This window comes from Aedes albopictus, chromosome 3 (genome assembly GCF_035046485.1).
Source record: "Aedes albopictus strain Foshan chromosome 3, AalbF5, whole genome shotgun sequence".
Classification (NCBI taxonomy): domain Eukaryota; kingdom Metazoa; phylum Arthropoda; class Insecta; order Diptera; family Culicidae; genus Aedes; species Aedes albopictus.
The window spans coordinates 237275286-237563643 of record NC_085138.1 but is presented as its reverse complement, the minus strand read 5'-3'; the positions used below and the strand labels follow the sequence as shown (position 1 = coordinate 237563643).

At 41.7% G+C, this 288358-nt stretch overlaps 2 protein-coding genes across 6 annotated transcripts; one reads left to right on the top strand and one right to left on the bottom strand.

The window, feature by feature from the left end:
- Window positions 1–123275: 123275 nt before the first annotated feature.
- Window positions 123276–259095, top strand: LOC109432009 (zinc finger protein 135). 5 transcript variants are annotated; one of them, XM_062859660.1, is made up of 8 exons: window positions 123278–123713; window positions 124549–125105; window positions 180841–180870; window positions 230170–230760; window positions 243077–243905; window positions 244678–245225; window positions 250325–250429; window positions 258167–259091. In XM_062859660.1, exons 4-8 carry the CDS (start codon window positions 230323–230325, stop codon window positions 258707–258709), a joined length of 2463 nt encoding a protein of 820 aa, XP_062715644.1. In that variant the 5' UTR covers window positions 123278–123713; window positions 124549–125105; window positions 180841–180870; window positions 230170–230322; the 3' UTR covers window positions 258710–259091. The 5 variants fall into 5 exon arrangements, with proteins under 5 accessions (XP_029724275.1, XP_029724274.1, XP_029724273.1 ...); XM_029868415.2 differs by having other exon boundaries at window positions 123276–125105; window positions 243077–243815; window positions 250325–250426; window positions 258167–259095; XM_029868414.2 differs by having other exon boundaries at window positions 123277–125105; window positions 243077–243815; window positions 258167–259093.
- On the bottom strand, window positions 216048–217148 carry LOC109431305 (gametocyte-specific factor 1 homolog). Its single transcript, XM_019707520.3, has one exon. It carries the CDS (start codon window positions 216850–216852, stop codon window positions 216061–216063), a length of 792 nt encoding a protein of 263 aa, XP_019563065.2. The 5' UTR covers window positions 216853–217148; the 3' UTR covers window positions 216048–216060.
- Window positions 259096–288358: the final 29263 nt, after the last annotated feature.

Here is a 288358-nt window from a genome sequence, read left to right as displayed (position 1 = left end):
GCTTTCTAGTGGATGTTTGCTAGCTCAGTGCTGATGCGAAGATGCACTTTCTGCATATTGAGCCTTGATGCAACGCGTGACTAAAAATAACGTTTTGCGCCAAGATGCTCTGGCTGTCACTGGTTTACCAGTTCTAAATCTAATTTAACTGATTAACGCAATATAAAATTAAACTCGACAGTCGACTGGTGCTGCAAAACGGAACACAAAAAGTAGCTTAAGAAGAAGTGTGAGCAGCATGCAAATCGGAGCTGAGGAATAGCCATTGACAATGAGGTGCAATGAAAATGGTTACTTGGTAAGAGAACGCATGCTTCGTAAGATAGCATATTGAAATGTAATGCTTTTAAGTCTATGATTTTACCATGGATTTTTTTCGTTGATATTTATGTAATGGAAGTTTTCTTCTTTTTTCTGGCTTATCCTTTCTTCAAGTTTCGTAGAAATTAGAAGATCAACATTCTACCTTCCCGGTATTGCGCTGATGAGGCGCCACATTTCTTTCTGTCTTCTAATATATTTTATTTTCCCGTACTTGCAGAAATTTTTCCACGACACCTGAGAAGAAGCTCAAATAGTGGGAGACTGGGCTGGGACCACCTACAATGGCAACGAACGAGGAGGAACTCCTTGCAGACATAATTCTATACCGTACCTGTAGCCGCCAAGGCCCTATTCTCGTCGGGCCCTCATGAAGGTACTGCCTAGGAGAGGCACTAGAACAGTTTGCACCCTTGAGTTTAGCTACCTAACCTTGCCTTCGGAATTCCATCTGGATCTGGAATCTTACCTACGCTAAGAGACTTTGAGCCACGAAAGGAGGCCAAGGATTAGGATCATGACGCGGAAAGAGCCCCTTGATGATCCCCTCCAGCATCTATGGAGACTGCTTTGCAGGAGCCATTACTGTTGGATTAGGCACTCTTTGGGATACATCACACAGCTCAGTCGAGGTAGGTATCAACTGGTAGGTAAATACGCTGGAAATACATAATATTGCAAATAAGATTGTATCTAGATGAAATACAGCAGAGGCCGGACCTGGTGGCAATATCAATCAGTGCCTTGGATTGGACAACGAAGCCTCGCTTGTTTTCATTTCCAACATTATCTCCTTATCTCGTGCTTTAGTGCAACTTTGCCAGCGGTGAACACCACCCATCGTTCATTTAACAGGTGATCGCTGTAAGTGTAGCCATTGTCTACCCTCGATAATCGTCTCCGCTCCGTTCCGATTAGAGGTACAGCCAACACAACCCTTTGGGGTGATGCCTACAGAGTAGTCATGGCAAAAAGGAAGGGTGCGTCAGCCACCCCTGAACGCTCTCCTCCGGACGATATTCCGACAGTATTTAGCCATAAGACGGCCATCGAGGCTAGCCCTGACATGTTCAGAATGGCTATGCAGAGGTGCATAGACAAAGGCGAATTTCCGTAGAGGTGGGAAAGGTAAAGATTGGTTCTATTTTCAGAACCCGGGAAGCCACGAAGCGACCTGTCGACATACAGACCTATCTGCCTTCTGGATACCGCCGGAAAACTGTTGGAACGGATCATTCTGTCGAGGGTGATGATCTATACTGAGAAACCCGATGACTCTGGCCTCTTGGATAATCAATCCGGCTTCCGGAAGGGTCGATCGACGATGGACGCTATTAGGGCTGTAACTAAATCGGCCGAGATAGCGCTCCAAAAGAAGCGAACAGGAATCCACTATTGTGCGGTCGCCACGCTGGACTTAAAGAATGCGTTTAACAGCGTCAGCTGGGCCGCAATCGAGTGGGCCATACACCACCTAGGAGTCCCGGTTAGTGTATGCCTGGAGAGCTACTTCCAGAATAGGATGCTAATCTATGCCACCGAAACGAGAGGAGCCACAAGATCACCGCGGGGGTACCTCTGGGCTCCATCCTAGGCCCGGTACTATGGAACGCGGCGTATGATGGCGTATTGAGGCTCAAACATCCACTGGGCGTAAAGCTGGTCGGCTTTGCCGATGATATTTCCCTCGTGGTATACGGCGAGTCGATAGAAGAAGTGGAACTGACAGCAACGCACGCAATTGGCATTGTGGAGGACTGGATGAGGTCGAGACATTTGGCACTCGCACACCACAAAACGGAGGTGGTGGTAAACAACCGGAGGTCTGAACATCAGATAGTGGCCACCACAGGCGGATGCACGATGAACTCTAAGCGCTCACTGAAGCAATGATCGATGATAGACTGAAATTTGGAAGCCACGTAGAATATGCCTGCAAAAGGGCAAGCATGGCGATAATGGCATTGTCAAAGCTGATGCTGGGTCATTAGGCCGAATGGTCATTAGGCCGAATGGTCATTAGGCCGAATGCTCATCAGGACGAATTGAAAGTTAGCCGTTGTGTCTACCTTTTCCAACAATTTTTGCCAAAAACTAGTTTAATAATGAAACTAGGAAGAATAGCCTATGTTTTAAAGAAGAAAAAATTTATGAATTGAATATCAGCAGTTTCAGCGACAAAAACTATTTTAGCAATGATACTAGAAAGAACAGCCTATATTTAAAAGAAGGAAAAATTCATGGGTAAAATATCAGTAGATTCAGCATCAATAAAGTATCTTCGTGTCTGTCACACGATACACACATGCAAAATTGTCATTTGCAGAGGAAGCTCTCAATTAATAACTGTGGAAGTGTTCATAGAACACTAAGCTGAGAAGCAGGCTTTGTCGCAGTGAGGATGTAACGGCAACCCAATGACCATTCGGCCTAATGACCATTCGACCTAATGACCATTCGGCCTAATGACCATTCGGCCTAATGACCAGTCGGCCTAATGACCATTCGGCCTAATGACCTTCGGCCGAATGGCCTGACACCGTCAAAGCTAATGTCAAATAGCTAGACAATAGTCTCGAGTAAGCGTAAGCTGCTCGCGGCAGTAGCGGTCTCCATATTACGGTATGGCGCCGCTGCATGCTCGAAGGCGCTAGTGGTCAATCAAAACGTGAAGCGAATAGGGCAGTGCATGAAATTATCTCCTTCTCTTTCACTCTTACAGAAATTTTGTAAACAACAAGGCCACGAAACGTCAAAATCCCATACAAAATCAAAACAGTGCAGTGCCCTATTGAGAGTACCCACAGGCTGATGTGCCTTAGGGTGGTCAGCGCATACCGCACGATCTCAAAGGACGCGGGCGGGATGCGTGCAAGCTATCAGGATGCCCATAGCACTAGTGGTGGCAGAGGATGAAGAGTGCTTCGAGTGAAGTGGCATAAAAGGCCCGAGGCGGATCGGCAGAACATCGTCTATGCTAAAGCTAAGTTTCCTGTTGCCAAGTAGAGCGCTCAAGTAAAATTTCACCTTTTCCGTAAGTAATTTTGACATTTGTTTAACTGACAGCATTTTAACGAAACGATGCTGTAAGAAGGATGTTAAGAAAAGGGCACCAGGTTGTTTGCGTTACGTTTGGACACAGGAAATGATATTGAAATTGAAATGTACTTTTTCGCGCGCATGTGGGGAAAATGATTCCATTTATAACTTTTGGGTGGGCTTCTAGGAAATACCCAGATAGTGAGATTCCAACGGAGTTGTGAAGCTTTCCAAGGTAAATAATTATGAGAGACATTGCGCTGGATTTCTGGGGGAACTTTTAATGGTATTACCATGTATTACAGCGAGAACTATGGATAGAACTAATTATAAATTCTGCAATTTAGGGGTTCGGACTACGGTGGGAGAAATTCCGCTGGGACTCTGGCGGTTACTTCATGGAGTTCTTGAAGAAATACTGGGACAAAGCTTCAAGATCAACGAAGAAATCTTTGTGATGAATCTTCTGGCATTCCGTACGAAGATTTCTGAGATCTCTGAGATTTCGCAGAAAACCCTCTTGAAATTCTTCCAGGTGTTCCACCGGAACATCCACCAGGAGTTCGCCGGGGATTCTCATAACATATCTCGATATCTCTGAGATTTTCATTGGAATTTCTACAAAAAAAAACCTCCATGAAGGGTTTCAGGATTTAATAGCATGGGATCTCCTAGGAGTTCCTTCAGGGTTTTCTCCAGAGGTGTTTTATAAGATTCTACCAGGAGTTTTTTGAACCATCCTCCAATAATTTCAACCGGGATTTCTTTAGTATTTTTTCCGGGGTTCACTCAGATATTTATCCGGAGATTCCCGCAGGAATTCCTTCCGGGATCACTCCAAGAGTTCCTTCTAAGATTTCTACAGGAATGCATCTAAGATTTCTCCAGGAGTTTTTTTTTTTCTAAATAGAACTATTTGGGATCCCTCTAGGTTTTCTTTGGGCGTTTCTTATATAAATCCTCAAGGAATTCCTTTAAGGATTTCTCCAGGAATTGTTTATTACACAGAAAAAAATATTCATGTAAAATTCAGCGAAAAATCATGCACATAAAGGGAATGCTAGAGTTAGTGCATATTTACATGAGATATCATGTAAAATTACGTTACGTTCGTGTAAATTTCCGCTAATAGTCGCGTCACCGGTTAGGGTCCATGATGGTTTACGCGACGGTTGGCAGAAATTTACACGATGGTATTGTAATTATACATTATATCTCATGTAAATATGCACTAACTCTAGCATTCCCTTTATGTGCATGATTTCTCGCTGAATTTTAATTACATATTTTTTCCTGTGCAGATTTATCAGGGAAATCCTTCCTCCAGCAACTTCTTCCGGGATTCCTCCAGAAGCTCCTTCTAAGTCTCCTTTAGGAGTAACTTTCCTCTTATAGTTTTTCTGATTTTTCTCCAGGATTTTCTTTTAAGATTGCACCAGGAGTGGCATCAGGGAGATTTCTCCAATAACTCCTCCATAGATTCTTCCAGAAATTCCTCCGGAGATTCCTCCAGGTATTCACTAGGAATTTCTCCGGAGATTTCTCCAGAAATTCCTCCTGAGATTTATCCAATAATTCCTCCAGAAATTCCTGCAGTATTTTTCGGAAATTCCGCAGGGAAAACCTTCCGGAGATTCCTCCAGAAATTCTTTAAAAAATTCCTCCAGGAATTCAACCGGATATTCTTCCAAGAATTCCTCCCGAGGTTTCTTCGGAGATTCCTCCAGAAATTCCTCCCAAGGAATCTCCGAAGCAATTCCTGGATGAATCTCCAAATAAATTTCTGGAGGAACATCCAGAAGAATTTCTGGAGGAATCTCCGTAGGAATTCCTGAAATTACTGCAAGAATCTTTGAAGGAATTCTTGGAGGAATCTCCAAAGTAATTCTAGGAGAAATCTCCGGAAGAATTCGTGGAGGAATCTCCGGAGGAATTCTTAGAAGAATCTCCGGAGGAATCTCCGGAAGAATTCCCGGAGGAATCTCCGGAGGAATTCCCGGAGGAATCTCCGGAGGAATTCCCGGAGGAATCTCGGGAGAAATTATTGGAGAAATCTCAGAAGGAATTTCTGGAGTTTGCTCCAGAAGATCCTCTGGTGAGTGCTCCAGAAATTCCTTTGAGAATTCCTCCGGGAAATTCCTCCGGGAAATTCCTCCAGGAATTTCAGTGGTAATTTTAGATGAGTTCCTGGGAAACTCCTGGAGGAATTTCTTGGAAACTCAATGGGGAATTCAAAAAGATTTTCTGCAGGAATTGCCGGGGAACTCCTACAAGAACTCACGGGGAACTCCAGGGCATCCCTGGAGGAATTCCCGGGGAACTTGTTACCGTTTGTAACAGTAAGTCTGTGTATTTGTGTCAATTTGATTATTCTATTAAAAAAATATATGTTGCATGTCTCCGGATTATTTATTCAAAAATTTAAATTAGCCTAATGCCATAAAAATACCCCTACACGTATTCAAACATATTCACCACACTACAATAAAAGCACCAATAACTATAGTTCAGTGGAAAAGGAGAATTAAAAGGGAAAAGCGAAAAGGAGAAGATGGCTATTGAAAGATAGAGGGATGAGGCAGCGTTAAAGGAATGAGTCAGCCTATGTCTCGAAAGAACCTCATTCGAAAAAGACGTTGAAAAGTCGATGAAGATATAAAGTCCTAAAGTTTTTTTGAGTACTGAATTTAGTGAGAAGTTTGTAAACCCTTTTTGAACACGCTTTGTGAGAATCAGGACCCGTTGGTTTTAACCCTGAATCCGCTTTTGTCCGGTGTTGCGGATAGAGCCGGTGACCCGGAGTTCCCGGACGTGCTCAGGTGACCCGCAGAGCTCGGCCGACGCGACATACCGTCGGGCTCGCTGAGAGTTCCGCCACCGTAAGGCTCCACAACGAAGCTCCAGTGGACATAACCTCATTGTGTCCCCACGCCGAGCATTACTCCGAGTTTATTGCGAATTCGGACCTCACGGAATTCTGCCGAAACCCTTCTACGCCAGGCAACCGCCTTTGTCGCTGGTCCAACCCCCCCAGATCGAGACCAGTACCCACCAAGCGCTCCCGCCAATTCTCCAGCAGTTCCCGGCCGGCCCATAGGTATTTATTTAAGAAGTTCACAACCCACACACACACACAATCATCCACACAGCTCTGTAATTGCTAGGGTAATAAATCTTAAAATTGTAATTCACCAGCTTTTCCCTTACACTCACATATCCGAGGTCTGATTAGCCGACTAGATTCTACTCCAGCCGACCTTGAGACCAGAGAGGTGCTCCAGATCGCGCTAGCCAGGAAAAGAGGTTGTTGTAGAACCCGGCCTCACACGACGAGCCGTTGCTCTGCCAAGCTTGCCGAGGTCTTTTGTCCTGGTAGCACGTGTGCTACCCTACCTACCAGTAACAAATGGCGCCCAATTAAATCAATCGAAAAGCTAATCAGATCTCAAAAAAATAATTGGCATTATTTTTTCACACGGAGAGTAGGAGAGACAAATTTAACAAATTTACAGCAGTACACGGTAACTAATCCCATACTTCTGATATAACGGATCCTCTCAGAAGCGGCTTACTAGTGCGCGTACGTTTTCTGAAGAGAGCATTCGAGCAGTTTTTTAGTGAATGAACGAACGAGTGAACGAAGTTTGAACAAGTGCGGCGCGATTAGATCCATTATAAACGGGTCTTGATTCGATGAGTTACTAGGAACAAATTTTGCTTACTGATTGAACGCTACTCAGTATTAGTGATTGCGATATTATCCCGCTAGTGCGGTGGCATAGAATAACAAATTTTCATTTTCTTTATTGATCGGTTATGATAGCTCAAGATGGATCTCAGTACACAGTACCATAGAATGGACGTGTCCCATTTGAGCATAGATGAAGTAGAGTATGAGCTTTTCATTCGTAAAATTTCGTACAATTTGAATGAGCACGAGAGCATAAAGCGTCGTAAGTTGAAGGACCAGTTGAGGAAGGAGAGAGCGTCGAATAATCCAGTCTGGTTAGGCGGTGGTACGTCGTCGACCACACCCGATGAACTTCGAGTGATTTTCTCCAAGTTGATTACGATCGGTAGCCTGCTAGAAAGTCCCAAATTGGATGCTAGAAATAGGGAAAAATTGTACACGCGATTAGTGCATTACAGAGTGCGAATCTCACGATTACACTCAGCGTCGGACTGTCACAAGTTCGTAGCAGAGATAGCGAGACTAGAGAAAGAGGTAAATCACATTTGCAAGCAACATTTCGCGGATTTAGTACCGGTGAGCGAGGGAGAAGATGTCGAGGTGCAACTCACGAAGGCGTTAGAAGATGTTAGGACCGAGATCGAGGATCTGAATCAATCGATCGCTCCGGTTGAGCCCGACGAGGCTCAGAGTAACGAACGTAGGAATTTTTTAATTGCGGAGAAAGAGAAAGAGTTGCACTCGTCCGTCAGACGTACGGAAGAAATATTAGGACAATTAACAAATTATGAGAATGGACAGGTGGATGATCTGCCAAATCTGTTGAAAGCTTTCAAAGATTTTGTGGTGCAGTCTTCCGAAATGGATAAGAGACGTCGTCAGAAGGAAATAGAAAGGGAACAACAGAAAATGAAGGAAGCAGAACAGCACCTTCAGAATAAAGTGAGACTTGAGAAATTGTTAGCTAGCTTGAATGAAAACCTGAAGAGCGATGCAGTTGTGAAGAAATCTTCCGGTGATTCGTTGCCGTCTGCTTCTGTAGCTTCAGTGGAACCGCGAAATCCTGAAAAAGTAAGATTCGAGTCAGGTAGATCAAGTTCAGTTCGAAAGGAGTTAGTAAGCGAGAAGGTGAGCTCCTCTACGGAGAGCTCCGTCGTTAGCGTAGAACCCCCGCGTAGTAAAGCTAAGAAATCGCGATCACGATCATCTCATGCTCCAAGAACTAAGTCCAGCCACAAGCGTGCGTCAGAGAGGAAGGGTAGGAGGAAGTACGAAAGTACCGATTCAGTTTCCGAGAGTGAGAGTTCCAAATCCACGACGAGTAACAGTAGTAGTAGGTCATCGTCGAAGTCGAGCACCGAGAGCTCTTCTGATCACCGACGACACCGTAGAAGGAAGGCAAAGAGGGGAAGGTCAAGGTCGACGAGAAGAGTCCCAATCTCCGAATGGAGGTTGAAATACGATGGTAGAGATGAGGGTAGGAAGCTTTCCGAGTTTCTCAAGGAGATAAAAATGAGAGCTCGTGCCGAGGACGTGAGTGACAGAGAGCTCTTCCGATCGGCAATACACCTGTTTTCAGGTAGAGCTAGAGATTGGTTTCTCGACGGTTACGAGAACCGAGATTTTAGAAATTGGTCTCAGTTGAAACGAGAGCTAAAAAGAGAATTTTTGCCTCCAGACCTGGACTTCCAACTGGAAATCCAAGCGACAAACCGTCGCCAAGGTCGAGGTGAGAGATTTGTGGAATATTTTCATGAAATGCAGAAGCTTTTCCATTCCATGACAAAGCCCATTTCAGAACGTCGCAAATTCGACATTATTTGGCGAAATATGCGACATGAGTATAAAAATGCGATGACTGGTGCAAACATTCGTAGTTTGTCCAAGCTCAAACGTTTTGGTCGTACGGTAGACGAAAATAACTGGTATTTGTACCAGAAATCTTCTGACACCCACAAGTCACGAAACCCTCAGGTGAACGAAATTTCTGGATCCAAAGATCGTTCCAAAAAGGAGTCATCTTCAGGGCACACTTCCACTAGAGTATTTCAAAATTCCAAATTCACCACCAACAAACTAAACAAAAGTGAGTCTGAGAAGTCGCGTCAACCAGAACCTGCTAAGGAGGATCGGCAGAAGCAAAATCCTTCCGCGGTACAGGTCGAACCGACTAGAGAACCACTGAAAATTTCACCTGATCAGTACAAACGACCACCTATTGGCGTGTGCTACAATTGCCGTCAATCAGGGCACCACTACAGCGAATGCAAAGAGAGGCTACAAAAGTTCTGCCGAGTTTGTGGTTTCTGCAATGTGTTCACCAGTGCCTGCCCAGTCTGCTCAAAAAACGCGGAGAATTCAGCTTGAGAGGGCAAGCTGAATGTCTTCAGGAAAATCCCTCTGATGCAGATGTTTTGCTGAGCTTGCGAGAAAATGACTTAATTCCTTTCGCCGAAACCGATTCGTATGAATCACCAGAGTTAAACGAGCTCTTCATTTACAACGATGGAGATGCACGGCCTTTCGTAAAAATCCAAATACTGGGAAGGGAAATTATTGGCTTGCTCGATAGCGGCGCGGAACGTTCTGTGTTAGGCAGAGGAGCAGAAAAACTTTTACAGTCTCTCAGAATCACGATCAAACCCTCGACTACCACACTAGTAAATGCAGCAGGCAATAGCATCCCCGTTATTGGCTGTGTAGATTTACCTGTTTACTTTGACAACCAAGTCAAAATTATTCCCATGATCGTGGCACCAAAACTAAACCGACGATTGATTTTAGGAGCGGGAGATTTTTGGAGAGCTTTTAATATTCGTCCCACGGTCCAGACGACTGTGGAAGTAGACGAGATTGAGCAGCCCGAGACCGAACTCATTTTAACCGATCAGCAGATCAATGATCTCGAGAAGGTTAAGAAGATGTTCAAAGTTGCAGTAGATGGAGAGTATCTCGACACTACACCTTTAATCACTCACCAAATCGAGTTCAAAGATGAGTTTCAGAACTCACCACCCATACGCATAAACCCGTATCCCACGTCTCCCCAAATGCAATCAAAAATTAATACCGAACTGGACAAACTCATTTCTCAACAGGTAGTTGAACGAAGTCACAGCGATTGGTCACTTAGTACGGTACCAGTCGTGAAACCAAACGGTGAGGTAAGGCTATGTCTGGATGCTCGTCGTTTGAACGAGCGTACACTGCGCGATGCGTACCCACTACCCCACCAGGACCGTATATTGAGTCGTTTGGGAAAGTGTAGGTATTTGTCGACAATCGATCTCACGAAAGCTTTTCTGCAAATATCACTCGAACCCAAATCACGGAAATATACGGCTTTCTCGGTGCTGGGTAGGGGGCTGTATCAGTTTACCCGATTACCCTTCGGTCTCATCAATAGTCCTGCGACCCTCTCCAGGCTGATGGACGAAGTACTAGGGTACGGAGAACTTGAGCCGGAAGTATTCGTTTACTTGGATGACGTCGTTATCGTAAGCGAAACTTTCGAGGGTCATCTCAAAAGTTTACGAGAAGTGGCACGTCGTCTCAAGAACGCGAACTTGTCGGTTAACTTAGAAAAATCCAAGTTTTGCCTCAACGAACTCCCTTATCTTGGCTATTTACTTACCCCTGATGGCTTAAAACCCAATCCCGATCGCATAGAGGCGATCGTAAACTACGAGCGGCCCACCTCAATTCGCGCCCTTCGACGCTACTTGGGGATGGCGAATTATTACCGCCGTTTTATTAGCAATTTCAGTGAGATAACTGTGCCCCTCACCAATTTGCTTCGCAAAAAGCCAAAGACCATCGTATGGAACGAGCAAGCAGAAAAAGCATTCGTTTCTATTAAAGAATGTCTGATAGCTGCTCCAGTTCTATGCAACCCTGATTTCTCTCGACCATTTCAAATTCAGAGCGACGCGAGCGATACTGCGATAGCGGCAATACTGACGCAGCAGTATGCTGAAGGAGAGAAGATCGTCGCATACTTTTCACAGAAGCTCACGCCCGCGCAGCAGGCGTACGCAGCTTCGGAGAAAGAGGGACTAGCTGTTCTATTCGCTATCCAAAAATTTAGACCCTACATCGAAGGGACTCACTTCGTTGTGGTGACTGATGCATCAGCTCTCACCTACATCATGCGCGGAAAGTGGCGTACCTCATCGCGGTTGAGCCGATGGAGCATCGAGCTGCAAAGCTACGATCTCGAAATAAAGCATCGCCGAGGAAAAGATAACATCATTCCCGATGCGTTATCAAGAGCTGTCGAGAGCATCGAAGTCGAGGACTCAGGAGATCCCTGGTACGCGGATCTAGTGACCAAAGTAAGAGAGTCCCCTGAGGACAATCTCGATTACAAAATCGAAGACGGGAAGCTCTTTAAACTCGTGCCAACTAAAACCGATGTTTTAGACTACACACACCAATGGAAACTGTGTGTACCCCTAGATTTGCGTGGCCAAGTATTGAAGCAAGAGCACGACGATGCATTGCACGTCGGGTTCGAGAAAACTTTAGACCGGGTAAGAAAATTATATTTCTGGCCGAAAATGTCTGCGTCTGTCCAGAAACATGTCTAGCAATGTCGGCTATGCAAGGAAACGAAACCGGCCAATATTTCGCAGCACCCAGAAATGGGGAAACCTAGACTAGTCACCAAACCATTTCAGATTTTGTCCATTGATTTTATTCAATCATTGCCCAGAAGTCGATCTGGCAATGCACACCTCTTAGTTCTTCTCGATTTGTATTCGAAGTGGACTGTGTTAGTACCCGTTCGAAAAATTTCAACCAGTCTGACAATCAAAATTCTTGAGGAACAGTGGTTCCGACGGTTTTCGGTTCCCGAAATCCTTATTTCGGACAACGCCTCTAGCTTCGTCAGCCATGAATTCAAAGGTTTTCTTGAGCGGTACCAGGTGAAACACTGGACGAATGCTCGACACCACAGTCAAGCCAATCCTGTGGAAAGGCTTAACCGTAGTATCAATGCCTGTATCAGAACATACGTGAAAACGGACCAGAGGTTGTGGGACACGCGAATATCAGAGGTGGAGCATGTGATAAACAATACTCTACACTCATCAACCGGTTTCACACCATATAGAATTGTTTTTGGTCACGAAATAGTCTCTTCTGGTGACCAACACATCCGAGAAGTAGACGCGAGAGATTTATCACCCGAGGAACGAGTCGAACAGAAGCAAGCGGTCGATAGCAAGCTCGCGGATATCGTTCGTCGAAATTTAGAAAAGGCACATGAACACAGTCGTCGTAATTACAATCTTCGGTACAATAAACCATCGCCGGTGTACCAAGTCGGTCAGCAGGTCTATCGTCGCAATTTTACACAGTCATCCGCCGCGGATTCCTACAACGCTAAATTAGGACCCACTTACGTGCCTTGTACCGTAGTCTCGCGTAGAGGTACAAACTCCTACGAGTTGGCTGATGATCAGGGGAAGATCGTTGGTATCTTCTCCGCTGCAGATCTTAAGCCAGGAGTCGCAGATTCTGAATAGGTTGTCTAGTCCATGTCTAGGTCATAGGTGTAGTCGGGTCTGTTTTGTCAATATGTATCATAGATTATCACTCGTCATATTTCAGTTGTCCTCGATAAGCAGATGATTCGTTTCGGTACATTGTCTGTTCATTTTTGTAAATTGTCGATCGATCGCTAAAAGTAAACAAAGTGTAGAGAGAGAAATGTTAGGTAGAGTCTCAGGCTTGCGTGTTAGGTGTTTGTGTAGATGTTTTTTCCATAGCCCCCCCAATAATTCCCAACTACCGCCATTGCCATCTAAAAGAGTAGCGTGCTCATTGAAATTGTCGGAATGATAAAAGTGATTAAAACAGCTAAATGCAGACATATTCAATGTGCAAAGTAGCAATTTTAACCGGTTTAGCTCCGCACTCGATTAGGAAGCACATTTGGTAGATTTTCGTCCGCAATAGACCACTAAATTTCCAAATTTTTGCCCACAATTCCGCAACAACACTTAGCACTGCGATCCACACGAAGCTATTTGAGAAGCAAATGGCTATTGTGTAGCTTGAGAGATGCTCTATCAGTAAGCGAAACCGAGAAAGGTATAGGTTGAATTTCTTGCAGTTTAAGAACAATACACCCTCAAAAGCAGTAGGGTAGAAGCGCGTAAAATGGTACTTGTTCGAGTTTCAGGAACGAGTTCACTATTTTGTTGAATTTCGCGTTCAGAATGCTACTTTCAGAATAGTCGGTAAACATGAAAGGTGTTGACTCAAACCTGGGCCTAATTTGTAGGTAAAGTTTAAATGAAAATAAACTTTATCTTTGATAAAGTTTATTTTCTAGAGGGAGTATGTGGTAGTGTTACCGTTTGTAACAGTAAGTCTGTGTATTTGTGTCAATTTGTTTATTCTATTAAAAAAATATATGTTGCATGTCTCCGGATTATTTATTCAAAAATTTAAATTAGCCTAATGCCATAAAAATACCCCTACACGTATTCAAACATATTCACCACACTACAATAAAAGCACCAATAACTATAGTTCAGTGGAAAAGGAGAATTAAAAGGGAAAAGCGAAAAGGAGAAGATGGCTATTGAAAGATAGAGGGATGAGGCAGCGTTAAAGGAATGAGTCAGCCTATGTCTCGAAAGAACCTCATTCGAAAAAGACGTTGAAAAGTCGATGAAGATATAAAGTCCTAAAGTTTTTTTGAGTACTGAATTTAGTGAGAAGTTTGTAAACCCTTTTTGAACACGCTTTGTGAGAATCAGGACCCGTTGGTTTTAACCCTGAATCCGCTTTTGTCCGGTGTTGCGGATAGAGCCGGTGACCCGGAGTTCCCGGACGTGCTCAGGTGACCCGCAGAGCTCGGCCGACGCGACATACCGTCGGGCTCGCTGAGAGTTCCGCCACCGTAAGGCTCCACAACGAAGCTCCAGTGGACATAACCTCATTGTGTCCCCACGCCGAGCATTACTCCGAGTTTATTGCGAATTCGGACCTCACGGAATTCTGCCGAAACCCTTCTACGCCAGGCAACCGCCTTTGTCGCTGGTCCAACCCCCCCAGATCGAGACCAGTACCCACCAAGCGCTCCCGCCAATTCTCCAGCAGTTCCCGGCCGGCCCATAGGTATTTATTTAAGAAGTTCACAACCCACACACACACACAATCATCCACACAGCTCTGTAATTGCTAGGGTAATAAATCTTAAAATTGTAATTCACCAGCTTTTCCCTTACACTCACATATCCGAGGTCTGATTAGCCGACTAGATTCTACTCCAGCCGACCTTGAGACCAGAGAGGTGCTCCAGATCGCGCTAGCCAGGAAAAGAGGTTGTTGTAGAACCCGGCCTCACACGACGAGCCGTTGCTCTGCCAAGCTTGCCGAGGTCTTTTGTCCTGGTAGCACGTGTGCTACCCTACCTACCAGTAACAAACTCCTTGAGGAATTCCCGGGGAACTCCTTGAGGAATTCCCGGGGAACTCCTGGAGGAATTCCCGGAGAACTCCTAAGGGCATATCCGGGAAACTCTGGAGGAATTCCTGATAATCTCCTGAAGGAAGAACTTGAGGAGAACTTCTGGATGAATTCCCGTGAACTCCTGGTGGACAATCCAGAGGAATTATCAGGGAACTCCTGAAAGAACTCTTTGAGGAATTTTCGAGAACTAGGAAACCTCAAATTTCTTTCGATAAAACAAGACAAATCAAGAGCAATGCAGCAGATTCTCACATAATTCCCTTCTTCCAGGAAACAAACATATTCATCGTACTGAAGTTGTTTTAAAATTAACCGCATGAAATCCGCGCTCATAGTGTTTTGCCGCAGCGGTATGCTTGCGGATTTTTTTAAGTACATAACGCAGTGCTTCCGCATTCCGTTGCCGGCCCCATTGCGTTTTCCGCTTCAAACTGATGTTGTGAGTTCTTTCCTTGTCAAATTAATATTTGACCTTGTGTACTACATGCCTAAGGCCCCTGTGTACTTACAGCTTAATGCACACTGATGTCTTTGGTGCGAAAAAAGAAACAAAAAAGAAAAAGAAATGTCACTTTTACTCACGGAATAATACATCGACATATTATTCCGTACGGAAAATCAACAACATGACTGACAGCATCGCATGACAGTGCCATCTGTTGGTAAATCTTTCTGGCTGCGAATTACTTATCAACTGCGAACGCCTAAGTAATTTCGATTGCAAAAGTTTTACGTGACCATAACTTGTCCTATCTTTTTACACAGTACTTACCAGGTGGAAACTAGCCATAAAGTGACAAAGAGAATGAGATTCCTCCAGCAAGGGTAGATGGACAGACAGGCTCATACCGAGCGTGTCTAATGGACGAGCAGGCCCCATGGCGAGGTGAATTTTTACTTGACACAATTTCCGTCAGGGCATAGGTGCTTTAGGCGGTATCTGCACATATTCGGACATGCAGGCTCCCCCGCATGTCCAGAATGTGCAGACTGCGACAAGACCGCGGAGCATGTGCTCTTTGAATGCCCACGCTTCGTGAAGCAAGTTCGAGTATGCAGGAGATATGCGGTAGAGATATCACTCCGGACAACATTGTTGAAAAGATATATACGGAGGTGGACAAGTGGGATTTCGTTACTTCCACGGTTTCCCGAATAGTACTTGAACTACAGAGAAAATGGCGGGCCGACCATCAGCAAGTTGAGTAGGCCCCCCTTCCCAACAGGGAGCTTGAGTCCAACGGGTAGTCTAAGTACTAGCCTAGACCCAAGCAACCAGGGCAGAGAGGACAACTTAAGGCGGTAGCTGGGGGAACGTTTACCAATAGAGGGTACTCATGTACGGACCCCCTTTTCGAAGTCATCTCTAACGTACCGCGAAGGTAAGGAAGAGAGAGAATGAGTTTTTAGAGGGTCGCTCCTGAAGAACCACCTCTTGGGTATCTGATCAGCAGATTTTCTCATTCTATAAGCAAAAAAAAATCATAAGCTTGGCATCCCGGGTAGAGGCTAATGGCAAACAAAGGATAAAATAATAACTGGTTTTGCCATCATATCTCGTTTTGCCATTCTTCTGTTATTATGAAAATGGCAAATCAATAGCAAAATATACAATCATAGCAAATCTTGTCATTGATATGTTATTCATGAATAATGCTAAATAACACATCAATAACAAAAACTACTGTCATGGTAAAACTTGCAATCTGGCACCTTTTATAATGAATTGTATAAAATATCAAAACAATAACATAATTTACATTCCTTGCTAAATTTGCCATTATTTTGATATTGTGAGAAATTATTTATAAACATTAGGCACCATAACATATTTTACTCTTAATATACCATTAACTATTATATTGCATATTTCAAGCATAACTTTTCAATTCGACGTATCTCGCAGAAGTAAACAAATCCGGATTCTCAGCTGTGTGTTTGATTCGCAATGGATTCTATTTCCAGTATTCGGTGAAAGTTACCGTTCATGTAGATCCAAGAATCGTCATATTTATACGTCTGACATGTTCTTTGAGTACACAGATTTAAACCCTCAATATGTGTCTTACTATGAGCGCTGAAACATCGTGCAACTACATCTTCGTCGAACACCAGATTATCATTCAAAACGTATAACATCTTTGGATCGAATTGAGCTATAGCTTTTCAGCTACCAAAATTTTGTTATTATTTTTGTTATTTTAACTCTTATTTCAAACAAACAAATAACATATTTTGCCATTCAAACATTCTGTTTTAATGGTAAAATTTGCATTCTTTTGCCATTAACCCGGGATCGCTCCTCATCGCCTTCAAGACTTCCAAGTACTTAGACTTTTCAGTCTTGCTCATTATTTGCCACACGCGAAAAAATCCGTTCTGATAAACGTGAACAAACAGACGCAAATACGAGAACAAGCAAATATACACCGTAAATACGACTAAACTAGTTCCAGCTGTCAATATGGGCGTTCTAGAAACCGTGATATCTAGTTCACGGTGTACATTTCTTATAGTTGTTTTCGTTGCTATGCATAGTTCCCGTTTGTTCCCGTTGCCGTGACTGAGAGTTCACGTATATCGGAACGGATTTTTTGCGTTCACCTTTTCAGGCCCACTCTATCCAGCTTTCCAGATCGCCTGGCTTGGGTCCGACTTACCGGCATTACTGCCGACTGTCGGGGTTAACAGTCGCCTAGTCTTGCGGGTGCCGCCTGAAAGCTCCTCACTTGACAGCTGCCTCACACGCTACTGCGAGTGCTTGTTACCTCCGTCTGGGTAGATTTTCACGGGTTCTACTGCTGCCGCTGCCATCATTGACTTACGCAATCTATTAAGGGCCTGATTGGTGTCCTTGCCAATATTAGACTTCGAGGACGTAATGCCAATTATGGATTCAATCGCAGAGAACCCATTTCTGTTTTTGTTGATGGCCTCATCATCCACGCTTCTCACCCGACATACTAGACAGAGAGGAAATGGGGTTTCCTACGCTGGCACTACATGCAAGGCTGCCACCTACCGTCTCCGATTTCCTCAAAGGAGATCTCACTGACCATTCCTTCCGAAGGGGTTAACCTCGCCACCACTACTACCACTAGATTTCTTATTTCTATCAATCACGTCTGGCGTACCCTCCAGGCTACTTGCGAATGCGAAGGTCGTAGTCTGGGAATACTTCATCACCTTCAAGTTCACGGGCTCTGTTGTTGCTGCAATTGTCATGAGTTTGCCATAGTCGTGTTTGGCTGTCATCAAGCTGCTACGCAGTCACCTCCATGACAGAAAGTCATTCTGCCTGTTCTTTTTTATGGCCCTCATCTACCACGCTCCGTCCATAACTTTTCCTGGCGCGCTAGCCGGGAGGAAATGGAGTTCCCAACGCTGGCACTTTGCACACAGCTGCCTCCTTAGAGGAGACCTAGATGATAAGCTTCTCGCGAAAAGGATGATCTTACCACTATTGCTACTACCTGTATTAGATTTCAGTGTTGGTAAAAACTCAAATTCTCAAATCTCATGGTTGAGTTGTTTCACGCGCGATTCTTGACTCGCCAAACTCACCGCCGAAAAAATCATGCATGAGTTGACTCGCAATTTCACTCGTCGCTTTATTTCTTGGTGTTTTTATTATTTACATCAAAGTTTTTAGGATTATATAACAGGACAAAAGCAAATCTAGCGAACAAAACCATGGAATGCCGTTCAAATTGATTTGGATTCGTTTTACAAGCGAACGAGATTTCGGCGCTTGACTCGTGAGAGCGAGAATTTGCATGAAAATCTCGCGTGTGAGAAAATGATTCAGAATCGCACGCGAGTTTGCTCACGCAAGAGTGGTTCATGAGTCTGCTTTGAGTGTGATTTTACCAACAATGTTAGATTTAAGTATTAAAATCGAAAAAAATGGCTTGTAGCAATAAAACAACTGAAATCTGGGAACCATTATAAATGTTTTTTGGTTTAACTTACGTTTATTAACTAATCAGTAAATTCGAGAATATGGAACAAGCTCACCATATAATATCTATTTTTGTGTTTACCAGTGAACAAAATCGAAGGCAACTGTTGTCACGTGGCCTTTTGCATTTGTCTGCATTACATTTTGAAAAACGACAAAAAGTATTCGCCGCCGCAAGAAAAATCTTGCGTGTATTGTCATCTTCTTCTTCTTCTTCTTGGCGTAACGTCCTCACTGGGACAAAGCCTGCTTCTCAGCTTAGTGTTCTATGAGCACTTCCACAGTTATTAACTGAGAGCTTCCTCTGCCAATGACCATTTTGCATGTGTATATGCGTGTGGCAGGCACGAAGATACTCCATGCCCAAGGAAGTCAAGGAAATTTCCTTTACGAAAAGATCCTGGACCGACCGGGAATCGAACCCGTCACCCTCAGCATGGTCATGCCGAATACCCGTGCGTTTACCGCCTCGGATATATGGGCCCATGTATTGTCATATTTTAATTGAATTATGTTTTCCGATACTCAAGCTCAATATTATGTTTCCATTTTGTCACTCCCGTATCGTGAAAAACATCCACAGAGACGGACGAATCGAATGGAATTAAATCCCTGCAAACACGATTCAACCGTCTGGCTATAAAAACCTGATTCATCCGATATACCGTCAGTAATCCAAGAAGCAAAAACAAACCCCAAATAGGGTATTGGTTCCCTTATTAAGCATGTGGCTCCCATTTTCATCCTACGAAAAACAAAGGATTGAAGCGTTGTTTGTTTTGTTTCATATTTTTGTATTTTTTGTTAGAAGTGAGCACGCATGAAAACAAAAAGAACGGAATTAATCGGTGCCGTAATCGCTTGTTTTCGAATAGGATGAATTTGGGAGCGTGAGATTACTGATGGAACACATACCCTAATCACACCCAGTCAGTGCTGCACTCACAGCGAAATGATTTTTCTGTGCAACTGTTGCACCTAAACTAGGATGATGCAGCAGCGTGGTGTGGCATACATCCATCCAAGTGCGAGACAATACGGCTGACTGAGCACCCCATTCGCCTTGACGGAGGCTCTCTGAGAGAATTGCGCTGTGCGTGAAAACAAATTTTTTTAACATGGGAAAGGATAGGAGCTGCATTTTCAAATGCTTCTAATTCTTTATAGAATTTTTTTTAAGCAAAACGTTCTTAATGTTATCGAATGAGATTTTGATACGCTATATTATAGACATAACATTGTGATTTAAAAACTTTTTGTCTAAAACCAGTTATAGTGTAGTTAATTGAAAGTATATTGCAAAACATTAACTCTTTCTTCATTCTGAAGTCCCTAAAATATTTTAGAAGCATTTGAAAATGCAGCTCCTATCCTTTCCCATGTTAAAAAAAATTGTTTTCACGCACAGCGCAATTAGCACACGTGTTTCACTTTCACCCATTACAAACGGACGTGTAGTGTAACACTCGCTAACTGCACTTTTTCCGAGGCAGAAGTTCGCATTTCTTTCGTAGTTGAATCTAATTTTACCCTCATTAACATCCATTAGAATCAAAACGCTAGCACTGGCTGTGTCAGTTTGTCCTTCGAAGAAGATGCAGAATTTGCGTGCGTGCATGCTTTGGGCGTTGCATCATGGTCTCCACATAGGGGAAGGCTGCTGGGTGAGGAGAGAACGGATTCCTTGTAGCAATCGTATGCACCGCCTAACTGCATTTGAAGTTCATTGGCATAAAGCAAGCAAAAAACGTGCACTGCTATGGCCAGCCGAATGGGGAGAGTGGTGACAAACTTGAACATTAACATGATTTAGGAGTTTATTTATATATTGGCGTGGTGTTCCGATGCAGAGAAAGAATGATGTGAAATTGTATGAGGCAGATCGGATGGATGCCCATGATTTATTGGGAAGTTTCAACTGAATCAATCGGCATGCATATCAATTAAGTAATTATCAACGCAAGAATCTAGTATTTAGTACTTTTTTTAGATTTAGTAAAGAGATTAAAACAGGGATTTTGCATAAAATGTTTTTTTTTTTTCAAAGCCAATTAAGAGTCTTGTTCCATTTGGGCAAATGAACTGGATAGTTCACCCGAAATATTTTCGCTGTTTTGCTCACCGTCGATCGTTGCTTTTATCAGTCTGGCAAGCTTTCCAGGAAAGCTGTTCTCGTTCATGATTTTCCATAGCTTTGTGCATGACATTTCTGGAGGATTTGCCGTACGGTGAAGATCTGGTCCGTTGTGGACCGGCCGTCGATGAAACCGGCTTGATAACTGTCGGGGCCGTGCCAGGCTCCGGGGAACGATCGACGCGATGGGCTGTCACGCTCTCTTGCGACATGACGAAACACGTCCTGACACGTCAGGAAAGGGAAGGGTGTCGCTCAAGCGGAAGCCGGAGGAAGGGACGAGTGTTGTTCTCGGGAACTTGTGGCGGATCGTACAACTCTTCTTGCCCTGAAAAGGGCGGATTGGGTTCCACAAGTCTGTCGAAGCAACCAACTCGGTCTTTGGTGGACTGTAACACCGCTGCTGCAACTCTCATCGCCGGGTGGACCGCTGCTCTCGGAGGACGTCGAAAGAAAGCTACACTTCACTTTAACTGCACATAATGGTTTATTGCTCTCGATCTTTACATAACAAATTTCAAAAACAGACTGATCATGACACCGCAACATGTGTCAGTTTTATACTGTCAAAATCGTTCCTTCTTCGTCTTCTTCTTCCGTCGGTCGTCGGCTCGCTCGGTCGTCGCACGCCAGATGGGCGGGACCAACGGTGCGACATTGTGTGCTAATGTCGTCGCTCTCGCTGGCTTGCTGCTGTCAGTCGCCGTTCACGTTCGGGCGTGAACAATAACTTCCCATGAACTTATTTACTTACTTTAGGTGAAAGAGGGCGGAAGATGATCTGGGATAGCACATTGTAGGCGGCATCTAAAAAGATGATCGCTCGAAAGTTCTTATACATTAACTCGTCACCTTTTTTGTGGATGGGACAGATTATCCCTTCCTTCCACTCCTCTGGTAGCTGTTCGGTTTCGCAGATCTTGAATACTATCGTTGCTGACAGGTGGCTATTTTTTTTTCAGGCACACCCCGATGAGTTCTGTTACGATACCGTCCTTACCAGCAGCTTTGTTGGTTTTGAGCTGATGAATGGCATCCTTAACTTCCCTCAGCGTGGGAGTTGGTTCGTTCCTGTCCTCTGCTGCTCCAACATAGTCATTTCCTCCGCTGCCTTGATCCCTCGTGCCTACATTTTCTTCAGCATTCAGGTGCTCGACGAAGTGCTGCTACCACATTTCGATCGCATCACGTTTGCCCATTAGGATGCTCCCGTCCTTATATCTGCAGATTTCAGCACAGGTATAGCAGTTCAATTTCCTGCGACGCTTCTTCTCCCTGAAGGGACGGGTCTGTTGATTCTGCTTCTGTCTGTATCGATCCATATTCGGTCGGGTTCCATGCTGCAGCCTTACCGCCCGTACTGCGTTCTTCTCGAAAACCGCTCTGCACTCCTCGTCGAAACAATCGTTTGTGCTTTGGACTGCGTTGTTGATGGCTGCTTTGATTGTACTCCAGCAGTCCTTCAGGGGGGCCACATCGAGCACACCCTCGTCCGGCAACGTCGCTTCGAGATTGTTCACGTATGCAGTGGTGACACCCGGTTGCTTCAGTCGCTCTAGAGTCTAGATCGAGGACACAACTCCGGACAACTTGGTCCAGAGGATGTGTAGGGATGAGATTGGCTGGAACGCCGTTTCAACGGCTATTACCCACATCGTCTGGGAGCTACAGAGGAGGTGGCGCGTGGACTCGGAGAATGGCTAGTCCAGATGCAGTACAAGAGGTGGTCCAGGGGTTCGGAGTCGGCTTCGTAGGTCATACCGGTACCCTGCGGTCGAGATCGACCCTTACAACGATTAAGTGGCCGCGGAGAGGAAGTCCCGGTAGCGGTGCTGTCGTGGCGTCGGTCTACTGGGTTGGATCCGAGCCCGCGGTTGGAAAGGGGTCCCCGGCAAGGGTCGGGGTAGGTGAGATCCTGCTGTCTGCAACCTACGGGTGCATCTGATAGGGCCTGAAGGATAGTGATACCCTTGCCTTCAGCAGGTCAGATCGGGTTGCACGTGGGCATTAGTTCTTGATGTCCGCTCAGCAGTAGGGCGCGGGCGGGGTTGATCCTGCCCGCCTTCCGAGGACAAAGGGAGTGGCGAGGACCACTCGGGAAACTGGCTAAGCGCCAGCATGCTACCGTGATGGACTCTCCAAAGCGAGTCATCGATGTTCGTTGCTGCAGGCTACGCAGCTAACCTTGTGGGTGCGATGTGCACTAGCCCCTCTCTGAAGCAATACCTTCTTGGTGGTTCCGGAGAGACGTAGGGTTTGGCGACCATAGGAATGGTTTAGTGGGTACGAGGAGAGAGTAGTCCTGGATTTTACTTTTGTTGTAGAAGACGGCCTGTCAGACCTACACTACCCTAACCTTCTGTTAGGGTGTCTGTTGTGCAGATTATCCCCCTATAGGGCACTGCATTGTTTTGATATTATATGGGGATTTGACGTTTCTTGGCCTTGTTGTTTACAAAATTTCTGTAAGAGTGAAAGAGAAGGAGATAATTTCATGCACTGCCCTATGGTTTAGAAGGAAAAAAAAAGGTCTAGATCGTACCGGGGCGGCCGCCGGTACTGCACATTGTTAATAACGGAGAGTTGTGGGCGCTGTTTGACCATCACCAGGTAGTGATCAGAAACGATGTTAGCGCCACGATAGGTCCTAACGTCGATAATGTCGGAGAAGTGACGTCCATCAATCCGAACGTGGTCGATTTGCAATTCCGTTTGCTGTGGTGGTCTCCAGGTGTAACGATGAGAGAGGTTCTGCTGGAATAAGGTGCTACGAATGGCCATGTTCTTGGAATTTGTGGAGCGTAATGTGGCGGGCGATGAGTGTGACTTCAACGATAGTATAAACAAGATTTTCGATTCAATATTTTGCTTCAAGACAGAAAATTGTTTTTCCTCAACCTCATTTAGATAAGGGCTGCGTTGCAGTGAGAATTTTCTACGATTAAAAACTCAGTAATTACAATGATCGCCGAGTCTCGTTATAATGATACAATTTAAGTAAAACAAAAACAAAAGCGACCGCAGCCGCCTCGGGGTCCTTCCAAGGTTTCCAACACAAACTCGGTAAAGAGCTGTCCATTTAATGTAGATTTTGTGGCTCGAAACTTTCGACAAAATTATAATCATTATCTCCCGACTGCATAACCGTTGCGCCGCCGCCGTTCGTCGTCACAAGGCCGATCAATCGATCAATCGGGCCATGCGGAGGCAAAACTCGAGGATATCAAAAACCCATTATGGATGGCCCGATTTTGGGACAAAGTAGATATCCCGGGGTAAAAGTGCAACGCGCTTATATGATTTGTTTCACGGTCGGTAATGATCTCCCGACAGCAGCTCAGGGGCCAATGCTGGAGCTGGTGCTGAGAATATTGATAAAATTCAATAAAATTTAACGACTTTTGATGGGCCATTTTGCGTAAGTCGTTGGAAGATGTAATGCATACCTTGGTATAATTTCTCACTGGGATACGTGTACGTACACTGTGCAGGACGTTGATCGTAATGATTGTCGACGAAACTGTTCCATAAAACACACCTCGGGATGAATGGTATCGAAGGATACAAGACAGGAAAACATGTTATATCAGCGTTGTTTGGTGTGGAAAGCGCCCAGGTAATATTTATTTAATTATTTGAAGATAAACATTGGAATCATTATTATTATAGTAGAAACATATCACGTTGTTCAATCTTGGAAATAGTTGTTAAAAGGCTGCAAGGAAGAAGAATTGACAAAGAAACGCATACACATAAAAACATACATGGGATTTATTTGCACAACAACATGGTTATTCAGAGATGCATTTTGAACACTCATGATCTGTGAGCGTGCCATAATTGTTCCCTTGCCTTGAAGCTCTGGGCTGCAAAACGGTGAGTCGATAAGGAGAGCGTCCAATATAGCTCTGGTCCTCACAAGTTCCTACCTCATGCTTCCACGGGCTAAGCGATGACAAAGACCGCCAGCTAAGAGTTGTGTGCTTAGCTGGTAGTGCAGCCTGGGCACTGTTGTCCTTCTGACTTCAGCTAGATTGAGGAGGTACGATCCGAGCGTCTGTTCACCAAGGAGGTGCGGCTCAAACAGCGTCTGTTCTGGCATCCAGCGGCTGAGTAAGAAACGCTACACTACGCCCAGCTAGATCCAAGGTGATAGCCCCATCAGCGTGGTCGTCCCAGTGTTGGTTGCGACGTTAAACAGAACTGGCACGATGGCCCTCCGGCGAGACAGGAGTGTTGGCGTAGGCCCAATAAGCCACCCGTAAAAATCCCCATTGCGAATAACATAGGAGAAAATACGACTCGATACAATCTGCAAAGACCCACGCGACGAAATAAGGACTACGATTGGAAACTTGGAACATGGAATTGCAAGTCACTAGGTTTCGCAGGATGTGACAGGATAATCTACGACGAACTACATCCCCGCAACATCGTGGCGTTGCAGGAACTTTGTTTTACTGGACAGAAAGTGTGGAAAAGCGGGCATCGAGCGGCTACCTTCTACCAAAGCTGTGGCACCACCAATGAACTGGGAACAGGATTTATAGTGTTGAACAAGATGCGACAACGTGTGATCGGGTGGCAGCCGATCAACGCAAGGATGTGCATGTTGAGAGTTAAGGGCCGTTTCTTCAACTACAGCATCATCAACGTCCACTGCCCACACGAAGGGAGACCCGATGACGAGAAAGAAGTGTTCTACGCGCAATTAGAGCAAACATACGATGGTTGCTCGCCGCGTGACGTGAAAATCGTTGCCGGCGACATGAACGCGCTGGTAGGAAGGGACGAAATGTACAGACCGGTAATCGGGCGAAACAGCCTGCACGCCGTATCGAATGATAACGGCCAGCGATGCGTATACTTTGCAGCCTCCCGTGGTAGGGTAGTCCGAAGCACCTTCTTCCCCCGCAAAGATATCAACAAAGCCACCTGGAGATCACCCGACCATCAAACAGAAAACCAAATCGACCACGTTCTAATCGACGGTAAATTCTTCTCGGATATAACCAACGTCCGCACATACCGCAGTGCGAATATATACTAGGATCACTACTTAGTCGCTGTATGCATGCGCTCAAAACTTTCGACAGTTATCACCACGCGTCGAAGTCGAACGCCGCGGCTCAACATCGAGCAACTTCGTAACGTAGATGTGGCTCAAGACTACGCGCAGCAGTTATGATTAGACCGGTCGTCCTCTATGGGCACGAAAAATGGACCCTACGTACAGAAGACCATACGGCGGAGTGCAGATGGAAGACGGGACTTGGAGAAGGCGAATAAACCACGAGCTGCATCAGCTGCTAAGAGAACCAACCATCGTCCATACCGCGAAAATCGGGAGGCTACGGTGGGCGGGTCACGTCATCAGGATGTCGGATACATTGGCGGAGCCAGCATTTTCTTTTCTCTTACTCACTCTCCTAAACATGCACGAGAAAGAGAAAGATAGAAGAGGGGGCAGCTTGCCTCCTTTTTCATCCCACTCTTACTCGTATATGTTTAGGAGAGTGAGTAAGAGAAAAGAAAAGGCTGGCTCCGCCAATGGTCGGATAGCAACCCGACTAAAATGGTTCTCGAGAGTCATCCGACCGGTACAAGAAGACGTGGAGCGCAGCGAGCTAGGTGGGTCGACCAAGTGGAGGACGATCTGCGGACCCTACGCAGAGTGCGGAACTGGAGACAAATAGCCATGGACCGAGTGGAATGGAGGCGGCTACTATGTACAGCAGAGGCCACACCGGCCTTAGCCTGATCGGTAAATTATGTAAGCCTTGAAGCTCTAAAGATATCGTTCAAAATTTTGAACACAATCTAGATTACTAGATTGAACACGGAGCGGTGTTCAAAATTGACAGGTCACATCCCGAATAGGAACGAATAACTGACACATAACTCCAGCATGCCAAAGCCAGGTATCATACCAAGCCAAGGTATTGGTCGATTACCCAGGTATTGAAGATAACTTATTTTAGTATTCTGTAGTAATTAATTAAATACCTCAACGAGTTATTGGTTTGGTGTTGAGGACTGCTTGAGGTATTATTCAATTATGGAAAAATCACTATTTGTATGGAAAAATCACTGATTGTTATTTAGGTATTGTCATACCTAATGTCTTGGGACTAATGTCATTATTGACGTGTTATGCTCAGAACATACACCAGTTATTATTTTGGGTATTTTACCCCTTATGCAGGGCTTCTTAATACCTCATTCAGGTTATAGGTATTCGATTTTCCATACCTGAATTTGGTATTCTTCAGCTATTTTTTCCTGCTCGGGTTATGGCGTGGTTCTTACTGTACACAGCGTATCTGATGGTCCCAACCTGGCTGATGTAATGAGAACCCGAGCAGGAGAAATTAGCTGAAGCATAACTAATTCAGATATGGAAAACCGAATACTTACAACCCGAAGGAGGTATTAAGTAGCCCTGCATAAGAGGTAAAATACCTAAAATAATAACTAGTGTGCATTCTGTGCCTAACACCTGAATAATGACATGAGGTATGGCAATACCTAAATAATAATCGGTAGTTTTTCCAAACAAATAGCGATTTTTCCATAATTGAATAATGTCTCAAGCAGTTGTCAACACCAAACCAGTAACTCGTTGAGGTATTGTATCAATACCTACAAAATACCAAAATAAGTTTTTTTCAATACCTGAATAACCGATCAATACCTTGCCTTGGTATAATACCTGACTTTGGTATGCTCCAGTTATGTGGCAGTTATTCATTTTTGCTCGGGAATACCGTTGAACATAAATAAAAATCCGAGCTTGGCCGGGTTTTGTGGGAAGAACCCTTTCATTCGATACTTTTCGTGGAGCAGTCAAGTCTCCGTCGATTGTCCTCACATTGTGGGACCCATTCATTATGTCACAATTGCTCGAATGCCTTCCAAATAGAATACTAAGGCCGTTCGTAATGCTGTTTTATTTTGTATGGCGAGTTTTAAAAATTTTAAAACTCGCCATACAAAATAAAACAGCATTGCGAACGGTCTAAAGTAATAGATTCTCATATTCAATACCTTAAACTGCCCGTTTATTGACTAATCATTTTATTTTCACCTCGAACCTTGACCTAGACCATTTTGCAGATTGGCACTAGCTTTAAATAACATTTGCAGGAAGAATATCTGACACATACGGTAGCAATTTGTTGCTATCAGTGGCTACTAGCTACGAAGAGCACTGTGAACAAGCGCCTGAAATGTTTGAACATGAACACGGCTCACGTGAGCACAGCTTTTGAACAGAACATGAACAGAACACGTTCAAATGCATAATTCTTTTTTTTTTAAGGAGCTCCATAGTACACGAATTGAATGATCTAGGTCATCTAAACTCTTCTGGACTTTATATTTTAAAGATCTACAGGATCTACCATAATTTCTGTTCACACTGTCTAAGAAATTCATTCACGTTGATAGTCGCTAGGCCTTGCAATATTTCTAGCAACTCGATACTTACAACAGGGCATTCCTTTAAATACATATCGACACCAACATTTCAAAAGGGCGTAACTGCTTTTGGAATCATCACCTTCTTTTAAAGCTGTGGATCATGTGTTATGATTTCCATGTTTTTCACAACAAGTACCAGATGGGAAAAACTCTCCTCTTTCCGACAGCCACGGTGGTTTGAGTGTAAGGGAGGCAGTACGACCTACAGCTTTGAAAGAAGGTATTACTTCTAAATGCAGTTACGCCCTTTTGAAATGTTGGTGCCGATATGGCCACCAATAAACTTTGAAGTTTTGATTACAATATTTAGGTTATAATGCATAATTGATCGGACAAACGCCGATTTTCATACAAAGTGACGAACGAGAAATGATCATATTACTTTGATTTACACGTGTGCCACTGTCCGATCATTTTGCACATTCTGGTTGTCTTGACCTGTGAGCGGACACACACAGGTTTCCGCTCTTCGTATACGCTCGTATCAGCATATTTGAAATTTCAGGTCAAAATTTGAGCTCAATTCATCAAAGAAAACCATAGTTACAGTGAGTACAGCATCTCTCAAAGTTCATTATATTGTATGAAAATCAGTGTTTGTCCGATCAATGGAGATCCTCCGCGTAGTTTATGCTACTGATAGATCTTCAGGTAACAACTACAGGTCGGAATCGAATATCCGGAGTCGGGTTCTGGAGCTTCTCAAAATAATGTCTCGTAAACAGAATACCTACCAGCTTCCTAATTTTGACTGATGACAAATCCAATTTGGCTTTACAAAATGTCAAAATTTGAGATTCATTGAACATCCTGTTCCCCAGGTATATGTTTGAAAAGCATCAGAACCTGACTCCGAATAATCGAGTCCAACCTGTATAATGCTTTAAGAACTTTTGATACACTTAATGTGTAAGATTCTCTAGGAGAATTTGCAAAGAAAAATTTGTGATATTCACATGCTTACATAGAACAACACTTTTTTAAAGTGATATTTTCATTCAGTGTCTGCTAATATAATAATAATTTAATTTGTCTTATAATTTTCACCAGTAGTGTATTTATAATTTAAAATAAGACAGTTTACTCATCTCTTTATCAAAGTTTTTCACCTGTATTAACTAATTATCTGCAATGCATATGATTAGTGAAAAACTTGTTTCTCTTTGTCGTGCTCATCTACCTGTTTGCCTCTAATTTAATAATTTGCATTTGTCCGAAATTTATTGCTTTATTATGATTAATTGATGGATTATGTAAGGCAAGTGTAATTTTCCCTGCGCCACGCATCAATTTGCTGAAAACCTGAGACAATCAACGGCAAAAATCGAAAACATGCTATCCTTTGGTCCGTGCTTTCAGGTCAGTTAAAATTATGTTCGACATCAATAACCCGGCCAGCCGCCCCGTACAGTCAGCGTCGGTCGTCTTGTCCTGCTGTGGATCTGATCGCATTCAGCCAGTCAGCTTTTTCTTTTCTTATTATTTTCTGTTGTGGCTTCAAGCCCAAAGCAGCCAGGATCGAACGAATAAATTGTCTTCGAAAATCGCTTACGCTCGCTCGAGGAAAGCAGCCAAACAAAACCAAAAGTTGCTGCCCATAATTGTTGGGGAAAACAATCAAACACATCGTAAATGTCATAAATTGCCTAATTAAGGCCTTTGAGTGCATGTTTTATTACGGACCGTGTCTCGTCCACTCGACTCGGATATTGAGTGCTCTATATGCAACGGGGTACATTCGATTTAGCCATCCGTGGCATAATTTATGGAAACGAATTTGTCGTTGTCTACTGTTTGCTTACACCTTTATTAAGGAAAACGTTCTTCTCTCTTTTGGTGTTGATCAAAAAGTTTAGGATATTATGGCACTTCTTCCAACCTTTCAAACTACGTTAAGACTATAATATTTAGGGTCCATGCAGTCGAAGCACGGGAAACCTGTATGATACGCAGGGCCAAAACTGGAGAATGGGTATTACGAGCCGTGCATTCCATCGCTAACACTGCATTCAAGTATCATCTCTGCTACAGCGGCGGCGTTAAGGCAGAATGTGGTGCTAGTTTCATAGTGATCGAGAAGTAGAACAAGCAGGTTATTCGGCTGAAGCCGACAAGCGCCCGAATTTGAGAAAGAAGGGCGATTCTCCAGCTACAGTCGGCTTCCGGAAAGTTTGATCAACGATAGACGCACCATCCAAGAAGAAGTCCTATATGATGTAGAACAGGATGCTAAATTGGAGGCCACATGCGTATAAGCTACCATTTAACCACGTATAAATCGTCCGTATATCGCCTTCACTATAACATCTTATTCAACATTATATGTGATCGTATGTTGGCTGGGACTATTAGGGCTGTAACCAAAATGACCGAGATAGCGCTCCAAAGGAAGCACAGGGGACTCCTGTGTTATGCAGTTGTCGCGCTGGACGTGAATAATGTTAAGCGTTCAATAGCGTCAGTTGGGCCGCCGTCGAATGCGATATTCACCACTCACGAGCCCCAGATAGCCTATGTCGGATACTGGAGAGCTACTTCCAGAATAGGGTGCTAATCTTTGATAACAAGAAAGATGAGAGGAGCAACAACATCACCGCGGGGGTATCAAGGGTTCCATCCTGGGCCTATAGTAACGCGGCGTATGATGGCGTATGGAGGCTCACACTTTCACCGGGCGTAAAGCTGATCGGCTTTGCCAATGATATTGCCCTCGTGGTATACAGCGAATCGATAGAAGAAGTGGAACTGACAGTTGCGCGTACAGGACGGGATGAGGTCGAGACAGCTGGCACTCGTGCACCACGAAACGTAGGTAGTGGTGGTAAACAAGCGCAAGTGCTAGTCTTTACAGCAGACAATGTCACCACAGGCGGGTGTACGATCAACTACAAGCGCTCGCTAAAGTAATTGGGGGTCATGATTGACGACAAGCTGACCTTCAGTAGCCACGTAGAATTTGCCTACAAATGCGTGACGGTTACAGCATTGTCGAAGATAATGTCAAATAGCTCAACAATAGTCTCGAGCAAGCGTAATCTGCGTATCAGTAGCGGTCTCTATATAACGGCACGCCACCGCTGTGTAGTCAACCGAAACGTGGAACGACTCGAGAGGACGTGTACGGGGGTGGACAAGTTGGATTCCGTTACTTCCATGGTCTCCGGAATCGTACTTGAACCACGGAGAAAATGACGGGCTGGCCAACAGCAACTTGCAACAGCAACAGCAACTCCTCTTCCAGGAGCTTGAATCCACTTACCTTACCGGTCAGTCTAAGGCCTGAGTGACATCTGCTGTACATAGGAGTCGTCTCCTTTCTACTCGGATGATGACTCCGTGTCTCCAGTTCCGCACTCTGCGAATGATCCGCAGATCGTCCTCCACTTAATGGGCCCACCTATCTCGCTGCGCACCACGTCTACTTGTACCGGTCAAATGACTCGAACCATTTTAGTCGCTTTATTGCTATTCTACATCCTGATGACGTGACCCGTCCACCGTAGCCTCCCGATTTTCGCGGTTTGAACGAATGTTGGTTCTCTCAGCAGCTGATGCAGTTCGTGGTTCATTCGCCTTCTAAAATTCTTGTCTTTCATCTGCACTCCGCCGTAGATGGTACGCAGCACCTTCCGTTCGAAAACTCGAAGGGCGCGTTGGTCCTCTGCACGTAGGGTCCATGCTTCGGGCCCAAAGATGAATACTGGTCTAATCAGCGTTTTGTAGACAGTTAACTGCATCGGTCTCGTAGACTGGCCATGACCCTCATCGGCACAGCATATCAACCTTGGGTATCATCAACGGTCTGTGCTTGCGCTAGCCTTCACCGTCGGTTTCCATCTCGCATTGGAATCGCCCCGGAAGCATCTACGTCATTTTACATTTCATGATTAAATTAAAACTCTTGAACTAATCCCCACAATCAGTCAATTATATCGTCCGAAATTTTCTCCGTAAAGTCTCTAAAGGACCCCTGTGAGTCGAGGAACAAAAGGTGCCTTTTGAGCCCAGCCTACCGGATGCCGTTGGTCTCATCAGCAGCCTGGGGTTTTGATTGGTATCCTCTCTGGTTTCCGGTGTCCATCCTCGAGGGCTAAGAGAAGCAACAGAAACAAGTTAAATATGATGCTAATTTGTCCAGGCTAGAAGAAAAATACTTGTTTTAAAACTGAATAATTTAAATTGAATATGATAATGAATCTTTTTCCTGATCTATTTTCCGTTGACAAGAGAAAATTTTGTTTATCAATGGTTACTATGGATGAAATAAGTCGTTGCGTTAGCTGGGACACAGATGCTGTCAAATAGTTTTGTAGCAGCCGCCATTATGGCGAGCGTGAGAAGCTGGATATATCCCTATAGGGAGGCAAGAGCAGAAGCAAACCGAATCCCCCACAGCAAAAAGCACTAGCACAAAGAAATCGTGATTACTGAAGCGAATGAAAACATGGATAGGAGCGATATCGACAGGTCCGGTTGAGCGTATATGTTTGCCTGTATTTGTCGCCAAAAATATGATCGTGACGTCACGTTCGCCAGAAAATTTGTTCGCATCTTCTGGAACGTGACGTCACCTTCGGCAACTTCGTGCGATTTCGGTTTGCCGAAGTTGACATGACACGACTACTACTTCAAAATTATCATATCACAAATACCACTTTGTCCGATGGGTCTGACCTGTGAAATTTAGAACATTGAGATAGGAAGTCATATGCGACTGTCAATGGTGCGCGGCATAAGACTGCGCCAGTGCCCGCCATGTGCAATGATTGGGAAGGTACCTACCGATCCAACTTCTTCAGCACGGAAGTGAACAGCTACATCAATAAATCTACCACCCGAACAGAAAGGTCCGGGTAGTGTGGCGTTAATGCCGTCTTCTACAACAAAAGTAAAAGCCTGGGCTACTCTCTCCTCGACCCACTAAACACATTCCTATGGTCGCCAAACCCTTCGTCTCTCCAGATCCAGAACCATCAAGAAGGCTTTGTTTCAGAGAGGGGCTAGTGCACATCCCAAGCAACCAAAATTTCGGATAAAATATTATGTTTGGGCTTTATCAGCTATTCGAAGGAAGATGAATAGCATTCTATTCAGCTCACTTGTTAAGTAATTAACCGAACTTGAGATCACAAAAAGTACACTTGTGTTGCTGAAAGGAACGCTATTCAGTTAAAAAAAAGAATCAAAAAATAAAAAATAAAAAATGAGCCAGGTCCTCAAAAGTAATATATCATTAAGAGACATGTGGAATCTAAATTGACTAATATCTTGAAATATTTTTTGATGTTTTTTTTATTTACTGAGATTTGAACTCGGGTTCTCCTCGTTGAAAGCCGGCGCCTAACCACTTCTCCATGTATGTGTTTAGAGATTTTACTGTGGGATTTTACTCAATGTGCTGATATCATTTAGTAGAGCTCAATCAGGTTCGCGTGTGAACTTTTTCTGAACTTAAAATACGCTGCGAGACAAAACTTTTTGAAGCCGAAGGTTCGAAAGAAGTTTATGTGGAACTTCTTGTAAAGTTACAAAGTTTGACATTTTCAGTGTGTTTTGGTTCGTCTTAAATTATGAACAAGTGCAAAGCAATAAATTAAAGCCAGTGCCAATAATTCAGAAAAGTTTATAAGTTTTAAGTGGCTACGATCACGTCGATTACCGGTGCGCTGTTGCGACAAGTGAGAAGGGGATGAATATATCCAGCAAAGCTGGAAGACTTTCATCCGCAGCCGAATCCTGCGGAATCCTCTTCTACCAGTTGTCCGTTGCGGGGCAGCCTTTGCGCACACAATACGGGTGCTTTGCGTTGGTTACAAGTAGTGTAACAAAATGTACTTGTGAAATTAACACAAGCTGTGGCTGCTGCGCTCGATTTTCGGGTGATTCAATTGAATGAAAACTTTTCTCCAGCTCCGCTGTCGCCGAAGTTCAAGTGAAGTTCACTTTTGGTACGGTTAATATTTATCCAAACTTTGAGGAGTAAGTTCAAAACAAGTTCGAAACGGAACATTTCAATTTGTTGGAACATGTCCAAATGAACTATATTTGAGCTTTAGCGGCACGCAAAGGTTCAACATGAGTTCGGTTAATGTTTGATTGAACTCTGGAGTCAAGCCCACGCCCACGCCTAACTGTTTTGCAGACATCAAGAACTGATGCCTACGTGCAACCAGATCTGACCTGCTGAAGGCAAGGGTATCACCACCCTTCAGGCCCTATCAGCTACACCCGAAGGTTGTTGACAGTAGGAACTCCACTGTCCCGGCCCTTACTCTTCCATTCGCGGGTTCGGATCAACCCAGTAGACCGACGCCACGACAGCAACGCTACCAGCACTTCCTCTCCGCGGCCACTTAATTGCTGTAAGGGTCAATTTCGACCGCATGGCACCGGTATGACCTACGAAGCCGACTCCGAACCCCTGAACCATCTCTTGAATCGCATCCGAACTAGCCATTCTTCGAGTCCACGCGGCACCTCCTCTGTAGCTCCGAGACGATGTGGGTCCAGCCAAGCTCATCCCTCGTATGGACAAGAATTGTGTCTTCTCCACATGTGGCAAGCATGCGGTCAAGCATTGTGCGAAAACGCGGACACACGAACAAAACGTGTTCCGCCGTTTCCTTTAAACCAGCACAAACAGGGCATTCGGGAGAATCCACATGCCACATGCCCGAAACAGTATAGATACTGTCGGAAGCTACCATGGCCTGAAAGGAGCTGTGTCAGGTGGAATGTTACTTCCCCATGGCGCCTATTAATTTAACTATCCTCCCCCGGAATCAACCTGTGGGCACAGATAAACAGACATACTACTCAAATCGAAATCATCGCACGATTTACCGGTCATTTTGAAAATAAAGTGTGGTTCGGACTGTGCTCGCATGTGTCATGATGGCGCTGCTGTGCCTACGTCACCTATCAATTTCAGAAAGAAATGAACGCGACGCCGATCAATGTTTACATAAAGTGACTCAACCATGAACCTTCATTCATGTTTTAGGAATGGATGACGCCACGAGGGAGTCGTCACCTGCTAAATTGTTACATCGAGCCGAGGGAAACAACACCTGCTAATGAATGCTTCGGATTGAGCATAATAGAGGGTTCTAGTGAGATACCAAACGATATTTTTGAAGCAATTTTCTTCTAAGTAGTATGTCTGTTTGTCTGTGCTATGAGTCCACGTTCCTTTTCCCTAACCTTTTCAGTTAATATTTACTCCATAAGATATTTCCTCAATACAACTTGGATATCGTACCACAACGTTAAAGTACTTTAGTCATGCATAATAAATTATCCAAATTACTTAATTTCTTTATTGACTTTTCTCCTTTGAATCCGCACGATAAGGCATCCCTGAGCATTTTGAAACTTGTCATCAGATCGTTAGTTGCTTAAATGGCTTCGACAGAATCATCGATTAACGACACTAAGTTGGAAGACGACACGATGCTCAACAACGAAAAAAATGCCATTACTGTTAGCTTGTTTTACTGCTTTGTGAACCGTTGCCGTTTTATTTCTTTAAGAGTAAATTTCGGTAAACCACACTGGGTGCTGCTGAATCTGCAGGCATCTGCCCAACGATGCTGCCAAGCAACTCTGGCGACCAAGCTACCCAAAAAGGAGAAAAAACGCGAAGAAGTTCCATCGGATGCGTAATCAGATAAATCCTTCTTTCTGGAAATGTGTGCAATTGGCGCTACCTTGCCTTCGCTGGCTTTGCTTGCGCAGTAAACGACGACGCGGCGACACTCGTGGCGAAACCGGCAGAAGAAAGTGATCAAGTACCAGGCACCAACACAGAAGTTGAACATAATTTATGCTCGGTTTATGCTACCGAATCAATTTATTCAAATTAATTGCTCGTGTTGCCACTATACGGCCCAAATGATTTATTCGTACCGTCGGGAAGGAGGAGTTGGATTTTGGATAAATCAATGACGTGCGATTTTTGTGTGATGCACAAACAGTTCGTTCTCTCAGTTTATACTGCATCGAATTTATGACCAATTTAAGTTAAATAATGTCTTATCCTTCGGAAGATCCCTATAACCAAAGCGGTAAGCGCACGGGTATTCAACTAGATTATGCTGAGGGTGAGCCATCAGCAACGGTAGAGTGACTGGAAGGGAGAGTGGCGTCATGTTCCAATTTTGACAGGTCTCCTGCTCGTTTGGAACGAAAATTTTTATGGATCTGACAGATGATCGCTGTTCCAATTTTGACATTGACGCCACTCTTCCTTCCAGTCACTCTAAGCAAAGGCTAGCTATCGCGTAATGCACAGCCCAATGAGGTCATTAGCCTCTTCCTAGAAACTGCTATCGCTTACTCCCCGAGGTTGGGCTGCAAAAACGGTGAGTCAATAAGAAAAGCGTCCAACATAGCTCTGGTCCTCACAAGTTCCTACCTCATGCTTCCCCGGGTCAAGCGATGACAAAAACCGCCAGCTAAAAGTTGTGTGCTTAGCTGGTAAGTGGTAGTGCAGCTTGGACACTGTTGTCCTTCTGACTTTAACTAGATTGAGGAGGTACGTCCCGAGCGTCTATTCACCAAGGCTCAATCAGCATCTGTTCTGGCATCCAACGGCTGAACATGAAATAATCTTCCATCGGAAGCTATACCACGGTGGACAGGGATCCTAAGACCAAAAACCTTTTGTTCCCAAACCCAAAAACCGAAAATGAAATAATACGAACTGATTTAACGGCAACGACTTTTAATGTGAAACAACGGACAGAATTGGAACTTGGAACTACCCCGCTAGCCCAGCAGGCTAAACTGACACAACTAGCCTATAAGACATGCCGTATGAAGCTTGAGATCCTAGGACTGAGCGAGGTTCGTTGACCGAACTTTGGAGAAAACAGATTGACGTCGGGTCAAATTCTGCTGTACGAGGATTCCTGGACTACGAGGTGAACACGCTCCTCGCCACCGTTGAGTTGGTTTCCTGCTCAGCGCTCACGCCCACGATGCGCTCATGAAGTGGAAACCTATTGATGAGAGGATAATTGCAGCCAGATTGAGAACACGGATTCGAAACTATAGCGTGATCCAATGTGACGTGCCTACCGAAGTTGCCGAAATGCCAGATAAAGAGAACTTTTACAGCCAACTGAATGCTGTCGTGGACAAGATTCCGAAAGGTGATATCAAAATTCTCATGAGAGACTTCAACGCGAAGGTTGGTTCCGACAACTCGGACTATGAGCACGTCATGGGACGCCATGGTCTTGGAGAAATGAGCGAGAACGGAAAGCTGTTTGCAAGTTTTGTGGCAACAATGACATGGTGATTATGGGATCGCTATTTCCTCAGTGACCCGTTGCATAAAGTGACATGGGTTTTCCGCGATGGCGTCACGGGAAATCAAATTTACCACATCCGCATTAGCCCAAAATGGAGACGGAGCCTTCCTGATGTGCGGAACAATCGGCGAGATCCGTTTGCGCGTTTGGCTCTCGAGAAGGAAGTGAAACGCTCATGCAGACGGGACAAAAGAGCGTGGGTGGTCTCCCTAGCCGACGAAGACGAGAAAGCCGCAAACACAGTTACTGATCGTCCCAGTTGACCAGTTGAAACGCTGGTTCGAGCACTTGGGAAAGCTTTTTCAAGTGTCGGCCACGCCATCAACACGTCTGCATGATCGGCCAAGGGTTCAACTCATAACCCCTGTTAACACCGAAGCTCCATCAGAAGATAGAAACAGCCATCCGTAGCATGAAATAAATCGAACAGAGACCCGGGATGCACAACGTAGTATTTGCACAACTCCTACATCAATTATTCTACAACATATGGGAAACCGCGGCATTCCCGGCTGACTGGATGCATGGCGTCTTAGTAAAGGTATCCAAAAAGGGTAACCTGACTGTATGCGATAATTGGCGGGGCATCATGTTACTGTGTATCGTTCTCAAAGTCCTCTGCAAAGTGATCCTTAACCGGATACAGGAGAAGATTGACGCAACTCTCCGACGGCAGCAAGCTAGTGACGGACGATCCTGTGTAGACAATGCTCCGTATCATTCTGGAGCAAATCAATGAAACCTAAGAGTCTCTCTACCTGATTTCATTGATAACGAAGAAGCTTTCGACCATCTCAATCACAAAGACATGTGGAAAGCCCTCAGGCGCAAGAGTGTCCCTGAGAAAATCATCGGCCTCTTTGAAGCACAGTACAGGGCATTTTCGTGCAGATTACAACACAACGGTGTCTTGTCCGATTCCATCCGGGTTGCTGGAGTGAGGCAAGGATGTATACTATTCCTCGTCGTACTTGACGAGATCCTTACTTATCTTACCGATCAGGCTAAGGCCGGGGTGGCCTCTGCTGTACATAGTAGCCGTCTCCATTCCACTCGGTCCATGGCTGTTTGTCTCCAGTTCCGCATTCTGCGTAAGGTCCGCAGATCATCCTCCACTTGGACGACCCACCTAGCTCGCTGCGCACCACGTGTTGTTTAGACGGGTTGCTATCCGACATCCTGATGACGTGACCCGTCCACCGTAGCCTCTCGATTTTCACGGTGTGGACGATGGTTGGTTCTCTCAGCAGCTGATGCAGCTCGTGGTTCATTCGTCTTCTCCAAGCCCCGTCTTCCATCTGCACTCCACCGTAGATGGTACGCAACACCTTCCGTTCGAAAACTCCAAGGGCGCGTTGGTCCTCTGCACGTAGGGTCCATGTGTCGTGCCCATAGAGGACGACCGGTCTAATCAGCGTTTTGTAGATAGTTAAATTCGTGTTACGACGACCTTTATTCGATCGTAGAGATCTGCGGAGTCCAAAGTAAGCACGATTTCCTGATACAATGCGCCTCTGAATTCCTCTGCTAGTGTCGCTGTCGGCGGTCACCAGTGAGCCCACCCAGCCAACCACATATCGTAAATCTTTGTGTGGAAAAAATCGCATATTTTCATATATTGAATCAGAATTGTATAATAACATGTATATTTGTTGACAATGATGGCGTAAAATCGCATTTCATGCCAAATTAAATTTCAATTGCGATTTCATTTCATATAGTCGTCTCCGGTCATAAAAGGTGCTAGATACTATCGGTAGAATCGGATAGAATCGTGAAAAAACATACATTCTTAGTATCAAGCTGCAAGTTTGCTAGCATCGCATGTATGATTTTTCTTTGAATCGTGGAAATCGTCGCTTCACATTGTATATGAATCTGCTAAATCGAGCTGGCTACCTAAAGGTATGATGAAAATCGGTGAAATCGTATACAACTATAACAATGTTGTATATTGATCGTTTGCGTCACACTTGCGTCGTATACGAAGTGAATGCAATCGTAGAAATCGTATAATCATTTTTAGAGTCGCATATGATTGTTACTGCACATTTAATAGTCGAATCTTAATCTCAGAAATCGTAAATGGTTTTGTTTACATATTTGTATGAGGGAGAAAAAGAAAAAAAAGGCATTCATCACAAATTTGTATTTTTGTTGTTGTTGACACATTCCAACCATGGTAGCAATAATTTCAAACAAATATATAGGTTTTCATACTAGCAGATGACTTACAATAAGTGATGTATAGATTCCAACAACGATGTGAGTTCCGGGCCTCTTGCACGGCACCACTTTTGGTGCCACTCAATGCACAACAACAACGCTCCCACCACAAGTATCGCACCGTATCATGCTAATTTTTATTCGTTTCATGCCATTCACTTTGAACTATCTATTTTCAACTTGGCAATATAGCCAATACAGATAACGCGCAGTTCTCAATCAAAGGACCTAAGTTCGATTCCTACTGAACACCATTTGTTTTTTTTTATTTGAAAATTTTGAATCGTATATTGGTACTTTCAATCGTAATAAGATCATGCATAATCGTATATTTAGACGGATGAAATCGGCGAAATCGTAGAAATTTTACGAGAAATCGTAAATTATGTTGGATGGAATCGCAGTAATTGTATATATGTTTCGATATGGTCTCCACTTTAGTATGTATATGCCTGTTTCGTGCATTGAATGCGATTTCTTTGGTGCTATATATGTGGGACTATTTCAGTTGCAATTTCGATATAGCAATAAAATTGCTGGCTGGGCAAGTACACGAATTCTTCAACCGTCTCGATTTGATCACCGACGATAGAAATTCGGGGTGGCGGGCGCGGTGATTTCTTCCTGGATCCTTTTGCCATCATGTACTTTGTCTTCAACACATTAATGACTGATCCGATTCACCTGGCTTCACTCTTTAGTCGGATGTACGTTTCCGCCATCGTCTCAAGTTTACGAGCTATAATATCAATATCATCAGCGAAACCAAGCAGCTGAACGGACTTCGTGAAAATAGTCCCACTCGTGTTTATCCCCGCTCTCCTTATTACACCTTCTAGCGCAATGTGGAACAGCAAGCACGAAAGACCATCACCTTGCCGTAAACCTCTGCGAAATTCGATACTCGAACTACGCACATCACTCGTTCCATCGTCGCCTTGATTAATCATATCAGTTTATCCGGGAATCCGTATTCGGAGCACCTAAACGACTTTCAACGATGACGATGCTCTCATAGATCAACGGCGCACTGATATGCAGAGCAAGCTTGATGATCTTGCCAGTCTCTCCTCGACGGCAGATCTTACCATAGACGTCAACAAGACCAAATCGTTGGATGTAAACACGGTCAACCCTTCCTGCTTTACAATAATTGGGCAAGCAGTGGAGAATATTGAAAGCTTTCAATATCTTGGAAGCCAAATGACGGCCGATGGCGACACCAAGATCGACATAGGTGCACGGATCAAGAAGATGATGGCTGCTTTTGTGAATTTAAAAAATGAATGAAAAAACAATCAGATTAGTCTACGGCGCACCAAAATCAGAATTTTCAACTCAAACGTGAAATCTGTGCTGCTATACGCCAGTGAAACCTGGTGTGTATCAGTGGAGAACACTCGGCGGCTGTAGGTCTTCATCAATGCGATATAAAATTCGTACATGGTGGCCTCAAAATTGGATCTACAAAGTGGAGCTCCATCGTCGATGTCATCAAAATCCGATAGCGACAGAAATTCGAGAGCGAAAGTGGAGGTGAGTTGGCCACACGCTACGCAGGAGCGGAAACGAAATCTGCAAGCATGCGTTAAATTGGAACCCAGTAGGACATCTCAGCAGAGGCCGATCCAGTTGCTCATGACGGCGCAGCCTCAACAACGAAATCAAGCAAGTCGACAGAAATTTGACCTGGCAACAGGTCAAGGCGATGGCTGACAATCGCCTAGGATGGAGATCTTTCAATTCGGCCCTCTGCACCAACGTAATGTCGAATTCGTTTTTGATTCAGTTCCAACCTGGGTTGGAACTGGATGAGATCACAGTTTCAACCCCAACCCGACTTCGGTTTCGCTTGTACTAAAGTTTGTTTGAGTTTGTTTGACGTTTGTTTGTTTACACATTTTCCGCCAATCCAGTTCCAACCCAGGTTCAAAAACGAATTCGACATAAGTAAGTTCCGTAAACCGATGTCAAATTAATCAGCGAGGAGAAATTGATCTCTCGAGTACTAAATTTTAATTCCATACTGGGAACTTCTAAATGGGGATATGATTATACACTTTTACCTCATCTATTTGATACATATCTACACACTAAGATTTTTTCGCTGAATCTCGGCAAATTGATTGCCGAGATTGGCACCGCCGAGTGCTCGGCAACCAACTCAGCAAAAAATCACTTTACTGAGTTCTCGGCAATCACAAAAATTACAGCTGTCTATACTTTTACCGAGCATATCAGTAAATCAAATTGCTGAATGCTCAGTAAAACCACTCCCAGCACAAATGAGCTTGCCGAGTCTCGGCATTTTCTTTTGTTCACAGATGTCGCAAGAAAGAAAAAAGTAAAAAATATTTGCTGAATCATCGGACCCACATAAAACGCACTGTAATGATTTTCATGATTTATTAGCTTGAATATGTCAGAATAAGTACACGTAATGGAATATGATGCCAAATTTGACGCTGGTTAGATTGAATCTAGGTTTAAATCCTTTTTTTTTTTTCAAACATACTGGCAAGTGGACTCAGGCTCTGCCTTGGCTCTGGTGAAGGAATTTAGACGTACCGCTTTACACAAATCCCCACTGGATATCCTAAAATGAATGAAGAAATTTAGTAACACAGTTTACTTACAAAAATAGCCACAAAGTCTTACGCATTCACGTTATTTTGCAGTTAAAGTATAATTTTTACAACCAGGAGCACGCGAATGTACGAAGAACAGCGAAGAACTGTTTTTTCACTATCAAGAAAAAAATGGCGGATACTAAAGTGACTGCTGTATTGCCAAATTCACCTATAGGATGACCCCCAACTGTAGAGGCGCTAAGTGAGATAAGGTGAAAATCGTTTGTTTACATGAAAAAATCAATTTTTCGTTTTCAAAATTAACTCATATTTTGCCTTGGTGGTTGCTATTTTCCATTGGTTATGGCTTCTATTATCATCAATCTCGATGCCCACGGTGACAGACACCGGATTGGCCAGCTAACAAAAAATCCGGAAGATTGCCCGCCGGAGGCATAGCAAGAGCTCCTCAAATTAATCACATAAGTTGTTCGTAAGTATCTACCGGATCTAAGCGCATCTGAAAGAGTATTAGATTTTCTTTTCAGAAAGTGCACGTTTGTTTCTCTACGATGCGGAATTCGATAAGAAAAAGTGAAAAAAGTGCACTTTGCCTATGCTGCGCCATGGCAAATTTTGGATGAGACACGCTTTTCATAGGGTTCTCATTCCTGCCACCAGATGCGGAGGGATCGTTTGCTTCCGTAAGATTCGCCTATAGAAGAATTCGAATGACCCCCAATTGTAGAGGCGCTAGGTGAGATGAGGAGAAAATCGTATGTTTACATCAAAAATTCAATTTTTCGTCTTCAAAATTAACTAATATTTTGCCTTGGTAGTTGCTATTTTCCATTGGTAATGGAGCGGACCTGGTGTGATGGTTAGAACACTTGACTATCACGCCGAGGACCTGGGATCGAATCCCACTCCCGACAAACTCACAAAATGTGAGTTCTTCCTTCGGAAGGGAAGTAAAGCGTGGGTCCCGATATGAACTAGCCTAGGGCTAAAAATCTCGTTAATACAAATAAAAAAAATCCATTGTTAATGGCTTCCATTATCATTATTCTTGATGCCCGTGCCGACAGATACCGGATTGACCAGCTAACAAAAAATCCGGAAGATCGCCCTCCGGAGGCATAGCAAGAGTTCCTCAAATTAATCACATAATTTGTTCGTAAGTACCTACCGGATCTAAGCGCATCTGAAAGAGAATCAAATTTTCTTTCCAAAAAGTGCTCCTTTGTTTCTCTACGATGCGGAATACGATATGAAAAAGTGAAAAAAGTGCACTTTGCCTATGCTTCATTTTTCATAGGGTTCTCATTCCTGCCACCAGAGAAAAGAGTGATCGTTAGCTTCCGTCAAATTCACCTATAGGTAAATCTAATGGAAGCTAACGACCCCTCCGCATCTGGTGGCAGAAATTAAACCCTATGAAAAACGTGACTCCGCCAAAATTTCACATGGCGCAGCATAGGTAAAGTGCACTTTTTTCACTTTTTCATATCGAATTCCGCATCGTAGAGAAACAAACGAGCACTTTTTGGAAAGAAAATTTAATTCTCTTTCAGATGCGCTAAGATCCGGTAGGTACTTACGAACAGTTTATGTGATTAATTTGAGGAGCTCTTGCTATGCCTCTGGTGGGCAATCTTCCGGATTTTTTGTTAGCTGGCCAATCCGGTGTCTGTCGCCATGGGCATCGAGATTGATGATATTAGAAGCCTTTGTAAATGGATAATAGCAACTTCTAGAGCAAAAAATCAGCAAAATTTGACGACAAAAAAATGACTTTTTTATGTAAACAAACGATTTTCTCCTTATCTCACCAAGCGCCTCTACAATTGGGGGTAATCTGGATTAGCCTATAGTAGAGTGACTGGAAGGGAGAGTGGCGTCATGTTCCAATTTTGACAGGTCTCCTGCTCGTTTGGAACGAAAATTTGTATGGATCTGACAGATGATCGCTGTTCCAATTTTGACATTGACGCCACTCTTCCTTCCAGTCACTCTAGCCTATAGGTAAATCCAACGGAAGCTAACGATCCCTCCGCATCTGGTGGCAGGAATGAGAACGCTATGAAAAACGTGGCTCCACCAAAATTTCACATGGCGCAGCATAGGCAAAGTGCACTTTTTCACATTTTCTTATCGAATTCCGCATCGTAGAGAAACAAACGAGCACTTTTTGGAAAGAAAATTAAATTATCTTTCAGGTGCGCTTAGATCCGGTAGGTACTTACGAACAATTTGTGTGATTAATTTGAAGAGGCATGGCAAGCCTCCGGCGTGCGATCTTCCGGATTTTTTGTTAGCTGGCCAATCCGGTGTCTGTCGGCGTGGGCATCAAGAATGATGATAATGGAAGCCATTGCAAATGGAAAATAGCAACTTCTAGAGCAAAAAATGAGTAAAATTTGACGACAAAAAATTGACTTTTTTGTGTAAACAAACGATTTTCCTCTTATCTCACCAAGCCTATGACGACTAGCCTCATCAGTTCATACGGGAACTGAAATGTTGTTTTTCTCAAAAGTACAAAAGAAGACTATTGAAAAGAGGGCGTCGCGTGGGTCTAGCATGGTTGAGTCATCCGATGATCTAGCATTCTCAAATCGACCGGTGAGCCAGTTAGAGGTGACTAAGCAAATTAGAGAAAATCAAGTGTGATATAGCAGTAGTGATTGAAGGTCGATCGAAAAGTTTGTGTAAGCCCAGATTGTGACTATTAAGAGAAAATTCATTAAATCTAAATTGTAAATTCAGTTTGAGAAACGTATAGTGGAATTTAAAGAAGCAAAAGTTGGCCCAGTAGCGAAAAGTGTTAATCATTGTGAGTGACCTAGGACTGAAAAGTGTACAAATAGATAATTGTTCAATCTGTTTCCTATTTTTAACAATCCTCGCAGAAGAAACCTGGAATTAAATGGTCTGAACGAAAAAAAAAACTAAGAAAAGTGTAGTGCAGAATACTGCACGTGTAATACCTCCCTCGAGGCTCAGGTAATGAACCGTTATAATGTAACTGTGACCACATGTGAATCCTAGTAAGACAACCGTTGTCAATGCGAACGTTTATTATATCTTTTTCCTAGAAGGACACTACTATCCTTCAAGCGAAGGTGCTTGTGTAAGGTGTAGGGGATAGCGACCAGCCACGCTGTCTCTATTGGACGAGTCAGAAGCTCGGCGGCTTGTAGACTCGCCTCGTCGTCCGCGCCAGCATTCGACCCTCGCGCACCCTGGGCCGAAGGAATCCACGCCTTTCGGAGGAATTCGGACGCTACTAACCGAATCTCGCTCCATCGGCCTCGAAGGGAGATTCACACCACGTGAGCGCATTGGCACCGCCCAGCACCACCCCGCCTGTCGATCCTTATCGATCGGTGTTCGCAACCCGAGAACGGCGCGTTGCCACGAGTGATAAGCACGGATGGTGGTGTGATAGCCCGTCATCGTAGCTCGACTGACAGCATCCCCGGTCGAGCGATCGGACTGCTCGAATTACTTCGCGAGCCGAGAGCCGAACCCTCTCCGCCCCGGTATCACGAGTGAGAAGAGAGACGGTACCGCGCACGGGGTCACGTGTACCGACCAGTAGTCCACCGGAGTATCGGCGACATCGTACACTTAAATAAATTTTGTTGTTGTTTCCACCGAATCCATGGTAAAATTAAGAACTGTACCAACAATTTTCAACCAAATGCAAAATTCTGTTAATTGTACTGAAACATTGTCAATATTACCATGCGTGAAGTACCATTGACTATAAACATTCTTGATGTTACTATTTTGACATTGTATTTTTGGCCATGTTTATCTAAGACGCGCAACATTCAAGTCTACATGGTCGAAATTACAATGCCCAAATAGTAGAACCAAGAATGTTTTTAGTCAACAGTAATACACGCACGGTAATATTGACAATGTTTCAGTACAATTAACAGAATTTTGCATTCGGTTGAAAATTGTTGGTACAGTTCTTAATTCTACCATGGATTCGGTGGAAACGACAACAAAATTTATTTCAGTGTAAGGATACAGCCAGGACCCTCACGGCTGCAAGCAGGTCAGATCGTTTTGGAATTTTATATTTATGATATTCGTTCGCATTGAGCACCCATAGACCCGGTTGCTTGAATTTTCGAAAGCACAAATCTGAAGAACCAAACATCGCACCGAGCTAAAAAGTTGATCGATTGGTCAGCCGCTGGTGGTGACCAATCGAGCAACTTTTCAGCTCAATGCGTTACCTGGTTCTACAGATTTGTGCTTTCGAAAATTCAAGGTGTGGCTTTGTTAAACATTCACCTTAAGTGGATGCAGTTGATACCAATCTGACCTCGTAACACGAAACCGTTACATACTGATCGTTTTCGCCGCAAAGTGGCTTTTTATTTTTGGATTTATTTAACTTAGTGTTTGAATTTGTTAAACAAAATTTTGTCACGTAGTTTCATAAAGAACCACCCGGTACTGATTTTGCAGAAATTCTTTTGGTAATATTTGAATAGCTAAAGATGTTATCCGCAAAAGTTGTTTTAAAGTGCTCAATTTGACCCCGGAGTACGGTAGTAAGAACGTTGAGCGGTATGACAGATCAGCATCGAGATTTGATAGTTTAAATGTAATTAGAGTAAAGGATGTGTTTTCGCGTGCTATAGTCCGAGAAGATGGCTAATTGGGATGATTCACCTGGAATTTCAACATGTATTATCCAGCGTTATCAACGCAATGTCCAAGACAATCTTTTGATTACTTCATTCGCTCTTTCAAGAAACATTTCAATACGCCGCTAATCATGAATTGCACAGCAGTTTTCGCTGTTTAGTGAATTACCCTAGTATCTGAAACATATCCTGTTATACTAACAGAAAGCGGCATCGTATTCTCAAGATATGACGAGGGCTCTCGACAGCTCTGGGCCTCCAGCGTCGCTTCACTTATGATATCATACCATCTCCCATGAGGTGTCGTCGGTTGCTCCAGGTAAGTTACAACTTTCTAATGATAAACGCATACGCTTTAATCGATCTGAAATGCATTGAACTGCCATCAGCTCATTGGTCTGATAGTACCAGCTGGGTAGTGGCTTGGAATCTTAATGATTATCATTAGCATGCCAAAGCCAAGGAGCTACATCCATCGGGCTACCGCGAGACGGACGGCTTCTGGCAGTGTCCACCCTTTCGCATAGGTATCACACGTTTCATGAGCTCTCGATTGATAAGATTGCTGCCGGTGGCTTAGCACAGGTATATCCTCTAGATCAGTGGTGCGAAGTGTCAGTATCAACCGACATTTAAAGCCGAAATTGAGAATGGTAACCACTCATTTGTCCATTTACTATCGGAATATCAATTGAATAGCCTCTGATCATTCAATTGACATCAGCTCCAACCTCAGTCAAGGCACATATCATTCAATTGAGCCCCAGCTAGGAAGCATAAATGTGTGGTGTTGTAGGTTCAAAGCTTTTACCATCGTTGATGACGTCAAACCCGACATCAACCTATCATTCACCTATTTTTATTTTGGCCACCAAACCCAACTTAGACCCAATAGTTGATCAATGTTGGTCCAACAGTGGCCCAACATTCGATAAAAATTGACCCGACTTTGATCCGACATTCGAAATTTTTTCAGTCTGGCGGAATTTTGCGGGGTTTTTCGTGTTTCGAGTTAAGCTACTCATTCGAGTGACAATTTATTCAATTGACAAGGATTCGCTTCCCATTTGATAGGTGCTCTGATTGAATGAAATTGTTTTGAACATAACTAGAAGGAAATATGACTGAACAGATTGGTTGGTTAGTGTTCAAATGAATGAATTGAATTTTTGCAACACTGCTCTAGATTCAATATGCGTGCGTTGCAATATACTGCAAACTTGCTTAAGGAGCTTGATCGGTTGATGATAACCTGCAGTTTGGAAAAACGACTATGAAGAGCTTAGTTTTCCCACGTTATAATTAGTCATAAATGCAGCGCTCTGCAATCAATGTTCAGACCGAGACGATGAAAATTACTTGCTCAGTGGTATTACATTAGAGATGCTACCGCACACCAGAAGGCGGTTACATCTGGTTACATGCGTGGATAAGGAATTATCTGTTATACGAAATTGAAAAGCAGTCACTGGTTGTTTGTTAGGAGATAGCCGTGTCCAGGCACTGTTTAAAAAAAAAATGAAGAATATAGATGCAAAAAACACTAATAAAAGTAAATAAATTCATAAAGAAAACAATGCCAACGATGTATTATGTGATTATAGGAAAATTGTATTTTATTATATTATATATAGGAATTATAGGAAAACATGTTTCGAGAACCAAAAAATCTCCCCTAGGTTTTTACAACCATCCATTCGCTATGTCGTTTCGATAAAATCAATTTGTTGAAAGTGTAGATAAGTTAACATATTTACTACAAAAATCCCATTTCCCATGGAGGGTGGGTTCTTGATGATCTCAAGTCGAGTTTCTCATTAGGACAGGTTCCAGCGTAATCGTGTGATAAGTGCCACTAAATCACAAGCAGTGTCCACCGCTGTTATCGGCATTTATTACTGATCAACTCATTTTCACTTTTGTTTGCGGTAAAGTTACGTTAGTACCCCACCTATGTACAGATTCTGCATCTGGAGGCTGCCCAAAGCGCCATTCCCACGGAGGCTGGCTGCTTTTATCTAACACCGCGTGCGGTGCGCAGAAGACTATCTCGGTGCGAAACCTATCAACGCAGCAATGTAGCTCAGCTGGAGGCAACAAGGGCCAGTCATGCAAAATCTACACAGACAGAAAGGAAGTCGAACTGTTTCAGGAGATGACCGGTAATTAGTAGTTATTATCACTGCTGGATGCAGTTGCAAGTACGCTTCTCTGGGTGGTTCGTGAACGGGTAGAGCAGCGTCGGGAAAACTGTAGAGTAAAGTGGGGCAAAAGTTCGAGTGGGACAAGAGTTTCTTTTGAAGTTTTTGAGCTTAATTCAAATTATATTCGGGTGTCAAGGTTGTTCGAAGCCTTTTTGAAAAAGTATTTCACTCCAAAAATTATGAAAATTGATCAATATTTCAAAAAGTTACCGAAGTTGTTGAATAGAATTGTAATGAAATCGAACTCGATTTTTTATTTTGGGGCGTAACTAGGTATATTTTGAAGATGCTTTAGCATGTATAACTTTTTGCAAAAAAGATTTGGAAATTATATTTTACAGATCGAATTGTGGGGCAAGAGTTCAAGTCATGTGGCAACTTTTGGTAAAACCCTAAAATTCTGCAAAATGTACACATTATCTCTAAAAATGATGGAATTAGTGAGAAAATTCGATCTAAATTTGAAAAAAAGTTTTGATTTTGGCGGAAAACTACTAATTTTTGATGAAGTAAATTTAACCCTGATTTGAGTAAAATCCAGATTGAACTTTAAAGTGTATTCCAGTTCCAACATCAAATATTAATTGGATTTAAATATTCCTATTACCAAGGTGTCGAAATAGTGTGCTACGGTTAGCGAAATACCGCAAACACTTGATTCGAACTTTTGCCCCAGTGAGGCAAGAGATCGAATTAGACACACACATATAAAAAGTGTTGTAACTCAAAATTGAAAAGACATTTGGTGTAACTTTGTTCAGCAAAATTTTAGCTCATGGATGGTAGAATCACCATATTCATTTATTTTTATCTGCTTGGGTTTTTTGAAAAAAAAAAAAGAATTTTCAACTAGGGTTGAACTTTTGCCCACCTTACTCTACCAATAGAGCGTCGTTAACCCTGGTCGCTATCAGATCGATATGCTTTGAAAGAAAACGTGAGCTATGCACCTAACATGGGAGACAATTCAGTTGGTATTGTACTCGAGTTATGTAACAATTAGTGTTGTTAGTACTTCCGGAATTTAAGCGAACAATCTAATGGTGTATGGAAGATTGGCAATCATAATGCTCACAAACTATACCGTGCTGAGGAAATTCTGAAGCCTTCATTTATATGGCTGTGGTAGTTACTAAACCTATTACACAAGATTATAAATTAAAACGAAATTCGTAAACTTGTATCTACGATCAAAATTTTTGATGCGCTGATTTAGAGATTGTACCTCTTAAAAATGTGGTAGAGAAGATCATGTACCTACTTTTTAACATTCTATGTAGAGTGCCCTCTTCGAATGAGTGTAATAGGTTTTGTACTTTTGAATTCCGCCCTGTTTATGCTTATCCTTTGACAGATACGCGTATTTCTACCACCGACGAACCGACGTGACAGTGGTGATTCAAAACTGTCCGCCCCCCCCCCCCCCCCCACCAAATTTAACGGTCGACCAGCGAAGCGAGCGATCGCTTCTGTCAAATCAGCACAGTCACGAACCGTTTCCTATATGAACACACGGGGGTTTGGTGTCCTGCTAGCAAATCATAGCGAGCCGTTATAGAGGTGGCGATAGTGTTCGGCTATTTTTCATCATGGCGTCGCGGACAACAAATTTGAATTTATTTGTTCTAGCTGTTACGTCAGTTCGTTGGTGTTTCTACTGCCACTTGTAATAACTTGTGGATAACTGACACCGAGGAAGATTACAAGTGTTGGATTTGTTCCAACGGGTGAGGAAGAATTTCCAAAATTATAATTCTCTACCGGAGCCAGAATAAAACGAATGACCCGGTTGTTGTGTCAACAGCGTGAGAATATAATTTTCCTGTTAAAAACATTGAAATTTACTTAAAACTATTTGTCTAAAGACCTGGTTTCCCTCTCGGGAACATTCCTAAAAATTAAGTGACACCCGCGAAGTAACTTCCGCGAAGTGATAGTGTCAAGTGAGAAGTTCGGACCTGCCAAAATATAACTTCCGATGCTCAGTCCACCCACGACCAAACCGTCATGGATCTGACGGCAACTCAGTGTACAATTTGTGGAATGTCTACGAGCGACGAGGTGATGGTCGGCTGTGACGGATGTTCTATATGGTTACATACATGTTGCGTGGACATCGATGAGGACAATCTGCCGAAGAAGTGGTACTGTCAAAGCAAGGCCTGCCAAGGGAAGCACCAGGAGTACCGGCAAAAGCAGAAGGACACCAAGAACAGGCTCGGAAACACGGCAACGAGTCGGACAAATCCAGCGTCAACTCTTGTCTAGCTGCGTCTAGCTTGGAAGCAAAGAGCCGAGCGCTAGAAGAGAAGCAGAGGCAGTATGAAGAGCTGGAGGTGGAGATACAGCTGCGGAGGAAGGAAAAAGAAATGCAGCGTGCGTTCGAGCAGCGAAAGACGGAGTTGGAGTTGCAGATGCGCGCTGAAGAAGAAAAAGAACAGAGGGAATGGCAAGCGGAGATGCTCCAGAAGAAGAAGGAGCATATTCAGCAGCTGAAGGCGAACAGAGAACCGTTCTTCGAGATGCAAATGGCGGACATGAATGAGGAGCTAGCGAAACTTTCGAGTCAAAAGTCGAAGCCGGCACCGAAAGTAGTCAAGAACATTTCGCGAGCGGGTCCTTCCAGCAAAGTCAAACCAAACGTGTTGAAACTGAGAAAGGCGAACGTGAAGAAGCGCACACGAGACTATGAGAGCACCGACGAAGAAGACGAAGACGACGAAAACTGCGACGATTCCGATCTGGCAACCCAGAGTTCGGATTCTTCCATGGAAACCAGGGCGAGAAAAATCGCTCCGAGGAAGACGTGCAAGAAAGTGGAAAGTGTCAGCCAAACCCAACCGCAGCAGACTGGACCGACGAAGGCCCAGCTGGCCGCGAGGATGGGGTTAACTTACAAACTCCCAAAATTCTCCGGCAAACCAGCGCAGTGGCCATTGTTCTGCGCGGCCTACAAAGTATCCAACGATGTCTGCGGCTACATGAGCCACGAGAACTTGATGCGACTACAGGAAGCCCTGGAAGGCGACGCTCTTGAGCTGGTGTCCGGGCAGTTGCTACTTCTCGAAATCATTCCGCAGGTCATCGAAAAGCTGCGCCGGCACTTTGGCCGCCCAGAACAACTGCTTCAATGCCTGCTGGACAAGGTGAATCAGCTGGAACCCCCGAGGCTGGACAATCTGAAGAGTTTTGTTCCATTCGGAAACACGGTGGAGCAACTCTGCGGCCATCTGGAGGCAGCGGATCTACGGCAACACCTCGTCAACCCGCTATGTCACACCCCCCTCCCCCCTATGTCACACTTTTTGTATGGAACCTCAAAAATTTTATTAGGGTCGTCACGCTCTGCAAATCCCCCCCTCTCCCCTAAAGGCGTGACGTAACTTGTGTACGGCCCCTTTCGCGAACTCAGGAAAACATTTGAGCTGCCTTTTCACACTCCTGTTTATTACGGTTTAGTGCACTTTCTCTATTTTTCCCTAGCTATCTACATTCACTCTACCTCCACCCATATTCTTAATACTAATCTGACCTTCTTCTTCCTTCTTCGTGGCCCCTTTCTCCTCACACATTAGACACTATAAGTACAACGGACTTCACTAGTGTCGATCACTTGGCTAAATGGCCGTTTCTTAGGTCAATTGAGGATCTCCAAGATCCTAATGGCCTCCTTTCGCTACCAACATCTACGTCCATGATTCAGGCAAGGCAGAGTCATCTGGTGGCTAATGTTGAAGGATGATGGCATCTGCTATCTATGGGTGTGTTCTTTTCGGGTGACCAGCAAACACAAAGAGTCGAAATAAACAACACAAACACTTTCCTGAATTTTAAATAAACAAACAGACGAAACTACACTACACCGCGACAAATTCTCACCAACCTTCTGAGGGGGTACTACGAGCCGTTACAGTTGTATCGGGGAGAAGATACAATCCGAAATCTTAAGCCGGTTTGCATACGAAATCCTTTAGATCAGAATAAGACTGGGCCAACTAGCCACAACCTGGGTCATAAGAAATACATACATGAGCTCGAGAGAACTTTCGAGGTGGCTTCAATTGTTTTATTATTATGGGTATTGGATTGCTATTTCATTTATTTAGTTAACATCAAATTCATGATAATATTGCATTTTTTATTCGTTGATAGACTTTCGAGCAAATCTTCGAAGAGAAAAAATAAATACTCACACGTCAGTTTGCATGGCAGTTAGCAGCTGAACGAACCATGCATTCATTGCACCAACCGAGAGTGTGCGTTCAATGTTGTTATCGTTAGCGGAGGCAAAACCCAATCTATGGGAAAAGCGGTGGGAGAATATTTTGGTGGGACAAAATTTTCCGCGAGTGAGTCTATTACAGGGCAAAATCCGCAATACTGAATCAATAATTTGCCGCCATAATACTCGATTTGCAGCTGCAGCTCTCCAACGTCGGTCACGCCCAACACTCGCCAGATCACGCTCCACCTGGTCCGCCCATCGTGCACTCTGCGCTCCACGCCTTCTTGTACCAACCGGATGGTTAGCAAACACCAGCTTTGCAGGGTTGTTGTCCGGCATTCTTGCAACATGCCCTGCCCATCGTATCCTTCCGGCTTTTGCCACCTTCTGGATGCTGGGTTCGCCGTAAAGTGCAGCGAGCTCGTGGTTGATCCTTCTCTGCCACACACCATTCTCCTGTACGCCGCCGAAGATCGTCCTTAGCACCCGTCGCTCGAAAACTCCGAGTACTTGCAGGTCCTCATCGAGCATCGTGCATGTCTCGTGTCCGTAGAGAACCACCGGTCTTATTAACGTCTTGTACATGGTACATTTGGTGCGGGGGTGAATCTTTTTTGACCGCAGATTCTTCTGGAGCCCATAGTAGGCACGACTTCCACTGATGATGCGCCTTCGTTTTTCACGGCTCACGTTATTGTCAGTCGTTAGCAAGGAACCGAGGTAGACGAATTCTTCTACCACCTCGAAAGTATCCCCGTCTATCGTAACATTGCTGCCAAGGCTTGTCCTGTCTCGCTCAGTCCCACCTACCAACTTGTACTTTGTCTTAGCCGCATTCACTACCAGTCCGACCTTTGCTGCATCGCGTTTCAGGCGGGTGTACAGTTCTGCCACCGTTCCAAATGTTCTAGCAATAATATCCATGTCATTCGCAAAACAGACAAATTGGCCGGATTTCGTGAAGATCGTACCCCGGCTGTTGAGCCCGGCTCGTCGCATGACGCCTTCCATGGCAATGTTGAATAGTAGGCAGGAAAGTCCATCACCTTGTCGTAGTCCCCGTCGAGATTCGAATGAACTGGATAGTTCACCCGAAATTCTTACGCTGTTCTACACACCGTCCATCGTTGCTCTTATCAGTCTGGTAAGCTTCCCGGGAAAGCTGTTCTCGTCCATGATTTTCCATAGCTCTGTGCGATCGATACTGTCGTATACCGCTTTGAAGTCGATGAACAGGTGGGGCGTTGGGACCTGGTATTCACGGCATATCTGGAGGGTTTGCCGTACGGTGAAGATCTGGTCCGTTGTCGACCGGCCGTATATGAAACCGGCTTGGTAACTTCCCACGAACTCATTTACTTTAGGTGAAAGACGACGGAAGATGATCTGGGATAGCACTTTGTAGGCGGCATTCAAAATGGTGATCGCTCGAAAGTTCTCACACATTAACTTGTCGCCTTTCTTGTGGATGGGACAGATAATCCCTTCCTTCCACTCCTCCGGTAGCTGTTCGGTTTCCCAGATCTTGACTACTAACTGGTGCAGACAGGTGGCCAATTTTTCCGGGCCCATCTTGATGAGTTCTGCTGCGATACCGTCCTTATCAGCCGCTTTGTTATTTTTGAGCTGGTGGATGGCATCCTTAACTTCCCTCAGCGTGGGAGTTGGTTCGTTCCCGTCCTCTGCTGCATCAACATAGTTATTTCCTCCACTGCCTTGGTCCTCCGTGCCTACATTCTCTTCGCCATTCAGGTGCTCGTCGAAGTGCTGCTTCCACCTTTCGATCACCTCACGATTGTCCGTCAGAAGGCTCCCGTCCTTATCCCTGCAGATTTCGGCTTGCGGCACGTAGCCTTTGCGGGATGCGTTGAGCTTCTGGTAGAACTTGCGTGTTTCCTGTGAACGGCACAGCAGTTCCATTTCCTCGCACTCCGCTTCTTCCAGGCGGCGCTTTTTCTCCCGGAAGAGACGGGAACACTTCCGTATCGAAGTGTTGGGTAAAAATTCAGATTGGCATCTGGGCTGCCACGCAACACGAACAATGCTGGAATAGTATGGAGTCATGTCGTCAATCAAAATTGTATTGTACTGAGCCATCTACAAGGGTGACTAATTATCTTACAAATATGTAAAAGCAGAATTTCAGCATGCTGGTCAAAGCATTGACTGGTCACTGCCGACTCAGCTACAACATGGTGATTATTCAGCAAGCTGATTCATTTTCATGTGATAATTGTGAATCGGATTATGGAACTTCGAATTCTCACGTTTAGTATCATATAGGCGTATCTACAATGATCGATTTCTCGAGTATGGTATTGTTCTTTGCTGTGCATGCATCGCTCCTTTAACAGGTGTGTATGGCAGCATAATCGGTCGCGTTCGCTATTGTCTCGCGTGAAAATCAAAACAATAGATGCGCGGGTGTTTAGTGTTCAGTATTGTGTTGTTCTTTGCTGAGTATTGTGTTGTTCTTTGCTGAGTATTGTGTTGTTCTTTGTAGAGAAGAACATTAATCAAGACAATTAGATGATCGGCATTGAACCACCAAAACCACACAACAATTGGTGAGATCTTTTCAATATTATTTATTTATAAATAATTCTACTTCAGTATATATTTGCTATATAACTACATATAAGTTGAAAATTTACTATTTTCAATATCCTTTCATCTATTGGAAGCTGCTTCAGTTCTGGGCTCTTTCTAAGTTGATGAAGGGATTTATAAATGCTTGCAAGGACTTGGCCAGGTGTGTGGAGCTGAGTGAATCTATGACATTGTAGATAGTAGCGACATCAGCAATGTCAATGGATATATTCAACTTTGCAACTCCATCCAAGATTTGTGCAAGTATTCATGCTATGCTATGCTATTCTATGCTATCTACAATGATCGATTTCTCTTCGCCGATTTTCTCTTCGGATTATTCCGGAAAATACGACCAATATTTGGATGATCTCTCGGTGTATTTCGTGAAGGGCGACTAGGACTAGCATCTAAAACAAACAAAGCAATTAATAGAAATCGATCATTGTAGATACGCCCGTATGATACTGAGCGCGAGCCTTTTCTTATTTCCCTACTTGTCCATATCCCCATCTTATTCCTTATTTCTTCTTTATCCCTCAGATGGATAATGAAACAGAACTTTTTATGTCACAACTCGAGGATAACGTGCTTCTGGAGCCTCCCTTCTGATACCAAATACCTGATGCCAGCAAGGATGTGGGTGCTCCAGATGAAATTGAGAGATCTGCAATTCCACGTAACGAGATTCCAATCACAAATCCTTTATGTTCGCTGGGGTCGTTGCCGTTTGTTTCCGTATTCTCATCAATTTGTTTATCCGATCCTCCCTAAGGTTGCTCGTATGCCTTCAGGTACCATACGGAGGTAAAGATCGAAGTTACCTGGCAAGAGGCTGAAGGACCTTACCAGAGGTCTAAATGGCATTGCCAGCCTCTATCGTACCACAATGCCGAACTCGTGAGTCGCGATCCCTCAGTCAGTACGCGGGAGCTCTCGATGAAATTGATGCTAAATTGATTAATATAATTATCATACATTAAAGAAAGATTACTCTTGTTCATTTAGAAGTAATTATAATCTATTTTACAGCTGTCGCAATTTTCTGTGCCAATATTATTCTTGATCATTCCACAATCAGAGTTTCAATTGATACATGTTTGCTGGAGTCAATATAAACCATGCTAAATGAACCATCTGTATCAAGGATAATAAATTGTCTGCTAATGTTTCGGTTTCTCGTACTGAACAATCAGCGAATTATGTACTAAAAGGGTCTTAATAGTGCAGGCAATGCTCTTAAATCCTGGCCCAGGTCAAATCCGCTTTTCACTTCTCGTCGACGTCGACAAAACTCTGGGGGCCAATGGGTCCTGACAAAAGGCCAACTTCTCTGTCCACATTATTGGTCACATGGTGGTCACACTCTCGAAGCCCTTAGCAGAAAACGAGGCCAGAAGTGAAAGGAAGGTCTTTATGAAATTTCTGTTGTCTTCTCGCTGCGTGTGAATAAGTTCCTTTTGGGAATTAATGCAGGTATTCCGCGACTGCAGAGAGGCTGCCAAGAGGCAGGAAAAATAAAACAGATTAACAGCAACACGCCCTGACCGGGGCCCACAGTTTGAGGTTGGGGCATGGAAAATTTGTGGTCTCAATGGTCCACCCGAAGGTTGTGCAGCTTCCCAACCCAGGAAACTCGACCAGAATTAATTTCTCCTCTTCTTGTGCACCGAGCGGACGAAAAGAAGGCAGAAAAAACGACAGGCTTATCAAACAAATCGCTTAATTGATTGATACTCGATTGACCTTTTGCCGGGCAAGTTGTTAACTTAATTTACAACGTGCTTGACATGAAAGGTGCGACAACCGCGAGAGGTTGATCGCATAACCTGAACTGAACTGAAATGAACCGGAGAAAAAAGCGGGGAAAAGGGTCTCGCATCGGGCCGCGGTCAGAGAGCTTTCGGACTTACGCACCACACCGGTCTGGATCTTATGCTACAAAGCAGTGGATACCAACGTAAAAAGAGGAGTGGAGCTCAAGTATCCGATCAATTTCTAGCTTATGAATGAACAAAAAATACAAATCAGGACGTCATATATGAGTGTAAAGATGGTTCTCGGGTCACCATATTCTCCACTTCATAAATGTTCTAAGTCATAGAATTGAGAGACACTGCAGCGAGCTATGTACCCTGCCGAACACAATAAGCTGGAGTTCCTGCTATACGCTCTTCCATGGCATTCGTCTTTATCTCGATATACCTTGGTCGCCACCGAACTTCTGTCTGGACAAATTATTAAATCGAATCGAACCCCACCTCAATGTCTGCCTTAGCTTGCCCTCTGTTCCCGGCTGTGGTCATCATCATCTCTTTGCATCAGGTTGCACTGGTTGCGTGGTGCATATGAGAAATACAGAAGAACATCGGAAAGCGTAAACGCACGACAGCACCGAAACGAGAAAAAATAAAACGCATTAAGCCTCATAATTTAAATGCAATATTTACTCAGGCCTTATCATTATTTTGCCATTTTTATTGAATAAAAAGCGCTTACTTTTACATTAAAACCTAACAAAAGAGCATAAAATCGACGTAAAACGACGTGCATAAATTACCCCCGAAATCAATTCATGCAGGATCGCGCATGGTAATGCTGCCAGCATGCAGACAATGGTTGCGAAGGTGCTGTTCACAAATCATATGAAACATAAATGCATTGGAATAAATGCCCATAAGCATGCGATTCTTTTGGTCCTATCCAATTTCCAACTACAGATATCTATAAAGTGGTCCAAGTTCCTTGGGCATGCTCTTAAATAGATATCTAATCAGCATTTCCTTCTCATATCCACTAATCGTAAGGACATGGCCAGGTATTGTACAAAGAGATCAACAAAGGCGTCGAATGAAAAGTTTTTCAAGTGACGAATTTCGCGCCAACCCTTCTATGGGGCTGGCGGCACCCTCTCAGAATCGAACGAAACTTTGTGGGCATAAACAATAGGTCTTTCTAAGCAACTTTGCATATTTTGTTTTTCGAAATTTTTCAAGAGTAACATTTGAAGAGGGTCTAAAATGACAAGACCTACAAAAAAGTGTTGTATGGCGGACTATCGTGAAATTCCATGAAGTTTTTTTAGAAAAATATCTAAAAAATACAAAATTAATTCCTACACTGAAAAATAAAGGTTTTAAAAATTTAAATCGATATTACAAAAACCCTATGTTTTTAAATCGATGATTTTTTTTCTGGAGAAACGTATTTCAATTACAATGATGCATATTGCCCATTTTACTGGCATATTACCAGGTTTGCTGGTGTCTGAAACATACTGGAAAAACTTGTAATTAGAAGGCACGAAATATTGCCAATTGACAAATTGAGAGATGAAATTTGTGAAAAAATCGCATTCTGGTGGGATACGAACCCACGACTCCGCATTCGCTAGACCGGCGCTTTAACCAACTAAGCCCACCAGAACGCGATTTTTTTCACAAATTTCATCTCTCAATTTGTCAATTAGCAACATTTCGTGCCTTCTAATTACAAGTTTTCCCAGTAGGTATTTCAATCACCTACATTTTCTCCAAACAATGTTGCTGTGACATAATTAAGGGAAAAAAGTTTTTCTAACAAAAACTTTTTTCATGTCCACATTGAGTGAATATTTTTCATCGTGTTTCGTGCCAACATGGCCATATATAGGTTCAGTAGCCTCTCATCAACCAATGAAACTTTATGGATGTTTAAAAAATGGTTGAAGAAGCAATTTTGCATAATCTAACATTTATCTAGACTACCATTTGAAAAGGGTGTATTAGAGTGGCCCACACTTATATGAAAAACATAAAATTCGAAAAATGACAAGTCTTACCTCCTGTTTCGATTGTTTTGGACTCCCAGGAGCGTTCAGCATTTGAGCGAAAACGAGTTAGTCTAAGGGGTGATACACAAATTATGTCACGCTTTTTATATGGGACCTCACCACTGTTTGTATGGGTCGTCACGTTCTGCAAAACCTCGCCCCCTCCCCTTCTAAAGCGTGACGTAATTTGTGCATGGCCCCTAATGGGGCGCTCAACGAGTTTGAAGTTTGTATGTGAAAATTTGGCCAAATGTATGCAGAAATCTTAAGCTTTTGATTTTTGCCGCTAGATGGCGCTGTAAGCGTTCAATTAATAAACACATTGGTATCATTGTAGGTGACTATATGCCAAACAACTTTGTTGAAGACCCGTAAGTGATCCGTCAGTGAGGCGAAGCATTGGGATTTCATTATTGATATTCCTTTACATGTATTGGAAAAACGACAATAATGTTTCACCTCACTTTACCTAGAGTATACATTTTTAACAGGTTTCGGATCACTTTGCGGTCTTCGATAAAGTTGTTTGGCATATCACGGTTGTTTGGCATCTTCATGGAATTTCACGATAGTCCGCCATACAACACTTTTTTGTAGGTCTTGTCATTTTTGAGTTACATCGATTTGAAAAAAATCTATGAAAAAAATAGACCCTCTTCAAATGTTACTCTTGAAAAATTACGAAAAACAGAATATGCAAAGTTGCATAGAAAGGCTGATTGTTTATGCCCACAAAGTTTCGTTCGATTCTGAGAGGGTGCTGCCAACCGTTGCACAGTGGGAAAAAATAGGTATAAAACGCGAATAAATTCAATATCTCTGCTCGGAGTGGATGGATTTGAATGAATTTTTGACACAAACTACATAAATCTCTACAGATTCAGATTCAGATAACGAGAGTGTCATTCGCCGCACGATGCTAGAAATTAGTGTACTGAGCTCGTTTTACCCCGCTCTCTCTCTCTCACACTCCTTTCTGAGAAAATCCTCATCTATTCCCGACTGGCGTGCAAAATAAATGACTTATTTAACTCGTATTTGTGTAAAAACTTCCATAGTATCGGCAATTTGACATAAGGTTGGTCCTGTTCTTATCAATTGCGTTCCACTCTGGGCGGAGATGCACGTGCAATTTTAAAGAAATAGGGGACATCGGATTATTTGAAGATATTTCAATTTTTAAGGCCGTGCGGTGAGTCGAAACAGCTACATTCGATACTACGGAAATTTTTACACAAGCACGAATTAAATAAATCATTTACTTTACACAACAGGATTTTTCGAAAAAAGTTAAAAAGAGAGAGAGTGGGGTAAAATGGGCCCGATACACTGATTTCCAGCACCGTGCGGCGAATGACACCCTCCTTATCTGAAACTGTAGAGATTTTCGCAGTTTGTGTCAAAAATTCATTCAATTCCATCCACTCCGAGCAGAGATATTGAATTTATTCGCGTTTTATACCTATTTTTTCCCATTGTGCGTTGGTCGAGTTGGCGCGAAATTCGTCAAGTCCTAGACTGCTGTTCCGGCGCATTAAACGCCTTTATCGACAGCCACTCCAGGATGTGTTAGATCGACAGTGCTATGGGAACAGAATTCATTGTTGTGAACGAAATGAAGAGGCGCATGATCGATTGCTGGCCGATCGATGAAATCGTAATAATGAGGATGACCGATTGTTCAACTTTAGCATCACCAACGTGCACTGTCCTCACTTCGAATGGTAAGATGATAGCAAGGACGTATTCTACGCGTAGCTACGCACACCCGATTCACGAGGAAGGAAACTATTTTCAATGTGAGAACTAAAGAGTAATCACCTTTTTGATTGCCGCCTACAAAGTCCTATCCCAGATCATCGACTTCAAGGCGGCATACAACTGTATCGATAACACTGAGCTATGGAAAATCATGGACGAAAACGGCTTTCCTGGAAGCTGACCAGACTGATCAAAGCAACAACGATAGACGGTGTGCACAACTGCGCTAGGGTTTCGGGTGAATTATTCAGTTCATTCGGAACTCACCAGGGACTGCGACAAGGTGAAAGACTTTCATGTCTACCAAAGTAAGCACGCTATTGAAGCTGAAAGTATTGCATGTATAGCTTACATATATTGGCATGCATTACGTTGTATAAACCATTGAAGTTGGATTAAGAAGGGAAGTGGCACCGCTCTTGTTGAATTACGATTATACCAGCATAAGCAATAGTGGATCCACTTCCCGCTTCTATTAAACTTAAGTGGTTATAGTGGGTACTTGGGTAATCTTCAACATTGTTTTTCTAAACCATGGAGGGATAACACAGCGTAACAAAAATTAACTTTTTGTCTGTCTCAAGAGCAAACTTATGTGTCTCCGAAGGATTTTGGGCCGCTGAATCCGAATCCGGGTTCAGATTTGCTCTAACACGTCACAATTTTGAGCTATACCTCAATTTATAGGGCGAAATATGCGATTTTGGGCTTTTTTGACTGCAAGCCATTAAGCAAGGAAATATTTTTTCAATATTATATCAAAAGGTTAATTGGTCAATTAACATCTAAATTAACGACTTATGCAAAATATTTCGTTTTACCAAATCGAATTTGATAGCTTTAAACGATTTATGTTAGGTACGACATTTCCCATACAAGTCACCCTCCAAAAGTTGCATGCAAGTTTACATACTAACATAAAATGCTTAAATCTATCAAATTTGAGTAGGTAAAACGAAATATTTTGCATGAGTCGTTAATTTAGATAGTAATTGACCAATTAACCTTTTGATTGCTTAAAAAAAATATTTCCTTGCCTAATGGCTTGCAGTCAAAAAAGCCCAAAATCGCATATTTTGCCCTATAAATTGAGGTATAGCTCAAAATTGTGACGTGTTGGAGCAAATCTGAGCCCGGATTCGGATTCAGCGGCCCAAAATCCTTCGGAGACACATAAGTTTGCTCTTGAGACAAAAAAATGTTGCGCTGTGTAATCTGCTCAAAAGACATCTGGACAGGGAGGTCCAGGTAGTGTGGGATTAAGAACAGTCTTCTACAAAAAAAAAGTGAAAGTCTGGACAACTCTTTCCTCGACCTATACAACAACCCCATGGTTGTCAAACCCTTCGTCTCTCCGGAACCTCCAAGAAGGCATTGCTTCAGAGAAAGAGGCTAGTGCACATCTACCCTGTAACGAACATCGATGTCTAGCTTTGGGGAATCCACATGCTGGATAGCATGTCGGGCTGGCGCTTAGTCAGTTTCCCGAGTGGTTCTTACCATTTCCTTTATCCTCGGAAATCAGGTAGGGTCAAAACCATGCCTGCTTCCAACTGCACAGCATCAAGAACTAATATTGCTGATCATCATTAATCTTTTTTCCTTCTAAAATATTAGGAGGAAAGTTGCTCAACAAACATCTGAACAGAAGGTCCGGGTAGTGTGGGGTTAAGGCCGTCTTCTACAACAAAGGAAAACCCAGGATAACTCTCTCTTCGACCTACTAAACACATTCCCATGGTCGCCAAACGCTACGTCTCTCCGGAACCACCAAGAAGGCATTGCTTCAGAGAGGGGCTAGTGCACATCGCACCTTCAAGGCTGGCTGTGTAGCCTGCAGCAATGAGCCTCGCTTTGGAGAGTCCACCAAGAAAGCATGCTGGCGCATAGCCACTAGCCAGTTTCCTGAGTGGTCCTCACCACTCCCTTTGTCTTCGGAAGGCGGGCAGGGTCAACCACCATGCCCGCACCTAACTGTTTTGTGAGCATCAAGAATCGATCTGATCAGCTGAAGGCAAGGGTATCACTACCCTTCAGGCGCTATCAGCTGCACCATAAGGTTGCTGACAGTAGGGCCTCCACCTGTCCCAGCCTTTACCAGGGATCCCTTTCAACCGCGGGCTCCAATATTCTCTCCGTGGTCACTTAATCGCTGTATGTGTCGATTTCGACCGCAAGGCACCGCTCTCACCTACAAAATCAAATCTGTAACCCCTGGACCACCTCTTGTATCGCATCCCCGTGCAGGAATGAATAACTGGCACATAACTGCAGCATACCAAAGTCAGGTATCATACCATGACAAGGTATTGATCGGTTACCCAGGTATTGAAAGTAGCTTATTTTGGTACTTTGTAGGTATTGATAAAATACCTGAACGAGTTATTGATTTGGTGATGAGGACTGCTTGAGGTATTATTTAATTATGGGAAAATCGCAATTTGTATGGAAAAACCGCTTATTATTATTTAGGTATTGTCATACCTGATGTCATTATTCACGTGTTATGCGCAAAATATACACTAGTTATTATGTTAGGTATTTTACCTCTTATGCAGGACTCCTTAATATTTCATTCAGGTTGTAGGTATTCGGGGCCCATATAGCCGAGGCGGTAAACGCACGGGTATTCAGCATGACCATGCTGAGGGTGACGGGTTCGATTCCCGGTCGGTCCAGGATCTTTTCGTAAAGGAAATTTCCTTGACTTCCTTGGACATAGAGTATCATCGTGCCTGCCACACGATATACGCATGGAAAATGGTCATTGGCAGAGGAAGCTCTCAGTTAATAACTGTGGAAGTGCTCATAGAACACTAAGCTGAGAAGCAGGCTTTGTCCCAATGAGGACGTTACGCCAAGAAGAGAGAGAGAGAGTATTCGGGTTTCCATACCTGAGTTTGGAATTCTATAGCTATTTTCTCCTGCTCGGGTCTGAACTAGCAATTCTCCGAGTCCACGCGCTGCAGAACGGTGAGTCGATAAGGAGAGCATTTAACATAGCTCTGATCCTCACAAGTTCCTACCTCATGCTTCCACGGGTCAAACGATGACAAAGATCGCCAGCTAAGAGTTGTGTGCTTAGCTGGTAGTGCAGCCTGGGCACTGTTGTCCTTCTGACTTCAGCTAGATTGAGGAGGTACGATTCGAGCGTTTGTTCACCAAGGAGGTGCGGTTCAAACAGCGTCTGTTCTGGCATCCAGCGGCTGAATAAGAAACGCTGCACCACGCCCAGCTAGATCCAAGGTGGTAGGCCCATCAGCGTGGTCGTCCCAGTGTTGGTTGGGACGTTAAACAGAACTGGCGCGATGACCCTCCGGCGAGACAGGAGTGTTGGCGTAGGCCCAATAAGCCACCCGTAAAAATCCCCATTGCGAATAACATAGGAGAGAATACGACTCGATACAATCGGCAAAGACCCACGCGACGAAATAAGGACTACGATTGGAAACTTGGAACATGGAATTACTAGTCACCCTGTTTCGCAGGATGTGACTGGTGGATAATCTACGACGAATTACATCCCCGCAACTTCGACATCGTGGCGTTGCAGGAAATTTGTTAGACTGGACATAAAGTGTGGAAAAGCGGGCATCGAGCGGCTACCTTCTACCAAAGCTGTGGCACCACCAATGAACTGGGAACAGGATTTATAGTGTTGGGCAAGATGCGACAACGTGTGATCGGGTGGCAGCCGATCAACGCAAGGATGTGCATGTTGAGAGTTAAGGGTCGTTTCTTCAACTACAGCATCATCAACGTCCACTGCCCACACGAAGGGAGACCTGATGACGAGAAAGAAGCGTTTTACGCGCAGTTAGAGCAAACATACGATGGTTGCTCGCCGCGTGACGTGAAAATCGTTGTCGGCGACATGAACGCGCAGGTAGGAAGGGAGGAAATGTACAGACCGGTAATCGGGCGAAACAGCCTGCACGCCGTATCGAATGATAACGGCCAGCGATGCGTAAACTTTGCAGCCTCCCGTGGTATGGTAATCCGAAGCACCTTCTTCCCCCGCAAAGATATCCACAAAGCCACCTGGAGATCACCCGACCATCAAACAGAAAACCAAATCGACCACGTTCTAATCGACGGTAAATTCTTCTCGGATATAACCAATGTTCGCACATACCGCAGTGCGAATATAGATTCGGATCACTACTTAGTAGCTGTATGCATGCGCTCAAAACTTTCGACAGTTATCACCACGCGTCGAAGTCGAACGCCGCGACTCAACATCGAGCAGCTGCGTAACGTAGAAGTGGCTCAAGACTACGCGCAGCAGTTAGCAGTGGCCCTACCAACGGAAGAGCAGCTTGGCGCAGCTACACTTGAAGAAGGCTGGAGGGACATCCGATCCGCCATAGGTAGTACCTCGGCTACAGCACTAGGCTTCGCGACTCCGAATCACAGAAACGACTGGTACGACGGCGAATGTGAACAGTTGGAAAACGAGAAGAATGCAGCATGGGCGAGAATGCTGCAACACCGTATGAGAGCGAATGAGGCACGTTACAAACAGGCGCGGAACAGGCAGAGCTCAGTCTTCCGGATGAAGAAGCGCCAGCAGGAAGAACGAGATCGCGAAGCGATGGAAGAGCTGTACCGCGCTAAGGACACACGAAAGTTCTACGAGAAGCTGAACCGCTCGCGCAGAGGCTTCGTGCCACAAGCCGACATGTGCCGAGATAATTACGGGAATATTCTCACGAGCGAGCGTGAGGTGGTCGACAGGTGGCGGCAGCATTACGATGAGCACCTCAATGGCGACGTTGCAAGTATCGAAGGTGGCGTGGCAACAGATCTAGGAGTATGTGCACAGAACGAAACACTTCCGGCCCCTGACCTCCAAGAGATTGAGGAGGAGGTTGGCCGGTTGAAAAACAACAAAGCCGCTGGGGCAGATCAACTACCAAGCGAGCATCTAAAATACGGTGGAGAAGCACTGGTGAGAGCACTACACTGGGTCATTACCAAGATTTGAGAGGAGGTTGTATTACCGTAGGAATGGATGGAAGGTATCGTGTGTCCCATCTACAAAAAGGGCGACAAGTTGGATTGCGGGAACTATCGCGCGATCACACTACTGAGCGCTGCCTACAAGGTACTCTCCCAAATTTTATGCCGCCGTCTATCACCGATTGCAAGAGAGTTCGTGGGGCAATACCAGGCTGGATTCATGGGTGAACGCGCTACAACGGATCAGATGTTCGCCATCCGCCAGGTGTTGCAGAAATGCCGCGAATACAACGTGCCCACACATCACTTGTTCATCGATTTCAAATCGGCGTATGATACAATCGATCGAGAACAGCTATGGCAGATTATGCACGAATACGGAGTCCCGGATAAACTGATACGATTGATCAAGGCGACGATGGATCGAGTGATGTGCGTAGTTCGAGTATCAGGAACACTCTCGAGTCCCTTCGAATCTCGCAGAGGGTTACGGCAAGGTGATGGTCTTTCGTGCTTGCTGTTCAACATTGCGTTAGAAGGTGTAATAAGGAGAGCGGTGATTAACACGAGTGGTACGATTTTCACGAAGTCCGTTCAGCTGCTTGGTTTCGCCGATGATATTGATATTATTGCTCGTAAATTTGAAACGATGGCGGAAACGTACATCCGACTAAAGAGTGAAGCCAGGCGAATCGGATTAGTCATTAATGTGTCGAAGACAAAGTACATGATGGCAAAGGGCTCCAGGGAGGAATCACCGCGCCCGCCACCCCGAATTCATATCGATGGTGATGAAATCGAGGCGGTTGAAGAATTCGTGTACTTGGGCTCACTGGTGACCGCCGACAACGACACCAGCAGAGAAATTCAGAGGCGCATTGTGGCAGGAAATCGTGCCTACTTTGGACTCCGCAAAACTCTACGATCGAATAAAGTTCGCCGTAACACGAAGTTAACTATCTACAAAACGCTGATTAGACCGGTCGTCCTCTATGGGCACGAAACATGGACCCTACGTGCAGAGGACCAACGCGCCCTTGGAGTTTTCGAACGGAAGGTGTTGCGTACCATCTACGGCGGAGTGCAGATGGAAGACGGGACTTGGAGAAGGCGAATGAACCACGAGCTGCATCAGCTGCTGAGAGAACCAACCATCGTCCATACCGCGAAAATCGGGAGGTTACGGTGGGCGGGTCACGTCATCAGGATGTCGGATAGCAACCCGACTAAAATGGTTCTCGAGAGTCATCCGACCGGTACAAGAAGACGTGGAGCGCAGCGAGCTAGGTGGGTCGACCAAGTGAAGGACGATCTGCGGACCCTACGCAGAGTGCGGAACTGGAGACAAACTGCCATGGACCGAGTGGAATGGAGGAGGCTACTATGTACAGCAGAGGCCACCCCGGCCTTGGCCTGATTGGTAAGGTAAGTACGCGCTACCTCCTCAGTAGCTCCAAGACGATGTGGGCAATAGCCGTGGAAATGGCATTCCAGCCAAACTCATCCCTACACATCCTCTGGACAAGATTGTCCGGAGTTGTGTCCTCCCCGCATGTGGCAAGCATGCAGTCACGTATTGTGTGAAAACGCGGGCACACGAACAAAACGTGTTCCGCCGTTTTCCTAAACAAGCACAAACCGAACACACGGGAGAACCCACATGACCGAAACGATGTCGGTAGCAGCCATGGCCTGCAAGGTTCTGTGTCAGCTGGAATGTTACTTCCCCATGGGGCCTGTTAAACCAACTATATTCCCTCGAGTTCAACCTAAGGGTTCATCTTCCTTTGGTGGAACTGTCCCTCGCGCCCTGCCATTTGACCATTGACGCCATCCTGGCAGTCCCTCGTATGCCTCTAGTGCTGCGTGTTTTGAAGCACTCTATTTCCTCCCTGATAAGGATGCCAAAAGACACCAGTGATGACGCAGAGCGCGTCGTGTGACACGGTACGATATGCGCTCGCAATCCTCAGGTTCATCAACCTATAAGTACTTTCCAGCTTACCACGGTAGCTTTCGGTACTAAGCGCCGTGTCTCACGCCAAGCCGCCATATCTTAATATGGACGTAGCGACACTAGCCAAAAGCTTGCGCTTACTGGCGTACACCGCAGAGCTATGGAGGCTCTTTCACAGGCGTAATCAGCGTGGCTACCAAGGGAAGCTTATCGTCGATCATCACACCACAGAATCACAGCCAAGTTTTTAAAACTTCCATAATAGGTCAAAGCTTAAAAACATTCTAAATTTCCACTATGGCCAAATAGGGAACCACTATGGCGATAACTGGTACACTTATCCTAGTGCAATTGCCTACACTGATCGCCGCTTGCTTCTCCGACTTCGGATTGTTGACAACCATCACCTCAGTTTTGTGGTGGGCCAACTCCACCTCCACCTAAAACTCTAAGCTCAACAACTCGTTGTACAAGACATTCCCTAACACCGGACCCAGGATGGAACCTTGCAAAACTCCTGCGGTTATGTGATAGCACTGCCGACCCAACTTTGTGTCGTAAACTATTAATCGATTCTGGAAGAAACTTCAGAGAACCTTGTACAGGTACCCGGGTATCCCTAGACGCAAGAGCGCATCGATAATAGCCGGCCAACTGGCGCTATTGAACGCGTCCCTTACATCCAGAGTCACTACTGCACACTGCTATAGCGAATCCCCCTTCTCTTAATATGGAGCGCTATCTCGGTGGTTGTAACCGACAGGATAGCGTCTATGGTCGACCTTCCCTTCCGGAAGCCGTACTGGCTACTCGAGATACCATTTACGCACCCTCGGAATGCAACATTCAACATTCTACACGGTGTCAAAATGTTGATTATTATCGAACTTTCATGTACCTCGGATTTTTCTTCATAGAATATTAGAATTTCGGCTATAATTTATAAATGCAAAATTTGAAAATATTCTATCGGGGAAAATTTGACTTAGATGAGTTTTTAGCTATTTTCCATATTAAAAATCACTAATTACTATTTTAGCCCAAAAAACGTCCCATACAAAATGTATGAAAAAATTTTCGCCGATGAAATATTTTCTAGTTTTCAGATTATGAATAAATTGCCCAAATACTTTCGTTTTCGAAGAAAAATCCGACGTACATGAATGTTCGATAATAATCGAAATTTTGACACCGTGTTCTATTGATGATGATCTTTTCGAGCACATCCCCCGCCACACATTCCGGGTGGTTTCTAGGCTGCCCTTCTAGGAAAACTCCCTCGTCCAGGCATTTCTGCATAGCAAACCTGAACATCTCGGGCGCCTCTGCAATGGCTACTTTTAAGGCCAGGTTCGGAACTCCGTATATGGTGTAGGATACGATATTAAAGTGGAGGCCATATATACGTACACGCCTTCATTTAACCGCGTCTAAAGTGTATGCATATCGTCTCCACTTTAACATCCTATTCAACATCATATGCGATCGTGGGTTTGCTGGGATGTTTGATAAACAATTAATGCACATCGTTAATTGACTCTTGAAGAATATTACTCCCAGATCAATGCAAATCATAAGAAATGCTTGAATATCTTCGTTCCAAATAATGGTATTATCTTCAAGGATTGACGAGTGTGGGCCCGTGCACAAGGAAGGGGTTTTGGGGGGTTAAACCCTTCCCGTTGCCGATGTTCCATACACTAGGCGTTTCTTCACCCTCTACCAAAATTAGGGACCCAAACCCCCCCTGGCCTCTTCTGTGCACGGGCCACACTGGAGCAGAACTGAAAATACATGGAAAAAACCTCTAGCTCGTCTAGATGTCGAGATACTCATTTGGTGTCTTCAGAGAAAATATTTCTATGAACATGGTCGATATTCTGAGCGGCAGTAATTTTTTCTTACGTTATTCGCATAAAAGTCCTATAAGTCATTTTGGCCAAATTACATTTTAGCGATATGGTGTCTTCGGCAAAGATGTTCGGCTATTTATGCTGACAAAGTTAGCTGAAGACGTCAAATTTCCAAAGCCTACTATTCTTGAGATATTAACCGATTTATAAAACACCTACCTAAAATCGAAATTTTTCACTAAAATACGTTTTTAAACAAATTTAATGTCCGTTTTCGAGTTATAATAATAAAAAAATACTAAAATAAAACATATATCAAGGAAATTAGTTGGAAAAAATAAAATATGCATTGATTTGATATAGAAAGTTCCCCAAAATCACGCAAAATGTATATAGGACGTTCTTGCAGTCGGGCAAGTTCAGGCAAGTTTTTTCAGCGGCAATCACCTAAAAAATACATTAGCTTTCATGTAAAAAAAATTCACAGACATAATATTTAATGATTTTTTCTAAATTGAGTTCAAAGTTTACTGTTTTGGGTAAATTAGTACAAAATTTATGTTCATAAAATACTACGTTTTAAGATGTCAAGTGAACCATAAAAAGTATAGATACAATCTAGTCATAGATTTAGTTGTTTCTAATCTCCAAACAAATTGTAAAACACAAAAATGTCCTAAATGCCGCCAATAAAAGCATGCCTTGATTTTATCATTCGTTAATGATTATTTCACACGTAATGGTGTATATGCGTAATTTTTCAACGACTGTTTTACAACACTTCCAGATTTTGTAGAGATCTAGACATATGTTTGCTTCCTGTGATGGCCACTAATTTGAAAGACAGCTAAATAATAGAGGAATCAAATAACAAAGAATATTTTTTTACTGGTACATATATTTCTGATGAATTGTTATTAATTTTGCTAAGTACACAAAATATTAAAATATTTAGTACGTACGACTAGGTTAAAATAATTGAAAAGCTTTTCTACATTTTTTTACTCACATGCTTTTGAGTTTTTAGATCATTGAATACATTTATTTATGCTTATAACTCTCCACATTTTTTTAATCTCTCTGATAATAATCATACAATCAAAAAATATGCATGATGTGTGACTGTATAACGCATTGACGAATGATAAAACCAAAGCATGCTTTTATGCTTTCATTGGCGTTTGGGACATTTTTGTGTTTTACAATTTGTTTGGAGATTAGAAACAACTAAATCTGTGACTGAATTGCATCTTTACTTTTCATGGTTCACTTGGCATCTTAAAACGTAGTATTTTATGAGCATAATTTTTAATTTACCCAAAACAGTAAACTTTAAACTCAATTTAGAAAAACCCTAATTAATCCACCTAGCGGTCATGGTGCCTTTCCCGTGCTTTGAAATATCCTTTCAACAAAACTCAAGCGATATTTTGCTGACATTGACATAAATACAAAATGAAAACTGCTTGCCAAAACTACTCAATATGGATACATTTTGTATTGGCATAACATCCAATATTCAGAAAATATTAGACAACGATCTAAAATTCAAACCAAACAAGTGTCATAAGGCCGCAAAATTTTGAACCGTCATTTTAGATTTTCAGGTCATCATTTTTAAGCTCCGTATATATACCCCAACTAAACTAACCGCCATCTTGAGCATTGAAACACCATCTTGGATGTTCTGGTACTCATTTTTGGATTCTGCACCTGAAATTACATAAAATAGTCGCCGCCGTATTGAATTTTGACATGTCGTTTAGGATTTTCTGGTTACCAGTTTTGGATCTAAAATGGTACGATTTGATGAGATCGCTTTAGTTTTGTCTATATTTTGTTCTCTTTCATATACATATGAGAACTTATACCTATTCGTCACTGTTGTTCATACCTAACGTTTATCAGGCCATTAAACAAAGCCACGATTTGATTTTCACTTGAACGTTGGTTCTGCTACACAACAGCTAATCTTTAATGTGGTCTAAGACTATTTTCTTGCTAACCGTTCATTAGGTTACACAAGTTTACAAAATAAAACGAAAGTCGTGAACTTCTGTCAGCGACCAAAATTTTTGAAGCATAATTTAGCGCTGATTTCGAAACCGTGCTTCAAAAAATTTAAAGTAGAACAGTTTTTGAATTTTAGCTCAATATCGAGTTTTACAACTTTTTAAAATATGGAATTTAATAAAATTCAAATATCTTGCGTTTTGTTCAACCAATTTTAAATCTTTTTCCATAAATTAAAAGCTCAATACAATACCATTCGATCATCTGAATGCAGGTTTTTCGTCAGATTGATGAAATTCAAGATATTGGCGAGTTTTGGGGACGATCTCCTTAAATTTTAGCAAAATTTCCAAAAATATATGAAGAAATGTATTTTTTTCAATAAGAAAAAAATAATTTAAAAATTCTTTCTCAACGTTTATTTGACATATCATATGTAGGCGAGTTACAGTAAAAAATTCAGCTCAATCGGAGCATTGATTACGAAGAATGAGATGTGTGAAGTGAGCGACTTTGCTTAAAAATAGAACAAAAATCGATTTCAAATTATCAACCTTGTATGGAAAGTCGAAAAATTTTCCGCTCTACTGTAATTTTTTTTCCTTTCGCATTTTCGAACTCAGGGCATGATTCAACACCAAAAACAATCATCAGCTTACCGAGTTCAAAAATGCTGTAAACTAGTGTTATCAAAAAATCTGCGATCTGATGTGTTGTATATATGCACAGTAGACCTGTTCACTTTTTTTGACCTACCCGTGTCACATCAAATTATCAATCCACATGCAAAAACAAGTCTTCAGTCCAAAATTGAGCCAAATTGATAAAGGTTTAGAGGTGTATCAAATCGATTTTGTGTTTTTTCGAGCATTTTCACGAAAATGTACTCCAATATCCAGAAAAGTGCACCGAAAAGGTACAGAAAATACTGTTAAAATATAGTTGAAACAATACTCTACAACTTTGCCGAAGACACTACGGTGTTTAAATTGCTTATTTCAAAGTTATCCAACAATTTTCGTTGAAAAATCGCGAAAAAATACAATATTTTTACGGTTTTTCATGTAAAAGTCATGTAAATTTACATTGTTTTAAGTGACTAATTTAATTAGCTATTGCTCCTATGTGTTACGAACATTTCGTCCATACATCATTTCAGTGTAGGAATTCGTTTTCATTGACTAATTATCAAAAGTATGTCACGTTGATACTAAAAATCGCGTAGAGTTGCCAGCACAAAATTAAACAAAGTTACCCATGATTAAAACGTCATTACATTTCTTTGTCGCATCTGTATCAGATTCAATTTGGTGTAGATGGTTGAGCATGAGACTGCCGATTCGAAGATTCAAGGTTCGAGCCCTGGAATAGGATTTTTTGCGTCTCGATCCAGCTATAAGTTAATGAGATTACGCTCTGCATCTCATTGCAATTTGGCATCATAGCCTTGTTTCGAAACCGTAGAGTGCATAGTAAGAATAAAGTTTCTCTTTATCGTGTAGTTGTGTTGCTTGTGGCTAGATAGATGCAAGTAATCTCCACAGTTGTATGATCAATTTTGCATCCAGAAGCAGTTCCATCATCGTATTGAATTGTTTTAGCTAAATTAATAGGTATCAAACAGATGTCCAATATTTCGTCCAGCTGATCTCGTCGACACGATTTCTTGTCAACAAGTAAACTAAATATCTAGCTAGTCATGGAATGGGCTTAATTGGCAGGTCCCGATCATCATTATTTGGGAGATTGCGTGTAAGTCATGGGCCATGGCTCATGGCAGGTTCATCATCCTAACTGCTACAAAGAAAGAAAAAAAAGTTTATTATGAATTTGAGTTTGAACCTGAGACCTTCTGATCCGCAGGCTCGAGCCTTATCATCTGCGCCATTTCTGATACTTGAATCGTAAGACATTAGAATACGATGGCATGACGTCTTAATCATGGGTAACTTTGTTTTAATTCGAGCTGGCAACTCTACGCGATTTTTAGTATCAACGTGACATACTTTTGATAATTAGTCATTGAAAACGAATTCCAACACAAAAACGATGTATGGACGAAATAATCGTTACACAAAGGAGAAATAGCTAATTAATTTAGTCACGTAAAATAATGTAAAACTACATGACTTTTATATGTAAAATCGTAAAAATATCGTGTTTTTTCGTGATTTCTCAACTAAAATTATTGAATAGCTTCGAAATAAGCAATTTAAACACTGAAGTATCTTCGGCAAAGTTTGTAGAGTATTGTACTAACTATATCCTAACGGTATTTTCGGCACCCTTTTGGAGCAATTTTCTAGATTTATGAGTAAACTTCTGTGAAAACGGTTAAAAAAACACAAAATCGATTTGATACACCTTTAAATCTTTATCAATTTATCTCAATTTTGGACTGAAGACTTGTTTTTGCATGTGGGTTGATAATTTGATGTGTCACGGAGAATCAGAGAAAAAAAGTTTCAAAGTGAACAGGTCTAATGCACAGTTAAAAATGTTACATCATATCACCTGTAACAAAAGGACCCCGTCATATCTCACACATTTTTCCATCAGTTTTTAAATTTACAGCTTTGTGTATGAAGCTTGTTGCACTCTGCAATGTTGCACTCCATACAAGAAATTGTTTAATGTAAAATTCAGTGATATTGAATGGAGATTATTATTATTATTGGCTCTTTATTATGGGGATTTTCAGCCCGAGGCTGGTTCATCCCCGCGTGAATGGAGATTTATATGTTAAATTCGTTTACGGCGGGTATGGTTTTCAGAAATTTTTGCTGTGTGGGTTTGATTCATTTTTATATTTGGTAACTTCCGGTGGGATACCCGGAACTGATTCCATGACACTACCGGTTGTCCCAATTATGGTCTGAGATTATTTAATTGCTAATTCTTCACCTTTGCCTAATCACCGCGATTTGATATATCGCATGTATGGGTTTGATTCACTTTCAAAGCCACAGCCAACCCGCAACACTACCGGGAATCTAATATGGTCTGACCCTATTTTTCCATCAGGTTGTCGATAAGTCGTGATTTGATTTACCGCATCCATTGGTTTGGTTAAATTTTACATTTTACTACCCGGGTCTGATTCCGGGTAACTACCGGCTGAACCAAATATGGTCTGACAATATTTTCTTGTTAACTGTTCATCGGTTAACCAAATACGCTGTAAATTGGAGGTGTCACATGCAGGGTATGACAATTTGAACGGGACTCACGGAACCGATTCCGGAACACTACCAGTTGTCTCCAGTTTGATCTAAAGCTATTTTCTTGCTAACTGTTCATCAGGTTATCGCAAAAGCCACGATTTGATGTGTCACATTCCTGGATTAGGTTCACTTTACTTTTGGTCTCTTCCGGCCACTCGAAACCGATTCCGAAACACTTGATGGCCGTTCATTAGATAATCGAAAAAGCCGCTATTTGCCTGGTTTCTTTCTCTTTCAGATTTGACCACTGCGGTGGGATACCCGTAACCGGTTCAGATATGGTCTGAGACTATTTTCCTGCTCATTGCTCATTGGGTCTTCGAAAATGCCGTGGTTTGATGTGTCGCATGCATGGGTTTGATTTAATTGTATGTTTGGCCACTTCCTGCGGGATGCCAAGAACCAATTCCGGAGCGCTACCGGTTCAGACGTGGTCAGAGAGTATTTTCCTGCTCATTTTCCATCAGGTCATCGAAAATGCCGTGGTTTGTTGTGTCGCATGCATGGGGTTGGTTCAATTGTATATTTGACCACTTCCAGCGGGATGCCTAGAATCGGTTCCGGAGCACTACCGGTTCAAATATGGTCAGAGATTATCTTCCTGCTCATTGAACATTAGGTCATCGAAAATGCCGTGGTTTGCTGTGTTGCATGCATGGGATTGTTTCAATTGTATATTTGGCCACTTCCAGCGGGACGCCTAGAACCGGTTCCGGAACACTACCGATTCAGATATGGTCCGAGACTATTTTCTTGCTTACCGCTCATCAGGTTATCTAAAATGCCGTGGTTTGATGTGTCGCATGCATGGGTTTGGTTCACTTTGATATTTGGCCACTTCCGGCGGGACACCCGGAACCGGTTTCAGAACACTACCGGTTTAGATATGGTCTAAGACTATTTTGCTGCTTATTGCTCATCAGGTTATCGAAAATGCCGTGGTTTGATGTGTCGCATGCATAGGTTTGTTGCATTTTCATATCTGGCCCCTTCCTGGGGTACCGGCCCGGAACACCTAAATGGCCATATCTCCGGAACGGCTGGACCGATCCGAACCATTTGCAATAGGAAACAATGGGACCAGATTCCGCGTCGAATGAACCGTCGGTCATTGAAATCGGTTGAGGTTTACTGTCAAAAAGTGATGTGAGGTTTTTGTACACACTCACACATACGCACACACACGCACTCACATACACACACACACATACACACACACAGACATCACCTCAATTCGTCAAGCTGAGTTGATTGGTATATATGACTCGACCCTCCGGGGCTTCTATCAAAAAGTCATTTTTGGAGTGAACATATAGCCTTTCCAGTACACTTAGTGTATGAGAAAGGCAAAAATCATTAAATATCATGTCTGTGAAAATTTTTTTACATGAAACCTAAAGTATTTTTTAGGTGATTGCCGATGAAAAGCCCAAACTTGCCCGACTGCAAGAACGTCCTATATACATTTTGCGTGATTTTTGGGAACTTTGTATATAAAATCAATGCATATTTTATTTTTTCCAACTAATTTCCTCGGCATATGTTTTATTTTAGTATTTTTCATTATTATAACTCGAAAACGGACATTAAATTTGTTTAAAACGTATTTTAATGAAAAATTCGATTTTAGGTAGGTATTTTATAAATCGGTTAATATCTCAAGAATAGTAGGCTTTGGAAATTTGACGTCTTCAGCAAACTTTGTTAGCATAAATAGCCGAACAACTTTGCCGAAGACACCATTTCGCTAAAATGCAATTTGGCCAAAATGACTTATAGGACTTTTATGCGAATAATGTAAGAAAAATTGACTACCGCTCAGAATATCGACCATGTCCATAGAAATATTTTCTCAGAAGACACCAACTGAGGATCTCGACATCTCGACGAGCTAGAGGTTTTTTCCATGTATTTTCAATCCTGCCCCAGTGTGCAGGCCTGGACGTGTGAACCCAAAAATTTTACGATGTGGTGATGTCTTTAGTCAAAATCGGTGTGAATCTTGTTATGGTCCGTGCTCATCGTTAATCTTCGATTTCCAAATAGCAGCCGGCACACTTATAACTTATTGCACTCGTACTACTAAACTGTGAAGAGGGCAGATTTGTGCGTTCAATAAAGCCATCATGCAATAAACTGCATGGTTGACGACTTGCATTGCGGTTGGGACATAAGGTAAAAAGCAAGGCTCATAATTTATGCGTGAAATTATAAGCTTTCACGTGAGCTTGAGAGCAGAAGCCGGTGGATACAATTTATGAGCACGATCCGCATTCACGGCCGTTATACCTCGAACACTTTGGAGTAATAACGTCTCTATTTGAGTCTTGGATTCATGACTACTGTGGCCAAAGAGTTGTATAGAGCTGGTAGGTCACGATATAACTGATGCTTGTACTATTACTTTAGCATAAATTTACAACAACGTGTTTGTAATTACTCTATGTCAATATATATCATGTATGTAGTTGATTCTTGATACCACAGTAGTTTTTATTAAAGGCATTATTTTATTATAGCCATCAAATAAATAAAACAAAAATATATCCAGTATAAAAAGAGCGAATACGTAGTACTCAATAACCCAAAGAAAAAAACCATGCTTCCAACGAAGAACCATTAAAGCCACAAAAAAAAACACCGTCTACAAACTTTCCTTGCTCTCCAAAGACAACATTTTGCCGAAAGCCATAGGTCAGTGCTTCCGTCGTCTGTCAACGGTCGTGCACTATCTCAATCACCTTTCCTGGCGCGTGCTCAAGAGGTTATCGCCAAAATATTCAATCATCCACTTTCCAACCGTATTCATGTATGTGGGTACCTATGTACATTAGCTTTGCGTTAGGTCAAGAACGCATTCTCGGAGTAATGACACACGAAAGAATAACGTATTGTTTCCTTTTCCTTCGTTTTTATTTCGCACGATTGCTGTGCGAGCATCCTACATGTAAGCCAATTAGTAGGGGCATTCGTTATGCTGATTGAAAAGATCGCTATCATCTTGGAGCGAAACAAGCGTATCCCTTCCGTATACGTGTGTATCCCTTTTCACCTTTTTAATTATCATTCGATCTTGTTTTATTCCTCTACCAACCCCCGTCAAGTCGAGTTATTTTCAATTAATATTTGTTCGTTTTAAGTAGGGCTGCAGACGCCAGCAAAATGACTGTAGATGCTGAATTAACCCTTTCGGTTCCCAAAAGTAATAACATATCAGCAACAATAACAACTACCGTACAACGGGGTTACAGCAATATTTTTTTTTCACCAACAACGCAACATGGAATAGGAAGTCATACTATTTGGGCAGGGGATCCTATAGTAGGTACTTTCCGTTCTAGCTCAGTCAATTTCAAATCAATACCTAATTTTTAATATACTTACATGGCTAGATTCTGTACGACCTCACTGTGCGTATACAAAAAATATAATTCAATTCATATAACATTGACTAAAGCAATAGTATAAGGTGACCAAAGTAAGATTTCTGCCCATATGGTTCCAATAGGGCTTGGAATGAAGAGCACTTTTCCACTGAACCTTGTTCTGTGTCAATCGCATCAAGTTCCAAAAATTGTTGAATACCGTTTGTGTTCCTCAACTATGATCCTCGGCCAGTAGGATTCGGTTCGGCTACGGAAGGGCCCGGCAGGAACGCTGGCAAAGAAGCTGAAGCTGATCAGTAAGCCAACTGACCGTGCACAAGCTGGAAGCAGGACACAAGTCATGGGACTGCAATGGTCCTGACAGGAGCAAGCTATCTTGGTCACGTCGAAGGTAATAAGGCACAAGGCTGTACGAGTCCACCCACGTGTTTGATTTGTTCCGGGAAATCCGTGAACAACAGGCATCCAACAGGTGGTCCAAGGTGCCCGGCCTTCGAGAAAGCCGCAGTGTACAAATCACAGTGTAGGTAACATAGCTGAACCCGAACTTCTGTGACGCGGCTCAGCAACTGCTTTGTCAGGCCGTTTCTGTATGGGGGACGGATATCGCCATCACGGCGGACCCATACCGAGTACCCGCTAGCAACGGCAATTGGGTCGCGGATGGGTCCAGATAAATGGCGGCGATATAGACGATTGGTAAATACCCCGGACTGTATAACGACCGTGCTAACAGGGCGATGACCAGTGGTAATAGCGGGTGACTTAAATGCCTAGGCCGTGGAATGGGGAAGTCGTTTCACGAATCAGGGTTCAGATCTTGCTAGAGACACTGGCCATACTAGATATCGAGCTGGCTAATGTCGGTACAAAGAGTATCTTTAGTCGGAACGGTGCGGAGTCGGTTATTGACGTTACTTTTTGTAGTCGTGGCCTAACAAGTAGTTTAGAACTGGAGAGTAGTCGATGGCTACACTCACAGCGATCACCTCACGGTGTCTATGGTAGAAGAATATTATTAGAAAAAAATCAGCTAAGGGTCTATTCTTTCATTTGGTGCTAAGAGCGAAATGCTCTATTGGGGGTTATTTTCTCATACACATTTTGGGTAAAAAGTACCCAAAAATGGGTATTTTTCAGAAATTTGTTCTAGAAATGACAAAAAAAAATAAAAATTGTTCTAGACCCCCAGATAGAACATTTCACTCTTAGCCTTAAATAAAAGCTTCCATTTAGTAAGTGATTTAGTGATACTATTTTTTTTGATAATATATTTTGTCTCAGACACCGTGACCTGGTGGTTCGCTACAGTATCGACTACAACAACAGCAGGCAGCGGATAAAGAAAGAAGCGGCTAGGCCGTGGCCAAGTTATCGTAGATGGAAGACACTATACTTCGAAAAAGGGGTATTTAGTGGCCTTCGGGAGCGAAATCTTCTTGGTTTAAGCAGTGAAGAGCTGGTAATAGTGCTCTCACATGTGTGCAATGCGACCATGCTTAGGCAAGTCCACCCTAGAAATGGGAGACCACAACCGGCTTACTGATGGACTCAAGCGATTGTGGATCTGCGCCGCACTGCCTACAGGTTAGGCGGTGGATGCAGCGAGCATGAACTGAGGAAGAGCGAAATGAACGACGGGTGGTGTACGCCGCTGCTAAAGTCACGCTAAAGACCGAGCTAAGGGCTAGCAAAAAGGCCCGCTTTGAGGGTCGCTGTAAGAGTGTCAATGTGAATCCGTGGGGTGATGCCAACTGGATCGTGATGGCCAACACGAGTGGTGTAATGGTGTCTACAGAGCAACCTCCAGAGATTTTGGAGAAGATCATCGAGGGGCGGAAAACCGCGTCATGATCCTACCCAAGTAACCAATAAGCAATTAAAATAGCATTCCTTCAGCATTATAGTAGCCTTTACGACAAGGCGTTTAATGCTAATTAGCCGTATATGCGCCTATAGTGCTACCTCACAGCAGGCTTTGGCAAAATAACGGGCTGTCTTAGAGCTATCCCTTCAGGAACGTCGTGACGAAATGTCAAAGAAACGTAACGCCTCGTCTTGCAAAAAAAAAAAAAAAAACAAAAATAGATTGACGTCTGCTTCTCGTTCTCTCAAGCCTGCTTCCCCGCTTCATCGTCCTTCCATATTCCAGCCGGTGCTAGGTGGTACTTTTTTGCTGATTTTTGTAGTGATGTAGGTTTGAACTTACGATCCGGAGATTGATGAATCATATCTGCTTCTGATTCTGTTGCTCTTGATCCACGCTGCTCCGGTGGCGTGCGTTGAATTAATCGCCAATATAAAGAATGATTCGATAACAGCTTCAGATTCAACATCCAAAACTTGTTTTCATTGAGATATTTCATTGTGGTAGAGCATTATGATCCCTTCTTTTAAATATCTGTGGAGTATGATTCTTTCTTCCCTCTTTCAAACAATCCTATGATCCACCAAAGCATCCACCTATTCGGCATACATTTTCCGACGAAATGATAAATAATTGGTGATTTTTTTATGGACAAGTTCTCAATCCAATCCAGCTGCAGTAATGTCTTCTTTGGTGCTTTTGGATGAGTAAGGGAAAATGATGAAACAAATAAGATGCACAAAGCATTTTGATCAGGGGTGGAAGCTCAGGTAAAATATTATCTCCTGGGCGCCCATTAAAAACACCACCCCCGGCGAAGACTGGCGCTCGAGCCTAGCTATTTCGCACTGTAGTTGGAGGAAATGCCAATGCAGAACCCGTAGCTTCCGGGAAGGTAAGCTCAGCTCCCTGGGTTAGTGGGTTGGTGTCAGGCCCTGCGAGCCAGCCGTAAAAAAGACTAGCACCGGAAAATCAACAAGAGAAAAATGCGAACCGATACCAATGGCGACGACCACAGCGACGAAAAGGGACTTGCGATTGGAAGTTCGGTACGTGGAACTGCCGATCTCTCAACTTCATTGGGAGCACCCGCATACTCGCCGACATACTGAAGGACCGCGGGTTCGGAATCGTAGCGCTGCAGGAGGTGTGTTGGACAGGATCTATGGTGCGAACGTTTAGAGGTAATCATACCATCTACCAGAGTTGCGGCAACACACGTGAGCTAGGAACAGCTTTTATAGTGATGGGCGACATGCAGAGGCGCGTGATCGGTTGGTGGCCGATCGACGAAAGAATGTGCATGTTGAGGATCAAGGGCCGATTCTTCAACATTAGCATAATAAACGTGCACAGCCCTCACTCCGGAAGCACTGATGATGACAAAGACGCATTTTACGCGCAGCTCGAACGCGAGTACGACCGCTGCCCAAACCACGACGTCAAGATCATCATAGGGGATATAAACGCTCAGCTAGGCCAGGAGGAGGAATTCGGACCGACGATTGGAAAGTTCAGCGCCCACCAGCTGACAAACGAAAATGGCCTACGCCTCATCGATTTCGCCGCCTCCAAGAACATGGCCATTCGTAGCACCTTCTTCCAGCACAGCCTCCCGTATCGTTACACCTGGAGATCACCACAACAATCGGAATCGCAAATCGACCACGTTCTGATTGATGGACGGCACTTCTCCGACATTATCGACGTCAGGACCTATCGTGGCGCTAATATCGCCTCTGATCACTACCTGGTGATGGTTAAACTGCGCCCAAAACTCTCCGTTATTAACAACGTACATTACCGGCGGCCGCCCCGGTACGATCTAGAGCGACTGAAGCAACCGGATGTCGCCACCGCATACGCGCAGAATCTCGAGGCAGCGTTGCCGGACGAGGGTGTGCTCGATGTGGCCCCTCTAGAGGACTGCTGGAGTACAGTGAAAGCAGCCATCAACAACGCAGCCGAGAGCACTATCGGGTACGTAGAACGGAGTCGACGAAACGATTGGTTCGACGAGGAGTGCAGAGCGGTTCTGGAGGAGAAGGATGCAGCGCGGGCGGTAATGCTGCAGCATGGAACCCGACAGAATGTGGAGCGATACAGACAGAAGCGGAAGCAGCAGACCCGTCTCTTCCGGGAGAAAAAGCGCCGCCTGGAAGAAGCGGAGTGCGAGGAAATGGAACTGCTGTGCCGTTCACAGGAAACACGCAAGTTCTACCAGAAGCTCAACGCATCCCGCAAAGGCTACGTGCCGCAAGCCTAAATCTGCAGGGATAAGGACGAGAGCCTCCTGACGGACAAACGTGAGGTGATCGAAAAGTGGAAGCAGCACTTCGACGAGCACCTGAATGGCGAAGAGAATGTAGGCACGGAGGACCAAGGCAGCGGAGGAAATGACTATGTTGGTGCAGCAGAGGACGGGAACGAACCAACTCCCACGCTGAGGGAAGTTAAGGATGCCATCCACCAGCTCAAAAACAACAAAGAGGCTGGTAAGGACGGTATCGCAGCAGAACTCATCAAGATGGGCCCGGAAAAGTTGGCCACCTGTCTGCACCAGTTAGTAGTCAAGATCTGGGAAACCGAACAGCTACCGGAGGAGTGGAAGGAAAGGATAATCTGTCCCATCCACAAGAAAGGCGACAAGTTAATGTGTGAGAACTTTCGAGCGATCACCATTTTAAATGCCGCCTACAAAGTGCTATCCCAGATCATCTTCCGTCGTCTTTCACCTAAAGTAAATGAGTTCGTGGGAAGTTACCAAGCCGGTTACATCGATCTTCACCGTACGGCAAATCCTCCAGAAATGCCGTGAATACCAGGTCCCAACGCATCACCTGTTCATCGACTTCAAAGCGGCATACGACAGTATCGACCGCACAGAGCATTGGAAAATTATGGACGAGAACAGCTTTCCCGGGAAGCTGACTAGACTGATAAGAGCAACGATGGACGGGGTGCAGAACAGCGTAAGGATTTCGGGTGAACTATCCAGTTCATTTGAATCTCGACGGGGACTATGACAAGGTGATGGACTTTCCTGCCTACTATTCAACATCGCCCTGGAAGGTGTTATGCGACGAGCCGGGCTCAACAGCCGGGGTACGATCTTCACGAAATCAAGCCAATTTGTCTGTTTTGCGGATGACTTGGATATTATTGCTAGAACATTACGAACGGTGGTAGAACAGTACACCCGCCTGAAACGTGAAGCAGCAAAGGTCGGACTGGTGGTGAATGCGGCTAAGACAAAGTACATGCTGGTAGGTGGAACTGAGCGAGACAGGACAAGCCTTGGCAGCAATGTTACGATAGACGGGGATACTTTCGAGGTGGTAGAAGAATTCGTCTACCTCGGTTCCTTGCTAACGGCTGACAATAACGTGAGCCGTGAAATACGAAGGCGCATCATCAGTGGAAGTCGTGCCTACTATGGGCTCCAGATGAAACTGCGATCAAAAAAGATTCACCCCCGCACCAAATGTACCATGTACAAGACGTTAATAAGACCGGTGGTTCTCTACGGACACGAGACATGGACCATGCTCGAGAAGGACCTTCAAGCACTCGAAGTTTTCGAGCGACGCGTGCTAATAAAGATCTTCGGCGGTGTGCAGGAGAACGGTGTGTGGCGGAGAAGGATGAACCACGAGCTCGCTGCACTTTACGGCGAACCCAACATCCAGAAGGTGACCAGAGCCGGAAGGATACGGTGGGCAGGGCATGTTGCAAGAATGCCGGACAACAACCCTGCAAAGTTGGTGTTTGCTAACCATCCGGTTGGTACAAGAAGGCGTGAAGCGCAGCGAGCACGATGGGCGGACCAGGTGGAGCGTGATCTGGCGAGTGTTAGGCGTGACCGACGTTGGAGAGCTGCAGCTGCAAATCGAGTATTATGGCGGCAAATTGTTGATTCAGTATTATCATGAATTTGATGTTAACTAAATAAATGAAATGAATGATTTGCAGGTGCTACAACGGATCAGTAGAAATCACCAACTTTTCAGGGTTGTTGTCCGGCATAACCCTGAAAAGTTGGTGATTTCTACTGATCCGTTGAGCGCAGAGAGATAGGTGGGCAGACCAGCCGAAGCGTGATTTAGAGGACGTTGAACGTTACTGAAAACGGTATTAGCGCGTTAGGCCGCTAGTGATATGATGGCAAACTATTGATTCAGTTTTGTCGTGATATTACTTGTTACTGAATAAGTGGTATGAAAATAGGCAATTTACGTTTGTGTTTTCAAAATGTATTTTTGAACACATGTCATGTCTCTCAGAGGGTTAATATATTTAATGTATGCTCAAATCATTCATAAATGCTTATCCTTGGGAATTCAATCTTACGTTCCTGCCTTAGTGGCGACCAGCATCGACTGCACACCAACAAGTTTGTCGATTAACGAGCAACGATGACAGAAGGAGGCACCGCTTTAATCGGGATCAGGTTGGTGGTATCTCCTTTGCGTGAAGATGTCAGTTCAATTCGACTGCGGCGCATGAAAGAAACAAGGAAATCCCGTTTTTATTTTTCATTTCTTGCGTATCTTAATTAATACTGCTAAATTAACCGATAACAAACTGGCGCCAATGTAAAAAGATGTTCATGTACGATTAGTCATTTTGTATGTTACCGTGATTCAAATGAGTAGTACATAATATTCGACTGCGATCATTTTGAAAAGAAATAAAGCTTTATAGTCCCATCATTTCTGACTTAGTTTTCATAGGTTTAACGAAATTTTACTGATTGTAATGTAATGTATAGGGCCCATCTAGCCGAGGCGGTAAACGCACGGGTATTCAGCATGACCATGCTGAGGGTGACGGGTTCGATTCCCGGTCGATCCAGGATCTTTTCGTAAAGGAAATTTCCTTGACTTCCTTGGGTATAAAGTATCTTCGTGCCTGCCACACGATATACACATGCAAAATGGTCATTGGCAGAGGAAGCTCTCAGTTAATAACTGTGGAAGTGCTCATAGAACACTAATCTGAGATGCAGGCTTTGTCCCAAATGAGGACGTTACGCCAAGAAGAGAGAGAGAGAGAGAGGGAATGTAATGTATAGTTCAAGCAATTTAGTAATAATATACTATTAAATACATCTGCAAGTTGTACATTTACATACCACTCAATTGAGGATTTCATTCGACACATATATTCACTAAGAACGTACCAAAACCTTAGTTTTGATATCCTACTCTGAGCCAGCAGCAGCAAAAATACAACGTCGCACAATGAAAACAAGGATGAAAATACAAGAAAAATATACGACAGAAACCTGCACTCTCGTTCAAGCGAAGGGTGGTGGGAACACCCAGTAGGGAAAAAAGTGCGGTTGTTTTTCTTTCATTTTCAGTTTCGTTTTCATTTGCTGAATAGAAACAGCATTCTCGACGGCGAGGTTGGGACGACGCCGGATAGCAAATGTATGTGGTTATCCATGTTGATTGGGTATGATAGACTGTTTTCTGTTGTCTTGCTGGAGCTTTACATGAAATATTTTAAAATGTTGCAATGATTAAACAATTTCTACAATTATAAACAAGACTTGCACTATGTCATTTTTGACAACTTGAGATCAACAAGATGCTGTACAAACTATTGCGTTAACATTATATCTGAAATGGTCTGAATATTTCATTACACGTTATAATCTTCTATTAAGCCAGAGCTAAATATGATATATTTTGTTCCAATCTGCCTCCAATCAAATAAATGAACATATTTTAAATATAGGAACCCATATACCCGACGTGATAAACGCTATTCAGTAAGACCATGCTGGCACAAATTTCCTGAGATGCTGAAGGTATCTAAGTTTGATTCCCACGAGTTTTTCGTAAAGGGAACTTTCTTAAACAATATCATCGTGACTGCTACACGACAAAGCCTATGTATGAAGATGTTCCTTAAATCTTTCAATTTTGGTTGGTTCATCGAGTTTATACTGATATGTGCCAAGCCAGTTTTATCTTTGTTCATGAAATTAACTTGCAGTCCCGCAACCCGTTTGATCGGGTTATATTTTTCACTTTCATGACATGTACATAATTCGTCATTTTGCATTTTACACCTTACTGCACCATGATCGACGTCTTACACCCCTCTACAGAGAACGACGATAACGAAGAGTTCTCGGATTACAAATCAATGAACAGTAACATATCTTCACACCATCCAAGTCGATGTGTGATCTCGTTTGTGACACAGTAATGCTGTTTTATTCTTGTATAGATCAGTCAAGAAATTATTTACATGCACAACGATCAAAGCGGTATTCTTTTCTTATAACGGGACGACACGTTTAACAGGGGTTGTATTACTAAAAGTTTATTCACGAACGGGGGACAAAATTATGGCAAACAGGTCAAACGAAATCGGAATTCTTTGGTGATTTGTTTTATGAATGGGGGAGTGCATCTTATTTATCTATAAAACAATCTGAATTATTGAAGCATCGAACGATTTTTTCTATAACATTTATTTACTTCCACATCAAATTCATGATAATATTGAATCAACAATTTGTCGCAATAGTAAATCGATTTGCAGCTGCAGCTCTCCAACGTCGGTCACGCCCAACGCTCGCCAGATCACGCTCCACCTGGTCCGCCCATCGTGCTCTCTGCGCTCCACGCCTTCTTGTACCAACCGGATGGTTAGCAAACACCAACTTTGCAGGGTTGTTGTCTGGCATTCTTACAACATGCCCTGCCCACCGTATCCGTCCACCTTTAACCACTTTCAGGATGTTGGGTTTACCGTAGAGTGCTGCGAGCTCGTGGTTCATCCTTCGCGGCCATACACCGTTTTTCTGTACGCCACCGAAGATCGTCCTTAGCACGCGTCGCTCGAAAACTCCAAGTGCCTGCAGGTCCTCCTCATGCATGGTTCATGTCTCGTGTCCGTAGAGGACCACCAGTCTTACTAGCGTCTTGTACATAGTACATTTGGTGCGGGGTGATTCTTTTTTGTCCGCAGTTTCTTCTAAAGCCCATAGTAGGCACGGATACCACTGATGATGCGCCTTCGTATTTCACGGCTCACGTTATTGTTAGCCGTTAGTAAGGAACCGAGGTAGACGAATTCTTCTACCAACTCGAAAGTATCCCCGTCTATCGTGACATTGCTGAAAAGGCTTTTCCTGCTTCGCTCAGTGCCACCTATTAGCATGTACTTTGTTTTAGCCGCATTCACCACCAGTCCGACCTTTGCTGCTTCACGTTTCAGGCTCTGCCACCATTCCGAATGTTCCAGCAATAATATCCATGTCCTCCGCAAAACAGACAAATTGGCTGGATTTCGTAAAAATCGTACCCCGATTTTTGAGCCCGGCTCGTCGCATAACACCATCTAGGGCGATGTTGAAAAGTAGGCAGGAGTGGAGCGGACCTGGTGTAGTGGTTAGAACACAAGACTATCACGCCGAGGACCTGGGATCGAATTCCACTCCCGACATACTCACAAAATGTGTGTTCTTCCTTCGGAAGGGAAGTAAAGCGTGGGTCCCGAGATGAACTAGCCTAGGGTTAAAAATCTCGTTAATACAGACAAAAAAATGTAGGCACTTTGTAAGGGGCTTTCAAAATGGTGATCGCTCGGAAGTTCTCACACATTAACTTCTCTGCAGTTAGCTTAGTGGTTAAGGTTATGGATCGCCAATCCGGAGACGGCGGGTTCGATTCCCGTTCCGGTCGAGAATTTTTTCTCGACTCCCTGGGTATCATTGTCATTGCCTCACAATATAGGGGAGACTGGGGAGACTTGATCCCTTTTTCTTAATTTACCTGAAACTTAAAGAAAAAACACAAAACTAGATCCGATTTCCGTACAAAATGGCAGGTAAACATCTATTGCAAGTTAATACACAACAGAAGGCCTTTAAATTATTGTTGAAGTTTTAAAAACTGTGTTTTTATGGAGGCATATCTTATGATGTATTTTTCAAAAATGGGTGACACTTGATCCCCCTTTGAGCACATGGTTTATTTAAAGGGAAAATAATTCCAGAGTCTTCCTACTCATTTTCTTTTCGAGTTTTCTTGTATTTTCGATGAATATGGAGTGTTTGAAATTGTAAGATTTCCTTGAATTTTTAAGGATATGCCGTATTTTCAAAATGGGGAGACTTGATCCCCCTTTTCTTGGTTTGTACTAAAGTTATAATTATCTGACACATTTTATCGTTGAAAAGAATAGAATTCCAAGTAAATAGAGGCTTCCGAATAGAATTTTATTTTTCACATGTATAATGTGTGTGTAATCCTCGAGGGATCAAGTCTCCCCATGTCACTGTATTGAATACTAAGCTGAATTAATTAAAATATGTTAACAACAGCCTTATTTGGATAAATAAATTTGAAATTATTTTATATAAACTATGTGCTGTGAAATTTTGACACGATTTGGTTCAATTTTCACAAAGTTATTGAGATTTTTCGGAATCGCCTAAAAGATTTCTGAAGGACTGAAAACAAACCATCAGCCGTAAAAAAATAATGCAATGTACAATCGAAATCACTTGTAGCCAAAACATAGTCGTTTGTCCAGGAGTAGTTTTGGAAAAAATATGCTAGAAGAAAAATGTTTTTGATTCCGAGTAAATATGGGGGGAACAAGTCTCCCCAGGGATCAAGTCTCCTCAGTCTCCCCTACAAATTCATGCAATGGCAGACAAAGAAAGCCCTTCAATTAACCCTTCAGCACGCGCGCTGTTGTAAAAAGTACAACACTACCAAAAAACCTCGCTTTTCGTATACAGCCCTAGCGCGGTGCAGTTTCGGTTGCTTGATGGCGCGCGTCCTAGAAGGTTAATAACTGTGGAAGTGCTCAAAGAACACTAAGTTGAAGCGAGGCAGGCCAAGTCCCAGTGGAAACGTTAAACCATTAGGAAGAATAAGAACATTAACTTGTCGCCTTTCTTGTGAATGGGACAGATTATGCCTTCCTATCCGGTGCAAAAAGGTGGCCAACTTTTCCGGGCCCATCATGATGAATTCTTCTGCGATACCGTCCTTGCCAGCCGCTTTGTTGTTTTTGAGCTGGTGGATGGCATGCTCAACTTCCCTCAGCGTGGAAGTTGGTTTGTTCCCGTCCTCTGCTGCACCAACATAGTCATTTCCTCCGCTGCCTTGATTCCCCGTGCCTACATTCTCTTCACCATTCAAGTCCTTTTCGAAGTGCTGCTTCCACCTTCCGGTCACCTCACGTTTGTCCATCAGGAGGCTTCCATCCTTATCCCTATAGATTTTTTAGCTTGCGGCACGAAGTCTTTGCGGGATGCGTTGAGCTTCTTGTAAAACTTTCGTATCGTGTTTCTTGTGAATGGCAAATCAGTTCCATTTCCTCACACTCTCCTTCTTTCAGGCGGCCCTTTTTCTCCCGGAAGAGGCGGGTCTGCTGTTTCCGCTTCTAAATGTGTTGCTCCACATTCTGTCGGGTTCTATGCTGCAGCATTACTCGTCAGCGGTATTCGGCTCTAAAAAAGATGGTCAAACGCTATAGCAGACGGGACAAGCGGACAAGGATGGACTTCCTGGCTAACGAAGTGGAGAAAAGCCGCCACAACTGGCAATATCCGCCCTCTCTACGATATCTCACGATGCCTGAGTGGAGCAAGAATGAGTCTTCTGAGCGTATGCTCTAACGGACCCGGAAACTTGGATATCGGCTAACGGCAACTCATAATGGACCCCCAATCGGACTGGAAATGTAACAAAAGCCACACAGCAACATCGTGCTCATCATTCTACCATGAACAGGGTAGAAAAGTGACAGCAGCGCAAAGGCTAGAGTAGAAAACTGAAAGCAGCAGAAAGGCAACCAGTTCGATAAAGTATAATAGAATAACTCTAGGCTCTGTGCAATACTATAGGTACAGCTGTCAATTGAAATCGCTCACGTAGTGCCCTAGTGGACAATAGAGCTGTAAATTAGGTTAAGTGATTAAGAATAAAAAAAAGGAATGCACTAATATTTCACCTGTGACGTCGTAGTGGTACCTTTTCGTCCTTCAGAACGAATGTCTTTCGTCCAGGGAATATCGAGCGGGCCGGAATGCTTGCCGACAGCTATGGCGACGGCCGGGTTGGAGCTCTGGATAACGGCAGCTTCACCTGCGTTTTGACGGTGGCGGTTCGCTGTCCTTTGCTATCCGGGGGCTGGCGGGAAATTCGTCCGTTGCACCAGACTGCTGGATGTCGCAGCTTCTTGGTCACTCTCGGTAACAAAACGTTTCACCGAAAACACTGGTAGAAATTTGTACTCACTTTATAAATTTTGTTCCAGGGGGGAGTGGAATAAAACTTTTGAGATAACGGAACGTTATCTCAAAGCTTGCAAAGCTTGAGCTTGCTTAGGCTTATAAGGCATTCGCTGACTCCGCAAATTCCAAGCATAGGAGAACATTTCCCGGGAGGGTTTGTCTCCGGAAAGTTGGTACCGCGCGCCATGATGAATATTTACATAGGATAGGAAATGGTTTAGCGTTGAGATACCAGGGGGGTGATAGGGCACGGAAATTCATATTCAAATTTATTTTTTTTATTTCATTTTAGCAAATTCATATGGTTTTATTATTTACAGGAAGTTTTAAGTAACTGGTATCATAGGAAAGGAATATTGGAAATTATTTACATATTTACAGGTTTGGTTTATTTATTCTAGTACTTAAGCATAATTATTTACAAAGGAAAAGAAACAAGAAAACGAAGAAGAAAATAAAATAAAAATGCAAAATTGGGATTGGGACCTATCACAGAGGTAACATAGTGTACGCAGTCTCAAGTTATGAAACAAATTGTGTGACCAAATTTTGACCGTATCACCCTTTATCTGACCTGGGCCCACGTTAAGGACAGACTTGTTAGAATCCCAAAATGACCGCCACAATGGCCAACTTTGGCACCTACTCACGATTTTGAGGCTACAAATCTCTTCGTAAACAAAACCAGCGCACCTGATCTTCTTATTTTAAGCTTATTACGAGTGAGCAAGAAACAGAATAATGAAATGCACTGTTGTGAGATTTGTGCGTTTGAAGTTGTGATGCACTTTTGAAGCGGGATTTTAAGACGTTTGTCCTTAAGGCTAAAGCGAGCAGACACCCAGGATGTATATCTTTTACTTTGTCTTTATGTAGCCCCCGAAGTACACAGGATACATAATTGAGTGAGTGAAAGAACAACTTACAGGTATACCTCGATTTAGTGGACATTTCAATTTTTGAAATGTCTATAAAATCGAATTTTACATAAAATCGAAGCATTTTTTATTTTATTTTTATGTAAATTTTATACCAAAATGTACCAAAACATATAAAAACTGCATGAAAATTGAATTTTCGATAAAAGGCTCGGGGTTTTTGGCATATACATATTAGTAATTCTCGCTGAATAACGAATAAACCACTATCTCGCTTTTTTGTTACGATCGAAATTTTTGTCTACAAAACTATGTATGGTTGATTCAAAAGCCAATATTTTGAGCAATGGACATACACAATACAGGTCGGACACGATTATCCGGAGTAAGGTTCTGATGCTTCTCAGACATATATCTAGGGAACGGAATGGTTTATAAAGCTGAAATTTTGACAATTTGTCATGCCAGCTTTGATTAGTGATTAGTCGAATTTCCAGCTTCCTAAAGCATTCCGTTTCCGAGATATTATTTTGCGAAGCACCAGAACCTGACTCCGGATAATCGAGTCCGATTTGTAATGTTATTTGCATAAATGTCTCAAAAAATTGAAAAAGTTTCTAAATTCCTCCAGGGATCCCATCTGAACTTCCTCAAAGGGTTCCTTCGGAAATTTAGAGGTCACGACAAGCACCTGATGGTGCGTGATTACTGGTTTTTCTGTATTTGCTGAACGATCTTTCTGTACGAGTAGTGTAGGTTTGTCCCGCTATCTGCTCGGTAGCCTTTTGTTGCAACTCTGGGGTGTTAATTTAAATTAAGTGAACCTTGAATTTTCAACTTCATTACGATGGTCTCCGAATAAAACTTTCCACATCGAATTATCATGTTACAGAATATTTCAGAAAATCTTCCATGTGTTCCTCCAGAAGAGTCACAAAGAATTATTTACCGAAATTTGGTAAGATTTGCTTCACCAATTCCTCCATGATTTTTCACAAATCATTTCAGAGATTGTTCGAGAAATTCACACAGGGATTGTTTCAGAAACTCCTCTAGTTATTTATTCATTTATTGCTCTAGGCATTCGTACGAGAATCTTTAGGAGATTTTTTAGAAAATCTACCAAAAATTTCTTCAGAAATTTTTCTGTTTAATTTTTATTTGCGGAAACTTGTCCAAGTATTCGGCCAAAAAATCCTTCACGGATTCTTTCAAAAAATCTTCCATGAATACGTTCTTCATAGATTTGTTTAGAAATTCCCTCTATTCACAAATAATTTCACACAAAATTCTTTCAAAGCATCTTTCATGAATTACTTCTGAAATTCTTCTACTTTTTTTTCCAAAAAAAATATCCATGAATATGAGTAGTAATTCCTCTATAGAGGAATCTCTATAGAGATTCTTAAAAAATGCGTTCAGAGATTCCTTCATAAATGTCTTTAGTCATTTATTCAGAAATTTATCCACAGTTTCCTTTAATGAAATTTTCAGCGATGCCTTCAGAAGCTATTTTTCAGAAAATGTTTCAAGAGTCCCTTCAAAAATTTGAACTGGGGTACTTTGGATATTCTTCCAAGGATTTTACCAAATATTCCCACAGTAACTTCCAATTTCTGAGGATTTCTCCAGAAGTTTCAAAAAGAGATGTGTATGATTTTTTTGTAAAAATTAATTCTCAACCTTTTTTGAGACTTTTTCAGATTTTTTTTTTCGAAAAATCTTTCGGAAATTCCTTTAAGCATTCTCTCAAACGATACCCCAAGGATTTATTCCAAAATTTTCTCCGGGGTTTGCTTAAGAAATTGCTCCAAGGTTTTTTTAATCTAAATTTCTGTCGAAAAAACTTCCTGGGATTTCTCTAGGAATTTTTCCAGGGTTTCTTTAAAAAATGTGAGAATCATTCAAGAATTTTATCCAGGGATTCCTATAGAAACTACCCTGGAAGTTCCTTCACAATTTTTCGAGGGGTTCTTTCAGATAATCTCCCATGGTTTTTATTATAAATTTGACTAATAATTTATTCGAAAATATCTCCAGATTTTCACCATGGATTTCTTTACAAATTTCTCCAAGGATGACTTTGAACGAAGTTCTACAGATTTTTTCGATAATTCTTCAATGAACCCTTACTGAAATCAATCCTGGGGTTTGTTTAAGAAATCTTTCACGAGTTCCTGAAAAATGTTCCAGAGATTCTTAAAGAAATTCTGTCAGGGACTTCTTTGGGAACTGCTCGCAGATTTACTTCAAAAAATCATCCAGGGTATCCTAACGAAATTCAGTCAGATTTTTTTTTCACAGAATCTTCTAGAGATTCCTTTACACTTTAAAATGTCATTTATAAATTTCACCAAGAACACCTTAAGAAAGTCTTCCAAAAATGGGTTCAAAAAATTTTGCATAGATAGAAATTAATCTACGATTTTTTTTTAATTTCTTTAATAGAGATTTTTCCAGATTTTTTTTCAAAGCATTCATCTAGAAAACCTTTCATGAAGTTTCTTAAAAATATTCCATGAACTATTTTTTTCGAATATGATTCACGAATACATTGAGAATCAGGAGCTCAAAACTCTTTCAAAATTTTCTCAGAAACCTTCTAAAGAACTGTCTCCAAGGATTGCTTTAGGAATTCTACAATTAGGGAAATCCCAAAATATATTCACATTTCACAAACATTTCACTTCCAGAAATTGCTACAAGGATTTCTTAAAAAAAAAATCTATTGATTAACGGCTACGCAGTCTTAGGGTTCAAAAAAACGAGTTTTATTATTCACCCGACGTTTCGACACGGGGATTGTATCTTCCTCAGGGGAAAATAAATATTAACGTTTTTGGTCAAATGTTTTGTCTAACTTTAACTGTCTCGTTTTGTGTCGTTTTTGGTACATGCTTACACTTCGAAATCACTTAAACTGCGTAGCCGTTAATCTATAGAGTCAAGATTACAGTCGATTCCCAACAGCAATATTCTTAAGAAAATCTTTGGAAATCCCTAAAGATTGCTTCAGAAAATTTCTAACAGATTTTGCAGACTTCTACAGAGGATTGCTATGGAAAGGCTGAAAGACATTATTGCAGAGATTCCTGCAAAAATTGACACAGAGATTTTACCAGGAATTCCACCGGGTGTTCCTCTATGTATTTTCTCAGAAACTCTTCCAGGATTTCCTCCAAGCATACCTCTAAGAATTTCTCTATGAATTTATCAAGGAATTCATAAAAAAAATGTTTAGGATTTTTGTTTGGGGATTTCTCCAGGATTTTTTTTTTCAAAAATATCTCAAGAGGTTTTGTTAGGTATTCCACCGGGAGTTTCCAGTTATTCCTTCCGGAACTTCCTCAGAAAATCCATCTATGGATTCTAAAAATATTCCTTTTTTCAGAAATTTATTTAAAATTTTCTTCAGATGTTTTTTAAATTCCTTCTAAAATATCTTTAGCGATACTTTAGAGACTTCTTGAATATTACTAGAATTACTTCAGAAATTTCGGCAGGGATTTCTTCAAAAGTTGTTCCATGGATTTTTCAGAAGTTGTTCCAGCAGTTCCTTCAGGAATTGCTCAAGCGGTTCCTTCAGAGATTCGTGAAGGGATGCTGGAATCGGGGAATCACGACTAACTAGCTCTGATTCTACCATGACAGCTCTAGAAATAATTTATCACACATCTTGTTATATGGGTTAATATGGGTGTTGCACAAAATAATTTATTGATATAAAGTGCTCCGTGTGTCAAAAGAGCTGAAAACCCCTGCATTATTAGTAATCATGATACATACTGCAAGTATGAAACTGATTGAATATTACAAATTTTATCATTAAAAATGCATAAAATCGAGGTAAAATGTACATAAAATCGAAGTACACTGATAGGCAAAATAAAGTGCCCACCTTTTAGTTTTTTCAATTTCTCTCATTTACTTGGTTCAAATTAAAGTAATCACACTGTAGTTTTTTTATTATCTTATTTTTTATATTCTTTTTAAGTTTCACTTATGGAATACTGAAAAAAGGAGTTTTACTTAAAGAAAAAAAATCAATTTGTGTTGAAAAAAAAAACAGTGGCCCCTTGATTGTTTATGTTTTGATATTGTGGCATGTTTTGAAGCAAACGGCTTGACCTGGTGCATTTGTTTACGTGATCGCGTTTGATTAAGTTAAAAAAAAATGGAGAACGTAGTGGTTTCGACAGCAATTCCGTTGTGTATCCGAAAACTGGTAGTTCGTGATGTGCAAAACGGAGAATCGCACCGGGCTGTCGCTAGGAAGTACAGTATCAGTAAGGCAGCGGTTCGCAAAATTCTTCTGAAGCTTAAAACGTTTGGATCAGTGGTGGATCGCCCTGGCAGAGGCAGGAAGCGGAAAACGGATACGAGATCGGACACCAAGATCATGCGCGAAGTCAAGAAGAACCCGAAGGTAACTGTCCGCGAGATTCAGGAAACCCTTCAGTTATCAGTTTCCGGTCGAACTGTTCGTCGCCGTCTCTTAGCACAGGGGTTGAATAGCAAACTTGCCCGGAAGCGCCCATTTATCAGCAATGCAAACAAAGCCAAACGGCTTAAGTTTGCTAAGGAGCATGCTGATAAGCCCCTAGAGTTCTGGAAAACGGTTCTCTGGACGGACGAATCAAAATTCGAGCAGTTTAACCGAAAGCGCCGGGTTCGTGTTTGGTGCAGATCGGGAGAGGAGCTTCAGGAGCGCCACATCCAAGGCACGGTGAAGCATGGAGGAGGAAATGTAATGGTGTGGGGATGTTTTTCGTGGAGTTGAGTGGGTAGTCTCGTGAAAATCGACGGGATAATGACGGCGGATTCCTACATCAACATCCTGCGAGAAAATCTGGAGGTTTCGCTGCTCCAGACGGGCCTTGAAGAGAAGTTCGTATTCCAGCAGGACATCGACCCGAAGCATACTGCCAAGAAGACCAAGTCTTTCTTCCGGTCTTGTCGGATCAAACCGCTGGAATGGCCTCCACAAAGCCCGGACCTCAATCCCATCGAGAATTTGTGGGCGATTCTCGATGCCAGGGTTGACAAAACTGGTGTTACCAATAAAATAACTATTTTGAAGCCCTGGAGCGCGCCTGGGAAGAACTAGATCCACAGCACCTAAAAAACCTGGTCGAGAGCATGCCGAAGCGCCTGCAGGAGGTCCTGAAGGCCAAAGGAGGACACATCAATTATTGAAAAGCTTTTGTTTTACTTTAATTTATGTTTTCTGTAGCCTAAATGAAGTGGGAACTTTTTTGTTACTGATTTTTTTTTCAACACAAATTGATTTTTTTTTTCTTTAAGTAAAACTCCTTTTTTTCGGTATTCCATAAGTGAAACTTAAAAAAAAATATAAAAAAATAAATAGATAATAAAAAAAACTACAGTGTGTTTACTTTATTTTGAACCAAGTAAATGAGAGAAATTGAATAAACGATGAGGTGGGCACTTTATTTTGCCTATCAGTGTACATTAAATCGAGGATCTATATAATCGAGGGTCCACTAAATCGAGGAACACCTGTACTAACAAGTAATGAAATAATAGTTTACCCACTAATTTTAAAATAATTTTATACTTACAAACACTAACAAATTTATTCGTATGAACTTATAAATAAAGCTAGCGTTTCTCAATTGTAACAATACTCTTTTCCTAAGAAAGTCGTGAAATCCACAAAAAGTTCCTGGGTCGACTGGGAACCGAACACGTTACCCTTAGCATTAGGGTGGGGCTAATTTCAAAAAATCTCTCCGATATATGATTTCCCAAGTGGAAAGTGATCTACTAGTCGAAATAAGTCAGCTGTACAAAAATGAGCGATTTCGGTTGATATTTGGGGGTGGCGCAAAGGGTTCAAGTGAAATTTTTTGCTAGAACAAACTTTCAAAAATCATTTCAAATTTAATTTTCAAACTTATTTTTTCTAGACTAAATCGGTGATTCTGGAACCCAATTGGACCAAATTTGTGCTCAAAATTGCGATATCTCCACTGGTTTCCGAGATATTTAAAAAAAAATGTCATATTTTGGTACCCAACCCAAAAAATACTGAAAAACGACATTTTTTTTTTCAAATATGTATCTCAGAAACCAGTAGAGATATCGCAATTTTGAGCACAAATTTGGCCCAGTTGGGTTCTAGAATCACCGATTTAGTCTAGAAAAAATAAGTTTGAAAATAAAATTTGAAATTATTTTTGAAAGTTTGTTCTAGCAAAAATTTCACTTGAACCCTTTGCGCCACCCCCAAATATCAACCGAAATCATATATCGGAGAGATTTTTTGAAATTAGCCCCACCCTACCTTAGCATGGCCCTGCTGAAATGGACGCCAATCGTTGGCAATCCCGTTTATGCCAGCAGATTGTCCACGCCATCCCGCTAATAAAACACGGAAGACTGTGTTGGGCTAGTCACGCCACACGGGTGCCTGATAAACGACAGGTGAATATAATATTTAGTAGGAAATTATGGAGCAGCCAGCGGCTCCTCAACAGGCCTCGCAAACGATGGCTGTTTACAGTTAAGGAAGCCGCAAGAGAATTTTAACATTTAAAGGGTGACTGGAAGTGATTCTTTCAGAACCGAGTCCAGTGAACAAGCATTCTTCATTCGCAGCCAGATTTAACGAAATGAATTGAAGCCCAACAAGCAAGTAGTTTGAAATAACTGCTGAAACGCTTCTTTTAAGTTTATTTCATTTGTATTTTATTTATTAAACGAGGGCCTACATGACGCACACTGGGGCAGGATTGAAAATACATGGAAAAAACCTCTAGCTCGCCGAGATGTCGAGATACGCACTTGGTGTCCTCAGTGAAAATATTTCTATGAACAAGGTCGATATTCTGAACGGTAGCATATTTTTCTTACGTTATTCGCATAAAAGTCCTATAAGCCATTTTGGCCATCTTTCATTTTAGCGGTATGGTGTCTTCGGCAAAGTTGTTCGGCTATTTATGCTAAAAAAGTTTGCCGAAGACGTCAAATTTCCAAAGCCTACTGTTCTTGAGATATTAGTCGTTTTATAAAATACCTACCTAAAATCGAGTTTTTTCATTAAATTACGTTTGTAAACAAATTTAATGTCCGTTTTCGAGTTATAATAATAAAAAATACTAAAATAAAACATATGTAAAATAAATTAGTTGGAAAAACAAAATATGCATTGATTTTTCATAGAAAGTTCCTGAAAATCACGCAAAATTTATATAGGACGTTCTTGCAGTCGGGCAAGTTCGGGCAAGTTTTTTCATCGGCGATCACCTAAAAAATGCATAAGCTTTCAGGTAAATTTTTTTCACCGACATGATATTTGATGATTTTTTTTAAATAGCGTTCAAAGTTTACTGTTTTTTGTGAATTAGTACAACATTTTTGCACATATTTTACCATGTTGTATGTTGCCAAGTGAACCATGAGAAGTATAAATGCAATCTAGTTACAGGTTTAGTCATTTTTAAGCTCCAAACAAATTGTAAAACACAAAAATGACCGAAACGCCAATAAAAGTGAGTTTTTAGATCATTGAACACACAAAAAATAATTCTATTAAATAAAATTATATAAGATAATGATAAAACCAAGGCTAAATGGCGTGTTTAGGACATTTTTGTGTTTTACAATTTGTTTGGAGCTTAAAAATGACTAAACCTGTAACTAGATTGCATTTATACTTCTCATGGTTCACTTGGCAACATACAACATGGTAAAATATGTGCAAAAATGTTGTACTAATTCACACAAAACAGTAAACTTTGAACGCTATTTAAAAAAAATCATCCAATATCATGTCGGTGAAAAAAATTTACCTGAAAGCTTATGCATTTTTTAGGTGATCGCCGATGAAAAAACTTGCCCGAACTTGCCCGACTGCAAGAACGTCCTATATACATTTTGCGTGATTTTCAGGAACTTTCTATGAAAAATCACTGCATATTTTGTTTTTTCCAACTAATTTATTTTACATATGTTTTATTTTAGTATTTTTCATTATTATAACTCGAAAACGGACATTAAATTTGTTTACAAACGTAATTTAATGAAAAAACTCGATTTTAGGTAGGTATTTTATAAAACGACTAATATCTCAAGAACAGTAGGCTTTGGAAATTTGACGTCTTCGGCAAACTTTTTTAGCATAAATAGCCGAACAACTTTGCTGAAGACACCATACCGCTAAAATGAAAGATGGCCAAAATGGCTTATAGGACTTTTATGCGAATAACGTAAGAAAAATATGCTACCGTTCAGAATATCGACCTTGTTCATAGAAATATTTTCTCTGAAGACACCAAGTGCGTATCTCGACATCTCGACGAGCTAGAGGTTTTTTCCGTGTATTTTCAATCCTGCCCCAGTGTGTGACGGGTGAAGTTGCTGTACACAAAAACAAATCAACCGAATTTTCAATTGTTCTCTGTCTATATCACCCACCGACATATCAACAAAGACATCCTCTTGTAGTTAATCTGCACCTGACAGTGGCACCTTTCCTGTCCCAGCCACCCAGCCACGCTAGCCGCCCAAACCATGTGCGTTTCCCCCGCCGCATCTTGTGGAAGCCGAGATTGCAAGTCAAAAGAGAACGCTCAAATACGATCAGCAGAGGAAGATACATACAATGCAGCTCAGCTCCCTAACCGGTCGGTCGGCGAGAGAGCACGAGCGCGGGTGGCAAGGGATAGTCAGAAGCACCCGGCGGCGTGCGACACGCGGCGGGAAAGAATAAAATGTCTAAAATAACAAATCGAATGCGCATGGGCAGATCAAGCGCGTCCAAACGAGCAAAAAAGCAAACGGCTTCGATGGTGACGACGATGAGCTTGCAAAAAAAAAAGAATAAATTTGTTTCACACAAAAAATCGCTCACATCCACCAAACACATATTCGCAGAGTCTGCGGTCGAGGACGGACGACGACGACGGGCTGGCTGACTTCACTGAATGACTGATGCCTTGGCGTGTGCATACCGTCGCACATGCTGGCGAAGATGTGGTCGACGCGCCGCCGAGTCGAGATTGTTTGGCATTGATGGAGAAAGAGAGCACGCGACACCACACCGTGAAACCAACTGGCGGCCAAGAGCAAGGAACTAACTAACGAGTGCAAGTGCAAGTGCATGTGCCATTTGCTGCGAGAGTCGACGCACGGGCTTCAGAAACAGAGAATTTTACCAGCATGTGGCGACTGAGAGGATCCTTTTCGCGTAGAGGCACTCACTCAGCTCGATTCCCCATTGAGTTGGTTGAGAGTGGGATGCCGCGTTATCATTCCGTGGCTAGTTAGGGTGGTATTCAGTAGGGTAATTCATGTATTTTGGACAGGCTGAGGACAACGTTGGAAAAATCGTCCCCTAGCTTCCTTAGAAAGCAATTGATTATTTTGCAAAGTTACTAATACGCTTCTAATATGATTGTACTATGCCTTCCTGGTGACAAAAACCTTAACGAAAGCATTTTAAGTTGAGAAAATCATAATTTCCAATCGCTTGTTAGAATTGCATTTTGGACACCAAATATATGTTTTGGACACCCTCAGGTATATATAATTTGGACAGGGCAATTATCTCAATGTTTAGCCATGTGTACTGCTAAATCATGGAAGTAGCATAAATTAACAAATATTTTTTTGCAAACAATCAAATTTCTCCGCTTAACAGGCATTTATTTTGATAACTATTACAATTTTTGTTAAAATCGGGAAAATTTCGCCAGACCCACAGAATACGCCTCCATGTATGCAATCGCACAGCATCCTCATGTAGTTCGTCAGATGACCAAAATATATTTACAGTAGAAAACATGCAATGTATTTTGGACACCACCTATTTTGAGCGTTCTAGATGAATGTTAAGAGATTGGCTGCCTAATGCTTCTTTATTGAACGTTTTTCATTGCAATAGGGCATTTAAATTGCTTACAATTATTATTTCAACGATTTTGAGGTGAATATTGTATGTGACTGTAAAGTGTATGTCGTCTTGCATACCTGTGCATTTGAAGGGTTTTAGTGAAACAATTTACATTTTCGATAATTTTGAAGTTAATTCTTAATTGTTAAGCGTATTTTCAACGTAAGTCATCAGAATAGGGTCTGTTTGATTTAATAATCGATATTGAGAAGTAACTGCTTTAATTAGCTCTCCGGAACAAGACTATATTGCCGTGCATGTCCAAATTACATACATGTCCAAATTATATGTTTTACCCTAAGGTTTGAACAAATCTATGGTGAGCATTAGCTGAGATATTAATATAATTTACGGTTTGCTCAAGATTTTATAACCCCATGTTAGTTTTAAAATACACAAATGATCCAATTAATGATATTTGAACCATTTTGACATGGAATCTTGCTGATTAAAATTTAAACACTGAACGCTTTCAGCAAAGCAAAAATCAACAAACCGAATTGCTTAATTTTCAGCAATGTTCAGCAAGCATTACACACCAAAAAATCGATTCGAAGTTTCAGCAAAATTTTGCTGAATTTTGCCGAACTGAAGGTTTCAGCAAAAAAAGTACCTATCTGCCAAAAATATTTAGGGTGTAGACGAGATCCAGTTTATATTCTCGTTTTGATCCAATGGGACAAGAAGTCTTAACTCCGGATGAATCCGCGATTACTTCGGATTATCTTGAAGCAGGGAGAATCGGTAGCGCCACTGGGGTAAAACTACCCATCCCAACATCTCCCTGATAGAAAGAAGGTTGACGTAATATTTTAAACTAATCAATAGGCAAAACGGTGATTCGATAAGGAGAGCATCTAATATAGCTCTGGTCCTCATAAGTTTCAACCTCATGCTTCCACGGGTCAAGCGATGACAAAGTCAGCCAGTTAAGAATTGTGTGCTTAGCTGATAGTGCAGCCTAGGCTCTGTTGTCCTTCTGAGTTCAGCTAGATTGAGGAGCTATGACCCAGCCGTCTGTTCACCATGGAGGTGCGGCTCAAACAGCGTCTGAATCTGGCATCCAGTGGCTGACTAAGAAATGCTGCATCATGCCCAGCTAGATCCAAGCAAGGTGTTAGCCCCATCAGCGTGGTTGTCCCAGTGTTGGTAGGGACGGTAAACAGAACTGGCACGATGACCCTCCGGCGAGACAGGAGTGTTGATATAGGCCCAATAAGCCACCAGTAAAAATCCCCATTAGGTATGTCAAAGGAGGAAATACGACTCGATGCAATCGGCAAAAACCCACGCGACTAAATAAGGACTACGATTGGAAACTTGGAACATGGAATTGCAAGTCACCCTGTTTCGCAGAATGTGACTAGTGGATAATCTACGACGTTGCGTTGCAGGAACTTTGTTGGACTAGATAGAAAGTGTGGAAAAACGAGCATCGAGCGGCTACCTTCTACCAAAGCTGTGGCACCACCAATGAACTGGGAACAGGATTTATAGTGTTGGGTAAGATGCGATAACGTGTGATCGGGTGGCAGTCGACCACCGCAAGGATGTGCATGTTGAGAGTTAAGGGCCGATTCTCCAACTACAGCATCATCAACGTGCACGGCCCACACGATGGGAGACCTGATGACGAGAAGGAAGCGTTCTACGTGCAGTTAGAGCAAATATACGATGGTTGCTCGACGCGTGACGTGAAAATCTTTGTCGGCGACATGAACGTGCAGGTAGAAATGGAGGAAATGTACAAACCGAAAATCGGGCGAAACAGCCTGCACGCCGTATCGAATGATACCGGCCAGCGATGCATAAACTTTGCAGCCTCCCGAGGTATGGAAGTCCGAAGCACCTTCTTCCCCCGCAAAGATATCCACAAAGCCACCTGGAGATCACCCGACCATCAAACAGAAAACGAAGTCGAACTCGTAAATTCTAATCGACGGTAAATTCTTCTCGAATATAACCAATGTCCGCACATGCCGCAATGCGAATATAGGTTCGGATCACTACTTAGTCGCTGTATGCATGCGCTGAAAACTTTCGACAGTTATCGCCACGCGTCGAAGTCGAACGCCGCGGATCAACATCGAGCAGTTGCGTAACGTAGAAATGCCTCAAGACTACGCGCAGCAATTAACAGCGGCCCAACCAACGGAAGAGCAGCTCGGCGCAGCTACACTTGAAGATGGCTGGAGGGCCATCCGATCCGCCATAGGTAGTACCTCGGCTACAGCACTTCCCGAATAAAAACTAACCATAGGGTGTTTGGTGAAAACCATTCCTGCACCATACAGTGTACCAGCTACAATAATGTATATTGTAATGAAATGGTTCACTAAAAGCTTCACACATTGTAGCTACTATACATTTACATTCGATTTAATGTAACAATATATTATACTGTTTTTCTTACGTTTGAACCATTCACTTTTCCGAAACATTATTTTCCCGTGCATTTTAAATTATTTATTCAGTTTTAGATTTTTTCCGTGCTTTGTTTTGTTGATGTTTGTGACTTTTTTGATGCAAAGGAAAGGAAGGAAAAAAAAGTGAATAAGTTGAAACATTAATTTAAAGTCAATAAAATGTTTAAATAAGTAGTAAACCACATGTCTTAAGAACTGCAGATCCAAGAGATATGGCGGGCTAGGTATGTAGAGTGCGATGAGAGGGATACGATTGACGAACTTTATCTTTGACGTAGAGCCATCTTTACATATGGACTGGACTGAATACTGAAAGAAATTCTAATATAGGTTCGTCTGTGGGTTCGCTTTTTAACCTAAATTATACTTGAATCGAACTTGACAGTTTTCTCATGAGTTGTTATGTATTTCCCCGTGTATTTCAAACTTTTGTCAAACTGGAGCCTCAATATTGCAATAACGGTTAAGCACGCTGTAATGATACTTATGTACCTCGTCACCCACTTCATGCAACTACATTAGTGGTCTAATAACACTTAGCGCGCTCGGCATAGTTCCATTATGCCGCTCAAAGTGTTGCCACAAATAATGCTTAGTTTGCGAAACCCGGTTATCTGGCTGGTGGAGCATGGGAGCCTAAGCTTCAACTGTTAATGCAATCAGGGACTTCTCAGACCTCGACTCAGACTTAGACGTGGGCGATCCAATATATGAAGGGTTATCCAAAATGCTCTGGAGAATTCCCAAAGCGCATCCTCATAATGCTAGTAAGCCTAAGATGCCATTAACAGGAGGAAAATGACAAGATAATATAACATTATATGGTTTATGTAATGTCAAACAATACGACATAACAAAAGAGAACCATTCCAAAACCATTTAATTCAATGTATAACCAGTAGTGAAACTACAATTAGAAACAATATATTTACGGTACATTTTATTGTTTGAAACCATATGTGTACCATACAATGTACGGTTTATTAAAACCCACGTATCAGTATTTATTACACCCCGGGGGGGGGGGGGGTGGGGTGCCCGGGGAAACCCTATAAAGTGGGCCCCAAACAGCAAAATTTTGAAGATTTATATTTTTTCTTCAATGTTGTGTATTGTTCCTATTTTTTTTTAATTTTTACGAAAACGAATGTTGTTGTTTTTTTGATAATCAACCAAAATGGTATATTAGACGTCAGTCTTCCCACAAACTTGACACATGTTCAACTTCTGTACTTTTTCTCGCACTTGTGCTGAACATCAAACGCCAAACATCGGAGTTCCCGTGTTTGCTAGCGTACTCCGTACCGAAACGTACTCAAGTACAAAACTTGTGTACGTACAGAAGTACAAAACCAAAAACGAATCGAGCGAAAGCCGAGAATGAAACCCGAAGCGGCTTTCCGATTGGTAAACGAATGGTGCCGAACTGTCAATCGTTGTTCGAGAAAGTTATTTTTTGCACGACCGCTTCCCATTTCGTTTCGCTCGGTACACGTGTACTGTACATATGTTCGTACTTGTGTTCAAAACGAACTCTGAACATAAGTACACGTTTGGGTACAGATTTGTGTGTTGCGGTTTCAACACGAAGTCGGAGTACAGTTGAAGTTTAAATACAGCAGTACTTAGCGAGTTCGGTGTTTGTTTGGGAAGACTGTTAGACGTACGTCATTACTAAAGTTCATAGGCAGAATTTATGTTGAAAAATGGACAAATTGAGTGAAAAAATTGCGAAAAAATCCACGTAGTTCTGATTGAGCCAACGCGCTAGACAGGGCGCGTTAACCAACACCGCCACAGAAAAGGTAGCGGTTCTGTGAAGTAGAAAGCCAACCTGAATCCAACAATCACCACACCCCACGTTTTTCTTCGCAATTGGGTTGTTTAGTGAATAAAATATTGCTATTTTCTATAGCCTAATCGAAAGAGCTCATTTTTCTGAGTATAACGTGTTTTTATTGGATTCCAATACCTTTGTTTTGATGGTTAAATCAACAAAACAGTTCTAATTTTCGTGGAGAGAATGACAGTTCAATCGATAAAGTGACAGTTCGACCCGAACAAAAAAAAAATCCCCATACAAACTTTAAATGAATTTTAAAAATAGTTCCCGGACTCCAAAAATTATGAAATTATGGATTTCGACTAATTTTTGGGCGGAGAATCCGATTATGAAATAATCCTGATACCCCTAAAGAACCCAATTCACCAACTCCATCGGTCTTTAGATGTCCACTTCCAACATTCTCTGATAACCCGGGAGCGGTCGAGTTGTGTACTGAGTACACGCACCATGAAAAATGCAAGCTTGTGGTACACAGCGTGACCGTGGTGTCGTTGAGGGTGGTCGAAGACGCGACTGCTCGAGGGATAAGAATACCTAGGTATATTGTGAAATTTTATTTAGGATTGCAATATTCTATGAGTATTTCAAGTTTCAGATAGAATAAAGGTAGGACACCAGGGGAAACTTAAGCAATACATTCTCAAAAACATAACTGAAACTCAAAATATAGGGATGTCTAACCGCAGCTCCGACATGTTTTTGGAAATTAGACTGCCCCGAATTTTCGAAACATCTCCTGGAATCATCATCTCTTTCCCATGATAACATCTGAACTCAATGAACTGATACAGATAGGTACTAAGCAATTGTTTTTAGAATGTAATTGTACACACTTCGAAAAAATCTTGTAATTTTGTGTCACATAGGTCCGACATATAAAATCAACACATTTGACGCAAAATTGTGTGTGATCTTATTTTTACAGGAAACGGAAAACTGTTTGACTCATGTAATTTTACCGCAACAGTTCAGCACGTTGGCTGCTTGTATACATGATTGAGAACTGTGCTATTTATAGCACCGCATATTGAAACAAAAAAAAATACTTAAAGTCCCTTTCGGGAATCGAACTTCGATCCTCAGAGTGTCAGTTTTCGATCTTGCTCTCTCGGCTGACTCACCACGTTGAAGAGATGGCAGTCGAAGATAAACAACTTCTACCATAAACGAACTTGCCAGTTCGGCTGTCGCGTTGTCACTGCTGGCGTGTATATGTACTGAGACAGCCGTCATCGCAGCCACACGGTGTCAAAATTTCGATTATTATCGAACTTTTATGTACCTCGGATTTTTCTTCGAAAATTATTAGTATTTGGACTATATATTCATAATCTGAAAACTGGAAAATATTTCAACGGCGAAAATTTTTCCATACATTTTGTATGGGACGTTTTTAGGGTTAAAATAGTAATTATTGATTTTTAGTATGGAAAATAGCCAAAAACTCAGCTAACTCAAATTTTCCCCGATAGAATATTTTCAAATTTTGCATTTATACATTATAGCCGAAATTCTAACATTCTATGAAGAAAAATCCGAGGTACATGAAAGTTCGATATTAATCAAAGTTTTGACACCGTGAGCCATGCAGACAAAGCCACCTTCTGATTGACTGAGCGTGGCTGTTTTCGTTTACCACTGCATCGGCTGATGGCAACGGATTATCATTTCCAGGTTTGTGGCTCAACTCGGTGTTAAATTTATGAGCGGTTTTCATGCTGTTTCACCTTCGTAATAACATATATGTACAATTTAAATCAATTTGAATACTTTATATACACCCCATGTACCCCTTTTTTTTTCCTTCTAAACCATAGGGGGATAAATCTGCTCATCAGACACCCTAACAGGAAGGTTAGGGTAGTGTGGGGATGAGGCCGTCTTCTACAATGCCGGTAGAAGCCAGGACTACTCTCTCCTCGACCCACTAAAACACATTCCTATGGTCGCCAAACCCTACGTCTCTCCGGAACCACCAAGAAGGTATTGCTTCAGAGAGGGGCTAGTGCATATCGCACCCTCAAGGTTAGCTGCCGTAGCCTAGCAGCAACGAACATCGATGACTCGCTCTGGAGAGTCCATCACGATAGCATGCTGGCGCTTAGCCAGTTTCCCGAGTGGTCCTCGCCACTCCCTTTGTCCTCGGAAGGCGGGCAGGGTCAACCCCGCCCGCGCCCTACTGCTGAGCGGACATCAAGAACTGATGCCCACGTGCAACCCGATCTGACCTGCCCGCAAAGGAAGGGTATCACTACCCTTCAGGCCCTATCAGATGCACCCGTAGGTTGCAGACAGCAGGATCTCACCTACCCCGACCCTTGCCGGGGACCCCTTTCCAACCGCGGGCTCAGATCCAACCCAGTAGACCGACGCCACGACAGCACCGCTACCGGGACTTCCTCTCCGCGGCCACTTAATCGCTGTAAGGGTCGATCTCGACCGCAGGGCACCGGTATGACCTACGAAGCCGACTTCGAACCCCTGGACCACCTCTTGTACTGCATCTGGACTAGCCATTCTCCGAGTCCACGCGCCACCTCCTTTGTAGCTCCCAGACGATATGGGTGATAGCCGTTGAAACGGCATTCCAGCTAATCTCATCCCTACACATTCTCTGGACCAAGTTGTCCGGAGTTGTGTCCTCCCCGCATGTGGCAAGCATGCGGTCACGCATTGTGCGAAAACGCGGGCACACGAACAAAACGTGTTCCGCCGTTTCCTCTAAACCATTGCACACTGGGCATTCGGGAGAATCCGCATGCCCGAAACGGTGTAGATACTGTCGGAAGCAACCATGACCTGTAAGGACCTGTGTCAGGTGGAATGAAACTTCCCCATGGCGCCTATTAATCCAACTATCTACCCTCGGTATCAACCTATGGGTCCACCTTCCTTTGGTGGAACTGTCCCACGCGCGCTGCCATTTGACCATAGAGGCCATCCTGACAGTCTTGCGTATGCCTCTTGTGCCGCGCATTTCGAAGCACTCCATATCCTCACTGATAAGAATGCTGATGGGCACCATACCAGTAATGACACAGAGAGCGTCGTGTGACACGGTACGGTACGCGCTTGCAACCCTCAGACACATAAGCCTGTAAGTACTTTCCAGCTTCCGTCGGTAGCATTCAGTACTTAGCGCGGTACCCCACGCCGGGCCGCCATACCTAAGTATGGACGTAGCAACACTAGCCAGAAGCTTGCGCTTACTGGCGTACACCGCTGAGCTATTGGACATCATCCGGGACAGTGCCGCAATAGCTGTGGAGGCTCTTTTACAGGCATAATCGACGTGGCTACCGAAGGTAAGCTTATCGTCGATCATCACGCCCAAGTGCTTGACAGAGCGCTTCGACAGGATAGTGCATTCTCCTACACTGATCTCCGTCTGCTGCGCCGACTGCATGTTGTTAACAACCGTCACCTCTGTCTTGTGGTGAGCCAGCTCCAGTTTTCTGGACCGCATCGACGCCTCCACAACCTTGATCGAGTGGTCGGTAGTCAACTTCACCTCCTCGATCGTTTCACCGTAGACTTCGAGCGTAATATCGTCGGCAAATCCGACAATCACCACTCCCACTGGGTACTCTAACCTCAACACCTCGTCGTACATGACATTCCATAGCACCGGACCCAGGATAGAACCTTGCGGGACTCCTGAGGTTATGTGAAAGCACTTCCGACCCACCTCCGTGTCGTATACTAGTACGCGATTCTGGAAGTAGCTTCCGAGAATCTTGTACAAGTACTCCGGTATCCCCAGACGCAAGAGCGCATCGGCAATAGCAGCCCAACTGGCGCTATTAAATGCATTCCTTACATCCAGAGTCACTACCCCGCAGAAGCGAATTCCCCTCCTCTTAGGCTCGAGTGCTTTCTCGGCGGTTTTTGTAACCGACAAGATAGCGTCTACGGTGGACCTCCCCTTCCGGAAGCCATACTGGTTGCTCGAGAGACCATTTGCGCCCTCAGTGAACTTCAACATTCTATTGAGGATGATCTTTTCGAGCACCTTCCCCGCCGTGTCAATCAAGCATATTGGTCTATATGCCGACGGGTCTCCGGGTGGTTTCCCCGCCTTTGGCAATAGTACCAGGCTCTGCCTCTTCCAAGCTTCTGGGAAAACTCCCTCGTCCAGGCATTTCTGCATAGCAGACCTGAACATCTCGGGAGCTTCTGCAATAGCTACTTTTAAGGCCAGGTTCGGAACTCCGTCCGGACCTGGGGCCTTACCTACGCTAAGGGACTTAGCTATCCCCGCAAGTTCCACATCGGTGACCCTTTCCTCATCGCCAGCCCCAGTCCCCGGCTGTCCTACGAAAGGAGGCCAAGGACTAGGATCATGACGCGGAAAAAGTCCTCCAATGATCCCCTCCAACATCTCTGGAGATTGCTCTGTAGGAGCCATCACACCTCTCGTCTTGGCCATAACGATCCTGTAGGCATCACCCCACGGGTTCGTATTGGCACTCTGACAGAGACCCTCAAAGCAGGCCTTCTTGCTTGCTCTTATCTCGGTCTTGAGCGCGGCTTTTGCAGCGGCGAACACCACCCGCCGTTCGTTTCGCTCTTCCTCTGATCGTGCTCGCTGCATCCGCCGCCTAGCCCGTAGGCAGGCGCGGCGCAGGTCCGCAATCGCGTCGGTCCACCAGTAAGCCGGTGGCCTCCCATTTCTAGGGTGGACTCGCCTAGGCATGGTCGCATCACACGCACGTGAGAGCACCGCTACCAGCTCGTCGCCGTCTAAACCGAGTAAGTTTCGCTCACGGCGGAGCGCTTCCCTAAATACCTCTTCGTCGAAGTATGATGTCTTCCACCTACGAGGGCTTGGCCTTGGCCTAGCCGCCTCTTCTTCTACCCGCTGTCTGCTGTTGTTGTAGTCGATACTGTAGCGAACCGCCAGGTGGTCGCTGTGAGTGTAGCCATCATCTACTCTCCAGTTCGGACTACTTGTTAGGCCAGGACTACAAAAGGTCACGTCAATAATTGACTCCGCTCCATTTCGACTATAGGTACTCTTGGTACCGACGTTAGCCAAGTCGACATCTAAGATGGCCAGTGTTTCTAGCAGGATCTGACCCCGCTGGTTCGTGAAACGGCTTCCCCATTCCACAGCCCAGGCATTAAAGTCACCCGCTATTACCACCGGCCTTCGCCCTGTTAGCACGGTCGTTAAGCGGTCCAGCATTTGCGTGAACCGCTCGATCGGCCACCGCGGAGGCGCATAACAGCTACAGAAGAAGACCCCGTTTACTTTGGCGACCACGAAGCCCTCATAGGTAGTAGACACCAACTCCTGCACGGGGTATTTACCCGTCGTCCATATCGCCGCCATTTTCCTGGTCCCATCCGAGGCCCAGTTGCCGTTGCCGGCGGGTACTCGGTATGGGTCCGAAATGATGGCGATATCCGTCTCCCACTCAGAAACCGCCTGACAAAGCAGTTGCTGAGCCCATGTACCCCTTGTTAAACGCAAAGTGTTATACCAGTGGGATCAAAACCGGGATACAACAACACTAAATCCGGCTGTATGTATGGAGAGAAGGATAGGAGAGGAACTGTGGAATGAAGGAGGAGAATTGGTGAGGAGAGGGAAAGAGGGAATGAAAGTTGGAGATGAGTTGATCTTAAGTCCGGGTTTAGAAGCAGTATACACGTAATTTTTCAAAAGTGCCTCGTAAAAGAAAACGGTTGAAGTGTGAGAAAAATTTAGAAGTTTGTTGAGTGCGTGGATATATCTGGGTTTTCCTAGATCCCGAGCAAAGAAAAGGCTCGAAGTGCGAGGTCCAGATTACATCTCGCCATAAGTGTAAATCTGAACAATCCACGTGTGCCTCAACGGGACATTCCGGACACGCTCCGCCGCTTCCAGGCGTGCCCCCGGTTCACCTTAACCCGGCCACACAGATTCCCGAACCTACCATCAACGGTTCGCCAGAATCATTCAACCGGGCCACCAGTGCGTGGTGTATATCACCCTAATCACGGGACATTCCCCATCAGGCGGTCCCCTCGTCAGGTCATCCCAGTGCCACAGAACGGGCGGGAACTTGTTATCCCCGCCAGGAAAAGTCCAATTAGAACCTCATAGCCCCGACGATGGATCGTCGGCCCCCGCACCGAGCGGGATTCGACGCCGAAAAGTAGCGCCCCGACGGCGTTGATCCCAAAGCGCGGCGCACCCCTTCCAAGCACGTGCGCCAGCAAGGTATGTTGTTCTCCTTCCTTCTTCTCCTCCTCAACGTAGCAGCAGAGCAGTGACGCCATCGAATCAACATCCCGAGTACTAGAAAATACCCACACCCGAATAAAAATTGTTAAACTAAACTTTTGACTTTTACCGTCTGTAAAAGAAAGATAGCATTCCTTGATTAGTAGTGGCCTTCCATTGTCTACCTAGTCTTCCGAGGTAAGAAATAGGTTGTTCAGTCCCCCGAGAGGTCTAATGTCGACCCTGAGAGAACTCCATAGGTGAGCTAGCCTAGGCGTGTGGACGTCGACACCCCAGGACGAGTGGATGTCCATGGTGATTAAGGACTGTTCAATTTATAAAACGGACAACTTGCTTGTGCGATATCTTTTTTATTTTTCAATAAAATCATTATCAGTTTTTTGCATAACTTTCTATAGTTATTCTCAAATGTAGGAAAAATATAACATTAGACAAAATGTCCTTTTTTGTCTAACTGAAGCGGTTTTCGTAAAACATCAATAAAAATCCATTTCTCAAAATTCGACATAACTTTCCACATACTAAACATGCATATTTTCATGAAATTTTTAATGTATTGGAATCTTATACTATTCTACTAAAGGTAAAGCTCAATAGTTGGTAGGTAATAACGCACCAAGCAGCCTCCAGCTTGATACAGTAAGTTGCCTTGTTTACAAAGAAATTATTAAAAAATATTTATTTAAGTCCTGTGATGCAATAGCACAACGGATTCGGCTCAAAATTTGTCCAGAGCAGTAGAATACTGCTTTCTGGATGATACAGAAGAAAAATTTACTTTTAAGTGCATTCTTCATCAAAAATTTAATCCATAAAGATGGTCATAGTAAAAACTGCATACTTTTTGCTCCATTGATGGCGATTTTCGACTCTAGCGAATCTTGTTATTATTTATTTTCAACAAAGTTGATTCTATGTTATTGTATACCTTATTCAATAACAATCGGATGTAAAATTTTATTTTTTCAACATCATTGTAATGTAAAATTTGCATTAGGTTGCATTGTTATTTGGAAAAACCTTCAAAGAACAAAACTGATTCGATTACTGTGCCTGTAATGGCACACAGTAACCAAACCAGCAATGCTATTACGAAGCAGTTTTCTGCATTTGAAACCACATCATTCCTACTTTCGACTGGATGTATAAAAAAATTGTTTATCGAATATGTTCATGCCCTTTTTGCTTTACAATGTAATTTTAATCAAAAAATCGAATCTCACTTGAGACTTTAATATTTCAACAACTAATTTTCCAATTGAGTTTAAACTTCGCCAGAATGTTTATTACTCATGCTGCTGCAGCATGGCACATACTTTTCTGATAATCAAAACGATATACCATATGTCAACAATAATTTTGTGTATATTTTCAATTTTCAGCAATCGTAAAATTCACCTCATTTAACATCTGGCCAATTTTCTATGAAATAAAACTATTTTTATCCGATTCAAAAATCATTACTATAATGACAGATGATGTACTGAACAACGGAACAAGGGTGGTTAAATTTGAACTACGCGTCTTCTTTTTATAGCCTTGTAAAGTTGTCCGTTTTATAAATTGAACAGTCCTTACAGCGCTGGAGCAGATCAACTACCAAGCGAGTTACTAAAATACGGTGGAGAACAAGGTGGAGAAGCACTGGTGAGAGCACTACACTGTGTCATTGCCAAGATTTGGGAGGACTGATCATACTGTTGAGCGCTGCCTACAAGATACTCTCTCAAAAATTATGCCGCCGTCGGACCAGATATTCGCAATCCGTCTGATGTTGCAGAAATGCCACAAATACAACGTGCCCACACATCACTTGTTCATCGATATTAAATTGGCGTATGATACAATCGATCAAAAACAGCTATGGCAGATTATTCACGAATACGAATTCCCGTATAAACTGATAGGATTAATCAAGGCGACGATGGATCGGGTGATGTGCGTAGTTCGAGTACCAAGGACACTCTCGAGTCCTCTAGGATCCCGCACAAGGTGACGGCAAAGCGATGATCTTTCGTGCATGCTGCTCAACATGGTCTTAAAAGGTGTAATAAGGAGAGCTCGGATAAACATAAGTGGAACGATTCTCCCGAAGTCCGTTCAGCTGTTTGGTTTCGCTGATGATATTGATATTATAGCTCGCAAATTTGGGACGATGGCGGACACGTACATCCGACTAAAGAGTGAAGCCAGGCGTATCGGATTAGTCATTAATGTGTCGATGGCATAGTAATCACAAAGGGCTCCAGGGATGTATCACCGCGTCCGCCACGCCGAATTTCTCTTGACGGTGATGAAATCGAGGCAGTTAAGGCAAAAACATGTATTTTTACATTCTCAACAACTTTGTAGAAGACGAAAAAAATGTAAAAACTCCTGTTAAAAAGTTATGATGAAATATATAATTTCTAGGGGTCATGCACATACAACGCAATATATCTCGTAAAGTATGAGATTTAGCATTATGACGTCTTCGACAAAGTTGTTCAAAATTGCATTTTGCACAAAAAAAATTATCTCACTTATAGGTGGATTGATCATCCAGCTCTTCATGTCAAAAGATGCGCTTTGTCTTATGTAGAAACTTCTCCGAAGAAACTATATCGCAAAAAACAACGGTTAAAAAGTTATTAAAAAAAGCGCACAAAATCGGCAAAATTAAACACTGTGCAGTTGAAGAATTCGTGTACTTGGGCTCAATGGTGAACGCCGACAACGACACCAGTAGAGAAATTCAGAGGCGCATTGTGGCAGGAAATCGAGCTTACTTTGGACTCCGCAGAACTCTACGACCGACGAAAGTTCACCGTCACACAAAGTTAACTATCTACAGAACGTTGATTAGACCGGTAGTCCTCTATGGGCACGAAGCATGGACTCTGGGTGCAAAGGACCAAGGCGCCTTTGGAGTTTTTGAAAGAAATGTGTTGCGTTCCATCTACGGCGAAGTGCAGATGGAAGACGGAACATGGCGAATGAACCACGAGCTGCATCAGCTACTGAGAGAAACAACCATCGTCCACACCGCGAAAATCGGGAGGCTACGGTGGACGGGTCACGTCATCAGGATATTGGACTAAAATGGTTCTCGAGAATCATCCGACTGGTACAAGAAGACGTGGTGCGCAGCGAGCTAGATGGGTCGATCAAGTCGAGGACGATTTGCGGACCCATCGCAGAGTGCGGAACTGGACACACACAGCCATGAACCGAGTAGACAGGAGATGACTCCTACTTATACCAGAGGACACTCAGGCCTTAGTCTGACCGGGCGGGGTCGGCCAACTCTAGTTCGAAGTTAGTTACCGCTTGTCGAACTCAAATCCAGGAGCTGAAATCAGCAAACACTGTTCACCTTGTATGGGTCGCGGCCATTCTTCTATCGCTGGAAATGAAATGGCTGATGAGTTAGCTCGTACTGGAGCATCGCATGACTTCATTGGCCCTCAGTCAGCTATTCCGGTATCAAAGTGCTGGGTGAAGCTTCAGATTGACACTTGGGCTGTCACTAAGCCCAAACAATACTGGAATAGTTTAGAGTCGTGCCATCAAAACTAAATGTATTGACGCTTATGCGTTTATGACGGTCATATTTCCTTAACCTTCCTTTTCCCTGCCCCATCCTTTATTCTTTTCCTCTCTCTCCTGGGTAAATGATAATTAGGCTCGTGTTCATGGCAATGGCACAAATGTCCCAAGTGAAGGAGAACATGCCTCTGGAGCCGACTTACTGATACCTCATAGTGAAGAGAGTTAATGTAAGCGCAACGATAGGTCCTGACGTCGATAATGTCGGATAAATGTCGTCCATCAATCGGGACGTGATCGATTTGGGATTCCGTCTGCTATGCACGGGTAAAATTCTGCTCCCAAAAATCATAAAAACGACTCATGATTTCATGAGCCTAGTACATTTTCGTTTTATAAAAATACACTATGATTTGTAATCATGATAGTATGAGCCATTGTCTCGTAACGCTACCAATACGTTACTTTTTTCCTGAAATCATAAAGCTAAATCATATTTTTGAGATTTTGAATCATGGTTTCGGGTGCGCATCGCTTATGAATCTGAGAACCATAAAGCTAAATCATGTTATTGAGATTTCGAATCACGGTTTCGGGTGCGCATCGCTTATGAATCTGACAGATTGTCTAGGACCATGAAGCTAAATCATGTTTTGGAGATTTTGAATCATGGTTTCGGGTGCGCATCGCTTATGAATCCGAGGCCCATGAAGCTAAATCATGTTATTGGGATTTCAAATCATGGCTTCGGGTGCGCATCGCTTATGGATTATTATTATTATTATTAGCTTTATTAGGAAGATTTTCAGCCCGAGGCTGGTTCATCTCCAAACACTTATGGATCTGAGGACCATGAAGCTAAATCATGTTATTGAGATTTGGAATCATGGTTCCGGGTGCGCATCGCTTATGAGTCTGGTGGATTTAAAAAAATATATAAAAAAATTGCTGCCATTTCGGAGGTGGTTTAGTGATGACCCAAAAGCAAAATATGTTTCTATAGTAATCACTATGAATATTCAATAGCACAGAAAGATGCGATTAGGATGGTGCTGGTGTCGTTTGACCGGAACAGGAACGAAGCCGTAACGGGATCGAATGGATCCGGGGCGAGGGATGACAGCCACAACCGGTTGAGCTGGAATGAGAATGATGGCGTGCAATTGAATGTTACTTACACATTATTTTTATTCAATCATTAGGAAGAAATTTCAACACGCTTTTTTCACTCACGCGTCGCGTACAGGAATAGAATCGGACACTGCCGGGACGGTGCCTGCGTCGTTTTTTATGCAGCCAAAACTATGTAGTCGAGATGGGGCTGGTGTCGTTTGACGGCACCGGAACTGGAAACAAACGAAGTCGCCCAAGTAACACAACATGTCTTATAGAAATTATTTCAACTCCAATATGACCAGTTACAAAGTTTTGGTTTGAAGCAATAAAACCGATTTGCAGACTGCTATACGACTGAAAAAGCGCAGAAGGTGGAGCCTGTGCAACATCTTTGTGATGTCATATTCATGTTCTATATGAACCTGAGCATACTTAATTATGTATCTTAGTATGTTTTCCATTATATGTTTTCAACAAATTCTAGAAAACAGTACCTTGGCAGTCAAGATGTTTTATTACTGTAAATAATTAAGTTTCAAAATGTCAATAATAAAAATCGACATGCGTCAATAATTATACCAAGCCACTTTAACGCCTAATTGCCATACTGTGGTCATAAATTTTAATGCCAATCATTTTTTACGGTGAAACAGACTATTGTACCCCGCTAAAATTAATGCGCCTTATAAATCAGTATTTTTGAAGAATTTTGCATCAAAATAAATTAATAGTATTCATCTTATTTTAACACAAAAACTCAAACATGCTTAATTTTTCTCAAGAATTTGTCAAGTTTATATATACATATCACACATTATTGAAACATAATAGATTATTTGATAAATATTTAATAATCTAGAAATAAAATTCAATGGCAGTCTGTGACATGGCATGATACATGTTTTGAGATATGATTCAAAATTGGTTTGATATTGTTTTTGTAGATTATTTTGTTGTGGTTGTTGTTGGTTCTCATGTTTGGTTTGGTATTTGAACGGTTTGATATCTGTCACGATTTGGAAAGACAACAAATATCAAGTATCAAATAATTATCACAGTTCATACATTGAAGCGGCTCAAAGAGCATTATGCTCGGGAAAATCGGCCCTTATAGATAATCATATATGTTGTGATTTTTTTATAAAGGTATTCATAGCAAAGATTCTGTTAGGACTTAACTAGCTTAACTTAACTTAACTTAGGAGTATACTTTTTACGTAGGAAATAAAAATCGATTCTACATTTCTATGATCGGTAGTGTAGCATGTCCCTGTTTAAAAAATTGAATTAGGTTTATGTTACACATGTTTTCTATCATACTGCAGAAAACCAAAATTCGACTAATTATGAACATACGAAACATATTATGTTTTGTCTTAACATGATTGAAAACAAGTCTTAAACAAGAAACTGCAGATGTTACTATAATATGACATATAAAACATACTGAGCATGTATGGTAACAAACAAAGTGTACTTAAATAGAACATACCCAACATAATCGAAAACAACATGCAATGTTTGTTTGAGAAAACAAAATATATTCTTTAATAAAACTTCTACATAGAGGATCACTGTGTATAAGTTTCAGGTATCATGAAAACGACATATCCATGACATAATATGTTTCGAGAAACTTCATAACAACTGCTGTAGGACAAAGTAAATATTTTGCTATTTTGGATTATGTTTTCGGTGTTACTTGGGCGGAACGGAATTGGACAAGGAATGGCAGCCACGTTTGAACTAGAACAAGAACGATGGTGTGCAATCGAATTTAGAAATGAGTAAAAACAACGTAAGAAAACATTTTCGGCACATTTTACTTACCAGTTTCTTAGAGAGAATGGTTTCACGAAGAACACACTAGAATGCTAATAACAAAAAAAGTTACATATCTATTGTATTTTAAACTATATTTCAATTAGCTCATTCCCGCCTTCAGCCCGTACCAAAATTCATCTGCCGCTCGGATCGTCAATCCATTACACACAACCGAATGTTCAGCACCAAACAATCCAGGATCTTCTTCTTCGAACCCGGGATGCACGATATACGGTTTTATGGAAGCCCCCTAGTTCAGTCGAGCCCGCAGTCACATCTAGCCGCCAGCTTCGTTCCCGCCTTCAAAGTCATCCCGGTCCTGAATCTAGGGTCGGTAATGGGGTCTTCCAAACTGCTCCCTCCGGCAAGTATTCGATACCGAATGATTGTTCCTCGCCTCACCAGTCTCTCGTCCACAGTACTCCATCGGTGGTTGATAATTCGGCCACGTCTAATATATTGATGTACTATCAAAACCTTGGTGGTATAAACAGCTCTTTGACCGACTACAAACTAGCCTGTTCCGATCAATGCTATGACATCTACGCCTTCACGGAGACGCGGCTGAACGACAACACACTCTCCAGTCAACTGTTTGATGACACCTATTGCGTCTACCGGTGCGATCGTTCATCGTCGAATAGCAACAAGCGATCTGGCGGCGGAGTTTTGCTTGCCATCCGTTCTTGTTATAAATCGCGCTTGCTTGCACACCCGGATAGTTGTGCAGTTGAGCAGCTCTGGGTGGCAGCATCATTGTCCGGTGTAAACACGTATATCTGCATCGTATATTTTCCGCCTGACCGCATGAACGATGTTAACCTTATCGAAAAGCACATCGAGTCGTTGAACTGGATTATTAGTCAAATGCTTCCTAATGACAACATCATTATTGTCGGTGATTTTAACCTTCGGTTTATCAACTGGAATTGGAATACCCACGGCTTCTACTATCCCGATGTTGCTCGCTCTAGCAGTAGCGTTCCGTCTGGATTTTTGCTGGATGGTTACAGCACTGCTTGTCTAAAACAGCTGAATGGAGTTAAGAACGACAATAACCGCCTTCTGGATCTTTGTTTTATGAGTGAAGACATAAGTTCATACTGCAACATTATCCGAGCTCCATCTACTCTGGTAAAAATATGCAGGCATCATCCCCCTCTTCAAATCTCGTTGATAATACGAGCCCAAAACACGTTCAAGGATGTTGAAGCAAACACGTTGTTCTTCGACTTTGGTAACGCTGACTACGTCAACATGAACTCATTTCTTCTGGGTGTGGATTGGAATTCCGCACTTCGTGATGCTGATGCTGACCGAGCTGCTTCTACCGTTGGCTGTGTTCTACTGTATGCTATTGACCAGTTCGTTCCGAAAAAGCTTCATCGGAAACAAGCTCATCCGGTTTGGTCAAACGCTCGTCTCAGACGACTAAAAAGGGAAAAACGGAAAGCATTGAGAAAATTCAGCAAAAACAAATCTGCTTTTTCGAGGGCTAGATACCTACGTGCCAATCAACGATATAAGCGCCTAAATGAGCGATTGTTTCGACTCCACCAAAATCGTTTGCAACGTCGTTTGAAGTCGGATCCAAAAAGTTTTTGGCAAGATGTGGGTGACCAACGTAAGGAATCCGGACTGCCATGTTCTATGGCCAACGGAATCTCAGAGGCCTCGTCAACAGAAGAAATTGCCATTCTTTTTCGGGAACAGTTTAGCAGCGTTTTCTCCAATCAACCGACTAGCAACCAAGATGTTATCGCTGCAGCATCCAACGTGCCCATTCAACCGTCCATCGGCCCGCATCATGTGATAACCGACGAAATGATTTACGCAGCTGCGAAGCGTCTGAAGCGATCAACCGGCTTCGGTCCTGACGGCATTCCATCCGTCGTCCTAAAGCAGTGTATCCATACAATTGCATCTCCATTGGCGCTGATTTTCAACTTGTCGTTGGCAACTGGGGTATTTCCCACATGTTGGAAGGAATCGTATGTTTTTCCAGTACACAAGCGTGGCTGCAAACGCACCATATCAAACTATCGAGGAATTGCCACCCTGTGTGCAACTTCTAAGCTGTTTGAGTTGATTATCCTAGAGTTCCTATCACAGAAATGTTCGCACTACGTTTCGCCTGATCAACACGGATTTGTTCCCAAGCGTTCAACAAGTACGAATCTCGTTTCATACACTTCATTCATAACCCGTCATATGGAAAAGGGCCTCCAGGTTGATGCCATTTACACGGATCTGTCTGCAGCCTTCGACAAAATGGACCACGAAATTGCTTTAGCAAAGTTTGACCGATTGGGAATTTGCGGTAATCTTCTTGTTTGGCTACGCTCTTACCTAACCGGACGGTCTATGCAAGTGAGGATTGGAGACCACCGTTCGTCATTGTTTCGTGTAACCTCCGGAGTACCGCAAGGTAGTCACCTTGGGCCATTTCTTTTCTTGCTATACATGAACGACTTGAACTTCATTTTAAAATGCGAGAAAAAGTCTTTCGCAGACGACCTCAAACTGTTTTACGTTATCACTAAGCCTAAAGATGCTGAACATCTGCAACAGCAATTGGAAGTATTTGCAGCGTGGTGTGACCGCAACCGAATGATTCTAAACCCTTCGAAATGCTCTGTCATCTCCTTCGGTCGGAAACGATCAATATATATTCACGATTATGTCTTGGCCGGCGCCTCAGTTCAGCGAGAAAACTCAGTTAAGGATCTAGGAGTTATCCTAGATTCTAAATTGACATACAAGGAACACGTTTCGTATATAATATCGAAGGCATCATCGCAATTGGGATTCATTTTTCGATTTGGCAAAAATTTTCGAGATATCTATTGTCTGAAAGCATTGTACTGCGCCTTAGTACGTTCGACGTTGGAGTACTCAGCTGTAGTTTGGGCCCCGTTCTACCAGAATGGAATACGGAGAATAGAAAGTATCCAACGAAAATTTATTCGATATGCTCTACGTAATCTCCAGTGGAATGACCCCGTCAATCTTCCGAGTTACGTGGACCGCTGCAAGCTCATCCATCTTGACCTTTTGAGTGTTCGCCGAGATGTTGCGAAGGCCTGTTTTGTAAGTGATCTACTTACATCGAACATTGATTGTCCGGAGCTGCTGAATCAACTGAACGTGGACATCAGAAGGCGCGCTCTTCGTTCTAGTGATTTTCTGCGCACTATTAGATCTTCGACAAATTATGGGATGAACGAACCTGTTAGGAGTATGTGTCGGATATTTGTTATTTGTTTTTCTAGTTTTGATTTCCATTTAAGTAGAGATAAGATACGAGACAATTTTTTGCGTGCACTATCTGTTTAATGTAAAATGATTGTTCTTTTTGTTTGTAGTTTATTAAGATTTGTCATTGGGGTGTTTTAACCTGTTGACATTGTTACAATTAAATACATAAATACATAAATTAAAATAATAGCTTTTTTAATTTTTTCCACCAATCACTAACGATACCACACACTGAATGATCACGTTTTGACAGGTGTGCGGAGTGCGCGTAACGCTTGATAACTTTCATGAGTTCAAGCTCATAAAAATGGTTGCAACGAATCATGGTAATAGTTGCTCAGATTATGAAATTATGAAATTCATGATTTCATAAAATGACAAATCTTTATGTTTTATGATTTGTGAATCATATAAACAGGATCAGATTTGTTTCCGTGTGGCGATCTGCAGGTTTAACGATAAGGGAGGCTTTGCTGGAAGTAAGTAATCAGCCGTAGGCTATTCTCGTTCGTCAGCTGGTGGGCGCTGGACTGTCCAATTGTCGGTCTAAATTCAGCCTCTTGACCAACCTGAGCGTTTAAGTCTCCTATGATGATGATGTTATCGTCATGCCTTGGGCTGCTATCGCGTTCGAGATGCGTGTAGCATGCGTCCTTGTCATCATCATCAGTGCTCTCGGATCGTGCGCTGTGCACGTTAATTATGCTGAAGTTGAACAATCCATCCTTAACACTTGAAAAAAAAATCTCAAAGATGCGCCAAAAAGGCATAAACTAATTCAATGACGATGTTTTTGAGAAATTTCTCAATGAACTTTGCATCAACCGGTTAACTACCACGCGCCTCCATCTCCTTCTATTGCTACTGTGAAGAGTAGTTGATCGCAAAACTTTGGTTTCACGTGGGTGAAATGTTTGTTTCATTAACCTTTCAGGACGCGCGCCATCAAGCAGCTGAAACTGCACCGCGCTCGCGCTGTATACGACGAGCGAGGTTTTTTGGTAGTGTTGTACTTTTTTACAACGGCGCGCGCGCTGAAGGGTTAAATATAAGTAAACTATCCTTCAAAGCGAAAAACATTAATATTAGGCAAAACACACATGCTTGCTGAGAAGAGACATCATACTCCTCCCCCCATATAATTTGTAAAAAGTTACGACCTAAACTGTGCAGCCTGGTACTTATCAGCAAACCAACTGCTGTATACGAGATAAGCGAATAAGCATCCTTATGTTGAGTTCCGTCCGGCCACCGATGGCCAATGCGCTCCGCATAAAGCTGTGCTAAGGAATGCAATGTAGGTACAGGACGCCACTCTCTCTGCCACCCATCGCGATGCATTGTGAGTGTCATCCTTGCAAAAATGACGGCACAAGTGCACACAATCCGCGATCTCGCACGAGATTCGCGAATTCTCCCACTCGCTCTCTATGCCACTCTCTCTGGGTCAGGCGCGTCGCGGCGCTGCCTCTGCCTGTTGGGGCTGGTGCTGGGATGCGTTGGACGGTTGGACGAGAGGCTCCAAAACAACGAACTGCTGCGGTGATGCCCATCATATACTAAAATAGACGACAACACAGAAAACAGTTTGTAATGTACTCTTTATCCGTTCGGTCGCCGGTCTCTCCGCAGAAACATTATTATTTTGTTCACCAATAAAATGTGCGCCAACCAACATTGCATTGCAACAAGCAGAAGGAAAAACAAGGCATAGGCAAACGTTGGGATGCTGAATTTTCCTTGCATTTTCTTTTCGTTTTGAGTGTTTGAGATTTTTCCTGCCCCGTGTCATCCCGTCGTAGACGAGTGTTTTTCGCGTTCTGTTTTTCCAACGCGTCGCGACAGATGCGGACAAAGCGCTTTTCCACCACCGAGAATAAATAATACAAGAATGAGGTGGATTTGGTTCTGAATTGTGAAAAAAAGGAGGAAAAACTCGACGGAAAAGTGATTTTCTTTTGTTCGACAGAGAACGGATTTTCTTTATGACTTTTTGAGGCCAACGGGAGAAGAACGAAATCCATCGGGGTCATGAGTGCAATTGACCAAGATGACGATATGTGTTGTCTTGAGAAATCATGAAAAATTCTGACAAAAGGATAATGATCTAGAAAGAGAAGTTGATCAGGACTTCTGGCACTTTTCTGCATCAAAAGCTTCATAAAAACAAACTCGTTATTGATGGCTTTATACAAAAATCACAAAAGGATTATTCATGAGAGCTGCATTTTATGGATGCTGTTCACTTTGGTACCCAAATCATAAGGTGGAATTAACAAAACTACTAAAATGTGCAGTGAAATTTTACAAACCGAACAATCTACACTAACAACTAAACCTCCAAGATAAAAAAAATCATCAAAAATGGATTGAAGTTTTCACAGCAAGTGCATTCCATCCAAAACAGGAGCCATATCAATTCCATACTACGCAGAAGCTACACCAAAAAATGTGAAGAAAATCTCTGTCCTCATTCGCCACCACTTTTTATTTCTAGTTTGTTGCTTTTGGAAATCACGGAACTACTAAAAAGTGAAAGATTCATCTGTTCGGATATTCTTAAGTTTGTAAAGTGAACCATTTCTGCGAGAGAAACAAAATTGACCATTTGGAACAAAACGAAAAATGTGTAATTATTACTCCCTATAAGTTGTAAATATGTATGAAGAACAAGTGTAAATGTGTTGATAAAAAAAAAATAATCGCAAAATACCCAAAAATAAAACTTTGGACCCATAACTAAACATTCGGATCATAAACCCCCCCTCGGAAAAAAGCATCAATGAAAACCCCTCAAGCAACCGGTGACGAGTGCTAATCACACGAATGTTTGTACAAGCGCGCAAGGAAAACACTTTTCTCCGGAGAATAGAAGAAGAGACAACAAAACTCGAAGCCTCCGAAGCCCGTAGCTGCTGCTGCACCGTGGTGAGACCGTGAAACGTCGTGCCGAGAAAATATCGATTTTATGTTTTGAGACAACAAATCAGCTGATAACTAACTGTGTGCATCGTCTGAGAGGAGATCGGAACGGGCGGACGCGTGGGCGTGAAGGTGAGATTAGATTTGCATTTTTTCTAGATGTGGTGTTTCTTACGGAGGAATTTTTGGAATATTCGGATGTTGTGCACTGGTGGATATTATTCAGTTCAAAACAAATACAAAAAATGTCGATTTTAAACAGTAGATCAAGGATCATGAACGTCTGACATAAAGATGAACTTACTGTCCAAATACCGTAATATGTAATATGTAATGTAATACGTATTCTAGTCATACAGAGAATTGTTCAGACGATTTGGCATCAGACAATTTGTGAGGCGTACTTAACAGATCGTCAGCAGCAAACTCAACTGAAATCAACGAGATTTTTACGACTTCAAGTAATATGAACGTCGGGACTTATAACGGATTCTCTCGAGGAATAGAAAACTAAGAAAAGTGTTCTCTTGAATTAATGGAGAAATTTCAGTAAAATCAGGCCTTGTTGCACGTGATATTTGAATAAGTTGGTCACTATTTTTGGGTCGACACTTAAAAATTTCTTTTCAATGCGTTTCTACCCAAGTCACCTTTTCTGAGGAAACGTCATTGTTTTCAACAATTTGATTTGAGCATTATTGCTAATCTGAATTGAGAAATAGTAAGATTACCAATTCTTCACGGTCGGCGTTAAGTCAGAGAGGACCATGTGTCTTTTACTTAATTTCTAGAAAAACGACTTTAAAGTTAGCAACTGTATAAGTTTTGAATTTTTCAACAAATATTTTTGAATTTTTGCCATAAATCTCAATAATTATTAATCACAGCATCGCTCTGTATTGATCGCGAAAAAACGTAAAATAAAGTTTGAAACCAAGAAATTGCTAAGTAATTGATTGTTCTTAGTCCACTCTGACTGAACGGTTTTTGGAAAATCTTCAACCAACTACAGTTCACACTCAAGTTTTTACATATTTGATGAAAAAAAAAATGCACAAGTAGGACAACAGTTAATAGGAGTAGTGTATAATGCTTGGTATAATGTAAGCAGGCAGTTTGAAATTTGATATTTCTATTATTACACTATTGATTACCATTTTCAATTTTTATGTTCAGTCAGAGTGGACCAAGTACAACAGTTTAATATCACATGAAGGGTAGTCAATTAATGAGCAATTTAAGAATTTTTAACTTCAACATGTAATAGCCAACAACTTTTGAATGTATTTTCATAGTTCGGTGCGTTTTTGGAATATTGTAGTTACACAGTTCATAATAATGTATTCAGAGGACTGGCATTTTTCAAAAATTCGTTCAGACAGAGTGAACCAAGTACACAATTCTTTAATAATCGGTAAAATCAATTTCTTCATGAAACGGGTATTGGTACATTTCAATATGATGCCCAACAGCTACTTAACAAACATATTTTGATTTGGAAAGGACTACGAAGAATAAGGTAATTTCAACAATTTTCCTTAGAGACACATGGTCCACTCTGTCTGCGCAATATGCTTCAACACGATGATCTGTTAAATACGATATTGACCATCATAAAATGGAATTTCACGTGCTTTATTGGCCAACAATCATCAGGAAATGCGTTAGGGAGTCATACGATTTGGAAACGTATTACATTTTGATGATAAACTATTTTATTTTTTGGATTTTAACCAATACATATTTTTTCAACTATCTTGACATCAAGCATATGGTCCACTCTGACTGCACACAATTATTGATTTTTGCAGCTCAACCAAAAGAAAATTGTGCTATAACTCTCGTTAATTGTAACATTAAGTAAAATGCGTGCATGTTCCTAGTAGCTTCAGTAATTCTTAATCAAATGCCATAAAAATCTAATTTTCGTCAATTTTGTTACTTGGTCCCCTCTGACTTAACGCCGACCACATATTCCTTGATTTTAATAAATAAGTAGAGTTTCTGTAGGCCCTACGAAGTTGTTAAGACATCGATAGATAAAAAAATCTCGATGAGAATCAAACTATAACCTAGAGTAATAAAGAAAGTAAAGGAAGTGGCCTTTCACCAATTTTAAACAACTTTTTGTATAATTTGCTGTTTGAGAAGCAGATGATATTTGCTCATGGTGACTTGACAGTTTCACGAATTAGTTACATGGGTCTCCCCCAGGGTTCATGTCTAAGCCCCCTTCTTTACAATTTTTATGTCAGAGACATAGATGATGGTCTCATGGAAAATTGCACGTTAAGACAGCTTGCGGATGACTGTGTTGTTTCTGTGACGGGATCAATAGCAGTTGATCTGCAAGGACCACTACAGGATACTTTGGATAATTTGTCTACTTGGGCTCTCAAGCTGGGTATCGAATTATCTCCGGAGAAAACTGAGATGGTTGTCTTTTCTAAAAAACACAAACCGGCAAAGTTTCCGCTCCATCTGATGGGTAAGACAATCACTCATAGCATGTCTTCTCAATATCTCGGTCTCTGATTCGACTCCAAATGCACCTGGGGAGAGCACATTGTGTACCTGATACAAAAATGCCAAAAGCGAATCAACTTTATGCGAACTATTACCGGAACATGGTGGGGAGCTTACCCGGAAGATCTGATCAGGCTGTACCAAACAACCATTCCACAGTGGGAAAAAATCACTGCAAACCTACACTAAATTCTGTATCTCACGAACGCATCCGGCTTTTCTAATGAACAAAACGGTTTTAGGCATAAAATTGTCTGGAGAATCGAATGGAAGTGTTAAAACAGACCGCACGGATCATTATCTTGCTCATTTTGCCTTAATTCCCCCATTTTTATTAACATTTATATGGAAGTAGCTCTAAAACAATTATGAAACATGAGTGCGGTTTGCATTGAAGGACTTTTGTGAAGGATTAAGATCTAGAAAATCGATTTGAATGGATTGCAGTGACCGCATGAATGTATTTATGCTTATTTTACCCTAATTCCCCTCATATATAGAGTTTTGTATGAAATTAGCCCCATAACTAGCAAAGAAATTATGAGTGGTATGCTAAGAAGGCTCTCTTTAGTGAATTATGATACAAGGAATTGATAAGAAGTGATTGCAGTGACCGCGCGAATGTAGTTATGCTCATTATACCCTAATTCCCCACATATATTGAGTTTTGTATGAATTTAGCTCCTTACTTGCAAGAAAATTATGAGTGGTATGCTAAGAAGGCTTCCTTTAGTGGATTATGATACAGGGAATCGACTAGAAATGATTGCAGTGACCGCGTGAATGTTATTATGCTTATTTTACCCTAATTCCCCACATATATTGAGTTTTTTTTATGAAATTAGCTCCATAATTTACAAGAAAATTATGAGTGGTATGCTAAGCAAGGGTTTTTTAGTGGATGATGATACAAGGAATCGATGAGAAGTGATTGCAGTGACCGCGTGAATGTTATTATGCTCATTTTACCTTAATTCCCCACATATATTGAGTGTTGCATCAAATTAGCTCCATAACTCGCAAAGAAATTATGAGTGGTATGCTCTGAAGGGTTTCTTTAGTGGATGATGATACAAGGAATAGATTAGAAGTGATTGCAGTGTTTGTGCGAATGTAGTTATGCTCATTTTACCCTAATTCTCTACATATGTTGAGTTTTGTGTGACATTAGCACCATAACTCGCAAGGAAAATATGGCTGGTATGCAAGAAAGGTTTTCTTTAGTGGATTATGATACACGGTGATGAAAAAAGATTGCAGTGACCGCGTGAATGTAATTATGCTCATTTTACCCCAATTCCCCACATATTTTGAGTTTTGCATGAAATTAACTTCTTAACTCGCCAGGAAATTGTGAGTGGTATGCTATGAAGGGTATCTTCAGTGGATGATGATACACGGAATAGATTAGAAGTGATTACAGTGTCCGCGCGAATGTAGTTATGCTCATTTTCCCCTTATTCCCCACATATATTGGGTTTTGCTCCGTAATTCACAAGAAAATTATGGGTGGTATGCAAGGAAGTGTTTCTTTAGTGGATTATGATACACGGGAGCGATTGAAAATTATTGCAGTGACCGCGTGAATGTAATTATGCTCATTAAACCCTAATTCTCCACATATATTGAGTTTTGTATGAAATTAGCTTCATAACTCTCAAGAAAATTATGAGTGGTATACCAAGAAAGATTATGATACAAGTAATTAATTAGAAGTGATTACAGTGATCACGATAATGTAATTATGGTATGGTATCCATTAGTTTCTTGCGAGTTATAGAGCTTATACCATACAAAACTGAATATATGTGGGTAATTAGGGTAGGATAACCAAAATAACAATCACGCTCACTGCATTAATTTCTACTCGATTCTTAATATCATAACTCACTAAAGAACTCCTTCACGGCATAATATATGTGGGGAACTAGGGTAAAATAATAGCATAATAGCATTCACGCGGTCACTGCAATCATTTTAAATGTATTCGTTGTATCCTCATCTTCCAAATAAGCACTTCTTAACATACCACCCATAAATTTCTTGCGAGTAAGAGAGTTAATGTCATTCACAATATGTGTGGGGTATAAGGGTAAAATAAGCATAATTACATTTACGCGAATACTACATTTACTTCTAATCGATTCCTTGTATCATTATCCACTAAAGAAATATTTCACAACATACCACCCATTTCTTATGAGTTATATAGCTATTTTCATGCAAAACTCAATAAATGTGGGGAATAAGGGTAAAATAAGCATACTGACATTCACGCGGTCACTGAAATTAGTTCTAATCAATTCCTTGTAGTATAAGTAATTCACTAATGAAACCCTCCATAGCATACTACCCTTAAGTTTCATATGAGTTATAGACCTAATTTAATGCAAAACTCAAAATATGTAGGGAATTGGGGTAAAATGAGCATAATTACATTCACGCGGTCACTGCAATCTTTTTTCATCACCGTGTATCATAATCCACTAAAGAAAAATTTCGTGCATACCAGCCATAATTTCCTTGCGAGTTATGGTGCTAATGTCATACAAAACTCAACATATGTAGACAATTAGGGTAAAATGAGCATAACTACATTCGCACAAACACTGCAATCACTTCTAATCTATTCCTTGTATCATCATCCACTAAAGAAACCCTTCAGAGCATGCCACTCATAATTTCCTTGCGAGTTATGGAGCTAATTTGATGCAACACTCAATATATGTGGGGAATTAAGGTAAAATGAGCATAATAACATTCACGCGGTCACTGCAATCACTTCTCATCGATTCCTTGTATCATCATTCACTAAAAAACCCTTGCTTAGCATACCACTCATAATTTTCTTGTAAATTATGGAGCTAATTTCATAAAAAAACTCAATATATGTGGGGAATTAGGGTAAAATAAGCATAATAACATTCACGCGGTCACTGCAATCATTTCTAGTCGATTCCCTGCATCATAATCCACTGAAGAAAGCCTTCTTAGCATACCACTCATAATTTTCTTGCAAGTAAGGAGCTAAATTCATACAAAACTCAATATATGTGGGGAATTAGGGTATAATGAGCATAATTACATTCGCGCAGTCACTGCAATCACTTCTTATCAATTCCTTGTATCATAATTCACTAAAGAGAGCCTTCTTAGCATACCACTCATATTTTTTTTGCGAGTTATGGAGCTAATTTCATACAAAACTCTATATATGAGGGGAATTAGGGTAAAATAAGCATAAATACATTCATGCGGTCACTGCAATCCATTCAAATCGATTTTCTAGATCTTAATCCTTCATAAAAGTCCTTCAAAGCAAACCACACTCATGTTTCATAATTGTTTTAGAGCTAGTTCCATATAAATGTTAATAAAAATGGGGGAATTAAGGCAAAATGAGCAAGATAATGATCCGTGCGGTCTGTTTTAACACTTCCATTCGATTCTCCAGACAATTTTACGCCTAAAACCGTTTTGTTCATTAGAAAAGCCGGATGCGTTCGTGAGATACAGAATTTAGTGTAGGTTTGCAGTGTTTTTTTCCCACTTCTGTCGGTTTTAGAATACGGTAGCTTCTGTTTTTAATCCGCGGCGAAAACACACTTGCTGAAGCTTCAACGGGTTCAGTACCGTTGCCTTCGGATCGCGTTAGGTTGCATGAACTCGACTCACACAATGAGTTTAGAGGCACTCGCTGGTGTACAGCCTCTGACAGACCGCTTTGCGGAGTTATCGTTCCGGTTCCTCATCCGATGCGAGGTTGTGAATCCATTGGTCATTGAAAACTTTGAAAAGCTGCTTGAACAGAACCCTCAAACTCGTTTTATGAGTGTGTACTACTGGTACATGACGTTGGAGGTAAACCCATCTCCGGTTAACACCAATCGTGACAACTTCTCAGACTTCTACAGTTCCTCTGTGGATTTTGATCTGTCCATGAAGGATGAGATCACCGGAATACCAGAATCTTCTCGTTCCGTGTGTATTCCACAAATTTTTGCAAGTAAGTTCGGGCATGTTAGCGGGGACAGACAGTTCTTCACAGATGGTTCGAAAACCGATGATTCGACTGGTTTCGGTGTCTACAACGAATTCCATAGCGCCACCTTCATGCTTCAAAAGCCATGCTCGGTGTACATTGCTGAGCTAGCAGCTATATATTACACCTTAGAGTACATTCGCACTCTCCCACCTGTGCACTACTTCATATTTACCGACAGTCTAAGTTCTCTGGAGGCTGTTCGGTCAATGAAATTGATGAAGCACTCAGCGTACTTCCTGAATGGAATTCGCCAAGTCTTGAGTGCTTTGTCCAAACGCTCATACACCATCACCATAGCTTGGGTCCCTTCACATTGCTCAATTCCGGGTAATGAGAAAGCGGACTCTCTGGCTAAGGTGGGCGCTAGCGAAGGCGATATTTACGAGCGTCAAATCGCCTTCGACAATTTTTTGCATTAGCCCGTCATTGATCAGCTGGCTACACAAATGGAGAGATGGAGAGATGGGTAGATGGTTGCACTCCATCATTCCGCAGGTATCGAAGAAGCCATGGTTCATAGGGTTGGATTTAGGCCGCGATTTCATTCGTGTAATGTGTCGGCTGATGCCCAACCACTATTTGTTAAACGCACATACCTTCCGTATTGGGCACTCAGAAAGCAATCTCTGTGTCTGCGGCGTGGCTTATCAGGATATCGAACATGTCGTGTGGGGATGCGATGAGCATCGTGAAGTCAGATCTGAGCTGTATGAAACTCTCCGGGTCCGAGGAAAACAACAGAAACCCGTTAGAGAAGTGTTGGCAGGTCTTGATTTGGAGTACATGGATTTTATTTACCAGTTTTTGAAACGTGTTGATGTCAGAATTTGATCTCGTACGTTCCTTGTTTTCGTTGCCCGAAATTTGGTTTTGTTGTTTGCCCCCTGTCTTTCGTTGTCCCCCTTTCCGTTTGTCCTCTTCTTGTCGTTGTCTCCCGATAAAGCCCTTTCTGTTTAGTCCCGTTACAGATCAGGACAGTCGGTCCCATCAAAGTTTTTAGTATAAGATAGCAAGTAATTTAGTATAAGTGCCTTAATTCCTCCTTTCCAACTTTATATATTTGTCATCCCTAACCTCGAAAACGCCGCGAGTACTTCGGCTCCCAAAACTAACCTAGTATTAAGTCAGTATAAATTTAAAAACAACATGTAAAATCAACATAAAAAAAATGTAAAGATGATTTCGGCTCTGTTATGCCCAAGTGGCGCCCGAGCCTTCCAAATAAACGAATAAGTAAAAAAAAACCTAGAGTAATTACTGTTGGGGAATTTTCCTGGTGAAATTTCCAAATTGGCATTTCATTATTGATGTTGCGTCTTGGCGGTTACACTACTATTTTTTATAAGAAAATCTTTGAAATTTCTACAAATTTGCTTGGAGTTTTCTTCTGTTGAAATTTTCGATTAATACAGAAAATTCGGAAAACGTAGCCTTTGTTTATACCTAGAATTAAACAGCAATATTTTTCTAGGAATTGCACCAACAAAAGTTTGAATATTAAAAATTAATCCAAGACGAATAAGATTTCAAATGAAAGTTCTCTAATATTTTTTACAATAATAATCAAGCCATTATCGGGGCTTTCTTTCCGAAATAACCCCAACAATTTCGTTCGAAATTCACAAAAAAAATCAATTGATTCCACCGGAAATACAAAGGGAATTCATAATTGAAGGTTCCATAAAAAATCACACGATTAGGGCCTAACCGACATTGACGATTTCTTTTCATCGATCCTCTCTTTGTGTTATTACAGAAGTTTATTGAATTTTCCAAAGATTTTTGGTTCAAATACGTACGACACGAATACATTTTGCTATAGAATCAAAAAGAATAATAATTAAGTTTATTTTGATCAAGTTATTAGCGAAAGAGAAATCGATCAAGGCAAATCAGAAATACTCTTCTTTGAGGAATACTGCATATTAATTATAACAGCGTAACAAAAATTGACTTTTGGTCTGTCTCAAGAGCAAACTTATGTGTCTCTGACAGATTTTGGGCCACTGAATCAGAATCCGGGCTCAGATTTTCTCCAGCACGTCACAATTTTGAGCTATACCTCAATTTATAGGGCAAAATATGCGATTTTGGGCTTTATTGACTACAAACCATTTAGCATGGAAATATTTTTTTTAACCATTCAAAGGAAAAATTGGTCAATTAACATTATTTTAAAAACACTGCACCGAATTGAGCTAAACCAGTCGGCCATATGTATCCAAGTGATATCCACCAGCACCAGCAAAAACTGCAGTGGTGCGAGGTCGGTCGAAAGGGAGCGTCCAAGGCGTCCATAAATGACGTAGCTTTTTAGAGGGGAGGGGGGAGTCTGAGATTGTGTGACGAGCCATGTATTAGGTATGGGAAAATATGCTACGAGGGGGAGGGGGAGTAAATAATCGGCCACAAAATTCTACGTCATTATTTTATGGACGCTCCCAAACCCAAAAAATGAAAATGCTTTTCACGTAGGTGTAATATTTCTGTCAGTTTCCTAACATTTCAACTGTCGAAATCCAAAATTTCCAATTATATCATTGAAATTTGAGTTTTTACAGTCTCCTGAACATACCGTGGTTTATGGCATTAATACAAAACCTGTAATGTTTATTCACAGCTATGCCAGTGTCCCGTGTCTTTATAAACGCATGAACTGTGGTAGTTGCTTTGAAGACTTTGTTCGTAAATTTGTGAAGATCATCTGTATGGAATTGAAGTTATGAAAAAGCTGGCTAAAAAAGTTATTCTTTGTTATTTATTAAAATTTTGAGTAAAATTGATCTAAAACTATAATAGGATGTGCACTCCAGCGATACTGTGATTTTGTAAGCCTAAGACGAGTCTTTTCGATTGGTGTATGATTTGCTTTGCGAGAATGAGAAGTTTTGGCTAGCTTTTGTTCAGCAACGCACCACTGTGAAGCAGTTCGGAAAAATATACTCATCATTCAATGACGCTGGAGCCAAATGATGGTCATTTTGCTCATATAGTTTAAATCGTTTTATAGCTCATATAGTTTAAATCGACAGAAACATCTACAAATAAGACCTTTTGATTTAAAATTATTATGTTAGCTTTAAAACTTATCTTCAAATTAATGAAAAATTTAATCAAAAGCTGTTACTATCAACTGCCTTAACCCTTTTTTGGCATTAGGGTCATTTTTGACCCAAACCGTACACTACGTCAGCGAGCTGTTCCCAACTAGATGCAAAAAGAAGGTTAAGATTTAAAAGTTTTCACTAGGTTGTCCGTATTTTTGCAAAAAATAAAATTGATTAAAATTCAATAAATAAAATCATGTAAAATTTGAAGTCCATTTCTCAAGGGCAAGGTTGAGTGAGATACGTAGTAACAGTAACAGTTAGGGGCCCAAAGTTCTCAAAAATGGTATAGAGTTGATGAAAAAAAAAACGATTTTATCAGAATCTATGTTTTTGGAACCCTAAAGTGTCCGAAAATGTACTTAGAACTGATCTTAAGATCTCAAAAAATCACCAAAAAGGTCAGTTTTCGGTAGTTTCCGTCAACAACTCAAAAACTAATTGAAATACCACAATATCGGTCACTACCCTACTAATATGGTGTGAAATAATGATAGCATGAAGTAAATTGTACATTTTTAAAATATGTAGACTTCAGGTAGAACATAATGCTAGCAAGAGAAACAAAAAAGGAAACACCATTTCCATTAAGTATTTTGCGACATTTTTGTCGCTCTATCTGCTCAAACTTATTTCTGATATGCCATCATTTGCTCATTATTTCAATCAGAACGGCGAAACATATCCTGCTCGATAATGCACCTCATCCCACCCACATGCTACCTATCCGGAGCTCGTCTACCCACATAGCCCTGCCAAAACCCCAAACCCAATCGCCACCCCATCCCAATCCAGCAGCAGCACCGTCGGAGAGTGAAATTGCATGCGACTGAATATTGGTGCGAGTTAAAAGCAATCTATATTCATCATTTTAACTGAAGGGAGAAGTCCTGAATTGGCCACCCCGCGACTTTTTTTGTGTGTGCACTCGAATTCGCGAATACATACGCGCTGTTTTCCCCGGCGCGCACAACCGTCAGCCGAGCTTGTTATATTTATTTTACCCTTCCTGCCCCTCACCAGTCACCACAGACTTTCAATGCCCGATCCCACCAACCGATGTCCGTTTCCTCTGTCGTCGTCATCGTCGTTGTGCAGATTCCGGACCGTTGTTGCTGGGAAATTCATCCCATTCCACCCGCGAAAGGGGTGCGTCAGATTACCCATCCATCCGGGTTTTTCGGAACGGTTGTCCTCCTCCTTGTTGATGCTATATGGGTGGGTAGCGTGTGTATGCTGCACTGGACGGACACACTTTGACGTTGTGGTGGCTGGCTAGTGGGGTTTATCGAAATGTTGGTGGCTTTCGAAAATAAAATAATGAAAAATCCGGACGCAGTGCAAAGGGAGATTCCCGGTTCCACCGGCAGAGAGGGGAGAGATTTTTTCCGGTTTGCCGGGGTCCTGCCGACATGTGCATGTATTTTGGCGGGTACATAACGGATACGCACTAGCAAATGAAATCGAGTCAAAAAGTGATTAATTCAGCTAGTAATGATGAAGAGTTTCCTTTGGACTATTTCGGTAATAAAGTAGTAAGGTTTTCTGATAATTTTGTTATCAGCCATGTGCTTCCGAAAGAAAAAATGGGAACACATGGAGGCGCATGGTTGTTATTGCCTATGCTACCCATGTTAAGTGACATCTTACCCCATGTCAAACGGCGCCACTTCCGTTCTACGAATCAACTTTTAATAACGCTAAAAAGCTATGAAAATGCATCAGAATCGTTGATGTTTCCTAGTTGCTATTAACACTCAAAGTTGGGAATCCCATATAACATGGGACAAGTATGCGTAGAGCGGCAGTATGGAACATGCAAATTTTAGAAATTTCATAGCTCAGAATATTGATAACTTTGAAAGTTGGTGTCTTCGGCAAAGTTATACTGATCAACTTTGTATGAAAATCGGCGTTTGTCCGATCAATTATGCACCACAGTGTAAGTTTATGTCATTCTGATCAACTTTACCAAATACACCAACTTTCTAAGTTATCGGAGGGCGCGTTTACTAGCTCCTCCTAGTGGCAGAATTTTGAAACAAGTGTTTATTTTTATGTAAGTTTATGTCCTACTGATCAACTTTGCCGAAGACACCAACTTTCTAAGTTATCAGGATTCTGAGCTATGAGATTTCTAAAATTTGCAAGTTTACTAGCGCCGCCTAGTGGTAGAATTGCGAAACAAGTGTTTATTTTTATGTAAGTTTATGTCATACTGATCAACTTTGCCGAAGACACCAACTTTCTAAGTTATCGGGGGAGCGACACTAGTTTTGCCAAGCCGAAAAACCCCAAAAAAAAGTCGAAAAAAGACGAATAAAATCGGTAAACGCCATCTAGTGGCAAAATTGCGAAACAAGTGTTTATTTTTATGTAAGTTTCTGTCATGATCAGCTTTGCCAAAGACACCAACTTTCTAAGTTATCGGGATTCTGAGATATAAGATTTCTAAAATTTGCATGTTTACTAGCGCCGCCTAGTGGCAGAATTGCAAAACAAGTGTTTATTTTTATGTAAGTTTATGTCATACTGATCAACTTTGCCAAAGACACCAACTTTCTAAGTTATCAGGATTCTGAGATATGAGGTTTTGAAAATTTACTCGCTCACTAGCGCTGCCCAGTGGAGGAATTTCGAACTTCGCAACTTATCATCAATAAGTAATTGGCGTACCCTACAACTTTTCCGAAGATACTATCCTTCCAAATTATCAGTGTCTTGAGCTGTCGCATATCGTAACGTTTGCTTGACAACCTGATATGGTTCCTGTAGTGCAATTTAGCATCAAACTGTTGATAGTCCCTCTAGCGGGCAAGTTGCCAACTAATCATACGAACCAACGTTCTAAATGGTAGATCTTATCAAGCCTTAAAACTTTGCCGAAGAACGTATTGCGCTAACTCTTAACACACCCGAGACAATAGGCCACACCCCCAAAAAGGCGAAATCCCATAAGCTCTTAGTCTCCTATTAAGCGGATTCCTATTGCGCCCCCGACCAGTGATCTTATAAGAGTCTCGACAGAAGGTCATCGATCATGATCGTGCACCCGCTTGTGGAGACCGTTGCCTGTTGTTCCTGCAATAGGGGCACAACTCAAAAAATGTGAATTTTCAGCGTTTAAAAATTGTCAATCTTGAAGTACCTCCTGCAAATTCACTTATTACTCTCATCATTTGACAAAAGTAAACAAATTTTAATAGTTATATCATGGAAAGGCACTGAAGGACTATCTGTTTCATGAAGTTTAAATTACTATTTTTCAACGACTATTGAAAAAGTTGACTGATTTTGAGTTGTGCCTTTATTGCAAAAAATTGGTGAAAATGCCAAAATCTCGCATTTCTCAACGAATTTCGAAACGGGTCTTTGTGAGATGAAAGTTTACATAGTTTTTCATCATTTGTTATCAAAATCTCAAAAATGACAAATTTTTAGTTGTGCCCTTATTGCGGGAAACCGACGATATGTCGTGGCGCGGGAACAACGTTTCCAAGGTCTTCTGCAGCCACTCGGAAGACACATCCCCTCATGCGCCTTAAGATCCTTGTTCTGTGCTAGTTTAGCCGCCCTGTAAGCCTCACTTTTTTCCGTTCTACTCTCATCGGTGCAGCTAGGAAAAGCTCTTAAGCAAGGTGCATGGTGTGCTGCGATTTCTGGACACCACCAGTACACTGGTAGGCGCTCATTCCTGGGTAGGGAACGTCTTGGTATTGCGTTGTTCGATAGACAGGTCGTTGCTGTTACCTTCTAAGAGCAATTGCTACACAAACGGTGGTTTGTCGAAGTGCGAGATCAGCAATATCTTATGCATATCAATGATCCTCGTCTGTGGTCGACTTCCTCCTGTAAGTATTGGGTAGTCAGTCGGGAGTACTACAGAGACTCCCCGACTCAATGGCCTCAGGGTCGGCACGTTCACTATGCAATTAACTCGCGGGCAGGTAATTCCCATACAAAATGGAGGAAAACCACAGCACTTTTACACTTTCTACACCAGTTTATTGCTTCAACAACGCTTTATTCCTAGGCTATTCCTGGCACTTTCTACTCCCACTTTCTTAATTCTATCTGACCTGTTCTTTGCGGGGCCCCTTCTCCTTCTGCTCCACCACCTCTCCTTCCTCGTCTCCAACGGCGACTCGCGTGCGGGCGTGGATCCTCGGCTCGCTCTCCACGGTATCCGGAGGTGGCTAGGGACTCGCGCTGCTCCGTATTCCGGCCTGCTACTTGTCCGGGTCCTACCGATATTGTAACGGATCGGTCTTCAGTCTTTGCCGGAATTACTAATGGACCCACGGGCGTCGTAGGGCGCTTCACGAGGTTTTAAACTCAAAAACGGCGGGGTTCTGGGATATTGAGAGGGCATTATGGTTTAGGTTTTATAGTTGCAGACGGTTATTTCAGATACCTGAAGTCCTCTTTGCTTTTCGTATTTTCCACTTTCACTCTTCTTTACTTCTCCTTGAACTTGACAAGGTTTTTTACTTTTCTGACAACTATCTGTACTTTCAACTTTTTAAATTTTTCCAAACTTCTGTCTTGGTCGACGGACTCTAGCAAAATGAGAACGAATCATGGAGTCATCGACCGTCCATGGGTTCATGACCTCGTTCCTCGGTCTTTGCCCTCTTCTCCCAATTCCAAAATCCTTAATGGCCTCGCTACGCCACCCCTCATGGCCGCTCCGTAGATGGTAACCGTCCCTCTAGTGGTGGGTTGTTGAACTACAGTGGGTGGATATTCACGCTCAGGGTGGTGGAGCTTATTCCTAACTACATCTATCGCTGTCGGGAGTTTAGCTAGGAAAAAACCTATACTTAACACGAGTACTACCTGCTATATTGAAACATTCACGGTTTACACAAAATCACACAAAATTCTCGGTAGTACATACGACATGAATTATACAACACTTACACTCCATAGCAAATTCTGTACTGCATAAGAAGATGATCACTACGTATATACTCATCATCAGCTTTCCAGTCTAAGTTACGATTTAGACTTGGACTCCAAAGGATCACATCGAAAATGAACTCTGTGCCATTCCTTATCATCCCCGTGGGGTCCTATTTTTAGGGTGAGAAAATCTGCTGATTCTCAAGAGGTTTTAGGGTTAAACCATCTGGCATCTTGGCATCTTCCTTCTAGCTTCTAGGCAGGATGCGCGGAGTTCTGCGTTTTCTGGACACCACCAGTACACCGGTTTGCGTCCATTTCTGGGTAGGGATCGCCTTGTCAGAGTGGCATCACATGCACGGCTTAGGGTTCCGAATAGATCATCGTTGGATAGATCGTTGGTGTTACCCGCTCCACAAATGCCGGCTTATCGAATCGCGAGGTCAGCCATCCCCGATGACGGTAGATGACCTTTGGCTGTGGCCGTCTTCCTCCGTGTTCCATTCTGTATCGAATCGCCAGATGGTCACTATGCGTGTATCCATCGTCGACCCTCCAGTACAAGCTAGGGTTTAGACCCGGGCTCCAAAAGGTAACATCAATCATGGACTTTGCACTGTTCCTACAGTAAGTTTAGGCTAGCCATAGCTCAGCAGAACAACTTCAGTAGTACACTTCATTGTTCTTCGCTATTGCGAAGCCCTCGTGCGACGTGGAAATTATTTCCTGGACCGGAAAACGCCCGGTTGTACAGATCTCCGCTAGCTTGGCCTTATCCGTTACCCAGTTCCCGCCATCGGGAGGGCAGCGGTATCGGTCCGATAGTAGGGCGATGTCTGTACTTGACTCCGTACTGACTGCCACAGCAACTGTTGTGTGGCTTCACAGTGGTTCAGGTTTAGCTGTATAACCTGCATTATCGTCGGTTGGTTCGACCTCCTCGCGTGCCTGTACAAATCAGGCATTTTGGTGCCGAGTTGCATTCCCTGACGATATGGCCTTCCACTCCGCACTTTCTGCAGAGCTTGCTCCTGCCGGGGCCTTTACACGCCCACGACTTATGTCTATGCTCCAAGCACTTGAAGCACACCACTGGCGTCTCGTATATGTAGAGCGGGCACACTGACCAGCCTACCTTGATCTTACCGACTGCAGTCGCCTTGTTCACCTCCCATACGAGGAGCTTAGTCGTGGCGATCTGCGTGCCTGCCGGCCTGCTGTTTGAGTGTCCAGGTTTTTACACTCTTACCTGCACTTTTTGGCCCAGAACCTCTTGAGATAGTGCTTTGTAGGAGGTGCCTTTCTTGGCCACCTCCTTCTTCAGCACTAGTAGCATCTCTCCAATCCTGGTGTGCCGGATGTTTTTTCATCCCCGTGAGATCTGCGCCACATATCTGTGCTTCCTCTTCTGGTGCTGTACCGCCTCGTGCCACTACGCTCCCGACTGCTCACCGGGAGATATTGAAGCTTCCGTCGTCAACAGTTGTGTTGGCGATCTTGCCAGCCCCTCTTTTGTGAAAAAATATCCATCGCTTCCTCTGCCACTAACGGTGTCGTCCCTTTTTTTTTTTAATCGGTTTGTAAGACAGCATGACTGTTGGGTCCCCCGTAAAGCCGCTACCCCCGTCTGGCAATAAAGTCATCGCCTGTGATCCTAGTAGCTAAATATCGATGCAAGGGTGGTCACGCGAGAGTTGGCACAGTAATAGGGACTGAGCTCAGAGTCGAATCAGCGCTAATCAGCATTATTCATAAGAACCAACTTCTACCCAGTTAGTTGCCAAAGCTGGGCACAGGTCTGGAACGTACTTCAAGGCCTCGCTACGATTACTGTCAGAAGTGTGGGTTTTCTGATGAGGCTCAGCATCCTATTCTACGTCATGTACGACATCTTTTTGGATGGATGCTTCGAACAAATATGCGAATGTGCCGGAAAAATTAGTTTCCGAATTCATGACAAAAAGTCATAATACCATAAAATTATACACTTCATGAAATCATGACTACGAGTCATGATAACATGACGTTAACGATGATTTTCATACATATTTTCCATTAAAAGTAGTCATGGTTGCCAAAGGCGTTACGATAAGCCTAATCTTGTTTCTATTTATCAAACATCATAATTCTGAATCATGAAAACATGCCGCTTAGTAATAAAACCATAGCAACATTATAAAAGCATGTATCAGAACCCTAATGTGAAGTAAGAATGTAGTTGAGTAACTTCTTTTATGTTTTAAAATCAGGTATCTATTAAAGATATGTTACTTCATCCATCATGATGGCGCCAAACTTCACTATTCTGTGGATCTAAATTTCTTTTATACCACTCTACATAGATAAGGTGACCGAAGTTAAGAATCGCCAAAAAGTAATTGGAATAAAACAAATCAATAAGAAATCATGACGAAACCCCAGCTAGTTTATTCCTAGATAAATGACATAGCATTCCTTCATTCAGGTAAATTGAAAATTTATAATCTTGTAAAATGTATTCAGGATAAGGTACCATTCGGGGTAATGAAATTCGGGGAAATGTCATGGAATTCTATAAACATAAACCTAACGTTAAAAATGTCGAAGAAATACCATCCATCCGAACGAGGTATATTTGTGATTCCATCTGTAATCTCCATGGGTAATCTCAATGTGTATCTAATTGTTTCCAGGTGTACTGGAAGCAAGTGTTAGGTGCTCTTCGAGGTGTCAATATTCACTCAATATTTTTTTATATATAATGCAACAAAAAGAACCTGGCGGATTTCTTCAATGGGCCAAATTGTCACCATGACTCGTGATTGCCCTTGCGCAGAAAAAGTCCATTTTAGGTTTCATCTGTTGCAACTTTCACGCATAAACCAATTACTTTATCGCGAACGCAAAAGTCTCCGATCACCTGCGGTGTGCGCAAAGCTTATCGTGAGTCGCCAATCTTATCCCAGTTCCACGCGCATGGCTCTTCCTCGGTCACCGAGTATTGGCGGCCAATCGGTCCGCACAAATGGACACAATCGCCATTTGGACACTCTTACTTTCCGGCCCCGACAAACGACAAATTCGCCTCCTTTGGCGAAACGACACCACCCGACTTTGGTCCAGATATGTAAGAATCCCCACCTTGACGGCCGCCTCGATCCAGCCTCGAGACCCATGAGCTGAGAGCCCTACAAAGCAACAACAACGCCTGGGGAGCATAATTTCATCTGTCGCGGGCCCATCCTATCGGCGGGCAGTCATCGGATCGGATGCGGTTCGTTTTTCATCGATTATCAGCAAAGGGGGCCGGGGCGCAGTGTATGTATAAAATTTCAACGCGAATAAATCAATCTCATCTAGGCATCGAATAGGATGCATTCACAACTGCAAACAGCACGCGTGTAATTCTATCCCGGAGTGAGTAGATGCAGCTGAGATGGATGAAGGTTTGGTCCAGCTGTGTCGCTCTAATAGTAATCGCACGCAGAGCGAAAAATTGTCGTTTTATTTCTGGTTTCCAATGAATGGAATGGATGCATGAATGGGATTGTATGCCTGGACATATGCACCAGTGCGGTGTAATGGTCCAAAACGTGTTTCACCATTTTAGAGATTTTTTTTTCGATTTTATTTATCTTCATTCTTGGCGTGTGCACTAATTATGGCATGTCCACGATTAAGGAATCATGAATAAGATACCCGAAAGAAAATCGTCAATAATGGTAAAATAAATGCGTTTTACCCATAAATTTGGCTTTCAACAGATTGCATGCCTCTGATGACAGGTAGCACGCAGTCGCAGGCACAGCTTTAAAATTGTGTGGTAATAATGTGCAACTTTGTCAGGATCAAAAAGGATGCAATTTGGTATGATGCAATCAAAATCACATCAGGCAATGGAATTCAATAAAAAGTATAAGTCACTGTAACGTTACGTACCAACAGAGACGAAGCCTGCTTCTCGGCTGTGTTCTTTAAGAACTTCCACAGTTATTAACTGAGAGCTTTCTCTTCACAGATTATCCTCAGGAAACAGTTTCTTAGTAAAAATATGTGTGAGCTGGAAAGACCCTGGGCTTGGATTATATCTTCCAGGAAGCTTTGATTTCAGGCATGTGGTCGATGGCCTTGCAGCAATGATTGGAATAGCTGAATGTATAATCAATGGCAAACAATTCTGTAAGAATCAGATCTTCAAGTCATCTGATATAGTTATACTGATCATGACGCTGCATAGTACCTATATCGAACATTTGTCGAAGTCATTTATGTGCCGGGAAAATATAATTCCAAGTTGGAGAGAATATTACAAACTGAGGGAGGGTAATATGCCCAGTCAGACCCCTGAATGGGCAATGTGGGTTAGTTTATGGGAATGCCATTGAAGGTTTGTAATATTCTCCGAGGCTTTCGAAATCCAACAGGGCGCGTCCCCGGGTTGCGGATAGGGGGAAAAGGGAGATTTTTCACATTTGTACTGTAATCAGCCAATGTGGTATTATCTCCTATGGTGTTGTAGTGCGAATGAATGATCTCATTCTATGGGAATTCGAACCTTGTAATGTATTGTTTATCAACTTCAATTTTCTAAGCTTGATAAGGTTTTGAAGACAAACATGAGATGAGAGAATTGCCTAATAGGAAAGTCACATCAGCAAAGCTTTCACATATGCAAATGCTATCCATGGGGTCATGTCTAGCATTTAATATGTATGGCAATGACTGATTCTTACCTAGCAGGGGTACTACAAGACCACGCGGACAATTCGATTAAAGGCTTAATTGGGAATAATATATTTTCCAGAACTGAAGGGACATTTTTTCCGGGGTGACTGGCGAGTCGGAGAGGGTAGAAGTTTCCGTTTGTTATAATTGACAAAATAAACAATCGGGCGCTTTTTCTTTCTATGACTTGCTTGGTATTTTGTGAATTATTGTTTTTTGGTTTTGGAAGGTATGCGATTCACTATTGAGCCTTAAAATTATTTTGCATCTGAATAGCATTGATATTGTCAAGTCTGTACCAACACCCTAATCCCACACCAAAATACCCTTTTCCTATCCCATGGCGTTTATGTGGTCAGCAAAGACTATTCAGCCATTACCCCTCCTTATCATCGGCTTTGGACTGACTTGCGCTCTCATTGCCCCACCAAATGCAGCAAAATGAAAATGAAAATGAAAAAAAAAAAATATGTGTGAGCTGGAAAGAGTCACTCTGAGTGACATTTCAATTTTCCAACAGCAACCTCTACGTCCAAGATAGTCAAAGATACATACATACAATTAATTGTTCAACATCACATTTAAGAAAAGACATAATCAAAAATTATAGGGTAAGTACTCCAATTATAGCTATAGTACCAATTATTCGTCATACAGGGGATGGCCAAAATGTTTGGGATAGGCAACTTTTTTTCTCTCACAAAAAAGTTCAACACGGTATAACTTTTCATAGAGAGCATAAAAAAATCTCAAATTTTGACTGTTTGTCAACCTATTATATGTGTTGATAAAATAACGACCGTCTTTGATAATTTGATAGCGATTGCTGGCGTATTTTCGGTCCTCGGGTTGCTTATAAAACAACTGTTTTAATTAAAGCCTACGTTTCGAGCGTTTATTCACTCATCTTCAGGGCAAACTACAATTTACATACAAAGTTTGAGTAGTCAAGTCATTTGTTATACAAAAAAAAAATACTCACATCAAAAGTTGTTTTTAGGTCAAGTGGGTTTGGACATGGACTGATGGAACGGCTAACAACATTACACTGTAATTATACATACAAATTTCGGACATAATGACTTGATTCGTTTTTACAATAATTAAAACATTGGACGGAGCACAAACTTACACAGCTTTCGCCTAGGCACATTATATATTATATGTGCATCATTAGTACAAATTTGGGCTCGATTGATTAATCTTTCACAAAGTTAGAACCGTTCGTTAACTATTTTTTAGACAACTCATTTTTGAACTTCGTGAAAAACTATTCAATCGAGCCCAAATTTGTACCAATGACGCACATATAATAGGTTGATGAACAGTCAAAATTAGAGATATTTTGATGCCCTCTATGAAAAGTTATAGCATGTTGAATTTTTTTGTGGGAGAAAAAAAGTTACCTATCCCAAACATTTTGGCCACCCCCTGTAGTTGATTTTCACCCTTTAACGATGTAAATCAACAAGAAAAAAAATTTTGAACAACAGATCACGTTCACAAAAGATGGTTGCACTCATTTAAACTCCACATTTTGATCAAATTTTGGTAGAAATAAATCATTTTTCATAACTTTTCGGCTTCCTTGCACCCTTTTTCGCCTTAGTGTACTAGTTATGGCAAATCCCATAAAAGGAATGCACGCAAATAGTGCGAAAAGGAACCGAAGTTAAAAAATGTATCCATAACTGGTACAGGGTTCCTATCATTGGCACACGCTGTAATAAATACTAAAAGTAGTTTTGGCTCCGTTTCCTGTAAAATATGGACACTAAGCTCTCTTTTAACATATTGATGGCATTCGTTGATCTTCTCGTTATTTTTGTACGAATAGTTTTCCTTAGGTAGTGCTAATTGGTACACGCACCCTACGCCACAATAGGAGGGTGGGGTAAAGCAGACAGGTTGGGTAAAATGGACAGGGTGAAATTTCATGGCTTTTATTGTTTTTCAACATGTTTAAACGTCTCAGGTTTTAACGATTGAAGCTTATGCCTAAGCATGAATCATTATACTTTTGCTGAACTCCAACATTAAAATCAAATAAACTTCTTCGAAATGACAAAAACTTAAAAATCACGTGAAAAATCGGAAATAATGTGAAATCTACTTATCATAGCTAAGGCTTTCTAGTAAGTTATTTTCAAATTATTACAAGTTTTACCCCCTGAAAGAATAAAGACCACGTTGAAGACTATATTTGACCGAAAAAAAAAAAGTTTTGTAAAAAAAAAAAGTTTTGGAATAATTTTAATCAGACCGTGGGGATAAAGTGGAAAATTGGTTCAAATATCACCAAAATTACATTTTTTTTGTAAACTCCTGAATCATCGGCCGTCATGCATATCGTGGGATAGTTATATTTTTTTTATCAACAAAATATAACTTTTATCCAAAACAGTGCTTGTTTTTTACACTATTTTTACAAAAAATATTCGAGTGTGTTTCAAAGTTTGTGTTAAAAGTTTGAAAACAACAAAATCAAGGTTTCGTATGAAATTTGATAGATTGTCTAGTCTAGTCTAGTCTAGTCTACACATACACAGCCATTCATTGAAAGAACCCTGGAAAATGATGAAATCGACTAATTCCATCATTTTTCTTGTCATTATTAATCCTTGCAGTACATCTGAGATGTATTACAAACATTAAAGTGGCCAGGCCTACTGTGCAGCGTTGTTATTGTTATTGAAACCAAAGAACGGGGACATCTCGTACCAACCGTTCCATATACGAATCATGCATATGAAATATTAACGGTGGGAGTGACGTTGCTAAGAAGGTTAATGTCACTCATTGGTCCTTGGAATTCTGAAATGGGACAAAGGTATTTACCCCTTATGCCCTGGTCCTTATGCCTAGGCTTAAGCGCCTTTACTCGCTCTCTGAAACGAAAAGAAAATACTAATCCCTCTCACTATTACAGGGATACATATTTCAAATTTATGAAACAATTTAACATTAAAATTACAGTGCCAAACTAGGTGCCAAATCATGTTACCCAAATATTACCATCATGCAGTTCCTTACACAAAACCTGGTGATTCGCAGTTCAAAGTGGTTTCCACTTGAACTGTAATTAAACGCAGCATTCACTTGAATATCGGGACGCTGTAAGATTGTGTCTTCCATACGCAGCAGCATCACTGTTACCATTCCGGATGTATCCACAGGAAATGTCATTTCGATCAGAAGTTTAGTCCAAATTTGCTTCCGGAATTAACAGCATCCATAAGGGTTAAAACAGATTCTAGAATGCACAGAAACTTCTAATCTTCACTTTTTTCTTGCCCCTTTTGGTCTTAGAGCCAAGATTAGGGCACCAAGATACAAAACACCGCGATACGTCCAAAACTATCCGGAATCACAACCGACGAATACTCTACATGTGCCTCGTTCACCTTTATCGAAAAACGACAATCAATCTTCTTAAGGTCCACATTAGAGCAAGCAGCAGCTGTAGGCTAGCAAGAGGCTAGCTACACCGAGTAGCAGGAGTACGGGAACAAACACACTCTTTCTTCTGTAGAGGTGGTTTTCACGATCAGAAGCTCGAATCTTTGCGCGTTGACACTTTCAACAGAGCGCGGACGCGCGGCGGCACAGTACACCTTCGGCGGATTTTCAAAATCGCTATTAGCCCGAAATATTTGTTAAAAAAACTGATATTTGAGCGTAAAAAAATGACAGTCGAAATTTTCGTATGAAATTTGATAGATTGTAATTAAAAACATAGAAATAATATGCTGTTATAAAACTTTTAACAACTTGTTCATTTTACCCCATCGATTGTCCATTTTACCCCCACCAATTTCTTTCACGCTATATTGATGCACGTTTTGGTGAAGAAAATAATCAAAGAAAATAATATTTTCTAAATGCAATCCCTTACAAGATTTCTAGAGTATATCACTACCTTCCATGTTACTCGGAAAAGCAGGTGGATTTTGCCGCATTTCCACTGGAAACGATCAAAATGCTTAGGTTATCCACTTTACCCCCACAACCCCTACTCGGTTTGTGGCTGTCGCTCTCCATCCTCGGTGGCGCCCAATGCTTGCCAGGTCACGCTCCACCTGGTCCGCTAATCGTGCTCTCTGCGCTCCACGCTTTCTTGTGCCAACCGGATCAGTTGCAAACACCAGCATTCTTGCAACATGTCCTGCCCACCGTATCCTTCTTGCTTTGGCCACCTTCTGGATGCTGGGATCGCCGTAAAGTGCAGCGAGCTCGTGATTCATCCTTCTCCGCCACACACCGTTCTCCTGCACACCGCCGAAGGTCCTTAGCACGCGTCGCTCGAAAACTCCGAGTGCTTGCAGGTCCTCCTCGAGTATGGTCCATGTCTCGTGTCCGTAGAGGACCACCGGTCTTATTAGCGTTTTGTACATGGTGCATTTGGTGCGTGGGTGAATCTTTTTCGACCGCAGTTTCATCTGGAGCCCGTAGTAGGCCCGACTTCCACTGATGATGCGCCTACGGATTTCTCACTCACGACTCGAATTCCTACACCACCTCGAAAGTATCCCCGTCTATCGTAGCATTACTACCCAGTCGGATCCGGTCGTGTTCGGTTCCGCCTACCAGCATGTACTTTTTTTAGGCATCCACCACCTGTCCAACCTTTGCTGCTTCGCGTTTTAGGCAGGTGTACAGCTCTGTCACCGTTCCAAATGTTCTGGCGATAATGTCCATGTCGTCCACAAAGCACACAAATTGACCGGATTTTGTGAAAACCGTTCCCCGGCTGTTGAGCGCGACTCGTCGCATCACACTTTCCAGAGCGATGTTGAAGAGTAGGCATTAGCGACCGTCACCTTGTCGCAGTCCCCGGCGAGATTCGAATGAACTGGATAGTTCGTCCGAAACCCTTACTAAGTTTTGCACACCGTCCATCGTTGCTTTAATCAGTCTAGTCAGCTTCCCAGGAAATCCGTTTTCGTCCATGATTCTCCATAGCTCTGCGCGGTCGATACTATCGTATGCCGCTTTGAAGTCGATGAACAGGTGATGCGTTGGGACCTGGTATTCACGGCATTTCTGGAGGATTTGCCGTACGGTAAAGATCTGGTCCGTTGTCGGCCGGCCGTCGATGAAGCCGGCTTGATAACTTCCCACGAACTCATTTGTTTTAGGTGACAGACGACGGAAGATGATCTGAGATAGCACTTTGTAGGCAGCATTCAAAATAGTGATCACCCTGAAGTTCTCACATTCCAAATGGTCGCCTTTCTTGTGAATGGGGCAGATTACCCCTTCCTTCCACTCCTCCGGTAGCTGTTCGGTTTCCCAGATCCTGACTATCAGCCGATGCAGACAGGTGGCCAACTTTTCTGGGCCCATCTTGATGAGTTCAGCTGCGATACCATCCTTACCAGCTGCTTTGTTGGTTTTGAGCTGGTGAATGACATCCTTAACTTCCTTCAGCGTGGGAGTTGGTTCATTTCCGTCCTCCACTGCATTGGCGTCGTCGTTTTCTTTGTTGCCGTGGATTCCCGTGCCTACGTTCTCCACGCCATTCAGGTGGTGATCGAAGTGCTGCTTCCACCTTTTTATCACCTCACGTCCGTCCGTCAAGAGGCTTCCGTCCTTATCCCTGCATATTTCGGCTCGCGGCACGAAGCCGTTGCGGGATGCGTTGAGCTTCTGATAGAACTTCCGTGTTTCTTGGGAACGGCACAGCAGCTCCATCTCTTCGCACTCCGCTTCTTCCAGGCGGTTTCGGTTTCTCCCGAAAAATGCGGGTCTGCTGTTTCCGCTTCTGTTTGTAACGTTCCACGTTCTGTCGGGTTCCTTGCTGCAGTATTACCGCCCTCGCTGTATTCTTCTCCTCCAAAACCGTTCTGCACTCTTCGGTGAACAATTCGTTCTGTCGATTTCATTCCACGTACCCGATGGTGCTCTCGGCTGCGTTGTTGATGGCTGCTTTTACTGTACTCCAGCAGTCCTCTAGAGGGGCCTTATCGAGCTCGTCCTCCTCTGACAACGCGGCCTCGAGATTCTGCTCGTATGCTGAGGCGACTTCCGGTTGTTTCAGTCGCTCTAGGTTGTACCGTGGCGGTCGCCGGTACCGTACATTGTTGATGACGGAGAGTTTTGGGCGCAGTTTGACCATCACTAGGTAGTGGTCGGAGTCGATGTTAGCGCCACGATAGGTCCTGACGTCGATAATGTCGGAGAAGTGCCGTCCGTCAATCAGAACGTGGTGGATTTGAGATTCCGTCTGCTGTGGTGATCTCCAATCGTCGGTCTGAATTCCTCCTCCTGGCCTACCTGAGCGTTTAAATCTCCTATGATGATCTTGACTCATGGCTTGGGCAGCGATCGAACTCGCGTTCGAGCTGCGCGTAAAATGCATCCTTGTCATCATCAGTGCTTCCGGAGCGTGGGCTGTGCACGTTTATTATGCTGCAGATGAAGAATCAGCCCTTGATCCTCAACCTGCACATTCTTTCGTCGATCGGTCACCAATCGATCACGCACCTCTGCATATGCGTGATTTCACCCATCAGCTGTTCCCAGCTCACGTGTGTTGCCGCAGCTCTGGTAGATGGTATGATTACCTCTAAACGTTCGCACCATGGATCCTGTCCAACACACCTCCTGCAGCGCAACGATGCCGAACCCGCGGTTCTTCAGTAGATCGGCGAGTATGCGGGTGCTCCCAATGAAGTTGAGAGATCGGCAGTTCCACGTACCGAGTTTCCAATCGCAAGTCCTTTTTGTTCGCTGGGGTCGTTTCCGTTGGTCTTGGTTCGTATTATTATGTTGCTGATTTTCCGTTACAATTGTTTTTTTTACGGCTGGCTCGTAGGGGGCCATCCATTAAGTACGTCACGGTCCCAGGGGAGAGGGGGGGGGGGGGGTTTGTGAAAGTGTGACAAGCAATGTATTAGGTATATGATAAATCCGTACGTAGGGGGGGGGGTCGAAAATTCCCTATTTTAGCGTGACGTACTTAATGGTACCACGAGGAGGTAGGGATAGGAGTTGCTGAGCAGAGGCTAGTGGATCACAATGGGATCTGAATTGCACAACATACCCAGCCTTTACCGTGCTAAAGTCAAAGATGCTTCGTCCACACACTCAGCCAAAGGGGTAGACGGGGGTGGCACACACTGGGCACACGCTGTTTTGTACAGATTAAACCTCTAGTGCTCTGAATATCCACTCTAGGTTATTGATCTGGCTATATATTTGCATGGAAGATGTACGCCTCAGCAGGGACAAACATATTTTATTATCAGGTATCAGTAGGTTGGCTCCAGAGGCCGGTTTTCCTCCATTTGTGTCATTTAACATATTTTATTATGGTGGTTTCGTTTGTCATCGGCCACCAGTAGTCAGCAGTAGTACCGGCAGAATTCCAAGATAGGAGCTGGGGGTTCGAATTGAATGACGAAACAGTTGAGTTCGCACCCCTTAGGGTATAAAGAATAGTCAGCACCTTATTGAGATATACGCACAATCCGTTGTTGCTAGAAAATGCAAGTAGTGAAGTTGTGGTAAGTAGTGATCCTTTTTATGACGCAAGACTTCATCATTAGACCAGCATGATGTACGTGGTATCTTTGATGCTATCGAGACAATAATGAAACACAAACACAGGAGATTTAAGTTTCTAAATTAATGGATTCTTTGTGGGAATTCGGCTAGACACTCGGGGTCAGTACCCTTGACTAGCTGGTCATCTTTTATCTATTTTTTATTATTATAATAGTCTGTGAACGTGATGTTCTATTATTGTTATGCAGTTTTGAACTTTTTTTTAGATGTTTTCTGTGTTACTTGAGTGAGAAAAGCGTACGTACATATGAATATATTCCTGATCTAGTACCTCATTATCAGCTCTCCACAAGAGATTTTCCTCCGTAAACCAATCATCTTCATTTTATCATGAGAACTGTGGTTTACGGAGATTGCGTAACACCTGTAGCGAATCGAAGTACATACACACACATAGACACTTAATAACCATATCCGGACCAACAATTGAAAAGGCCGCAACAACATTGCGTAAACAAACACGTTTCTGTCGATTTAGGGCCTTCTGGGATCCACCCACGCATCTCACAACCATTGACAGAAAGCTTGATGTTTGCGCTTTCTGTTAGTGGTGGTGAGGTGTGTGGGTGGAGTTCAAAAGGCCTCAAGTCGACAGAAACATGTTTGTTTACAAGATGTTGATGCGGCCTTTTCAATTGTTGGTCCGGATATATGTACATTAGGGTGGCCCACACTTATAATATTTGAGCAAAATCGGTTAAGCGTAAGGGGGCGCTCAACAAGCTTGATGTTTGTATGCGAAAACGTGGCAAACTGTAGTCAAAAATCTTAAGTTTTCGATTTTTAAACGCTTTGGTATTAATGTAGGTAACTATATGCCAAACAGCTTTGTTGAAAACCGCAAAGTGATCCGATCGATACTGGAAAAACTTGTAATTAGAAGGCACGAAATGTTGCTAATTGACAAATTGAGAGATGAAATTTGTGAAAAAAATCGCGTTCTGGTGGGATTCGAACCCACGACTCCGTATTCGCTAGACCGGCGCTTTAACCAACTAAGCCACAGAACAGGTAATGGTTCTGCGGAATAGAAAGCCAAACTGACTCCGAAGCCGCACCGTGAACACTCCTATTTCACAAACTCATCTCTCTTTTCGGCTTAGATGCCAATCCACAACACACTCCTGTTTGTGCCCACTAACGACAAGTGCGAGCGAATTATTTATATGAAGCCGAGACTTACTCTCGCACTCCGCATACCTAGCCACCAGGCAGTTTGTTTTGCTGGTGTCTAATTAGTATGCGTCGAGAGCTCGGCACGGTCGGACGCTCGGACGACCGAACTGCGCCGTGTGACGCAAGCCGAGCGTCCGACCGTGCCGAGCTCTCGACGCATACTAATTAGACACCAGCAAAACAAACTGCCTGCACCCTAAAACGAAAGTACACAGCGAATGAGTAACTTGCGAAAAGACAAAGGATTTTTCACTCATATTTGCGTACGACTGGATCAGCACAAAAAATGTGCTGATCCGGTGTTACACAAATTTGCGTGAATTTTCACACAAGTTTGCATGAAATCTTTTGTCTTTTCGATCGCTGCGTGAAAGTTACTCCTTGCTCTGTGTACATCGATCTTTCCGTGTGGTGGCTAGGTATGCGGAGTGCGAGAGTAAGTCTCGGCTTTATATAAATAATTCGCTCGCACTTGTCGTTAGTGGGCACAAACAGGAGTGTGTTGTGGATTGGCATCTAAGCCGAAAAGAGAGATGAGTTTGTGAAATAGGAGTGTTCACGGTGCGGCTTCGGAGTCAGTTTGGCTTTCTATTCCGCAGAACCATTCGCCTTGACGGAACTCTTTGAGAGAATTGCGCTGTGCGTGAAAACATTTTTTTTTAACATGGGAAAGGATAGGAGCTGCATTTTCAAATGCTTCTAAAATATTTTAGGGACTTCAGATTGAAAAAAGAGTTAATGTTTTGCAATATACTTTCAATTAGCTACACTATAACTGGTTTTAGACAAAATGTTTTTAAATCACAATGTTATGTCTATAATATAGCTTATCAAAATCTCATTCGATAACATTAAGAACGTTTTGCTTAAAAAAATTTCTATAAAGAATTAGAAGCATTTGAAAATGCAGCTCCTATCCTTTCCCATGTTAAAAAAAATTGTTTTCACGCACAGCGCAATTCTCTCAGAGAGCCTCCGTCAAGGCGAATTACCTGTTCTGTGGCTTAGTTGGTTAAAGCGCCGGTCTAGCGAATACGGAGTCGTGGGTTCGAATCCCACCAGAACGCGATTTTTTTTCACAAATTTCATCTCTCAATTTGTCAATTAGCAACATTTCGTGCCTTCTAATTACAAGTTTTTCCAGTATGTTTCAGACATACCAGCAAACCTGGTAATATGCCAGTAAAATGGGCAATAATGTATCATTGATCCGATCGAACCGAATATTTGAGCATGTAGTAATGGTTAATGGTACTCTGAGAGATCATTATCAACATTTCGACCTGTATAATCATTCCTGAATTTCTGACAATATTCCGAGTATGAGTTCAACCAGTTTTAGTCAGGGTCTGGTAACTTGACCGGAAGCCATAGATGTATATTCAATTTGCATAATCTTGTTATCACTGCAGTGCTTTCGGAAATATAATTTGGTTTCATGTTTATCCAACACCGAACATTATTTTACCAGCACGAGGTAGATGGAACATTCCCATACCATTGCATTTATTTTCCCGTTTTTTTTTGCCTACGCGTGCATTCGACCAAACTGACGCGTTATCGATTTTTCTCCAAATTTATTTTTTGTGTGTTCCACCAACCCAGCCCTTTTGCTGTCCCAGGCATGTCAGGTTGCACCTTGCTGCGAAATAAAATGCATTTGCTCGTGTTGCATGCGGGGTGCGGTGGCAGTGATGCAACCCCCAATCCCACCCAGGCCCCCACATCAAATGGAAAGCGAGAGACCGGTGCGGGTGCTTCATTATTCCCGACCACCCATCAAACGGGACAATTTAAACGGGCCAACTGCGGAAGGCGCGAAGAATCGAAAACGACGATGTCCTGTCACCCACCTTTTGTCATGGTACAGTGCTGGGTTGATTTTGCGCACCTGGAGAATTTTGGAACTTTTTATTAAAGGCATCTAAAGGGGAAGCTTCGAAGATTTCCCTGCGAAGCATCCATGCGGAAAGTTCTAAGGGAATTGTGAAAGGCTAAAGTTTATAGTAGTAACCACTTCCACTGAGTATGCACCTATTATGCACCTATGTATTTTCCAGCTCCTCTAATTGTCAGTCGTTAACAAGTAACCGAGAATAACGAATTTCTCTACCATCTCAAAAGTGCCTCGTCTATCTTAACATTGCTGTCAAGGCTTGTCCTTTCTCATTCTCGTGCTCTGCTGCATTGACGTAGTCATTTGCTCGACTACCTTGATCCATAGGGCACTTCATTGCTTTGATTTTGTATGGGATTTTGACGTTTCTTGGCCTTGTTGTTTACAAAATTTCTGTAAGAGTGAAAGAGAAGGAGATAATTTCATGCAGTGCCCTATAGTCCCTACATTCTTCTTACCATTTAGGGTAACCTGGGGTAATACGAACCCCCGGGGCAAAACGCCCTCGCGCTATTTCATTATTTAAGTGAAGTTCCATTCGATGCCAGCAAACTAGACGTGAACCTGAGTCAGACAAGCCCAAGAATGCACAGAATATTCGAATGAAAAGCGTGGAAAACGATGATTTTCCACATTTGGAAAGATTGTCTAATTTAAAGCGCACGCAATTTAAGCAATTGCGCGTTGATTATATGGAATCAACCTATTAACTACCATCCGCCTCCTACTCCATCCATTTGCTGCCGTTAAAAGTAAGATGGAGCCGCCTAATATTTCATTAGAGTTCAAAGCGGAAAATGCCAGAGGTCGTATTGCCCCACCTCAAGGTGCGTTTTGCCCCCAACAGTTTTTCAGCACCCAAAACGTAACACATTTTTAAATTGTTGATTGTATTCGGTTTAATTGATTCACGCGGTCCAAAAGTTGGCTTCTCTTAGTCAAATAAGTAAACTAACTTTCAAAACGCAAGACACCCATGAAATCATCGTAATCTTAGCTATAGGGCCATGTTTGCTTAGGGGGTGCATATTACCCCACCTTCCCCTAGGTGTTCGTCGAAATGCTGCTTCCACATTTCAATAACCTCACGTTTGTCTGATGCTCTCTTCCTTGTGCACATTGCGCCTTGCGGCAAGAAGGCTTTGCAAGTTACGTTGAGCTTCTAGTAGACCTTATGTATATCTTGAGAACGGCTCAGCAGTCCCATTTCCGCGCACTCGACTTTTTCCGCTTCTGTCTGTATCGCTCCACACGCGTTCGCCTTTTCCAAAATCTACAGTCTACACTTTACGTCAAATCATTCCGTCGATTCCATGATGCACTCACTATACTGCAGCAGTTCTCAAGAAGAACGTTCTGGAGCTCGTCCGGCACCAGTACATGAAGATGCTGTGCGTATGCTGATGTTCATCCAGTTAAGGCAATCGCCCTAGGTCGTAAAGAAATTGCCATCGGTACCGAACAATATTGAGCACGGAGGGTTTTGGACGCAGTTTGACCATCACCAAGAAGTGGTCAGAGCTAGGGTCAGAGCCGATGTTGGTGCCACGATAGGTCCTAACGTTGAACATGTCAGAGAAGTGCCGTCCATCAATCAGAACGTGGTCGATTTGCGATTCCGTCTGCTGTTGTGATCCCCAGGTGCAACGATACGGGAGTCTATGTTGCAAGAAGGTGGTATGCTGTGCCTTCCTATTGACGAAAATTGGTGGGGCTTTATATTACTGTGTATCGTTTTCAAAGTTCTCCTCCAACTGGCTCTGAACCAGATCTCTCGATCGTCTCAATAATGCAAACATATAGGCAATGGTGTCCCTGAGAAAATCATTGGTTTCATTCAAGCATAGTACGAGGCATTTTCGTGCAGAGCACTACACTACGGTGCCTTGTGCAACGCTGGATCCTGATCGTCGCTGGAGTGAAGCAATACATTTCGGCACCAACATTTCAAAAGGGCGTAACTACTTTTTGAAATAGTGCCTTCTCTCAAAGCTGTGGATCGTATGTTCAATCTTTTGGACAATCTATAAGCGCTAAACTGCCGTTCTAAGCATATCTGTCCCATGTTGATTTTCAGCATTTTTCACTTTTTTCCTCCTATCGGCATAATTGTATGTGTATGTTTATGTAAACTTGTAAAAGTCCTTAGTTTGTTCTAAAATTTCGAAAATAAATACCAAGTCATATTGTCCCATTGTTGCATTTCCAAGCATATCTGTCCCACTGAAAGAAATACGGTCAAAAACTACGAAAAGTATGCGTGGAAATTTCAAATTTGCGTTGTGTTTCACAGCATAACTGTCCCGCTGGGAACTATTTATTCAAAAATTAAATGTTTTTTCGCGTTAAAAAAAGGCAACTTCTGAAGTGGAATCATTCAGATATAATCCATTTTAATAGAAATATACGGCTGCGTGTGCCGTTGGGGTACTGTATTTGTTGATCAATTAGAAAAATACGTTATCAACTTTAATCGCAGTTTTCTCAGTTGCACATTTTTGAACATGGTACAGATATGCTTATAACGGCAGTAAAAGAAAGCTAAAATCCCCCTCTTTCTGATAGTGGGGATGGATTTCATGGGAAATATGAAATACGATCCACAGCTTCAAAAAAAGGCACTGTTTTGAAATGCAGTTACGCCCTTTTGAAATGTAGGTGCCGATTTCCTCATCGTAATCGACGACATCCTGGTAGATGCGATTTACCATGAGTCAAATCGTGGCATGCTGTAGCAGTCCATTACTAAATTATTTCGAACTGGCTGACGACGTGGTTCTTTTAACTCAACGGCGGTGTGACATTAAGAGTAACTTCGGTAATCTTGCCGATCTTCTTCGTACCATCAATCAGTATTGTTCGTGCAGTTGAAAATCGGAATTTTTGACACGCGAAAATCGGTTTTTCTCCCAAACCGTGCGTCGGACGTATGTCATGTAAATTGCGCTGGATAGAGGGCCAGATCCGCTGCCCAGCGCACTACTTCCTACGTTAGGTCTCACGTACAGTGGTACAAATTCGTTTAAACGCACTTTATTTTTTGAACCACAAACTTTACTTGAAGGCCAACTGCGTTTGGTTGGTATATATTTTGATAGCTCTGTAGAAAAATTCCCCAAAAATGGAATTTTAAACTTTCACGTTTTCGGTGTGTTCCCGGTCAATTTTCCCAATTATTTCCTAATACGAACTCGTCGGAGTCCTGTACGAATGGAACACTGAAAGAATGGTGTAGATCCGTTGGCCCGTTCCCGAGCCTATTTGTGACATACAAACACCATTCCATTTTTATTTATATAGATAATTTATCTAATTTTTGCAGGAAAATTCGTTTAAACGCACTTTTTTCGATTTAATCGTAATTGTTATTGACAGATTATTGCACAATTAATAATACCAATACGCATTTCTGTTAATACTATTATTAGTGCAGTGCAGTGATATTGCGGAGATTCCACCTGTTTAGACTCCTGCGCGAAAATTAGTTGCGTGGATTTTTCTTGCGTGGGCCCACAGATATAAAACCAGACCGCGTCCTGGTGATTATTTTACGTTGTGTTGTTAGGTAGGTACACATTTGGTGATTGTTTTGCATTGTAAACAAACATTTATAACGCACCTACGCTGAAAATGAGCCTAATCATTTATTTGCGTCGGAATCTATAAATCTTCACAACGGGCAATATTATCATAAATTTTAACATGCAACAACTTAGAAAAAAAAAACTTAGTAAAAAGTATATGCGTTTATACGAATTTGTACCACTGTATGTATTTGGAGAAAACTCGATTGTCGCGTGTGGGGATACTTCGGGTTTCAACCGCGACGACAATAGTTCAGTAAGTATCATCAGTGCCGACATCGTCGTCGACTAAACACGGGGAGCCGTTTCACCTTTACGGTGGCTAGACAAGCAGTGGGGAATATAGAAAGCATTAATATCTTACTATCCAAATGGCTGCAGACCGTTAAAGGGGAAGGCGACGGCCAACGCGAATAGCCTGGCATTCAAGCCGGTTACAAAACGCGCATGTGGGGACCAGGGCGTAGATAAGCTGAACTGAATGTGGATGTCGCCAACGTAGGCGACAATACCTAGAGTAGGTTGGATGTGAAGTTAATTATAGATATGTCCTTTTGGAGTCCGGGTCTAAACCCTAACTCAGCCTGGAGAGTTGACGATGGGTACATGCATTTGGCACGTCGGTACAGTGTTGAGTACGGAGAAAGACGCCCACAGCCGAGGGTCATCGATAACCAGCGCGGTTAGCTGACCTCGCGTCTCAACAAGCCGGCATTTGTGAAGCGATTACTCCTGCAGAGAAACCAACGACTTGTCTAGTGGCAATCTAGTTTAAACTTCACGATAAAAACCAGATGACAAACGGTGAACTCTTTGTACTAACGAAGTCGTTTAACCGTTGAAGCCGGAGGGATCATATATGATCCTAACATAGAAACGGCTGTATAAATTCACACATTCAATAAAACAGAACACTGTTTTCGGCAGTTGTTGCAAATTGAGTCCTCTATTAAGGAAAAATGGAAATACTTGTATTTGAGACTTCATTAACAACCTAGGATATCCTGAACACCATAAAGTTTGAAGAAACGAAATAATTGATATACCAGTTCTGCATTAACAACAAGGTTTAACAGAAAGAGCGAAGATATGCGTGGGTGGATCGAGATAGGCCCTACAGCGACAGAAACAATGTTTGTTTACAAAACGAGTTAGACCCTTTCAACATGTTCATGCAGAGTTGTTCTAAAAGCTGAATTTGGATATGGGTTACGTTCATATATAAAGCCTGTATCCGCAATAATCGGGACACAGAAGTACGGCTGTAGCTCTGTAATGAATCGGTAAAATTGGCCAAATAATTGACCGAGAACTCTTTGGTGTATGTTTATTATGTGTGCCAAATTTCATAAAAACCGTTGCATTACTTTTAACTGTGGATGAAAAACAAACAGACATGGTTTTAAGCATTTTGTACAATCATGACCAATTTTCATTCGCATAATAGATGATTATTTTACGCTACAGTTCAAAGTTCTGTGATGATAATAATGAAATTTCGTTAGCAGTTCTGATACTTATAGAGACACTTTCTTCCAAAATTTCATCAACTTTGATCAATTGATTTTAAAGTTACTGGTGTTGATAGGAGTGAGTGTGAGTAAAAATTTTTCGTGTTTTTCATGTGCGATTTGTGCCTATTCATAACTTTTCAACTTCTCTGCCAATTTTCATGGAATTTTTACTGAAGATAGTTGATTATGTGTATATTATGCCTGCAAAATTTGATGGTTATTGATATAGTACTTTCAATACTACAATCGCAACAATAAGAGGTGCTGACTAATTGCTGTCTGAGGGGCTAAAATCACGTTCAGTCCCAATACATGTTTCGACTATAAAATTGTTGATAGTGCATCGTTTTTTTTGAAATTTTGCCTGAGCAACAAATGTAGATTGAGAGGTTTGTGTTCAAAATTTCAGCCATTTTCTTCGCCAAATTCAAAAGTTACAGCGCTGACAAACAAAACTAGGGTCTGTACAAAATTCAATGGCGCACATTCAACTCTTTCGCTGCTACAACAAAAAGTACTGCAACGATTCACATGAAATTTTGAAGGTGAAATGAACACATCTCAAGATGTTATTACGCCAAATTTGAGCAATTTTAATGCATCTGTTGCAGAATTACAGGTGTATTTCTGTGTCCCGAATATTGCGGATACAGGCTTTATTCATTAAACCTTCGTCGAAAATATCAAAAGGTTTTGTATATTCTGGGTTGTTCTAGGTGCTTCGAACTGCCCCATAGTGAAATTCTTCAAATCTACAAGAATAATTTTATGTGTTTTCACCATAAATTATAGCACTGCATAATCTAGTGGAATCCGTATAGCTCTTAAAATCTGAAATGTCATTAAGAGACACTATAGACGTACTCCAGGTCAGCCAAACTACCATTGAGTTCAGAACTTCAGATCTATACTCGAAACAGTACTATTATCTGTTATACTGAGTTACGTTGCATAATCAACCACGGATACTGGACCAATCTGAAGTCTACTAAATAGTATTATAAACCTTTCGGATATTCATGGCCTTCCAAACTATCCTGTAATGAAGTCCTTCAAATCTACAAGAATAATTTCATGTGTTTAGCTATAAATAATAGCATTGCATAATCTGCTGAGATCCGGGAAGTTCTTGAAATTTGAAATGGCATTTAGAGACACTATATGGATATCCCATACCATCCAAACTACCTTAGAGTTCAGAACTTCAGCTATACTCGGAAAAGCAGTCATATCTGATATACTGAGTAACGTTGCATAATCAATAGCGATTACTGGACCTGAAGTCCACTAGATATTATTATAATCATTTCGGACATTTAGGGTCGTCCAAACTATCCTGATGTTTGGCTCTTGAAAGTAACAGTAGTTATTCTTACAATAATCTATAACATTACACGGCTTTTCTCGAATCATTCCAAGATACTTTTGAGATATTCCAGATCAACCAAACTAGTCCAGAAACCATATCTTATCAGCTGTATTTGCTTAAGTAGTCTGAGGAACAATAAGCGGTGTTATATATTTTTGAGATTAACCATGAATGTGGACTTCGTGCCGTGCGTTTAAGGGCATCAGTCGTCTGGCCGCTTCGTTTAAGGTACACCGGGGCAAGTTGAAACAGGTGGGGCAAGATGATACAGCGGATTAAGATGATGTTTTCTAATGATGATAAACAGTTTGATCGCCATAACACATAGTTTTTGATTCAAACAATCTTTTAGCGAAGGAAAAATTTCCAAATTGTATTGAAATCTATTTCAAAACTTCGTATTTTATCTTGCCCCACCCGTTTCAACTTGCCCCGGTGTACCTTACCTCAGGGAGTGGGTTCGATTCCCATTCCAGTCGGTAAAAATTCTCTACTGGACTATTGAAACTGGGTGTTTCGTGTGTTGTCCGTTGTCTCAAGTTAGTGATCGCTCAGTCTGTGCAACCTCTGGTTGAAGGTGGTGTAGTGTCTTTTTTATACGACTCTATGACAGTTCCCCGAATTCCATTACCGTGATTTCGGGTGAAATTGATCATTGGGTAAAATTGATCAACGAGAAAGCCATTTTTATTTGTTAAAAATAACGCTTTAAACTTAAAACAATTTAGCTCAAAAGTTATTGAATGATGAGTTTACATGTTTTACAGCCAATTAGTCAAATATTTCTGTATAAATATCAATATTTTCTGAAATTGCCTGTCAGGCGAACTTCAAAGACACTTTCAAACTTTTGTTACTTTAGCTGTATCGCAAATGTAATGAATATCCGAATGAATGTTTCTAGATGCCAAGTATTCGCTCAACACGAATTCGTCATCAAAAGTTCTATAAATATTGAAATTTATGCACAAAATTGTACTTTTCCGGAAGTTATAACATATTTAGTAGGAAAATTGCATACTTTCAGGCGTTTTATTAAGATTTGTTAAACTTTAAACTTAGAAAATTAAAAACTTAGCAAACTTGTAAAAAATTTGCAAAGCTTTTCGTGTTTCGAGGTGGTTAATTAAGGAGCAAAAAATTTTTTCAGCACTTACAAAAACATTTCACTGACTGATCAATTTCACCCCGAAATTAAAATTTTTAATTTTTTATTTCAAATGATATTTTTTGTAATAAAATGATTTGCAGTAGAATTTTTAACCTCGTTGACTGATGAAAACTATGGTCGTACTTGTTTTAAAGCATTAAATTTAACCATATCGATAAGTATTCAAAAATTATTCGCCAAAAACTACAAAAAGTGATCAATTTCACCCGAAATCACGGTACCCCGAATGACATTTCCCCGAATTCCATCACCCCGAATGACCCGTTTCCCCGAATTCCATTTGAATGGCTCATTACCCCGAATATCTTTTTTTCTAAATTATAACTTTTCTATTTCTTAAAATGAAGGAAAGTGATGGCGTTTATCCGGTAATGAACTGTCTTGGTTGTACCAAAATACTTAGTGGAAAATAAACGTTTTTTTTTTGCTGTGAGAATATCTAAGCATGTCAAGCTCCGGGGCCCTTTGAAATAATCTCTGTTCAGTATGATTAAAAGTACAGGCAATTGCCAAAAGAAGGAAAAATCTCTATTGAACTCTCTATTGGTTTTGGATCATTTGACCGAAAAAAAAACTTAAAAGAAAAGCCTATGATTAAAAGAAGGAAAAATCTCTGTTAAAAAATATAACAGTTGCGACGCTAACAAATTCCTTAAATTAATAACTAGTAAGAACAGCCTTTTTTTGAAAGAAGAATACATATCTGATGATCATTTAAGCAGTTAAGAGTGCCAAAAAGTTCGTCAGTAGTAAGGTTAGAAAGAACAACATATGCTCAAAGAAGGAAGAATTTGGTTGAAAATGTTGTGAAATACTTGGTCCACCGATAATTACCCAATGCGGGTCTCCAGTTAGGCTTGTGGATAAATCATTCGGGGTAATGGGTCATTCGGGGTAATGGAATTTGGGGAAATGTCCTAAAGCCTTTTATATCTACTAATATACTAACATTCTTCAAAGACTAGTAGGTATTGTTGTGTACCTTTGAAATATTTAAGGTTGTTCAAACTTTTATGACCCATTTTTTGAAATCTGCATTCGTTGTAATCAGAAATGTTGATTCAGTTTCATTATCCTTCTTAAACTCGTACGGTTAGCCACCGTCGTCAGCACCACGCTAAGGCTAAAAGCGAGATTTTTTCAATGTGTTGTACAAAATACAACGGTGCGATCTATCGAGGGTTATAATTGTTATCAACGCTAATGGCTAGTTTCCACTTCATACGTACTGTGCAAAAAGATAGGACAAGTTATGGTCAAGTAATGATTCCGCTTCAAAATTACTTGAGCAGTTCGCAGATGGCAAGTAAGGAAAAAAAGTGTAACACTCGTAACGCCTCCCGTGCGAATCAAATGGAGCTGTCACTTTTCCGTGCGGAAAATAGTCCGTGCTATTATTCCGTTAGGAAAAGTTACGTTTCTTCCCATAATGGATCAGTTGTCTAAATTACTTGCGGAAAAAGGTGGAATTTTACTTGAACGCATTACGTGGCAAAAGGAAACTTAGCTTAAATAAATAAATAAGAAACAATCATTACGGTTGGTAACGTTGAGTAACTCAAAACAGCAAAAAATATATTATTACTACTGTAGACTCCATGTAATATGTTGCAGGACAGTTTGTACGATTCTGAATATCCTGAAGCTATGTAAGTATAATAGATTATGCAGCATTACGCTATATAACCAAAACAGAAACTTCGATTGCTGTAGATGCTAGATTTTAAACATTATAACTAGACTTTACGATCTAAACTCAATAGCAGTTTGGGTAACCTAGGATATCCCGACTGATCTGATACCGTCCGTTGAACTTTCATTAGACTTACTGGACATGGTAGATTACCGTAGCCAGGGATGGCATTCACCATTTGCAAAGAGTTACATTCACTTGCTACTATCTCAGTTCATAAGCATGCTATCAAAAAACAATGTATGGATGACTTTTACCTTGTAGTTTTATCTGAAAGTTTACATTCACGGCGTGGAGAGTTGCTTTCACAGCTCGCACATGAGTTAAGCATGCGTGTGCGACCCTTATGATATTCGGCAAACTTTCAGATAAAACTACAAGGTAAAAGTCATCCGTACATTGTTTTTTGATAGCATGCTTATGAACTGAGATAGTAGCAAGTGAATGTAACTCTTTGCAAATGGTGAATGCCATCCCTGACCGTACTTTTTTATAATGAAAGGAATTACCATTGCACCCGTTGACTTTAGGATCTAAACTCAAGAATGGTTTGGATGACCTAAGACATCCAGAAAAAATATTTTGCATAATATTCTACCGTTTTATGCTATTGAGCACCAAAACTACAGAAATACGGAGAAAAAACTCCATAATAAAGCTTGCAAAAATTCCGGCTAAACAAATTACGAGGGGGAGAAGGGGTTTGGGATGACAAAATTCCTGGATATGTACTGTACCGTTTCACACCGTATTCCAAAAATCAAGTTTTAGAACACTGACTGAGTTATAAAAGCAAGTGCCCAAAACAGGTCCCTCTGCTCAAGTGGTCCCCCCTCAGAAAGGTGTATTGCCAAAATCGAAAGCGCACTGTAAATTGCGCTAGCCTCTGTGTTCCTGTCCGTCCTTTTGTGAAATGCGAGTACCTACTCGATAGTCCCACGCGCTCCATATTTACCTACCGCTCATTCCAGAACTGGCTCTGCCTGCCACTATTTGTTGGCATCGACTGACTCTATGGTGTGAGGGCAGCCGAGCGCCTTGAGGGGGAGGGAATGCTAATGATGCACCGGTGCATACATTAATATTAATTGAGAAAATGAAAATCAGTTCTGTCGCTGACAAAAAAAACGGCAATGACATCCTGGCGCAGGTGGGAGTGAGGCGTGCAATCGCGGGTGGTAGGCCAAGTGGCGTAAATAATGAATGTAAATTAAAATAATAAAACTTTAATCAGCTGCCAAAACAAAAAAATGCATTTTCGATGGAAATTTCAATGCGAAAAAGTGAAATTTGGAAATAATGACTAATGGGCTGGGGCCGATGTCATTCGGAAAAGTATCGATTAAACAGCCTTGGAGGTTGAGTAAACATTATCAGTATGCATATAAGGGATATGATCCACCATCTACTTTCCCAATCAAATTCTCCAATCTCCTCTAATCTTAATCAGCGATCAAGCCTACAATTAGACCAATAAATTGAAAAGTCACTTACGGCGACACCTACCAGGCAGTAATTACGAAAACACAGTAATTACAATCTGCACACTTTTTAACGACATCGTATATCTTTGCAATCGGTTGAACTGATGGTGGCGGTGGCCTTGTAGCAGGACCCGTTTCGAAATCACGGAATTCTTCGGATAACTGACTGTCTCCGGCGACGACAAAACCGGAGGAGACGATGCAATGGATTGGTTTCTATCATGCAGCTGCAGCTCTTACGCTTTGCGAATGCACTAGACGCGAACGATGACAGAGGCTGGATAAAAAAGGGATTGCTTGCACCGCATCTTGGCCATCAGCTCCGTCATCGCCGGTTCGTTGACAATAAACAGGGCATAATTTATAGGGAAAATAATTTAAATTGCGAAAATACGTCTCGCGGAACCATTTAACACGCTACCTAGTCGCTGATCTAAAGTAGCACATTTACTGGATTTTGGTATAAATCTCAAGCATCATTGACTGGGCGTGACTCACTTCCATGCGTTCCTATGCTAATGGCCTTTCTTTATCAAATTAGATGAAGTAGACCAACAATAACGACAATAATGGGAAAGATGGTGTAATGAAAAGCTAGTTTCATGTTGAACCAGCAAGAGATCTATCAAAATTAAACTTTGAATTAAACAGTTTGTAAAACTCCCACAAATTAGAAAAGAAATACACACAAAATAGCATAGTTGCAGGAAAAAATCATAGACCATGAACTATTTTCGCCTATGTCATGCAAATAATGACCCAAAATTAGCATCTTAACAAATGGAACTATTTTAGAAAAACGGTAATTCATGCGCTCAAAGTTTCAAATAAATTTTCGATAAATATTGTCAAATGAGTACAAAGTGCTAACGTACCAGCCATCCGATCATAAGCAAATGATTTTCAACAATCACTCAAAAGATAAGACCCTATAATGCCCGCCGGTTAGTCCATAAAATGCAAAGTGCTTTTTGTGACGAACGAAGGAATTTATTGTTCTGCGTACACTTTTATGAGATCCTTGGCTTCAAGTCTGTGACATGCACGGCGGTGCCCCAACAAGCTGGATGGTCGGTCCACCCAAGTGTGGGTGGATCGAGAGACAGGGTTTGGTACTTGCAACGCATGCAACGTCTGTGAAGACCGAGATGCTGTTAATCAACCTCGAAATTATTTTCTCATCAGTCATCATTGTCGTTTGGTAATGCAACACAGTGAAGAAAATATAAAAACAGTAAAGGAAGAAGGTAGAACAAAGAATTGCATGATCGAGTGATCGAATCGGCAGAGGTAGGGGTGGTGGGGGTAAAGTGGACAGGTGGGGTAAAATGGACAGTGTACAGTTTCATGGCTTTGATTGTTTTTTAAAATGTTTCAACGATTGAAGCTTATGCCTAAGCATGAATCATTATACTTTTGCTGATCTTGAACATTAAAATCAAATAAACCTCTTCAAGATGACAAAAACTTTAAAAATCACGTAAAAAATCGTAAATGATGTAAAATCTGCTTATAACTGCTAAGGTTTTCTCGCAAGTTATTTTCAAATTATTACAAGTTTTACACCCTAAACCAATAAAGTCCACGTAGAAGAATATATTTGACCGAAAAAAAAATTTAGTTTTGTAAAAAAAAAAGTTTTGGAAATATTTTTAACAAAATCAGACCGTGGGGGTAAAATGGACAATCAGTTCAAATTTCACCAAAATTTCTTTTTTTTTTTGCAAACTTCAGAATCATCAGCCGTTATACCTATCGTGAGATAGTTGAAGTAAAAAGTTATAAAAAATATTTTATATCAACAAAATATAATTTTCACCCAAAACAGTGCTTGTTTTATACACTATTTTTACATTAATTATTTAAGTGTGTTTCAAAGTTTGTATTAAAAGTTTGAAAACAACAAAATAAAGATATCGTGTGAAATTTGATAGTTTGTATTTAAAAACATAGAAACAATATGCTGTTATATAAATTTCAACTAGTTGTTCATTTTACCCCATCGATTGTCCATTTTACCCCCACCCATTTTTTTCACGCTATTTTGATGCACGATTTGGTGAAGAAAATAATCAAAGAAAACAATACTTTTTAAATGCAACCCCTTACAAGATTTCTAGAGTGTATCATTACTTTCTATGTTACTCGGAAAAACAGATGGATTTTGCCGCATTTCCGTGGGAAACGACCAAAATGCTTAGGTTGTCCACTTCCCCACCACCCCTATTGTGTTTTTGGAGTAAAGAAAGTTTCAATTAAAATTGAAAAAAAAACTCATTTTTAAACGACCAAAAGCTCTTGGACAAAACCTGTATTTATATCCATAACAAGATTTTAGAAACATCCCACCCAGGATACCGAGCCACTTGGGCAGTACTGTGCCGTGGCTTCTATTGTGGACACTGTTCGCGCACATAATAGCGTCTGTACTGATCTGTCGGTATTTGATTAATCACTGGAGTTCCGGAAATGATAATCACTGAATAGTACGCGGTCTGTCTGAATACTTCGTTTATTGGTCGGAATAATCGGGTCTGGTTTACACGGAACTAGGTTGGACTGTCTGATTTACTACACAAGTACTTAACTTAACACAGTAACTGTATTTCGAGGTCGAAACTATTACAACGGACGCGGGACTTATAACAGGTACGATTTTGGACGGATACTTCGATACAAAAACTATATTGATACTCTATTACTAACAATGATACACTGATACTAGATTGATACTGATTTGGACTAGAATATGGCAGTGATTAAATACTGTTTGGCTGACTATTGAACCCTTTGGTGCATTGTACTGTGTGATGAATGCGCTTATGTACATGATCTATTATTACTGATGGTTACAATTGCTACATTGTTGCATTTTACTGAGAGTACAGACAAACTTCTCTAATGCGCATCAAAACCTAACTTTAAGCCTAAACAGACACTTTCCCATATAACCCAGTTAATTTTGAACTAATTGACACAATTTCTGAAACGGTAAGAAAGGTATAGTATCTAGCAGCAAAATTTCAAGTGACTGAGTCATAGCGAAAAAGTGCCAAAAATGAAAGCTATTGCCCAAGTGGCCCAGTACCCTAAATGTTATGATAATAAATCCAAATATATCCAAAATCTTGGGAGATTATCTCCCAAATAAACTAAGCTAATAGTCTAAACTTAAAATGTTAAAGAGTTTTATTTCCGGTAGATCGTGAATTCCCAAAGAAGCTAACTAAATACAATCATTAACAACCACTACCTCCGGAATGCAAGATTAAACCGGTCAAACTGCTTCTCATCTGGCAGACATGCGACTCAAACTTTGACAAAAAATGCATCCATCAAATGCCTTTCGATCTTCTCTTTACCCCAACCAAAATATTGGCCACCCGTCCACGGGTGATTTTAATTTTGATTCTCATTCAAGCTGTCTCCCACTGCTTTTGTGTATGATTACGATCACGTATGTGGCAACCCTAATCCCACCTAATGCATCTGACAGGAGCCAACATCTATCGTGTATCCGCAATGGAATGTTTTGTGAATACACAAATGTTTACATACTAGATGTTGGATTCTTAAAATGCACCATGCAGTGGATTCTCGGATACCGGCCGGTCTTTTCGAAGTTCGATCACTTCTTTCTGTGATATGTGCTTATACAATACATGTACACATCGCGATTCGTTAGGTAGCTGGGGAACTCCGCCTGGTCCAGCTTGTGGATGAGGCCATCGTGCCAGACGTTGTCGAAGGCCGTTTCAACGTCTAGCACTACCATGGCCGTGTATAATAAAAATAAAAATAAAAAAATAAAAATAAAATAAAAATTTTCAGCTAAATCCGTTAACATTTTGACGGGGCTTATTAGATCCAGTGGTTAAGTTTCCCCCAACAGCGAGAAAAAAGGATACACGGTAAAAAAAATCTGCACTCTGATATGAGCAGATTGGCACTTGAATTCGCACTACTGTTCAAACAGTTTGTTATCATCTAAATATCATTTGAAAAAGAACATCCAATGCCTCTTCAGTTTTACTGGAAGTGCACTTAAATTCACTGTTGACAATGTTTTGATTTCAAAATAAAAAATAAAGAAGTGTACCCCGCAACACCCAGATTCGATACCAGGACCTTGAGAGTCACAGTCTTCTGCTTTGCCACTACACTACTTCACATCTCATAATGAGGTGCGAATCGAAGAGCGACACTTTCTACAACCTGTCATTTTTATTTACTTTCATGCCCAAAACAGTCATGACCAAATCAACAGTTTTTCACTTTGGATGGTAGTGCTTTGTACATTGGTGCAAATCGAAGTGATTTTCAGATATTTTCTTCGGTGGATTTGTTTTGGTTCTCAAATCAAAACTGACAGCATTGTGATTTAAAAGGAAAAGAATTTCTAATCATGTTGATTGGGACGTTGAATAGTTAAGGGATTTTCCCTTACATCCAGCGTGCAGAATTTTTACCGTGTATGTAAACTATATTTCTACAGATACACGGACAAAAAAGCGTTCACATTGAAACTAAAATAACGTTTGTTGAATTTACACATTGAAATTCTTTTGAAAATATGTGAATTCTTTTAGTTTCAAACAGATTTGCTAATTTAAAATCCATGTGAAATTCTGTTTGATTTAACAATCCAGTGTTTTATGGCGACTCTTGTGGAAATTAACATATTTCTACTTTGTTTCTAAAATTTAACTGACCATTCCCTCGACGTCGAATAGGATTGTAAAAAAACACAATATTTAACATGAAATCAAGCAGAGTATTTTGATGCAAATGTTTTTCTGATGAAACCCTCGGTCACTTCTGTCAAACCAAGCCAAATGTTTTGAGCTTGAGCTTGAGCTTGATTGACCGCCCGTGGATGCTACTCCAGTATCGCCAGACCAGCTACACTCACACAAGGACCAATGAGATAACTGCCGGGGACTAGCAGGCATCGTCAGTGTGTGAGCGTTGGTGATCTTCTCTTTTTAGGCGACAATGGCGCCTGCCACGTCAGGTTGCAGGTCAATGTGGGGGAGGGGTAAGGAAGTGTTGATTGCAATCGTTTGTATCCACATCTGGCCGAATATACCTCTGCGCCAGCACAAATTCATGCGGATGTTGGAGTGTTGGTGGGAATTGGTTGGCAGAAGGTTCACACATTGGTGTGTGGATACCAGAGGAAGGTGATAGAATAGGGTCCTAAAATTAAAGACGAAATCTCGCTTATATTGAATAATACGATCAAGCATGGTATTCTAATCGGAATTGTACTTTACTCAAACTTGAAAAACAAAGGAATAATGAGAAAATTCGAAATAAAAAAAATGGTAAATAGTTCTACTTTGACATTTGAGGTCAACCTTGTGTGACTGAGCTCGACATTTTTCGCACTGGGATTTCAAAAATGTTCCTATATGACATACACGGTGGAAAAAAAAACACTCAATATATGTGTTATAAGCTAGGGACGAGACAAAATGCTAAAAAAATAAAAATTATATATTTTCAACTACGGTTAATAAAAACCTCAAAAAATGAGTAAATATGCACACCGCTTGGATGTCAAAACTTCTTCGTTTTGCTTCGTGCATCAATCAATAGATTTCAAGTTATGCAAGGCTGTTGTAAATGAAAAGTATAATGAGCCATTTTACGAAACGTTTAGGATCAGCTGATCGCTCATTTCATGAATGAAAATTTGACAGGAGGTTGCGCCCAAGGCCGTGAGTGTTAATATCAATATCAACAATGTTATCGTTTCGTAAAATAGACTATTGAAAATTACCTTTAATTAGTGCGGCATGTGGAATACAAGGTAAAATATTTTTGAAAAGTTTCAAATTTGTTTAATCAGGATGTTTCTGTAAGAATCTTTTTTTTTTCTTTTTTTTATATAAATAATAACAACCCAGAAAAAAGCAAGCATGTTGTTTTCCAATGAATATATTATTGAAAGTAAAAGAAAACTATTTTTAAACTACCATAATATTGTACATGTCAAGCTTGACAACTCACATCAAAAGCCTGAAACTATTGTTATTTCAATCAGATTTCTGATTGAGGAACAATAATATAGGATTGTAAAAACAATCATACATTCTCATTGCAGCCAAAACAATGTCAAATGCCTTTTGACTTTATGTCAAATATGGTTATTATTAAAGTAGATTTTTCTGCGTGTAACTATGTGTTCGACGATTATAATTATCAATGCGTAACAACCAAAACTACACTCGAGATATTTGTTTGCGAATTTTGTACGGAAATCATCAATGGCAACCACAAAAATCCACAATGTCGGCCCGAAATTCAAGATGGCGACCTATAATCCAAGACGGTGAGCCCTTGGATGAGCCACAATTTTAAAAAGCAGCTGATTTAAGGAAAACAAAATTCAAATGGTTTTGTTTAAAAACGGCACGTATTCATCAAGGTTGGACCGAATTGGCCTCTAAAAATCGGCGATCGATGCGTTTCAACATCCAGCGTTTTTCATCAGACGGTACGAGTGGATAAGTGAGATCAACGAGAGTGAAAATCTCAACACTCTGAGGTAGTCTACCCACAGAGCGATGAGTACGGCAGTGCAGAGGGTGACGGATGAGAAGAATTTCGCCAGAAGCCGGATACCGTGGTGATTTATCATTGCTCATTTGCTCATGCGCAAGGAAGCGTGGAGTAGAATGCTATGTGGAGGTTTTACGAAACTGTCAATGGCGTGTGGAAAAAAAGCGCCTTCTCCCGTCATGTGCAACGACTATGATGGAACCTTGCTGACAGAAACAAAATGATGGTTGCCAGGTGAAGAGAGCACTTCGAGGAACTGTTGAACGGTGGAAATTGAAAAGCGACAAACAGAATTCGAAATCAACGACGACGGACAGGCTGTGGAACCTCCAATAATGCTAGGCGAAGTCAAGACAGTCTTTAGAAAGCTAAAGAACAACAAGGATGTTGGGAAGGATGAAGTCCCGGCGGAGCATTTCTTACACCGTACAGTACTAGGAAAAATCGACCCAAAAACGGATCTTTTAAAGCCACTGGTTTTAGTACGTGAAGTTGAGCATTTCTGACGTAAAAAAGTTCGAGAAATCAATTGGTGCTAAATTCATTCACCGCACAGCACGAGAAGTCTATTTTGTCCCATATTGTCATATTTTCATACATGATGAGCATCAAAATGTACTTGAAAAAGGACATTGACTGGAGCGTACAGATTACTGAGGGATAACGCTTCTCAACTCAGCATACATTTTTTCAGAATTCTGTGAAATTGGCTGCGGCCGTTTGAGGAGTCCTTCGTAAGTGAATATCAGGCGGGTTTTCCTGAGGGCCAGAATATCTGTGAGGGCCGATCAACGACGGATCAGATATTCATCCTGCGGCTTATTCTCGATCAATTTCAGGAGTACATCTAATTGGTCTGCACTTCATTTGTTTAAGTTTAGTTTCCTGTTGCCAAGTAGAGCGCTCAAGTAATATTACACCTTTTTCCGCAAGTAATTTTGACAACTGATCCAGTATGGGGAGAAACGTTACTTTTCCTTACGGAATAATAGCACGGAATTTTTTTCCGCAAGAAAAAGTGACAGCTCCATTTGATTCGCACGTTAGGCATTACGAGTGTTACACTTTTTTCCTTACTTGCCATCTGCGAACTGCACAAGTAATTTTGAAGCGGAATCATTACTTGACCATTACTTGTCCAATCTTTTTGCACAGTACGTACGAAGTGGAAACTAGCCATTATTGCTTTCAAGGCGGCGTACGGCTCAGTGAAGAGAAACGAGTTATGGCAGATTATGTTCGAACATGGTTCTCCGGCGAAACTGATTCGACTTATTCGTGCGACGCTTAACGGATCGAAATCAAGTGTACGGGCTGCAGAGACTGCGAGGATTGGACTTACGATTGATACCTCAAAGACCAAGTACATGATTGCTGGCGTTCAACATCGTTCCGGTCGTGGTAGTTGTGGAGGGACTTGAAAAGTTTGATGTTGTGGGCGAATTTTGTGTTACCCGCGAGGGTAGAAGATAGGTTGCGGTTGCAAATCGGGCTTTATTTGGTCGGCGAAACAAGCTGAAGTCCCGTAGGCCAAAATTGACTCCAGTATTTTTCAACTAATTTCGCCAATAATGGCAAAACATGCCAGTAAATTTCACCAAAAATTGAAATCCATATTGTTCAAGCGTTGCTATTGAATAAATTGTGTAGGACTTTCAACAAATTAGTCTGAGATAATTAACTCATTAAATCATAATAATTAAAAAAAAAAATACTATTAAACCTAAACAACATGGACGGAGAATTCTCAAACATTTTTTTTTAAGTTCTGTACCATAAAAAATAATGATTAACTCCAGGTTTTCCTGAGAATTTCAGGTTTTCTTTAGGTTAAATAGAATTACTGAATAACTTCAGGTTTCTCATTTTTTTTTAGCTTGGACTTGCTCAATATTCTAAAAAAATCGAATAAAATGATTCCACATAAATTCTTCAATCTCTAATCACTGATGTACACTGACTGTAAGAAAAATCATCAAGCTCAAATCATTTAAAATAAGGGAAAGATGAAACGTGATTTTCACACTTGTTTTTTAGGGTAATTGATCCGATCATGGAGGAGTTAAGCGCTGGGTTCATGTTTAAACCACAATTGTATCGCCCCAAGCAAACTTTTTACATGGATTGAATTGAAAATAATAAAATCCATCCTTAATCTACGGGAAAATAACGAAATATTGCCACTTTGATGTTGTTATGAGCATTTTATTCGTTTTTATCTGAAAGAACATTGTGTTCCTAATGTTGCGGTATGTGTTCCTAATGTTGCGGTATTTTGTTCCTATTGTTGCGGTATCCCATTGAAATCATATGGGATACCGCAACATTAGGAACACTACCGCAACAATAGGAACACAGCAGCAAACACATTTAGGAAAATATTTTTTTAAAATAGGTTTTTGGGCAAATCTTAAGCAAACAAATGGTGCAATCTCATAATTTAAGCACCATACATCTATTAAAAATACCTTTTGGTAACATTTCAGTCGAAAAAGTGCTCAATTGCCATTACCGCAACAATAGGTACTACCACAACGATGGGAACAATTACCCTATTTAAAAAAAAAATAAAAACAATTTAACTGCGTAGCTTAATAAAAACATAGAATAAAAACCGATTTTTCCACCAAAACTGTGTTTTATATACCTAACGTCAAATACCGAAATAGTAGTTCAAATATTTTTTAAGTCCAAGTCAGCATGTTGTAAACAACACCGTTGTTGCAAGAATCCCCGTTTGACTGTACCTGTATTTGTTTCAAGATTTGCATCAAAATTTCTATTTCATGTGGTACTAACAAGCTTTGAAGTTTTGCTGGAAGATTAAGTCCCAAAATCTCAATAAATTTGGTAACACATTTAATTCTGGTTGCCGGTCGTAACAGATTATTTGCTGAGATACCAATTATATGTTCTAAAAGTTTTAGAAACTGTTGCTGTTTTATTGTAGAGAAAAGTAAAATTCAGGCCGATTTTGCAAAATTTTGATCAAATTCGTAATTTATAAAATCATTGTTGGATAAATTCAAAAATATGAAAGTACTCTTTCATCTATCTGTTTGATCATAACAGGAAGATAAAATCTGTTTTTTTAAGTCAAGTTTTTTTTCGAATACGTGTATATTGGGGAACGGGGTAGGAGTAACTTATTTGACTACTAAATACAGTAGGGAAGACTGGGTAGACTTGATCCCTTTTTCTAAATGTGACTGTAAGTTTAAGAAAAACACAAAACTAGATCCGTTTTTTTCATACAGAATGGCAGGTAAACATATGTTGCAAGTTTATGCACAACATAAGGACTTTAGATAATTGTTAATGTTTTCAAAACGGTGTTTTTATGGAGGCGTGTCTTATGACGCATTTTTCAAAAATGGGTCACAATTGATCCCCTTTTGAGGACATGGTTAATTTAAAGGGAAAATAACTCCAGAAGCTTCCTAATCATTTTCATTTCAAGATTTCTTGTATTTTCGATGAATATGGTATATTTAATATTTTAAGATTTCCTAAAATTGTTGAGGAGATGCCGATTTTTGAAAATGGGGAGACTTGATCCCCCCTTTCAAGGTGTGTAATAAAATAATAATTATCTGACACGTTTTATCATTGAATATACTAGAATTCCGAGTAACTAGAGACTTCCAAATAGAATTTTAATTTTCACATGTTTATTGTGTGTGTAATCCTCGAGGGATCAAGTCTACCCATGTCACTGTTGTGTATACTAAGCTGCATTAATTAAAATATTTATATAAAAACTTTATTTGGATAAATATGTTTGAAAGTATTTTACTTTTACTATGCTGTGAAATTTTGACACGATTTGGTTCAATTTTCACAAAGTTATTGAGATTTTTCGGAATCGCCTAAAAGGACTGAAAACAAACCATCAGCCATTAAAAAATAATGCAATGCACAATCAAAATCACTTGTAGCTCAAACATTGTCGTCTGCCTAGATGTAGTTTTGGAAAAAAAATATGCTAGAAGAAAACTGTTTTTGATTCCGAGAAAATATGGGGGGAACAAGTCTCCCCAGAGATCAAGTATCCCCAGTCTCCCCTATGGTATAGAGAATTCAGTGAAAATTGTTGCACGTGGCAGACTTAAGTAAGATTGAAACTTAGATCGAAGCTTTGTGTGTACATCCAAATATTTGTTTTATTTATTATATTCTGTATTATAGATTTAAAGTTCAATAAGATCATTATAAGATTCGTTGAACGTAACAAACAAATGAATAAATAAAATAAATAAACAACTCAGTTCAATGTAAACTTGCTTACAATTAAATTGAAAACTTGCTTACAATTAAATTTATGAAGTAAAAGTTGCATGTGAATAAGTTTTCGTTAAATAATATCCATCGCTATAACATCATCTGATATGGTCAAATTTGAATTATGAATTTAATTCGGTGAAATGAATTCCGAGATTTCAAATTGGCTAATTGGCTAAAAATAGCCTAAAATTGGCTATCAGATAATAATGCAATTCATAGAATCGTTCTAGCTTTATGTTGAATAGCCAAATTCTGCCCACATTTGGACTATTAATAGACATTGATCAACTAACAGAAATAATTTAAGAATTTTCGATGCACTCCACGAAAAATTATAGCAAGTTTTACTTTTAAAAAAAACTGAAAATTTTGCCATTCCGATAATTGTGTCTATTCCCTGTTCGAATTCAGATTTCGTCACGTCACTTGGCAATAAATGATCTAGGTGTGGTAGAAGTCTCCATAGCTTTAGCTCAAAGCACGAATATCCAGCAAAACCACGCTGAAGGTGACGTGTTCGACTCCTGGTTGGCCCACCCAAGTAACCACGGTGCTGGAGCCTTATTGCATGCAGATATACGGTGTATTAAGAGCAATCATTGCTTTGTATGAACATTTAAGGTTGATTTAAAGTGGAAATGGCAATTATGCGACTGAACTAAGATTTTACCAGTATTTGATTCTATAATTGCCCATTTCTACTTTAAATCAACCTTAAATGTTCATACAAAGCAATGCAATGCAATGCAATGATTGCTCTAAATACACCGTATATCTGCATGAAATAAGGCTTCAGCACCGTGGTTACTTGGGCAGAGACCTTTCGTAATGGAAATGTCCTTGATTGCCGTGGACACAGAGTATCTTTGTCCCAACAAACAATATGAAAATGCAAACTGGTCATCGGCAGAAGAAACTCTCTGTAAATAACTCTGTTTATAACTCTGTGGAAGTGCTCATAGAGCACTTAGCCAAGGAGAATGTTTTTTTAGTTAAGTCAAGCCAGGAAGAAGAAGAAAATTAAACCAATAAAAATACACAATAAAAGAAGTATCTGCATTATAACTTATACATTAACCTTTAAATGTTCATGTTTTCCTCATTAACGGCAAAAAAGTGGAAGCTTTAATTATTTTTTTTTATGCGCAGCATGAATCGCCCTATACTAGCACTATATATCTTATAAAAAAAACTGCAACATTCTGCACGTCAACATTATCCAATCTACCTGCGAGATCATTCAAGTACCATCCAAACCAGTAAAATCAATATCCCAAACAATTGTTCAACGAATACAGCATCCACCCCGGTGAAACGCGACCGGTTCCAACATTTTCATATTATCCTCCCCCACCCAGGAAAAACCATCGAAAATGCGACCGATTCTCGCAGAGCGTTTTTCCTGCCATCGACATCAACCCAGTCCCAAAACTCACACCGGAAGCATGTACACGTTCAATTTTCGGCAAAACAGTAGCCTCTTTGATGATTCTCGCCGAACATAATTATATTTTAACGCGAATTCCCGAAAAAAGCGATACGATGGAGTAGGGGCGGAAGTGTCATCCCCCACGGCCATACACACACGCACACGGTAGAGCAGCACATAAATGCAGATGCACAAAATAGGGTGCGGCTGACTTTTAAGATAAATGCCAGCCTTATATTGATTTTAAATTTCAACTCAAAAGTTTCAAACATGTTGTTTTAATTCAATAAACTTTTAAAAATATATATTTTTACATTAATTGTTTCAAATTTGGTATTTTAGTGGAGTTTATACTTGAAAAACTTTCAAAAATCAATCTCAATATTTCCTGTTCAAACTTTTTGATGTAACTAGAGTTCAGGAAAAAACAAACATTATTTTCAAAAAAAAACGCACCCTAATAGACACAAACTTGCAGTTGGATGAACGCAATTTTTGCGACATCATGTCCATTTACTCCGGTCCAGTTCACCCCTTTCAGGCTCAACTCAATCCATCGTGTATTTTCAATGTACATATCCAAGCATATCTACATATGTACATACGCAGAACCAACGCGTAGTGGGTGGGTGAGAAGCTGAACAGATGCACAGCAGCCGCGGAGGAACCATTTATGTGTGCAATGTCCATCAGTAGTGGGGTGGAAGGTAGCCTGCCATTGATGACCCTTCCCCCCGATGTCGATCGTATGAACCATCTATGATAAGGAGTATCTACTTAGTACCCAGTCACAGCAGCCACCATTCTACAGATAAACATAATATAAAATAATTATACGAAACGATTTCTACTTACCCATTAAAAAACGTAATTAAACAAATGAAATCCGCATTGCGTGCTAAATATTGGATTTTTTGCTGGTGCCATTTGTTATAACATTTGAACGCAGACGAAATTAATCACACCGATAACTCTTTAAATGAGTGATGGACATTCTCGTCGTGAGAGTATGCGTATTATAATTGATAGGAGCAATTCATACCTAATGGTTTTTCTAGGGAAAAACGGAATATCATGGATACTAATAGGGTAGCGAACCACTTGGGCAGCGGCCGGTATTTTGGGCACTCTTCGATATAACTCAGTCAATTCCAAACCAATTGACTTGAAATTTTGTACACGGCTAGATACTATACGTATCTCATCGCGTTCCAAAAATTGTGTCAATTGGTTCAGAATTGGCTGAGTTATAGCAGAAAAGTGCCCAAAATAGGACCCCTGCCGAGATGGCCAACTAAAAGGGCACAATACAGCCATTCCATAGAAAAAACGGAGTTGTCGTGAAACTTGGTAGGTTCGTAGTTCTTTGAAAAAAATTAGACCCGCATTTTTTTATTTCATCATAAGGGTGACCAACTTCCAGATAAGGTGGTCCTAAAAGTCAAGGTTTTTACAAACATTTTTTTTTTAAATCATAACTTTCGAACCAGTTAACCGATTTTAAACTTTTTTTTTTGTTTGAAAGCTATTGAAATCATGTTTTCAGGAGAAATGCGTTGAATGGGCCAAATTGTGTTTTTGTGCAATAAATATGCAAATATATTAGTTTTTTCACGATTTCAATGTCTCGGAACCAAAGAGGTACCCTGTTTTTTTTCAGAAAATTCAGGAAATTTAGCGTAACATATCAAAAAAAATCAGAGATATATGTGTTTAAGTTTTTAGATATGATTTTTTAAACATTCAGGGTCATATATTTTAATACTAGCTGCTCTAAAATTGCCTGATATAGTGCGAGAAATAAGTATAAAGACAGAGCCGTTTTCCATACAAAATGCTCATGTTTAGGAATCAAAAACTCTTTTTCTAGCGATTCGATTGTTATGGAATTTTGACTGCAACCTTAAAATAACTAGAATTTTGGCTGGAAATACAAATCATCATCCATGAAAACGTTTATATCGACTTTTCAGATTCAAATAAATATAAAGACACATTTTATATGGAAATAAGTGTCTTTATATTTATTTGAATCTGAAAAGTCAATATAAACGTTTTCATGGATGATGATTTAAATTTCTAGCCAGAATTCTAGTTATTTTAAGGTTGCAGACAAAACTCCATAACAATCGAATCGAAACATGAGTATTTTGTATGGAAAACGGCTTTGTCTTTATACTTATTTCTCGCACTGTATTGTAAATCTTCATAAAACTTTGCCTTGTATTGCTTTTTGAGTGATTCCTGATCTGTTTTGGTATCCATACATGTATAAGGTTTCAAAATAATTTCTTCATTTTCTTCTTCTTCTTTTTCTTCTTCTTCTTATTCCTCTTCTTTATGGCTCTACGTCCCCACTGAGACTTGGCCTGCCTCGTTTCAGCTTAGTGTTCTTTGAGAACTTCCACAGTTATTAATTGAAGGGCTTTCTTTGCCTGCCATTGCATGAATTTGTACATTGTGTGGCAAGTACAATGATACACTATGCCCAAGGAGTCTAGAAAATTTTCCCGACTGGAACGGGAATTGAACCCGCCGTCTCCGGATTGTCGATCCATAGCCTTAACCACTAGGCTAATTGAAGAGGAATCAAAATATAATCTAACTAAAAAAATGTTTTGTATGGGAAAATTTGGCCTTTTATTTCCAAAAAAATCATATCTCCAAAACTAAAAACATACATCTCCGAGTTTTTGATATGTTACGCCAAATTTCTAGGGCCCATATAGCCACGTTAGTTTCACGATAATCGGAGTTGCACTACATCATTTTTCCATAGAATGGCTGTATACATAAAATTTACCTATACGATGATTCAACATGTATTTTTTTATTTGTTTCAGATACAACGTATGAGCATTTAGACACTATGGGTAAGTATTTAAATTCAAATTAATGTTGTACCGACTTTTTGAACCCTCTAAGCAGAATACCCTCTTCGAATGAGTGGAATCAGTTTTGTATCTTTAAATTTTGTCCTCCAGTGCTTATCCTTTGACAGATACGCGTATGGATAACTGACACTGAGGAAGATTACAAGTGGTAGTCGAAATACGCGAATCTGTCAAAGGATAAGCATTGCTGGGAGAAATTAAAAGATAAAAAACTGATTACACTCATTCGAAAAAAAATCCAACGATGAAATGAATGTTTCCTTTCAATTGAACTTGTTATTACAAAATTGAGTATTTTGGCCAATAAAGAACCCCTAATCAAAAGTGATACCGTTGATTTTTCTTCCGTTTCGTATTTCGTTTCTACCTGCGTACTTGTACCGGGAGACTCATGTTCGTACACTAGCGTTTCTCAAACTATAGGGCTGGTTTTTGGTAGGTCGCGAAGGCTTGGGCGATATTGTCTTAATTAACTTTTGTCAAGTGATATTGCTATCCATTTTCTAATAATACTCCTTTGAACTTCAAAGTTTGAAGAATCACCCAAGTAACATTCTCAGAGCTGGTTGGAATTGTTTCAGTTTTAAGCAAAGCAAAGATAACCGTACACATCGTAGTTGCTGCTCCGTGATTGACCAGAACAATCGAAGTTGCACAGAGAATCAATGAACACACTCTCAATGTGCACAATTCGAGAGTTCAATATTTTAAACTCAATAACGGCACCGGCCACGTCCTTACGGTCATCGGGAAAGGGAAGGAATGTTAGTTCGACAACCGTTGTTACTAGAAACCGTGAAATCCACAGCATCCCCACAGTTGTCTCGGGAAAGAATATTTGTTAGCAGGGTAGGTCAAGATGTGGATCTTGGAGCCATCTTTGGGAGGTGATATGATCCACTAGTTATATAAAAATACGGTCTTTATCACGGTTAGGATTTATTTGGTCGCGATAGTAAGGTCGCGATAGCACGTACGTCAACGATCGTTCTATATTAAACGCGTCATCGCATTGATTGTTTACACTACCGTGAAAACCGACCTTTCCACGAAAGTTGTCGCGCGCTTTTGATTCCGCATTCAACATTCGCGTCCCCATCTCCCTACCAAGAAAACCGACCGATTCACGAAAATAGTCACGCGTTTCTCACAGTATTGAACTTAGAGAATACGGAGAATAAACTTTCAAGCTTAGATAGCTATTTACGAATTATGTGTTTTACTAAGAGTAGTCCCATGGGTTACCTGTTATCGACAGACGTTGAGGTAATTTAGGCAATTAATTATAATTTTCTCAATGATTATTGTAAGCTGCAATTACTTTCTTCTAACATCACTTCAATATCAGGTCGGCACCAGCGTTACAAGATTAATTTGCAGGAATTACCAGACCGGAGGTCTCTTGAAAATGCATTGACGAAATTACACCAACTCCTTCTAGGATGTAATGAAAAAAATCGGAATGATCTCACCCAGTTTCATGTCGTTGAATGACCGCAACCAAGGTTACCAATTATCGTATCGTGGAACACTCACCATGATTTTTTAGCCGATAAGCATTCCCAAGCTCACCGTGCATTTTTTGATCGCTAATGCAATGAACTCAGCTGTCACTGTCTAGCTGCGGAAAACTCTCGCTGGTTGCAGTGGTGCTTGTAAACAAAGATACTCGCGCTCTCGAAGTGGTGTTCATTCATCGATCACAACTCTCGCACCGCTGCTCGAAAGTGAACGATTCGAAGGAAGCGAAAACTGGAGTAGTTATTATCGCGGGTGATATTTTTCACTGCGATTGATGATAAGTTATCACCACGAGTGCCGATTCAAAGGAAAAGCAGCGCGGTATCGATACCGTGTCTTTAAATAATGCTCACTAAAGATGCACATTTTTATACCTTTGTGCATTTACATATTTGAGACACATATATTGCGCTACAGTAATATGAGCTTGGTAAGAAACTCTAACGGTATTTTAAACCTAACTGATGAACCGTAAGGTGTGTGTCTTTGGCAAGGTCATTTCATCGAGCGTGGATTGGTCGTTCTCGTATTACAAGTTAAACTTGAATACCGTGATTCGGGGTCAAATTGATCACTTTAAAACAACTTTTGCGGATAATATCAGTGGCAATTCAAAAATAGCCAAAAGAATATCTGTAAAACCAGTACCCAGTGGATCTCCATGGAACTATGTGACAGAATTTTGTTCAACAAATTTAAACTTTAAGTTAAATAACTCCAAATATCAAAAATTGGAAATGCCACTTCGGGGCGAAATTGATCAGTACACAATCAAGCATCGGCTGGAAAGGAAAATTTGCTTCTCCGCTTAATTTTGCTCTTCTAAAACCGAATAACGCGTTTAAAATCTTACAACTAGTGAATTTAATACCTTAAATGCAAAATGAAATTTTGAAATTTCGACTTAAACGCCTAAAGGTAGGCAATTTCATTTGAAATTAGTGATTTCTATCACCATAAATGACTATTTCATAATAAAATGAACTTTTTTTAAACTATTTCATGTTCTCATTAGCTACATAAATTCCCAACCAAGGCTCCACAAAAATGCTAAAACAGAAAATTTGCGGGAAGTCCTATTAGCAATCGATTGTTTAGTAGCAATGATTTCAGCTAAATAAGAAATACATTGCAAATTACTAAAAAAAAAGACAAAACTAATTTTTTTTCTAAGAAATTAAAAGTCTACACTCATCTCTAGACATCTACGAACCAAATGACGTAAAAAGATTAAGATCACTACGGCTCTTAAGAGTTCCTAATATGGAATGACAATGTAGTACCTGAATGATCAATTTCACCCCGCTGATCAATTTGACCCCGGTTTACGGTACTACAAAATACACTGGTAAGTGCACAAGCGGATGGTGTTTTCTGCAATGTTAGTATGAAGAGTATCTAGAAAAGATGTAGTGTTTTAAGAAGCGTGGATTTACTCTACGATTATGGGTCGGACCATATATTACATAGTTGAAGAACATGCTTCTCTGAAAGAAAAGGGAGGAATCAAAAATTGTACAAACATACTACGAAACAACTTTTGTATTTTTTAAATTTAGCATGAAGTGCGTTACGCGCTAGGCTTCCTTCCTCCCCGTTACGTAATTTTTGAACGAACCCTTACATGTCAGTCCTCGATCTACCAAACAAATTTATAACTTTAGAGACGAACCAGCCAAGGGCTGAAAGTCTCTTAAATAAAGACAAATCAATCAATCGATCTATTTATAACTTTATTTCTGACTAATTCCGAACCCTAATGCACACAAACGGGCTTCTGATTAAATCTTCCCCATGCCCCTGCCGATTCCGCAATCGATGATATTATTTATCGCCGTGAGTGGGAATCGGAATGAAAGCTGAGAATCAACACGATATTTTCGAGCAGATTATCTTTCGCAGCTGAATGGAAAATAGTTCGAGAGCGCTCTCGCAATTTTCATTCCAGTTAGTTGGCGGGCAACACACTCACGCTGGACGAGTTCATTCACGCCTTTGTGAGTAAATGAACGAGTTGTTGTTTCTATGATGAACATTTGGGACGATACACACTGAAATTAATTGTTTGGCTATCGCGAGAATTTTCGCCTATCAGTAACCTTGACCGCAACCACTCCTTGACTCCTTCATTTTTCTGCAATACCGTTGGCATCCATTTCCATCACTTCACGAGGAAGGGCAATGTGCGCCTGCCCCAAACACGCGTCACTTTTTGCTTTTTCCGACGAACATCGCATTGCATGATCAGGATCCCCATCGACTGCCCTAGTTGGATTTGTTTAAGTTTTAAGAGCGACTTATAACGGTAATCAACAATGCCATCGCTAGACGTTTTATTGACCACTAGTAACGGTCTTGAAACCTTTTATGGAATTATCATACCACTTACCCATTCGGCAACTTCTTAAATTTATGAGAGGTTTTATAGTGGTTATCAAGAGTTCTTTAAAATATATTGTATAAGAGTAACCAATGTGTGGATGACAATTAACAGTTGCACTATGTCGTATTAGGTGGACAAAATTAACTCCAACCATGAACTGTATGAAATGTATCAGTTCTTTCAATATTCATATATGCATTGAATGCCGTTTAATTCGGTTATAATTTTTATTATAAGTCTTAGGATAAGGATGTTTCCAGAAATTACTCCAAAGATCTCTCTACTCTGGGGATTCTTAAAAATATGCTCCACCCAAACACAGAAGAATAACAAATTACAACTGCGAAATGACATAATGTTTTTTTTTTTTCATATCTTGTTTTGCTATTATTGACTTATCAAGGCATAACATATTTTGTTGAAATCAGATTTGTATAATTAAAGGTATTGGTTTACAATCATTATATAACATTTCCATCATGGTTTTTTGAAGTACAAGTTTTTTATTAGTGTACTATTTAGAATACAATAATATGAGCAGCAACACAATAACAAGTTTTAAAATCAAAACATCATCATTCGATATTGACGTTGTTTGCGTTGTTTTCGGTGATGGGGAGCATCATCATAACTGGGACAGAGTCGGCTTTCCGTTTTTTTATAACCTGTATTTTTGTTCCATTTCTGCATTCAGCTACGAAGGAAATTTCTGAATTGATATTTTAAAGAAATTCTTAAGTACCTAATCTTCCGAAAACACATGTTAATTCTGGATAAATTTCTGCGGTAACGTTCTAAACAAATTTTTCCTGGCGCATATCTCGTTGGAATTGTAAGAAATATTCTTATAAAACTTCCTGAAAATTCCATCGAAAGAACTCATGGTAAAATACTCGATGAAATTTTCATTGAAATCTAAGGACGAATTTCTAGACAAATGATCACAGGAATTTCTTAAGAAATCTTTGCAGGGTCATAAGCAGGATTTTGGGGGAAAGAATATTAAAAAAACAGTGAACGAAAACTCTTTCGTTCTGGAAGATTTTTTTGGGGTAATTTGTAGAGAAATTTATAACGGAATTTTTGAAGAAATTGACGGCGATTTAATAATAGTGTCTCAAGTCAAACAAGTTCTTTAACCAGCTCGAAAAGCGATGGTACATGACTGAGAAATAATTGAAAAAAATTATGCAAAAAAGTTCTTTTGTACCTATTTTTAAATGAGTTGCTTAACAAAGTTGCGTTGCGTTGCGTTGCGTGGTAACGGAGTAATGGACTACCCGCTTTGCGCGCAGCCACAGTTGATCAGCAGAAATAAATCAATTTAATTTTGTATGGCGAAATGCATCTAAACTTTAATTACTTGATATACAAAGCTTTTCCCGAAAAAATATTTGGTAGGCTTAATAGTGGTCACCATTGTGCACAACCACTACCAAATATTTTTTCGAATAATGTTTTCCACTTTGAATAATTTGCCTTTAGATGGTATTCGCCATACAATATTTTTGCGATTTATTTTTAGCGATGTTTCGCGCATAGAAGCTAGCGCCACATTGGTCGATGCGGAGAGTAGGAAAACAGCCGATGTAGTTAATTCATTCTTAGATTGCATACTGACAGTTGTCGGGTTAAAACGTTTAATACTCGTAGTTTCAAGTATAAAATACATGAAAACTTCTCCTTTACAAGGATACGAATGTGATAAAATGACACCTACCTTAAAAGAGTCCAGCGACTTACAGACGCCCTCATTGGGATCAAAGAGTTGGATATTAAAAAGGGGTTGATTTGGGATGCACTATACAGTCAGGTCTTTTTTTTCGCGGTTTTCATTTACGCAGCCGCGTAAAAATTTCATCGTTTTATTTTTACATGATTCATCGAGAAATGGTGAGACTTTTTTTACGCGTTTTTTTTAAATTTTGAACTGAGTATTTTTTTTACGCGATACGTATCCCCCGCGTAAAAAACCCTGACTGTAATCAAGTGACATGACAAGATTCAGATTGTATAAGTGTATTGAGTAGAACACGTAGATTACACTAGTTTACAAAATAAAACGAAAGTCGTGAACTTCAGTCAACGACCAAAATTTTTGAAGCATAATTTAGCGCTGATTTCGAAACCGTGCTTCAAAAAAATAAAAGTAGAACAGTTTTTAAGTTTTAGCCCAATATCGAGTTTTACAACTTTCTAAAATATGGAATTTAATAAAATTCAAATTTCTTCCGTTTTGTTCAACCAATTTTCAATCTTTTTCCATAAAATAAAAGCTGAATATAATACCATTCGATTATCTGAATGTAGGTTTTGCGTCAGATTGATGAAATTCAAGATATTGGCGAGTTTTGGAGACGATCTCCTTAAATTTTAGCAAATTTTCCAAAAATATATGAAGAGATGTATTTTTTTCAATAAGAAAAATACAATTTGAAAATTCTTTCTCAGCGTTCATTTGACATATCATATGTAGGCGGGTTACAGTAAAAAATTCAGCTCAATCCGAGCATTAATTACGAAGAATGAGATGTGTGAAGTGAGCGAGTTTGCTTAAAAATAGAACAAAAATCGATTTCAAATCATCAACCTTGTATGAAAAGTCGAAAAAATTTCCGCCCTACTGTATTTTTTTTTTCCTTCGCGTTTTTGAACTCAGGGCATGATTCTACACCAAAAATGATCATCAGCTTACCGAGTTCAAAAATGCTGTAAACTTGTGAAATCAGCATTTAACGCTACTGGTGCATTCAATATTTTGTTTTTGCAAACTTCTTGGTGTTCAGGGTATTTGACGTCTTCAGCCCAATTTCCAATATTTTGCCTAAAACAGAAATTGTTGATAACTACGGAATCTTACCTATTTTCGGCAGTTGTGAGCTCAAACTGTCCCGTTCATTCACCTATGATAGGTTTTTAGTATTACTGTTCCCAGTCATTCATGTGTGATAATTTGGTGACTGACTCAAACGAAGCCATACAACAAACGCCTGTGAAACTTCGGTTTTCTCAAGCGCCAATAACTGATCTTGGACAACATCTACCGACTTGTGACTTTCTTTGCATATTTATAGATTTGTACACTCGGCTTTTTTCTTTTCTTTTTCAAACTCAATTCTTCCACCGACGATTGCACGACGCATTCCATATGTGCAGTATAGGGTTTACTTCACATACCGTCGTTGGGGGTGAGAATGGGTCAAAAAAGGATACTCAAAGATTGTTTGTTAAATAACAACTGCAATTGAAGTCGGAATAACTTTTTATTTGGTATGTATACTCTTCTATATGATAATGAAAGTTTAGCAAGAAAGTATCACATTATATGAATTACTCACTAAACTACAAATGATTGAAAATTGACCCAATCTCACCCCTTAGAGGGGGTGAGAATGGGTCAAAGTAATCGAAGTCACCTATCTAAGAATATAAGTTAATTTTATTGATCATATCTAGTAAAACTATTTAAAATACAATGTAACCATGACGAATAAAAATTTAGGTAATTTTAAAAGATAATGAATCCACCTAAAAGGGCTAATACAACCGAAAAAATGGTTGAAATTTGATAAAATAACGTTTGCATGTTGTATCGCCATGTTTAGCCACCATAATCATCCTCATTTAAGGTGAAACATCAAGAAATCCCATTGCAATTTTGCATACAAACTTTTGAGGCACACATCTGACGAACGAAGCATCGAATCATGCCGCACTTGATTATCCTGACTTTGCTCACTTGTAAAAGGAGGCAGCTTTTCCAAATCGAGCGCATTTGTTTACGAATTTTTAAGATTTGTGCTCTTGAAAACGTGAGTAGGTCCAAGTCGGCCATTGTGGCAGCCATATTGGTATTCTTTGAAGTTTCTCCTTAAAGTTTCAACCTCCAAGAGAGGAGGGAGGAAGATTACAATGAGGGAGGGACACATTGAAAGATTGATTGAAAAAATGATATTTTTAGTATACTGCATAAGAATTGTTTAACCAAGCCCTCCGTTATAAACTCTTATATCATTGGCCTCTCAAGATAGAGGGTCGTTCAAATATTATTTTATACAACATTTCACATTATTAGACCCTCTCTCGCAATAACATTTAAACGAATATGCAGTACACTAAAGGCTAGATGATGATTACAGGAGCTACCCAAACGCATGGGTGTATTTTTATAAATGATTTTAGGCACTAATCGTATGAACACACTCGCTTGGCGCTTCTTCGACATATTTTCAAAAAAGCGTGCTTTTATGGAGATACGGTAAACATGGCACCACTTTAAAGTCAAATGGGGACTGGATAACAAGTTGAATTTTTAGTTAAGGTTATGTGCAGTCGATAACTTGCTTGACCCAATCTCACCCCCATTCTTAATATTTAGACATAGGGTCGAAAACATTGAATTTTTAAATAAAAAAGTGCATTGACAGCCCACTTTTTTCGTTGCATCAACCAGGTAATACCTACAGCTAACTACTTATAAGAAAATTTATGGTTAGGTGCTAGGTGCTAAATTTTTTCAGAGTGATTTACTAGTAGTTTCATCACATAAGTTTAGCCACAAATTTAACAAAAAACGATTATTGCTAAACATCTTATTCTGCATCATGACGTTTAAAAACATCTCCTCTTTGAAATAATATAAAGTTTTCAATATAAATTAGCGATAGTTGACGAGTTATTTCAAATTTTATGTTTCTCCGTTTTGACCCAATCTCACCCCCCAGACCCATTGTCACCCCCATCGACGGTATATCCGTGTCTACCGTGTTGTGGAATATCCCGAAATATAAAAGAGTGTTTACTTTCCCAGTCGTATTGTCGTTCAACGATTCTTCACCCACGCATATTTACGTTTCTTGTTCGCGCACAGTGGAGAACATAATACAGTCGACAAATAATTTCTTAGCATAATAAACAAAGTCTCGAAAACCTTGCTAAACGTGGTTTTATATTCACAATTTTCTGATGAACTGGCAAACTACATATTTAAATCAACAGTAAACCAAGGCAAAATCGGGTGAGACCATCGAACTAAAATGATCATAGAAAATCTATATCTATCGTGAAATCAGATATATGGATGTTTGCTTACCCATTCGTTAGTGCGATGCTTAGAGCAAAACGAAACCAAAATTATGTGTAAACACATGATTTGTATAATAAACACTCTAGATAGTATACCTTAAAACAATAGAAGTGATGGGAAAACTTCGGTAGCAATTTTGAAGTTCAATTAGTTTTAGAAAGGTTCCAAAGCTCATCAGATTTTTTTTCTTTTTTTTTCTTTTATGATTGTTATGATTATAATATTTGAATAATTATTCATTAATTTGATATCAAGATAAATTCCAAGAGTTATATAGAAAAGGCTATACCCTTGCGGCTATGTATGTCTGAATGATTAAGCAACCAAAACGACCACATCTTATTTTCGTTCGTAAACGTTGTGCTTGTAAAACTTATAGCGCATTTAGTTCACCACTGGACTATCGCACTAGTTTTCACGAGTGCGAAAACGCAAATAAAAGTGCGCGATTGCATCCAATCAACTTGGTGTCTTCTGAGCACTTATTCAGCATACATCGAAGAAATAGTGCGCCGAAGACATCAATTTGATTTGATGCAATCGCGCAGTTTTATTTACGTTTTCGCACTTATGAAGACTCAGTGCGCAGTCCAGTGGTGAACTAAATGCGGTATAAAAGCACAAATTTTAAATCAATTCGGTTCAAATATAAAGGTTGTAAAATTGTACACAAATTTCTGAGAGTGTACATTTTTTTGAGATCTATTTATTTATTTCCAAATTTACACACAACAAGACCGACGACGACGACGACGATACCTTTCTTCAAATGGTCCGCGGTCGCCGTCATCCCGAAGTGCACAGATGTTTACTTGCGAACTCAATTCCGAATGCAAAAATAAAGCAAACGGGATCGCTCAGCAGCACTGTCCCTTGTTAGGCCGCAATGGCAATGAACCGAACGGATAATATTTTCCTTCAGCGTTTGCAGTTCAAGAATCGAATAAAACGGTTGATCTCATGCACGTTTTCATAGCCAACAATATACGCCGGACACCATCCATCAGATGGGAGGTTGAGAATCCGGACCAAGGGCAACATTTTTCACAGAGATTCTAGGTGGGGTGTGTGAGAATGCGCTAAACTTGACATTGTTTTTCAGGACGCAAATGAATATTTTTGACTTATTAAAAAAAATGTATTAACCAATACATATTAGTATGGCGTGACATGGTGCTCTCGCTCGGGGATCACGCGCTTGCTTTGTAGGCGGATGGTCACGAGTTCAATTCCCTGTCGCACCATCAACAACTTTTCGTCAATCCAACATAGGGGCCGTCCATATACCACGTGGACAACTTAGAGGGGGGAGGGGGTCTGAGAAAAGTCCACGCTTGTCCACGGAGAGGAGGGTGGGGGTCTGTCAAATGTCCACGTGGACAAAATTGATTTAAGGAAAAATAGATTCATCAACGAAACAAATAGGCTCCTAAAGGCCTATCTCAATTTCTGCATAATTCGATCAAGCATTGATTAAAACGACATGTTTACTCATTTTTTAAGTATTCCTATTAGGTAAAGCCCATAAAATATATTTTCCAAAATTTTAATAATTTTTGCAACACTCCTTGTTTAACACTCAATTTTGGGTAAATTTTGTTTACCGTGTATGTCAAACAGGAACATTTGTTGTCAAAAGTGAGCCAATGTGGTGTCTTTTGCAACCCGCCGTTTCACTTTCGTTACGTCAAGGTTGACCTCGAATGTCAAACAAGACTTGCTAATCATTATTTTATTTTCGAGTTTATTAACTATTCTGTTATTGTTCAAGTTCGGAAAAATTACCATTGAGATCAGAAAACCAAGCTCTTTCGTGTTATGCACCAAAAGCGGGAAAATATTTTTTATTTTAGGACCCTATTATGTCGAAATATTGATGTGATTCTCCTTCGCGACAGTTCTTTATTATTTTTAATAAATCACTTGTATGTAGTTAGCGATGGCTACTCAAAGGATAAAATCATAGCATTGCATATCAATTTTGAAATATAAAATGCAAAATTCCTTGAAAAATCGTCTAGTAAAAATACTAAACAAAATTCTGGAGTATCAGAATGAAGCGTGGATCGCAACAGTAATGGAGTTTTTTATCAGAATTTACGATAAAATTCTGTATGGATTTGTAGAAGTTTTATATCAATTTTTTAAACTACTTCAAAGTTTTTAAATACATATCTATATATACTTTCACGTCAAAAAGCATTACAAGTAATTTTGTCTTAAATATAAAATAATTTATTGTACATACATTTAAGTCAAAATCATATCACTATGAGCGAGTTGCTGTAATTATTGTTTTTCGGCAAAGATTTAAAAAAATACAATCTTTGTTAGTTTTCATAATATCTCAGCATAAAAGTTATCAAAAATATGGTACAATCATAGGTTGAACAATCATTCAGAAAGCCAGGTAACATTTAGATAATTTGTAATACGAAAATATCGTAATACATTATATTATATAATATAATATATTACGAATATTTTCGTATTACAAATTATCTAAATATGTTACCTGGCTCTCTGAATGTTTGTTCAACCTATGATTGTCCCATATTTTATTTATATATTATTATTTATATAATAAAATTAAGAATTATATTTATTTAATGCATCAATATCTGGAAAAAATACTCTAAAAAATTTGAAAATCACATTTTTTTATAAAAAAAATCGATATTTTTTTCAGAAGTCCACGTGGACATTAGGGGAGGGGGTAGGGGTCAGTGGAAAGTCCATGCTTGTCCACGGGGAGGGAGGAGGGGTTAAAAATCATGATTTTTCTGTCCACGTGGTATATGGACGGCCCCATAAGTCCTCGCTTGACACTGACCCTCCTCTAAGTTAATGCTCTAACGATGAATAGATGACTGCTCTTAGTTCTACCACAGACACACTACAGTCGATCTTCTCTACCGAAGTTTCAAAATGTCTTCACATGTCCGCATACTCAATAGTGAGGCTTTAGCGCTAAATTGCACCATGAAGTTCAAACTCTTTGAGGGTCCAGCTAGCCGACGCGGTAAACTCGCAAGTAGACGTATTCGAGAATTTTTGAAGGGTTTTTAATGCAACAATTTTTGAAAATAAAAAAAAAACAATGAAAAGTATTCCTGCAGGCTGCAAAATCTTCTGATTAAAGCCTTGTGGGACATCTGGAGAGATTCGCGAAATTCTTGCTAAAATTCATTAGAAGTTATTTAAAAAATCTGGAATGACCTGTAGTTGGAATTCGTGAGAAACTTTTGGATTTTTTATAAATTCCCACAGAAACGTGTGGCCTCTGGAAGAGTTGGAGGCTTGTGGAAGTTGGGGAAGACCTATAGAACTTTTCAGAGAAAATTCTGTATGAAATTCTGGAAGAACTCCTTAGAAACAATTCTTGGAAAAATCCTAGGTTGCACTGCTTTATGACCTCTTAAAAGAATTCCAGTTGCATAATCATTGGCGTCATTGGCACGAGTCGTACAAATTCGTAGGTGGTACAGTTGTAGACCGCTGTTATGAAAGTTGTCTCCTTCCCGTCGATTACCAAGTTAAGTTTGGGACGATTGATTACTGTCCTGGCCGCGTCCGCATGACTGCTAAGCGATGGGAAAGGATGGCTTGTTGGATAACTAAGAAAGATGTAGTTTACAGAAATAATTTTTGAAGGATTATCATTCAAATCACTGGAAATATCCCGAAGAAATTCCCTTTAAATCTTTCAACAAGTTTCTATAGGAATCATGAAGTACTTCATTAACCTGTTATAATTGCTAAAGAACTTCTCGAGCAAATTTCCTAAGGAATCCTTCGATGAATCCCTGGAACAATTTCACAAGGAATTTGAACGAATATTCATATGAAATGATCTAGATTCTAGAAGATCATGACAACATCCATACATTTATTTTCACAACATCACAATTAAGATAACACATAATCAACTATAGTTCGCCACAATACCTCCCGACTAGATGAAGAAAACAAAATTATTACAGGTTGTGTTATTTTGTTACAATGATTTTTGTAACAACGATTGTTATAAAACATGTACCGGTAGTAGTAAAAATAACATAAATTCTAACAGAACTCGTTCCAATAATAACAAAAATATAACAAGCTGAGATATAATCATAACAAGATTATATCACATTTTGTTAGACTAAACTTGCGAAATCATAACAAAATTATAACAAGTTCTGTTATATATTTCAGAACAAATTTGTTACACAATCAATCTTTTTTTCGCAACAAAACAAAAAATCCTATAAATTCTGAAATAGTTTTGTTATTCAACAAAGACTGATATAAACGTGTTGCTAATTTATGTTAGAGGCAATTGGCTTTTTAAACGGTGTTGAGATAGTTCCATATTCGGAATCTACATGCCAAACTGAGCCGAAATCCAAATTTTCATGAATTTTGGTGCCCGGGAACCTATTTTAAAATCAATTTGAAGTTTGTATGGGAGCGATTTGTCGAATCACCCCTCGTCGCATTTTGTACTGGGCGGAGCTGTCAACCAGTTGCGCAGCTGTCAAAAGGTTATTTTAAAAAATCTCTTTGAAATTGATTTTAGGTACCAAAAAAAGTTCTAAAAACCTGAAAAAAAACAGAGTGGCTCAGGAAAAGATGCTCTTTCGTATGAAATAGAAAAAACAATACATTTTTAAAAATTTAAAAACCCAATTATATTATTATGCATATTATACCAAATGTTGTTATACATCTGTTTGAATCAGTGAGTCAAAATTCAACCATCGCGCAACAATAACGACAATGTCGCCTGAATTTGTTGCGACATTCCACCCAATGCGATATAGGTTTGTCTCAACTTGAACAGGATAGGATTCCCACTAACAATCACTCATTTAACAGGCACCATTATAACGAATTAATTCAGCATAATGTTGAATAACATTTGAATTATTTTCACGTAAAACCTATGTTCGAGTTTTGTTCACACAAATTTGGAGAAGTTATAAAGCATCATGTTGTGCACCAACTTAATTTTCTGTTGTTAAAAGCGTCTAACAAATATACAGGAAAGCTTTTATTAAGCTTTGGCAAAAATGACTAAAAATAAATAAAATGCAAAAATGTTGAACTCTTACGAGAGTAATTATTTGCTCTCATGTTGAGAACACCTATTATGAAATAAGAATCACATATAAAATTACCTAAATCCGAATTAGAACTCGAGACCTGTCGATTGCCAGTCGCATGCCTTCCTATCTGCGCCATTTTAGAGATGGTGAGTTGCAGCCAGAGCCGTAGCGTGGGGTTGGCCAGGTTGGCCCCCGCCAAGGGCGCCAACCTCAGAGGGGCGCCGAAAAGGCCTAAGGCTAGAAGGAAACTGGATGATGCTAATTATAATTATTATGTTTTATAAAGAACACTTTACCAGATGAGTTGACATTCGTGTTCAATCGGATGTTGCTTATGTTTTCTGGAATGTTGTCAAGATTTTACTGTTTATAATATTTGAGATTGATAATATGTTTTTTTTTTTTTCATTTTTCAGTATTCTCAAAAACTCAGATTCCTCTAGTTTATTCCAAGCATTTACCATGATATGAGCAGGGAGTTTATCTACTATTTTATTTTGAGAAACCATTTTCAAAATTCTAGTTTCTTTCTAAAAATTCCTAAACATTCTCACTGGGGATGTTTTGAGATTACTTCCGAGGGTTTTCTTCGCAGTCATTGAAGTATTTATTTTATTCCTTTAGAAATTCAGGAAGTTATCTAGAATGTTTTTCAGGAATAAGTCAAACGATTCCTCCTGATATTTCTCTAAAGATTTTATTAGATAATTTTACCTTAGTTATGTCAGAGTTTCAGCAGATATTCTTACAAAAAATCTTTCAGTGATAAATTTGTAAATTTTCTTGAAGGATAGCCTCAGAAATTCCTCCTACTTCCTCTCCTCTTCTCTTCTTCTTGGCGTAACGTCCTCCTGGGACAAAGCCTGCTTCTCAGCTTAGTGTTCTATGAGCACTTCCACAGTTATTAACTGAGAGCTTCCTCTGCCAATGACCATTTTGCATGTGTATATCGTGTGGCAGGCACGAAGATACTCTATGCCCAAGGAAGTCAAGGAAATTTTCTTTACGAAAAGATCCTGGACCGACCGGGAATCGAACCCGTCACCCTCAGCATGGTCCTGCTGAATACCCCCTACTTCTATTTCACATTTTTTTTACTGGGTTTCTCCTGGAAAATCTTAAAAAAGGTTCTTTATAAATTTTCCAGAATTGTCTTCAAAAATCTTCCTAAGAAGATTCCTGCAAAAATATCTACAAGGTTAACTTTGAAACCCTTCAGTAATTTGTACAGAAAACCCTGCAGAGATTCCTTTCGAAATTCCTGCAGGGATTTCTTCAGCAATGCCTTTAAGCATTCGTTCAGAAATTCTTTCTGTTATTTTTTTTTAGAAAATATTTTATAGATTTCTTTAGTAAATAATTTGACCAAATATTTTTTCAAAAAGTGTTCTATAGATTCCTTCAGAAAAAAAGGCAACGACAGCATTAGAGCTTGGAAAATCTTCAAAAATTGTTCCATGTTCACTAGAGATCCAAACATTTCTGGTAGAATTTCCATGGAAAACATTTTATGAATTTCATAATAAATTCCTTCAGAAAACCGTAAATATAGAATTTCTTCAGACATCACTAGGTTTTCCGTTTGAAAATCTACCATTGATTTGTAACAAAGTTTCTTTAAAGAATTCGATTGAAAGCTTCCATGGATTCCTTCAAAAATTTCTCTGGGATTTCTTCATAAAATTTTCTACGGATTTTTTGTAGAAAATCCTCAAGAGATTCTTTAAGAAACTTTTACCGGGATTCCTTCAAAAATTTCAGCAGTATTTCCGAAATTCTTCCAGGGGTTCTCCACGAATTCCTTCATGTATTTCTTTACAAACTACTACAGAAATTCATGTAAGAATTATTACATGAATTCCGTTGGAAATTCTTGCTGAAATGTCGCCTGGATTCAGACAACCGGATATTCCAGCAGAATTCCTTCAGAGATTCCTGCATAATTTTGTTTAGTAATACCAGCAGGAATTATTGCACAGATTCCAACAAAAGCTCATATAGAAATTTCTTCGGGAATACCTCGAGAGCAGAACCAGCTGTATAGCAGTTTCTTAAGCTAAACCTTGCTTTAGAGTGGTATATTGCATCCTACAGCAAAAATGTATGTTGGCTTATCATGTCTATAGCTTGTCTAATGATTAATGAAAAGTTTGTCACAGATCTTTTTTATTCTTAATCACTTAACCTAATTTACAGCTCTATTGTCCACTAGGGCACTACGTGAGCGATTTCAATTGACAGCTGTACCTACAGTATTGTACAGAGCCTAGATGTATTCTATTATACTTCATCGAACTGGTTGCCTTTCTGCTGCTTTCACTTTTCTACTCTACATGGTAGAATGCAGGGATGGGAACACTCACTTGCAAAGAGTTACACTCACTTGCTGTTTTCTCAGCTCATAAGCGTGCAATCAAGAAACGATATATGGACGACTTTTGCCTCGTGGTTTTATCTAAAACTTTGCCGAATAGAGTAGGGGTCGAACACGCATGCCGAAATCGTGAGGGAGCTGCGAAGACAACTCCCCACGAGGTGAACGTAAATTACACTCACCTCGTGGAGAGTTGCTTTCACCGCTCTGTCACGGCTTTGGTATTCGTGTGCGACCCCTACTTTATTCGGGAAACTTTAAGACAAAACCACAAGGCAGAAGTCGTCCATACATCGTTTCTTGATTGCACGCTTCTGAGCTGAGAAAATGGCAAGTGAGTGTAAATATTTAAAAGTGAGTGTTCCCATCCCTGGTAGAATGATGAGCACAATGATGATAGGTGGCCGTTGTTCCTTTCCAATCCGATGGGGGGTCCATTATGAGTAGCAATTCGCCGATGTCCAGATATCCGGGTCCGTTTGAGCCATGGGGCTCAGAAGAGGGTCAAGTGTCAGCCGCTCTCGGTGAAGAGCAACTGACGAAAAGTTGCAAGTGCCGGGGCTGGGAAATAACAGATCTTCTGTGAAATTTTGTAATTAAACTTCAGAAGATCTATTTAAGTTAATGGTAAAATTCTGGTGAAACCAATTGAGCTAATCGCCAAAAATTTGTATCGTTTGAGTTTTCCTGAAAACCCTTGAAAATCAATTGAGTATATTTTTTAAACATCATTCAGTTGAACAAAAAACCCAGGAAAGAAAAAAATCTGTAAGATATCTTGAAGAAATGTATTCATCATTTATGTCATTTCTTATTATAATGTTGGTTTTAGTGAAATTCTTGAAATACAAAATATGTTTGCACTTATATTCGTACAAGGGAAATAAATTTTGGAAAAAAATTAGGTGACATCCATTGAACAATAAAAGAAAAGTACTCTAAGAAAATAAAAAATCGAAGGACAACTTGTTTTTTCGAAACACCAAAACCCAACTTTTAAACATTTAAAAAAAATGAATAACTACAACCTTTTTAAAAATCACAATCACCAATTGTCGTGGGGCGCCAATCTGTATGCTTGCCAAGGGCGCCATGGGACTACGCTACGGCTCTGGTTGCAGCACCCAAAGCAAAACATCAGCTTTACATGACTCAATAATGATCACCCCTGAACTTCTGTTCAGCTGTGGTGAATTAGCATAGCACGTGCTAATCAACTGAACAACGCCTTAAAGTTCAACAGCTGTTCATCCCAAAACCCGTGTTTTCCATTCTGATTTCGCTGTCAGTATTTTTATCGCACGGTGAGAAAACTTGTATCGAATCTGTTCAGATAATCTACTCATACTCAGTCGAAGATTCGCTAAGCAAATTTTTTATTCATGTGTTTTGTCATGGAATCTTGATATTATGTTCAACAAATAGTGCATTAGGATGTTTAGGGGCACCTGAAATGTGTCAACTTCTGAATGCTGTCTGGTTATCTAAGTGACTGTGGGAACAATATTCAGTAAACAGACAGCACTAAAATGTCAAATGCATCGATCCAAGCGTCTCGTACAATTGAACTGCTACGGAAGATAAAAAAGGTATTTCTTATTACAGACTAATAATTATAAATAAACGCCTCATTTTTACGTTGATTACGTCTCTTGGGAATCAATGTTGAGCCACATAATTCTATTCTTTTTTATGTTATGTGATTAGTTTAAAATATTGGTTCTTTATAAATTATTAATAACTTGGTTGTTTAAACAGTCTTCGCCATGATTTATCCCATTATCCGAACAAAGTTTCGAGTCAAACTATGACGGGTTGAAGGCGTTTATTTGACAAGTGAAAAGCACATTGTACAGGAACATATGCTTATCGATATATCAGCTTAATAAGATGCGAAAAAATGTTTTGTTAAACTTTTTTGTTAAGGAATCAATGCTTGTCGAATAAATTTCTTGTTAAACTTTTAAAAAGTGTTTTAATTTATTATTGCTAATACCGATGAGGAAAGTCGAACATTGACTACTTTCTCAATTGAAAAATCATTTAAACAGTAATGTGTAGAGCATAATTTTAGTTCAGCTATCATTACCAATATCAAGCAACAATTCAGCAAGCTTGCTTGTTTGTGACTTGCAATTGTTAGTTGGAAAGTAGTTTTACTCCAGCACCGAGCGTACAGTATATAGAGCAAAAAAAAAGTATAAATAATAGTTCACTTTTCACCTAATAGGAACGTAGAGATTCTTAGTAAAATGTAAGATATTGCAATGTCCGCGTTGTATATGTCATAGAAAATACTGTGTGGCTTTGTTGTAGCTCTCAGGATGGAAACCACATGGTCAAAACCCCCGCAAAGCTCCAAAGACTTATTAAAGACACGAAATTCTTATCTCCGAACCTTGTCAAAATCTCCCTTCAATGTATCAATTAAGCGAAACACGCCCGTGTGCTTTGTCCAGCCTGCCACACAGCTCCAGGATTTGCCCGTTTGAACTTGCCGCCCAATTAATCCTGCACCTCTCGGACACGCTTTAAGTGTGTTTATCGAGTTCACATCGGACAACGCAAGAAATGCGTGCGAACCTGTTTCCCAGCTCGTCTCGTTATTGAGTGGCAAGTTTATTCTGTCTGTCTTGAGTGTGGAACTTACTATAGGTATAGTTGGAGCGGGTCCTGTTCGGTGTCTGACCGAGCAATAACTTAATCCAATGAGGCCGCCAAGATGTCGAACCGTGATGATGAGGAGATCCCGACGCCGAGCCGCGATGTGCGAGGGACTCTTCGGCGGTGCAAAGGTACCGTAAGGAGGAAAACATTAATCAAGGTACATAATTACCATGATTCGGCTGTCACGAGAAATTTATACGTCAAAGAGACTATATACGAGTGGTTGGCAAACTGCGGGCTTCGAGTTATGTGTAATCATTAAGATACTTTCAGGAGTTCCCTCAGAAGTACCCCCCGAAGATATTTTCAGGAATACCTTCAGAGATTCCTTCAGGAGCACCTCCAGGGATTTCTTTAGGAATACCTCCAGAGATTCCTTCAAGAATAGTGCTAGAGATTCCTTCAGGAATACCTCCAGGAATTATTTCAGGAATACTTCCAGTGATTCCTTCACGAATACCTCCAGGGATTCCTTCAGGAATACCTTCAAGGATTCCTTTGGCAATACCTCTAGGAATTTCTTCAGGAATACCTCCAAGGATTCTTCAGGAATACCTCCAGAGATTTCTTTAGCAATACCTCCAGGGATTCTTTCAGAAATACTTCTAGGAATTCTTTCAGGAATGCATCTAGGGATTCCTTTAGGAATACCTCCAGGCATTCCTTCAGGAATGCCTTCAAAAGGATTCCTTCAGGAATGCCTTCAAGGATTCCTTTGGGAATACCTATAGAAATTCTTCCGAAGGTACCTAAAAGAATTCCTTCAAGAGTGCCTCCAGGGATTCCTTCAAGAATATTTCTAGGGATTCCTTCAGGCAGGGATGGAAACACTCACTTGCATAAAGTTATATTCACTTGCTATTTTCTTAGATTCATAGCTCTTGGTTATGCGTGTGCGACCCTTACTTTGTTTGGCAGAGTTTTAGACAAAACTACAAGGTAAAAGTTCTCCATACACTGTTTGTTTGTAGCACGCTTCTGAGCTGAGAAAATAGTGTTCCCATCCCTGCCTTCAGGAATATCATAAAGGATTCCTTCAGGAATTCCTTCACAAATATTTGTTTGGGGATTTGTTTACGATTGCCTCCAGGGATTCCTCAAGGTCTTTATGGATGTCAGCTAGAAGACCTCCAGGAATAACTTCTGGCCTTTCGTTAGGAATACATCAAGAAGTTTTTTTTTTTCAGGAATAACTCTAGGGATTCCTCCATTAACACGTAAAAAAGGAGAAAGCAATATTCTACAATATTTTCAGAAACATTCTGTTGAAAATTGTTTATGATATATCTAGCTGCTTCTCTGTCAATGAATCTCCGTTTGTCTTTCTGATCAACGTGCTAGACTGAGAACCTCTGCCATAACACATCACTCGATGGACCGCATCGTGGGAAACAGGAGGAATCGGGAGAAAAGCGCAACAAGTGCATCGGGACAGTCTTCTCACTGACCAATTCATACGTGATGCATGCCGTATATACGAGCTGTTAAGTTTAGTTTTTACGAGCGCCCACACGTCGACACTTTCCTTTTGTTGGTTGGATGGAGCTTCTGTCCCGCAGAGATGTACGGTTTTGCGAAGTGAGATGCAACACCTGAGCAACGACGGACGGAGGGCATTGACAAATTTTGCATTTTCTGTGTCACTCATGCCAAAGTGCAACGCTAAGCTAGAAGGCACGCTGTGTCCTTGCCATGGGTTGGATTGACACCATCCATGGGGCATGGTGCAACGATTTAAGAGGATTTATCATTCACGGCTCTGAATGGCTCAATTTAATCCTTTTGAGGTAGGCCTTAATGGAAGTTGCATTGAAGATACTGATAGGTTGGAGTTGTTAAGATTGGCGAGGTCCTTCAAAAGTATAGCTTTTGATTGATTGATGTATCCATAATGAATGGATAAATGTTATTGGGACATTTATGAACACACGCATTTTTAGCATATTTTTATGTTGGTAGCCATTTTAACCGAAACCTGAACATTCCATCGCATTTCCTATGCATAAAATAACTATGTATAAACATTCTTCTGCGTAACGAAAAACTCATACTATGGCATGGTGAGTCACAGTGCAATAAGTAATCTAACGCTTATAAATGCATCCTATTTAAAAACGAAGGATTCGACGCATTGTTCGTGTCAACACCGAAGCTCCATCAGTGCAGGAGATAGAAACAGCCATCCATAGCATTAAGGACAAACGTCTTGAAATCCCGTTTAACAGTGCATCAGAACTTTAGACGCACAAATCTCAAGAAGCAAGCTTCAAACAACAGTGAATTTCATTATTCTGTTCTTGCTCACTTGTAAGAAGCTTAAAATAAGAAGATCAGGTGCGCTGGTTTTGTTTATGAAGAGATTTGTGCCCTCGAAATCGTGAGTAGGTCCTAAAGTCGGCCATTGTGGCGGCCATTTCGGGATTCTAACAAGTCTGTCCTTAAATCGAACAAAGCCCAGGGGTCGATCGCATATCAGCCGAGATGCTCAAAGCTGACCCTGTATTTATCTGCAAAACTGCTGCATCAATTAAACTGTACCACCGCGACTTTTCCGGCCAACCGGCTGAAGACTGCAAGGCGTCTTAGTTTAAGGTACCTATGGAAAACTTAGATGATTGTGATCATCTCGCATTATAATAGGGCTATGAAGTAGGGCAACAATTTAAAGAAAATACGGTTCATAATTCTGTTTGAATCAGAGTTTGGGTAACTGTGATTTTCGAACCGGACTACGGGGAATTCTTTCGATTAAATAACCTCCAGAGCAAATGTCGTTGGGCTCTATATTGGGAGATTATAAAATTTCTGTGGGATTGTACATGTTTGCGAATGGAATAACATTTTAGGTTTTGTTCTTATAGCTAATCTTAATGAGTTTTGCATGGTATGTGTAGAAAATAGTGCATGATCGACTTACGTTTACTATCCCCAGTATGTGCTATCCGGCTAAACTGGTAGTGTAGTTCATTAACGGGGACTGTAATGATTTATTTAGGTTTAGGAAGAAATTCGCTAGTTTTGTACTACAGTAATGTGCCTTACCCGTGCTAGATATTACAATTTCAAGCTAAGCACTCTCTCACGTTAGGCGATTTTACAAATCTAATTCAGGATGCTAATAAATGAGTTTGATTATTCAGGGCAAAAAATCATACACTTGAAATTACCTAGCGCATGTATAAATAGTTCACTTTTGTAATAAAGATTTAGAAATAGAGGGAAAAACTTATAAATTCACTAATTTCATTAAATACATGGTAGCTATTCGACATCAACTAATAATTGTCCAAGTAATTGTCCTTGTTTTCGCTACTCACGGTTTGTGACAGCGGTAGCTGTCACTCCAATTCAGTGTCATCGCAGACGTCCTCGTAGGGTTGCTAAAAGGCGCGTGCTGTCCAATAGGGTCAGGTAATACTCCCCCCGGGTACGCCTACGTCGTAGTTGGCTTACTCACCATCGCGCCTGACATCAAGAACTGCTAGTTTGGTTGTAGCTCTCTCGTATATACCGTGGGCTGTCCGCACCGTTGCAGATCGAACCTGACCGTCGCGTGCTGTTTTGACCCCAATGATCTTTCCCTTTGGCCAGCAATTCCTTGGTAGCTGGGGATCGACGATAATCACAACGTCTCCGATGGATATCGGCTTCGTGTATGTGTACCACTTGGTTCTTCTGGTAATCTCTGGAAGATATTCGGCAAGCCAGCGTTTCCAGTACTGGTTTGCTAGAACCTGTGATGTGGCATAGGCTTGCTTCAACACGACTCCAGTGTCGTTGAGGAGAGTGAGCGGCTTAGTTCCGTTGGAGGAGCCGAGTAAAAAGTGATTCGGCGTGAGAGCAGGATCGGAGTCGTTGTCAATCGGCACATGCGTAAGCGGTCGAGAGTTTATTGTGTTCTCGATTTCGACTAAGAAGTTCCGAAGTTCCTCATCACGCAAGGTTCGAGACGAGTTGATCGACATCAAATTATTCTTCACCGTACGAATCAGCCTTTCCCAACTGCCCCCCATGTGTGGGGCTGCTGGTGGGTTAAAAACCCATTCCGTCTCAGTGCTGACAAACTCTTTCATGATCTCCGGCTCATTAATAGCTGATTCCACGTCACACAGTTCACGACTCGTGCCGACAAAGTTTGTGCCACGGTCGCTATAAATCACTCTAGGAGTCCCACGGCGAGCGATAAAACTTCGTAAGGCCATGATACATGAAGCAGTACTAAGGGTGTGAACTGTCTCGATGTGGATAGCTCGGACTGTTAAACATGTGGCAAGCATCCCCCAGCGCTTTTCGATTCGACGTCCAACGGATACCTTAATTGGGCCAAAGTAGTCGATCCCGACATGTGTGAAGGGACGAGAAAACGCAGCAAGCCGAGCTGGTGGAAGGTCAGCCATGATAGGGGGGCGTGGAGTGGCACTCTCGTTTTTGCATCGTTGGCACCGTCTCCTGGTTTTACCGTAGCACACACGAAGCCGCGATATGCTGTACTTTTGGCGTAACTCGTTGATAACGGTTTCGTGGTTAAGATGGTGAAATTTTTCATGGTAGTGTGCTATGATTAGGGTGGTTATGTGGTGGTCATGCGGTAGAACAATAGGGTTCGTTGAGTCTTCTGTGGCATACTGGCATAGTCGAGTTCTACCCCGCATCCTAAGAACTCCTCGGGTATCCAGGAAGGGAGAAAGGCGGTGCAATTGGCTCCTCTTTGGTAGAGGCGTTGACGGCTCTTCCGAGAAAGCTTGCGCTTTATGTAGAATGGAAATCTCCTCACGAAAAGAGTCAATTTGCGCAAGTCGTTGCAAATAAGCTTCTGCTTGGACAAGTTCTTCGGTGGATAGTAGACTGGAAGCGGTAGATGATTTCTGTAGCTTGCGTCGGCAGTTTAACGTGAACCGGAACACAAAGGCCGTCACATGGAGGAGCCGCTTCCAACTGGAGAAATCTTCAACATGTATTATTGGCGCTGGAACTATAAAGTGTGCTAGCAGATTTGGCCGAAGCTCTGTAGTTGTCGAGGAAGTCTTGACAGGAACACGTGGCCATTCGGACTCCGCACGCCAAAGGAAGTCCGGCCCTTTGAACCATCTGCTTTCGGAGTTCAGATCTGGCCAACCAACCCACTTGGTGGCGTCGTCCGCCACATTGTACTTGGTAGGTACCCAGCGCCAGTCGTTGATCTCGGTGCTTTCAAGGATCTCGCTCACCCTGAACGCCACAAACTGACTATATCTCCTATGATCTGAGTTTATCCAACAGATCACGTCCCGGGAATCAGACCAGAAAACACGATTAGTGACTGGAATTGATAAAGACTCCGAAATTGTGTTGGCCAGTCTAGTACCAATGACCGCTGCTTGAAGCTCAAGTTTTGGTATGGATGTGAACTTCACCGGAGCTACTCGGGTCTTTGCTGCAACCAGTGTGCATTCAACGACGTCGTCCTGATTAAACCGAAGATATGCAGCTGCCGCGAATCCATTTTCACTCGCGTCGACAAATACATGTAGCTGCGTATCGCAGGTGATGTGAAGCGAGTCGTGGATTCGGAAGCACCGGGGAATATTTGTTTGCTCTACTCGAGGAAGGATCTGTAGCCATTGTTTCCACTTTTCAAAGCATGTCACTGGGATCGGTTCATCCCACTGTGTTCCGCTACGCCAGACTTCTTGTAGAAGAATCTTCAAAAACATGAGGAAATGGGCGATTAACCCCAAAGGGTCAAAAATAGTCATGAGAACTCGAAGAATCTCTCTTTTCGTCGGACAGCGTTGACCATTTAAGAGTTCCTCATCGTACCGGTTCCAACAAATTTTGAATGTGAAGGCGTCTGTCGCTGTGCACCACCACATTCCCAGAACCTTTTCGGTGGCAAGCTCTGCTGTTAAGTCCAGATTTTTCTCTGGAGGGTTCCCTTCTTGTAACGCCTTTAGAACATGACTGGAGTTACTTACCCAGTTGCGTATTTCAAAACCACCGTTGGCGTGCACTAGTTTCACTTCATTTGCAAGTTGGATGGCTTCCTGCTCAGTATCGACGCTTACGAGCATGTCGTCTACATAGTGCTTTTTTGTTATTGCTTCCGCCGCATTTGGGTGCTTCTGCGAATGACGCTCAGCATTGCAGTTTTTAATATACTGAGCGCAGCTCGGCGAACAACATGCGCCGAAAGTCATGACGCACATCACGAAAGTCTGTACTTCGCCGGTTTCGTCCGTCCAGAAAAAACGTTGGCAGTGCTGATCCTCATCTCGAATGGCCACCTGGTGGAACATCTCTCGGATGTCACCTGTTAGACCAACCCGATGTTCACGGAACTGGAGAAGAATGGATAACAACGAGCACAGTTGATCCGGGCCCTTCAAAAGTGCAGAGTTGAGAGACTTCCCAAAGGCTGACGCTGCAGCGTCCCAAACAATCCTTATCTTGCCAGGTTTATTAGGATTTGTAACCGGAAAAACTGGGAGGTACCATACACGCGGTACCGGTTTGCTTAGCTCTTCTCTGGTGAGTTGACGTATGTAACCCTTTTCCAAATAGTCGGCAATTTTCTGGTTTAGCGCATTCGCTAACTGTGGATCTTTCTCCAAGCGTTTTTCGAGGGAACGATGGCGGCGGAGTGCCATATCGCGATTGTCTGGGAGGCGGACATCGTCGTAACGCCAGAGTAGACCTGTTTCATAACGATGATCCTTAAGTTTTGTCAGAGAACGCAGAAGAGTTTCAGCCCGTTGGTCTTCAGCGGAAAGGAGTAATTTCGTCGGCTTCGTTACTCCGAGGCTATCCAAAGAGAAATACTCCTTCATTGCTTGATGTAGGATTTCGTCGCTCCGGTGGTGTTCATGAAACGCACATTGGACAACATTAGGGACATCCTCCGTAGATCCTCCGTACACGGTCCACCCTAGACGCGTTTTCGATGCGATCGGATGATTTAACTCTCCTTCTCTGCTTTGAAGTACTAAGCCGACGAACGCGTGCTTCAGGCCAATAAGAATTCGTGGTTGAGCAGATTGATACGAATCTATTGGAAGACCACGTAGATGTGGATATAGCTGTGATAATTCATTCATATCGATTGTCTGGTGGGGCAACAACAGCTCTTGAACCGTCCTTACGTTGTTCAGGTTGAACATCTTGGTCTGATTCCGGATTCCTCCTATTTCCAGGCTCACTACACGGGAGTTATCTTCGTTGCGCTCTTTTCCACCAGTCCATCTCAAGCATAGAGGACTGATTTCGCCATCGAGTTCCAAAAGCTTGGCCAATCCATCATCGAGCAAACTGAGCTCGGAACCTTCATCGAAAAACGCGTATGTTTGAATTACTCTGTCACGGCTTCTTAGTACTACAGGCAGATATCGAAAAAGAACAGCCGAAGTTTTGGTACGATGAGTATTGCATCCGTGGCCATGGTTAGTCTCCGTCTGTGATGACTCAAAAGTCGGGTTCGGCGTAACTGCCACTGTGGTGGTTTGTTGTGCTCGCTGCAGATCGTTGTGTAGTAATGCGTGATGTTTGAACGTACATCCGTTTTGACCACATTCTTTCGTGTTGCAGTTTCCATTATGGCGACGTAGACATCTACGACACAATCCAAATTCACGCACGGCAGCCCAGCGTGCATCACGTGAGAGCTCGAGAAACTGTGTGCACTTATCGGCTGTTCTGCAACTGCCTTTGCAAATGAGGCACCCATCGTTGATACGATTTCCAGCCACTGGGGTTGTGACGTTGTTTGAAGTAGCGGGTACTGAGGCATCGATTTCCGGTGGAGATTCCAAGTGAGCGTTTAAGAAGGCATTTCCCTTTTTCGGCGAGCGATTATCGCTCCGAGTATGCTTCTGATCTGGGACAATTGCAGGGAACACAACTGTGCTGGCGGCCTCTGCTAGAGAATAGAGGAAATTTCCGAAAGTCGCCAGGTTGACTCGAGGCATCGACATACGGTAGCATGCCCAATCCAGCTTTAAGGTTGGCGGAAGCTTGGCCACCAGTTGCTGTAAGAGCGACACATTGTATAGATGATCCTCCATACCACAGGCGTCCACTGTTGCACAGAAATTTTTCACGTTCACTGCGAAATCCACCAGTGTCTCCAGCTTGTCCTCCCTCAAGGCTGGTAACGCATTGATCTTGGTCACGAGCGAGTTCACAATGGCTTCAGGCTGTCCGAACATCATCTTTAGTGTGCCCATTACTCCGGGTACGTTGGCTGGGTGCATGAGCTGGCTTTTGACTGCATCATACGCTCGTGTTGCGGTTGTGGGAGGTGGTGACGGGATCCGACTCTTTCAGCAGAAAGGAAATATGTTGATTCTCCTGCGATCTAATGATGTTTTCATCATTCGTAAATCCACACATCGATGTAGTACTGTTAAACGATGACAGAAAAATTGGCCAATCTTCTGGATTACCGCAGAACATGGGCAGATCTTTAGATATTGCCTGACGTGCAGCTAACTGCGCACGAGTAGGCCCATGCCGAATATTTTGATGTAATGATGACGGATTCTGGCTTACAGAAGAAGCTCTGTCGTAATCTGGCGGGATCGTATGGAATCTGGAGGATCGTAGCAGGGGACCATCAGCAGGGTTGGGCATGAGAATAGAGCGTCTACTGTTTCTGATATTGTAATTGGCAGGAGCGGCCAACACGGGAGATTGTCTACTTGTAGCTTGAGAGCTCCTGTCCACGTTTGAACGGTTTGGTGTGGAACACCCACGAGGAGAGAAGTTGTTCAGAGATCGTTCAACAAGCGATTCACTACGGCCACACTCGTTCACGTCCTCGACCCAGGCATTCACGCGTCCCATCCCTTCCGTGACTGATGTCATGTCTGATTGGTTAGTCAGCTGTCTCAAGATGTCATACTTTTTGTTCAGGTAACTGCGCTGCTTTTCCGCTTCCATTTGCTCCAGCGCGCGCTCTTCCTCCAGCTTCTGAAGTTCCAGTTTCAGTACCGAACTTCTGGAAGAACCTCGTGAGACCACTGAGTACGTGCCTTTGGCCGAACGCTCCGGAATGGATTTAAGAAGCGACGGCTGTTTTACTATACCTTTGCTTGACGGCCCGTCCGGAGGTTGCAGTGTATGTTGTTTGTCCGATGGGATGATAGGATTCAACGACTTGCTTCTGTTTGCTGCTTCCACTTGCTTTGGAGTTTTGTCGGAAGTTGACAAGATTTGCAGAGCCCTGGTTACTGTATCGCAGACAGCACAGCTCCAAGTCTTGACTTCATCCTCCTTGGTAACTCCCACGCAGGCGAAATGATGCCACTTGTTGCAGACGTCGCACTGGACCATATCATCGGTGTCTGGACCACCGCAAACCTTGCATGCTCTACCCAGCAGGGTTGCGTTCGCCTGCTGCTCTGGCGACGGGACCCCTGTAACCACCACTGGCACAATACCACCGTAAGCACCATCTTCCACTGGATTCTCACTTTGACCACCACTACCACCGATTTTTGCAACCGACCGCGTTCTCGTCGCACCGGTTCTCAAGTCCGGTCTGAGATTGCTTCGGCTAGACATTTCTCACCATAAACGAATTTTATAAGCTGTGATTTTCGAACCGGACTACGGGGAATTCTTTCGATTAAATAACCTCCAGAGCAAATGTCGTTGGGCTCTATATTGGGAGATTATAAAATTTCTGTGGGATTGTACATGTTTGCGAATGGAATAACATTTTAGGTTTTGTTCTTATAGCTAATCTTAATGAGTTTTGCATGGTATGTGTAGAAAATAGTGCATGATCGACTTACGTTTACTATCCCCAGTATGTGCTATCCGGCTAAACTGGTAGTGTAGTTCATTAACGGGGACTGTAATGATTTATTTAGGTTTAGGAAGAAATTCGCTAGTTTTGTACTACAGTAATGTGCCTTACCCGTGCTAGATATTACAATTTCAAGCTAAGCACTCTCTCACGTTAGGCGATTTTACAAATCTAATTCAGGATGCTAATAAATGAGTTTGATTATTCAGGGCAAAAAATCATACACTTGAAATTACCTAGCGCATGTATAAATAGTTCACTTTTGTAATAAAGATTTAGAAATAGAGGGAAAAACTTATAAATTCACTAATTTCATTAAATACATGGTAGCTATTCGACATCAACTAATAATTGTCCAAGTAATTGTCCTTGTTTTCGCTACTCACGGTTTGTGACAGCGGTAGCTGTCACTCCAATTCAGTGTCATCGCAGACGTCCTCGTAGGGTTGCTAAAAGGCGCGTGCTGTCCAATAGGGTCAGGTAATAGGTAACAAAATTTACTTTAAATTATCTTATGTATTTTTAGTTCACTCAAAACAGTTAATTTTTCGATGCAAACGTGACTTTTTTTCTTTTTATTCGTGAATTTTAGCTCATGCTGATTCTTCATACCCAAGCATTAAAATTTAATAACTAATTAGTCTTGTAGAGGTTTTGAGAACCGTCATAAAACCTAATATCTTCTAATTTTGTTTTTATGTTCGCTTTAGCAACCATGTCTGAAAGTTGCCGTCATACAAAAGTTTATTTCTAACACCCTTAGCTATCATTTGCAGGATGAGCCACCAAGCTTTTTGAACATGTGCAATTTTGGGACACCCTAATGTCTAGTCTCTATGATAGCGAACATTTTTGAGTAAAAACTGACGATACTGTTGGAGTATTTTTTGTGGAATCTTTTAAGAAATATTTAGAGACACTCCTTGTAAAATTGCTGATTTTTTAAACTTTAAAACAAATTTATGATATTGTTACTAGAATTAGTAACAATATGTTGCTTCCGGAAATTTAACACTCGTTTTATTGGTTATTGAGAGAGAGTCATAATTTCCCTAAAAAATTCAATAGTATTAGATGGATACAAAGTAGATTTTTTGAGGTTATCTTACGTTTAGTATTTTCCATAGTATGTTTAAATTCAGCCTGTCGAATTCAATTGAACAGCCTCTACGCAATCTAGAATAATAAGTAGAATTTAGTAACTTGTAACTAGATGGTCATAACTATTTTACCTCAATCAATGCAATTTTAGTTTTTTTTTTAAGAATAATCGCGCTAGCTATCACCAAACTAATAATATTGTAATACCTACAAAAAATAAGTTGAATTCATCTTTTTTTATAATTCACATATTGAAATCTCACCTTAGATAGGAAAATAAATTCAATTATTAAGCAAAAATATAACTTATAACTCTAAAAATACTATAATTTTATGACTTGCACGTTTTAGGTAGTTTACTTCATTTGCATATCAATGTTCTCGATCTATCAATTTGACTCGTAGGTGACGGACCGCTTTGATAAAACTGGGTGTTTCTGTGTTGACGGAAGTGTTGCCATGAGATGGCGTAACAGATATAATTTTCGAAAATATTTAGTTCAATTTCTAGATTACCTCAAATTCAGAAAATAAGACTAAGAATTCTTGAGGGAATTTCCCGTGGAACTCATTCCTTAGTAAAGCTTAGTGTAATGAAATGTATAGATGGAATATTGCAACACTTTTAATGAAGCTGCAAGACGAATTTCGCTTATAAATTCTTAAGAAATTTAATGCAGAACTCCTAAAAATATGCTAAAACTTTAGAAAACCGCAATATTATTTATGCGCAATTTGTCAACAGTTTGTTGCAAAATCAGTCATTTTTGCGATTATCTTGGAAAATACGACATATTGGAAGGCTAGTATGTTTAGAAAAGTTATTGAGGAGGTCAGCAACTCTCCGTAAGTAGAGGGGATAGACAAAATGATCGGTACAGGTCAAATATTCACTTTTGGAGTAATGGTCATCTAGTCTTGTCTAGTCTAGTCTACACATACACAGCCATTCATTGAAAGAATCCTGGAAAATGATAGAATCGTTTTTCTTGTCAGTATTAATGTTTGTAGCACATCAAAGATGTATTGCAAGCATTAAAGCGGCCAGGCCTACTGTGCAGCGTTTTTGATTTATTTAAGCCATAGAACGGGGACATCTCGTACCAACCGTTCGGCATACATAGTTAGGGTTATATTTGATATTCGTTGGGAGTGACTTGGCTAAGAGGGTTAGTGTACACTCCATAAGTTCTCCTGGGAAGGGACACAGGTATTTCCCCCTTGTGCCCTGGCTGATGTAAGCCTAGGTTTAAGCGCCATTGCTCGCCCTCTGAAACGAAACAAAACTAAAACTTATCCCCATCAAATAATGCAAGGAAACAATGTTCAGTGGAGTATTTGCATTAACTATGTTTTGAAATATTTAAAATGATACGATCTCACCAAATCCATCCTCACGTCCACTTAATTGATGCCAGCTCACGTGCCAGCTGCTTTAAATAATCTGCAATTTGTTGAACTTCTACTGCTTCATGATTCAGCACCGTCACCATAAAAAATATATCACAGCAAGCCGTATGTTTTTGAAGACAACTGTCGATACGCTTCTAGTGCGTTGACACCAATTAGCCAAGGTAACACTTGCAGTACCTCGAATTACCTATCAAAATTTTCACCATTTTCGTTGCATTAGCACCACTACACCACACTCTTGGCCCTACTACACTACTCCTCAGTGTAAAACAAAAAAAAACGATTCCGGAAGCATTCGTGACACACCTATTCATCCAGACCCACCGATACACATTCTTTACCTTGTTCTTCACTCACTATCAATCCTTTCTTCCAAGCACAATTTTTTTGAATCGACAAACTGGAAGCAACGTTCAAAACTCCTTAGAACCACACTTAAATCAGTTTTCAATTCGAAATACGTAAGAATTAGGTATTTATCCAAATTGCAGTTATTCCATCAGCCGAAATTCGGAAAAACTGATCTCACTTTTGGAGTAATGGTCATCTAGCTGAAACTTAACAAAAAGTATAAAAAATATCTCATTTTTTACTGTGAACTAATCCACTAGTTCTCTATCCTAGTTCTCTATAGTCCAAATTTGGAAAAGATCGAGTTCTTCTACATGAAGTAAAAATGATTCTAGTAAAAGGCATAATTATCCGATGGCAAAATTTGAACTGGTATTTCTCCTGACTCAGTGAACCGAAGTAAATGAAATTTTGAGCATTCGTGACTTATATAATGAGCTTTACATGGTAAAAATTCTGCACGCTCAATGTAAGGGAAAAATCTCTTAACTATTCAACATTCCAATCAGCATGATCAGAAAGGCTTTTCCTTTGAAATCGCAATGCTGTCAGTGTTGATTCGAGAACCAAAACAAACCCACCGGAGAAATTAACTAAAAATCACTTCGATTTGCACTACTGTATAAAGCAGTACGATCCAAAGTGAAAAGCTGTTGGTTTGGTAATGACTGTTTTGGACATGAAAGTAAATATAGGTGACAGGTGGTAGAAAGTGTTTCGCTTCGAAACGCACCTCTCTAACAGATGAGATGTAGTGTAGTGGGAAAACAGATAATCGTGAATCACAAGGTCCTGGTATCGAATCTGGGTGTGGTGAACACTTTTTTTTAATTCTAGTTTTGAAATCAAAACATTGTCAACAACGAATTGAAGTGAATTTCCATTTAAATTGAAGAGGCATTGAATGTTCTTTTTCGAATGATATTGAACTGATAACGAACTTATTAGACAGTAGTGCGAATTCAAGTGCCAATCAGTTCATATCAGAGTGCAGATTTTTTACCGTGTAACTAAACTAAAAATTATTAACACGGAAAAAAATAACGGTTGGTATATTTTTCTAATATAAGCACCAAATAAGCATTCAAGATGGTAATTATCTCTCATTTTAATTCCTTTTAGTTGACTTAAATATAGATATGTTTTTGAAGGAAGTTACAAAATAACCTAAATTAATTGTAACAAAAGTATTGTGTACTAGTTAACAATAGATTAATTGAGCATGAGCATGAGCATAGATGACCGCACAATTCGTAGCTGCTAATCCGTGATTGACTAGAGCAATCGAAATTGCACAAGGAACCAATGAATAGGGCTTGGGACTAGCTTACTATTCTCAATGTACACAGTTCGAGAGCTCTCAACTTTATTAAGGTCAATAACGGCGCCGGCCACGTCCTTACGGTCATCGAGGAAGGGAGGGAATGTTAGTAAGACAAACGTTGTTAAAAAGACCGCGAATCGCTGCATCTCCACGTTTGTCTCAGGAAGGATTTTTTTGTTAGTAGGGTAAGGTACATTGTCAGTCCGGGAGTCACCTATGGTTGGAGACATGATTTGACAATGGATCAATATACACAATCCGCCGTTAACAACCGACCACTTTTCGACGCAAAAACTAGCCAAAAAGAAAATTCTATCGCGCGTCTCCACTCCACTAGGGAGCAGAAACCTTTAGTCTATTCCACACAGAAATACACTGAACGCGACTCACTTGTCGGCGCCCGGATTTTTTCTCGACCGGTGAGCCCGAACTAACACTTTTCACTCTTTTGTGTGAATGCAAAAAATGAAAGAAAATATTTATTATCAACTTAAAGTGTATTGGGAACTAGCGCCGACGGGAAGCGAAAAATTCGGAACCGACTCGACCCACGACGCGTCCACCGCACACTGAATTCGACCGCATCGATATTATTCTTTCTCGTTCACACTGCAGCGCGATGGGAAGCAAAAATTCGGAACCGACTCAACCCGTGACGCATCCACCGCACACTCTACTACCTAGTTAACAATAGATTAATTCACTATAAAATCATGAATAAAATTAAACCGCTATTCTTTTTTTTTTATAAATATAAGTTAAGTCAAACGTTTTTCAAAATTCATTAAATAAGTCATGTATGCTCAATATTTCATTTCATTCGAACAATTGAATCCAGAGATATAACAGTTCAAAGTTGGCTGTCAAATAGTTATGTCTTTTACTAGTAAGTATCTTTATAGCTTCATGTAGCATGGTCCGATCTTTTCCAAATTTTGATAGACAACTAGGTGATCAATTGACAGTGAAAATTTGAGATTTTTTTATGCACTTTTCGAAAATTTACAGCTAGTCGGTCATTTTTTGAAAAGTGAAAATTTTGCTGTTCCGATCATTTTGTCTGTCCCCTGTATGTATTTAGACAATTGAAACCACTAACCACACGACCATGAAATCCACAAAATGTCTATCAAACAAAAGCTAACTGATATGATGTTATAGTGCTGAAATTCACAGCTTGCATTATTATAACAATATGTTAGACTAAATCCTACTGATGGGTTTTGTATTTAATATTTGCTACATCTTTCGAATTCACCATCCAGAATTGTGCAAACAAAGCAAAAACTTATATGTTTCCCGGATAACACAGCGTAACAAAAAATAACTTTTGGTCTGTCTCAATCGAACCATTTTCATCGGATAATCAGGCTCCGATTAATTGAATCTCTGCATAGTCAGCATTTTTCTGAAAATAAAAACGTGAAACCTCTTAATATTTTTTGATTGACTTTTTGAGTACAGAACTAATGTTTCTCGAACCCTAATCTATTATTTTAGGGGTGAGCAGGTTAACTTTTCGATATTTCCTATTTGAGGTATTAAGTGTGAAATTAAGTAACAGTGTAATAAAAATAGAAATATTAGCTTTTTTCAACGTTTCTCGTGCGTATGCCTCACTATGTAATAAAAAAAGAAAATTTTGGTTTACGTGGTTTATGACCATCCCCTAAGCGAAGAATTCATCTTTGAAACAAAGTTTGGGATAAGTAGAAATTTAATGAATGACAGAAGAGAAACATCAAATCTTTATATCGACATCACATCAAGTAGTGTAAAAGATAATGGCTATGCTCATAAAATACTCAGCTGAAAAGCAATCTCTGTATCAATTGAGACGTAACGACGGTAAGTAATATAAGACTCAATGTAGATTTTGGAAATAACCCTTGAAATTTGTACTGCACTCCATTGCTGACCTTCACACCCGCACACCTTTATATTCACTCATAAGAAAATAAATACCGTAATATAAGCAAGATATTATTATTATTTTCGCAATCATACAATTATGTTGTAAGTTTAATAAAATTTAATTACATTTAATTAATTAATTTATTTACAATTTTCATTCAACATCCAACGTTCAGATTCATGCTAAGTAGACCACTAATTTCGCCAATAGCATTTACCAACACTTTTGATCGATTATCACGCACTCGAAACCGACGTTTCTGCTGGTGGTTGTTCTGCTTCTTCTCCATTGGCCGATCTTTGTGCTGATCCAGCGGGTTTTGCACGGCACCCTTGCTCGGTTCCTTTACAGTCGACTCCGAAACTGGGTTACGATATTCCTTGAACGCTGGCTTGTCATACGAAACATGGTCATCGTTACGCTGGGATTGGGCTTTGGTGTCCTTCATCTCCAAAGCCATGCGGATCTCGCGGTGTCGGTGATACTCCTCACGATAGAACTGCTGTTTGGCCACAGGTGCCATGAGGGAGGCCTTCCGGATAATCTTCGCTGTGCGACAGTACTGCTGAGGGTTGTACGCTGGCACAGCTGAATCGTCCCAACATTCGTCGTCATTCTGGAGAGTTATTCCTGGTTCCTGTGGTGTGTCCACGTTATAGTATATCAGCTCCGGTTCCTCGTCTTTGTAGCTACTGTTGCTGCTCGTGCTCGAAGACCCACTCAATATGGAGTACTTGTAGAGTTCGAACGTGGCCCGATCATCGCAGCTTTCCACATGTAGCTTCAACTCTCGTTCCGGCACATGATGAGCAGTGTTGAACGGGCAGGCGACCAATTTCGTGGATGGATTATTTTTTCTGCACTTGAACAAATGGCGCTGCATTGAATGGGGCGGAATGCGATGCGAACTATCGTACGGACACGGCATTAGCTCTTCGACGTAAGACATGATGGTAATCTTAACTTGATTATTGTTGCACTTGACGAACGATGGTGAATTGTATAGTGATCTAAGTTCACAAATATCGCAACTTATATATACGTTAGATCACAGGTATTAGCCGTCTAGGTACTGATGTGGAGGTAAAACGATAAAAAATTACCTCATTTCAAAGCATTGATATCAATCGTCAAAACGCACACTCATAGGTACATAATACTCTTGCATTGTGTTTCCATTAGAGTGAAATTGTATTTTGTATACCTACCTACGACAAGAATCATGTCTGTTATAAACCAGGGATGTTTCGCACATATTATTTTGTACATGCTCAAAAGATATTGCGATAATTCATTTTGGAAGAATCTTCAGGATATTTCTTGGAGAAATCCATGGTGAAATTCCGGGAGAAATTCTAAGATAGATTCTTAGGTGAATCAAAGAAGAATTGTTAAAGAAAATCTTGGAAAAATTACGGAGAAATTCGATTTTTTTTTTATAGAGCCCAAGCGCGCCAACTTGGTCAAATTTTTGGGGAGGGCGAAAAACTTTTATATTTTAAATAAAAAAACACGCAAACAAGAACCTTGAATTTAGGAAAATCTTGATTTTTTTGTTTATATATATATATATTTCAAGAAATTTCTTGCATCCGCCTGAAAACCTCACAATTCAAGCAAAACTCCTAGCATACATCATTCTGCAGAGCAAAAATAAGCTTCCAAAATTACCGGCGACCTTTAGCTCTAAGTTTCAACAGTTTTGAACTTTCAACAATGTCATGCAGCCCAGAAAAAAAATTCTACCGAAAGCCTATCTCTTCTATCCTTATTTTCTACCCGGGATCTGGGATTCGATCAAACTCACAAACTCTCAAATTGGTCGGCGTTAAGGACAGACTTGTTAGAATCCCAAAATGGCTGACTTTGGCACCTACTCACGATTTTGAGGGCACAAATCTCTTCGTAAACAAAACCAGCGCACTTGAGCTTCTTATTTTAAGCTTATTACAAGTGAGCAAGAGCAGAATAATTTATTTATTTATTTATTTATTTGACAACATCTTCGGCTGAATGCCGCACAGACTGATCAGCTAGACTTAATTCTATTTTTAAACACTAATTTACTTATATTAAAATCAAACGAGTCACACACATCATTAAACAACCTACAACACGAATCAAACGGGCTGTGATATCCGTAATCCGAACGATGAATGGGAATCCACAGCAATCTTGAATTACGAAGCTGGCGGGCTGGAGCGTGGAAGCGCAAGTTGCTAAGAAGACAGCTGCAATCGATTTTGCCGATGACCACGTCGAAAACAAACAGTCTTTGCAGCAATGTTCGACGGTTGGCTAAAGACTCCATGTCAATCAGCGCACAACGTTGGTTATAAGGAGGCAGGTTAACAGAATCATTCCACGGTAGACCTCGAAGAGCATATCTGATGAACCGCTTCTGGACTCTCTCGATGCGTTCAGCATAGACGGCATGATACGGATCCCAAACTTGCCCTCCATACTCCAATACACTGCGAACTAATGCACAGTACAGCGATTTAAGTGCATAAATGTCATCGAAATGCTGAGTGTTGCGTCGCAGGAAATGCATTGTTGTTTAAAGCTTGCTTCTTGAGATTTGTGCATCTGAAGTTCTCATGCACTATTGAAGCGGGATGTCAAGACGTTTGTCCTTAAGTCAGACCAGACCATCTGTTTTTCCAGGATTTCGAGAAAATGTTGATTTGTTTGGAAATTATAGTGGTTATCACGTTCAAATTTAAGCGTGCCTTTTTTGTAGATGTAGTTGTAAAACTGTGAGGAAAAACATTGCACTCTTACCCCGGACGTTAGTTTTATAATTATTTACCCGTTTTACCCAATTTAACTGGGTAATAAAGCTGCTTCTATGCCACAAAGTCATAGCTCTTTTCTCGGCTCCTATGTAACCACTAACTGAATAACATCTTGAGAAGGCGCTTTTTCAGCCTTTTTGCAGTTGTTAAATAATAGTTATACGGCATCCCTAAATTAATCGATTAAATATAATTAATTAGGTTATGGATACATGTGGAACTGGAATCTTCGCTTTTCAAATTGAATAATTAAAGTACTTGCCGCTACACGGAATCGAACTCCCGATCTCCGTATCCACCGGTCCCGATGATGTCCTCGCTGCCACACTGCTATATATAAATAGCACAGAAAATAGTCCGTTTTGTTTTACTCCAGACAAGGCTTCATAATTGTACTACAAGAAACCTTACCCAACTTCATCTTCCAAAAAAAGCAAAAGCTTGTGAAACGTCAAACGCAATAATGTTTACATTGAACAAGCTGTGTGATTGTACCAACAGGTTCTTTGTCACAGCTTCTAGCTGAAAGAGTGTTCTTTAAACAGTTACAAAGCGCTGATGTTGTGTGTATTTGGCAACATTACAAAACGTACTGTATAAAAACAGCTGTTGTATCGTCTGGGAATCTTACTCGATTTGCACATCTTCCGGCAAAGCTTCCGACATTGAATTAAAGTGCAATAAAAGCAACCCAAATAATTTCACAGCACAGAGATAGATAGCTGTACAGAATTTGTGTAGTAGCTATATATACCGCTTCAAGTTTGTTTTGACAATAATGTTTACATCCGACAAGCTGTTGGTATACCAACAGTTTCTTTATTACAGCTTCTAACTGTAATGAAATCGCCTAACGGCCTTCAAAGCGCTGCTGGTTTGGGGATTTGTCAGTATAACGAATTGTACTGTATAGTAGCAGCTGTTTTGTTTAGTAGGGACTCCTATTCGATTTGTTCAAGTTTTCACATCTTTCGGGAAATCTCCCGGAGTTGGATTAGAGTGGAGTAAAGGCAACCCCAGTGACAAGTGATGGATTTCTGAAAACCGAGTTTGGTAGCTGTATGGTGCTTGTTTTGCAGTCGTGTATAGTTATATTTGACTAGCTTCCCTTTTATTCAGCGTAGACTGCTTTTATTCGAAGGTTACACAACAGAAAGCAAATGACTGAAGCGTATAGAGCTGAAAATGTTAGTTGGGATATGCTGTAAAACTTTGCCGAAAACCACGATCCAACGCTTATGAAAAGATGTACACGTTTGACCATCAGACGATCTGAACGCTATAACTTTTGTCACAAAAGTTGGATCGCTTTGCGGTCTTCGACAAAGTTTTACAGCACATCTAAGGCTATATTTGAACATCATCGGTAACATAGTTTTAGAAAAAAAAAAATAAGCTCCCTATGAGAAAAATGCGAAAAAATAAGTTTTCCCATCAGGTATTAGTAGGTCGGCTTCAGAGGCACGTTCTCCTTCATTTGGGAAATTTGTGGTATTTGAAATATGGGTCGAATTCCACACTTCTTCTTTTTTGTAACCTTTACTATCTTCCTCCACTTTTCTCTTTTCTTTACTCTGCGCTTCAAAAGGAGGTAAGTAATAAAATTGCGGATGTGCTGGACAGTATTGTTTTGCTCAAACGCCCAAAAGATCGTGTATTGGAAATGCTACACGACAGCTGTCACATTTTCAGTAGCAGTAGCAGTAGCAGCATATAGGACAGTTTAGCAGTTGAACTGCCGTGATAGTGCAGTAAGCAGGTGGAATGTAGATGTAAAGCTAAAAACGGTTTGTTTCAATGCTTATTATTTATTAATCAATGGATGAATTCCACTGAATGAAAATAACTTGCTGGTGTACCATGAAAGAAAAATTTATCTTACTTCAAACACGAAACATTTGGTCATCCAAATAAATAGTGATAGCAAAACAATCAAAAACATCTACGTCGATCACATAGTCTATCATAAAGTATGTGTACAGCAAAAAGTAGTCAACGAAGAGTAATGTGAAAAAAATAATCAGCGAAAAGTTTTTTCATAGTCTATCAACCTACAAAGATACAACATGTTAAATTAAGTCATTTCGATGTGTTATATTCAAATGCGCGTACTTTTCGTTCAACCTAGTCAATTACGCAACAATAAGTAGAACACGTCATGAAAGTCTTCCAGATGAAGAAACGCCAGCAGGAAGAACGAGATCGCGAAGCAATGGAAGAGCTGTACCGCGCTAAGGACATACTAAAGTTCTACGAGAAGCTGAACCGCTCGGGCAGAGGCTTTGTGCCACAAGCCGACATGTGCCGAGCATTGGCGGAGCCAGCCTTTTCTTTTATCTTACTCACTCTCCTAAACATACACGAGAAAGAGAAAGATGAAAGAGGAGGTAGCTTGCCCCCTCTTCCATCCTGCTTTTTCTCTTGCATGTTTAGGAGAGTGAGTAAGAGAAAAGAAAAAGCTGGCTCCGCCAATGGTGCCGAGATAATCACGAGAATATTCTCACGAGTGAGCGTGAGGTGGTCGAGAGGTGGCGGCTGCATTACGATGAGCACCTCAATGGCGACGTTGGAAGTACCGAAGGAGGCGTGGTAGCAGATTTAGGAGTATGTGCACAGGACGAAAGACTTCCGGCCCCTGACATCCAAGGAGGAGGTTGGCCAGTTGAAAAACAACAAAGCCGCTGGAGCAGATTAACTACCAAGCGAGCTTCTAAAATTCGGTGGAGAAGCACTGATAAGAGCACTACACTGGGTCATTACCAAGATTTGGGATAAGGAAGTATTACCGGAGGAATGGATGGAAGGTTTCGTGTGTCCCACCCACAAAAAGGGCGACAAGTTGGATTGCGGGAACTATCGCGCGATCACATTACTGAGCGCTGCCTACAACATACTCTCTCAAATTTTATGCCACCGTCTATCACCGATTGCAAGAGAGTTCGTGGGGCAATATCAAGCTGGATTCATGGGTGAACGCGCTGCAACGGACCAAATGTTTGCCATTCACCAGGTGTTGCAGAAATGCCGCGAATACAACGTGCCCACACATCACTTGTTCATCGATTTCAAATCGGCGTATGATACAACCGATCGAGAACAGCTATGGCAGATTATGCACGAATACGGATTCCCGGATGAACTGATACGATTGATCAAGGCGACGATGTATCGAGTGATGTGCGTAATTCGAGTATCAGGGACACTCTCGAATCCATCCAGAGAACCAACCATCGTCCACACCGCGAAAATCGGGAGGCTACGGTAGGCGGGTCACGTCATAAGGATGTCGGATACCAAAACGACTGAAATGGTTTTCGAGAGTCATCCGACCGGTACAAGAAGACGTGGTGCGCAGCAAGCTAGATAGGCCGATCAGGTGGAGGACGATCTGCGGACCCCTCACAGAGTGCGAAAGTGGAGACACAAAGCCATGGACTGAGTAGAATGGAGACGGATACTATGTACAGCAGAGGCCTGACCGGTAAGGTAAGACGTCAATGGTAAAAATTTCCCAAATGGACGAGAACGTGCCTCTGGAGCCGACCTACTGAAGGTAATACGTCATGAAAAAATGTACCAAATGTGTCTTGATTTTTAGCATCCTTGCCACCTTTAAATCAACACCGATGCAATGGCTTGATTCTCATATTTAGTCTGGAATTTTGATCCATTCAAAATGACGGAATAAGCTTTTTTGAGGATCGTTCCCTGCATGGTTCATATGATTCAAGTCCCTGACTCTGACTCGACGATTCCCGCCGCGCCGCCAACAAAATAGGATTTATTCCTACGAGGCACACCACAAAATGCGTTGAAAACATCACTCCCGTCACCCGGCGTTCGTGTGTGTGGTGATGATAGTCTCCATCAGAGGACTTCGGGCGATGAATGACGAATATTTAATATTTATCCCATTTTTTTTCTGTTATTAGCTTGAGCTTGGGCGCCCAGAAAAAAAAGTGCTTGTGCTGCTGCTGCTGCTGTGCACCTGTACCACACCTTTGTCCTCACAGGTATTTACGATTGCCGGTGGTGCATGAAAAATTAATCAAAATATACCTATGCCAACAACGATTCCAGAATTTGTGATGAAATATTTTGGCTTTCATCGGTGCGCTGTGGATCGATGGATGGATGGATGGATGGATGATGTGCATGTGGATTGTGGGTGGATGAATGGGTAGCAGTAACGGATGCATCAGTCATGGAGTCATTAAAGTTTATATGTAAATATCAAATATTTGAAATGCACATGCGTATTCGTAACGTTGGGCGATTGTTGTACAGTACATACAGGAGAGAATTGGGGGAAAAATCCAATACATGCCATGGTTGAGTGCACGGCGGCGATGATGGTAGCAGTAGCACACCAGCGTGATTGGCGGCAATCCATTTGAGTGCTATTTGGAACAACGAAAACAAGTTTACAAGCTCAATGACTTTTTTTTTATTCCTGAGCTTTCCGGTGTTTTGATGAATCGGGATATCGGAGTACTTGAACATGCCATACTTCAAATTGTTTTCGTTCAGTTCATAATAAGTTTGTTACTTTGTGAGCGATTTTGATGCATAATTTGTATTAATTTTTCAAACTTGTTTTGCCTTGTTCTGATTCGTAATCTTTTTCTTATTCTTCTTATTATTATTCTTATTATTCTTCTTCTTATTATTATTCTTCTTGTTATTATTTTTCTTATTATTTTTCTACTTATTATTATTCTTCTAATATTTTTTTTCTTCTTCGTGTATCGTCTCCACTGTGATAAAGTCTGCTTCTCAGCCTCTATGAGCACTTCCACAGTTTCTAAATGAGAGCTTCCTCTGCCAATGACCATTTTGAATACGCACTGGATGAACAGTTTGTCTAATTAAAAGTTTACCCCGGTTATTCAAGAACAGTCGGTGTCGTTTTAGCGGGGTAATACAGTACTTTCAACTTTCACGTTCTGATTTTCAACTTCTCGAACTTTTCCGACTTCAAACTAACTTTTTGTCTCAAATATCAACTGTCGTAGTCGACGAACTCTGGGCAAGTGCCTGATCATGAAGTCGTCGATGGCCTCGAGGTTCATGACCTCGTTCCTTGGTCATTGCCCTCTTCAACAGTTACGTTTCTTAATGGCCTCTTAGGCCACTCCTCATGGCCGCCCAGTGGATGGTAACCAGTCCCTTTGGTGGTGGGTTTTTGCACTACGGAATGTAGCGTAATGATGGGTTCTTTTAGGGTGGTGGAGCCTGATCTTGTCCAATCTAACCTATCGGGAGCTTTAAGCTGGGTGGAACCTACACTAATCACGAGTATTACCTGCCATTTAACATTCAAACATTTCACGCAACACAAATCACGAAATTCTCGATAACACTCACGACACAAAATCACCAATACTTACAAAATTTAATTGATTACTGATTAAGCGCATAATAAGCCTTAAATCAGCCTTTCAATGAATCCCAAATCAGCTAAAGGTTGAATAAAATCACCAAAACTAGATGTTTAGGAGCTGAATATGAATTGTACCTCTTGTGGTCAGCTTTTTTTTTAAATGAAGGCTGATTTAAAATAGTTGGAGAAACGTTTGTGCAGCGTCAAATTGTTGCCCGGGACATTCTGAAGAGATTACTATAATTTATCCAACACTGTATGTTATGCTTCATCGCACGCTGCTGTAAATCAACAAACAGCCGTAATTAATTATGCGAGGATTAATTCTGGAGTCCCGAAAATTGGATTCTTTTCTGTTGTGCATGCCCGGATGAATTCGAATAACGTCATTAACCGTTGTTGTCATTAGCAGCACCCGTTTCGGATATCACACCCCGCAGGGGGTACCACACCAACATCGCAGTTGGTGTAAATTTGGTTACGAATGAATGGAAACCGCAGCCATCCATCCGGGGGTGCAAACTTATGGGGTCCATTGGTTCCAATCAAAAATGAAATATGGCCTCGGCCTCGGAACGTGCAGGTAGCAAGTCAGTGGAATAGTGACCGCAGAACGGTCCAGCCTTCCAATAATTACGTACTATTTCATTAATCTGAACGAACGATTGCCCGGGTAAAGTATAATAAAAAGCCACTACTGAAGTGGAAAGCAACGAATTCGTTCGCATCAGTTTCGGTAGAATCCACCAGACTGTAACAAGCGTGGCCCTCGCGAGCACAGTCCTTTCTCATGGCCCGTGTCCTGTGGCCTGGCTTCTGTTGGCGTGCTGTGTTTTATGATACCAAAGCTGGATAGGTCACTGCAGGGCGTTAAGGTGCAATTTTCGGATGTCCATGCGTATTGTGGTGCTGCATCATGGTCGGTGGTCAAATGCATCGAAAGCAGTGAAGCGATTCGTTATTGAAATTTAATTGCCTGTTGGTGTTATGTGTCTGTTTGCTCCATGCGTATGTTTCTGCAGTTTGTGTCAGCACGTGTGGTGAGCTCGAATTTACCAGATGCATGCGTTTGGAATCGCATGCCCTGCGTACCACCAGGACATGATATTCACGCTAACGCGGTATTTAATCAGCAGAATTGTACCCAACCAGTACCTGAACTGGCCTTTTCAACGGAATTTTTATTTATATGCGAAACTTATTTTTCTTTTCTAGAGATTTTGACGTTTATTTCAAATTCATTGATCTTTTTATACTGCACCCCCAGCGATCATGCACGAATTACGTCATGCTCTGTGGAAGAGCATAGCAAGCTTAAATACAAATAAGAAAGGGGTTAGCAAGATTAGCAAATTTATAAGAGAGATTAGAAAGACTTCTTGGAAGCATGGTTTATGAAACATTTTGAAAGATAGGCAACCCGGGTAGGGGAAAAGAGCTCAATAATAGCATATTTTGATATTGAGATCAAAATGTGATATTGGTTTGATTGACATAAGAGATAAAAGATCTAGAAATAATATCTAAAATTTACTCCTGGAACATCATCATCAGATCATATTTAGATCTTGTAAGATCTAACCAATAGCAGCAAGCTATTTGTTTGATCTTGAAATATCATATTTTGATATTGTTCAGATGTTCCAGGAACATTTTTCAGATATTATTTTCAGATCTTTTATCTCTTATATCAATCAAACCAATATCACGTTTTTATCGTAAGTACTTCACCTCTACCCGGGAATACTTGATCCCCTTTTGAACACATGGATCATTGAAAGGCTAAGTGACTTCAGAGGCTTTCAATCCAATTTCTTCAGAAGTTTAATTGTATTTTTCATGAATATAGTGTACCAACTTCAAATTGTAAGATTTTCTTGATCTCTCTCTTCATGGTATGTTCTACAATAATAATTATCTAACACATTAATGGATAATGATAATATTGGATCATGGAGTACCTGGATATCAGTGAAACCTTCTCCTCCTACTGCACGTGACTGGATGACTCTCTCCATGGACGACTTTGTGTGGCACATTCGGTGTTTTGTGAACGCCTTTCGTATTGCTCATTCTAGCTCCTCGAGGTCAGTCCACCCAAAGCTATGATTCAACAGGGAAAGCACAGCAAACGTGGTGTTTGCCTTCACATTGTTGCCGGCTGACAAAAACAACTCATCAGAACACTGTTGACACGATGTAAGAACATGTCCAGCAGCTTTTTCTTGACCGCTGTGTGGCGAATACTTCTTGTTGCAGGAAGCCGAGCTATGTGTACATGTGTACGCTTCGCCTTCAACCATATTCCGAATCTCCTCCTGTTAGTTGACGCAGAAACGCCAGGAATTCACTACTTGAAGGTGGATTTGCCAATTCCAAACCCCATTCGGATGTCATTGCTGAACACCGTTACAAGGTACAACAGTTGATTGGCTCGGTACTGATTCCGCGAACAGCTTCAGGTCGTCCATAAAGAAGGTGAGAGTAATACTTGGGGGAATACCAGGTCCCAACGCACCACCTGTCCATCGACTTCAAGGTGGCATACGACAGTATCGACCGCACAGAGCTAAATCATGGACGAGAACAGCTTTCGTGGGAAGCTTACCAGACTGATAAGAACAACGATGGACGGTGTGCAGAACAGCGTAAGGATTTCGGGTGAACTATCCAGTTCATTCGAATCTCGACGGGGACTACGACAAGGTGATGGACTTTCCTGCCTACTATTCAACATCACCCTGGAAGGTGTTATGCGATGAGCCGGGCTCAACAGCCGGGGTACGATCTTCACGAAATCCGGCCAATTTGTCTGTTTTGCGGATGACATGGGTATTATTGCTAGAACATTTGGATCGGTGGCAGAACTGTACACCCGCCTGAAATGTGATGCAGCAAGGGTCGGACTGGTGTTGAATGCGGCTAAGTACATGCTGGTAGGTGGGACTGAGCGAGACAGGACAAACCTTGGCAGGCAGCGATGTTACGATAGACGGGGATATTTTTGAGGTGGTGGAGGAATTCGTCTACCTCGGATCCTTACTGACGGCTGACAACAACGTGAAATTCGGAGGCGCGTCATCAGCGGAAGTCGGGCCTACTACGGACTCCAGAAGAAACTGTTAGCCAGAGCGGACAACTACAGCGGAATCGCGTATTGAATCACGTAAGAACTCACGGGAATTTCGGATAAATAATACCGGAGAAAACAACTCGAGTGTGCCGTACACAAGAGTAAAACGTATAATGATTGTAAATAAACTTTGGTCATACTAGTACACTATTGAATGGTAAATATATTGTTGTTAAGACGTGCGCAAAAGGAAACGTCAAATACATGCGCACAATGGTATCGGCGATTAGGTCGACTAAAGAGGGTTCGGCCAAAAGGTCGAATTTAGGGCTACCGTTGCACTTTCACCAACACTCCTCCTCAACGGCTAGCCCGCCATCTTTGAAGTACACGAACTTTCGGGTACTTTCCGCTTCTTCCCTGCTGACTTCACCATCACAGACTTCTTCCTGACTTCCAGTATCGGGCCTTCTACATCGCAGTTCACTCCAAACTTACCCCGAACCCTAGAGAACGACTTTCCGAAAAACATGGCTTCATCTTGTAGCTCCTCCTCAAACGGTGGGTCACCCGGGAACGACGAACTCGCATCGTAAAACTCTTCGGGCTCATCTTGATCTTCACCGTCGTCCGGATCATCCCACACCACACGTTCACTTGGCTTCCCTGACATAACCTCCTCCTGGCGTTCAACTTCTTCCGGCTCACGATGGTCACGCACTGCTACCGAGGCTTGGTATTCACATTGCTTCTTGCGATCTTCCTTCCGCGCTTGCTCAACTGTCTTTAGCTTGTACAGGCTGCCACAACCATTTCCTTTCACGACCACTTTGCCAGCCGCATCCACGATATCACAGCCATGCTTCCGGAAGTTGACAAAGAATCCCTTGGAGGTTAGCATCTTCACTGACAACAGTCCACTGTTCAGTGACGGGACATACAGCGCCTTCTCCAAGATCACATCCACTATTCCTCCACAGCCATTAACGCCAGCCATCTTCACAGTTCCAGATCCAGACGCCTTCACTGACCTTCCATCCGCCAGCACTACGTCACACACATTTTCGTCATCGATAGAGTCAAACAGTCGCTTGTCACTACACATATGGACACTGGCACCGCTATCTATAATCCAGCCGCATGACTGCTTTTCGTTCGCCAGGAACAAAACGGCACTTCTGTCACTCACCGCTGCTTGCTTCGCAGCTGACGATTCACTCTTCTTCTTCTTGTATTCACTGCGTTGTTCCTTCTCCTCTTGCTGAACCGGACAATCACTTTTCAGGTGCCCCTTTTGCTTACACCGGAAACATCTCCACTCCGAAGTATTCCGATTGCTGAGACTTTTCAGCGCTTTATCTCACCAGGATATTCACCAGAACTTTGCACAGACCGCTCCTTCCGACGCTCGAACTCGTCCAGAAGCTTCGACTTCACTAATTCCAGCGTTAAACTTCACTAGCGTTCGACTTCACTAATTCCAGCGTTAAATCTGCATCCGGCCTTCCCTCCAGTGCCGTAACGAGCTCAGAATACGACTCCGGCAGACTTCGCAATATCATTGCCACTTTTAGCGATTCAGCCAGCTCTTGCCCAGCTTGCGTCAAACGGTCAAAAAGTTCCTCCACCTCGAACAGATGGCACTCGAGATCGCCATCTTCCAGCAGATTCAGACTGCACAGCCCCTTCAACATGAAGACACGGGAGGTCACAGTCACTTTTTCGTGGTACTTTTTCAAGTTACTCCAAAAGTTCTTCGCACTTGTCGCTGCCATGATTAGCCCATATTGACTTTCCGCGATACACAATCCCATCGTTGCGCGGGCCTTCTTGTCGTCCTTCTCCCATTGACTCGGGTTCACTGTCGGCTTGGGGGTATCGATCACGTACCACAATTCCTCCCGCGTTAGCAGCATCTCCATGCGAAACTTCCATGTTTGCCAGTTTTGGTTGTTTAACTGGACAAACTTGTTCAAAGCCTCCATTGCTGCTGGGAAATTGCTAGTGATGGACGAAAGTTTCACACGCGCCACACAAACGACCGTCACTTTCTCTACGCTTTTCCGACCCGTTTTCACCGTTCTTCGCGCAATTATCACTGGGCACATCACCTGTTAGCTAGAGCGGACAACTACAGCGGAATCGCGTATTGAATCACGTAAGAACTCACGGGAATTTCGGATAAATAATACCGGAGAAAACAACTCGAATGTGCCGTACACAAGAGTAAAACGTATAATGATTGTAAATAAACTTTGGTCATACTAGTACACTATTGAATGGTAAATATATTGTTGTTAAGACGTGCGCAAAAGGAAACGTCAAATACATGCGCACAATGGTATCGGCGATTAGGTCGACTAAAGAGGGTTCGGTCAAAAGGTCGAATTTAGGGCTACCGTTGCACTTTCGCCAACAGAAACTGCGGTCAACAAACCCCCGCACCAAATGTATACCATGTACAAGACGCTAATAAGACCGGTGGTTCTCTACGGGCACGAGACATGGGCCATGTTCGAGGAGGACCTGCAAGCACTAGAAATTTTCGAGCAACGCGTGCTAAGGACGATCTTCAGCGGTGTGCAGGAGAACGATGTGTGGCGGAGCAGGATGAACCACGAGCTCGCTGCCCTTTACGGCGATCCTAGCATCCAGAAGTTGACCAAAGCCGGAAAGATACAATGGGCATGTTGTAGGAATCCTGGACAACAACTCTGCAAAGTTGGTGTTCGCGACAGATTCGGCTGGCACAAGAAGGCGTGGAGCACAGAGAGCACGATGGCCGGATCAGGTGGAGCACGACTTTGTGAGCATCGGGCGTGACCGAGGGTGGAGAACGGTAGCTACGAACCGTGTATTATGGAGAAATATTGTTGATTCAGTTGTAATACTAAATAAATTAAATGAATCGTTTCCAACCTGTTAAACTCAAAATTAGTCTCACAAATTTTCCTACCAAACTGAACTATACTAGTATTGACCGTTGTTTTTCTTCTTTGTTTTTTTTTTCAGAACGCGACGTTTGAAAAGCACAACCCTAAATAATGGACATCTAAAATGGTGGCCTGTTGCTTGCTTCCCCGGAGATAAAGACAACTGCAGCATATTTTTTCGTTTCCTGTTTGCTATTTTCTCGCAACGATCAATCAACTACATATCTCAAAGATGGCAATCAACTTTTCCGCATCATTTGCTGCCTGTCTTGCTGCGGGTCTCAAGGTACCGCGCCAGATTATGTACTGTATATCGCAGGATACACCCTACGTACTCTACAAGGATTCACAGGAAGCAGTTGAACGCACAGCTGCACTCGGCGGCCAATGGGGTGGTGAAATGTATCCGGCATTGCAACAAAATGCACACATTCCGCCACAGCATAACGGTTCTCATCAAATCGCTGCGCCTCATCCACAACAACAGCAGCAGCAACAACAAGCCGCTCATCAACCCCAGCATCAAACCCCGAACAGCCCGCCAAACCAAAACCAAGACAACCACCGACCCCAGCAACCGGGTGAACAAGCCAACGGCCAGCTACACAGCCCAGCAACCAGTCCCTACCCGCAAAACCACGGCCCAGAGATGGACGAAGCGATAATCAAGGTAAGGGAATCTCAATAGTGTTTATTACCATGTGGAAATAGACCTGGCTACCATCATTGTATGGCCTGTCAGCAAATATCCTTCCCGGTCATTACGCATAGCAGCCACTGGCGCAGCTTTGGGTCGCGCACAGTTGACTGTTGAATAAAACCTCTGTATATCGTTCCGATCCATGCTTTTCATCGCTTCAACAATCACACCTCTTCGTGCTGCCGTTTCTCGTTGCAGTAAATTTGTTTCTCTTCTGCTTTAAGGTGACTAAACTTTTTGTTCAGCCTGGTAGCGGCCACTAGCATTCGACTCGTGACGGCATTCTTCTCGTTCGTCACTAGTTGGAACTCCTCTTCGAAGCCACCATATCGTTTGCGTTGCTGCCCGGTATCTCTTGCATTGTTGTTGCCTCCATTTTGATAAGATAAATTCGATGTGTAATCAACAATTTGAAATATGACCAGGGTTTTGATGAATTGTCAACAATAGTACGCCACAATACTCGGTTTGTGACTGCCGCTCTCCATCCTCGGTCACGCCCAATGCTCGCCAAGTCACGCTCCACCTGCTCCGCCCATCGTGCTCGCTGCGCTAAACGCCTTCGTGCGCCAACCGGATCAGTCGCAACTTTGCAGGGTTATTGTCCGGCATTCTTGCAACATACCCTTCCCACCGTATCCTTCCGACGTTGTCCACCTTCTGGATGTTGGGTTCGCCGTAGAGTGCAGCGAGTTCGTGGTTCATCCTTCTCCGCCACACACCATTTTCCAGCACACCGCCGAAGATCGTCCTTAGCACGCGTCGCTCGAAAACATTGCTTGCAGGTCCTCCAAGAGCATGGTCCATGTCTCGTGTTCGTGAAGGACCACCGGTATTATTAGCGTTTTGTACATTTGATGCCCTTGATACGTAAGTGCATCGTTTTAGACCACAGCTTCTTCTGGAACCCGTAGTAGGCACGAGTTCCACTGATGATGTACCTTCGTATTTCACGACGAGCAATGTTGTCAGCCGTCAGTAAGAATCTGAGTTAGACGAATTCCTCCACCACCTCGAAGGTTGCGATCGATTCCGCCTGCCAACATGTACCTTGTTTTTGACGCATCCACAAACAGTCCGACCGTTGCTGCTTCGCGTTTCGGGCGAATAATGTCCATGTCGCAATAATGTCCATGTCGCAAAGCAAACAAATTGACCGGATTTTGTGAAAATCGTACCCCGGCTGTTGAGCCCGGCTCGTCGCATCACACCTTCCACAGCGATGTTGAAGAGTAGGCATGGGAGTCCGTCACCTTGTCGCAGTCCCAAGCGAGATTTGAATTAAACGGATAGTTCACCGGAAACTCTAACGCAGTTCTGCACATCGTCTATCGTTGCTTTAATAAGTCTAGTCAGCTTCACAGGAAGGCCGTTTTCGTCCATGATTCTGTGCGAACGATACTGGCGTATGCCGCTTTGAAGTCGATGAACAAGTGATGCGTTGGGACCTGGTATTCACGGCATTTCTGGAAGATTTGCCGTACGGTGAAGATCTGGTCCGTTGTCGACCGGCCGTCGATGAAGCCGGCTTGATAACTACCCCCGAACTCATTCGTTTTAGGTAACAGACGAAGGAAGAAGATCTGGGATAGCACTTTGTAGGCAGCATTCAAAATGGTGATCGCTCTGAAGTTCTCACATTCCAAACGGTCGCCTTTCTTGTGAACGGGGCAGATTATCCCTTCCTTCCACTCCTCCGGTAGCTGTTCGGTTTCCCAGATCCTGACTATCAACCGATGCAGACAGGTGGCCAACTTTTCTGGGCCCATCTTGATGAGTTCAACTGCGATATCATCCTTACCAGCTGCTTTGTTGGTTTTAGGCTGATGAATAGCATCCTTAACTTCCCTCAGCGTGGGAGTTGGTTCATTTCCGTCCTCCGCTGCACTTTCATCGTTGTTTCTTCCGTTGCCGTGGTCTCCAGTGCCAACGTTCTCCATGCCATTCAGGTGCTCGTCGAAGTGCTGCTTCCACCTTACGATCACCTCACGTCAGTCCGTCAAAAGGCCTCCGTCCTTATCCCTGCATATTTCAACTCGCGGCACGAAGCCATTGTGAGATGCGTTGAGCTTCTCGTAGAACTTCCGTGTTTCATGGGGACGCCATAGCAGTTCCATTTACTCGCACTCCGCTTCTTCCAAGCGGCGCTTTTTTTCCCGAAAGAGACGGGTCTGTTGTTTCCGCCTTTGTCTGTAACGTTCCATGTTTTGCCGGGTTCCTTGCTGCAGCATTACCGCCCGTGCTGCGTTCTTTTCCTCCAAAATCGCTCTGCACTCCTCGTCGAATCATTCGTATTGTCAACTCCTCTCCACGTACCTGATGGTGCTCTCAGTTGCGGCGTTGATGGCTGCTTTTACTGTTCTCCAGCAGTCCTCTAGAGGGGCCACATCGAGCTCACCCTCGTCTGGCAACGCTGCCTCGAGATTCTGTGCGTATGCTGAGTCGACATCCGGTTGCTTCAATCGCTCAAGGTTGTACTGTGGCGGTCGCCGGTACTGTAAGCCCCTCGGCTGCTCAGTGGGAAGATTGTGGGTGGTAATTTATGTCGAGCACGGGGTCGCTTATTTAGATTAGCACCGTCACAGATACTTACGACACTCCTTTGCCACTCACCTAGGCAGGAGCGGGATTCTACAATTCAAATGTCAGTTCCGAACTACTTCTTGGAACAAGGTAAATCCGAAACAAGGTGAAAATCTTTGTTTCCAGCGGACTAGGCAGATAGAGGCCTGGATACCCCTTTCTGGGCACGATCAACGGGAAAAACTAAAAATGTGGTAATAATGTAGGGCTTGCGTTCTGAAATAAGGCCAACTACAAAACTTGATCTTACATTACTAATTTTATTCGCCCACGCAGGGGCATTATGATCGCATTAGATAGAGAGTTTTGGCATTTTGGTGTATACTTGCGGTTTTACACGTGCTAGCTAGCGGTGTGGGAGGGCCCTCCAACGACGAACGATGAACAGGGTACCCGGTTACTGACCGGATCGGAACCGATGATGGTGATTTAGGATGTCGGCACCACCTGGGGACCGGGTTTGGGCGTCTGGGCACCGGCAGGGGGCCGGTTCGGTGAAGTTCGGTGGCTCGGGCGAACGGAGGGTAATTCTGCAACTGGTTTGAAGTTTCGACACCAGCGGCTGGCCAGTATTCGACGAACGAATGGTCGGAAGTAAACGCTGGCCGCGGGTAGGGTGGCTCACCACCGGCGGCAGGCCAGTCTGGAGGTATCTCGTGGCACTGGCGATCGGTATCGAACGACGGGGTTCCAGCGGACGGCCGGTTTGAATCCAGCTGTGACAATTCGGTGCACGGCCGGTCAGAATCAAGCGGTGGCCACTGATAGGGCGCCTCACCACCGGCGGCAGGCCGGTTTCACGGGAATCTCGCTCACGTGCTGTCTAAATCAAGCGTGAGGTGGGAATTCCAGCATGGCGTCTGAAAATGGTGACGCTCGATGACGCTTTCGTTGTGCCACGGATTCAAAATGGCGGATCGGCGACCGTCCTATAAAGAGCCGTAAATCTCCGGAGGATGTCTCTGGCCGTTCAAAAGAAAAGAAAAGGCCCAGTTCTGGACCTTTTCTTTTTTTTTTTTCCTTCTAAACCATAGGGGGATAATCTGCTCAACAGACACCCTAACAGAAGGTTAGGGTAGTGTAGGTCTGACAGGCCGTCTTCTACAACAAAAGTAAAATCCAGGACTACTCTCTCCTCGTACCCACTAAACCATTCCTATGGTCGCCAAACCCTACGTCTCTCCGGAACCACCAAGAAGGTATTGCTTCAGAGAGGGGCTAGTGCACATCGCACCCACAAGGTTAGCTGCGTAGCCTGCAGCAACGAACATCGATGACTCGCTTTGGAGAGTCCATCACGGTAGCATGCTGGCGTTTAGCCAGTTTCCCGAGTGGTCCTCGCCACTCCCTTTGTCCTCGGAAGGCGGGCAGGGTCAACCCCGCCCGCGCCCTACTGCTGAGCGGACATCAAGAACTGATGCCCACGTGCAACCCGATCTGACCTGCCCGTAAGGAAGGGTATCACTACCCTTCAGGCCCTATCAGATGCACCCGTAGGTTGCAGACAGCAGGATCTCACCTACCCCGACCCTTGCCGGGGACCCCTTTCCAACCGCGGGCTCGGATCCAACCCAGTAGACCGACGCCACGACAGCACCACTACCGGGACTTCCTCTCCGCGGCCACTTAATCGTTGTAAGGGTCGATCTCGACCGCAGGGCACCGGTATGACCTACGAAGCCGACTCCGAACCCCTGGACCACCTCTTGTACTGCATCTGGACTAGCCATTCTCCGAGTCCACGCGCCACCTCCTCTGTAGCTCCCAGACGATGTGGGTAATAGCCGTTGAAACGGCGTTCCAGCCAAACTCATCCCTACACATCCTCTGGACCAAGTTGTCCGGAGTTGTGTCCTCCCCGCATGTGGCAAGCATGCGGTCACGCATTGTGCGAAAACGCGGGCACACGAACAAAACGTGTTCCGCCGTTTCCTCTAAACCAGCGGTTTTCAGATCGTGCACCGCGGTGCACTTGCAAAGTCTCGACAAGTGCACCGCAAGACATATCAAAAGTCCTGCCATCACTTCAACGAACAATCGAAAATACCTTGTGGTTCACTGCAAAACGAAGTTCTGAGGGATCGCTATATAAATTTCCAAGGTTCTTGCTGAGGTAGAGTTTTGATAACCCTTGATTTACCAAAAATCTCGTGAGAAACGGAAGAATGATTTTTTAATAAATCCGGCCATCAATATTTTACAAGGAATCTGTAGTGCATCTTCAATAACTTCGCTGAAAATCTCAAAAGAAATTCAACCTGTATTGCTACAAATTCTCGTGTCACCTCGAAAGGGTCTCGCAAGCAGATTTCAAGAATTTCTCTCAATTTTCCATTGCTTTTCGTATTTGATATTTTTGAATTTTGGCTGTTTTTGTATTACCTTCAGATTTCCTTATGAACCGGCCAGAAAACAATGATGAAATTTACCGAAAATCTTGTCAACTGTTGCAAATTTGCCAGAAATCTTCCGGGAATCTAGTTATAGTTGAAAAAATCTTAAAGTGATTCAAGGGTAAACGCAGGAATTCGTCGATGTTCTTGTTAACTTGTTAGGAATCCACCGGAAATTATTGTTGTCCGAAAATTTTCAAGAATACCGTCAACAACAGAAAAAAATGTCTTAGGTTCATCAACAGTTTAACTGCCCCCACTCGCATAACAGTCCCATTTGCAAAAAGGAGGAATTGAGAAAACGGCATTTGTAGTTTGAAAACTTGTTTCCATATAAAACTTTGAAAAATCGCCAAAATTTGAAAAATATTTCGATCATCTCGAAACTTTCACAGATTGCTTTGCACATGAATATATAACTGTAAAAAATATTATAATTGCTACAAGGTTGTTCAGTTTTGTGTTTCGTGACACAAAAATCCATGATGGGACTGTTATGCGGGTACTTTTGATATGGGACGCTCATGACTTGGTATTTTTTTCACACATTGACATAAAAATTCGTAATTTTTATTATTGTATTTGGAAGTACATCGAAAATGATGACTATTCATAACATTAACTCAAAATTGATGAAAAGTCAAATGGGACTGTTATGCGAGTGGGGGCAGTTAACTCGTAGTAAGCTCCGACAAGTAACAAAAAAAGCTAATCAATAGGGTACTGCACGAAGTTCTCGCCTTCTCTTTCGCACAGAAATTTTGTAAACAACAAGGCCAAGAAACGTCAAATTGTCATGCAAAATCAAAGCAATGCAGTGCCCTATGTTATATCGTCTACCCCCGTTGTTAGTTTAACCGCATCTAATCTGATCATTTTTTAATTTGACCCCCGCTAAACTCCACATCGTTCGAACTGAAAATGATTCAAACGTCATGAGCAGAATATAAAATGGAGTGAAACAGAACGCAGGATTAAAACAAAACAGCAAACCGCCCTTAGGGTTACTAGAAGTTCAAATTTAAAACTGGTTGGTTTGAGGAGTCGTTCAACGGGAGTTGACGCGTTGACGGTTATTATATCAATGGAAAAAGTATTTCAACATATATTGTTGCACCGGGAAGACACTTTGGAAAATATGACAGCGAAACCCTCAAATCGGATTTTTTGACTATAATGAACAGGTGCACCGCGAAGCAATTCATTTCCCAAAAGTGCACCGCGTGCCAAAAGGGCTGAAAACCCCTGCTCTAAACCATTGCACACTGGGCATTCGGGAGAATCCGCATGCCCGAAACGGTGTAGATACTGTCGGAAGCAACCATGACCTGTAAGGACCTGTGTCAGGTGGAATGTGACTTCCCCATGGCGCCTATTAATCCAACTATCTACCCTCGGTATCAACCTATAGGTCCACCTTCCTTTGGTGGAACTGTCCCACGCGCGCTGCCATTTGACCATAGAGGCCATCCTGACAGTCCTGCGTATGCCTCTTGTGCCGCGCATTTCGAAGCACTCCATGTCCTCACTGATAAGAATGCTGATAGGCACCATACCAGTAATGACGCAGAGAGCGTCGTGTGACACGGTACGGTACGCGCTCGCAACCCTCAGGCACATAAGCCTGTAAGTACTTTCCAGCTTCCGTCGGTAGCATTTAGTACTTAGCGCGGTGCCCCACGCCGGGCCGCCATACCTAAGTATGGATGTAGCAACACTAGCCAGAAGCTTGCGCTTACTGGCGTACACCGCAGAGCTATTGGACATCATCCGGGACAGTGCCGCAATAGCTGTGGAGGCTCTTTTACAGGCATAATCGACGTGGCTACCGAAGGTAAGCTTATCGTCGATCATCACGCCCAAGTGTTTGACGGAGCGCTTTGACAGGATAGTACAGTCTCCTACACTGATCTCCGTCTGCTGCTCCGACTTCAGGTTGTTAACAACCGTCACCTCTGTCTTGTGGTGAGCCAGCTCCAGTTTCCTGGACCGCATCCACGCCTCCACAACCTTGATCGAGTGGTTGGTAGTCAACTTTACCTCCTCGATCGTTTCACCGTAGACTTCGAGCGTAATGTCGTCGGCAAATCCGACAATCACCACTCCCACTGGATACTCTAACCTCAACACCTCGTCGTACATGACATTCCATAACACCGGACCCAGGATGGAACCTTGCGGGACTCCTGAGGTTATGTGAAAGCACTTCCGACCCACCTCCGTGTCGTAGACTAGTACACGATTCTGAAAGTAACTCCCGAGAATCTTGTACAGGTACTCCGGTATCCCCAGACGCAAGAGCGCATCGGCAATAGCAGACCAGCTGGCGCTATTAAACGCATTCCTTACATCCAGAGTCACTACCGCGCAAAAGCGAATTCCCCTCCTCTTAGGCTCGAGTGCTATCTCAGCGGTTTTTGTAACCGACAAGATAGCGTCTACGGTGGACCTCCCCTTCCGGAAGCCGTACTGGTTACTCGAAAGACCATTTTCGCCCTCGGTGAACCGCAACATTCTATTGAGGATGATCTTTTCGAGCACCTTCCCCGCCGTGTCAATCAAGCATATTGGTCTATATGCCGACGGGTCTCCGGGTGGTTTCCCCGCCTTTGGCAATATTACCAGGCTCTGCCTCTTCCAAGCTTCTGGGAAAACTCCCTCGTCCAGGCATTTCTGCATAGCAGACCTGAACATCTCGGGAGCCTCTGCAATAGCTACTTTTAAGGCCAGGTTCGGAACTCCGTCCAGACCTGGGGCCTTACCTACGCTAAGGGACTTAGCTATCCCCGCAAGTTCCACATCGGTGACCCTCTCCTCATCGCCAGCCCCAGTCCCCGGCTGTCCTACGAAAGGAGGCCAAGGACTAGGATCATGACGCGGAAAAAGTCCTCCAATGATCCCCTCCAACATCTCTGGAGCTCTGTAGGAGCCATCACACCTCTCGTCTTGGCCATAACGATCCTGTAGGCGTCACCCCACGGGTTCGTATTGGCACTCTGACAGAGACCCTCAAAGCAGGCCTTTTTGCTTGCTCTTATCTCGGTCTTAAGCGCGGCTTTTGCAGCGGCGAACACCACCCGCCGTTCGTTTCGCTCTTCCTCTGATCGTGCTCGCTGCATCCGCCGCCTAGCCCGTAGGCAGGCGCGGCGCAGGTCCGCAATCGCGTCGGTCCACCAGTAAGCCGGTGGCCTCCCATTTCTAGGGTGGACTCGCCTAGGCATGGTCGCATCACACGCACGTGAGAGCACCGCTACCAGCTCGTCGCCGTCTAAACCGATTAAGTTTCGCTCACGGCGGAGCGCCTCCCTAAATACCCCTTCGTCGAAGTATGATGTCTTCCACCTGCGAGGACTTGGCCTTGGCCTAGCCGCCTCTTCTTCTATCCGCTGTCTGCTGTTATTGTAGTCGATACTGTAGCGAACCGCCAGGTGGTCGCTGTGAGTGTAGCCATCATCTACTCTCCAGTTCGAACTACTTGTTAGGCCAGGACTACAAAAGGTCACGTCAATAATTGACTCCGCTCCGTTTCGACTAAAGGTACTCTTGGTACCGACATTAGCCAAGTCGACATCTAAGATGGCCAGTGTTTCTAGCAGGATCTGACCCCGCTGGTTCGTGAAACGGCTTCCCCATTCCACGGCCCAGGCATTAAAGTCGCCCGCTATTACCAACGGCCTTCGCCCTGTTAGCACGGTCGTTAAGCGGTCCAGCATTTGCGTGAACTGCTCGATCGGCCACCGCGGAGGCGCATAACAGCTACAGAAGAAGACCCCGTTTACTTTGGCGACCACGAAGCCCTCATAGGTAGTAGACACCAACTCCTGAACGGGGTATTTACCCGTCGTCCATATCGCCGCCATTTTTCTGGTCCCATCCGCGACCCAGTTGCCGTTGCTGGTGGGTACTCGGTATGGGTCCGATATGATGGCGATATCCGTCTCCCACTCAGAAACTGCCTGACAAAGCAGTTGCTGAGCCGCATCACAGTGGTTCAGGTTCAGCTGCGTTACCTGCACTGTGATTTGTTGTTCACTGCGGCTTTCTTGAAGGCCGGGCACCTTGGGCCACCCATCGGATGTCTGTTGTTCGAGGATTTCCCGGTACAGATCATGCAGATGGGTGGACTCGTGCAGCTTTGGGCCTTATGACCTTCAGCGCCACATCGCCTGCACAGTTTGCGCCTGTCGGGGCCTTTGCAGTCCCACGACTTGTGTCCTGGTTCCAGACACCTGAAGCAAACCTCTGGTGGCTCGTGGAATGTCAGGTGACATACACACCAACCCACCTTTATGCTCCCTACTTTAACGGACTTTTTGACGTCCGCCACAGGTATCTGAACCAAAGCTATCTGTGTCCCTGCTGGCCCTTTCCGTAGCTTAACGGCTGCGGCGGCCACCTGCACATCGCACTGTTGCCGCAGTGCCGTGACGAGCTCTTCCACTTCGGTGATCTCATCGATGTCCTTGACCTTCAGAGTCGCCTCATGTGTCAGAGCCCTCACCTGCACACCTTCACCAAGGACCTCTTCTGCCAGCCTCTTATAGGCGGCGCCCTTGTGCTCCTTCTGGCGCTTCAGCTCCAGGATCATCTCGCCCGTACGAGTACGTCTAATACTGCGTACGTCGGCTCCAAGACCCTCAAGCTTGGCTTCGCTTCGCATCATCTTCAAGACGTCCGAGTACTTGGACTGTTCCGTCTTGATGACGATAGCGTCGCCTTTCTCGCGCTTGGCACCTGCCCTCCTACGCCTTGGCTTGGCGTCCTGCGCTACTACCTGCGGATTCGCCTTCTTCTTCCTCTTCCGCTCTACCTTCGTCCAAGGGGGGTCCTCCCCTTGGATCGCCCTACTCTGTGGCTGTTGAGGGCCCACTAGCGGTCGCAACCCCTTGTTCCCATCGTTCCGGGACGGGCCAGCCTTTTCAGGCCCACCCTTCCCAGCTTTCCGGGAACCCTGGCTGAGGTCCGACCTTCCGGCATTATTACCGACTTTCGGGGTAATGATTCGCCTGGCCTTGCGGGCACCGCCAGACAGCTCCTCGCCTGACGATTGCCTCGCCCGCTTCTGCGATTGCTTGCCCCGTTTGTCGCGAGCAGTCGCTTCCGCCTTATTCGGACTTCCTGCGAAGGAGAAGGCCTCCGTTTGGGTAAACTTCGGCACTTTCTCATTTGCAGGCTCCGCTGCTGCAGCAGTCAGCAACGCGAGTGCCGCGTGCTCCTGCTTGGCATCGTCGATCGACGCCCTAAGTCGAAGCAAGGCCGTTTTCAGGTCCTTGCTTATGTTCGACTTAGTGGACGCAAAGTCGATGATTTTGCCAAGCTGCTGCTCAGCCACCTCTATTGCGGACCGTCCTTTGGATCCTCGGTTGACGGCCCTCAACAACCACGCTCCGTCCATAACCTCCACCGGCTGGCTTGCCGGGAAGTGGACTGGAGCACCCACGCTTGAGCTGCGTACGCAACTCCCAGCGCATATCTCCTCACTTCTCCTTGTCGGAGATCTCATCAACCCGCTTCTTGCGAAGGGGTTGATCCCACCACTATTTCCACCTAGATTCTGATTTTTATTTGACTTCATGATTAAATCCCACGAGTAGCACGGGAAAGAATGTCCACCACGCCAGAGCCCTGCATTAACGCGGTAAGGGACAGCTTACTGTGGGGGGTGCCCAGGTACCCCACAGGCTCCGTTAAAGATCGAGCATCTTTTTCACCCCCTCGATCACTCATTCCTCAGCACGGGTCGCTTGACACCTTGAATTGGGGTTAGTAGTCCTATTCTTAGCCGGCGACTACGCGGCTGACTCGCAAGCGGGGGGTGCGTCAGGCCCCAGGACTTTAGTCCCTGCTGCCCGCTTTTCTTAGATTTATCCTTTGTTACACCTTTCGTAGATGGCTGTATTGTTTTTCACTTTCTTTTGTTGAACTTTACTATTAGAACTACTTTTAATAAAGATTTATTTTTAACTAGTTTGTAACGTCCTTTTTAACAGTGTGGACTTTCTAGAATTTTATATTTTTTCCACGACGCGCACTTCTTTATCTGAACTAGTTTTGCGGAAAAGAAAGATGGCTTTTCGCTTCGGGTCGGTTTTAACAAGTCTAGGTAAAATTTTGTTAAAACCGAAATTTCACGAAAAAGACCGAACCATTCGGCTTGAAGACTGACCCCTCTCTTCTGCAGAGAAGAGATTAGGTCAACTCTCTCAGCCGGCAGGTTGAGATCCTGGCTCAAACCGCTGTTAATGAGTGTGAGTGCGAGTACTGGGGCGAGTGATAATCCAATAAGCATATGGCTCTGCACATTTTGCCTGACAGCTAAGGATGCAGCCACCAGTGAGGCTGTCAGGTCTGTTTTTCCAGGGTCGGATTCAGGCGTTAGGAGCTCACTGGCAGGTGGGTTTAATGGTAGGGAAACTTGTGGAGAAGCCAACAAGGAACAAATATGGGACCAGCGGTTACAGTACCGTACAATATTGATGGCGGAAAGTTCTGGGCGCAGTTTGACCATAAACAGTTAGTGATCGGAGTCAATGATAGCGCCACGATAGATTCTGTTCGATGAAGCAGGTTGAACTTGTTCGAAGATGCAGTACCCTGCTCCCATTTTATGCAAGTTTAACATACGTCATTGAACAGGACTACTATGAAGTAACAGCTATAGTAGATGTGGTGCTTGAATGCAGTTCCGAAGCAAGTATTCCACATGCCCTGGTGCATTTAAAGTTCTTATGTTTCGAAATCCAACTTCCAATCATTGTCCTTGATTCGTTGCCTGGCCTGTTACCGTTGAGTTGAATCAATCTTTTTGTGCTACTTTTGCTCTTTTTTGTAGTTGAAAGGTTTCAGCAGGCTCTGCAGGGTCGCATTGCCAACATCACGCTGAAGGAGCTTCCTCCTTAGGTAGAGCTGAAGCGGTACAAAATTTCATTCTCAGTCGATGGAGGCAAAACAGCCGCTTCTAAGACACATCTCTTTGGTCAATAGGCGCTCAGAAGTCGGAAAACACTTCCTTAATCTATCTGAAGTCAGGTGAACCACAATGCCCAAGGTGCACAACCTGCTAGGTATGCACCTCTTAGCTAGCGGTGGTTGTCATCAACGGACATGTTGAAGCATTAGGTAGGTGAAGGACTTATCGAGGAATAGAGTTATGTTGAACTTTCTATCCAGTTTGACTGCTCAGGATTTTGCAGTCCATCAGAAAAGTTTACATTGCGTAGTATTCCGAAGGCATTTGTGTAATTTTAAAACCTGAAGATCATGCTACATACCTAGTTTAAATAATGTTTACCATTTTCTTTCCATTCCAGGCTCAAAACATGCAACAAAACGTCCATACGCAAAATGGGCAAGTGAATCAGGTGCAATCAAATGGACAAACTACTTCACCTTCCCAAAACATCGAACATGCAAACCAGCATCCAGCTCAAAACGGACCAACCCAACCTAGCCAACCTTCTCAACCGCAACAACCATCCACCAACACGGGAGCTGGTCAACAACAACATCAACAACCTCAGCAGCAGCAACAACAGTGCTTTCCGGAATCCGGTCAGCCCGAACTAAGCTATTATGCCCAACGCCACCATGGACCACAAGGTGCAATGCTTCCACCACCAGCGTTCACTCCTCTACATCATTACCTGAACAAATCGGGAGTCCTTACCGGGATGCCCACCGGAATGGAACAGGGACACCCCTTGGAGCAATACGCAATGCCAGATCTCATTCATGGTGGGAACCAAGCCCACCATGGCACCACCAACGGAGCGCACAAATCGAAAGGGTCCGATCTCAGACTGTTCAAGTGTCTCACCTGCGGGAAAGACTTCAAGCAAAAGAGCACCTTGCTCCAGCACGAACGAATCCACACCGATTCGCGCCCGTACGGCTGCCCCGCCGTCGAGTGTGGCAAACGTTTCCGGCAGCAGTCGCACCTCACCCAACATCTTCGCATTCACGCCAACGAGAAACCGTTCGTGTGCCCATTCTGCCAGCGGGCATTCCGACAACGGGCCATTTTAAATCAACACATCCGAATTCACTCAGGTGATAAACCGTTCGGGTGTCCGTATCCGGAATGTGGCAAAAAATTCCGCCAAAAGGCCATTTTGAATCAGCACGTGCGCACCCACCAAGGCGAGCGATCGATCATTGATTATTCTTACTACTGCTTCTGTCTTCCTTTTCTGGCTTCTATCCTTTCTGTGCTTCTTCTATCCTTTCGAAATTACGCTTTTTATGTTTCATTATAATTACTAACAAACAATAATGGGCGTAGTCAGAGAGAGGCAGGCGGTGGTGCATATTCTCGGTATACCAATCCATGAGGTCAATTATGATTTTCAAAAAACTCAACGTACATATGTACAGATGGATACATTTTTGGTGAAAAAAGGAAAAAAAACACAGCTCAAGCGAGAATTGAACTCACGACCCAGGCTTTACCCAGTACTTTACCAACTAGGCTACCGAGCCACCGAGAAAGAAACACCGCCGATAAACTTTTGAAAGAACTCTCGGCTTCTGGCGAAATACCTGGGGATACTGTTAAAATAACTAAGAAAACAGCTTCAGCAATTTTGTTTCTGAATTTTTACAAAAAAATATCATTTGATGCTATGCCTCTGATTGGTGAACTGACTACGCCCTTACTCTCTGCTAATTTTTATTTTCTTATGCAAAACTCTTTTTAAAATTCATAATGAATACATTTTTGGAAAATAGTTTTCTATGTTTTCCGCATGCTTTCCACTCTCTTTTAAATCATTTCTACCATTTCATTCAAAATTTCTAAAACGAACTCATACATTGGCCAATACCTTTTCGGAAAAAAAACTAAATATAACAAAGAATAAGATTAATCAGAAAGACTCTCAACTCAATCATCCCCTATTTCCGATATTTGCAGACGTTTCTCCTCATTTAATATTCAAAAATGGGCCACATGCCACCCTGTGGCCTCAGGACGTACCGTACCCACCGGAACAGGAAGGCCAACCAAAGGACGAACAAACGTTCGGCGACGAAGCATCCCAAGGAACTCCCGAGTCCCGGGCGTGTTTCTCGCCAGAAGGAAGCATGCAATACCCCTCGTACTTCAAAGACACCAAGGGTGTCAACCACTCAATCTTCGGCAACAACATACCGTACCTTGGTGGCAAACCGGTCAACGGAACCAAACCGATGCTACCGGATGTGATCCAGCACGGACGTTCGGCCGGTATGCCGCTGTACGTGCGTTGTCCCATTTGCCAGAAGGAGTTCAAACAGAAGAGCACCCTACTGCAGCACGGTTGCATTCACATCGAGTCGCGACCGTATCCGTGTCCGGAATGCGGTAAGCGGTTCCGGCAGCAGTCGCATCTGACGCAGCACTTGAGAATACATACCAACGAGAAACCCTTTGGCTGTCCGTACTGTCCACGGTTCTTCCGGCAGCGAACGATACTGAATCAGGTGAGTGTGGAACTGTGAAATGGATTATGTATGGAACAGAGTGTTAATCATGAATTCTTAAATGAATCTGAGGGAGGGTATACAAAATACGTTTATTTATGAGTGTGGGGTCGGAGTGAGGGGTGCAAGTTGAGGGTTTCGCTGAGAGATTCATTGAATCAATCTGTTCAACAGACATCTGAGAATATAGCTCAGGTAGTGGGAAACCGGGAAACTAGGACAAATTCCGACGCCCACGAAGGAGCAGCGACTACATTCCCGACCTAACCTTAAACCATTCCCACAGCCATCCAGCCCATCATCTCACCTGGGCCGGCCACTAGAAGGTATTGCTTTGTGAGAGGAGCTAGTATTGCGGCTGCGAACTTCGTGACTAGCTATTGTAAGAAGACACGAAAATATGGTGGTGGCGTACTGCCAGCTTCCTAACTGGCCTCACCGCCCTCTAAGTCCACGAAAGGCAGGGCAGGGTCTACACCACGCCAACACTACTGCTGCACTTACAATATCGATAACGAACACGACGTGAACCGTGATTTGACCTCCCCGCAAATAACGCCCTATCCGCCTACACTGCCGACAGACGTGCCGGGGAAGAGCCTCCGCCTACCGAGAACCTCACACCATACCGCAGATTCGAATCCAACCTAGTGAGCACAGGACGACGACATACCGGGAAGTCTTCTACGAGGCATAACTTGCGTAGTCGACTTCTGAACCCTGAGATCCTCTTTTGGATACTACTGATCCAGCCACTGCTAGAGTCCACACGCCATCGTCTCTGTAGTCCTTAGACTATATGGGCGATAGCCGATGGAAAGGCGTTCCGCATCTCTGTACTTTCTCAGGGCAAGATTGTCCGGGGTCATGTCGCTACCATATGTGACAAGCAAGTAGTTTCGTGGCTGTGCGAAACCGCAAGCACACTAATAAAATTGTTCCAAAGTTTATTCAAAATCTGCACAAATTCTATAAAAATAGAGCAGCCGTGAGCCGATAGGACCTGGGTCAGGTGGAATGTTACCTCCCCGTGACGCTCATTGACCCATCTATTCAACTCCTCCATAACCTTCGTCGAGTGGTCAGCAGTCAGGTCCGCCTTTTCGATTGATTCACCATAGACCTCAAGCGAACATGACATTCCATAAAATCAGACGCAAGTTGCTTCCGATAATCTTGCAAAGGTACTCGGGTATACCTAGACTTAGGAACGCTCTGGCAATAGTTGCCCAACCGGCGTTACAGAAGGAGGATCACTACTGGAACAGTAGCGAAACCCCCTCCTATTACACTAGAGAGCTACCTCGTCAGTTTTAGTAACAGACAAGTCTAAGTCTACGGTCGACCTCTTTTTCCGGAAGCAGAACTACTGGAAAAATCTGAGTGCACAATTCGGTCTACAATATTTGAGTATGTGCCTCTGAAGCACCTTCCCCACAAGCATGTTGGATCTTTATGCCGACTGGTCACTGAATAGTTTCCCCGTTTTTGGCAATAGGACCAGACTCTGCCGCGCTTCTAAACCCCTGGGAAGACTCCTTCGTACAGATACTTCAGCCGTCCCGCACATAGTAACTACCTGACACAACAGTTGCCTGGTTGCGTCATAGTGATTCAGGTTTAGCTGCGTTACATGCACTGTGAATTACCAGCTGAGACTTTCTTGAAGGCCACGCACTTGGAACCCTCCTGTCGGATGTTTGCTATTCTCGGATTTCCCGGAACATAACATACACTTGAGAGGTTTCATGTAAGCTTGTCTTTATGGTCATCGCCTACAAACCTTGTCTTTATGGTCATTGCCTACAAAGCTTACTACTGTCAGGGCCTTTGCAGTCCCATCCAAAACACCTGAAAGAAGCCTCCGAAGGCTGCTAAATGCTAAACGAGCACATCGACCAGTCCACCTTGAGCTTCCCTATCTATGTACATGGCTGTATGCAAAACCACCACAAATAGCCCAATCCGAGATACTTGTATGACTAACGGGTCATTCCGCAACCTGAGGGCCGCTGTGACTACCTTCATCTCGCACTGTTGCTGTTACGTGATGAACTATTCCACATCCGTGATATTATCCAGGTTTTTACACTGGAAATTCGCTTCAGCATTGAGTGAGAGCTCTCGTCTCTACTCCTACGCTCAAGATTTCCTCCGTCAAACATTTGTAGACGGGACTCATGTGCTCAGTGTCCTTCCAAAGCTCAAGAGAAAGGTGTTTCCGTCCATGTGCGGTCGATACTATTGTATGCCGCCTTAAAATCGATAAACAGGTGATGCGTTGGGACCTGGTATTCACGGCATTTCTGGAGGATTTACCGTACGGTGAAGATCTGGTCCGTTCTCAACGGTCGTCGATTAAGCCGGCTTTATAACTTCCCACGAACTCATTTGTTTTAGGTGACAGACGACGGAAGATGATCTGGGATAGCACTTTATAGCAAGCATTCAAAATAATGATCGCTCTGAAGTTCTCGCATTCCAAATGGTCGCCTTTCTTGTGAATGGGGCAGATTACCCCCTCCTTCCACTCCTCCGGTAGCTGTTCGGTTTCCCAGATCCTGACTATCAACCGGTGCAGACGGGTGGTCAACTTTTCTGGGCCCATCTTGATGAGTTCAGCAGCGATACCATCGTTAACAGCTGCTTTGTGGGTTTTGAGTTGATGAATGACATCCTTAACTTCTCTCAGCGTACGAGTTGGTTCATTTCAGTCCTACGCTGCACTGGCATCGTCGTTTCCTCCGTTGCCTTGGTCTCCCGTGCCTGCCCATGCTCTCAACGCCATTCAGGTGCTGATAGCCTTCTAAGCAGCTTCTGAAAGAACTTTGACAAAATTCATGCAGAAACAAAAATGTGTTTTCAGAATCACAACCGCACCCTGTTGGTGAGTTTGTAATTCATGTCTAGAAATTGCATCGGATAATTATATTTTCACACATGTCGCTGCTACGAAGATTTGAACTGGATCCTCCTGCGCGATAGCATGCCGACTTACCGCTGCACTGCTGAAGACACTTGACAAAGTCAAGCTAACTTCACTACTGCACAAAACTAGCTGCCGACAGAAAATCGATCCAAGTCAGACTTTACCTGCTGTTCACTCAATCACAAGTGTAGTACTGTGGTAGAGCGTAGGGCTCTCACGCAGCGACTATCGGTTCGAATCCGATGTTCGGCAATTTTTTTTTGTTCAAGCCATTCATTGTTTGATAAATTCATAGTTGTCTTTTATTCGTGCATGCTTAAACAGTTGTTTTCTGTAAAAGAAATAAATTTAATCTTAATTGAAACACAATGCTACTGAACTGAACTTCTATGAACTTGAAAGCTCCGGCAAAGTTCCGAGTAGCATCTTAAGCAGCTCTAAAGTTCCGCGAAGTTCAGATAAAGTTCCGAATGGAACTTTCTGGCTGCTTGAGAGGCTAACAATGAGCCTTGTTGGAACTTGTGACCGAAGTTCCAGCAAGGCTCATCGTTAGCCTCTTAAGCAGCCAGAAAGTTCCATTTGGAACTTTATCTGAACTTCGCGGAACTTGAAAGTGCATTTTGTCATGGGAAGCGGAACTTTTGGTTACTTGGGGCTTCCACCTTTTGATCACCTCACGGTTGTCCGTCAAGAGGCCTCCGTCGTTATCCCTACATATTTCGGCTCGCGGCTCGAAGCCATTGCGGGATGCGTTGAGCTTCTGGTAGAACTTCCGTGTTTCTTGGGAACGGCATAGCGGTTCCATTTCTTCGCACTCCGCTTCTTCCAGGCGGCACTTTTTTTCCCGAAAGAAACGGGGCTGCTTTTACCGCTTCTGTTTGTCACGTTCCACGTTCTGTCGGGTCCCTTGCTGCAGTATTACGGCCCGCATCCTCCAAAACAGTTCTGCACTCTTTGTCGAACCATTCGTTCCGTCGATTCCGTTCCACGTATCCGATGGTGCTCTCGGCTGCGTCGTTGATGGCTGCTTTCACTGAACTACAGCAGTCCTCTAGAAGGGCCTCATCGAGCTCGTACTCGTCTGGCAACACGGCCTCGCGATTCTGCGCGTATGCTAAGACGACATCCGGTTGTTTTAGTCGCTCTAGGTTGTGGCGGGTGGTACATTGTTGTTTTTTTATTCTTCAATCACTTAGCCTATTTTGACCACAATAGATCAAATTAATGGTCGCAGTGGCATTAGGGAACGTCCATAAATTACGTCACGCAAGAATCGACGATTTTCAACCCCCCCTCCCCCCTATGTCACACTTTTTGTATGGGACCTCTGAAATTTTTGTATGGGTCGTCACACTTTGCAGAACCCCCCCTCCCCCCTCAAAGCGTGACGTTATTTATGGACGTTCCCTTATGTCCCCAACATGAAAAAAAAACTAATTTACAACTCTATTGTCCACTAGGGCACTGCGTGAGCGATTCCAATTGGAAACCTACAGCGCCTAAATGTACTCTTCTAATTGTATTATATCGAAGTGGTTGCCGTTGCGCTGCTTTCACTTTCTACCCTATCATGGTAGAATGTTGAGCACGAGGATGTTGATTTGTGGCTGTAGATTGCTCCTGTTTCCAGTTCGATTGGGGGTCGACCCGGGTCCATTATGGGTTACCGTTCGCCGATGTCCGTGGGCTCATGATTACTTCTAAAGAACGTTTGCACCATGGATCCTATCTAACAAACCTCCTGCAGCGCTACGATGCCGAACACCCACATACTCTCCAATTTACTGAATGACTTGGTGTGATGAGCCCTAGTGAAAATGTTGAAATATAATAGTCTTGAATGTTTTTTAACCTTTCATGATTAAGACAAAAATGATGCATCGGATCATCAGTTGTAAAGGAAATGGTACGGAGTCTAAGGGACATAAGATTTATTTGCATTTCGACAAGTCGTTTAACATGTAACCTACGTCTGAAACCATCAACGCTCTGTGGTAGTATACTGCCGTCCTAGGCATAATTGTCCCATGTTATATGGAAATCCCATATAACATGGGACAACTATGCGTAGAACGGCAGTATAGTTAAATAATTTAACTTATTTATTATTCGTATTCCAATTCATCCAGGAGAGCGCAGTACAATTCTTTATTTGTTTGTATCCTTACAGCACATCCGAATTCACACCGGAGAAAAACCTTACAAATGCGCGCAATGTGGCAAGGACTTCCGACAGAAGGCCATCCTGGACCAGCACACAAGAACACACCAGGTAGTTGTAAAATTATGATCTGAAGTAAAACTTATATAGCTGCAGATGACACCGAAAAAAAATCATCAATCGATGTCAATACTAGGGATGCGGACTCAACTTTTTCAGTCATTCAATTTGAGCACGTACTCTTTCTTCCAGTGCTCCCCGTTGTAAAGTTTCTTATCTCTATGGAGATCAATTTCGAAGTGCACGCATAAACTACTTCACACAATGTTTAAACCAAGGCTCAAACATATCGATTACAACAAAAGCTGCAATAAAACGTATATTCAGCTGACTTTGTCATTATGGGCTTGGAAGAATAATTTACAAATTTAGGCAAGTTTCACACATAATTTTCTCACACATAAAACGTTTTAAACGCTTTCGTATCTGACGGCAAAGTTTGTGTGTCATTAAATGTTTCACTTGTTTTAGCGTGACTAAGCAAACCAAACTTGTATCCAGGCACACTCTGATCATTTTGAAGGTTTGGCAGCAGCCTGGCTGCTGTCAAATTTCAGTCCGCAATCCTCAGCTAGTAACGCCTTTCCAAAGATTTGCACATTTGAGACCAGATTTTTTTTAATGCAACAAAATGCATTAAAATGCAATTAATATCGACCGCGCTGCTCTTCTCCGGAGCCCGCACAATGGTAGGGTAATTAATGGCTTTTTCATCGTGCTTCATATTTCGTTTTGTTGATTTCTGCTGACCCGAGATCGCGCAAAGATTCGTGTGAACCAAATGATCTCCCTCCAATTTTGGACACTCATGCGGCAAAACGAACAATGCACACACTTCAATCAAAGGATACTGGGTTGGTTGCATTTCGTCTGAAATTGCATTCGATACGGGCCAATCGCTGGGAAACGTATGCACAGGTCATAATTTATAATGTTCAGGAATTTGTCCAGCATGACCATGCAGGAAATAACTGGACCAAATTTTGGAGCTCGTGACCATGGGTGTATGAAGTTTTCATCATCAATCATTTTGCATAGCTGTTTTTGTATGAACGAAAACATATCCTATTAGCATAGTAATCAATATATTAAAACAACAATAACAATTAAGGTCAAGATATGATGAAGCTGCACATCGAATTTTCAATAGCATAAATCTGAAGAACCAAATGTCGGTTTGCGCTTAAAAGTTGATCGATTGGTTACCTGCTGGTAATCTCTAAGGACTGTTCAATTTATAAAACGGACAACTTGCTTGTGTGATATCTTTTTTATTTTTCAATAAAATCATTATCAGTTTTTTGCATAACTTTCTATAGTTATTCTCAAATGTAGGAAAAATATAATATTAAGCAAAATGTTCTTTATTGTGTAACCGAAGCGGTTTTCGTAAAACATCAATAAAAACCCATTTCTCAAAATTCGACATAACTTTCCACATACTTAAGATGCACATTTTCATGAAGTTTTCAATGTATTGGAATCTTATACTATTCTACTGAAGGTAAAGCTTAATAGTTGATCAGTAATTATGCACCAAGCAGTCTCCGGCTTGATATAGTGAGTTACCTTATTTTCATAGAAATTATGAAAAAATGTTCATTTAAGTCCTGTGCTGCAATAACATCACGGATTCGGCTAAAAATTTGTCCAGAGTAGTAGAAAATTGCTCTCTGAATGATACAGAAGAAAAATTTATTTATAATTGCATTTTTCATCAAAAATTTAGTCCATAAAGATGACCATATTAAAAAATTTCATACTTTTTGCTCCATTGATGCAGATTTTCGACCCTAGCGAATCTTGTTATTATTTTTTTTTTCAGCAAAGTTGGTCCCATGTTATTGTACACCTTATTTAATAATAATCGGATGCAAAGTTTCCATTTCCTACATTATTGTTATGCAAAATTTCCATTAGGTTGCATTGTTATTTGTAAGAACCTTCAAAGAACGAAACCGTTTTGATTACTGTGTCTGCAATAGCGCACAATAACCAAACCAGCAATGCTATTAAGAAGCAGTTTTCTGCATTTAAAACCACATTATTCCCACTTTCGACTGGATGCATAAAAAAATTGATTATTTAATATTTTCATGCCCGTTTTGCTTTACAATTGAATTTTATTGAAAAAATCGAATCTTACTTGAGACTTTAATATCTCATCACTTAATTTTCCGACTGAGTTTAAATTTTGCCAGAATGTTTATTACTCATGCTGCTGCAGCATGGCACATACTTTTCTGGTATTAAAAACGATATACCATATGTGAACAGTAATTTTGTATATATTTTCAATTTTCAGCAATCGAAAAATTCACCTTATTTAACACCTGGCCGATTTTCTATAAAATAAAACTATTTTTATTCGATTCAAAAATGATCACTATAATGACAGATGATGTACTGAACAACGCAGCAAGGGTGGTTAAATTTGAACTACGCGTCTTCTTTTTATAGCCTTGTAAAGTTGTCCGTTTTATAAATTGAACAGTCCTTAATAACATTACAGTTATCCCAAACATTTTTCTTATATTTTTTTTTATTTATTTAATTCGCACGCAAAAATCTCAAGAAGCAAACCACAAACAACACTACATTTTATTGCGGAGATTCCACCTGTTTAGATAGCTCCTGCACGAACATTAAATAGTTGTGTGGATTTTTCTTGCGTGGGCCCACAGAATTGAAAACAGACCGTGTGCTGGCGAATATTTCACACTGCGTTGTTGAGTACACCTTTGGTGATGGTTTTGCATTGTAAACAAACATTTATAATGCATCTACGCTAAAAATAAGCCTAATCATTTTTTTTGCGCCAGAATCTATAAATCTCCGCAATAAGCAATATTATTCTGTTCTTGCTCACCTACAATAAGCTTAAAAGAAGAAGTTCAGGTGCGCTGGTTTTGTTTACGAAGAGATTTGTGCGCTCGAATTCATGAATAGGTGCCAAAGTCAGCCATTGTGGCGGACATTTTAGGATTTTAATAAGTCTGTCCTTAATTATAGTGGGAAGTAGACAAAAACTATAATATGTAGTTCTTTTCATTGAAAGTTGTACGAACTACTAGAATCACTGCAAACATCCTATTCAAATCGGGCACCCTGGGTCCTCAAACCCAGGCGGTAAGTCCCACCCAACCCGACAACCCACACTCAACACCTTCCAAAATTCTCTTTTTTGTCCCGTCGGAATATCTCTGCCCTTGGCGGGTGAATTACCGTCACCTTCCTCTGGTAGAGCTCTATTTCGTTCGGCTATCGACACCAGCACACTAACGGCAAAAAGTCCCCCAAATCAGCAATCCGATATCAGCCGAAGTACTCACAGTCAACTAACCGGTTGCCGAACCGTCTTCGCTGTTCAGTGGAACATTAATGGATTTCTACATAACCTTCCAGATCTTGAAATGCTGGTGCGTGATCAGCAACCCGTGGTACTTGCTCTACAAGAAATTCATCGAGTAACTCCCACAATAATGAACAACACCCTTGGCAAGAAATATCTGTGGTACACCAAAACTGCTGCCAATATATACCATTCAGTTGCCATTGGAGTATTAGCTGATATCTCGGTTGAAGTAATTGATATTGACTCTGACCTGCCGATAGTTGCCGTTCGCGTGCCATGGCCGTTCCCCATCTCTGTGGTTTCGATTTACCTACCGAATGGAAATCTGCCTGATTTGGAAATCCGGCTTAAAAACGCTTTCGAACAAATCCCGGGCCCGAAAGCTATACTTGGTGATATGAATAGTCACCATAGGGCATGGGGCAGCCGCAGCAACAATGCGCGTGGCTCCATCATCGTAAACATTGCCAACCAGCTTGATCTCACAATCCTCAACGATGGTTCTGCAACTTTCTCCCGCGGACAGATTGAATCTGCAATCGATGTGTCACTTGTGTCTGCTACTGTTACCAATCGGTTTCTTTGGTCTGTAGAAGCTGAATCCCGAGGAAATGACCACATACCGATTGTACTAGCCCTAGAAAATTATACTGCTCCCGAAACAACACGACGACCTCGTTGGTTATATCCTCAAGCCGATTGGTCTGAGTTCCAAGCGGCTCTCGACACTGAACTAGTATTATCGCCACCGGGCTCCTTTCCGGAGTTTTGTAACCTGATAACCAAAGTTGCTACTACAACCATTCCGAAAACTAGTCCTGCTCCTGGACGACGAGCTCTTCATTGGTGGAATGAGACCTCCAAGAACGCAGTCAAGGCTCGCAGGAAAGCTCTTCGCGCTGCCAAAAGAGCTATAAAAAAGTTCCACTAAGACCACCCAGAGAGGACGTCCGCCATAGAAAACTACCAACACGCCCACAACACATGCCGTCAGGTGATCAGGGAGGAAAAGGAAAAATCCTGGACAGAATTTCTCGACACCATCAACGAGGATCAGTCATCATCTGAACTTTGGCGGCGGATTAGCAACTTCCAAGGCAAGAGAAGAGTTAAAGGAATTGCACTCAAAATCGATGGCACGACAACAAGAGACCCTAACGTTATTGCAGACGCCTTGGCGAACTACTTACACGACATCTCTTCGCATCAACGCTACCCAGAAAAGTTTCTAAAACACCATCCAAATCCAGATGCGGCAGTGCATCGATTTCCAATTCCCCCAGATCGAGGTCAGGCCTTTAACATCCCATTCACCATTGGAGAACTGGAGCACGCACTACAAAAGGCAAAAGGAAAATCAGCTGGCCCCGATGACATCGGATACCCGATGTTGAAGCGTCTTTCCCTGATAGGTAAGGAAACCTTTCTTCAAATAATCAATCGTGAATGGACTGCTGGTACCCTCCCGGAAAGCTGGAAACACAGCTTTGTAATACCCATTTCGAAAAAATCCGGTCCTGCAAACGACGTCGCTAGTTACCGACCAATTGCCCTCACCAGCTGTGTAGCTAAAATTATGGAAAGGATGGTGAACCGCAGACTGGTTGAGTTTCTCGAAGAAAATCGTAAGTTGGACAACAGGCAGCATGCTTTCCGACCCAGCTTTGGAACCGGGACATACCTGGCTTCTCTAGGACAAATTTTGGATGACGCTGTGAAAAACGGAGACCACGTCGAAATAGCGTCTCTGGATCTAGCCAAGGCGTATAATCGAACATGGACCCCCGGAATATTAAGCAAATTAGTATCCTGGGGCATCTCCGGTAACCTGCTAACGTTCGTAAGATATTTCCTTGACGGACGAACCTTTCAAGTTCTCGTGGGAAACCACAAATCCAAAGTGACGACTGAGGAAACAGGTGTTCCACAAGGGTCGGTAATTGCTGTTACCCTTTTTCTGGTGGCCATGAATGGAATCTTCCTTGTACTTCCCAAGGGAGTCTACATATTGGTTTACGCGGACGACATACTCCTGATCGTCACTGGAAAGCATCCCAAGAGTATTAGGCGCAAATTACAGGCTGCAGTTTCCGCCGTCGCTAAATGGTCACAGGAAGTCAGCTTCGATATCTCGGCTGAAAAGTGTGCCAGACTACACGTGTGCCAGTCCAGGCATACGCCACCACGCAAGCTTCTAACAGTGAACGGTAGTCCCATACCCACAAGGAAATTTGTTCAAATCCTCGGAGTTACCATAGACCGACACTTGACATTCCAGAATCACTTCTCCAAGATCAAAGGAGCCTGCAAAAATCGTGTAAATATGATCAGAAGTATCTCGAGCAAACGTACCAGAAGTGATAGAGCTACTCGCCTGCGCATAGCTGATGCAGTTATCAGCAGTCGGTTGCTTTACGGGGTCGAAATAACCTGTCGAGCCTTCGACTGTATGGTGAAATACCTCTCTCCAACTTATAATAATACGATACGTGCGTTGTCAGGCCTCCTTCCATCTATTCCGGCTCTCGCAGCCTGCGTAGAAGCAAGCGTGCTTCCATTCCGATACAAAGCTGCGATGGCGATCTGTTGTCGGGCAGTTGGCTATCTAGAACGGACCGAGGATGATGGGCAAGTTTGCTTTCTTGCTGAGCAAGCGAACTACGCCCTTAATACTGTGGCCGGATCCACGCTTCCCCCGGTGGCTGAACTCCACCGTATTGGTCCTCGAAGCTGGAAGGCCAGAGAAACATCGATCGACTGTACCATGAAATCCCTTTTCCGAAGAAGCTCCAACCCCACGCAAGTTCAAGCACACTTTCATCAGAGAATTCAAAAAAGATATCAACACACCGAAATCCGCTATACTGATGGCTCGAAGCTATTAGATCGTGTGGGCATCGGCGTATATGGTGCCAACTTCGAAATACCGCATCGATTACCGAATCAGTGTTCAGTATTTTCTGCTGAAGCTGCAGCAATTCTTATTGCGATTTCAGAGCCTAGCGAAAACCCTATGCTGATAGTCACTGATTCTGCCAGTGCCATACAAGCCATTAAGAGCAGTACCAACAAGCACCCATTTATCCAAGCTATTCAGGCCGAGCTGGACATCGGAAACACGCCAGTAACTCTCATGTGGGTTCCTGGTCACTGCGGTATACTGGGTAACGAGCGCGCCGATGCTCTAGCCAGCATAGGCCGACAGAGTGAGCTTCTTTCTAATACAATTCCAGGAGACGATGTGAGATTGTGGATCAAAAATGTCTTATGGAGAGCATGGGCTAGTGAATGTAATCAAGATAGATCTCTCTTCCTTAGAGAAATCAAGCAAGAGGTTAACGCATGGAAAGATCAACAAAACTGGAAAGAGCAGAAGGTTTTATCCCGTCTTCGAACCGGCCACACGCGTGTATCCCATAATAAGGGCGATGGCCGAAATTTCCACAAAGTTTGTGAAACATGCAGTACCCAGAACACTGTACAACATTTTATCAGTAGCTGCCCAATCTTGGAACACCATGACATAACGTCTACAAGTCGTGCCCTCCAAAATGACTCTGTATGCGAAAGGACTCTGCTGAACTTCCTCAAAGAAGCTAGGCTATTCAATGAAATCTAGCAAACGACTCACGCTCGACATACGGACCAGACACGGATATTTAAGGAAAACAATACCAATGGATATAATCGACCCGGCTTACCACATGATTAACGATGTGGAAAACTCTTTTGAAGAACACCGCCTTTAGAAAGGACTTTTTAGTCCAATATGACTGACAGCCTAGTTTTATATTTTTTGTAAACTCTGTACCACTGGAAGGTACCCTTCAGGTTCTTCCAGTTTAGTTGGTAATTCTCCAAGAGATGAACCAGCCTCGGGCTGAAAATCTCTCTAATAAAGATACCTACCTACCTATTCAAATCGAACGCCAGAATTATTTCGTTTTGCTTTTGCTTCTAAAAACTGATGGAAAACAAAAATTCGAGAAAAAAAATAGTTAGACGCATTGGACCATCCTGGGCTTCTTGCCAAATTTTCAGCTTTATTTGGGAAAAAGTAACATAAAAAATCGAAGGGCATGGTTTTTGATAAAATTAAATTATATGACATCTTACATAGGCCCGCGATATGAATATTACTTTCAGTGTATTTTTTTTTCTTCTAAAAGTCCCTCAAATATCCTCAAACATTTTCGAAGACATCGTTTCAATCCAACAAATCGTTTTCAAGCTGTACTTGTTTGCAGAAAACTTTGTATTTTTCAAATGTCCTTTTCAAAAGTTAGGGGATGAAAATAATTCATGAATTCCAGCGCATGAACAAAATCTCATTCAAATTAAGAATATTGAGTCGGAAAAGGCATTTTTTTGTGTTTTGAGCTGGAAATGCTCTTATTATGGATTGCTTTGCTAATACAATATTTTCAATTTTTCAGGGCGATCGTCCATTCTGCTGTCCAATGCCAAACTGTCGGCGGCGATTCGCAACGGAACAGGAAGTCAAGAAACATATCGATAACCATATGAATCCACATTCATCTAAATCCCGCAAAATGGCAGCACTGAATAATAATAATAACAACAACAACAATAATAATAATAATAACAATAACAATACAAATAATAATAACAATAACAACAACAATGTCATCTTGGAGCAAAAAGTGTCGCCTACTTTCCTGATGGACAAGGAAACCAATCTTATCCATCGGATGGGACCAGTCAAGCACGAACTGTACTTCCCGCAGTGTTATGGAGCTGCCTTTAACCAGCCGTTTGTGACCGGAACGGCGGTAGTGACGGCAAACCCACCAACCACGGTCCATGGCAACACTGCTGGTGCTAGTGTTCCGCCAACAACGGCAGTTAATCCGAACGCGCAACAAACGCATACAACGGCCACCGTGACGGCTGTTCCGGCTTCGGTTGCCGCCGTCATTACGGCTCCTCCGCCACAGCAGGCCATCGTGGCTCAGTGACACCCGATAGGTGAACAGCAGGTGCCGGGTTCGATACCGATACCGTCGGTACCACCCGGTCCAGCGGGGCCACCTGCCCTGATAGCAATCCATCATTGAGTGGGTTGCGTGCGGGAAGCAAATTTTGTTGTCTGACATAAATTCAAGTGACATTGGTGTCATGACGATATCAACTTCTTACCATCCAATTGTATTTCAAAAACAAAAAATGATCGATCGGCTCTGTGCAATCATCGAATAACCAAGAGGGTAATAATTTGGTTGAACAAAAAAAAACACTTATATATGTGTAGCGGTTACGGAATTAATGGTTCTCTATTTGCACATACCTACTTCTTTGTCAATTTTTTTTTTTAAATTTCGGTCTATTTAAATGTTATATTGTCGAGACACATTCAACAATCAACCCAGGGGGGTGACACTAGTTTAGTCAAGCCAAAAAACCCTCAAAAAAGCCATTCATTTCATTTATTTAGTTAACATCAAATTCATGATAATACTGAATCAACAATTTGCCGCCATAATACTCGATTTGCAGCTGCAGCTCTCCAACGTCGGTCACGCCCTACACTCGCCAGATCACGCTCCACCTGGTCCGCCCATCGTGCTCTCTGCGCTCCACGCCTTCTTGTACCAACCGGATTGTTAGCAAACACCAACTTTGCAGGGTTGTTGTCCGGCATTCTTGCAACATGCCCTGCCCACCGTATCCTTCCGGCTTTGGCTACCTTCTGGATGCTGGGTTCGCCATAAAGTGCAGCGAGCTCGTGGTTCATCCTTCTCCGCCACACACCGTTCTCCTGCACGCCGCCGAAGATCGTCCTTAGCACCCGTCGCTCGAAAACTACGAGTGCTTGCATGTCCTCCTCGAGCATCGTCCACGTACGTCTCGTGCCCGTAGAGAACCACCGGTCTTATTAACGTCTTGTACATGGTACATTTGGTGCGGGGGTGAATTTTTTTTGACCGCAGTTTCTTCTGGAGCCCATAATAGGCACGACTTCCACTGATGATGCGCCTTCGTATTTCACGGCTCACGTTATTGTCAGCCGTTAGCAAGGAACCGAGGTAGACGAATTCTTCTACCACCTCGAAAGTATCCCCGTCTATCGTAACATTGCTGCCAAGGCTTGTCCTGTCTCGCTCAGTCCCACCTACCAGCATGTACTTTGTCTTAGCCGCATTCACCACCAGTCCGACCTTTGCTGCTTCACGTTTCAGGCGGGTGTACTGTTCTGCCACCGTTCCAAATGTCCTAGCAATAATATCCATGTCATCCGCAAAACATACAAATTGGCTGGATTTCGTGAAGATCGTACCCCGGCTGTTGAGCCCGGCTCGTCGCATAACACCTTCCAGGGCGATGTTGAATAGTAGGCAGGAAAGTCCATCACCTTGTCGTAATCCCCGTCGAGAATCAAATGAACTGGATAGTTCACCCGAAATCCTTACGCTGTTCTGCACACCGTCCATCGTTGCTCTTATCAGTCTAGTCAGCTTCCCGGGAAAGCTGTTCTCGTCCATAATTTTCCATAGCTCTGTGCGGTCGATACTGTCGTATGCCGCTTTGAAGTCGATGAACAGGTGATGCGTTGGGACCTGGTATTCACGGCATTTCTGGAGGATATGCCGTACGGTGAAGATCTGGTCCGTTGTCGACCGGCCGTCGATGAAACCGGCTTGGTAACTTCCCACGAACTCATTTACTTTAGGTGAAAGACGACGGAAGATGATCTGGGATAGCACTTTGTAGGCGGCATTCAAAATGGTGATCGCTCGAAAGTTCTCACACATTAACTTGTCGCCTTTCTTGTGGATGGGACAGATTATCCCTTTCTTCCACTCCTCCGGTAGCTGTTCGGTTTCCCAGATCTTGACTACTAACTGGTGCAGACAGGTGGCCAACTTTTCCGGGCCCATCTTGATGAGTTCCGCTGCGATACCGTCCTTACCAGCCGCTTTGTTGTTTTTGAGCTGGTGGATGGCATCCTTAACTTCCCTCAGCGTGGGAGTTGGTTCGTTCCCGTCCTCTGCTGCACCAACATAGTCATTTCCTCCGCTGCCTTGGTCCTCCGTGCCTACATTCTCTTCGCCATTCAGGCGCTCGTCGAAGTGCTGCTTCCACCTTTCGATCACCTCACGTTTGTCCGTCAGGAGGCTCCCGTCCTTATCCCTGCAGATTTCGGCTTGCGGCACGTAGCCTTTGCGGGATGCGTTGAGCTTCTGGTAGAACTTGCGTGTTTCCTGTGAACGGCACAGCAGTTCCATTTCCTCGCACTCCGCTTCTTCCAGGCGGCGCTTTTTCTCGCGGAAGAGACGGGTCTGCTGCTTCCGCTTCTGTCTGTATCGCTCCACATTCTGTCGGATTCCATGCTGCAGCATTACCGCCCGCGCTGCATCCTTCTCCTCCAGAACCGCTCTGCACTCCTCGTCGAACCAATCGTTTCGTCGACTCCGTTCTACGTACCCGATAGTGCTCTCAGCTGCGTTGTTGATGGCTGCTTTGATTGTACTCCAGCAGTCCTCTAGAGGGGCCACATCGAGCACACCCTCGTCCGGCAACGCTGCCTCGAGATTCTGCGCGTATGCGGTGGCGACATTCGGTTGCTTCAGTCGCTCTAGATCGTACCGGGGCGGCCGCCGGTAATGTACGTTGTTAATAACGGAGAGTTTTGGGCGCAGTTTGACCATCACCAGGTAGTGATCGGAGTCGATATTAGCGCCACGATAGGTCCTGACGTCGATAATGTCGGAGAAGTGCCGTCCATCAATCAGAACGTGGTCGATTTGCGATTCCGTTTGTTGTGGTTATCTCCAGGTGTAACGATACGGGAGGCTGTGCTGGAAGAAGGTGCTACGAATGGCCATGTTCTTGGAGGCGGCGAAATCGATGAGGCGTAGGCCATTTTCGTTCGTCAGCTGGTGGGCGCTGAACTTTCCAATCGTCGGTCTGAATTCCTCCTCCTGGCCTACCTGAGCGTTTAGATCCCCTATGATGATCTTGACGTCGTGGTTTGGGCAGCGGTCGTACTCGCGTTCGAGCTGCGCGTAAAATGCGTCTTTGTCATCATCAGTGCTTCCGGAGTGAGGGCTGTGCACGTTTATTATGCTAATGTTGAAGAATCGGCCCTTGATCCTCAACCTGCACATTCTTTCGTCGATCGGCCACCAACCGATCACGCGCCTCTGCATGTCGCCCATCACTATAAAAGCTGTTCCCAGCTCACGTGTGTTGCCGCAGCTCTGGTAGATGGTATGATTACCTCTAAACGTTCGCACCATAGATCCTGTCCAACACACCTCCTGCAGCGCTACGATTCCGAACCCGCGGTCCTTCAGTATATCGGCGAGTATGCGGGTGCTCCCGATGAAGTTGAGAGATCTACAGTTCCACGTACCGAGCTTCCAATCGCAAGTCCCTTTTCGTCGCTGTGGTCGTCGCCATTGGTATCGGTTCGCATTCTTCTCTTGTTGATTTTCCGGTGCTAGTCTTTTTTACGGCTGGCTCGCAGGGCCTGAACCAACCCACTAACCCAGGGAGCTGGGCTTACCTTCCCGGAAGCTACGGGTTCTGCATTGGCATTTCCTCCAACTACAGTGCTAAATAGCTATGCTCGAGCGCCATAAAAAGACCAAAAAAATTGCTAAAACCCGCAACAGTGTTGCGGGTTTTACCGGGCTTTTTTCGTCTTTTTTCAACTTTTTGGGGTTTTTCGGCTTGGCAAAACTAGTGTCGCTCCCCCGAATCAACCATACGTTCAAAAAAAATAAAAATAAATCGTTTTTTTTCTTAATCGTGGCTCAAGCGTCATTAAACATAACGGAGCCGAGTATTTTTTTTTTTTTGCAATATTGGATTTGTTTCTTGCAGATGTCAAAAATATTCAAACTATCGAGTTTGTATGTACGAGTAGGGAAACAATAAAGCCATAACTGTACCACCTATCCTATGCTAACTTCGGTTTCTCTAAAAACTGATATATCAAGTAACGAAGCATACAAGCAATTTCCACTTCTAAGATGTTGATGCAAATTTTTCACTGTCTAGAAAGATAAATGGACTAGCACGAGACTGTGATGATCACAACTTCCATTCGTGACTACACATCATTCAACCTGAACCAGGTGAACAGGTACGAGACACAAGCCTCCATTCTGCGGTGGCAAAAAGAAATCGAAACCAAAGACTGATGACTGTTGGAAAGTGAATATTTTGCAACATATGGAAACAAATCGTATACGACAAGAGCTTTTTAGATATTGTAAATTAGGCAGAGAAAAATTTGCACTCTATCTTACTGTGAAACTTTTTGTCGACAGATGGAGTTGCAATCTGATGATGACGCGGGGAAATATATGTGTCTAGATTAAGAAGAAAACTGACAAGTCAAAATCAGCTGGAATTCTTAAACCGAAGAATCCTATCATTGCTAAAGCAGTTGTTACCAGTAAGATAAATGCCAAATTCAAATGAACATATGAATTTTGACTTTTCCGCTAAACTCAACTGATGCCCAACTGAGAATGATATTGAAATATATATGAAGAGGGTATCTCCATCTATGAGATTAAACTCAGTAATATTTAAGGAACAAGAGTGCCTAGCTGTTGTACATTAGACCGTTTCCCATTCGGTTCCGTTGCCATGGACGACAGGAGCAACCACCCCACTTCGAAACGCAGTCAAATCGGTTAAGAAAAAATACCTCCACTACAAACAAAGAGAAAGAAAACGACTGTAAATGAACAAACAAATCTAACTAAAAATAGAGCAACTGAGGAAACAAAACATAGGTATATAACTTCCACAATAACAAAACAGATGGTGCTATTTTTATTATAAACTTTTTTAACAGTGGAAAACTTTATTAAGTAAATAACAGAACAGAAATAGTTAATTGATTAAAACAATTGATCACATAATCAATACAATAGAAACTACAAAGCAGAGCAAACAATAAACAGAAAACAATAGGAAAATTAAGTTATACAAACTCAAACACACCAACCAACAATAGCTAAAGCAAACAAACTAGAACAATATGAAATGCAACATTTATTGTTATATTTATATCCGCCATTGAAACAAAACCACAATAGAGCCAATGAGAAGAAGCAGACGCCCGCTGAACATGCAACACAACAGAGACTACAATCAAATATTTACCGATGTTTCCTTTTTTACCCTACAATATACAATAGATCATAAACATAGAGCAAAGCAAACAATAGTTGGCGTAACACAATGGGAGTTTTGAACATACTCTTTATTTATAACATGTATACTTTCTGTGCAACGGCAGAGAATATTTTCTATTGTTTAACTGCAATTGTTTTCTGTCATAACGTATACTCGCAGAACACACACACATACAGACGATAGAACAAAATCACTCGTCAGGCAACACCGCGCCGGAGTGATTCAACGTTTTGTTAATCTCAAAGTAACGTACCCAGTGATAAGCAGAAACTATAGACACAACCACAGACAGACTTACGTCGTTAACTAACTAAGGAATAGGTAAGAAAGTACACACATACATACAGAGCTCTGTGAAACAAAAAAGAAATGGTACGTTCACAACAATCGCAGCAAAACGCTAGAAGAGGGGTGTTTATTCCTGACGTCCGAAGCGGGAGCGCAACAGCAACTCGAAGGAAACGAATGTGGAGGAAATAAAAAAACTAGTTTTAAGGGATTCCATTTGCCATAAAAACAGGAAGGATGCAGGGCATTGGATTTATGGGAAGGAATGGTAAAAAAATGCTCAAGTTAGTTGAAAAAGTGAAGTTCAGCCATTGAAGTTCTTGTAGGACACTCCTAAATTGGTTTCCTTAAAATTACACGGATCATAAAACTTTCCACGAAAAAATTGCAATAAAAATATTTCAGCAATAATCATATAAAATCTCAAAATACTATCGACTTAAAAAATCGTTACCCCAAATTGGAGGTCTATTATAAAATATAAAAGTGTAGGGATTAGCGTGGTTCAAAAAATCGTTTTTGCTCCACGCCGCTTATTCGATTCCTTACCAGATTAAATGCCTTCTCCCAAAATTTGAGCTCATTTGGATGAAAATTTAGACTGCACAAGCCCTTCAAAGTTTGTATGGGAATTACTATGGGAAAACGATGTTTTTCATGCAATCCACCGTAGCAGTTCCCCAAGTTGCCCAGTGGGTTAGTTGACCCTTGGTAATCCTAGGCTACTTTATCAGCTACAACTTTGCCGAAGACTGCATTCTAATCGGACGCTTCATTAGTTAGTTACCGATTTTAATCCAGAATCGAAATCTTTGCTCATGATGGTTAAACTATTTGGTGGGCATCACTGCATTTTGCAGTGAAACATAGTAGCCATGATTTCAGTGTGCTATCTTTGGCGCCATGTGCAGCAATGTTGCCTGCTGGGAAGCTGTCGGATCACTGTTAAAGTTTGCCCAGTTGGATGCAAATCGATAACTAATTAATGAGGCGTCCGATTTGAATGCGGTCTTCGGCAAAGTTGTAGCTGATAGAGTAGCCTAGGATTACCAAGGGTCAACTAACCCACTGGGGTACTTGGGGAAATGCTAGGTTAGATTGAATGAAAAACAGCGTTTTCCCATAGCAATTCCCATACAAACTTTGAAGGGCTTGTGCAGTCTCAATTTTCATCCAAATGAGCTCAAATTTTGGGAGAAGGCATATAATCTGGTTAGGCATCGAATAAGCGGTGTTTAGCAAAAACGATTTTTTGAACCACGCTAGTAGGGATGTTCAAAAATATAAATTAGGAAAAACAAAAACCTAAATGCACAAAAGAATCAAAAGGAATTACCTTTCGAAACATGTTTAAAATGTTTTTAAATGACGAAAAAATGATATTTAGATCAAAATCACAAATTTGGGTATTAGACGGTGAGGCGAAACTGGAATCATTTCCTCATTTTTTTTGGTATTTGATTTTTAATAAAATAACGAAGCAATGTTTTCAACATCGGTTTTCGTACACATGTAGAGTATGGATCAAGGTATCTCCTGAATTTTTCCCTGGTGGAAAAAGTTTTTTGTTTTTGCAGAAACCATTTTTTTGTGCAATTTTGTTTAAAAATGGTTTCTGCAAAAATGAAAAACTTTTTCCACCAGGGAAAAATTCAGGAGATACCTTGATCCATACTCTACATGTGTACGAAAACCGATTTTGAAAATATTGCTTCGTTATTTTATTAAAAATCAAAAACCAAAAAGTGAGGAAATGGATCCAGTTTCGCCTTAAGTTCAACATCTTCGGGCGTAGAAAATGCAATGTTTTAAGGGGGTACGAGATGACCACAAAGTTTTGATCAGAGTTGCATTTTAACCTTTCAGGACGCGCGCCATCAAGCAACCGAAACTGCACCGCGTTCGCGCTGTATACGATGAGCGAGGTTCTTAGGTAGTGTTGTACTTTTTACAACAGCGCGCGTGCTGAAGGGTTAAAAAGGGAATATTTCACACAGATAAAAGGAATTTCTTCTTTTTAATTAGTTCAATTATTTTGCTTTATATTTCTTCAAAAATTTGTTCATGTATTTCTTAACAGAACGACAAAAATTAAAGAGCAACCATAATCAAGCTGTTTCAATGATTGAACTTCATAGCCCTGCAGACCAGAAGCAAAAACTGAAACGTATTTAGTATGTAAAAAAAATAAAAATAAGTCATAACCAGTTTCACCCGAAAACATAAATCAATCAAATGAATTTCTTTCAGTTGAAAATCATTTATTTTAATACATTATTTGAAATTTCTTGTAGAAGAAAGTCAAGCAAAATTAAACCAAAAAATTTAGGAAAAAAGTTTAGGCAATTAAAACAAAAAGAAACCAAAAAGGAAAATTTAAGAAGACTAAAGACTCGTGATATATGACGTTTAGGCCAATTTTATGAATATAATTCTATTTTATCTTTATTATTACTATTACCTTTACGACATGTGTGTATGTGTAGATGCCGAGCTGTTGGGAATATCAACGAAACGTTTCGGAGCAAACACGCATCGAGTGAGAATGCAGTTCGAATAAAAGACAATCCAATCGATGTACAGATTGAGACGCAAAAGTCGTGCAAGTGAAGCAAGGGATATTAAAAAGAAGCGCACATGATCACTTGCTGTAAGCGAAAACCGCAGGCATTTCAAGCAGGTGAAGAGTGAGATTTATTTTAATATTTATCGTTTTAATACTCTTTCGACACGTATCGTTTTACTCATTAACTGATAAAGGAACAAAACATTAGGCGTGGAGTCAAAAAAAAAAGAGAAAAACTGAATCTGTGATACAAAAATGCTCTAAATTAGCCATTTTATGTTTGCGTCTCGGACATACTATTGTAAAACAGATAATTTACGCTTTCTGTTGATATTGTAACGAAAAAGAAAAGAATACCCTTTAGGAAAAATTTATATACACTCAACAAAATTGCTGTATCGCGAGTCAGTGAAATTATTTTGGAACGACCAAAAAAAACGAACGTTTAGGACAAGTTTACACAAAAAGAAAAACGAAAAACAGTCTTTGTACCGATTGATTTTTATTTTGTGTAGTTTTGAATGTCTCTTAGAATAGTTTTGTACTATGTATCGTTTTGTTCCACCCTAATGCGCCACGTGCCATAGATATCGTCACTTTATTTAGTTTATACACCACGTCTGATTAGTTTAAATTGTTCCATGGTGCAGCATTAATCAAGCACAAGTTAGTTCTAAGTTGGATGGAAAAAAACAGTAAATTTAAAATGTAAAGGATCGTAATCATGATGATACTATATCTAAGCAATACATATTTGTATACCACCCTAGAGATGAAGATTATAAGGGAATAAAGAAGTTTTTTTTTTGTTTTTTTATGGATGAAGTGGATCATTTCTTCAATTTTGCATGATCTGTAATATTAACAATGGTGGTGTAATTAACATTTAATTTTCTATTTTTTCTAACAATTACATAATGATAAAAAGATACTAATCAAAATTTAGTACAACATAACATGTATAGTGATACTATGAAGCAAAAATGTGTGAGTGACTAACAAACTAAAGAAACTAATAGCGAGATAGTCCGAACCATCCATTTTATTTTATTTATTTTAGGCATGACATGGACAAAACCAAAAAAAGTCTAGGGCGATATTATCGAAATTCGAATAAACTGACCAGTTCACCTGAAATCTTCACGCGGCATTGCCATAGGGGATTCTGATCCTTTGTCGTTAAAGCCGGTAAGAATAAATTTATTATAAGTGACAAACGATGGAATCTGGTATAGCACTTTGTAAGCGACATTCAGAATGGTGATTGCTCGAATGTTCTCGTACATTAGGCACGAGGGCCAACGTAACGAAATAAATTACTATGCCAGTGCAGCAGAGGACTGAAATGATTTAATTCTTACGATGAGGGGGCCCCGGGCCCCCACATTTTAGGCGCCCCCACAAATCCCTTTTTTGGTTGCTAACATTAACTTTATTTTTCATATTGTACAAGTACTGCTCGAAAATAGAGAAATTTTTTTTTGTCCATCTCTCCGAGGGGCCCCCATATCCGCCATTCAGAACAGAAGTTCTGCCCAAAACAGTGGGGTTCTATTGATCCGGATCTGGCTGAATAATAGTTTATTCAGCCGAATCAAGCTTAAGAGCAGTTTATTCAACCATGTACAGCAACCAAGTTTTTTGGATAGGTTGTCCCAAAACTTCAATAAATGTAGGTACAGAATCTACAAGCGAAACTAGTGTTATACGAATGATTGCTCTATACGCCGCAGCCTAATGACCCTTCTAACAAGCAAGCTTGCTATTTGGTGAAAACATTCGCGAAATGATGCGATTCGCTTTCGTCAACGAATACGTTTTCACCCTACCTCGTTTTATCAAACCAAACTCTCTTACGAATAGCACAAGAACAGACTCAACGCTGATCAGCATTGTTGGCTGCTCCTTTTCGCCGTTGAGCTGTTGCGTTCCAGCCAAGCCTGTATTTTCATCGCTTTCGATGCTCTCCGATTAGCTTATCGCGAAGCATCGTTGGCTGGAAACTTTATTGGTGTGGTGTCGGTACATGCAAATGTTGCTTTTGTGTGCGTGTCGAGCGTTGTGCCGTAGTTTCTAAAACCAACTCATTCGGTGTTGTTCGGCTGTTCGGGTGAGCATCTGGCGGCACTGACAAATGTGTGCAAAATCGTTTGTGAGTTACATCATGTTCGTTTTGCCACCTCTTTGCCTCTGGTCATCGCTGAGCAGTGTACAGTTCAATCGCAAGCAATAAATATACAATTGGGCTTTTAAATTTTAAAAATGTATTGATTTTTTGATTTTATACGAAAGAGCACCTTTTTCTGAGCCACTAAGATTTTTTTCAGATTTTTAAAACTTTATTTTGGTACCTAAAATCAATTTCGAAGAGATTTTTTAAAATCACCTTTTGACAGCTGGGCAACTGTTTGACAGCTGCGCCCAGTACAAACTGCGACGAGGGGTGATTCGACAAATCGCTCCCATACAAACTTCAAATTGATTTTTAAATAGGTTCCCGGGCATTAAAATTCATGTAAATTTGGATTTCAGCTCAGTTTGACATGCAGATTCAGAATATCAAATTATCTCCACACCGTTAAAGAAGCCAATTGATAAGTTGATTGAGCATTCGTGAGGTGATATTTTTCATCATTGCTAACAAGTAAATGGAGTATTGTATTGAATTGTATATAGATGGTACAGATCTTCCAAGAACTCCATGGAATATAAACCTTTGTATAATTACGAGTAGGCTTGTCCGTACTGGGAGCATAAAAATTCTGCTCTTTGGATTTACACCATCAAAATCGTAATAAATTTGCAATCTTTACATTTTAACTGATAGAAGAATGTTGAAATATCCTGAATGTCATTTCGAGCTGTCAAAAAAATGAAGTTTTATAAATTTAAAGGAACATAAAAAAATCAACATAACAGCACAACAGTTTCAACAAATTACAAGGGCATGGCATACTTTTAGGCGTTTATCTGTTTATAAATATTTTTGATCCAATTTACAAAACAGATTCCAATTCGTAAAAAAATGCTTCGCTAAAAGACCAAAGACCAGATTTAAATTGTAATGTGATAGATATACCGAGAAAAGCGGCCATGACGATTAAATGTTTCCTCAGAGGTATTAAATGGACAGTAGGGTGATTTTCTATTGGAATTATTCAATCATCGCCGACAACTTCACACTCAGCTGAGCTCGGCTAATTTTTGTTCGTCGAGCGCTCGGCAATCGTAATTTGACCAAGAATTTGACTGAGATATTAGCAAAAAGTCAAGTTAATTCATAGCAGCAACATAAACGATATTTCAGCAAATGAACTTTAACCAAAATTTGCACAGCCGATCTCGGCATTCTGTTTTTTTTTTGGAATTGCAGAATAGCAGCTAGAAGCAGCAGTATTAAGAAAGACATAGAAGTGATCACGAAGCGAAACTTTGCGAAACTGTTTTTTGTATGGAACGGCTTGTATGGAGAAAATAATATTTTTTAAAGTTCATTCATTTCATTTATTTAGTTAACATCAAATTCATGATAATACTGAATCAACAATTTGCCGCCATAATACTCGATTTGCAGCTGCAGCTCTCCAACGTCGGCCACGCCCAAAACTCGCCAGATCACGCTCCACCTGGTCCGCCCATCGTGCTCTCTGCGTTCCACGCCTTCTTGTACCAACCGGATGGTTAGCAAACACCAACTTTGCAGGGTTGTTGTCCGGCATTCTTGCAACATGCCCTGCCCATCGTATCCTTCCGGCTTTGGCCACTTTCTGGATGCCAGGCCTGGTAGCGAGTCACTTTTTAGTGATTTGGTCACTATTTTCGAGTCAGTCACTAAAAAGTCACTATTTGCATGAAAAAGTCACTAAAGTCATTTTTTTCAGTAAAATGGTCACTAAAGTCACTATTTTCGTGATTCTGACAACATTGAGAAGATCATATAAGAGTTTTAGTAAAACAGCAATGCCAAAATTTCCTCAGAAACCTCGCTTTTAAAAAAATTTTGGCTGCGCCGCTTATTACAACATTATAATATCGACTTATTACAATTTTATCGTATTCGAGAGAAGTGATGATGGATTTGTAGCTAAGATTATATATGATTTTTAGCAGTGGCGCCTCGTAACCTCACTTTTTAACTGTTCAATGACCCTAAAACTTGCATTTACGGAGAACTCATGAACAGAATTATATTGAAAATGGACGAACACAACTATTTTCATCATTTTCTACAAGTTACAAGCGAATTTGATGAGAAAATTCAAGAATTTACGTTCGTTGAACACGTAGATTTGAGGTTAGGGAAACGCCACTGAATTTCAGAATTACTTTACTTTTGAAAAGTAACACTGAAATATTCCTGCATTTAAAATGTCAGTTTAATTATATCACCCTATGTCCATGAATTCAAAAACTAATTATGAATCAATGGTGCATTAAGTTTATTAAATCTTGATAGCACATAGTGCGTTTTAATCCCCCGAATTGGGTTATCTTGAGTTAATCGAATATTTTTAATTATTTTTAGAGTTTGCCAAACATTTTCTGTTACAAATGCGAGATGAATTTATGATGAAATTACTGGTCGTAGATGTGACGCCATTTATTCAGCAGCTTTTTGCTGAAATCCAAAAGAGTTTATGATGAACTTCATTCGAGAGTTTCTGATGAAAATCTTTATGCACGTGATATTTTATAACAATCTAGTGAAACAAAATGTGGTAGTTTTTTTAAGAGTATTATTTGGAATTTATTAATTTATTTTATTTATTTATTATTTATTTTATTTATTTAATGAATCCAGAAGTTTGTTCAAATCGTTTCTTTAAACATTTCTTCAAGAATCTTTTGCTCATATCTGAGTTTTTATTAGTGCCAAAACCAAAACGTATATATGCGATGATGAGACTCAACAAAAGATCTGCCTAAGTTTCTCTCCCAAAATGTGCTCTAATACTGTAATGTTTTCTCAAAAATTCGATCAGTTTTTCATTTGGCCCTTCAATATAAGGAACATATTAGTTTCATCAGAAATTTATAGATTCATTCAGTTCCAGAATTTCCTCCAAAACATTTTAGGCTATATTTTTTAGGAGTGCAGTATGAATATCTTCAGTATTCTTGACAATTCAATCTTCACATTTACTTGACCAAGAATACTTTTAGTAATTTATTGTCAGGGCATGTGACAGAGCTTTTATCTAAAAATCTTTTTGAAATCTCTACTTGAAATTCAGCAGTTTTATTCAATTAAAATCTCCAGTTCCGCGAGCTTTTTTTACGAAATCTTTACTCGAATTTATTGCACAGTGACGGAGTAATTGCAATGATTGCAACTGCTATCATAATTTATATTTGAACTGTTGTTCAAATCACAACAGCTGTTAAAAAACCTGTTTTGGTAAATAACAACACACTTAATTTTGAAAACCGTGTACGGTAATTTTTTAACGAAATTAGAACAGCAAATACAATGGATTGTTTACCTTTTGCACCCGTTTTTGATAGTTGTAGTACTGAACTTCATCAACAAAATTCAAAAAAATCAAAGGTGTCGTATGACCAATTCATGCTTTGTACCAAATCGCCAATGCCGTACAATATGTATGATGAGGTGGTATTTTGATACTGTCTCCAACAATCAGTTATAAACAAAGCTTTTGAAAATAGGAGAATATAGTTGAGGCTTCTTAAATTGAACACTTTACAAAACAAAAAAGGATTATTCAAACAATAAAGTATTCACGATAATAAACTCTGGGACTTAGCTGAAAATTATAGATTGATTTTCTAGGTAATTTGGTAATTCATCGAATGTTCAGCCTACAAATTCAGTTTTCCAATAACTTTGAGGTCACTATTCAGTCACTATTTGGTCACTTTTTTGATAATTTTAGTCACTAAAGTCACTATTATTTTGTCACCTGATCGCTACCAGCCCTGGGATGCTGGGTTCGCCGTAAAGTGCAGCGAGCTCGTGGTTCATCCTTCTCCGCCACACACCGTTCTCCTGCACACCGCCGAAGATCGTCCTTAGCACGCGTCGCTCGAAAACTCCGAGTGCTTGCAGGTCCTCATCGAGCATGGTCCATATCTCGTATCCGTAGAGAACCACCGGTCTTATTATCTTGTACATGGTACATTTGGTGCGGGGGTGAATCTTTTTCGACCGCAGTTTCTTCTGGAGCCCATAGTAGGCACGACTTCCACTGATGATGCGCCTTCGTATTTCACGGCTCACGTTATTGTCAGCCGTTAGCAAGGAACCGAGGTAGACGAATTCTTCTACCACCTCGAAAGTATCCCCGTCTATCGTAACATTGCTGCTAAGGCTTGTCCTGTCTCGCTCAGTCCCACCTACCAGCATGTACTTTGTCTTAGCCGCAATCACCACCAGTCCTACCTTTGCTGCTTAACGTTTCAGGCGGGTGTACAGTTCTGCCACCGTTCCAAATGTTCTAGCAATAATATCCATGTCATCCGCAAAACAGACAAATTGGCTGGATTTCGTGAAGATCGTACCCCGGCTGTTGAGCCCGGCTCGTCGCATAACACCTTCCAGGGCGATGTTGAATAGTAGGCAGGAAAGTCCATCACCTTGTCGTAGTCCCCGTCGAGATTCAAATGAACTGGATAGTTCGCCCGAAATCCTACCGCTGTTCTGCACACCGTCCATCGTTGCTCTTATCAGTCTAGTCAGCTTCCCGGGAAAGCTGTTCTCGTCCATAATTTTCCATAGCTCTGTGCGGTCGATACTGTCGTATGCCGCTTTGAAGTCGATGAACAGGTGATGCGTTGGGACCTGGTATTCACGGCATTTCTGGAGAATTTGCCGTACGGTGAAGATCTGGTCCGTTGTCGACCGGCCGTCGATGAAACCGGCTTGGTAACTTCCCACGAACTCATTTACTTTAGGTGAAAGACGACGGAAGATGATCTGGGATAGCACTTTGTAGGCGGCATTCAAAATGGTGATCGCTCGAAAGTTCTCACACATTAACTTGTCGCCTTTCGTGTGGATGGGACAGATTATCCCTTCCTTCCACTCCTCCGGTAGCTGTTCGGTTTCCCAGATCTTGACTACTAACTGGTGCAGACAGGTGGCCAACTTTTCCGGGCCCATCTTGATGAGTTCTGCTGCGATACCGTCCTTACCAGCTGCTTTGTTGTTTTTGTGCTGGTGGATGGCATCCTTAACTTCCCTCAGCGTGGAAGTTGGTTCGTTCCCGTCCTCGACTGCACCAATATAGTCATTTCCTTCGCTGCCTTGGTCCTCCGTGCCTACATTCTCTTCGCCATTCAGGTGCTCGTCGAAGTGCTGCTTCCACCTTTCGATCACCTCACGTTTGTCCGTCAGGAGGCTCCCGTCCTTATCCCTGCAGATTTCGGCTTGCGGCACGTAGCCTTTGCGGGATTCGTTGAGCTTCTGGTAGAACTTGCGTGTTTCCTGTGAACGGCACAGCAGTTCCATTTCCTCGCACTCCGCTTCTTCCAGGCAGCGCTTTTTCTCCCGGAAGAGACGGGTCTGCTGCTTCCGCTTCTGTCTTTATCGCTCCACATTCTGTCGGGTTCCATGCTGCAGCATTACCGCCCGCGCTGCATCCTTCTCCTCCAGAACCGCTCTGCACTCCTCGTCGAACCAATCGTTTCGTCGACTCCGTTCTGCGTACCCGATAGTGCTCTCGGCTGCGTTGTTGATGGCTGCTTTGACTGTACTCCAGCAGTCCTCTAGAGGGGCCGCATCGAGCACACCCTCGTCCGGCAACGCTGCCTCGAGATTCTGCGCGTATGCAGTGGCGACATCCTTTTGCTTCAGTCGCTCTAGGGCGGCCGCCGGTAATGTACTTTGTTGATAACGGAGAGTTTTGGGCGCAGTTTAACCATCACCAGGTAGTGATCAGAGTCGATATTAGCGCCACGATAGGTCCTGACGTCGATAATGTCGGAGAAGTGCCGTCCATCAATCAGAACGTGGTCGATTTGCGATTCCGTTTGTTGTGGTGATCTCCAGGTGTAACGATACGGGAGGCTGTGCTGGAAGAAGGTGCTACGAATGGCCATGTCATTGGAGGCGGCGAAATCGATGAGGCGTAGGCCATTTTCGTTCGTCAGCTGGTGGGCGCTGAACTTTCCAATCGTCGGTCTGAATTCCTCCTCCTGACCTACCTGAGCGTTTAGATCCCCTATGATGATCTTGACGTCGTGGTTTGGGCAGCGGTCGTACTCGCGTTCGAGCTGCGCGTAAAATGCGTCTTTGTCATCATCAGTGCTTCCGGAGTGAGGGCTGTGCACGTTTATTATGCTTATGTTGAAGAATCGGCTCTTGATTCTCAACCTGCACATTCTTTCGTCGATCGGCCACCAACCGATCACGCGCCTCTGCATGTCGCCCATCACTATAAAAGCTGTTCCCAGCTCACGTGTGTTGCCGCAACTCTGGTAGATGGTATAATTACCTCTAAACGTTCGTACCATAGATCCTGTCCAACACACCTCCTGCAGCGCTACGATTCCGAACCCGTGGTCCTTCAGTATATCGGTGAGTATGCGGGTGCTCCCGATGAAGTTGAGAGATCTGCAGTTCCACGTACCGAGCTTCCAATCGCAAGTCCCTTTTCGTCGCTGTGGTCGTCGCCATTGGTATCGGTTCGCATTCTTCTCTTGTTGATTTTCCGGTGCTAGTCTTTTTTACGGCTGGCTCGCATGGCCTGGCACCAACCCACTGACCCAGGAAGCTGGGCTTACCTTCCCGAAAGCTACGGGTTTTTTAAAGTGGCATTATCAAATAGTTTTACAATCAACTTTTCTTCGTTTGATATGTCATTCGAAAAGTTTTATAAACTGGTAATATTGACAATGTTTCAGTACAATTAACAGAATTTTGCATTCGGTTGAAAGTTGTTGGTACAGTTCTTAATTCTACCATGGATTCGGTGGAAACGACAACAAAATTTATTTCGGTGTAGCCGTCTCTCAATTCGGCCGGCTATAATAAAAAACAACACAGAGCAGAGAAAACGTGTGGCAGTTTCGAAAACATAGCCAGTTGCAATCCTTCAAATTTGATTTCGAGAATCTTGTAAACAAAAAAATAAGGAAAAAGTATGGTTTTAGATCTATTTGAGATTTCAGAGTTGCGCTGTTGAACCATGAGTAGAGTTAACTCAATTATCAATAAGTCATTACAGGCTCTTAGCGTTAGAGCAACATTTTCCAGAATTCTAAAATAATCTCTTTAAACAATTGAAAACGTTTGAGAATGTTTTTGGTAAATATGTGATATAATCTACAAGAAATTACCCGGAGATTCGTAAAGAAGTTTGTGGTGTTGAGAAGAAATCTTACATGAAATTTAACCAGATGTATGACTAGGGATTCAATCATGGTTATTTGAAAATTTCCTCGAAACATTTGACCACAATATTATACAGGCAGTCTTTAGCTAGTAGTTTTATCAGAGACTTTATACATTTCGTCAGAAATACTCCCAGGTTTTTACCTAGGAATCAAAACTGTTTAAGGAACTTTCACAAGATGCTCACTAACAGTCTGGTAACTCAGTATTTAGAATGAGATATAGAGATAAAGATATGTTTCAGGCATATAGGGTATGTGTACCGTTCCTTGGCCTAATATGCAAGCCGCCTTGACAATTTTGACCATAACTCGTGAATTAATAGCAGTATAAATGATGTGTTCACTCTATCACGCGCTCTAGGTAGTGCATGTTTCTGCAATTGGAAGTAAACCAGCGCAAATATTCAAGAACTTACTTAATCTTTTCAACGTAGATTCGATGCGATGGTATGCAACGTTGGTCTATGGTACAAAAATTGGCCTATTAGTGGATACAACGTTGGCCTATTGTTTTCCAAACGCTAGAACTACTTATTCTATATTTTTTTAATATTTCTGCTGAAGTATTATCACTGTTTGATCACCAATCTTGCTTTCAAATTACATTTTCGGAGCCAAATTTTCACATAACTATAAATAAATCACTTTAACTACAAATATTTCTTAATTTAGTAACGATAACAATGCAACCCCATTATTGTGTTATATTTTTACAGTCACCGCACACAAAATCTTTCTTCCCGTTAGTTCTTTCTGGTTCATTCGAAAGCAATGTGGTTGACGTCACTTTTTTGGTGTTGTTGACGTCACTTTATTGATGGGCCAAGATTTGGGTACATAGTGAAAAAAATGTCCTCAATGTTCGGCCCACATTTTATTTGTAAAATAGTTATTTTTCGTTGAATACAAATATATGAGTTCAAAATAGCGTCTTTGACCGTCGTAAAAAATGTTCAGATATCGAAAAGTCAATTCGACATGTTCCAGAATCAGGCCATTTATGATCATGTGTATAGACTACCCACTAAGCCGAAGAACCATGGCGTCTACAAAAGCTAAACAAAGTGACATTTTCATTCAATTTTAATACTTCAAAATGCTAAAATTGAAACGAAATGTTACAGTTGTTTGGCGCATAGCTATTCCGATCTCCAGTTATGCGTGTTTGTTTGAGTTTTTGGTTAACGTTAAGAAAGGCCGAATGAGGGGACTATGCCAACGAAGCATCCCGATACCCTAGTCATTATAAATTTGAAACCGTTCATATATCACGTGAACAAAATTTGGCCATCTCAAACACATTGGACTGTTACATGAGCGGTACGTTAAGTTGTGGAACGAATAAGTTAATATTACAGATCATGCAAGTTTGTAAGAAAACTATTTTAAAACATTATTTAAAAGTTTATGAAAATGAACTGAATAAGAAGATAAAAACCACAAGGAGAAAAATGTACTACACCTTGGACTAATTATTGAAAAAGTTTGGATCGTTACTCTTGAGTCATGGAAACTAATACATAAATTAACTTATAGTTTAATACCCTGTGTAGTGATTTATCTTTAATTATTGAATTAATTTCAAATTAGATTCTGCAGCTAGCAACCTGTTGTATATTTTTCACAATTCCAATATTAAATAATGCTGGCTAACTTAGATCTTACTTTAATGTAACTTCGATTTAAACCAAAAATGACTCAAGAGAATGTTTCTGTAAAGTACAAAGCCAAAAAAAAGTCATATGTCCAAGAGGAAAGAAGAAAGTTCATTTAATTTGTTATGTTAGAAACAACAGAACAATCTTCCACTCATTTAACGAATGTCTCCGTTGAAATAAATAAACAAAAAGAAAACAAACAATAGACTGCCTCAAACTTAATACACAATTCATTTGGGAAAGTTTGCAATGGGTGTTATAACTACTTAGAAGCGAAAACTGTTTCTTACCAGCAAGTTTGTTTGGGCACCAAAAGCTATAATCTATCAAATCAATATAAAATAAAAAGAAGTTCTTTGTAAGCGAAAAATTCAACCCATTTTAATAAGTGTGCGTGACCCCCGATAGTAAACTAAAAATATTTCTTGAAGTATAATTTATGTCACTACACAACCGAATTCAATTACCAACCCGTTGGCGGTTCTTTCGAATAGAAATAATCAAATAACAGCAAATGCTGAAGTTGACGAAAACCACATTAGAAAAGCAAGTATAGTTTCAGTTTGATCAGCTTTGGCCAATTAGATTGTACACGGTGTGTGCACAAAGTGTATAAATGAGAAAAGACGGATGAGTTGATGGAAATTATAATACTTTTAAGAGACAGAAAGATGCACATTAGAAATTTGGACCCCTGGAGACGTTGAAAAGTATATGCTATCTGTAGTTTCTCAAAAAAAGGTGGAAAAGCTGAGACAATTCACAGTATCATAGAGATTGTAATATGAATGTGGAACAAAATTATCTTTTTACTTCTGTGTGAACAGAACGTCTCTAGTGGTTTAAATTCACAGAATGTACCGGAGTAAAAATCCTTCGTACATAAGCATATATGGCAGAATACAGGGCAAACATTTTCGTTTGTATTTTATCGAAGACTTCATTAATAAATACGTCAATCCATATAAAAACAAATTAAGTAAAAATCTGTGTATAAAGTATGATACAAACTGTCGGCAGCCGACAGTAGATTGTATTATGGGCAGATTATTATTGTTATATTTACAAAAGGTATATAACACACAGATACACAGGAAAGAAAACGGACGCGAATCAATGGGAAAGAGTGTACTCAAAGTACAGGGCATACTTGAGAGTAATGTTGTTGACAGTGATTTTAAGTATGAATTTTATTGAAAGTATGACGTACCGATTATTGAACCGCAGGAAACCCAATGTTGTAAAATGAAAGGAATGACTCCTTCCGTGCAATATGCCAATAGAATGGATGCATTAAGCTTGTTTTGTTTTTGAAATATTCATTTAATTTACAATGCAACAAACTACAAAAATGTGAAACTATGTCAATCTATGCTACATGAAATGGATTTCCGACTCTTTTCATGCAACGCGAATTAACATCGTTTCCCATTTCTTCACACAGTGCCACAAGTTATAATTAGAATACCATAAAGCTAGCTCAAATGCCATTCTGGATGAGTGAACTTGCTTGCATTTGAAACAAATATCTGCAAGAAAGATCATACATCTGTCATGGCTCCATATTTACACAGACAGATGAAGAAATAGCCATAAATATGATACAAAACCAATAGTTCAAAATAGACCTAAACCAATTCAACAGAACAATGTTTTCAACAGGAAAAAGCATTATCATTTCGTTCAACTACAACAAATCCTTTTTCAGTTTCCGTTCCATTAAAAACAACATGCAACAGCAAAAACTAACACGAAAGAACAAAACGAAATAACAAGTCCGGAGTCAGAAGCGGCAGCAGCAGAAAATATTGTAAATTTCAGGCCAAAGATTAATTGTTTTAATGTTCGGCTCTAAGACATCTGGGCGTAACTTTGGAAAGTAGTGAGACATAAATATGTGAATAAAATATAAGCAGAAAATACTCCCCTCAAAAAATATCGTAATTAAGGAAACACACACATTTTAAATCAAGAGAATCAAACATTCGCATAATTTTAAATTGCTGTTGGTGGACTTCAAGAGGTATTTGCAATAAAATATTCACCAAACCATGACCAATGGATTATCACCAAACCCTTCAAATTAATGAAATACTTCTTGAAGTTCACCCTCGCGAACAAATACGAAAAAAGAGACGTTGCAACATTCAGATATATCTTCATTACTGAACAAAAAAAACTCGAATCGAATGATCGTTGTAATTTCATCCCTTCAATCGTCACCAGGATCTAAATTGAGTAATAAAGAAGCGAACCATAAACTATATTTGATTATGATACCGAATAAATACTAATGGTCAAATAAAACTCTTGTATATAACTGGTTGTTTTTATTTTTTGGTTGAGAAACATGGTCCAAAATCAACACATTCAAAATGGTCACGCTTCACGATTGTCAATATTTTATTTGAAAACGAATATTAACTGAAAGTTCAAATGAGAACTAGCAATCACATAATCTCGGGAGATTGTTGGATCAATGGACCATTGCAGTTGCAAGTTTACATCATAGAAGCGTAGCGGAGTCCAAGTCCAGACGACTATGACTGCTATAATGGGTAGTACACAGATCACAAGAAATTTCTTGGCCTATCTCGTATGCGTGAGAAATCCAGGCAAGGAATCGCTCAAGAAATGAGCAAGCGTCGCTTTATTCCGGATCCCAGTACGGAGCTGAAGCGAATTCAGTAACAAATTTTGAAAACGACGTATAATCAATGCTACACCATTGATTATACGTCGTTTTCAAAATTTGTTACTGAATTGTCAAATCAAATGGGGCTTGCTGTTTTAAATTTCTTGACCATTCCGGCCACGGAAAAATAATGCACTGAACGAAAATTACTTGAGCGATTCCGTTTGAAGTGCATACCTCGCATAAAAAGGTGATGAATGGATAGGGGGTCTAATAAAACCTAATCACACACGGACCATGTGGAGAATTAGGGCATCCTCCATGGTATTACTTACCGCAGAGAATAGACATCCATATTCAGTTCCTAAGCTGTGTAAAGTATTTAACGGTCATTTGAAATGGCAGCACAAGTGGCAACATGGTGATATATAACCATGTCTCGAACAAATATTAAAAAATACTTTATGCAATTCAGTATCATAGTTTATATTTTATTTAACTGATTTCGGTATCATAATGGTCAATTTTTCCGAACTAGTTCATTATGCAACTGAAATGAGTTGCATAATAAAAAAATAGTTGCATAATGTTCATAATGCAACTCATTTGAGTTGCATTATGAACATTATGCAACTCAAATGGGTTGTATAATGAAAAAATCATTGCATAAAATTTTGTATGCCACTCGTTGCAAAACTCGATTTTTTCAGCACTCTTCGTATTTATCCAACTCGGCAAGCCTCGTTGGATAAATGTACGACTCGTGATGGAAAAATCAACTTTTTGCAACTCGTCACATAAATAACTATTAATTTATAAGTTAAAATGTAGTCTACGTTATTTTTGGGCTGCAAAACGGTGAGTCGATAAGGAGAGCGTCCAACATAGCTCTTACCTCATGCTTTAACCCTCTAATACCCAACCCCGCCTTTAGACGGGGTATAGTTTGAGCATTTATGAAATTCTTGTTTCGTGGACAATCAAATTTTTTATATTTTTGGCTGATATTTAGGACTGTTGCATATCTCAAAATGGTAGTTGGTGTCGTTTAAAGCGTATTTACATTTTTTAAAAATCATAGAAAAATTGATGTTTTAGTCACCTTTCAGAAATCATCATTTATGTTGTATTTAATCGTTACAATTAACATATTTTAAAATTTTCCCAAATAATTCTATCATAGCATAATAGTTTAAGGGAGTCGAATACACTCTAAAATTATTTCCCTTAAAATTACACGGAAAAATAAAATTTTTCATGAAAAAAACTTTAAAATAATAATATTTCAACAATAATCATAAAATATGAAAATGTTTTCGTCTCAAAAAATCCGTATCCCAAATAGGCTCCCAGGAAAAATATTAAAGTGTGGGGATGTTCAAAAATAAAAAATTAGAGCATTCAAAAACCGAAATTTACAAAATCGAGAATTAAAAAGAAGTGGAGCGGACCTGGTGTGATGGTTAGAACACTTGACTATCACGCCGAGGACCTGGGATCGAATCCCACTCCCGACATACTCACAAAAATGTGAGTTCTTCCTTCGGAAGGGAAGTAAAACGTGGGTCCCGAGATGAACTAGCCTAGGGTTAAAAATCTCGTTAATACAGATAAAAAAAAATAAATAAAAAGAATCGTCCTCCAAAACATGTTTAAATCGATTTTAAATGACGAAAAATGATATTTAGATCAAAAACAAAAATTTGGGTATTAGAGGGTAACCAAGTTCCTACCTCATGCTTCCACGGGTGAAACGATTACAAAGACCGCCAGCTAAGAGTTGTGTGCTTAGCTGGTAGTGCAGCCTGGGCACTGTTGTCCTTCTGACTTCAGCTAGATTAAGGAGGTACGACCCGAGCGACTGTTCACCAAGGAGGTGCGGCTCAAACAGCGTCTTTCTGGCATCCAGCGGCTGAGTAAGAAACGCTGCACCACGCCCAGCTAGATCCAAGTTGGTAGCCCCATCAGACTTGGCGCATCTCCTTTTAATAGGTCACATAAACTTTTCATATACTTTGCTTGTCCTTCAAATAAAATTTGCACTTTATATTTTTTTATTTCGCCCAGCTAGATCCAAGTTGGTAGCCTCATCAGCGTGGTCGTCCCAGTGTTGGTTGGGATGCGAAACAGAACTAGGCCCAATAATCCACTCGTGAAAATCCCCAAAGGGGAATAACATAGGAGAAAATGCGACTCGATACAATCGACAAAGACCCACGTAACAAAAACAGGACTAAAGGGTAAATGTAACAATAGTGGTGCTATTAGTAGTTCCTTGCAGTAAAATAATTGAATAAAATCAAATTTAACATTGGTTCCTATAGTGGCGCATCCCATTGAATTCTTATGGGGCCCACCACTATAGGAACACTACCACCACTATAGGTGCAAAGCAGCAAAAAAATAAGGAAAACAATTGTTTTAAGTAGGTTTTTCGGCAAATCCTGAACACAAAACTGAGTTAATGTTATTGATTAGGTGTGATGCATCTATGAAAAATGTCATTTGCAAGCTTTTTGGTCGAAATAGTGCTAAATTGCCACTACCACCACAATTGGTACTACCTCCACTAAAGGAGCTTTTACCCTATACGATTGAAAACTTGGAACATGGAATTGCAAGTCACTTGGTTTCGCAGGATGTGACATGATAATTTACGACGAATAACATCCCCGCAACTTCGACAACGTGGCATTGCAGGAACTTTGTTGGACTGGACAGAAAGTGTGGAAAAGCGGGCATCGAGTGGCTACCTTCTACCAAAGCTGTGATTCCACCAATGAACTGGAAACAGGATTCATAGTGTTGGACAAGATGCGACAACGTGTGATCGGGTGGCAGCCAATCAACGCAAGGATGTGCATGTTGTGCAGTCTAGTACGAACCACCTTTGAGTTCGGACGCGCTTTGTAGCGCTTAGCGTGTATTTTTACTTTTTAACTTAAACTTTTTTTTTTTTTTGCAAACACGCTTTTTTTGACCCCGGGTCCGCGCGCGCGAACCTGTGTATAAGTTTATTTTTTGTTTTTATCTTTCGTCGTCGTCGCGTAGTGTACTTTTTTTTATCGTATTGACAAAGCCGCGCGTTTATAGTGAATCATGCGGTGCAGCGTAACATCGTGCAGCAACAAAGACGACCACTTCTTATGGAAGTGCGAATTTTGCGAAAAGCCCTACCATGCAGCTTGTATCGGAGTCCAGCGGAACCAAGAACACTTTATTAGAGCATTCATGGTACCACTATGTGACAACTGTCAAGAACATTTAAACGCTGGAATCGACACGCGGAAGCTGCTTTGCAAGCAGGAAAGTCTATTGGAATCAATCCAAAAACAAACGGATGCATACCATAGAATTGCTGACGGTCTAAAAAAGATGTCAATGGTAGGCGACATCGTTGATAATTTAGATCATCTTCTTGTCAAGACGAAAGAATCACTAAACAAACAACTGTTGAGCCTGAAAAATGAGCCATCTCAGTTGACTCCAATAACGGAACCAAACTCAGCTACCCCCAATACAAAAATGCTGGAGGAAATATTCGTAGAGATCAAATCGGTTGCAGATGCGGTCTCGAACATTACTGCTGAACAATCTGCTGAGGGAGACGGTCACTTCTTAAAGGCAAGGCTACGTGATCCTGGTATTATGAGGGTTGTTCGGTTGTTCCTTGCATATATGAAAGATCAACCAGCAACTGTCTGTATTGATGGGATGACAACCACTAGTATTCGCATACTGCTAGCGTCTAAAGGTTTACCTACGGATCCTACGCACCTTCTACGTATCTTCAACGATGTTCATCAGGAGTACGGAGTTGGTCCAGCTGAAGCCGCATCGGACTTATTGTCGTATCGACAATATCTCTCCAGCGAACGCACGCACCGATTGCAACAACTACGGGAGAGTGCTAACAAGTTCTATCCCCCCTCTACTGGACGAAATTTTCAGAAGTAAGGACGCCTTCTTCGTAAGAAAATAGCTTTAATTCCCCAACCAACATTCTTCCGGAAATCTCTTCGCAGTTCAAACAGAATGCATTTGAAATTTTGGTGTACTGTCAAAATTTCAACCGCATGAAAAGCCCAGCAAAAATGAAGGAAATACATAAAAAAATTATTAGCTCATCCTTTTCGATACTTTTGGCAACTGAAACTAGCTGGGATGAAAGCGTGAGAAGCGAAGAAATTTTCGGAAATAGCTTTAATGTATACAGAGATGACCGAGACTTTCTCGAGTCTGGAAAAAAGTCTGGAGGTGGAGTTCTTGTTGCTATTTCGACAAAATTTAATTCTGAACTTCTACACTCTACAAAAAAATAATGCATTCGAACATGTTTGGGTGAAAACATACATTGCAGGTGAAACTCATGTTTTGCCTCTGTATATTTTCCCCCAGACCGCACTAACAAAAGCAGTTATGAAAATTTCTTTGAAATGGCTGAAAAAATATTATCAGAACTTCCACCGGAGGTTAAAGTTCACATTTATGGGGACTTTAACCAACGCAACGCCGATTTTATCCATGACTCAGAAAATGATCAAATTCTACTTCCAATCGTTGGTGAAAACGAAACATTGCAATTAATTTTTGACAGATCTGCTGGTTTATCTTTGAATCAAATTAATCATATAAAAAATCAACAAAATTGCTATCTTGATTTTCTTCTCACGAATATTCAGGAAGATTTCTGTGTTGCTGCTTCATTACAACCTCTATGGAAGAATGAAGCATTTCACACAGCAATCGAATACTCATTGTTTGTTCATGAGAATCATAGACCCAACGTGAGTACGAGGAAGTCTTTGAATACCATAAAGCAAACTACGATAACATTAGACATAAACTTAATAGTATAAATTGGCAACTATTGTTAAAGAATGAAGGATGCGTCGATACTGCAGTTGAATTATTTTACAACATTATTTTTAGAATTATTCTTGAAGAGGTACCGTGACCGGCCCTAATTCTGCGCAGTCCCTAATTCGGCGCACTTTCTCGAATATCCACTTATTCGCGAGCGGTAATGGCGGCGGCGGGCATATCCAACCGGTTCGGATTTTGACGTTTCTTGGGGGAAAGTCAAAACAGTTTCATTCTCCTCCTCACCCCTTCACCCACCGTTTGGTGGCACCAACCGATTGCGATCCCCAAGAAACGTCAAAAATCGAATCGGTTATTTGTGCCCGCCGCCGCCATTACCGCTCGCGGATAAGTGGATACCACAAAATCACGGACGCTAGTTCAATATTAGCTTCAAATATATTTTTTGAATATTGCTTCAATAGTAATGAAAAAGTTTGTGAAGAAAAAAATTTCAAATCAACGATCATTATTTTGTAAAAAAATAAAATGATGTTGCAAGTACTGTAAATTGCCTGAAATCTGTGTCCGTTAGCGAAACTGCTGAAAAGTTGCTTCATGAACTGAAGCATTTTGCGACATAAATAATGAAGAGAATGTCTGCTTTTCCATGCGCATCCTGTACTGCTGTCTTCGAGAAATCAGAATCGGCAAAAACAATTGAGTTTTCTTCTTCTTTTTTTAATCTTCTTGTTCTTCTTGGGTGCGCAGAATTAGGAACCGGTATTAAATGGTGGTCCTAATTCTGCGCAGACATTTCAACACTAAGTTTTGAACATATAATTAATAAACAAACATCACATAAATGCCACCATAGTTATAACTAGGATATTCTATGTTTCTAGCAATCCGGTGAATGTAATTACGGCTCAACAAGTTAGTTTATGAACTTTGAAGCATATATTTGAAAGCTAATTTACGATTTTTGAATTTTTGATCTGATGATAGTTCGACCGGATTAACCACTTGTTTTAAACATTTGCTATCAACCTCGGGGTAAATTTTATGTATTCATGCAAGCATTTGTCAAATGCGATATATGATGTGAGTTTACATGGAATTTTCTTAAACAGTGGAAACCCTGGAGTTAGACAAGAAAGAAGTCTCAGTTTGCAAACAAAGTTTGTGCCACCTTGTCATGGCGAAAAAGTGTATATTGCCTTTAGAAATAAATGTAAATTTTACTAAAATGTGCATATGCGAATAACTAAAAAGCTTTACGTGGTAGTATTCGATAATGCTACAAAATCCTTTTGTGTATTATGATTAAAATTCCCTTTGCTTAGTAATCAAAGTAGGTAGTATCAATGTTGAGGACATGCAAAGTTCCAATATGGTCGTAATGTCGTATAAAAGTTGAAAATGAAGAATTCAATTGAATTTCATCTATGAATCATGTTCTCATTACAATATGTTATCATTTAGAGTTTTTCCCATGTGCGCAGAATTAGGAACATTAGTGCGCAGAATAAGGAACATTCCAAAAAAGGGCGCGCAGAATTAGGAACAGAGACACACTTTAGAATTTTCATGATTTTACATACAAATTGAGTGTTTTGTATAGGAATTATATTTTTCCCTCCTTTACAAAGCTAATAACTATGTGAAGTCAAAAATTCAGCCAAATCGTTTTGATTTGGAATTTGTTACAGCTGATTGAAATTGAAAAAGTCTTAGATGCGCAGAATATGGGCCCTCCACGGTACCTGTCAAGAAAAAAAGACGGAACCGCAACTCAAAATTTCCAGCTTGGTACAATAGACAAATAAAAAATTTAAAAAACCGAAAACAGAAAGCACATAAGAATTACAAAAATAACCAAACTAACGAAAATTTGGAAAAATATCTAGACATCTGCGATCAACTCAACTTAGCCATCGACGTTGCATTTGAAGAGTACAACACGAACACTGAAAAAGAGATAAAGTTGTGTCCGAAGAACTTCTTTAATTACGTACAGTCGAAACTTAAATCTAATAATTTTCCATCTTCAATGTATTTGGACCAATGCGTTGGCAATAACTCGGAAGATATTTGTAATTTCTTCGCATCATTTTTCCAGGACATATATACTTCTTATTCCGAAGAGGATCGTGACCGTGATTTTTTTTGAATACATACCTGAATACCCAGCGGATGTAGGTGTCAATCACGTCAAGGTACACGAAATACTACACGGCCTACAAAAATTAGATGCTTCTAAAGGTGCTGGACCTGACGGAATCCCGCCAATATTTATGAAAACTCTAGCGACTGAGCTTACTGCTCCATTATTCTGGCTCTTTGAAATATCTATTGAGTCCCGCACCTTTCCAAAAGCATGGAAGAATTCATATTTAGTGCCCATCTTTAAATCAGGAAAAAAAATCAGACGTACGTAATTATCGTGGAATAGCCATTATTTCTTGCATTCCTAAGCTGTTTGAAGCAATAATTAACGAAAAAATATTTATTCAAATAAAACACAGAATTACAGATAAGCAGCATGGATTCTTTAAGGGACGTTCTACTGCTACAAACCTTATAGAATTCATTAACTACACGTTGAATGCCATGAATAATGGCAACCACGTAGAAGCTCTATACACCGACTTTAGTAAAGCTTTCGATAGGATTGATATTCCATTGTTACTCTTCAAATTGCAGAAAAATGGAATAGAATTCGGGCTTCTAAAGTGGCTTGAGTCGTATCTCACGAACCGAGAACAAATAATAAAATTCAATGGAAAACAATCTAATCCAATTCAAGTCACATCTGGAGTTACTCAAGGTTCCCATCTAGGTCCCCTTTTATTCATACTGTACGTAAATGACATTTCCTTCATTCTTGAAAAAGTCAAATTACTTATTTATGCTGATGACATGAAGCTCTTTTTGGAAGTCAGGAATAACCAAGATATAAGTATATTTCAGAAGGAAATTCATATTTTTTACAAATGGTGCTCTAAAAGCGTATTGCAGCTGAATGTTAAAAAGTGTAATTTAATAACTTTTAGCAGAAAACTAAGCACACCTACTAGCGCAATTACTCTAGGAAACCAAGAAGTAGAAACATGTGAAAGAGTTAGGGATCTAGGAGTTATTT

What these genes read in the sequence shown, in the direction of transcription:
- LOC109431305 (XM_019707520.3), bottom strand. Translation starts at nt 216,852, where the DNA reads ATGTCTTACGTCGAAGAGCTAATGCCGTGTCCGTACGATAGTTCGCAT.
- LOC109432009 (XM_062859660.1), top strand. Translation starts at nt 230,323, where the DNA reads ATGGCAATCAACTTTTCCGCATCATTTGCTGCCTGTCTTGCTGCGGGT. An exon ending in AGCGAACGATACTGAATCAG is followed by an intron (nt 245,226 to 250,324) that starts GTGAGTGTGGAA and finishes GTATCCTTACAG; the next exon opens with CACATCCGAATTCACACCGG. An exon ending in ACACAAGAACACACCAGGTA is followed by an intron (nt 250,430 to 258,166) that starts GTTGTAAAATTA and finishes TCAATTTTTCAG; the next exon opens with GGCGATCGTCCATTCTGCTG.